Here is a 288,358-nt window from a genome sequence, read left to right as displayed (position 1 = left end):
AGCTCGAACAATTCGTTCCATTATTGCAAATAATGTTTCATCTAATTTACATTTATGTACACCTTCGAACCATTCGTTACGATGTTCGTTTGCCTTTTTTAACGATACATCTAAATCATTATAAGTTTTTTCAGCAGCTAGATTCTAAAAAAATACATAAATATACATTTTTTATTTTCGAAATTATTAAATAAAAACAACACTCGATTACTGTCAGAACAAGTAAGTGTACCCGTTTCTAAAAATAATAAAGGCAAAGTTATTTTTAGAACCAGCTATTTTCTTTTCAATTTTCTTCGACTGTGAAGCAGTTAATTATTTGTGTGTTAAAAAAAGTAAATAGACGTTCTGCTGAATAAGGCACTCAGATGTTATAGTCCAGGTAATCGAGTCTCTATTTAAAATGAAGTGAATACTTACAATAACATCGAATTTAGCATAAATATCAACTAATTTGCCTTCATTATCTATTATAGGTAAAGCGGATACTCTTCGTTCAACGAATTTTTTAAGTGCTAATATAAGTGAAGTATCTTCTGATGCTGTTTCAATATTGTCATAAGTTCCAATTCGCACCTCTCGTAATGATTTATTCATGTAACTAGGCTTAGGTAACTCATTTATCTGCAAATAAAAATTGGAAAATTATTAAAGATTTTCCGAACTTTGACCAACTAGCCGATTAGTCGGTTGCAAATAGGCCAACTAGTCGGACAAGCCGATAGCGGGGACGATGAGGGGGATCGGATAATATACTTACATACAAAAATAAAAAGCGTAATATGCGTTTGTGAGTTAAAATATATAAAACATTCCCCGTTTCAGGATCAATTACTGGCAATCGATGAATTCGATTATGTATTAATGTTCGTATTGCATCAAATAACGATGCATCTGGACCGATGCTCACAAGTGGCATATCTGTGTCTTTCAGTACTTCTGTAATTTAATAAGAAATTCAAAATTAGTAACAATCATACATCTAATTTTCACGGGACGTCGAAATACTATCTCAAAGAAGTAAATAAAAAACTTTTTCTTTATCTGCGGCCGAAAGTATGTACTTCCTGCTTCTGTTGGGAGGCAGAAAGTCCAACATATATGCTTTGGTACCAAGGCAGTAATTAATGTTTACATTCGATTGAAAATAAAGAAAAATTGTATTTTGAATACTTACTTCTCCAAGTATCCAATTTATGCTCCTCTAACTCATCCATTGTTACATCTGGCGATGTATAGTACATTTGTAATATTTTAATAAAATCTGTTATTGTTAACATTCCAATAAATTGCTGTTGGACACTATCCCAAAGTGGGGCTGCTCTTACACCTGTCACAAGTAAAAATCAATTAATTAGATAGATATCGGATGAAATTATAACTTTGCACATTAGTGCGATCAATGTTATTATTACTTACCATTATAGACTAATGCAAAAAATGCCTTTTTCACAAGCAATTGAGTATCGAAAACTACTAATTTGGCTGAAGTAGGTATTAGGTCGTAACATTTATGAAATTTAAAAAATTTCACAAATATTTGGGATTCATCCTCCTCTGCAACAAATAAAAAAAAATTATAATTAGAATTATTTCGAAGTATTACAAATAAAAAGGTAAAATCCTTTCAATCCTCACTATATAAGATAAAGCTTAAAATTTGATAAAATTTATATTTAGAGTATAGTATAGGCCCACACTGACACTGTGATGGTACATAATTAAAATCAAGTGTCGGTCAATCACCATCTTTCGAAACCCGGATCAAACTCAGTTCGAAATTATTTTTGACAAATAAATTGCAAGGTAATTTTTTTCGTCATCAAATTAAATTAACTTTAAAATCATTAATTTTATTAATTGCAGCTTGTTGGCAATCTTGAAAAAAATTTCTTAGAGCCTTTAAGCTTTCCTCTTCGATCGAAGGTTGTGGCGATTGCCGATTAATCGGTTTCGGTCAGAAATCGTACACTATTGAAATCATACCTTGAATTAAAAATGAGACTACACTCTCTTTCAAAGCTGGACTAATTGTTTCAAATTCTTTGATTTCATCAATTCTATACACTTCTTCCTCTTCAATAACTGGTAAACGCTCGCGCGCATAATTTGAATAGAAATGCAAGCGCAACATTCCCTTCTTAAATAATTAAGTATCATTGCGAATCACTACTCTAATCACTACTTTTGTAAGTTTTAACATAACAATAAATCACCACATGAATCACAAAATTTTTTAATGAGGACTCCACTGTAATATTATAAAATATGATTTTTTCTATTTTTGTTCGAAATTTTAGTTTATCAATAATTCCATTATGCAAAAAAATTGCACCTGTTATCAGAAATACATTTTTATGATTAATGAAAACGTTTCTTAGAAATATGAAAATTAAATCCGGGATAGGTAATTATTTTTAGGATGCCTTTTCATTAGAAAATTAATTTTATTTGATAATAGTAAGTATGAATTTATTAATCGGAATTTTAGAATTGATTTTCAGGAGAAGATTCTACCAGCATATAGGTAACCAACTGTTATATTTGGTTCCGATATCGGGAATCGTATCCGAGCCTCCTAGGTGAGATCCAATCGTTTGATTCCCGCCTAAATAAAGGTCCAATACTTATTACTTCCTGCTTGACATAACCTCACCTGAGATTGTGTTAAATAAAAATGAACATAACCTGTAAGTTATGAACATAACCCGTAAGTTATTAAAATTATAGAAGATTTAAATAACCAACAATTCTTTGTTTATTGTTTAATCTGAATAAATTCACGTGTTATTCTGCAATCACAAAATATGGCTGTCGAAATAACAACGAAAAATAGCATAATGCAATTTTTTATTAGTAGAGCTTATATCAGATGAAAAGATTACCTATATTCTAATTCTAATGAAGATAAACTTTCTATTGCGACAGATTTATAAATAAATAAATATCTTTGTTTATTGTTTAAATGTAGAATTATCGTATTTAAGAATCAAATCTAATTAAAAATGATAAATGAATGACATTTGTTGATAAATTTTTGACAAACGTAAATAAACATGGCATGTGTTTGTCTAAAGATACACATAATTTAAGACGATCGTTAAATTTAGAAAAAAATTAAATTGTAAAATTTATATAAATAGATTTTATTTTATCTGTCAATCTTTGACATAGATCTTTCAAAAATATTGAATATTTGTAGATTATTATTTATATTTATAACATTTGACCAAATGCTGGAAAAATCTTCTCCTGAAAAGCAAACTCATCTAACAGTAAACAAAGAAATTGTTACTTATTTAAATCTGTCATAATGAAAAGGTTATGTATGTACATAACCTTATTTTTTGTAGAAACTCAGTTGAGGTTATGTCAAACAGGAAGTAGTGTATTATTATGAAAGCCAGGATACAAACTTTTTGAACAGTAGACTAAAAAACTTTCTTTCCTTCTGAGAAATATATTCAACATTGGCTGTTTAATAGGTATATCTTAATGACTGATTTCGGATCATTTGAAAAGACGCGCCTAATTTAATTCACTTCAAGAGACATAATAAACTAAAAATAAAAATATGATGGAATTTAATGTCAAGATATATTTAGATTATAAATAAAGGAATTATATTTATGTCATTATTTAAGTTAGATAATAGCCTTACTATTTGACACAGCCTCGGTTGAGGCTATGTCAACTATACAGTGTTAATTTTTAGGTGAAGGCATAAAGATTTAGAGCTTTTTCGGGTATTTACTTTCAAATACCCCAAACGCGGGTAATTAAAAATAAAAATGGTTAGGTTATATTCATCAAAATATAACCTTGCCATTTGACATAAGTTCAGTTGAGGTTATGTTAAACAGGAATCCATTATTTAGGCGGGAATATAAACGTTTTTGCCAATTATTGTATATAAGTTATGTATTACGGTTAAATTTTCACTAAAAACTGTTTTAACTTATTTGTCTTTGAGAAACATTCAACAGGCATTTGTGAGCACATAAAAACACGCAATTTAATTCAGTTCACGAAACACGATAAACTAAAAATAAAATTATGATGGAATTTAACGAAAATTATTGAATTATTGAAAATAAACAGTGACATCACAAATGAAAGTATTAAATTTTTTTTAAATCACTTTGTTTTTAAAAAGACAAGTATTTATTTATTTTTTTAAAATAAAAAGTTTTTTGAACGAAACGTTTTGATGAAAAATGATGAACTAACTACTACTAAACATAATAAAACGTCAAACACTTGTAAAAACAGTGCATTTGTTAAATTTTAATAAATGCGATTAAAAACACCACACAAACTGATGTGAGTGAAACGAGTGTTGTTTGTCTATTTGAGGTGGATGATGCTAATATTGGAATTGTCAGTAACTATTGCCAAAATTTTTAGAAGAAAACGGACGGTATGGTAGGTACAGTAAACGGTATACGGTGATCATATTTATGTTTTGTTGGCGTTTATACAGAATAAATCAAGGAAAATTATCAATGCCAATGTTTGTTTTGAAAGTTTACTTTAGTCAAAAATATAATCAGCTCTATATTACGTTTTCATTTACTACTGTGTTGTGTTTTTTTAAATAAATTTTCACCTCTATGCATTGGCTAAAACGTGCTGAGTAAAAACAGAGGCATTTTTGATAAACATTGTTGACTACAAGCCCAGGCTAAAATTTTTCGGGTGAAATGACCCATCAAAAATCATGCTGAAAAAGATGCTCCTATATGTAAAAGTAAGTTTAAGCACCATGGCGTTAGTTTTGCGCGGCAAAGTAAGAATATGAATGTCACCCCCCTTGGTGTATCACCCTTGCACCAGCAAATATGTACGGTGTTGTTGGATACTAACTTTGAATAAGTATTCGAAGCGAATTACATAAACGCCGTGCAGAAATAAATCACATAGGGCTTCGAAAATTGACGGGAGATCAAAAAGTTTTTTTAACTTCCTGGATGGATGTTTTTGTCAACGCTCAGGCGGTGAAACGTTGAGGAAATGGTAAGGGAGAAAGGCGATAATAGTTGGCGAAAGATTACAGTCCTGTCTAAAAGTGGAGATCGAAGAATTTTGTTTATGCTTCGCTTAGGAGTTGAAGGATTATTTTGTTTTATAAGCCGTTCATTCAAATTTTGGTACGGATCCCTGATTATGTGAACACGATTCGCTTTTGATCGATCTTAACATCAACTTTCTTCCCACTAATTTTCAATATATTTATATTAGCTTTTTTTGCAAGAATTATTTTTTGTCTACTGAAGTTTTATGGCGTTCACACCTTTTTTTCATAATCATTATTATTAATATTAATTAAAATGAATTTTCTAATTTGTCAAAAGTTATTTTCGACAGTTTTACAGTCTGCGATATTGTAAACGAATTAAATATTTATTTCACCGAATATATGCAATTTGCACTTGAGCATATAATTAATAATAGTCTAATCGTTTTATATTAATTGATTGAACTATTATAAATTTGGTGAATTTCCAATTTTCAATTGGACATGGCTAAGAAGTACTGCATATTAATTCACCTGTAGAATTTATACTGATTCAATGAATGCATTTAAAAATAAAATTGAATATCTGTGTTTTAAGGCCCTACACACACGTAATGGTTGAGACAAAATGTTCACAAAATGACCCCTAAAGGCCAGCAAGATTATGCACTAATGCCATCTGTTGATGTATAAGTAAACAAAATCGGTTAGCATGAGATCTACTATATCGACAGTTCGAGGTGGATGAAATAAATCAAGTAAACATTTTAAAAAAGCCAGTCAACCAGCGTTTTTTAATTTTTTTTTATATCTTATCTGCATCCAACTCGATCTGTATTTTGCATCCAACGTATTTTTCTAAAGTTTAAACTATGGTATGGAATCTTTTCTGTGTTGAACACAAACTTATTCGATATGCTTTCTTTTTAACTATGTTACAAACGTTTTTAACACAAATAATACCTTTCCTTTATGTCTCATTTTTAATTAAAGTGCATAATACTTCAACTATTTTCTCTACAACGTTCTATGACTCCTACAATTTTCTTGTTTATAAAAAGTTTTAACTAACTCTTGACACAAAATTTAAATTATGTTTCGAACAAACTTACCCAAATCAGATATGCTGACTTTTTCTAAAAATGGATCTGCTACCGGCAACTGAAATAGAAAAAGTAATAAATTTTTGCTATGAAAATTTTATTGTAAAGTCGAGAAGGTTCCGTTTTCTAATTAGAAAACAACTAGAAAAGAGATATGATCTGATATCGGAGGTTTCTTAAAATCTTTAATTTAATCTATACATATAAAATGCTTTGTCCTGATTGACTGACTGACGGATCAACGCACAGCCTAAACCGCTGAATGTAGAGATCTGAAACTTGGAGGGTATGTTTTTTATATAACGTAGGCATCCGATAAGGAAGGATTTTCGGAAATTCTACCCCTATATACGGGCGGGTAACTGATAGTATAATAATAAAAGGCTGTTAATGTATCGCAGAGCCAAGAACCACGGTACAAAATGTACTAAAAATGACCATAAACTATCCAAACATTCGATTAATTTTGGAACCTTTTGTATAGCGGAAATGAAATCCAATGCAATATTTGAAGTGGTCGTGCTTGATTAATCATAAAAAATTGATTGCTGAATTGAAAAACAAACAAAATTACTTACTCCTCTAGAATCACGGAATAGTATAGCTGCATGGTGTGGATCCAAAAAGGCATCCGACGCTCGATGCGGTACTGTTGTACCTAAAGAGAGTCTGCGTCGATCTGGATCTAATGATGTTCTTCGTAAATGCGCACCTAGAACAAACAAAAGAGCAAAAATTAAAAACAAAATTTAAAAAAAAATTGAGTTTCCTATTATGTACAATTTTTATTTATGAATCAATATTGCAAAAGAAAAGATGAATATTGTGGATTGCCATTCTTCGCCGAATACATTTTTCTAAATGCAAGTAAATAATTTCAGGCCTCTTATAAATTCTATAAATGTATAAAAAAATCATTTATAAATAAAAAATACGCTAAATAATTTTAAGCGTAATTAAGCTCATTTGCTTTGACACTTTATGAAAGATTTCTAGTTCATTGATGTTGAAAAATTATTTTAAACAGATTTAATCACCATCTATGATTGATACTAGGGGTCTTTCAGATTTATTTGGTTAAAAAAAAAACTTGTAATATAAACACTGCGCTTAGCTCGTAAGTATCCATCGGGTAGCATGGTCCTGTGACATGCAATACTCTGTTCGTTAATCTTTCTTTACGACCTCTGGTTCATCATAGTTACCTCAATTCTAGAAGTATGCATTGTGTCCACTCGGTTGTTGTATATTTTTTTGTGGTAATGATTTTGTAAAAGAGGCGCGGATATGTGTAAACGGATACCGGAGTAGTGCGCGCAATTTGATTTCATTTGTATTTAAGTACAACATTTTGTGTGTCTACAGTATATCAGCGTGTGTGACGACTTGTAAGTGTGTTACCTCTTGAGTCTTGAGACAGACAGTCATCACCTATACTGAACTGCACTGACTATCCAACGAACTGAGTGCATAACAAAAATTCCTTAATTGTGAATAAAAGTTTCTTATCTTTCTCGGTATTTATTCTCTTTGTTTGTAAGGTCCAACATAAAATAAACCAACTCTAGCAATATGATTTTTTAAAAATAATTTATTGATTTAAAAATGTCTTGTTTGTAAACGATGTGTATCAAATAGTACCCACAAAGAAAAATAAAATTCTCAGACGATTGAAATTAAAATTTTGTAATGTTATATTTTTTTGATACATTACTTGGCTAAGTATCAACATCAATATTCTAATCGACATTCATATCTGGCGTTATCCCTTCAATTTATCTAAAATATAAAATTTAAAAAAAAGGCCATTTTTAATGTCTTACGATTGAATTTGTAAATTGAGATCAAATTTGTAGAAGTATCCAGTTATTATAAGAAATTGTACTTGTCTTACTTTTTCGAAAGACAATAAAATATTTCAACTCTTTTCTTGTTTATCTTGTGCTTAATTTTTAGAATAGAATGCATTCTAAACAAAATTCTATCTTCTTGGCCAATTGTTATTGATCCCTTTGTTGCAAGTCCGTATAATAAAGAAGTTTATAGTATTATTGAATTAAATCGTGCAGTCAATAAACTTCAAAAGTACATTTCAAAAACAGGATACGAGAAAGAATCTTTTCTTTTATTGTAATAAGAAATGCATCAGACAATAATAAACAATAATATTATCGAATTAAATGTTATCTAATTACGGTATTGTGTATATATTCAGTTGTTGCTCTTAATTCGTGAGTCATTTACACATACTAATGATTAATCATTCCTTGAACACTTTGCTAGTCCATGAGAGCTGTAAGATTTAAATTCTATAGTTTTTTTTCTTACAAACATCAGAATAGTTTGTCAAAACAACTTCAAAATATGTCGTTTTTTGAGAATACTCCATAAAAGCAATGACTGACTGATCGATCGATCAACGCACAGCTGAAACCGCTGGATCTAGAAGCATGAAATTTTACACAAACGTTTCTTAAATGACGTAAGTGAGGTGAGTTCCAAATGCTGTATCAATTTTGAAGTTAGAAATGTAAAAAATGATATCTGGATTAACACATAGCAACTTTTTATTCCGACAGTAGGTTCCCGCGGACAATTATTGCCATAGGCTTACTTAAAATAATCCACGACACCTTAAAATTATTTCACTTATATAAAATTACATTATCAGCAAGTATCATGGGCTAAAACCATAAAATTGTCAACAAAGGGAGGAAAGTTCAAAGAAAGGTCAAAGAAAGTGGGATCTATAACACGGTAGTCTTTGTTTTAAGAGTTAAAATTGTCCAGACAAGCGGGCGGGTATCTGCCAGTAAAAAACTAAAAATAAAACGTGAGTTTAAGCTCATTCCAGCATTTGATGATGATAAACGCCTGCGTAGAACTTTAATAATCAAAAAAAATAAAATCAAGTACCTTCTTTTAAAATAGCGTCATATATTCGATAAGTCGATTCACAATCACTCAATTGAGGTCGTTGTACACGCGATGCCCCATCTAAAGATTTAGATCGTTCACGAAATTCACTACTCTCATTCTCATTTAATGATTTATTATTTGACGAAGAATCTTCACTACACGAGGCCCGTCTACGGTGTCCTTCACCAGAACTTCGCCAATGGTGTACTTTCTTGCCAAAATGTCGTATTAATTCCGAAATTGTATGATGATGATGATTATGATTCATTTTAACAACACGTGGTGACGAGGAATATGATGTAGGTGTTGATGAACCCCCACCATTAATACCACTACCACTACCCTTTCCACCATCAGAGGTATCTTCTTCAGGTATATAGAGTTCATTGTCGGTAGTGCTACCTGAATTAGTACGAGATCGATTTGTTCCATGTAAGGATAAGATATTATGAAATGCACCTAAATAACTACTTCCAGTGGCAGTTCCATTGTGACTACTTGTAGTAATACTATTATGAGGTATATGATGAGAATGATGATTTGTAAAATTGTGAGCATTGTTGTATAAAATATTATTGTTTGTATTGTACCAATTGTTGTTCATTGTTGAACTTATTTATTTGAACACACTATTTGTTTTTAGATATTTTATTTTATTAATATGGACGAAATAAGTCACATAGTGACGAAAATAATTTTTCGTTTTGTCATTATTTTAAACTAAAAATATATAAGAAAAAATAAATAAAAATAATTGAAATTTTCAAGGTTTTTTATTAGTTGCAATATTATTTTCTATTAAAATATTACAGTGGAACCTGCTTAAGTGAAACATTAAGGGATCTGCAAATTTGTCTCACTTATAGAGGTATTCCACTTCCCCCTGTGTCTCAGATATCCCGGAATAAATAATTATCTGTTTCATTTACAGAGGATTCCAATACCATTCCTGCTAGAAAAATTATGAATACCGAGCCTTCATGCTTTGTGCCCTTAATTAATCATCGATCCACTTCCCGGAAAGTTTTTGTGGCGAAGTTTCTTGACCCATGTTAGCAAACACTGTTCAAGTTTAATATATTCTGATACGTATTAATTTCAGTAACTCTATAACTTAAGTTTTTCACGTAATGATAACGATTTGAGCCTTCGCTTCGGCATTTTTCAAATAAACATCTGTATGATAGTAAAGCAAAATTAAAACTGAAGATCATTGAGGCTCAAAATTGGTTAAGTGGGGAATTTGCGGGTAGAATAAGAATAAGAAACAAAACGATGTTATCTCAGTTTTCACTTACAGAGGTTAATGCATATAAAATTCACTTGCCTTGTCTCAGTTATAAAGTAACTATGACGATAAAATCGAAAGAACGAATCCCGGATATAGAGGTTTGCTTCGTCCCACTAACAGAGGTAATTCAGTGCCAAAAGTATTGGAACCTCAGCATGAGTTCCAGTTATGGAGGTTTCTCATTTATCCTGGCCCCACTTAACCAAGTTCCACTGTACTCCTATTACTAGTCGTAAATGAAGCTGGCAGATTAATAGAATAGAAATTGTATTTGGAAACTTCAATTTTCTTTAAATCTTTTGATTTCACGTTTACAGTCGAGTATATCAAATGTCAGAAAACTCAACTCTTTTATTTTGCATTGAAAGTTGTTTGAGTGTAGTCAGATAACCACTCTACTACATAAACAGGTCACTTGAGTTAACTCAACATCACTCCGCGCCTGTTTTATGTGCTAAAATCAATCTCTTTCATAGAAGTAATGATTTTGTTTATTTAACTTCAGTAATTTTGTATCAATGAATACATATTTTAAATTCAATCCCATTCTATTGTAAATACAAATATTAAGCTGTACTGATTCCAATCATTTGGAAATTTTTTGAAAGTATTTTAACTTTATTTCAATATGAAACGACTACCTTTGATATGAGGATGTAATTATTTAAATTTTTTGTCAGTGTTTAACACCCTTCTTTTTGGGTCGGAGATAAAAAATCAATTCTTCAGGAACTAAGTCAAGATTTCTCAGTGAAAATCATGAAGAATTACGTTTTTTTCGTACCCACAGACTAAAAATAACACTTGGAACACTATAGTTCTACCATCGCTATTTATTAATCGCGGCTACAATACAAATGAATAAATAATTTCGCAGATGAGATAAATTCCATTTATCTTCTTAATGTTTTATACATTTACTAGCTGTGAACTACCCGCTTTGCTGGGCAACATCCCCACTTGCATCCCTCCCTCCACATTTCCTTGCGTGGGATAACAGTTTTGTAATGTACACGTCATGCTCTTTTATTTGATACCCCACTTAGGTATATTTGTAAATATTCGATAATTCCTTCCCACTTTCTCGCTACACCTTTCTACCCTCCGAAAGTTAAAAGTAGATAAAAACAATAGATCTTTGAAGCTGGTTGTATATCGTGTCAATATTTCAGCTTAATCGATGCACAACTTTTTTAGTTTTTGAAGCATATCCATTTCAACCCCTATTTCCACCCCTTACTCTACTATAATATGGATGTATTATACATAAAAACCTTCCTCTTGAATCACTCTATCTATTAAAAAAAACCGCATCAAAATCCGTTGCGTAGTTTCAAAGATTTAAGCATACAAATTGACATAGGGACAGAGAAAGCGACTTTGTTTTATACTATGTAGTGATGATTTATAATGTGATGGTAATATCCTGAACGTGTCAAGGTCAATCAAAGTTGATATCACCAAATATATAAATATTAAAATGTTATTTAATATTTAAAAAAAATAATATATTGTTATTCAATAAAGGTAATACCTACCTAATTTAATTCATTCCGTGTTTTATATGTGTATACAAAAAAACAAAAACAAAAGTTGTTTACTTTTTAAAATATTCAAATCATATTCAATCTATATGTGAGATCATTTGTCATTTTATGTCGATAGGTCTTTGAATTTTTATACTCTGTTATATGGAATATCTATCAAGGTATCCTAATTTTAGTCCTACGTAAGTAACGCTTAGAAATATTGACGATACGAACAATTTTTATGCCATGTATATATAAAATATACATGGTATATTAAGTTTGGTCCCAAGTTTGTAACGCTTAAAAATAATGAAGCTAGGAAAAAAATTTTGTCATAGCTGTTCATAAAATCACCCAATTAGTCCATTTCCGGTTGTCCGTCCGTCCGTCCGTCTGTGGACACGATAACTCATAAACGAAAAAAGATATCGAGCTGAAATTTTTACAGCGTACTCAGGACGTAAAAAGAGAGGTCAAGTTCGTAAATGAGCATCATAGATCAATTGGGTCTTGGGTACGTAGGACCCATCTTGTAAACCGTTAGAGATAGAACAAAAGTTTAAATGTAAAAAATGTTCCTTATCAAAAATTAAACAACTTTTGTTTGGAACATTTTTTCGTAAACATCACTGTTTACTCGTGAGGTCGCCAATTAGGCGGAAATTTTATAATATGTACTATACTTGATTATCAGTTATGTATGTGTCACATGTTTGTATGTGTAATGTGATAAAGAAATCAACACTGACTATGCATGGTATTTCAACAATTAACTCAGTCAATTGTTTGTTTTCACTTGTTTAGTATAGGTGTTCGTAAGATCATCTAAGTTGTAAATTTCTGATTGTCTGTCTGACCTTCCGTCACCACGATAACTAAAAAATGATAAGAGATATCATGCCGAAATTTTTAAAGTAAACCAAGTGATTCGAATCGCTCTTATAAACGTTTCTGTCATCACCGCATAGGAATTGCACCATAAAATGAAATAGTTTCTCCGTATACGGTGATTATGAAAAAAATTTTTAATCAGAAAATAATAAATCATTTAATTGTTTGACATCAACAATATTAGAAGTTCGATATTTTTCCATCTCTCATTCATATGGTGCAATTATAAAATCTAATGAATGCAAAAAACAACATTCCGATTGAATCACCAGAGTAGGTAGCTACATAAACAAAAACAATTGTTATTTTTCTTGGAAAATATTGTAAACGGTAACAAAAATATTACCGAATAAAACATTATAAAATAGCTTAGACAGTATCGGCGAATCATAGTCAAAAAGTCTAGTCCCCTTCCTCGACGAGTATCCTTGCCAATTGTATGCAGGATTGTAGATAGATCTTAACTGCCCTTGGGCTCGAATAAAACAAATAGTCTGAATTCTACAATAATAATAGTGGATCCTAACCGGTTAAACTCAATTGTCCTTTTTTTTGTTACAACATGTACGTTTAGCTGCGGTCGTTATGGAAGTTGTTTGACAAGGCGCAAAAATTTTTTTCAGTTTCAACTTTGTTTTATAGCAATTTTTGGCACTTCTGCCATGCTTGATTTCAAATTATCGTCATACATATGTTTTATGACAGGAAATGCTCGACATCGAATCAGGAGATTATTTACTATGCGGCAGAAAGTTGGGGTTCATGGATTTTTTTACGTGCTATATCCTAGAATATAGTGGTTTTGTTATATTCATCAACTATTTTACACACAAAAGCTTTGTTATGCTGAAAGTTTCTATGAGAATTTTAACCAATTGAATCGATTTCGAAATTGATAATTATTTATAAAGAATACAAAATTAGGTATATCGAGAGGTAATTTATCAGCTTTATGATAAAAACAAAATTTTTTAAATTAATTTTATCAAATATTAAATTAGGATACGCCGATATGTGCTAGGCTAAAATTATTTTTTGAAATATTATGAAAAAAATATTACATCATAGGCATAAGTTTATTATACTTTTCAAAAGTGAAATATGAAACTTAAATAAATTAAGGGAATTGAAGACTTGGTTCTACTTATTAGCTTCAAGAATCCGCTGTGGTCGACTTAGAGACATTCTGTCTCAAGATTTCATTTTATAGGTCGAAGTGGTTAAGTTTTAGTAGGGGTTCAAAAAGTTGCATTGAATGTTATCCCGATAAAAAATATTTGAGACCCACGTAATTTCAATCGTGTGCTGCACTTTTTTCAATGGTATACCCTGTCTTATACAAAATGTCCCGTAACTCGATGGACATACCTTAAGAACGTATTCTTTGGACAATTTTAAGTCGAAAGTGCCTTATAATAGTAACTCAAGCGCGTCAGATTAACATATGACGGGTTCTTTGGACCTTCCTTACTACTTCTTCCAAATATTAGTGGACAACAAAAGTATAAGAGGCACTTTCGACTTAAAATTGTCACAGAGCCACGGAACACCCTGTACAAATATATTTTAAAAGATATAACGCGGTCAATATTTTAAGAAGAGCCAACTCTGGGCATCGCGTGCCAAAATGTTTGGCACGAGTTTCCTTAATAATCAATAAATTTTATACCGGATGTAAAAAATTTTTATATAAATACACAATTTTTTTGTGATTAGTTCGATAGTATTAATTAACAATATTGTTTTAATGTTCAGTTTAGGGCATTGATTTTTAATATTTCAACTTCTTTTTTTTCAATTTGTAAGTATATTAATCAGCATTTTGATCAGCAAAATCAAATTTACATAATACCGAGAAGCAAGGGGTTAGATCAGATTATAAAAGGTTTCGTAGGATACTTTAAAGATTCAAAAAAAATATTTAAAAATGGACGCCTAGGGTTTTCTTTGATATAAACGATCAAATTTTGTAAAATAAATTCGGTAATAAGTTATGTTGTATATGAAATGTTAATAAATTCTTTTTGATGCCAAATAAACATCAATTTACGATGACCTTGTTTCTTCGTTGGTTTTATATTGACCTTCAAAAATATAAAAGAACATATGAAATTTTAAACCATTGAATAGCTATATCGTAACTAACCCATCGTTCAAGTTTTTGAAAAATATAAACAAAAACCAGTATTTTCGATTCGATTATAATCTTTTGTTCATGTAACAAAAGATTTTTTTTTTGAAATGGAGGGGAAATATTAAAAAAATATAGCAATAATTCATGTTGGGACAGACATTGAAAAGTTGCATCTGCAAAAATAAATACTTCAAAATTTGAAATTTTTTTCTCAAAATCGTTGTTATAATAAAATCTCTTATGTCGATTCAAAGGGTTTCTCTCTATAAGCAAATATTTCACCCGCTGAGCCCATTTTCGAGGCCGATTGATTTATGAAGCGCATGTAGAGATTTTCAACCCCTCCTTCTCGGAACTATAACTCCAAATGATCATATCTTCGGGAATAATCAAGTTAGAGATGAAGTGGAAAATACTAGTCTTTTATAGAATAATAATATGGGTAGGCAGTTATGCTGAGCGACAGGACCTACAAATGCATCATGATTATTGCAGGAGCTATCACAGTGTTCATTTCTTGCCATGAAGACATGGACTCATTTGAGCCAGCCTTTCTTTGACGACCTATCCGACCTTAAGTCCGTTGACATCAAAGCACTCTTTCTATTCTTAAACAGCCCCAAATGATTCATGGAATAGTGGACGAGTATGTGAGAAACCTCTTTTAGGTATCACAAAAGGACCCTATAGTCTAAGCATTTCCCATCTCAGAACAGCCACTCCAACCTAACCTAAGCTAACCATCTACAAATGATAGAAAAAGAGCATTCTATTTTATTTCACATCTCTGTGATTGTGAATAATTCATAAGACTTAATTTTCTATTAACTGGATTAATAATTTATTATAACAGGCGTCAAATTTTGTATAATCATCATTTTTCATATGAAATATGCAATTTATATATACAGGGGTGTCCTAAAGTAGTGGCCTAAACACAAATACTAAATTCAAGTGACCATGGTTTATCAAAAAACCTTATCCAATTGTGCTTCGTTTGCAAGATATCACTCTTCTTGTTAATTTCCGGAAAAACAACATTTCTCTTGAGTAAAACGGTCATAACTTTTTACTAGGTTATGTTAAAAGATTTTTGTTGATACCAGCGAAAAGAGCACAAAATTTACGTAAAAAAGTTATGATCGTTTTCCTCAAGAGAAGTGTTGTTTTTCCGGAGATTAACAAGTTCGCAAGATGATATCTTGCGAAGGAAGTACAATCGGATATAGCAATATGGATTTACTAGCTTGATACCCGCCCGCTTCACTGGACTTAAAAGTAAAAACCACTGCTTTATAGCCTCCATCTCTCTTGATCTAACTTTTTCCCCTTCCATGACTTTCGGAGGAATTGTTTTACACAGCTAAAATATATGCACAATTTTCAATTTTTTTAATTGTAAAATAGTCATAATTCATTGAGTATATGAGAAAAGAAGACTATGAATTTTTTTACATTTACTATTATAAATTTTTACAGAAATCTTTAATTTGTGGTTTAAAATCTTTATATTGTTGTACAGTTTCATTCAAATACATTCTCTAGTTTTTGTGTGAAAGCGTAACAAACAAACATGCTTACTTTCACATTTATAATATATAGGGATTTTATAGGCAATGCTCACATGAATTTAGGGTTTGTGTTTGAGCCAATACTTTAATGATACCCTGTATAATGTTTCTAAGTAATATTTCAGAAGAACTTAGGTATTAAACATATTATTGAGTAGTGAGCACTGAGCACTGAGCCTTACATTCGTACCACTCAACTCAAAGAACATTGAATAATATAAGTTTTTATCATTTAAATATGCGTAGTCGGCATAAAACTAGCGTCTACGTATGTGTCCCATGTATGAAGACATTGTTAAGTAGATTTAACCTTGACGATAACACTTAATTTCCATACATGGAAATATCTCGTTAAAGCCATTTCCTCGTGTATATTTTATTATAATTATTTAATTTATTTAGAGATTTTCCTGCAAGATTTTGAGCGTTGTAGACTTAAACTCGGTATACACGATCTAAATTGCAATACTTGTTTTCTCAAATTTCGCGGTTAAAATAATACCTTCTTAGTCATTCAAGACAAATTCTCTATTCGTAAGAAAAATAGCGAATATAACAAGTGCAAATAGGTTATTACAAATTTGAGGAGTAAAAGTTCTTCTCAATCTACTCTCGTGTTTTATTGAACGCACGCAGAGGGTTATTTATTGGAAAATCGGGCAGAAAGAGAAAACTAATGGTGCATTCGTAAGAAAAATAATGTATATAACTCTAAAGGGGTCCTCGCCTCGGAGAATTGTCCACCAAATGACGAGTTGATTTCAAGGAAAGTACAGAGCTATAAGGTGCACACGTGTTAAGTGCCTCCTGTGACTTTTCTTGTATGCTTAAGACGTAGTAAGGAAAACTAAAAAAAATTAAGCCAGGAAATTACAATTAAAATATAAACATTTAACTATTTTATGGCATTTTATAAAAAATAAATCTCTATTATAAAGTTTATGGTCAAAAATACCGTTCGTTCATGATGCAAATAATGTCCTTGAGAAATATAATAATGAACACATAATGTATAATAAAGCATTATTTATTTGTAAACAGATGACAGTTATGTGAGTATTTTAAAAATCATTTTTACACGATAAAATATTTTTATGGCTTAATAAAACAATAATAATTATATGATTATGCAAGTTCATATACATGTATAATTATTTTTATACAAAACAATAATTTTAAATAAGAAACAATCGATAAAAATTCGATATAGTCAGTATTGGTAATTATTCAATACCTTTTAATTGTTATATCATGCATATCATCACTACATAGTATAAAACAAAGTCGCTTTCTCTGTCCCAATGTCCCTTTGTATGCTTAAATCTTTGAAACTACGTAACGGATTTTGATGCGGTTTTTTTAATAGATAGAGTGATTCAAGAGGAAGGTTTATATGTATAATAACATCCATTAAATAGTGGAGAAGTATTGCTATTTTTGAGGTTAATAGTTAAAAATGTAAAAAGTAAATAAGTAAAAATGTAGTGTATGAATTTAGATATTCCAAAGATAGCAGGAAATCTTCATGGTATAGGGAAAGGGGGATTGTTTTACTCCAAATTTAACGCGTGCGGGCCACGGGCAGTAATGAATAAATCAAAACTACTGGATCGATTTTAATCACATAAGCTATATATTTTATACCCGTGCGAAGCTAGAGCGGGCCGCTATGTTTTTATATACAACGTTCACAGTTTTTCTGTAGTGTATTTAGTAGATATCAGCATTGCACCCGTGCGAAGCGGGGGCGGGTCGCTAGTATGTAATATGCAAGGTATACTAAATTTAGTCCCAAGTTTGTAACGCTTAAGAATATTGATGCTATGAACAAAATGTTGGTATAGATGTTTATAAAATCACCTAATTAGTCCATTTTCGGTTGTCTGTCCGTCTGTTTGTCAACACGATAACTCAAAAACGAAAAAAGATATCAAGCTGAAATTTTTACAGTGTACTCAGGAAGTAAAAAGTGAGGTCGAGTTCGTAAATGAGCAACTTATGTTAATTGGATTTTGGGTCCGTAGACTGGATCTGTTAACTGGTAAAAATTAAGTAAGATACGCTTTAACTCAAAAGTAAATTAATTTAAGTAAAGTAAATTAAAATAATTGAATATAGTCGAAATAAGATAAGCAATTTACATATTTGATATAATTTTTTATTAATTATAAATAAAATTAATCTAACAATTTATTATTTGATAATATAACTTTAATCATTTTATTACAATTAAAAATTGTATGATATTCATTATTATTACAAGACAGGAGCCAATTAAACACAATATGATTGATACACTTCAATCTAATAGTCTAAAGTGGCTATTAAATGTGGGTCTTAAATATTTTCATACGCTCATTTTTTTTGAGAACATCTCTATATATTATAAATGCGAAAGTAGGCATGTTTGTTTGTTTGTTACGCTTTCACGCTAAAACTAGCGAATGGTTTTGAAACTGTACAGCAATAAAGCTCATACTTCAGAATAACACATGAGATATAATTTATAAAAATATAGTAATCAACAAAAATTTTTTTATTAATTTAATATGACATTACCATAAAATACAGATTTCTGTAAAAATAGTCAATATAAAATATTTCACGGCCATCTTTCCTGATATACTCAATGAATAATTACAACTATTATACATTTAAAAAAATAGAAAACTATACATATATTTTACCTGTGTAAAACAATCCTTACCATTATTTCGAGTGTTAGATAGAAAGGAGATATAAGCGAGAACAATCTTTATCAATCTTTACTTTTAAACCCAGCGAAGCGGATGGGTATCACTCTAGTAAATAATATAAGCCACACTCTATAAAAATGACAAATATAAAACGGATCTTTTATTTTTATCATACGGAAATTATTAACTTACAAAAAAAACAATTTTTCTTTATAATTATACAGGAAAGAATCTAAAGGTCATGTGTGTATGTATTAACACACTTTTAGAAATTAATTTATTGTATTTTCTGTCTGACTGTAGGTAGCGATAAAAAACGATTTTATCTTTCTTTTTGTAAAAAAAAAAATAATTTTATAATATTTGTGATATAAACAAATATATAAAATTTTTATTAAGTGTGGGTTAACAATTATTAACAACGAAATAAAAACTTGCTTTTTATTTTTGATTTTCACTCCCTAAAAATGAAAACAATAATATTATTGCTGCAATAATATTGTGGGCGTATTGCCAATAAATTTTTTAAGGTTGCTGTCTTGCTATGGGCAGTGTCAGAAAATTCTAAATCCCTATATATTATAAATGTGAAAGAAATAATGTTTGTTTGTTTGTTACGCTTTCACGCCAAATCAAGCGAACGGTTTTTGATGAAACTGAACAGCAATATAGTCCATACATCAGAATAACACATGAGCTATAAATTATAAAGATATAGATATTACATATATAGATTATTATTATTTAGTGTTTACTTCAATCCAGTAATTTTTTTTAAAGTTTGTATTATGAATAATTTCCATGAATGACAAAAATAAAGTGAATATTAAAAAAAATTAATGGATATTTTAATGGTTACCATTCGAATGCATTTTCTATGAATAGCAAAATCAATTTTGTAAACAATTTTAATGTTCATATATTTATTAATATCTAACACCGAAAATGCTTATTCAATAACAAAAAATAATCACGATCACTTAAATTGGGAAAACTATGAAAACACACTCAAATTGGATTTCAACAAGAGTTGAATTAATAGGATATTATGAAACCATAATTATTTGCAAAATATCGTTCAAATTTAGGAATTGAACTGTCTAGTAAAATTTAGCCTTCTTTAATGGTCTAGTCATTCCATAGACCACTACTGTTATTTTTAAGATTAAAAGCCTCCTGAATATGACTGCCATATTGACTGCTTAAGAGGTTTTATCTTCTAATACTATGGTTTTGTTTTGTCTTTTACTTTTGAAATAACGAATTATGGTCACTTTATTCATTCAATGGGGCTGTTCGTTCATGGACCGCAATGTACAATGTAAAATTTGACATTTATGTCAAAAGTAATAATAAACTATTGAAATATTAATAAAAATGGGACATTTTCCAAAAAATATGAATTAAATAAACAAAATTATTTATTTATTTATCAAGTCTTGGGAAAATTTCACAAATATCGTTGAATACGGCAGAATATCATGACAAATGAAAGCACAAAAATGGTCTTTAATTTTTGGACCTTTGATATTCCATAATTTCCACAAAAAATCAAGATATCAAATTCAAAAGTGTATTACTTCTATATTAGTCTAAGCGTAATACTTTTTGTTAACAAAAAAATGTATACAGGGCAAACTCAGCGAATTGCTAATGTTGGGTAAAAAAAACAACAGGACGATGACGACGGGAATCGAACTCGTTACCCTATACATTCCGTGAACGGAAATGGTTACGCTTTAATCAACTGAGCTACTAGTGGTCGACTACTGACAGTGATATCTAGAAAAAATTATACTATGATTACTAAAAAATTTATGTGATGAACCATTAAATAAACACTAATGAAGCTCACCAAGTCAGGTACTTCAAAACTTTGAGTAAAGCATGATCATTGAAATTTGAAGCTAATTAAAAACTTAACCAAGAATACCCTAGCTTGACATGCTAATGGGCGGTTAAATGACTACAATAGCATGTAAAAACAATAAATAACAAGCATTTATATATATTTTTTTTATTAAAACAATTTCTCTCTTAACCTTGGAAAACACTCTGTGTAGTTACTTCAAATGAAAAAAAAAAAAAAAAACATTGCCGCTAGCAATAAGTCATATGTTCTCACAATGAAATCCAGAAGAAAGACTCTACTCGCTAAATTCAATTATATGTTATACTTCATTGATATAATTCGACCTAGAATTTGAGTGTGGAAATAATTATAGCAACGCATTTTGTGTGTAGGATACAATCATCTGAAATATAGAGTGTCCTATTGCTTCATGTACAAATTTTAAGAGCAGATTCCTTTGGGGCCATTCATAAGTGAAAGCGTACATAGTGCTGGTGGCAAGTATTAAGGTTCCGCCTTATATATATCGGGATCGGTTCTAATGATTTTGATGAATCGTTTACTGATAGTATTTAACATAAAACTAAAGGAAAATTGGGGAGAGTAGCCATAATTGTGTCATTTTACCTTAAAAAGTCTGTTTAATTGATAAACATTTTAAAATTTGTCATCAAAATTTACCTAGCTCTAAGTTTCAAGAATTGAGCACATAAGTGATAGCTAGCGAAAAACTGATATCACTGCTAAAAAGAATGACCCAAAATTAGTGGATTTCAAAAAAAATTCCAATAAGATCGGATCAAATTTGCCTATGTTATCAAAAAATCGAATTTTTTAACTTGATGACGTCATTAGAATCCAAAAAATTTAATTTTGCTCTATCACATTCAAATTTTATCCAATTTTGATAAACCAAGTATGTAATCCTACTAAATTTGGGGCATACTTTTCAAATTTGTGATCAAAATTAACCTAGCTCTAATCAGTTTCATGAATGTGGAGTCTTGGTACCGGAATTAAGCAGATAAGTGATAGCTAGCGAAAAACTGACATCGCAGCTGAAAAAAATGACCCAAAATTAGTAGGTTTCAAAAAAAATTCCAATAAGATCGGATCAAATTTGCCTGTGTTGTCAAAAAATCGAATTTTTTAACTTGATGACGTCATTAGAATCCAAAAAAATTTAATTTTGCTCTATCACATCCAAATTTTATCCAATTTTGATAAACCAAGTATGTAATCCTACTTAAATTGGAGCCGCGGGACACTCTATAGACGCTCTAAATTCTGCATTTCTAAAAATAATATTTTTCGGTATTAAATTTGTCAACGTTGTTGTTATTCGATGGCGACGTGCATAAACGCATGTGATTTTATAACTATTTTTCGACAATAGTTGTCTAAAGAAACTGGTTGTGACCCTTAGTGATCAAACCAACAACGATTTCATTTAGTATATTGCCATTTTTATTCTTTGAAATTTACATGTTTTAAAACGAATTTCAAGAAAAGATTCGTAAATTATCGTTTTTAGCCTTGAGAATTTTTTAGTAATAACTAGTCAAATTGATTTTATAATAAGCAAAGTTGTAAAAAGCAAAGTTAGCATTATTTATTCTCTTAGACTAGAAAATGATGCCAAATGCCATCTTAATGAGTCTGGCATGGAAGAATTATGTTTTTTTGTACCCATATAAAGGCACAATGCTGCTGAACTGCATTTGCGAACGGCAAGTTGCTCCTCGAAGAGGATATCTTAAAAAGGGCCAATCTTAGATGGAGGGAGGAACGTACTTGTGATACCACAAGACAGATATGGTCAGAGTACAATCGCAGGCGTTCTGAAGATCTTATATCACTTCCAAGGCCCCCTGTTCGCAAAGTTGTTGCGGCTATTGCAGGATACTGGTTGGGCGGCAGGTATGCTGAACGCATGGGCCTGGCAGTGTATCACGACTACTGCAGGAGCTGTCACAGTGGTGAGGAGGAGGGGACAATGTCTCATCTTCTCTGTCACTGCCTAGCTCTTGTCATGAGGAGATGGAATTACTTGAGCCAGCGTCTCTTTGACGACCACTCCGACCTGGAGTCCGTCGATGTCAAAGCTCTCCTGCTGTTCTTAAACAGCTCTCCAAATGGTTCATGGAGCAGTGGCCGGGGATGGGCCAACCCTCATTCGGTATCACAACAGCTCTTATGGTCAAAGTGTGTCCCACCTCAGGACAGCCACCTAACCTAATCCATATAGGAAAATCTAGAATACTTGGGTCACTATGATTCTACCATAGCTATAAAATATAAATTTTTCTTCGAATTATTATAAAAATAATAAATTGGTTTTTGTTGACAAATTGTAATTTTTCCAAAGGCATAATATTTTTAAATGAGAATAACCTTCAAGTTATGGTTGCTGATATGAAAATTCATTAAATATACATTAACATATGTTACAAAAATTGAAAATTTACAATACTTGTAATACAAAAAGCATGAATCACATGATAAAGAAAAGTTATTGTTTTTTTTTTTTTTTTTTTTTTTGAAAAATTCGATATACCATTATGCAATATTTCATAAATTTTACATAACCATACTCAATAGTTTTACATAATCTACGTTTTAATCAAATTAAAGAAAAGTGTTTTTCGTTTCATCTTAATGTGGGGTACCCTAAACCTAAATGCACTTTATATAAATTGCACTTGATAACGACCGATATTTTAAAAAAAAGTGTTAAAGGCTGAAATTAATGTATTGAAAAGTATTGGATTCTTATATTAAAATTTAATCAACCACTGAAAAACAAGTGAAATTTACAAAATTTAAAAAACCCCCAACAAATGGGATTTAGTCCTTGGAAACCGATTTTTGGAAACTTAGCTATAAAATGTTCTCTATCAAGTCGGTTTGACCGATTAAGGGTTACGATGTCACTGAGAAACACGCGGACGTACAGATAAACACTTTAAACTTATAACACTCCTTCTTAAATCAATATCAAAGTGATGGTCAAGGACATCAGATGAGATGAAAAGGATACTTAGAGAACTATCATTTTTTAGTACAAATTTTTGGAAATATTTTAGGCGCTACGATGCCACAGACAGACACATACACATACCGGTCAAACGTATGACACCCCTTTATTTAGTTCGGGGGTTAAAAATTAAAATAATGACAACTTCATCCCGAAGTTGACCGTTTCATATTGAAATAAAGTAAAAATACTTTCAAATTGTCTAATGATTGAAAAAAGTACTGCTAAATATTTGTATTTACAATAGAATGAGATTGAATTTAAAACATAAATTCATTGATACAAAATCACTGAAGTTAAATAAACAAAATCATTACTTATATGAAAGAGATTGATTTTATTTTAAAGTCGTGCATTTTATTGTTAGAAAATAAAATTGTACTTAGTTGGAATATACTTATTTTACTCTTTAAGAACTAACATTTCTCTAAATCTGTAAAGGATTACTTTTCTACATTTGAAAATTGTGGGATACTGTCCCACCAATATATTCATAGAATGTTGTGGCTTCTATAACAAGAGAGTTTTGTTAAATTCGAATAATATTGAATATTGAGTGGTTATTTTCTTAAACGACTTTAACCTGAGTCATGCTGTACATAACACGATTGTATACAAATACCCTTCTTAAATACCAAGTAATGAGCATTTTTAGATTACTAGAACACATCCAACAATCATGCTCAAATATCCTTAAAAGTATTCTCATTTTCCAATATTTACAAATCGATTCAAAACTCTTAAAAATTTTATTTTTCAAAAACCTAATAAACTTCTGCTAATTATTACAAAAATAAAATACAGGTAATAAAAAAAAATTCACCGATAACGGATATCAATCAATTTTAATATCAGTAATTATTAATAGAAAATAATATTGCAAACTAATGCTCTATTTTTGAGCGGAAAAAAAATCGCTTCAATAAATATCAAAGTACGCATTAAATAGGAAATGGGACATTAAATAAAAAAACATGCTTTGAATTTTTTTTACACTTGCTGACTTGCTACACACAAAAAATATTGTCACCACACTTTCGTTTTTAAAATAAATATACGTCACTATATTTTTTATTAAAAACTCGTCACTTATTTATAAATTAGTTTTAATTAATTAATTAAAACCCCGTTTTAATTAATATTTTTGTGCACATTTTTTGAAACACACACAGGCAGCAGCATACAGAAATAAATAAATACACATTTTAACCTAGATCATAACTCTACTCCACTCAGTAGATGATGACCATGGACAGACCTGGTGCAATTGACTACTACCGCGGCCGGCACAATGTTTTGTTATTGTCATTTTACAAATCAGTTTAGTTATAGTATAGACAGAGTGCGCCTGCGATTGATATACAAGCACACCTACGGAAGCCTGAATGGTTCATGATCAAAATATGAAAAAGTAGTTCAACACTAGCTTATTTTTTAAATGTGTACTACCCACAAGTATAAAACAAACTTTCAAAAAGTGCCCTTGTGACTTGTGTTATGGAAACATGTATTTAGCGAATCTTTTTTTAATCTTCTTAGGGGAAAGGCTAATTAAAGCATTATTATACCATGTATATATGAAATATACATAGTATATTAAGTTTAGTCCCAAGTTTGTAACGCTTAAAAATAATGATGCTAGGAAAAAATTTTGTCATTGGTGTTCATAAAATCAACTAATTAGTCCATTTACGGTTGTCCGTCCGTCTGTGGACACGATAACTCAAAAACGAAAAAAGATATCGAGCTGATTTTTACAGCGTACTCAGGACGTAAAAAGTGAGGTCAAGTTCGTAAATGAGCATCATAGGTCAATTGGGTCTTGGGTCCGTAGGATCCATCTTGTAAACCATTAGAGATAGAACAAAAGTTTAAATGTAAAAAATGTTACCTTATCAACAATTAAACAACTTTTGTTTGAAACATTTTTTCGTAAACATCACTGTTTACCCGTGAGGGCGCCAATTAGGCGGAAATTTTATATATATATATATATATATTAAATATGTACTATACTTGATTATTAGTTGTGTATGTGTCACATGTTTGTATGTGTAATGTGATAAAGAAATCAACACTGACTATGCATGGTATTTCAACAATTAATTCAGTCAATTGTTTGTTTTCACTTGTATTTTTTAAATAATACTAATAAAAATTTTTGACTAACTACATAAGACAAATTATAAAACATTATCATATTATCATTAAATCCGGATACACAATTATTAATAATTCCAGACAGTTTCGATAGTGGCTAACTAAAGAATAATTATCACCGACTGACTTTTTCAAAAAGGTTTGTTTCCATAACCACAAGTCACAAGTTCACTTTTTGAAAGTTGGTGCACTTTTTCATAAATTGATCATGAACCATTCAGGCTTCCGTATACAAGCACACCACATGTATTGCGTTCTAAAATGTTGTACTCTTTGCATATACAACACTTTTTGTGATGTCTGACAAATCTTTTTTTTATTTAACTTTCAAGACTTAATGTTTACGTTTTTTTTATTATGTTTATATCGTAGTACATGATACATTGGTGTAGACTTATTTGAAAAATCTCTTTGTGATGGGGTTTGTTTTGTATACAATCGTTTTGATTGGATCGAAGTGCTTAGGGCGGGATAACCTATATTTTATAGTGGTCGATTCTTAGAAGATGAGCATAGTACTCCCGCGCATATTACATCATTGTCCTTCGTACCGCCACTCGATCAAAATATAGGGCAATCTAATATTCAAAATATGAGTATAGTAAAAAAAATTTTTTTTTCAAGTTAACGCTACATTTAACCCGGGGAAAGTTACTGTCTAAGTTTAATCAATAGATTTAGATAAATAGAACCGAAGATATTCGGAATAACCGAAACTTTTTTTTGGGAAAAAATTACAAATGTGTAAGCATGCGTATGATAAAAAGGGGGTAAGATTGTTTACTATCGAAGTGAATGGAATAATCACGTGGTTTTATTTATTTACATTTTGAATTTATTTACAGAATTATTTTCTGTTTATTCGAGCAAATATTTTTCTAAGAAATTCCGTGAAAACATCGAAATGTTTCTTGTATGGAATTTTGAACTATATTTAAGAAGTTATGAAACTGGAAAATATAAAATCCTTTTAAGAATTAAATACTTGTTGTCTAAACCACTACGCAGCCTAATGTCCTCTATTGCCCTTGGGAAATTTTGGCTAAAGCATTGTTCTTGGCTAAAATAATTTGTAGTTAGCGTTTTTTCTTTTAATTAATTGCAATAATGACATATTTTTAAGTCGTATTTCCTACGAAAGCTCATGATTTTCAGAAAAATGTTAGTTTTTTTATGAGAATCAACTTTCTAATTTATAGTGTTATTCTATCTCTTACAGTTTAGGATCTAAATTGGCTATTAAAGAAATGCGTAGAACTAGGTCTAATCTGACGTCAAAAGATGATGCCCCCCATCAAATTCTACAACTTTTATGTTATTTTTGTTTGGTTAATTACTAAAGGAGATATTACTCATTATAGACCCACTCAGTATATATTTTGATAACGACCCACTCTGTATATATTTTTAAGTATAAAATATTTCCTTTAATTTTATTTGACCATAGTGGATGGTTAAATTTAAAATATGTATTAATTTATTATTTATTATTAATTTATTTTGTTGAGAATGATCATTAAAAATTTAATACCTAAATTAGTTTTAATTTAGTTGTTTTCTAATTAAGTTTTATGGAAAAAGTTTAATTTTTCCATTTTAAACCTTATAATATTGGCGCCATTATTCAGACCATAATAATAGTAATAATAGCATATAGACGTTCAAGCCCCTTGTACCCTCCTTGGGAACAAATAGTCACCTGGATTCGAAGCTTATTGTAAAAGTGCTATTTTAAGCAAATGAAGCTATAGGGTGGGTCCCAGGATCGATAGCTTCAAAGTTTCAAAAACAAACATTCCATATTTCACTTAATATATTGCAGAACCGAATGCGTTCTACCACGAAAATACCCTTTATCTTTGTAACTGTACTCTAGTCAGTTTCAAACCGAACACAATCGAATTTTTATTTGATTATGTATAGCTTAGCCTCAAACCCTGCGCAAAATCACAGTAATCAAAGTGGATTTCGTAACCACTCATTTATTTGATAAAATACGGAACACATTGGTACATTCGCCAAATTTGGTACATCATGGATTCTAGGACTAATTATTCAGAAGTTGTATCTCTGGGTGATTAAACACAACTTAACTCGATCCAATATATTTTGATCCACATCTAAGCTGCAAAGTAAAGAGTACCACATGTATGTAATCAAAAAGTGCCCATTTTTCCACTGATGCTGGCGTTATCACATATTTTTTATTTATCTCGTGTTAAGATCTCAAAAACATTACGCAATAATAATGTATGCTAATTGAAATTATAAATGAATTCGTTTCGGATATGAAATAACATCCTGGATGTTTATAATCAGGTTGTTTTGAGAATTCATAGCTATTTGCATACATTGGCATGCATGCTTATTAATGTCTTTTATTTAAATTGAACGAATAGAATGTACTTACATTACCAGGAATTTAGCTTAAACCTTTTGCAAGTGAATGCCAATTATCTGAATAATTAACTTCTTTATCCCTGCCTATTATAAATGCAAAAGTAAGTATGTTTGTTTGTTACGCTTTCACGGTAAAACTAGCGAATGGTTTTTAATGAAACTGTACAGCAATATAGATCATACTTCAGAATAACACATGAGATATAATTTATAAAAATATATTAATAAACAAAAAAATTATTATTTTTATAAAAATACTCAATATAAAATATTTCACGGCCATCTTTTCTGATATACTCAATGAATAATTACGACTATTATACGTTTAAAAAAATAGAAAACCATACATATATTTTTACCAGTGTAAAACAATCCTTACCATTATTTCAAGTGTTATAGAAAGGGGATAATCGAGAGCAATCTTGATCAATCTTTACTTTTAAACCCAGCGAAGCGGATGGGTATCACTCTAGTCTTAAAATATTTACCAAAAAAACGCTGCTCTCACGAATTTTTGTAATTATGAGTAGTTTGTATTTAAGGAATTTAATTTATTTTCCTTTGAAAATAGATCCGTGTTCGAGAAACAAATTAAAGGATACAACGCTCATCCTTGTTTAGAATATAGTGCTTAATTAGATTAAGAGCACCTTTCACTTTGTTGTCAGCCCACCTTGTCTTAAATAAATACAGTGGAACCTCAGTAAGTTAAACTTTAAAAGAAACATCAAAAAGTTTCAGCTAGGTCATTTTTAACTAAAACAGAGTTTTATTTAAGGAATAATTTAAGTAAAAGCTTTTTGGTGAAGGAAATTACACTGAAGGGAAGTCATAGATTTCAATTAAACACTTTAAACTTACAACACTCCTTCTTAAATCAATATCAAAGTGATGGTCAAGGACTACAGATGAGATGAAAAGGATACTTAGAGAGCTATCATTTTTTGGAACAAACTTTTGGAAATATTTTAATTGAAATTGAAATATTTGAGTTGACTTTGTTCTTTAGTTGAATTATTGTTTTGAATTAACTAATTATTTTACCATTTCAATTTGCATAATGAATTGAGCCAGGTTTATTTGACCATTCATTTCCATAGTAATTATTTATATGTCAAAATTATATGTCATGGCTTTTCCAAACTGAATCGACTTTGAAGATCTTCGACAAATTTTTAGATTTTTCGGGTACACAACTCTCAGCTCGCACATGAAACATACCTAAAGACACTCTCCGTTAAATTACCGTTCAAATGAAACCAAAAAAAAAATTAAAATCGGTTCATCCGTTTAGGCGCTTCGATGCCACAGACAGACACACACACATAACGCTCAAACTTATAACACCCCTTTTTTAATTCGGGGGTTAAATATAGTTAAAATGGGTTAAGGCTTTAATGGTTTATATATGTGGTATGGGCAGCCTAACTAATCTAACCGTATCAATGTTTGAGTTATTGAGGTTTTACTGTATTATATAATTGATCATTTAATACAATTGTTTGTAATTTGTAATATAAAATTAACAAGCATATAATTACTTTACAATGTTTAATAAATAACATTTTTAAAACATTGAAGACATTATTAATATTTTGATGTATTACTTTTAAATATTAATATTACTTGCTAATAAAATAAATTTTTTTATTAATATTTAATAAAAAATGAATGGGTATACAAATACATATTAATTATTATTCAAAAGAATATAAATTATATTGACGTATTTATTATTATTATACCATGTATATATGAAATAAATCATAGTATGTTAAATTTAATCCCAAGTTTGTAACGCTTAAAAATATTAATGCTACCAACAAAATTTTGGTATAAGTATTCATAAAATCATGTAATTAGTCGAAAAACGAAAAAAGATATCAAGCTGAAATTTTTACAGCGTACTCAGGACGTAAAAAGTGAGGTCGAGTTCGTAAATGAGTAATGTAGGTCAATTGGGTTTCGGGTCCGTAGGACCCAACTTGTAAACCGATAGAGATAGAACAAAAATTTAAATGTAAAAAATGTTCCTTATAAAAAAATAAACAACTTTTGTTTGAAACAATTTTTCGTAAACATCACTGTTTACCCGTGAGAGCGCAAGTTAGGCGCAAATCATATGGTATGTATTATATGGGGATGTCAGTTATGTATGTGTAATGTGACAATGTAATCAACACAGTCTATACATGATATTTCAACAATTGACTCAGTTAATTGTTTGTTTTCACTTGTTATTATTATTATTATTGGTAAGCAATATTTATTAAATGTTTTAGCATTAATTAACTTTAATGTTTTGTTTTGTTATTGAAAGTTCCATATTGTTTTAGATTTTTTTGTTGTTTGCAAAACAAATAAATGATCATGGTCAAACTGCAGTACAATCACAGAAAATTATTTTACAGAAATACCTGTCAGATCAATTATGAGACCGTGGCACACGGCGGAAAAAATATTTTTTCGTCTAATAATTACTAATTATTAACGCTATCAAGCGGTCAAAATGTCCAACAAATTCCCTGTTGTGTTTTTTCAGACCGATAGCTTAAATATGGATGACATTATGCTCATTTGAAAACTTAGCACTTTCGATAAAAGTCATAGGGACGAAGTTTGGTAGGCTCGTCAAAAAGAAGCCACTCACAAAATTTCATGTATTAATTATTTAAAAATAACCCGTGGTGTCCCCCAGTCTAAAATCTGTTAGTTTTTATATAGATCTTAAATCATTTGGCAAGCTTTAATTTGAAATTCTCGTATTCTCGACAACCGTTAAGCTCTACAATTAATTCGTTAAATTAATTTCTAATTCTCAAGACAGTTCTAATTCCATAACAGTTGAAAATAAACCTTTGTAGCTGAAAATAGAGACCCAAGTACATGATATTAGTGGATTTTATTCCAATATAACTGAGAAAGAAAAAATATAAAAGTTTTTCATGTCTGCGGGTCGCCAAAATCCAAGGTCATGAATATCTTCAAAATCATTGTTTGCCGAGTGAATTAGAACAACTAATTGACTGAGCTGAACTAATTAGCTAATTTTATGAACACATCTACCCAAATGTTTTTCTTACAATCTATATTTCTAAGCGTTACAAACTTGGCAGTAAAATTAGTATACTTTGATATATATACAGAGTATAAATATCTAAGCGATATTTCAAACAAATGTATATAATTGATAAATTGATAATCAAAATTTATAATACAAAAAAGAGATTATCGAAGGTTGAACATTCTGTATTGCCTATAAATCAAACTGTTATTTCAGCAACTTTTACCACCTAGTGCTTTTTAAATGTATACATTATCCACACTTCAATCTCTCCTTCACTCTAGGTCAATTTATATTTACAAATAAACTTGACCTTTCAAACTTCTAATAGAAAATCGAATCTTATAATAAAGCTATGAATAGAAGAGTGTTGTATTTGACTTATATGCATTTTCATCACTTAAATGTAATACAAGTTGTCTAGCATATAAAAATGTTATAATAAAAATGATTCAAAATTAATGATTTTTTCTCAAGTTGACTTTCAAACTAATTTCAATTCAATTTATTAACTTCAATATAAAATTTAATTACATAATATTTTATCGACTTTCATTCAAGAATAAAATATAAATAGCGAATGAAAACTTTTGAGAATTTTAAAGACATTTTTATCACCTATAAAATTTTATTTAGACGATTTTATAGATTATACATATACATAGAAAATTTTTAGGGCTGACCATTAAAAATGTTGTTAACGAAAACTAGAGTCCCAATTATCAGTACCAAAAACCCTCGGAAAACGATTTTCGAGGTGAAATTTTGATTTTTAAAAACATTTTTTCATTATTACTATTTGGAGTGCTTTGGGGGTGTGAAAACTAGTCGTGATACACTGGGCAGTGTATCACAACTACTGCAGAAGCTGTCACAGTGGTGAGGAGGAGGGGACAATGTCTCATCTTCTCTGTCACTGTCCAGCTCTTGCCATGAGAAGATGGACTTACTTGAGCCAGCTTCTCTTTGACGACCTCTCCGACCTGGAGTCCGTCGACGTCAAAGCTCTCCTGCTGTTATTAAACAGCTCTAAATTGTTCATGGAGCAGTGGCCGGGGATGGGCTAACAATTTTTCGGTATCACAACGGACCCTATGGTTTCCCACCCCAGGACAGCCACTCTAACCTAACTTAACCTAGTAATGCAGAGGTTGATGCGGCTGAATGTTCCTGAAAGTCTAAGGAACACGTACAAACAAGAACAAGACCAGTTGAAATAAGACCAGTTCCACTATTTTTCACACACAGAAATGCAACAACTCCACTTTCTGCTGATAAGATTAAGATTATATGTGAAGACTAAACAGACAAAAATTCAAGTAAGCCCGATTCCAGTGTCGTGTCAGTACTAGGCTTAACTGTCTTTCAGTTAAACTAAAAATTACAAATTTAAAAGGAAGATATTTTGAAATTTTACATGTAAAAAATACCAGATTTTAATGGGAGACTAACTGTTTGCGAGTAAGTAAAAACCGGTGAGTACATTTTTACAGATTCCTATGAAGAGCATCTACAGACCAGCTTATCTTTTCTGTATCAGAGAGCGATTAGAAGAGATGTTATGTGATCGGTATGATGTTTCTCTCGACCAATTAACACCGATTTCAAGACTAATTTGTCGATTTTTTAGGCCTTTTAGGTAATTATTCCCAGAGGTCTACAATATATAGTGTACGATCGTTGACAGTTGATAATATATTAATTAATTGAAATAAATAAGTTTTCTTTTGAAATATATGGAATCATATTTTTGGATCCTTTTTTATTAAGGTGATCCCTACAGTATTGTAAGAAAGTTTTGGTTTATTGCATGGTATATACTTATAAACTAAATAGATATTTTGTAGTAGAGTAATGAGTTATTTTTGGCTTTACAATACCACGCAACTACAAAAATATATAATATATTCTGTGAAAGTGAGGCTTATAAATTTGGTAATTTAGATATCGCTCTTCAATCATCAATACTCTAACTATAGTCGTCTCTGTTCATCAAATGATGGATCATCGATGAACTCATAAATAACTTAAAATTTTGTTTTTATATCATTGACAATCTTATATTTTTATGGTATTATTATAAACTACAAGATAGTTTAAATATTTTAGATAGTTTTTTATCACACTCTTTAGATTTTTTGATATAGAAATATCCAATTGAAAAGTATAACTTATATGATTCACCAATTTGTCAGCCAACTTTGAACGATATAAAATAATAATAAAAAGCCCGATGAACTAGGAATTTTTTGTGATTTTTGGAAACTTGTTAATAAAAAAAATGAATTTATAAAGTTTTATTGAACCGTAGTATTATTAAATCCTTGCATATTTCCCTAAACAGAAATTGCTTAGTTAATTTTTTCAGTCATCTTTCTAGGATTTTGAAGTATTTGCATTTTAACGGTAGCCGTTGGGCCTGTGATCACTTTAACTATTTTCATCATGCTTCTGCTGTGCGTTCAGTATGTATACTCAATGTCACAAAAAATGCTCGTTTTAAAACATTCTAAGTGTTACTATTATAACATAACATATGATGCGTACGCTTAGAATGTTTTAACTGTGGCACTTTTTTTGACAGTGAGTGTACATGTACTTTGAGAATATTTCGTAATTTAAGAAAAAAACTTCCGGTTCTGTTATAACATACTCGTAAACGATTATGTATTCGCCTAGATGATAATTTTTAATTTTAAACATGTAAAATAATTGTTTTTTTTATTATCTATTGTGTGAGACTGAGTACATGAGTTCATAGTTTATACTGGAACAATAAAAATTACTGCATAATAATTTAATTGTAGAAACGTACGACTGACTGACTATGTTTTAATTAAAAATATATGATAATTATTATTATAAAACTTTTATGATTTAAGTAATAGGTGACCACAATAAACCATTATTAATACAGCAGTGCGATCACTGGTCTACTATCAAATACTTATTTATTAAATAAAATGGAAATTTTTATACATCGGTAACCAAACAAGATATTTATAATTGAAATTATTAACATTTTTCGTGTAGATTATGTTCCGTTTGTGGTTTTTCCCATAACTTATTAAACAAATATTGGAAAGGTTTTTGCAGGGTCGTAACGAGGGTACATAGCGCCGGTGGCAAGTATTTAGGGTGCGTCTTATATATATATCGGGATCGGCTCTAACGAATTTGATAAAAATTCGTATACTGATAGTATTTAACATAAAACTAAAGGAAAAATTGGGGAGAGTAGCCATAATTGTGTCATTTTACCTTTAAGAGTCTGTTTAATTGATAAACATTGAAAATTTGTGATCAAAATTAACCTAGCTCGAATAAGTTTCAAGAATGTCGAGTTCTGGTTCCTTATTTAAACACATAAGTGATAGCTAGCGAAAAACTGACATCACAGCTGAAAAGAATGACCCAAAATTAGTGGGTTGCACAAAAAATTCCAATAACATCGGATCAAATTTGCTTATAGTACCAAAAAAATCGAATTTTTTAACTTTATGACGTCATCAGAATCCAAAAAATTTAATTTTGATCTATCACATCCAAATTTTATCCAATTTTGATAAACCAAGAATGCAATCCTACTAAATTTGGGTCATACTTTTCAAATTTGTGATCAAAATTAACCTAGCTCTAATAGGTTTCAAGAATTTGGAGTTTTGGCCCCGGAATAAGTGCATAAGTGATAGCTAGCGAAAAACTGACATCATAGCTGAAAATAATGACCCAAAATTAGTGGGTTGCACAAAAAATTCCAGTAACATCGGATCAAATTTGCTTATAGTATCAAAAAATCAAATTTTTTAATTTGATGACGTCATCAGAATCCAAAAAGTTTAATTTTGATCTATCACATCCAAATTTTATCCAATTTTGAAAAACCAAGTATGTAATCCTACTAAATTTTGGTCATACTTTTCAAATTTGTGATCAAAATTAATCTAGCTTTAATAGGCTTCAAGAAATTCGAAAAATACATTTTCAACCCCCGTATTCTTAGATTACTTAAGACAACAATCACCCACAATCACAATTGCTCTGTGATGTGTAGTTTTGGCTAAAAAATGAAATATAGAGACTTACACGTCCATTTATATATTATAAGATAAAGATAATTTAATTTTTTAAATTACAATTATTATAGTAAAATATTTGACGATATTAAATTGATAAGTGAACTAAATATATTTAAAAATAAAATAATAATTATATTAAAGAGATAAAATCAATGAATTTATAATTTAAAATAAATAAATTATCTATCACACAATAATAAATAATTTAAATTATGACTAAATTGTATATCACAAGGTAAATTAACTTGTGACTAATAATTACCATAATAAGGTAGTTCACACGTATCACGCACTTTTCAATTCTTAATAAATATTCGGCTTGGCTAATTATGATTTAAAATCTTTTAAGGTAGTACTATCGATAATAGACTTCGCATTCAGAATTTAATGAAACATGGCATAGTTGTTCATTATTATATCATAATTAACCAGTTAAATTTTTTAGGGGCCTTCAGAGAACTGAAAATCTGAACGTCCAGTTTTGTGAAATAAAATAAAATCTGTGATTTCCCATAAGGATCAATGTTAAAATATCTTTTTTTCAGTTCTCTGAAGGCCCCTAAAAATTAAACTGGTTAATTATGATTTAATAATGGACAACTATGCAAAGTTTCATTAAATTCTGAATGCAAAGTCTATTTCCGATAGTACTACCTTAAAATTAAGGAGAACAGATACGTTGCATTATTCAGTTCATGTTATTACGTTCTACAGTGGCAAATCTAAAGACCTATTAAATAAAAAAACTAACCGCTTGTCGAATAAACAAAAAATTCTCAATAACCAAAAAGAAGCTTATAAATTATGTGGAGTGAAAAATTTTATACTTACTTTGCTGTTGAACTTGTGCTGCACGCTGTAACAAAAAATTAAAATTAATTATACAAACAATTACAATATGATTATAAATAAGCAACATAGGTCTAGTTAAATTGGGTCTTTTTTTCAGCTTGATATCTCTTTTCGTTTTTGAGTTATCGTGTTTACGGACGAAAATCGTTTTTGTCGGTTTTTCTGGATTTTAAGCGGTTAAATGAAAAATAAACAATACACTTAGATAGACTATTTTAAAAAAGACATTTCAACGGTTCAAATGAGTCCAAGGAGAGTATGAAAATCGAAGTTTTTTTCGTTGAAAAATTATCAATTTTAACGGAAAATTTGAAAAATCTCTAATTAAAAATTGTTTTCGGTTTCATAAAAATTCTATAATATCTCAAGAACTACTCGACCAGTCGTCAAATGGAATTTATCGAAATTGGAGATAAAACAAATTTCTCGATTTCTTACAATTTTCTTAAAAAATCGAGAAAAAGCAAAAAAAAATTTTTGTTTTGGAATTTGATGAAACTCGGTGGATGGGGTAGTTTTGATCCAAAAAGTATAAAAATCAGGTTAATTTAATGATTATATGCAGAGTTTCTGAGATATCACAATATTTGGATCGATTTTAGTCCGTATCTCAAAAACTATTCGACCAGTCATCGAATTTTGTACTTTTAGGGTCAAAATTACCTTATATATTAAGTTTTATTGAAATTCGAGATAAAAATAATTTACCATTTGATTTGTTGACACTGTTATATTTGTAACAAGCATTATACATCCAAAATAAAATAAAAAAACTTGTAAAATAAATTACTACTGAATTAAGTAATAATATTAATTAACTAATTATTACTTTATTTAATCATTTTATTTAACAAATATCACTTATTTATAATTCCTTTTATAAACAAAAAAAATCTGTTCAAACTCTTCTTAATTGGATTGAAACAAAAAACTAGTCAAGAAAGATATTAAATGGACACAAATAGGTCTAGGACCAAGTGACGTATTTGACAGTCATTTCAGAACGGATGGAAATTTGAGTGGCTGTTGGTACGAGTACTGGCAACATTTTCGAAAGTTTATTTGATGACTGTTGAATTAGATCTGATACCGGTTGTGATAATTGGGTATTCTACTATTTTTGAAAAAGTATTTCAAAATGTTGGTTTTGCTAAAAAAAAGCCATCAAAAATTTAATTCGGCAAATTTCCACACGCTTTCTTGCCAAAAACTTAAATTTTAAACCTTTTTTAAACTGTCAAAAACGCAGGCATCCAATTTGATGACGTAATGTGGGTATCACAATATGAAATAACACAAATAAGTTTGACAGATATATTCATAGACATCTGATTATATAATAAATATAAATACTTATTATCTATGTATATATTATACCCAGCCGTCTACACTGAACTAACTGAAGGTCTATGGCTCATACCGCTATGACACCACAGAAAGGCTTACCCGCATTTAAGGTCACGTGATATACAGTTTAAAAATTACGATTTTTAATTTTAAAATTATAAAAGAAAAATGTGCTTTAATGACTCCAAATCAGAACAGATTTGGTGCAGACTACTCCGTACTCTCAAACGGCAAGGTTACTGCATTAAATCTTACATTGTATTCAATAAATTAAATATACACCGATTTTAATCTTGCCACGTAATTAGAAACTTTCCAGAATATTCCGACCATCAAAATTTTCCTATAAGGAAAAAAAAAACACAACAACATCTCAATTTTCCAGTCGTTCTAAAATGACTGCCAACTCCTAAACTTGGCCCTAGATCTAACACATTCTTTTAATTCATTTCACAAATATTGATTGATTGAAACGATTAATTAAAGTAAAACAACATCACAAAACTAATCACAAAGGTATAACCTTTATTTATTATTAAACCTATCAATTTAACCTTTTTGATTACACGTTTTGCTTAAATAACACACATGAGTTGATTACAGAACACGAGGTAGAATTTTCTTTTTTTTCGTTTCACATTTTTACTCAAAAAAAAAGAGCAATTAATTTATTGTTTGTTATAAAAAGCACTTGTTAATCTTTTCTGACTGAAATAATTTTTATACATATTTGTTTGTTTTGTGGTAATGAGGATTTGATTTCAATGGTGACGACATTTTTAATAGGGGACAGTGTAATACCAAGGGTCAAAAATTAATATTTATGTGTGAATACAGCAACAAGTTCAAATTAATGAAAAATAGAAATACTAGTCGTAAAAATACATGTGATGATAGCTCGTTGTATTTAAATCATGTAGTTAAAGATAACATACTCAAAGATAACTGATATTCCCATATAATACATACTATATAATGTTATAACCTAATTTGCGCCCTCACGGATAAACAGTGATATTCACGAAAAAATGTTTCCAGCAAAAGTTGTTTATTTTTTTATAAGAAACATTTTTTATATTTAAACTTTTGTTCAATCTCTAACGGTTTACAAGATGGGTTCTACGGACCCAAGACTCAATTGATTTATGTTGCTCGTAACCTCACTTTTGACGTCCTGAGCACGCTATAAAACTTTTAGCTTAACATCTCTTTCGTTTTTGAGTTATCGTGCATACGGACAGACAAGTGGACAGAAAATCGGAAATGGACTAATTAGGTGATTTTATGAACACCAAAATTTTATTCGTATCAATATTTTTCAGCGTTCCAAGCTTGGGACTAAACTTAGTATACTTTGCATATTACATATATGCATGGTATAAAAATTGTTCAGTTCATTGTAGGGAAAAGTTCAGTTCATTGTAGGGAATAGTGGCGTATTAATTACCGTTGATCATTGGTACAATACGTTGTTTGATCCAAAGTACATGACGGTGTATTTAAACTTTACCTTCTCAACATTTTATGCTATATTTTAAACTGTAAAATATAGCATAACCAACCAATAAGCGGTATTTTAGGTAGAATTTGATTTAGATCACAATCAAATCAAAATTGTTGATTAGATGTTGTTAATTTTTGAAATAAAAACAAATGCACAGGGTAATATCTCTCACGACTTTTTGCCAATAAGAATACCTTTTATAGGTTTTACACTTTACCCTATTATTTTGAGATTAAAAAAAAAACTTTTGTTCGAATAATACAAAGCATACATAATTATTAGTCTGTGTCATCCAACAACCAGAATCCAGAGTGCGGCGTATTCTATATTGAATATATTGATATGTATATAATCATCGCTATCGGGCTTGTAAATCGAATCCACGTGTGACATGAGTCAAACTACATTATGTAGAGATATCAATAAATAAATATGTTACTGTGATTAGATTTATTTATTTTCAATTATTTAGTAAACAAGTTTATTTATTAATAACTTTTAAATAAATAAACATATGGAATTAAAAACTTGATGGTTTTAATTATATTTAAGTTATTATTGTTAATAATTATTTAATCTTTATTAAGGTAGTACAAGCGCCAAGGCAAGTTTAAGGTTTGTGGGTGAAATTATTTGTACCTTATTTTCAACTTTGATAATCAATTTTTATTTTAACTTAGTGAATGTAGACGAAAAATAAGAAACAATGATTATTTCCGATTTTCTTGTATAGTTTATCACGTGTTTCCTTGATTTTTTTAAAAATTTATATAAGTTAAAGCCACTTGTGGTACTACAAGACAGATATGGTCTGACTACAATTGCAGCCGTTCCGAAGTTCTCATATCACTTCCAAGGGTCTCTGTTCGCAAAGTTGTTGCGGCTATCACAGGACACTGGCTGGGCGGTAAGCATGCTGAACGCTTAGGCCTGGCAGTGTATCACGACTACTGCAGGAACTGTCATAGTGGTAACGAGGAGGAGACAATGTCTCATCTTCTCTGTCACTGTCCAGCTCTTGTCATGAGGAGATGGACTTAGCCAAACTCTCTTTGACGACCTCTTCGACCCAAAGTCAATCGACGTCAAAACCCTTCTGCTGTTTTAAAACAGCTTCAAATTTTTCATGGAGTAGTGGCCGGGGATGGGCCAACCCATTTACGGTATCACAACGGACCCTATGGTCTAAGTGTGCCCCACCCCAGGACAGCCACTCTTCTAAAATTGATCCAAGAAATCTTTCAAATTCCTATCTTATGTCCTGTAATATTAATTTGTAAGGATTCTTTTAAAATACAACTTTTTTGCAATCTAAAGTGACGGCAGTGTCAGTCCCGATTTATTTCTCTAACAAATTTGATTCTTAAATACTAAGGTTCATTATTTTACCATTTTCCAATAATTTTAATGGTTTTATGTAACGCGTCTTCTTTTTGCATGTAGTGTCAGTCACATTTGCATTTTGTTAAAAAAAAGCATTTATCATAAAGTTTTATGAGCACATTTTTACTACAGAAGGCTAAATATAGAACCAACCATAAAACTATACTTAAACTTAAACCGTTAATATCCATAAAAGTATTCATAATATGATGCAAAATAATTGAAGTGTCAGTCACATTTTGAATCACCTATTTACTTAAAACGGAAAATTAAAATTGAATATGAGTTTTGATAAATACTAAACCTACATTTTGATGTTGTACAGCCTGTACTAAACGTAATCCACTTAATTCTAGTGAACGTGCGTCCAATGATCGACTTCGTGGTTTATCAAATAATTCATCTTTTTTCGATCCATTTTTAATCCATCGAAAATAAGAAGACATACTTTTATATGTTAACACTTCACTAGTTTATTTAAAACTAAATTCACTTCACAGCACTTTTAGTAAATATCACATTTTCTTTCTTAAATTATCACTTTTTCAGGTACATACCATTACGATTCATTTCTATATGCTTTTTTACGAATTCGAAAGTACATAAATGACTAGCAGACTTCATAAATTATACATTAGGCACGAGTAGTCTCACAGTTTATCTAGTTAGAAGAAAACTTTTTATTTAAAACATTTTTTCGAAAATCTTTAGCTTTCGAAGGAAATGCGACTTAAAAATATGGCATTTAATCGAAAGAAAACGCTCTAACAACAGAAAAATACTTTAGCAAAAAGTTGTCAAGGGAAATAGAGAACATTCGCCTGTGTCAATGACTTTGACCTGAAATTATAATTTCTAGGTCATTTGACCTTAATCTTTAAGAAAATTGACCTGAGCTTAAAAGTTATTAGCACAGACAAACGACCTTTACTGTCCTTGATAACTTTTGTCAAAAATTTTTTTTCTAAAGCTAGCCCATTTTCTTTTGATTTAAACATTTACGTAAAAAAAGTTCGTTTTTTAATGGCAATCAACTTTTTTATAATTTCTTCTGTGTCTTTTATCTTTTAGGATATAAATTGACTATTAAAGCAACTTGGAGAACTACGTTCTATTTGATGTCAGAACATGATGTCCCCTGAACCAGCCCTACCCCCAAATCAAGGTAGAGCGAGATACTCTTTCGGTGATTTTTTCTTCAAAAAATTAACTTGTATTTCAATAATCAATACTTAAAATGCGAAATTGTTTTTCGCACAGCGCCTAGAGCACCCGCTCCACTTGCTCTACTCTTGGGCCGGTGCTGGATGTTTCCCATCAAATTCTGCAACTTTTACTTAAGTTACTCTATATGCTTGAAGCAACTTTAGCTGCAGTGCATAGATGGCTTTATATCTATAATTAAACTGTCTAACTAACCATAAGGCATGTCTAAACTTTTGAACAATCGCGATACATATTTTCACAACAGTTACATACATTAAAGATAAAAATTTTTTTTTTCAAAAATGGCCTCGAACTGAAGGATAAACAATAAATTTATGTAAGCAAACAAATAATATAAAATAAATAGTAAATAAATTTTATAAAGAATAATTAATGGCATAATGAATTTATTAAATAGTCATTCATACTAATTATTGTAAGAAGTTAAGCAGTAACTTGAAGAGTACGCAGTATGCAGAGCACTCATTACCTATAAATGGTTAAAACTACCTTCTTATAATATTAAAATCACTAACAAAGTACACATCAATGAAACGACGGTACAGGCAGATTTTAAACGAATCATAAAAAGTGATCGATCCAAATTGAGTTATCTGGTGAAACCAAATGTAAAAGATTATGGACTTGTGTGAGTTAAGTTTGCAAAAAGCGAGGACTACATTTCATTTGTCAATTGATTCTTGTTCAGTAAAGCTGAAAACTCAAGGCAAGTAGGAACACCAACAAAGCGACGGGCAGGGTCGTTTTTAACCTTATAGAGGCCCTGGGCATATAAGGATCACATGACTCCCTTTTTAAATACTCTTCAATTTGACAGATAAATCGAAAATGCACTCCATTTTTTATTTCTATGGTCACGTTATTACTGACAAACATAAAAGAGTCAGGCTTTTTCGTGTTAAAGTATAAATAATCAAATGTATGCTTAGAAAAATGAGATAGTGGAGTTAAATCAGAAGAAAATATATATAAATAAACGAAATTTTCTTATGTGGTCAGAGGAAATACTTTATTGATTCACAAGACGTATTTACATGCCCATAAAGTAGCTGTTCAGCAAACTATGGCTCTAGGTCTAATTTTATGTTTGAATAATAAAAGTATAATGCAAGATGTTTTATTTGAAAAATTCGCTGGACCCGTCTGCCACGTTTTCTAACTTCACTCATTTAAAATCACCCGTTATTTTTAGAATGTTACAGGTGACATGAGTAAATACGATAATTGACTTGACAAGGTTTACAAACTTGACTTGTTTAGTACATATTAGCCAGAATGAAACTAGTTTGCAGGTGACCAAATGTCTGAGATTGTATCTAAACTCTAAATGTCCAATTGTACATAAACAGCTTCATCGCACACACTTATTTGACTGTCTACAAATTATAATGTTAAACAGAAAATAGGATATTTTAAGCCTTTGGGTTAGCAAAGAGATGAGGCTAATCTGGTAAGCAGAGATAACAAAATATATCAAGATAATTACTACTTGGTAATCGAAATACGTATTAATACAAAAATGATCTAGGAAATTGTGGCAAAAATCGAGTTTTATCTAATGCGATAGATTACGACAATTGCGATCGTCTATAAGGGGTATTAAGTACCGATAAACTCTTTTACATAAATTGTGAATAACAAAATTAAAAATTTTTGAACATTTTGTACCCGGACATAGTTTTCATTCATTATGTAAATTTTCATGTACCCGGTAGAAGGAAAAATAAACTAAAAATATATCATTTTATATTTATTTTCATATTTATAACTACTTTGATCTTTTCTATCACTTGTGTTTACAAAATAAACAGCTCCAACCATATGTGTTTTTACCCGACTGTCAAGGAGTGGTTATGTTTTTCGCGCGTTTATATGTATGTATTTATGTATATTTGTATACAGTCAAACCTGGGTAAGTGAGAAACCTCTATAAGTGAGAGTAATAGTCACGATCCGTCATTTTAAGAGAGAGTCGTTTTTCCCTCAGGGACCTCCGTAAGTGAGACTGCTACTTATCTATACCTCTATAAGCGACAGTCGAGCTTTATTTATTTATATTATTTAGGAGGAACTATAGTAGCTACATTCGTACTTGCTGTGACTTGTTATTGTTGCGTACCTCTGTAAGAGAGAAACGTTACCCATGTACCTGAATTAGCGAGAAACTCGGGTTAGTGAGAAACCTCTATAAGCGAAAATGAGATTGTGCTCCCTTGAACTTTCGCTTATCCAGGTTTGACTGTATTTGTTTGTAAATTTCTTTATTATCTCCTATCCTTCAAACAACGCCATGGATTTCGACTTTATTGGTATCGTTATATTCGTCATAAAAAGCCAAGTGTTATCCAAATAAAGGAAATTACAAAAATTAATTGTTTAAATTTAATTAGGAATAATAAATTGGATTAAAAATTTTAATATATTATAATTTAAAGCCGGGACACGAAAAAGTCTACAATAAAAATTATTGGGACGATTTGAACCGGTTTATATTTTAATCGGCCCTAACTGTTAAAGTTGCTATGTACTGGACTTGTTTCTTTCATTTCAGATTTAATTTAACACAGTCGGGTTTTTATTTTTTAAATTATCTATTTTTATACCTAATAAAAATTTATTTTAAATTTTATAAAAAATTTAAAAATACATAAATAAAATTTTCCTAAAAGATTGTTTATGTTTATTCTGCAAAATAAATACTAAAAATTTATTTAATTTTTATTTTTAATTAAGTTCCCGTTTTAATTTGCCAAAAGAAATATATCCTAAAATTCTAAAAAAAAAAGTAATTTGATATCTTCATACTTTAAAATATTGCATTTTCGTTTATAACGCCTAATTTTTTGCCTCTTCGAAACGAATGATTCTTCAAGGAAGCAGATTATTGAGAGATTATTTATTATGAATGCGGAGATAAATTAAATGACGTTAATGTAATACACGACGTAAAAAACAAACGGTTGCGTTATCAACACTTTCTATACATGGTATTTCAATAATTAACTTAGTCAATTCTTTGTTTTTACTTGTTTTATAAGCATGTTTTGTGCTAACTAACAACATCAAAGTGATTAACATTTTTATTAATTATTAATTTAATTTCTTAGAATACGATACCTTAGACATATTTCTTTGTTTATGGTATAACATTTTATACCATGTGTGTTTGTACCATCTAGGCATATACATATCTGTAGTATGACAGAATACATTCGTTTAGTAATGCATCTAAGCGAGAGGTATTATATACATGTATTGAACATTAGTTGGAAGACGCTTGGAGAGTGGGTCTATTACAAACTATTTGTATGCAACAAAACTCCCACTCTCTGCATGCATGCAACAGAAGATCTGTCGTATCGCATCTGTAGTCTTACAACAAATGTATATAATACCTCTCGCTTAGATGCATTACTAAACGGATGTATTCTGTCATACTACAGATATGTATATACCTAGATGGTACAAACACACATGGTATAAAACTTTAAATAATAAATAACTCATGTGCTTAATAAAATTCTGTTTACAGCAGTTTATAATTTGCATATTAAAATTCTTTTCAAATATGCCAAACGGATTTAATTATTAACAGGTTGAGTTTGTATTTGTACAAAAACAAACGTAAGAACGAACATTACTTATCACAGAGGTCTCTTTAAACTTTTTTTCTTTAAACTTTTGTTCTATCACTAACGGTTTACAAGATGGATTCTATGGACCCAAGACCTTGACCCAATTTGCTCATTTACGAACTCGATCTCACTTTTTACGTCTTACGCACGCTATAAAAATTTCAGTTTAATATATGTTTTTGTACTATCGTATTTATAGACAGACAGACAACCGGAAATGGACTAATTAGGTGATTTTATGAACACCTATACCAAAATTTTGCTGATAGCATCAATATTTTTAAGCGTTACAAACTTGGGACTTAACTTAGTATACCTTGATATATTTCATATATACACATGGTATAATAAGTGTGTGTAGTAAAGTTCTTGTCGTCGACTTCGACTCAACTTAACTCGTTAGCCTAATATCAAATTTGGTTGGTAAATTTTTGTTATCACATTTTTTTTTATAATAATATGACGTAGTATGTAGAACGTGTGTAATTTAAATATGTTTGTTATAAATTATTATAATTTTATTTTTGTAAATATTTATAATGGTGGTTTATTAATTATTCATAATTTTTTTATGACTAAAAAACATTTACCTAATGACATTACAACAAACACTGTAAAATCTATAATTAGTTACTAAATTTATGTTTATTAAATAATCACGTACAAAATTTAGGTACTTGGCTCCCATTTTTTACATAGGAAAAATTGCAAATTAAAAATTTCATAGGTCACTAACGCGCCTCCCAACCTCCCAGCCAGGTTGTCGATTTCACCATACACAAATTCGCAAGTTACCAACTTTAATATTTTCAATGTATACTCAATGTCACAAAAAATGCTCGTTTTAAAACATTCTAAGTGATAACATAACATATGATGCGTACGCTTAGAATGTTTTAACTATGGCACTTTTTCTGACAGTGAGTGTACCTCAAATACGTACTCAAAAAAGCCACTCAGCTTTTTATATATTTCTACTGGTCTAGTAACTAATACGTGGTTGATAATATTTCAGAATATAATTCGTACACAAAAAAATTTAATCCACCTACACAATAATTCTGATAATAAAAATAAGTTGAATATTTTATGATAATAATATATAATTATCATAATTCATTTACATCATTCATATATACCTACATATAGTTCAATTTAAAAACTTTAATAAATGTTAATTAATTTATTTATACTTATTGTTTATAAAACAGCAAAGTGCAAAAAGGTCAAAAGGTATTTAATACCGTAAACGTTATAGTTTATGTGTTCCTGGTAGTGATATAATACAGTACTGATAACTGATAGTGTTACTACTGATAGAGAGGAAATGATGTCAAATGTTATTTTAAAAACGTAATCATTTTAATTAAAATGTTTCAATTACACACGATTTACAGACAGTCCTGTTAAGGTAGTACTATCGATAATAGACTTCGCATTCAGAATTTAATGAAACTTGGCATAGTTGTCCATTATTATATCATAATTAACCAGTTAAATTTTTAGGAGCTTTCAGAGAAATGAATTTACTAGAATTAAGTCGCATTTGTCGGGGTTTTTTTTTAAATTTTGTAAATTTCACTTGTTATAAGACAGGTGTTTATCATTTAACTCAGTAATAAAGTGTGTATCTCTTAGGGAAAAAAATTCTTCACTATTAGAGTGCAATTTCTTTTAAATCATTCATTGTCTGGTTGTCTGTCTCTTGGAAGACATATACTTGAGAAAGAGAATAGAGAAAGTTGAAAAAGAAAAAGAAAAAACCAGAGCACATTTTTGCATGTAAGTTACATGTAAATACGTGGAATAGTATATCAAGTGAATTGATATACCTGATGTTCAGTTTACATTTAGGCATGGGCCTACCACGAGTATGACAGAATAAATGCGTTAAGCAATGCATCTAAGAGGTGTTATAGACATGTATTGAAACTTCGATACGCGTTGAGTTAGTTGCAAGAGGCTTGGAGTTGTAAGACATACCAAAATTTTGTTCGCAGCAGCAATATTTTTAAGCGTTACAAGCTTGGGCCTAAACTTGATATATATTACATATATATAGGGTTAAAGGACGAATGCCAGACCAACAGCCGAAATCCAGGCCATGAACACAGATTTAAGTTTTCCACTAGTTTAAGTGATTTCCAAAGTTCAAAGCTTTCACTCTTTTATCTGGGCTTTATCAAATTTTATAAAAATTAATAGATACTTCTAATCTATTTCTATGTAACCATAATGTACCACAGCGAAGAGTGGCAGGGTACAGCTAGAATTTTTGTCCTAAAATTAGCATTCCGTACCAAAATAATAAAATCGACGAAATTGTGAACAAAAGGAGGATAAGTGACGGCATATGAAGTGAAGGTTATAACACAATCATCTTTGTATTTAAAAATAAAATTACCCAGCGAAGCGGATAATTCTCAGTTAGTTCTCTATAATTCTTAAACCTATTTGGAAAATTTTTTTAAATTGACTTTGTGGAAAAAGCACAAAGATTGATGTTATTTTTAATCGTAAAACTTATAATACCCTTATATAATAAATGATATAGAGGGTACATAAAACACAATGAGGAAATAAAAAGATGACCTCGAATTAATATGTTTTAGTTTATGTTGTTACAATCTAACAATAAACACGTGATAAGACCACAACAAAAAGATTCAAACAATATCAAATTAAACTTCATGATACGATAGCATAACAATTAAACAAAATAACTGACAATAATTAAAAACAATTAATTTATTAAAAAAATGTGGTATACTCAATACGAAATTATAATAGTATAATCATCTAAGGGCTTCACCTACCTCGGGATCTAATTCAACTCGGAACAAGCTGAATATTTGTACAAACCTTTATTTTGATAGTACCTACAAATGTTGCATCAAAAGATCACGTCCTTAGATATGCAAGGTCAAATGTAGCAAATATCAGTTTTTGAGAGATTTTTTGAGAACAAAATTAACCTAGCTGTAATAAGTTTTAAGAATGTGGCCCTAAATAAGCAAATAAGTGATAGCTATCGAAAAACTGACATCACAGCTGAAAAGAAAGACCCAATATTAGTGAGTTTCATAAAAATTCCAATAAGATCGGATTAAATTTGCCTATGTTATCAAAAAAATCAAATTTTTTAACTTGATGACGTCATCAGAATCCAAAAAATTTATTTTTGCTCTATCACATCCAAATTTTATCCAATTTTGATATACCAAGTATGCAATCCTACTTAATTTGGGTCATACTTTTCAACTTTTTGATCAAAATTAACCTAGCTCTAATAGGTTTCAATAATGCGGAGTCCTGGTGTCGGAATTAAGCACATCAGTGATAGCTAGCAAAAAAACTGACATCACAGCTGAGAAGAAAGACCCAAAATTAGTGGGTTTCAAAAAAAATTCCAATAAGATCGGATCAAATTTGCCTATGTTATCAAAAAATTGAATTTTTGAACTTTATGACGTCATCAGAATCCAAAAAATTTCATTTTGCTCTATCACATCCAAATTTTATCCAATTTTGATAAACCAAGTATGTAATCCTACTAAATTTGAGTCAAACTTTTCAAATTTGTGATCAAAATTAACGTAGCTCTTATAGATTTCAAGAATGTGGAGTCCTGGTCCCGGAATTAAGCACATAAGTGATAGCTAGCGAAAAATTGACATGACAGCTGAAAAGAATGGCCCAAAATTAGTGGATTTCAAAAAAAATTCCAATGATATCGGATCAAATTTGCCTGTGTTATCAAACTAATCGAATTTTTTAACTTTATGACGTCACCAGAATCCAAAAAATTTAATTTTGCTCTATCATATCCAAATTTTATCCAATTTTGAAAAACCAAGTATGTAATCCTGCTAAATTTGGGTCATGCTTTTCAAATTTGTGATCAAAATTAGCGTATCTCTTATAGGTTTCTAGAATGTGGAGTCCTGGTCCTGGAATTAAGCACATAAGTGATAGCTAGCGAAAAACTGACATCTATTCGATTTATTTATTCGACTATTTTGTATTTATTTAAAAATAATAAGACAACAAATGAAACGCATTGTTCATGATTGATAGGTTGAATTAATCATCTCAAGTGGCAGGGTCATCTTAAGAGCTTAGATTAATGTGACTGAAATAGATGCGGTAACAGTTAATTTTTTTGTTACACATCTTAAATTAGAACTTATGTTATGATTGACAGTTTTTATTTGTCAACTAGCAGATATCCGCCCACTTTGCTGGACAATTTCACTTTTTAAAACAAAGACTATCACGTTATAGCCTTCACTTATCCTCCCTTTTGTTCACAATTTTATGGATTTTAATTTTTTGACCATGATACTTTCTATAGGTCTAATCATTAAATTCACCTGGATTTTATACTTTTTGGATCAAAATTAACCCATCCACCGAGTTTCATCAAATTCCGAAACAAAATTTTTTTTTGCGTTTTTCTCGATTTTTTTAAAGGGGTAACCATTAAAAAAATTGCAAAAAATCGAAAAATTTTTTATTATCTCCAATTTCGATAAAACTTAGTATAAGGTAATTTAGACCCAAAAAGTACAAAAATCGGGTGCATTTGATGACTGGATGAATAGTTTTTGAAATACGGGCTAAAATCAATCCAAATATTGCGATATCTCAAAAATATATGATTAACTACCTATTTTTCATTTTTTGAAGAAAAAAAAATCACGAAAATATTCAAGTCATGTAAATAATTTTTTTTCTATGTTTTAAAATTTTAAACAGTTTTAAACACACTTCAAATGGCCATGATATTAGTTGGACTTTTAAATTGAAAACAAATACTAGCTAAATGATTATTCAGAATTAATTTTCCCGTGTTTTTGTATAAAATATTTAACCTTCAACTTTGAATTAATCAATATTTTTGTAAACAGAAATAGTAAATTTTTTCGGATTTTTTTGCATAAAATATTTCTATTTCTATCCCACAATCCTTTGAATTGAGTAAATTATTAGATTTCCACTTGAATAACCTACAAACACCCGGAAATTGTAATTTATGTTTTAGTACATTATTGTGAGCATGAAAATTTCAAAAAAAGTTTTTTTTAACCGACTTCAAAAAAGGAGGTTTTCAATTCGATTTAAATTTCGTAATTTAAAAAGCTTCGCTTAAAAATAAACTTGTAATTGACAGGAATTACCCAAAAAAATAAGAAAAAACCCATGAAAACTTCATTTGAAATAACATATGGGATTGATGCTTACATAAATTTAACGGAAAATAACGTTAAAAAATAACGGAAAATTTTGGTTTTAAACATCTGGATTTAAGAGATTTTTTCCTGATTAAATTCTTTCAACAATTTAACTCACATTACCAAAACATTAAAAATTTGCGATCGATAATTTTATCATTAATTAAACAACACTTTGAAACTCTAATCACTCAAAAAAAATTTCACAAATTCTATAATTAAAATTTTTTTAATATTTCACTTTAATTAATTAATAAGCTTGTAAAAAACACTTCACTTAAAAACTACACAAGCGGTGATTGGTAAGATCTCGAATGGCACACTAGTAGGAGAAAAAAAACACTCCGAAACTCAACAATTAAATTTTAAAATCACTTTCTTTGCTTCATTTTTTAAGTCTATGGAATCGAAGCTAAAGAGACAAGATTACTTCACTTGTTTAGAAATCGGCAATGATATAAAACCAAAAACCAAAGAAACGTGAAACATTTAAATTACCAATTGGTAACAAGAAATAATTTTAAAAACACTTCACACATAAAACCGGTCCTCGAAATATAAATAAAATAACCATTCGCGAGTGATGAAGTCTACTTAAATATTTGTCTTAAATAAAGAGGTGCAAAAGATAAGATGATTTAATTATTTAACATTTTAAACAACAAAAATTTAAAATTACTTCCAAACAAGGTTACAACTTCTAATTACATTTGAACGATGTAAACACTAACTAATTAAATATTTAACTTTTTTGTGTTAATATGATGTAATCAGAATCGAAGAAAAAACACAAAATTTAACACACAAAAAAAAACTCTTTTATAAATCATGTGAAATACTTCATGAGATAAAATATCTGTTTTTAATTAACTTTCACTAAACTGCACTTGTTCGTTCTTCCACCGATGTTTCGATGAACGACCATTTGTGTATAGTAGATAAAATTTATCGAATCAATGGATAATTTGGGAGGAGTTTAGTTCAATATCCGCGCGCAATCAATATCACATTATAAAGAAGTTAAATAAAAAATTTACTAATTCAATTTAGAGGTGTCTCTTTAAGACTATACTCGGTCGGTCGATGATTATACTTTAAGTGTATGTAAAATTTAATTTTTTTTTTTGTCTGATATCTGTTCATTTAAAGTGTGTACTTATTACATATGGACAGAGTGAATGTATATATTTTTTTTTATGATGATTATCAGACGCGAGTCACATTTATAATGACAGTGTTATATGATGGGTATATTGTATTTAACAACAATATAAGATAGTACATATATAAGTAGAGGTATACTCATCAAAAGAATTAAAGGACAATTTTAAAAATATAATAATTTTAATCAAATGTATCTTTGCGAAACGACTCGTCAAGGAGACTAGAAACAGTCTAAACAACCTGGCGAGGCACAATAAAGTCAATATTACCTAGATCCCCGGACACTCTGGTTGAATCGGTAATGAGAGAGCAGACAAGCTGACCAAACTGGGAACCACCATGGCTCCCACTCAAGAGAAGCTTGCGAGGAAGCCATACCAAGAAGGTCTTAACAGATTAGGAGATAATCTGAAAAACCAACAATTAAAGGCATGGACCATCTTGAAACTAAACAGAGCTGATATTAGAGTCATCGTAGAGTTACTCACAGGGCATGATAACCTGAACAAGTTCCAACATCAGATTGGAAAAAGACAATCTCCCGCGTGTGACAGATGCGGAGAAAATTCAGAAGAAACATCGATCCACTTTCTCTGTTACTTCCCGGCGCTCATGCAGCAGCGAAGGAAATGGTTTGGTCCGGCCATAGGCGAACCAGAAGAAATTAGGAAACTCAGCGCTAGGCAAATCCTGGGTTTCAGTACATCAGTTGGTTATAATAGTCACTGAAAAGTGTAGCGGGGATAGAGTACAAGGGTCTATTTGGCTAGGTGCTCTGAACCATTGCTTCGAGGCGCGATGCTCGAGCATGGCCCGCTAACTTCCATACCATACCATACCATACCAACTTGTAACCGACTTCAAAAAAGGAGAAGGTTCTCAATTCGATTGTATTTTTTTCATTACCTTAGAACTTTCGACTGGGAAAGAAAGAACTTTTTGAAAGTGATAAAGTACCTACATTAAGTTTTCAAAGGTTCCAAATTTATTGATTTTTCGCAGAGACACAACAGCTTGATAAACTTTTGTGTTTTTAAAATTTTCCTTTAATAATTTTGATGAGTATATCTATGATAGATATATATTGTATGCTTTTTAAGTAAATAATATACCTAGGAGAAAAAATTATGTGCGTTTACATAAGAAATTGTAAAGAAAAATAGTTGAAGTTAAAACAACAGATGAAGGTCTTTCTTTATTTAGTTTAAACAATTGATCTCAGCTGGTGAATACTGATGAAACTGTCTTTAAAATTTATAAAAGAATTAGATCATCTGTTTTTGAATCGAGAACTATTTCAATATTTTCAAAAAATTATCATCTAGAGACGCTAAAAATTAAGATTAAAATAATAATTGGAATTGAATAAATGGTATAACATTTTCAGATTCGAAACAGTTGTATTCCTGAAATGATGGATTTTAGCAGATCACGTTAAGGATGTATGAGCATGGTAGTGGGGGCACAAATTTAAAAAAAGATATTTTCAATTTTGATGATAAAATTATATTATTACTTGACGATATAAGACGAAAAGTAAGAATAAAATTTTTCGATATCTGGCTTAATTTTCAAAATATCGAAAATTGAAAATTTTGTTTAATTATTTAGCTTTCGATATTTCGAAAACCAAGACACATATCGAAAAATTTTATTCTTATTTTTCGTCTACATTCATGAAGTTATAACAAAATTCATCATCAAAGTTGAAAATAAGATAAAAATAATTTCAACCCTTAATCTACCCTGCTCTTACATATGGACGGTGACACTTAGTTTTTTTCTTTTCTAATTCATTGCTAATATGTTTACTTTCTATTAAAAAGTTTTTTTTTTTAAATTTGTTTTCATTCATTCCAAATGAAAATTATCAAAAACTTCCAAAATATGTCGTTTTTTGAGATTCCTCCATAAGAGCCAATGTATTTTATATCGATTTTTAATTACTTTTTTCTTAAAAATTTGCACGGATACCTAAGCTGAAATTTTAACCACATATTCTTTGAGTAAAAGACTACCTACAAACAAATTTTGGGCCTTTAAATCAAACATTGTTGTCATGCTCATACATCCTTAATAGCCACTAGATAGGTCAAGTAAGGTCTCTAAGGTTGCCTATATTTTGTATGGCACTGATGAAGGAAATTTAAAAATAAATATTATGAAACAAATATAGAGTATAACCTAGAAACTCTTCCTATAGGCAATTTCTCAAAATTTTGTATAATTTATTAACCACACGCAATATTCAACAATTATAATGATAATCATATTATATATTAATAAAATACAACGTAATTTATTGAACTGTTTATCATAATTATATTTCACTAGAACGTTTTTTTTTTTTTATGCATATTTATGACCTTTTAAAAATTATAAGAAATTACAAACAAAAATTTTATTAATAATAGCAAAAAGTTTTTTATTTATAAGCACATACGTTTATAGACATAACACACTTACACTGCCCATCAAAAGTTTGGAACTTACAACAAGATTTATTCACTAACAAAATTAATTTAAAGAGGATGACTCGCCAGTCATCCTCTTCCTCATCCTCAGAAAAAAAAACGATTTCCCTTAAAATGGAGGCATTTTCCCGCCTTTTTTGCAAAGATTTTGTGCATTTAATGTGAAAAACTGAACCGTGATTTGACGTCGACAAACTTTAGGTCGGAGAGGTCGTCAAAGAGAGGCTGACTCAAGTAAGTCCATCTCCTGATGGCAAGAGCTGGGCAGTCCTCACCACTGTGACAGCTCCTGCAGTAATCGTGATACACTGTCAGGCCACAACTTTGGGAGGCCCTTGGAAGTGATATAAGATCTTCGGAACGTCTACTCAGACGATTTTACTCAGACCATATCTGTCTTGTAGTACCACAAGTACGTTCCTCCCTGCATCTAAGATAATCCTTATATTCTCTTTGAGGAGCAACTTGCAGTTTGCAAATGGAACTTCCGGATATTTATTGATGCTTGTGTCCGAAACAAAGTGTACTTCACATGTGATTTTGTGAATTGTGACGCAACATGCACACTTTAGGCTTCATTGGAACCAGACACGGTGTCTTTAGACCCAAAGATATATTTAAACACAAATGGTATAAAATTAGATTTTCAACGAAGCCAATATCATGACTCAAAACAAAGGAAGTTGAATGAAAATACCAGTGCAACTTCCTTATGTCTCAAACAAACTCTTTAACTTAGGTTAGGTTGGGTTATATTGGCTGTCCACGAAGGACACACTTAGGCTTTAGAGCCAATTATTTTACCATATATGTGTTTTACCACCTTTCCGCTGATAATTTCATTTATCAGCTCCTCAATTTCAGAGGCTGAGTGCACCTCCTTCATGCATATACCATGCACTACACCAGCCCATAACAACTATTAATTAAATTAATTTTGTTGCGACCAACCTTAAGCATACCGCGGACGGAATTGGTTACACCTTGACTAACTGAGCTAATAGGGCGAAAACAAACTCTTTGCTACTCAAAGAATTCTCCAAATAATTTCATCTCAGAATAAATCACTGTACCTAACTTTCGTGTGATCTCAAACTTTTAACTAATAGTGTAAATGTATTACCGTGTTTAGTGGTAAACTTCCACCATAAAACCCCATCAGATGAAAATTTTTCTCTTATTTTTTTTTTTATTATAAGTTCGTGGGAAAACAAAATTATAAAGTAATTTAAATGTCATTTATTAAATTATAATTTATTTTATTTTAAGGTTATTTTAAAGTCATCGTACTTAAATTAATAAACAAAGATAAAATTTTTAAAAAGTTTGAGTCTAATAATAAATATGCTTTAGTACAGATAGATATTATTAAAATTGAGACTTATTATATTTCAAAAAACAGGGTTGTATTCGATTTTATACAATTTATATAAATTTTATAGAGGAGCCCACAATAATAACGTTTAAAAATGCATTGATAAGTAATAATTTTCTAGGATAAGTAATTTATACAGATTAAAGCTTAATAATAAATTCATTAGAAGATCAAATTTCAACAACTCCTTTTTTGATGGATAAATATTTTGATGGACATAGGATAATCAATGTCGCGACTGATATATCGACGCACAGTGTTCACCGCTAATGCTAGAAATTTCGATATGATATTAATTTTATACTGTGGGTATTATTTAAGAAAGAATTTTTCGAAATTCATCCTCTGAAAGGGGGAAATGACACCTGCAGTATAAAGTCAATATCTTGTCTAAATTTCAAACTTCTATCATTAGCGATTTAGGCTGCGCGTCGATAAATCAGCCGTGGCATTGATTATTCCCCCACCAGATTATTTCCTCCCTCTGAAATTTATCTGATTTTTATTCATATAAAAATAGAATCATTTTGAAAAAAAAAATCATCAAAATCGGACCTGTCATTGAGGACTCCCAAGTATAAACATTTATTTCTGCGACTAGATAACATTATTCTGAGTCTGTACAAAAAAATAAGCCAAATCTGTCGACAATTGTATTCATGTTGGAATTACTTTAAATAGTACTTCCTAAGGGAGTCATAAGGTCACAACACTCGGTTTTGTCAAATTCCAAAACAAGTGGGTTTGACAATACATATTTTCAGAGAGAATCGTTCAAAAGTCCAAAGTTAAAGCGAATTCCCATATCGATTCTAGGAAATTTCTTAGTAAATATTTGGCTAATAGACAAATAAACTGAATTTTCGTGACTTGTATGTTCTTAAGAGAGAATTAGTTCAAAAGTTACGCTGATCTACGTCGGAGGGGGGGAGGAGGGTATGAATAAAGTTAAGCTACGTAATTTTCTTAATTTTTAAAGTAAATCCCACGGTAGGCTACAATTTTCAAGTTTATTGATTCAATCACAAAACTGGGCGTAAATAAAATCAAAAGAATAACAAAATTTTTCTTTTCTTATTGTATAAAAGTCATATAAAAGATTGAGGGTAATTAGTACCCAAAAACGTGATTATTTCAAGTATTTTCTTTGATATGGTCTAAAAGCCAATATAAAGACCTATATTTCGGACAAATTTCCATCGTTATCACAAGAGCGACTCATATATTCAAATGTACTTAGTTAATAGCTAATAATTTATTCGCTACTCCAGTCTTATGCTCATACACCACCCTTAATTAGAAATTCTAATTAATCGTTCAAAACAAATATATGTAAATAACAAAATCCACTTTATTGATAATAATGTATCAGCAAAAAAAAAAGGCAGGCTATAAATGTAAATGATTTACAAAGTATACAAGTACAGTAAACAGTACAGTACACAAGGCCAAACACTACATAATATAAAATTGTGTTGTTTATATTTAAAATACGTATGTAAATGTGTAAATGTAAATATCAAGATAAATGAATTCATAATAGCAGTAAGTAGCCAACCACATTATAGTCAATACAGGTCGTTATTAGGTCAATTGTTTTTGAGTGAAATGTATTGTGGCACTTTTTAATTAACCTTATGTGGCGGCTAAGCTACCAGTTACTAGCTATCAGTCAATTATTATCTATCTAGTACAGTATGAATCAGCGCATGAGTATAAACAACTATTCTACTTCAATTTTTGTATACTATTCTCTTGAAATTGTCCTAATGATCATGACTCGGCAAGATTCTAAGGTTATTTGGACAATTTATAGAACAAAAAATGGCTCTTAAAAGTTTTCTCTAAAACTTAGATTTTCAAAGATATTAATTATTTAATATTATACGTTCGAAAAAATGCGAAAATGGCCACTTGCAATTCTGAAAAATAATTTAAAAAACGAAAAATTTTAATGTTGCCTAAGTTCTGGTTATATTAGTCGTATGAAGACGAATAAAAAAAAGGAAAAATTTGTTTTTTCATGTAGAATAAAATGGTACTCAATTGTTTCTTAAAATTTTCAATAGTTTAGGAGCTAGGGCCGTATAAACTAAATAAAAACTTTCCTCCCACTTTGAGCGATGAGCAAATTGTAAATTCGGATTCAGCTGGTATGATTTTAAAGCTTAAAACTTGAGAAATATTGACAAAACATTTTTAAAAGCACTCATTGACCAAAGTACCAACAATTAAGTATTACGACTTCTTCATAGACTACCATATAAAAAGGGCTGTTTTAAACAATTAATCTATCGTAAACCTTACAGAAAATCGACTTGAAACTTATGCAGAAGGCGATATCAATTCGATAATAAAAACGCAAAATAGAATATCTCTTAGGTAAAATCTAAAATAACAAATATAATAAAAAGACTTACGTTCTTCCGTTTATCCTCCGTCACTTGAGCCGTTGAATGTGATCGATTGCGGAATATATCCATAACACGTGTCATCGGTGATCTGGATGGATCACCACGTGGTCTACTCACAGCCGCTGTCACAGTATGATAATACTGTGGATCTGAATTATCTGCATCACGTATAACAGGATGAGCTGAACCATCTTTGGCCACTTTATGATGGTGCCGTGAATGTATGGGCATAAATGAGTGCTGTAACAAACATTACAATTGCTTAAGTCCAAATTAGTTTGTATTTGAGACTTTGTTTAACAAATAAAACATAAAAATTACAAAGACAACCCATGAAATGCAACTATTTTATAACTACGGAAACAAAAAGTTGAATTATTTGAATTTTAAAATTGATATATTTATCTAGCCAACAAGTAATTTCAATTTCAACTTGACGGGTAGACTATGTAACTTATGTGAATGTATATCGCAGATCAGTAAAATTGAATCTACTTGAATGAAAAATTGAAGTAGAGATCCCGATTTTTTTTCATTCAAGATGTGATGAAAGCCTGTTACGTTAGGATTTTGAACATTGGGTAAATCATTGATGATGTCAAGCAATCAATATGGCAGAAATAAGCTGGCTTAAATCTTTAAAACAGCACCATTGGTCTATGAAATGACTGATCATCAAAAGAGTGAGGTGAACCACGAAGTGGTTAACCCCTGAAGAGGGGTGCATAAGTGTCTGTATACTTGTGATTTTGTCTCTGACATCGTAAATCGTAAACGGATGATTTGTTTGAGTAATAGTTTTATCGAGAGTGTTCTTAGCAATGTTTCAAGTGCGAGTTTAGGGTTCCGTAACCGAAAATAAGGATTCCGCACCTAAAACCGCGACTGCTATGTGGTACAGTCCTCAGAAAATTTTTTGTGCTACTGTATCATCCAGCAGAATAAAAATTATGGTTTAACAAAATTAGAAAGACAGAGTTAAACTGGGGTCAAGTTCTGCCTTTCAATTTCTAAATCAATGAAAGAGGTCGGGTGTGCAATGATGAAAAATTTCTGCAATAAATGAAACATATGAAGGATTCCCCATAAATTAAAGATTACTGGTAATTCAACAAAAAAATTGATCATATTTTCTCTTTAACGAATCTCGAAACAAACTTCAATCACCCTCATAACGGATTTTCGCATAAACTTACGGAGAGCAATTTTCAAAAAAAATTAAGTTTTTTGCTAAATAATACTGAAATTGAGTAAATAAATTTCGCAAGGACAGAAAGTTATCAAAATATTTTTTCAAGTGAAGTAATATCTAAAAGTTTCTGTTAGATAAATCTCGAAAGGGTTTTCGATAACAACTTGAAGATATTTTTTTTGACAATTTACCCTACCTAAAAAAATATGTCTATTTGAACTAACACATTAGATACCTCATGCTTTTTGACAAAACAAACATTTAATCCCAAACTTGATTACAAATTAATCCCAAACTTCACACACGATTCGAAAAACGACTTAAACAATGACTTTGTCATAGTTAATAATTAATTACTTATTCGTTTTAGGAATACCCAAATTTGAGAAGTTATTGTTTAAATTTCATGACATTTTGACATTTTTAAGTTAGTAATGGGTCAGCAGTTGGTTTCTTTTGGAAAATGCCAGTAAAATTACACCATTGAAATTTTTAAATTATCTTTGAATATATATACATCAGAATTCATCTTTCTGATTTTTGAGGAAAATAAAGTTATCGTGGTAAGTAAATTTTCTTCTAGATGGAGCATTAAAAATGATTTCGATTAATTCACCACGAGATATTTCATAGTTAATAATCACTACCCAAAATGTTGGTGCAAGCAGCAGCATACGAAATATAATCATAAATTTGGGAGCTTTAAAGCTTACTACGGTAAAATCTCGTAGTTGGTACCAAAAATATTCAACGATGCAATTTTAACAAAGCTTTTATAAAGAAATCAACTGACAATCCTTCCAATACAATTAGTAAAATATTATTTGACCCCTAAACTAAAATTTGAGTAGCTTACTGTTGCAGTACGATGCATTTCATGTGATGGTGAAGAACTACCCGAAAATAATACCTAAAATTATATAATAAAAGAAATCAAATAAACAATTTTGATGATTTTGTAAAGAAGAGCAAAAATTTGCCGATAAAGAAATAATGATGATGTATAGAATGGACCATTTTAATCTATTATGGTTAATAATTTGTTTAGTAGCTAACCAATCGAAAATAACTTAAACCAAACTTGCAAAGTTTGATGAGGGAACATCATGGTCTGTTATTAGATTAGACCTTGTTTTCCGAGTTACTTGAACAGTCAATTTAGATATGGGTATGGGTATGGGTATGGAGGTTAGCGGGCCATGCTCGAGCATCGGACCTCGATGCAATGGTTCAGAGCACCTAGCCAAATAGACCCGTGTACTCTATCCCCGCTACGCTTTTCAGTGGCTATTATAACCAACTGATGTACTGAAACCCAGGATCTGCCTAGCATTGAGCTTCCTTATTTCTTCTGGTTCGACTATGGCCGGACCAAACCATTTCCTTCGCTGCTGTATGAGCGCCGGGCAGTAACAGAAAAAGTATATAAAAGGTATGGAAGCTTCAGAAATTTTTTTTGAAAAGTGAAATAAACTTTCAAGATCATTCTATGATCAAAGAAGATTAATGACCTTGACACTATACTTTCACGAGCTAAAATGGTCCAGCGTGTTTAATTTGGATAATTTAGCTTTTATGAACTAAAACTGCCCTGAAAGTTCCCATGTAGTCTAGATACGAACTTAACCGAAATAAAAAAACTACACTCGATTGAACTGACGAAGGGTTTTCTGAGAATAAAAATATTAACTAAATAAAACAGGAAATAATTTTTCGTACTTACTTGCATAGCACTTTTCATGTGAGACATAAGTGTTCCTTGTTTTTTATTTTTGCTAGCATCCGATTTCGAACGAGGACGAAAAGCATCAAATATATTTTGTTTACGTGACGGACTTGGCATTTGATCATCACGATCACCAGATTTACGACGTTCCTGAGAACTGGATCGTGATGCTGATCCCGAACGACTTCCACTCTTTTTATTTTTATTTGAGGAAGAGGATTGTTTATTAATACCATCCTCTTTTGATGAGTTTTCGGAACCCTTTTTGTTGCTACTACGTGAATTTGAACCCCAGCTACCGGAACGTGGACGTGTTTGATTGTCAACATCTTCTGTCACATTTATTGTCGGTAATGGCTGAGATCCAAGTTCCTGGAACAAAAAAAAATATTCTAATTAAAATATGGAAAGGACTAAATCATTTTTCGGTTCAAGAAATACTCAATTGTTTTTATTTAAAATAAAAGTTTTTTAGTCAGTAAACATTGGCCAGTGCAACTGTATTCCTCTCATAAAACCTAATCCAAAATATTTGAAATTTAATTAAACCAAAAAAAAATTATAGTATCTCAATTTTTTACCTCCTCGTCTAAATTTTGTAATATATTACTTAAGTAACTTTCTTCGGCTGTTTCCACTAAAGTATTTAAAAATGTGTACCCCACAGGCATCACACACTTTATCACATTACCACAAATTTTTAATAAACACAAATAATTATCTTCATTTTGAAAATAAAGTAGAAAAAAATTTTCAAAGTAAATAAAATAATTTGACAAATATGTCATATGCCATGACTCAAATCTATACAAAGCTCACTCTGTCCACTATTTGCTTAATTAAATAATAACATAATTATTACATAATCACGGAAATTTATTCAAAAATTCATTTAATACAAGGATTTGCTAATCTATATCTTAACTTCCAAAGTGATGTTACTAAATCTATAACGAAATTTTCGCACGTTTAATTTTCGATTTAATTTTTAATTAGTTTATGCAATACATATTACATGATTGATATAACACTAGTATAGAAACTCTTATTTCAAGTAATTTAATGGAGAGAGTAGATGTTGCAAATTTGGACATACTATGGACATATTCGTTCGGAAAATGTGAAAATCTGAACGAAATAACCAAAATTTGCAAAGCTCTCGTAAAAAAACCAATAGAAAAATATATTTAAATTTATTAACAAATTCGTTAGCATCAAATCGGCTAAACAGTCTTGAAACAGCGAAATAATTTCAAAATTAAAAACAACTAAAAAAAACTGCTATTGCACTTAAAACCACGATAAAATTAAGTATATGAAATCACAAGAAAAACTTCACGTTAAACTTTTTAAATTAATAATTGCTTTTTAACAATACAATTAAAAAGCTATTATATTCCTTCCCAACAAATCGAAATGTAGTTTTTATAATCATTCATTTGATTGTAGAATTAGACAACAAGTGTTTTGAAATGCAAGGAGTTAAATAAAACACCATTAAATCGAATGCGCGGACTTGATGATTTTACTATGACGCCAAAAGACAACAATATTGGCGTCTCTGATGTCGGGACAATACGGCGTCATTTTCAGAGGGAATACTCCTATTCAATTTTTTAATACCGCACCATATATGAATGGCACACGCACATAGTAGAGTATAATCGTATGGTTTAAATAGATAGGGAGTGGAGTTATGTGGTGAATCTTTATGGTATGCTATTTTATTTTTCAATTTTATTGCTTGACATACTTACACGTTGCACGTACTTAGAAAATTGTTTGACATATATTTAAGATTATATAGAATGTATTTGAATTCGTGTCGAATATTCTAAGGAGATATATTTCTATACAGTATTGTAAAAAAGTTTTGGTTTATTGCACGGTACATACATATAAACCAAATATATGATTTGTAGTGAAATAATGTGTTATTTTTGGCTTTACAATACCACAAAAATATATAATATACTGTATGCAAGTGATGCTTATAAATTTGATAATATAGATATCGCTCTTCAATCATCAATACTTTAGACGTCTCTGTTCATCAAATAATGGATCTTCGATGAACTTATAATTAAATTAAAATTTTGTTTTTATATCATCGACAACCTTATATTTTGATGGTATTATTATAAACTACAAGATTGTCTAAATATTTTAGATAGTTTTTTAACACACTTTCTAGATTTTTTGATATAGAAATATCCAATTGAAAAGGATAACCTATATGATTCATCCTTTTTTCAGCTAATTTTGAACGATAAAATAATATATAAAAAGCCCGGTTTTTAAGCGTTACAAACTCGGGACTAAACTTAGTATACCTTGATATATCTCATATACATATACATGGTATCAACGTAGAATTAGATATCAAAGTTACTCGAACGATTTCCAAAGTAATGCTTATAATTTGCTTAAGAAGCAAGATATATTTAGATTGATTGTATATAATTAAAAAAAAAATGATGTTTCCAATATGAATATAAAACATTAATTAAAACGAATTGTTAATTATTGACATCCGTAATAATTACATCGAATAATTACACACAGATGACATGTATTTACTTGTTTGTACAATTCACGTTTAAATGCAAACGACTATTTAATAAACATGGTGAGTGGTTTTTAACATCATTTAACGTCGGTTTTGATTTTAGAAGCTCTAAGCTAAGGTGTAACCAATTCCGTTCGCGGTATGCCTAGGGTAGCGGGTTCGATTACCACTGACGCAAGAAACATTAATTTAATTAATAGTTTTGATGGACTGGTGTAGTGCATGGTATATGCATGAAGGAAGCATGCTCATCCTCTGAAAATAATTGAGGAGTTGATAAATGAAATTATCAGCGAAAAAAGTGGTAAATCTATAGCCTAAGTGTGTCCTTCAAGGGCAGCCAATATAACCTAACCTAATCATTTCAGGCTCTTAACTCAAATTTGGATTTGAAGGCTCCTTGCGTGATTATCACTTTTCCTGGAATTGCCAGAATGCATTTCTCCGGCCTTCACTAAACTAAAAAAATATACTCAATAAATTGGCAATACATAATCGGTGTGGTACTGAAGCCGTGTGAGTACGACCCCTGCTGTTAAACTGGAGATTTTCAAAATCGACCCCTTTACATTCACTTTATTCACATATATTATATTTGATCTTGATTCGATCATAAAATAAATTTGTAAACATTATACAAACTTTATATTTAGTTTCGTATGAGCAAATTAATTTGCATAAAAAACACCTCCACAATAACTAAAAATAAGATAATTAATATTCCGGATGATTTCTTGACAAATTGTTTACGGTTTTTCTTAATGAAAACAAATTTTTTTATTTATTCTTACCCTTGTTTTAAACACACTCAAATACTCAAGCATTATTCAACAAACTAAAAACTAAAACTGAACTTATTCTTAAGTAACTAAAAATTTAATGCAATAATTACTAATATAAGGACATAAATGTGTTAAAATTAACACATCCGTCTTTAAAATTCATGTCTGGTAAGTTGGAACTTCAATTAATTTATTGGCAAATTATTCTATAAGAGAAAAAAAAATCCAATTTTATTTTTATTTATGAGCGTCAACTTTTTAATTTAAAGTTTTACTCTATCTCATAACCATAAAATTACCAAATCCACCGTTTCATCAAATTCCAAAATTTTTTTTACGATTTTCTTGATTTTTTCAAAGGGGTACCCCTTAAAAAATTTCAAAAAATCGAAAAATTTTTTTTATCTCCAATTTCGATAAAACTCAGTATATAAGGTAATTTTGACCCAAAAAGTACAAAAATCGGGTGCATTTGATGACTGGTCGTATAATTTTTGAGATACGGCCCAAAATCGATCCAAATATTGCGATATCTCAGAAACTCTGCATCCAATCATTAAATTAACGTGATTTTTATACTTTTTGGATCAAAATTACCCCAAAGACCGAGTTTCATCAAATTCCACAACAAAAATTTTTTCACGATTTTCTCGATTTTTTCAAAGGGGTACCCCTTAAAAAAATTGAAAAAAATCGAAAAAAATTTTTGGTGTCCAATTTCAATAAAACTCAGTATATTAGGTAATTTTGACCCAAAAAGTGCAAAAATCGGGTGCATTTGTTGACTGGTCGAATAGTTTTTGACATACGGCCCAAAATCGATCCAAATATTGCGATATCTCAGAAACTCTGCATAAAATCATTAAATTAACGTGATTTTTATGCTTTTTAGATCAAAATTACCCCATCCACCGAATTTCATCAAATATCAAAACAAAAATTTTTTTCCGATTTTTTCAAAGGGGTTCTGGCTTCTAGACCCAGCGGTTTCAGCTGTGCGTTGACCGATCAGTCAGCTTCCATATATATATATATATATATATAGATTTGTACAATATTGTGTTGCACCGAACTCACTATTTAGAAAATGACCAACTAGCTCCTAGGAACTTTTTAAAAATCAGAATTTGATTAAAAATTAAATATTGTTTTTAAAACAGAAAAATTTTTATATAGACTTGTATTAATAAGAACGCCTGTCCATCTATGACAATTCATATGAACTATGACTGTTAATGTGTTAATAAAATGAACTAAGAGAGTACGCTACCAACACTGAATATGAATGATAGTAAAATTAATATGCGGGAAATGATATAAGTAGTAGTATACCCCCACTTTTCATTGAACTATCCAAGTAAAACAGAAATGGGAAAAATTATGTGTATTCACAACACAAAACACAAATTCTGTTATTTAGTATAAAATAATTAATAAAAGACACACATGCAAAAACTTTACACAAATTATATTTTTAGTTGTAAATCAAATTAATTCTAAATTTTTTTTTCCAAAAAATTTCCCATTATTTATTTAATAAATTAAAATAACTGAAGTCACTGACATTCAATTTATTATAAATAAGGAAATAAATGATGTTTCGACCGCATTTTTCACGAATATGAATGAAATATGTCAAGGTATACTAAATTTAGTTCCAAGTTTGTAACGTTTAAAAATATTGATGATACGAACAAAATTTTGGTATAGCTATTCATAAAATCAATTTCCGGTAGTCCGTTTGTCTATCCGTCCGTCTGTTTGTCGTTCACGATAACTCTAAAACGAAAAGAGATATCAAGCTGAAATTTTTGATAGCATTCTAGTGACGTAAAAATTGTGATGGATTTCGTAAATGAGCAACATAGGTCAATTGGGTCTTGGGTCTTGTAAATCGTTAGAGATAGAACAAAAGTTTAAATGTAAAAAATGTTCCTTATAAAGAAATAAACAACTTTTATTTGAAACATTTTTTTGTAAACAACACTGTTTACCCGTGGACGCACATATGAATACAACTATTGTTATATATTTTACATATATTATGTATGTGTTTGTTTATTACCGTATCCACTGCGGAAGTGAGAAGAAAGATACTCGTATTACTTAGTGTGTAAGCTATCTTTGTTTACTTTCATGACGCAAAAAAAACCAACGATTGCGTAATAAACACTGCCTACACATGGTATTTCAACAATTAACTCAGTCAATTGTTTATTTTCACTTGTTTTAAAATTGAAACAGTATAAAACCAAAACATAAACAAAGTTATTGTTGAATCATCAGTTCGTTTATGTCTCAACGTATCCACCATCGCGTTCCATACATGTGTTTTACCATTTTAAGTGATATAGCTATATGTACTATCATAGTAATATCAATTAGAATGGTAAAAACTGTGCTTGTGACGATGAATATAATTGTTAATTTACAAAATTTTCCAAATATTTTCTATATATATCTTTCATCAAAACCAACAACTTTTACCTGAATTTTTCATAAATTGCAAAAAATTATTTATAGATAAAGTATATTTAAACAATTAACTCTGTTAGTTATTATATTGCTCGTTAGTAAAATATTATAATAAGATAAAACAAGTGAAAACAAACAATTGACTGAATTAATTTTTGAAATACCATGCATAGTCAGTGTTGATTTCTTTATCACATTACACATACAAACATGTGACACATACATAACGGATAATCAAGTATAGTACATACATATTATAAAATTTCCGCCTAATTGGCGCCCTCACGGGTATACAGTGATGTTTACGAAAAAATGTTTCAAACAAAAGTTGTTTAATTTTTGATAAGGAACACTTTTTACATTTTAACTTTTGTTCTATCTCTAACGATTTACAAGATGGGTCCTACGGACTTGACCTCACTTTTTACGTCCTGAGTACGCTGTAAAAATTTCAACTCGATATCTTTTTTCGTTTTTGAGTTATCGTGTCCACAGACGGACGGACACCTATGACAAAATTTTTTTCCTAGCATCATTATTTTTAAGCGTTACAAACTTTGGACTAAACTTAATATACTATGTATATTTCATATATAGGTACATGGTATAAAAACTATAAGTACAATGATTTATGTATTTTTCGTGGTAGGTAACCACAAAAATTTTCACAAAAGATTACTTTTCTTTATGCTAATGTTAAAAAAATATATATATTTTAAATTGGCAAAGAAAAAACACTAATTAACTTTCATTTTCTAAGAATTTATTATATGTCACGACTCACATCATGTGAGTCCAATCAGAGACCAGATGTTTTCAATTACACTTCATAGATTCTTTAAATAGTTTTTTAATAATAATTATAAGTATGAAGTTTTAAATTTTGCACAAAATTATTGTTATCAGAATAAGAAAACATACAAAGTTGTAAGAAAAACATTTTTACATTTCTTACATTTATTATTAAAATTGGTAAATGGTCCGTAGATTTTAAAATTAGGCCCCGTTGAAAATTTTTATGAATGATGTCGCCAAATTGTCTAACATTTATATATTTATATTAAATGTGATTTTATCGAGGTTATGTACTTGGAATTTGCATATAATGGAATGTTAGTAAGAGATTTTTTATTAAATAAATCGGGGATTTAATGTGTAATTAATTAATGGAATTTTTGTTAAAAAAATAATTCTGAAGCGTGTGTTTGAGGCACAAGAAAACATTCTTTTCTATTGAAAAGAGCGTTTGTATGTTTTATCATACAAAAAAAGTATAGGTTTCTGAGCAATTTTGAGCCTTTTTTGCCAAACTTCTTCTGTTTGAATTTTTGTTTCTTGTGAACAGAAGAATTGAGCTCAAAATTGAAGAACTGAGCTTAAACTTGATAAAAATATATCAAAACTAGAGTGATACCCACCCGCTTCGCTGAGTTTAAAAGATTGATAAAGATTCTCGCTTATCCTCTTTCTATAACACTCGAAATAATGGTTAGGATTGTTTTACCTTGGTAAAATATATGTACGGTTTTCTATTTTTTTTTTAAATTTATAAATGTCCTAATTATTCATTGAGTATAAAATATCAATCTTTCAGCAATTTAAGACCTATCTCACCTTGATTAGTGTAGTTCATTAAACCCACTTAACAGAAGTTTTTATCTATAATTCCGTGTAAAAAATGCATCAAAAAAAAAATAATGAATTTGATTTGATTACGTCTGTACAGATATTATTAAAGGTATTACAAGGACAATAAAAGGTCAAAGGTAAGGTAACGATAGTGAATATACTTATATTTTTTATTCACACAGGCTAATCTTTTTTATTTATCATAGGTCCACGGCCAAGCCTATCATCTAAAAGACTGATGTCAAGGTGTCTGACTACCCTTTTTTCTACAAAAATATTCGTAGAAGTTTATCCAAAATGACGGACAGAAATCATCCAAATAAATCCGTTTTCGAAAGATTGTTGGTAGGGCTCTCTTTCAAAGGACACCCCTTCCAAAAATCCAATTTCGATAAAACTCAGTATATAAGGTAATTTTGACCCAAAAAAACAAAAATCGGGTGCATTTGTTGACTGGTCGAATAGTTCTTGAGATACGGCCCATAATCGATCCAAAGATTGCGATATCTTAGAAACTTTGGATCCAATCATTAAATTAACGTGATTTTTGCACTTTTTGGATCAAAATTACCCCATCTACCGAGTTTCATCAAATTCCACAACAAAAATTTTTTTCACGATTTTCTCGATTTTTTCAATTTTCCCTTAAAAAAATTGCAAAAAATCGAAAAAATTTTTTGACGTCCAATTTCAATAAAACTCAGTTTATAAGGTGATTTTGACCCAAAAAGTACAAAAATCGGGTGCATTTGTTGACTGGTCAAATAGTTTTTGAGATACGACAAAAAATCAATCCAAATATTGCGATATCTCAGAAACTCTGGATCCAATCATTAAATTAACGTGATTCTTGCACTTTTTGGATCAAAATTACCCTATCCACCGAGTTTCATCAAATTCCACGACAAAAATTTTTTTTGCGATTTTATCAAAGCGGTACGTACCCCTTAAAAAAATTTCAAAAAATCGAAAAATTTTTTTGACGTCCAATTTCGATAAAACTTAGTATATAAGGTAATTTTGATCCAAAAAGTACAAAAATCGTGTGCATTTGTTGACTGGTCGAATAGTTTTTGAGATACGACCCAAAATCGATCCAAATATTGCGATTTCTCAGAAATTATGCATCCAATCATTAAATTAACGTGATTTTTATACTTTTTGGATCAAAATTCAGTTTGAAATACGATTAAATATTGTCCATGCCCATGTCCTGACAAGAAAGCCCCCGAACCTACACCTATCATTTTGTATTAATGATTAATTAAGGTGCAATGATTTTATATGGGTTTATTTATATTCATACGCTATAATTATAAACATTTTATTACGTCAATACCACGCTAAAATTACGTCATCATATTGTGTTCAAATGAATAAAGTAAAAATAAATTTAATTTTATCTTTTCATTATTTCCAGGTATTCCAGTAACAGAGTTCAAAGAATATACTTTTAAGGTTTTATTTATAATTAAATCAGTGTAACGATACCAGATTAACTTTAATTTTGAATTTTTCTTCGATGATTAGAGGAATAGGATATTCTACTATTTTTGAAAAAGTACTTTAAAATGTTGATTTTGCTAATAAAAAGCCAACAAAAATTTATTTTGGAAAAATTCACACGCTTTCTTGCCAAAATTAAATTTTAAATCGTTTCTAAACTGTCAAAAACGCGGGCATCCAATTTGGTGACGTAATATGGGTATCACTATACGAAATAACACAGATAAGTTTGACAGATATATTCATAGAAAACTAATTATAATAAATATAAATACTTATTATCTATGGATATATTATACCCAGAGCTGTCTACTTTGAATTAATTAATGGTCTATGGTTCATACCGATATGACATCACATCAGGACTTGCCCGCGTTTAATATTCTAGGTTGTTTTAAAATCATCCGGTAGATTGATTTATTATGTTTTTTTAATTAATATATGAAACATGATTAAAACTTTTACGGTAATTTAATTCTAGAAAAATAAAAAAATTCCCTCGTAATAATTAATACTCTACCATAGAATTAAATAAAAAATGAAGTAATTATGATAGCCCATAAAATGTTTAGATGGTAATTTCCACGTACATAACAAAACCAGAAACAGACAAACAAATATAATATACTCGAAGCCACAGAAATTTAAAATTTTCACAATACTTGCCAAATTTTTTGTTGCAATTTTAATCCATTTTCTGGTTGATAAACACAAAGATTCAGATTTTCCCATACACACTCCCATATAAAGCTCCGTAACACGCTTTCTTAGAAGATGTATTATAAACTCATTTCATGAATATAGAATAAATTTAATTCTAAAAATAACTTTTCTTTGCAATTTTTTTATCAGGTTTCCATTAGTTAGGGCATTAATTATCACTTATATTTCTCGATTAATAAAATTGATAATTAATTATTTAATAATTATTAATGTTATCAAGTGGTCATAGCCTAAGAAAAAATCCCTGATGCGTTTTTTTCAGGACGTTAGCTAAAATTTGATGTTAGCATTCTAATTTGAAAACACAGCACTTTCGAAAAACGTCGTAGAGAGAAGTATGGTAGACTCGCTACCAAAATGATAATGCCACTCACGAAGTTTCAAGTATGTATTAATCATTTAACAAAGCACCCTTTCTGTGTCCCTCCTCTCCCACGATCTGCATAGCCTCAATTTTGTAAGTTATTTTCACAAATTCGTTCATATGTCCGAATAATAATTTAAAATAAGAAACATATTCAGAAATGTTCAGATGTATTAGCGTTTTAGAGTGAAATTTTTTTCGTGTATTCGTTGTTTTTTTTTTCTGTTTTGTTCCAACCTTTTTTCGTAAACTTAAAAGATTACATTCATAGTAAATAATTCATGAACTAATTAAGTTCATTGTTACCTATATTTGTTGTAGTCCAAGAGCCCATAATATCGATCCGATCCTAGATCGATTTTTTGGTCCTTATAATTGATAAGGACCAAAATTGTAGAAAATTTAATTCCAAACAAATTTAGTAATGACTATTTTTCGTGTAAAATTGAAAATAAACGAGTTATTCCATAAAAATACAATCACTCTCAAATTCAAAATGGCGGATGGCGCAACAGGGTTCGAATCCTGTAAACCGAAGTGTAGACTACCAGTGAGCCGCTCTAACGATTTCCGAAGGGAAATTACTGTTGTTATTTCCTCGTCTTTACGTGTGCTGGAGGCATACACACAGATAATATCAGCTTTTATAAAGTAACGAAACTCGGGTCGTTATGGGCTCTTGCTTTACAAGACATGTAACGACATTGTTTTACATACAGAACAGAAACACTATTCTCATAACTATTCCGTCGCATTGTTTACGACTGTATTACAACCAAACACATTACTAATAAAATTATAAATAGTAATATTAGGTAATGCACAATAATAAACCATTTTTATACAAATTACTTCATTTTAATCAATAATAATAATAATAATATGGTGGTGACTTTAGGATCATTATTTAAAGCACGAACAAATTTTCATTTAATAATTTTTATAGGACTTTCCACACGTATGCATTATTACATATACTTACACACACACACACACACCTTTTTAGAGGTGTTTTATGGTTTTATCTTATTAATTGATCATTTTTCATAATACCTATACCTACCACACGTTTTCTACATATAAATAAGTTTATTATTTAACAGGGTTTGAGAATATATATCAATGGATATATATCATGATATATATCCATTGATATATATCACGTGAATTTTTATGATATATCAATACAAAAATGATTTTAAAAAATTTAATATTATTTAGTAATTTTTGGCGTTTGTTACCGTATTTCTACTTCCCAAATTTTGATGGCATTGGAGTAAAGTTAAAACCTACTAATACTAAGCTCAAATCGTGTCGTGTCAGAAAAAGTTCGTTACTAAAGAGTAAGTTTAAGTAAGATTCAGAATCGGAAGATGATCTATCTTTATCTTCCATGCAGTCAAACCAAGCACAATTATGAAACGACATTTTTTTTTTTGACAATTAACAGTTTATTACGAATGACTGATGATTGATTTGATAATTAAAAGACTGATTATACTCTAAAGTTATTATTTGTAATGTTTATTGTTTTGTTGCCTAAGTGTAGGTATGACCATTGACTAATAACAATTTATAAAATTGTTTTTTGTTTTTAAAGTTGATTTTTATTTATAAAAATTTTATTCTTTTTAATTGATTTTGCCTGATCTAGAAGAATATTTTATGTTTTGGTTTCATTTGTCTGATTTGAAGTGCCTAAAGTAAATAAAACCTTTAAAACATTTTAGTTTTTTTTAAATATCAAAATTTTGATATATATCGGATATATATAAAAAATATCCGATATTTTGATATTTTTAATAAATATCGGATATTTTCGAACCCTGTTATTTAATGCCTAAGGTTGGCTGGTAATAAAAATATACTCGCAACTTAATTTTTTGAAAAAAGATAAAAATTTTGTTTAGGTTAGAAAAAAATAACAAGGAAATTTTCAAATCACGATTTGTACAAATCGTACAAAACAATGTCAATGTAAATATTTTAAGATTTTATCTCAATAACTATATTGATGTCACTAAGTCAATTTAGTTAAGTTGAGATTCTAAAAATAATAATAACAAATAACAATGTTTTATTTATTAATTCTTATTTATCTTAATTAACATTTGTTTAAAACTCATTTACTTAAACAATTTATTATGTAAATGTGATGCGATGCGATGCGATCACTTAAAAACAATATTGATATAAAAAGACGAATGGAATATGTAACGAGTCTAATTAATATCACAAACATTTAGTTTATGTAACTGTAATTATACCAAGTAGTAACCATCAAAAATTTCTTTTACAAACTTTTATATAACTTGTTCTAGATGTCGGCCTGTCGATTTGAAAATTAAAGTATCATTATGACGGAGAAAGTATAATCTATGAATGATTCGAGGAACTAAACCACCTGGCATTGAACCAGGCCACTCTTTTGTAAAGGAAATGAAGCAGCGGTGTCGTTGTCAAGATCTAAGTCTGTCATTCTTAAACCAAGATGATACGTAATTTTCCGAATCAAGACGGCTACAAGAAAAAAGCTTGTGCTCGCCTGAAACTAGCCACACAATTAAGAAGGGTGATAGGACTCTTGGCAGGACATTATGGATTCAACTACCATCTTCATGGGAATATCTGATGATCCTACTTGTAGGGCCTGTATGCAGGACGATGAAACTTCCATACATGCTGCAAGGCGCCAGGTTTAAAATGTTAGGGTTCGAAACCTTGGATCCAACATCTTGGGAACAATCACTGCGGGGAAGCCGCAAGTTTTATCTGCTTAAAATAACATCACTTGTCCAGAAAGGACTCGCCTTACGGTGAATGGTTGTTCATACGGAGGGAACAGAGAATTCATTGGTCTATTGAACTAGGGATAAATTTCTAGCCTATCGCCTTGAATTGTTTGATTACTAACTGGGAGGTTGCGGGTTCGAATCCAGACTGCGGAAGTCTGATTCATTATAATTAATGGAGCATAAATTCAATTTTATAATTAGATATAGTTTCTTCAAATAAATATTGATGTGGGTGGTCTATGTTATAGATGAATATCTGAAAAACCGAGGTTAAACCCCATTATTATTATTATTATTATGACGGTGTAAGCAAGACAAGTACTTTTTTGTGAACCAATCTGTACAGTTAATGAGCAGTCAGCGGAATTTGTTTAATGTGCATCATCACTTGTTAAAAAATAAATAAATATAAAAATGGATTTTAAACACTAATTGTAAGTATTCTCATCGTAAATAAATCTAATCGAATCAGCAAAATACCTAACACATTAGCAATATGCATCTTCTCATTTAAATTGACAATAAACGCTTTCAATAGAGTTGGTACCACGTCTTCGATGAGTAAGGTACCTAAGATTAGACCGAAGACACAAGATACCTTGGAAACCAATTCTGACGATTCCATCTTTATAATAACTTCTTCTATACAAATCTAATAATCAGAACACCCATATTTTTATACCATGTATGTATGAAATATACATAGTATATTAAGTTTAGTCCCAAGTTTGTAACGCTTAAAAATAATGATGCTAGGAAAAAAATTTTGTCATAGGTGTTCATAAAATCACCTAATTAGTCCATTTCCGGTTGTCCGTCCGTCCGTCCGTCCGTCTGTGGACACAATAACTCAAAAATGAAAAAAGATATCGAGCTGAAATTTTACAGCGTACTCAGGACGTAAAAAGTGAGGTCAAGTTCGTAAATGAGCATCATAGGTCAATTGGGTCTTGGGTCCGTAGGACCCATCTTGTAAACCGTTAGAGATAGAACAAAAGTTTAAATGTAAAAAATGTTCCTTATCAAAAATTTAACAACTTTTGTTTCAAACATTTTTTCGTAAACATCACTGTTTACCCGTGAGGGCGCCTATTAGGCGGAAATTTTATAATATATACTATACTTCATTATCAGTTATGTATGTGTCACATGTTTGTATGTGTAATGTGATAAAGAAATCAACACTGACTATGCATGGTATTACAACAATTAACTCAGTCAATTGTTTGTTTTGCACTTGTTTATATCATATCTCGATTATCTTGACTCTACTGTACTTTCCTATGAAGTACTTATGATAATCATGTCTAATGTAGACATTAAAAATGTATGCTTGCCACATTCTAACCCCCACTGAAACCTATCTCAAAGGAGAAATAAAAAGTTTGCTTAAAAACAAACAGCACTATAACAACACAAGTAACTTAGATAATATTATTGAATTATATATTATCATAATAATAAACATGAAATATCTCTCACATAATGCCTTCGGCTTCGGTTCATATCTTATCTTATCTAAATTATTTTACTAAAAAACTAAACAACAAATTTTATGATAAGAAGACCTTCAATTTCTACACAAATAACTTATATTAAAAGTTATTTTGTTATGTATGTTACTGCTAGCAAGGTAAGTTTAAGTCGGGCGTATCAGAAATCACCTAAGAAAGATGATAAATGTATAGTATGATAATAATAAAATAAACTTTTAACAAAAAGAAAACCGACTTCAAAAGAAAAACTTTTCCAAAAAAAATTGCTTTTCCAAAACAAATATGCACTAAAAAGTAAAAAAAAATAACGATAATATAATGTAATTAAAATTATTGTTATTTTTGGAGCCGGTGTCAGCCAAGGAAACAACTTTGACAGAACAGTTTGCTACAAGACAGAATAGCTTAGCTGACACCGACTCCACAAATAACAACAGTTTTAACTACATTATATTATCGTTATTTTTTTTACTTTTTAGTGCATATTAATTTCATTTTGGAAAAATTTTTCTTTTGAAGTCGGTTTTCTTTTGTTCAAAGTTTTTTTTTTTATTTTGTGATTTTTAGTGAATCTGAAGTACACTAACTAATTTGTTACTGAAAAAAGAATCATCGACGTCGGTTGGCGTGATATTGAGTTATTCGCCCTCTTGTCGTGCATACTTAATGCAAATTTAAGACTTTTATAGTTTTCTCATGGATGCCGTTGACAGAACTCGATCAAAATGAAATGGGACCATACGAGAAGCAATAGCTTTCAAAAAGATTTAAAAAAATTGGTTTACCTAGTTGAAAGTTCTGAGGTAACACACATTAAAAAAAGAAATACAGTCGAATTGATAACCTCCTAGTTTTTTGTTTGAAGTCGGTTAAAAATGGAACACTATCATCACGATGTCCCATGACTTGATAGATATAGCTTAATAGAGCGTATTCTTTAGGTAATTTTAAGTCAAGTGCCTCATATACTTTTTTCCAAAAGTCAATAGTTAAGGTGTTATGGACACTAGTATGTCTCCAAAGCCATAATAGTCAAGAATCAATAAATCAGGTAGGCCATGTAATATGCATTTTGGACTTATTTTTGGATATTGCTTTTATTTCATAGATAGACCCTATAGATCGGGAGATGATTCCAGAAAACGTTCTCCCATTTCTTAATTATTCCAGTTCAATTATATTTTCTTATAATTTCCGGTTTGCAAATGTTTATGAGATTCTGAAATTTGACATAAAGTCTAGACATACTTTAGATTTCCTGAATATTTGTTTGCTGGTGATAAATCAATTAAAAATTAATCTCAACACAATCAATTTATTGATTTTAAAATTGTTAAAATGTAAATAAATAAAAGAATTACATAAATTGAGCAACGTATTCATCAAAAAATCAATACGTTTCATCAAAATCAAATTAGAGCAAAGTATTAAAGGAAAGTTTTTATTTTTTATAATCTATCGTGTGAAAATATTTTAAAATTGGAACAATATTGTGTGTGGTAGACTTTAGATAAGATTTGCTGAATTGACGCAAATATTATCTGTAATCTGTGTCACATACGATAAACTTTTTATGCGTATTCAGCTAACAGTGCAATCTTCATTAAAATATTAATATTTCTCTAACTCAAGTCAAATTTGATCGGATTTTGAAACACGCTACCCATTCAGGAGACACTCTTCAACGAAGCTTTAGTTGTTTCTGTTCTAAGGTTGATCCATTTGTATTTTTTTTTAAATCGATATTTGAGAAAGGTTTTTAATCAGTCATCACTTGGATCAACCGTTCGGTAATCTTTATGCACGTCATGAGAGATTCTCTCACGCATTATGCACATATGCGTTAAATATTTAGCGAGTTAAATATTCTTTAACTTTAAATCATTAAATCACTAGCTAATTAAAAATAGTTTACGTGATTATTGAATGATGTTTTGTGAGTGAAAATATTATCAAACAAAAGTAAACGAATGGGCCCAAAAACCGAAGTTAATAGTTTTTGGCTAACATCTATACTCTTGTGATGAGAAAAACTCTCATAATTTCTGTAAGACTTGAAAAAAAAATACACTATTATGGTCTACATTTCTAAACGACCAATAGTTTAAAGTTAATATTTTTGAAAGCAGTTCTTTTTATAAAGAATAAATCTTTTCGTAAACCTTATAATAAAAAAGATTTCCATATGTTGCCAACTTAGCTACCCTGTAGCTAGCTATACCCTGTACAGGGTATTATAAAAACGTGGGTAAGGTTGTGGGCAAAATTGAATTAAAATATTAAAATGATTGTGAATATAATTATTTTTCAACAACAAACCACAAAATAAAATGTAAATATACTTGAAAAGTTCAATGTATGAGATATGACCCAAAACTATACATCGTTATATCACCTGCAATGCATGATGGTAAACATTGTAATAAAAAAATTAAATACACAATTTTTTACTTCCGTATTTTAATTTTACATAATACAGTCAAAATCGTTAAATCGTAAAAGTTTATTTTTTTTTATAACTAGTGTGCTATGGAATGTAAAAACTGGACAAATTGATAATTTAATAGTGTTATGTATTGAAAAAATTACAAATGCGAATCTTGTCAGGCAAATCTGTGTATGTGGGCATCTCTGACGCTTGACAAAATATTCAGAATCATACTTGGTCCTTTTTGTCAATTTGTAGTAGACTGAATTTAAAGTTCTGATTTCGGGTAATTATTTATTCCAATAATAAACGAAAATATGAGGGTGCCTGCATCTTAAATGCGATACAATGTATTCGCACAATGCATGAGTTTTATAGGAGGCGTTTCCATGGTAACGATACACTACTTTAATTATAGAATTGAATGAATGCATAATTGTATGGATTGTATTTATGACTTACATTGAAAATTTAATATTATTGTCTCACAAATTTAAATAAATAATTATGATTATTTACATTTAAAATATAATATTTATGCAATTGGATTTCTTATTTTCACAATTTTTAATGCATTAAGTTTAATTAATTAGCGTTTTTCAATAATTTTAATTTGACATTTTCTATAACATTAACATATAAAGAATTGCAAATTAGTCATAACAGCCTCCTTTATCGCCAAAATTTTTCACTGCGCTGGCATCGATTTTATTGTCCCTACCATGACTACGCACAGAACGAATAGGGATTCAGCAGGGACCAACATTTTCATCGTAATAATCTATTTTGACTGTATTATTTAATTTTTAGATACAACTTTACGTTTATATAGGGTTTAGGTCGTGACCGTTCATTTTTGTCGTTAATATACGATTTCGTTATAACCGATTTTGACTGTATCAAGTTAATTTTGTGACAAGTATAATTTTGTGGTTGAACTACAAAATATAGCATTATTTATTATTCATTAAAGAGTAAACTACATAAGTTTAAAAGTTGGCGTTTTACTTGAAAAACACCTGGAATTAGAAAAAAATAAGTATTTTCATACTGATATACAAAACGAACTGCAACTATGACAATAATTTGTCTTTGTTTGTTGCTGTGTGTGTGTTGAGTGTTCATAGTTGCAGTTCAAATGACCTACATTTAGTTTTTTACTACAAACAATACAAACAAACAAATGAATATGTGTACACGGAGTTCCAATAGTAAGTTCCGCTTCAAATGGATCATTAGTCGACAACCTACATTATTGACGAATAGGGTATTTCCACTATTTTTGAAACAGTACTTCAAAATGTTGATTTAGCTAATAAAAAGCCATCAAAAATTTATTTCGGAAAAATATACACGCTTTCTTGCCAAAAACTTAAATTAAATTTGAAACCTTTTTTAAACTGTCAAAAACGCGGGCATCCAATTTGATGACGTAATATGGGTATCACTATATGAAATAACACAAATAAGTTTGACAGATATATTCATAGACATCTGATTATAATAAATATAAATACTTATTATCTATGTATATATTATAATCAACTGTCTACACTGAACTAATTGATGGTCTATGACTCATACCGATATGACATCACAGCAAGGCTTACCAGCGTTTTAGATCACGTGATATACAGTTTAAGAATTACGATTTTTAATTTTAATATTTTAAAAGAAAAATGTGCTTTTATGACTCGAAATCAGAATATTTAATTATATTTTTACATAAATTTTAACTTTTTTCAAATTTCATAATTTATTTTTGACTAACGATAATACCCTATTGATCTTTCTTATTACATAAAATTTTTTTCTGCATTAAATTGCAGGAGTTATTTTATTATTTAAACAGGTTCAGTATCATGTACTTGAATGTAAATGCACAAAATCCTCCAATTTAAGGAAAGTGCCTCCATTTTAAGGAAAACCGTTTTACGCTATATCTCCATAACCGTGCACTTTAGACCAAAAATGGTAATAGCCTTTATTGTATATACTTAAATTACCTACCCTTTCTTGAAAAATAATTTTCTTTTAGTATCACTAACGGTTTATGACTATCACGATTTACTTATTGACTATTTAACCGATATTTCTTCAAATATTTGTGTAAACAAGAAAATGATAATAACTTTGTGAGTGTTATTTTTAACTTTTTGTACACTTAGTAAATGTAAAATTATACGTCGTCGTTTACATAATCAACAACTATAATGTTTTTATTTTTTTAATACGAACGTACATCCAACCATCTTTCTTTCGTGTTTTCATTCAACAATAAAATATTATTTTGTGTTGGAAATTTATTTAAGTATCGAATCGCACGACCATTTACAAAGTGACGCAGAGAAATATACGATTTTAAAAACGTTGGTTATAAAACATTAACTTAACTCTAATAGGTTTTAAGAATTAGGAGTCCTGGTCCCGGAATTAAGCACGTAAGTGATACTAGAAAAAAACTGGCTTCACAGCTGAAAAGAATGACCCAAAATTAGTGGGTTTCCAAAAAATTCCAATAAGATCGGATCAAATTTGCCTGAGATGTCAAAAAAATCGAATTTTTTAACTTTATGACGTCATCAGAATCCAAAAAATTTATTTTTTCTCTATCACATCCGAACTTTATCCAATTTTGATAAACCGAGTATGTAATCCTACTAAATTTGGGTCACACTTTTCAAATTTGTGATCAAAATTAACCTAGCTCTAATAGGATTCGAGATTGTGGAGTCTTGGTGCCGGAATTAAGCACGAAATTGATAGCTAGTGAAAACTGTTATCACAGCTGAAAAGCATGACCCAAAGTTAGTGGGTTTCAAAAAAAATTCCAATAAGATCGGATCAAATTTGCCTGTGTTATCAAAAAAATCGAATTTTTTAACTTGATGACGTCATCAGAATCCAAAAAATTTGTTTTTGCTCTATCACATCCAAATTTTATCCAATTTTGATCAACCAAGTATGTAATCCTACTAAATTTGAGGCATACTTTTCAAATCTGTGATCAAAATTAACCCAGCTCTAATAGGTTTCAAGATTGTGGAGTCCTGGTTCCGAAATTAAGCAAATTAGTGACAGCTAGTGAAAAACTGGCATGGCAGCTGAAAAGAATGTCCCAAAATTAGTGGGTCCGCCTAATTGGTGACATACATACCTTCTTTTTGTGGATTTTAAGATAGTAAAAAAATAATAATTTGAATAAATTAATAAGTTTTTGTACAACGTTTTCAAAATCGCACACTTCCTCAGCCCCCCCACCATATATTTAAGTACGTATAGTTGCAAACACGCAACAATATTATCGAATTGTGAAAACAATGAAAATAACTCTTGCATTATAATAAAATAACAATAAATTTTTTAAATCAACTGTTGATAGACCTCGATTTTTATAATCAATAAAATTTCAAATCAAGAACTCGTAAAAAATATTACGAAATGTGAGTTTTATTAAGCACGTTTACAATCCAATCAAGGATGTTTTTGTTGTATTGAGGCTCGAGTTTGAAAATGTTTCAATTGATAATCATGCAATAGAGCGCAAGTTCACAAAATGACTCTTAGAAGAGCAATGACTTTAGAGAAGATAAAAAAAGATATTTTGACTCAACTTATGTTTCTCAAAGATACCTTATACTTAAAAATTCTTATAAGTTAAGACTTTGGCTATATAGCAGATTTGCTGAAGCCAGTTTAAATAAAAAAAAAAAGTTAAGACTTTGAGTGGCGTCTATCGATCAGATTATTCTCCTAGCTTCGTTTTAAAATTTGCATATCTCAACCCGTTTTGCCCGAGTTTTCTCTATGACCACCAACTCCAATCAACTTCCCGTTGAGGCGGTAAATACCCCTTGGTCTTCTGGTGAGAGTACGGGAGTTTGGTGGCGTTAGTTAGTGGTGGAGTTTGGTGGTTTTGGTGGTTGTGGGTGGTAAAAATGTGAAAAAATATATATCTGTCCTTTTCTTACTCATAAGAACTTCTGGAATGATCTAGAAAGTTGCCAAATGTGTGTAACGGTCAAAATCGATTTGAAATTTTCTAGAAAATTTTAGAAATGGTCGAGAAAGTTTGTTTAAATCGAAAACTATAATCATAATCAACTTTAAACTGACCGCCGAGAGCTGTTAGCGCCATCCCTCGACGACCAGTAAAACTATCAAGCCAGAACCGGACACGAACTTTCTGGGCCTTCTTCCGAAATTTAAATCTTTTAATTTCAACCAAGTTTAGTGTTTTTTCAAGGGTTTTATTGTTAAAAGTAAGTTATTTATATTAAAATATTCTGCCTGGATATAAATTTTACTAAATTCAACGATTTTCTAACAAGAAAAAGGACAATAGAAGATAATAGAATAGAATAAAACTCTTCTTTCGGGTTTTATTATAAAAATCTATAACATTTACGTTAAAAAATGGATCCTTAAATATTATTTATACCATTAAACAAGCGATGTATTTTAACCCGAGCAACGCCGTGTTTGGCTGCTAGCAAATCTATCAAGTAAATCCCATATACAAAAACATGTTCAACGTTCATATAAAATTTCCTACCACCAAAAGCAATTATACCTACAATTAAAATCGGGAAATTTCCACAATAATAAAATAACAAAAAAAAAAAAGTCATCACTTACTTTTTTTTTATTAGCAACATTTGCTATCGGCGTTGAATCACCAGTACGTTTCACCCACACTTCGTCAATAATTGATGAATCATCCAATGTGGACGTACTGGATGCTTGTGATTTCATTTCAATTAATGATTGATCAAAAAAACGTTTATCTAAATGTGGACTTGGCAATGGTGATGCACGATTAAAAATACCCTGTACCGATGGTCGATATGTATCTGACGTCGTTGGAAAATGCACTGTGTACGCTTGATTATACGGTCGTCGTCGTAATGCTTGCGCAATTTGTGTTTGAGTCTGTGTTTTGGTCACAATAAATTTATGTTTAGGTCCTGTTAAAATTTTCTCACTCACTTGTGTTTGTGGAACTTGTGGTGTTTTATCCATAGATTGTTTGGATGCATTTGAGGATGCATCCGATAAACTTTTTTCACTACCACTAGTTGTTGCCGCCGAATTACCCGGAGTCGGCGGCGGTTGATGATTCTGTGAGTCTTTTTGTTCTTCGTCTTCATCCTCTTCTCGACATTCAGATAAGCGACGTCGATCGTAGTTGAAGGGCGAACATAAGTTTCGGGAAGGTAAGGCGTTCATATGTTTCAGGAAGTAATGCTTGAAGAACGTTCCTGTTTCGGAATCGCCTTCATCATCTTCTCCTTCCATTTGTAACATATCTTTAAGTGCTGCAAGTGATGAAATTGTGTTATAATGGATAGCTGACACAAGGTCGTCTTCGATGTCACTTTCATCGGATGAAGTATCAGCTGTGCCGTTTTTATGACCTCCACCACCTGGACCCGCGCCTCCACCACCCGTTTCTACCTGGGTCTCCGTACTACAATTGTTTGATGTGTTATTGTTCTTTGATGATGACGATATGTGTGTCATTTTTTCCATACTTTTATCCGATGTATGGTTGTTATTTGGTCGTATGGATGTCGCTACTGATACGTTTGAATCCATGTATTCGTCCGCACAGATTATTTACCTAATTTGGAGAAAATTTGGAAAAAAAAAAACGCATATAAAAAACTACTTTTTGTTGACGTATCAAAGTTCAAGTGATTCCATAAGTTATTGAACATATGTGTACCAAGAGTTACTATCAAATCGAGTTGATTTTTCACAGATAGATAAAAATTACTTAACAAAAAATTATTCAACGCATTAGTACAAAAATGCCCTTCGATAAGAATATCTTCATTTAATCACTTAATAAAAAATCTTCAGAAATTTACAAAAGATCTAAAATGTCTGTAATGATTGATTCAAGCTATACACGACGATTACCACCTCAAAAGTGTCAAGCAGTATCGTCTCAATACATGACAGGCAGTATCTTGTGCTCATTCAAGGATTCCTGTAGCAAAACGCTCAGAAAGCGTAATCAATAGTGATTAGCAAAATAAGTCGCATCTTGTGGTCTTGCTTTTGGTCTCGCAAATTTTTCAAGAAAAATATAATATAAGACCAAGGCATATTTTTGAAAAAGACTAATATTAAGATACAATCGTCAAGACCAATACCAAAGACAACTATGGTCTTGGTCTCGCTCGCAACTAGTAATCACCAATCAAAAAGTAACCCAAGATTTAAGTATAATCAAATCTAAACTCAAGGAACCTGCAGGAATTATTTAATTTTACATACGACAGGTCTCATACGTGTAAGAAGAAGGCCTGGCAGAAAAGTTTTGACTATTTTGCTATCTGTATCGCCAACCCGATAGGTGGATTGTCTAGAAAGGTCCAAATATCCATAGATCTAGATGCTAGAGATTCAGTAACAGGTTCCTCTTTTATTGCTTATTATTATTTTTGAAATCATTTTCATTTAAATCGGAACAAAGCAATAAAGATTCAAACAGGAAATTGTGTTATTAAATTATTTTTCTGTCTGGAATGAGCAGTTTTTAAGTTTAGCCATCCGGAAAATACATACAATAAAGAAATTGTAGCTAAGCAAAAGAGTAAGAGAGAAAACAGTAAATAAGCGCATGACGACATCACGAATTAGTAATTCTTGCATACAATGTTTTTATCACCTACTTACATTCAAAAAAAACACTACGTAAATTTTTTAGCAATACTTAAAATTTTCAAGGTTACTCCACTTTATAATATAAACTTATTTATTTTTTTTTACAAAACAGATAAAAGCATTTTATTAAAAAGTTATTCCAAAGTGGCACATATTGTTTTTAAGTATATTAAAAATATTTCCGTATAAACAAATAATCGATCAATAATTCTAAATTAAATAATTTTGACTATTTAAGATGAATAAAATTTATTGATGGCGTAATAAAATAGATCTTACAATGACCGATACACACGAGTGTAAATAAAATAACACAGTAAAATGTCCATAAAATAGTTATTTAAATTAAGTATACTCCAGGCGCTGTCGACAAGATTCGTAGACTAGGCATTGGCAAACGTGACTTACAGAAGTCTCTGGAACTCTTAACTTAACATACGAGTAAGACAGTGACAACCTAAAATACGAGTAAGACAGAGAGACAACATTTTTTTTCTACCTATCTCATTACTATTAGAGAAACTGAGATAGGTAGAAGAGTCGTATACCCATCTTGCTTCTTCCTCTATAAGCAACGCGGACTTGCATAAAGAGACACACAATAAAGTTTATGACACACAATAAAGTTTTAACAATGGTGACTTCGACTTAAAATAACTCGCCCATGCCTGTCGTAGACAACTCATATTTGTCTTAAGGAAAAATTTTATTCCGCTGTTCGAATTATCGAGCATTCGGTAAGTCATTTTTTAACAACGTTTGGAATCCGCTGACATTAAATATCAAAACGCACTCTTGCTTTTTCTAAACAACTCTAAATTTTTCATGAAGTAGTGATTGATACACAACGATATTCATAGTCCTAGTGGTCTAAGTGAAATCGACAATACCACCAGCCCAATCTCACCTCAAGAAAATCAAAATAAAGCTATGACTAGAGATGGCATTTAGTTGGCAGAACATTTGATCAGGGAACCTAAAAATTCGCTTCGTCCCAAAAAAATCTAAAAATAAATTATCTTCCCGTAGAGTCCAGTATGTACAACAGACGGATGTTATTGACAGCGTCTGGAGTAGTATAGACGTGACTATGACTATGACTGTGACTGTGACTGTGATAAACAATTTTATTAACAGAGTGAAATATAAATTTAAAATAATTAAAATTTATAATTAATAAAATTATAGAATGTGTTCGTTTTTAATTAATTATTCATTTTATTCTATTCATCATTTTTTTAAATGACATTCATAAATTAAATAGATTTAGTTTCTAATTGACTTCAAAATAAGTGAGGCGGGTCCTTCAAATCAGTACACAATAAAATGTGGTCAATTTGATAAGTTTCCGAGTTGTGCAGTTTTTATTATTTGAAGGGGGGCTTAGCGTGACTTCAACCTAGCCCCTCCCCCACTTTTAATCGTTAATTCCTGCTACGACTTAAGCAACAAAATCGAGACTAGGAAAACTAAAGAGCACATAAATAGCATTAAACTTTGAAAGCAGACCCGATTTGGTAAGTGGTAATGGGAGAAGGTCATACATAGGTTTCACTTTAAACGGTTTATTTTTTCGTAAGTGTTTACTGGAATTTTGGGTTTATACAGTTTTTACGATTTGTTTACGGAGTAGTTTGACGTCAGCCTAAATAGATTGAGTAACAAATTTGGGAAAAGAGCAACTAATTAGCACATATATATAATTTTTTTTTGGATAGAACTGACTTGGTGGGGGGAGGGTGGTTCTAGGTGACCTGAGTTCTTTACTTCAATTTAATAGAAGTGATGATAGATCAGAATCAATTTCTACAATGTTTCTCTTAATTCCTAATCAATACATAGTATAAAACAAAGTCGCTTTCTCTGTCCCTATGTCCTTTTGTATGCTTAAATCTTTGAAACTACGCAACGGATTTTGATGCGGTTTTTTTTAATAGATAGAGTGATTCAAGAGGAAGGTTTTTATGTATAATACATCCATATTATAGTAGAGTAAGGGGTTGAAATAGGGGTTGAAAGGGATATGCTTCAAAAACTAAAAAAGTTGTGCATCGATTAAGCTCAAATATTGACACGATATACAACCAGCTTCAAAGATCTATTGTTTTTATCTACTTTTAACATTCGGAGGGTAGAAAGGTGTAGCGAGAAAGTGGGAAGGAATTATCGAATATTTACAAATATACCTAAGTGGGGTATCAAATAAAAGAGCATGACGTGTACATTACAAAACTGTTATCCCACGCAAGGAAATGTGGAGGGAGGGGTGCAAGTGGGGATGTTGCCCAGCAAAGCGGGTAGTTCACAGCTAGTCAACCATAAATCGTACTCAATTTAAAATTCAGCAATAATAAAAAAAAACGTGTTTTCTAATAGCTAATACATAAAATAGTAATAATTTGAAGAACATAAATATGACTAAACAAACATTTTAGATCAATATAATAAAAAATAAATATTTCCACACTTGAAATAATTTAAACAAGTTCATGTAAATCATACACACCACTCCCATAACATTCATTATATTATTAATATTACTTAATCAATTATTATGTCAGTAAGTCTACTACTCTATACTCTAACAAGTATTAAATGTTTAATAATTATATACATTTTATACTTAATAGCACAACCATCTTCATGTCTATTTAATATTTATTTAAAACAACATCGATTAGAATCTAATCGTTTAATTTATTGTTTGCTATGTTTTTTTATATATAAAAAAAAAACTATGTCATTTTATATAGGAAAATGTGTCTAGACATATACAAAAGTGGTCGCCTTATTAGTTCAGTTGGTTAAGGCGAGTTTCTGAGATATCGCAATATTTGAATCGATTTTAGTCCGTATCTCAAAAACTATTCGACCAGTCAACAAATGCACCCGATTTTTGTACTTTTTGGGTCAAAATTACCTTATATACTGAGTTTTATCGAAATTGGAGATAAAAAAAATTTTTCGATTTTTTGAAATTTTTTTAAGGGGTACCCCTTTGAAAAAATCGAGAAAATCGTGAAAAAAATTTTTGTTGTGGAATTTGATGAAACTCGGTGGATGGGGTAATTTTGATCCAAAAAGTGCAAAAATCGTGTTAATTTAATGATTGGATCCAGTGTTTTTGAGATATCGCAATATTTGGATCGATTTTGGGCCGTATCTCAAAAACTATTCGACCAGTCAACAAATGCACCCGATTTTTGTACTTTTTGGGTCAAACGTACCTTATATACTGAGTTTTATCGAAATTGACATCAAAAAAAATTTTTCGATTTTTTGAAATTTTTTTAAGGGGTACCCCTTTGATAAAATCGAGAAAATCGTGAAAAAAATTTTTGTTGTGGAATTTGATGAAACTCGGTGGATGGGGTAATTTTGATCCAAAAATTATGAAAATCGGGTTTATTTAATGATTGGATGCAGAATTTCTGAGATATCGCAATATTTGGCCCGATTTTGGGCCGTATCTCAAAAACTATTCGATAAGTCAACAAATGCACCCGATTTTTGTACTTTTTGGGTCAAAATTACCTAATATACTGAGTTTTATCGAAATTGGAGATAAAAAATTTTTTTTCGATATTTTGCAATTTTACACACGAAAAATAATCGTTTGCCCCCTCTGAATCAGAAGTAAGAAAATAAATTACCTTAATATGTTCATTATCCAACGATTTATTATGCCTTACGGTCTGTTCATTAAAAACAAACTTATGTCAGAGTTTGTCCATCGAAAAAGTTCATTATGAGGTACCATTCGAAACCATTATTGAAGGTTTCTCAATATAGTATCAATACAAATATACGAATACTATAGGTTTATACAGAACGAAATAGAATAACGGAAATGAAGAAGAGAATTCAATTACGTTAATCGATAAATACTCTCTGACGGAAGTCAACAAAATAACTAATAATCTAACAAACACATCTTTATTTCTTAAAATCATTTTTTTCAGATATTTACATTTATAAATTGATTGTATTGGTAAAAAAAATGTATACACAAACAAAACACAATACACATATGCAAATTGTGAGATAGAAAAATATAATCGGATTAAGTTAAAAAAAAAAAAAGTATTTGTTTTGTAAATAAACTTTGTAGAAATGTACGAAAAAAGGGTACATGTGGGATTAAATGGTCATGCAAACTTTATACATATAACAATCATAGGCCTTTTCATCATGTCATAAGCGCAAGTGCAGAGTTTATTTTTTCGTACTGACAGCAATAAGTAGGACTAAGATAGAAGATATTTGTTATTCATTTTATCACATTGGTTATAAATCATTTAGTACGAAACAAATATGAATCGTGATTTTAAAAGGAAAAGCCCTATTAAATGCCTATGACTAGCACACATTCATCTTAAGGTAGTATGGGTAAAATATAAAAATAAACTTAGAAACAATTAGCCTTTTATTAAATTAAAGATAAGCATCTAAATAAGGTTTTATTCAAGTTTGAGGTTCGACCTAATCGACCTTTTAAATGAAAAATTAAAAATCGTAGTTTTTACATTAACTCAATGGGATCCCGTGCTTTATTCTTTATACAAGACCAAAATTCTCATATTTCCAAAAAACTGTGTTCACATAATAATGCACAAAAAAAAGAGCTTAAAGATATATATATATATAAAAATATTAACGATTAATCATAACTCACATTGTAATTTCCGTATATTTTCATTATGAGTATGATAACTTTCAAAATCATTAACAGATGTCGTTGCCATCGGTTCACAAGTTTAATTAATATGTCACAAAAAAATTGTTTTTATAAAATAGACAATCGACTCCGAAACTTTTAAAGAACATAACTCGGCGCTTTAAACCGTTGTAACGTTGCCAAATCTATTATTTTCAGTATGATACAAAAGATTTCTAGAGTATAGTATGTCGATAATATAGGAATTATAACTACAATAACTACAATAAAATGAATGGTCAAAAAACTATATTTTTTTTTTTTTTTTTTAATAGAATTTTATGTATTATTAATTGTTATAAAATCAGTTTAATTATTATGATAAATTATGCTAATGTGTGTATTAAATTAAAGATAATCTGTTGAAGATCCATACTACCTTAAGGTTGAACGGATATTAAGGCAAATTTGCTCTCCTAAATCTCCTCTGCTATCAATACAATAGTTTTGGAAGAAATGGTATAATAAAAGAGTTCATTTTATCACTTTTCCCATATATGTACATAGATAAACGTAACACCGAATCTTATCTCAAACTAAAATGTCAAATGTTACAACAATCTTTCTGAATTGAATATACACTGTACTGTCTAAATGTACTAACAATAATAGAATTTAACTTTACGTTCTATTTCTAAATTGAGTTTCCGATGTTTTGTAAAGTTTCAACTTGTAAGTGATGCAAAAAAACTATTTTGCAAATAAATTATTGTGTGATACGAAAATAATTGGGTTCATTATGCAAATCTGCATTTTAAAGATAATCAAAAATGATTTTCGAACTTTAATCAAAGTATAATTAATTTCAAATTGTATCAAAAAAAAAAAAAAAATGATCGATGTAAATTTTAAATCATACTGTCGTCATAAAACACAAAAAAAGCTAACTTTTTATGGACTTTGAACTTAATTCTTTTAGAAGTTATGAACAGATGTGTCAAAATTACTCATTACTTTATAATGGAAACTTTATACGAAGATACTTATTAAAAAAAAAAAGTTGTAAAAACCATGTAATAAAAATTCCCAGTTAGTTTGTTAGTTTAAAGAAATGAATAATTCACCCATGTTACAACAGCCCTCCCCCCCACCATCACAAACCCAATGGTTCAGTCCTAAAAATTTAGTGCTATTTATGTGCTAATTAGTTGCACTATTTCCGATTAGCAAGAATCAAGGATTAAGAGTGGAGAAGGGGAAAGTTGACGTCAAGCTCCCTCTCCCAATTCGAAGCTATCCATAAATTAAGTCACACCAACTTAACGATTTTTAGCTGATTTTACGAAATTCGTTTTCAATGGTTCATACAATTTTCTTTTGAAGTGGTTAAAACTATGAAATTCATATTTTGAAGAATTTTAAATGTTAAAAGATAAGTTCAAGGTACGGAATTCTAATCTAAAATAATTTAGTTTTGGTGGAGTTTATAAGTTCAGAGACCTTCAAATCTCATTCATCCGAATTTTATTTACAAAAAAAACAATAAATTTTTTAACCAATAAAAAATTTTTTGCATGACACGCACTATTTAAATTTTATACTATAAACAGTGTCAAATTTATAAAATGGTTGCATAAACCATAATAATATTTTATAAAAACAAATATATGAAATATTATAGTTGATTTTTCTGCAGATAAGAATTCCAATTTAAAAATTCTCTTGTTATTTTTGGCTTTACAATACCACGCAACTACAAAAATACATAATTTATTGTGTGCAAGTGATGCTTATAAATTTGATAATATAGATATATCTCTTCAATCATCAATACTCTAACTATAGTCGTCTCTGTTCATCAAATGATGAATCTTCGATGAACTCATTATTCAATTAAAAATTTTGTTTTTATATCATCGACAACCTTATATTTTTATGGTATGATTATAAACTATAAGATTGTCTAAATATATAAGATAGTTTTTTATCACACTCTCTAGATTTTTTGATATAAAATGCATAATAGAATGCATGAAGATAATTTTAAGAAAACGTAACTTTGTGGGAACAGCCTTAAGCGACCACTCATTATTTAGATCAGGCATGGTTAAACGTGGCTTACAGAAGCACCTCGGACTCCTAACTTAACATACGAGTAAGACAGTGACAGCCTAAAGTACGAGTAAGACAGAAAGACAATATTTTTTATTCTACCTATCTCATTACTATTAGAGAAACTGAGATAGGTAGAAAAGTCGTAAACCCATCTCGCTTCCTCTTCTATGAGCAACGTGGTCTTGGATAAAGAGACACACAATTAAGTTATAACAATGGTAACTTCGACTTAAAATAACTCGCTCATGCCTGATTTAGATTATAAACAAAAGTTTTGGAATACTGCGAATATAAAAAATAAACTACACGTATAATGTATACACATTATAAATATGTAGTATGTATAAAATCAATCAAAATAATTGTTTTATTATGTTATGTTTTTTTTTTAAATTTATATTTTGTAATAAAATCAAGGTCATAATTTCTTAAATCAAACATCACATCAATATCCATGCAACGCAACAATTTATAATAACACATGCTGCTAGCTGCTAACTTATAAAACTTATGGAATCACTTCTCTTTGTTGTAAAATATAATTTTATTTATTAATATTATAATAAATATTCTCTATAATATTTTTACATAAATTATAAATTATTTGTATGGCAAGTGTTTAGTATGAGAAACCACAAAAAAATTTTAAAAACAAAACATATTTTATAATCAATATTATTATTTATTATTACATAAGTAAATCAAAACATTTTACTAATGAAAACACTGCACAGTGTTTTTAAAATGTGTGTACAATCGTACCTGGAAAAATTTGAACTGAAGGTGAAAACAAGTGAAAACAAACAATTGACTGAGTTAATTGTTGAAATACCATGTATAGTTAGTGTTGATTTCTTTATCACATTACACATACAAACATGTGACACATACATAACTGATAATCAAGTATAGTACATATTATAAAATTTCCGCCTAATTGGCGCCCTCACGGGTAAACAGTGATGTTTACGAAAAAAAGTTTCAGAAAAAAGTTGTTTAATTTTTGATAAGGAACATTTTTTACATTTAAACTTTTGTTCTATCTCTAACGGTTTACAAGATGGGACCTACGGACCCAAGACCCAATTGACTTATGATGCTCATTTACGAACTTGACTTCACTTTTTACGTCCTGAGTACGCTGTAAAAATTTCAGCTCGATATCTTTTTTCGTTTTTGAGTTATCGCGTCCACAGACGGACGGACAACCGGAAATGGACTAATTAGGTGATTTTATGAACACCTATGGCAAAATTTTTTTCCTAACATCATTATTTTTAAGCGTTACAAACTTGGGACTAAACTTAATATACTATGTATATTTCATATATACATGATATAATGAATTGATGAAGGGAAAAAAAACCATGAAAAATTAACTAGCTGACCCGGCGAACTTCGTACCGCTTAACAGTCGAGACGTTTACATTTCAATTGACATTTTACGACAGACAATTTACATTTTACCATAAACAACTTGTTTTTGAGTAATATTACAATAGTATCAATACTGATAAATATTGACATTCATATTTATACGATACTAACGTCTAATATAGCAAACTGTTCTGTCCGAGCTGTTTCCTTGGCTGACACCGACTCCAAAAATAACAATAATTTTAACTTCATTATATTTTCGTTAATTTTTTACTTTTTAAATCATATTAATTTGTTTTTGAAAAGTTTTTCTTTTCAAGTCGGTTATCTTTTTGTTTTTTTTTTTTGTGATTTTTAGTGAATCTCAAGTACACTAACTAATTTGTCACTTAAAAAAAGAATCATCAAAATCGGTCGGCGTGATATTGAGTTATTCGTCCTCTAGTCGTGCATACTTAATGCAAATTTAAGACTTTTATGCTTTTCTCATGAATGCCGTTGTTAGAACTGAACCAAAATGAAATGGGAACACACGGGAAGCACTAGCTTTCAAATAGATAAAGAATCATCAAAATCGGTTCACCCAGTCGAAAGTTCTGAGGTAACATACATAAAAAAAAATAATACAGTCGAATTGATAACCTCATCCTTTTTTGTTTGAAGTCGGTTAAAAATCAAAACATTTCAAAAATAATTTGCATATAAGATTTAAAACTAGTTTTACAAATAAAGGTAATTTATTGATTTTCAAATAAACATTAATCATTTCAAAGATTGAAAGGAAATCGAAAAACATAACTATTGCATAAATTTTCAAATGGCAAAAAAAAAAACTGATTTGATGTAATTATAATTTGTCATTCCCATGTCGAGTCATTTTTTATTGAACTGTAGTGTACTCATATTTAAATATTCATAAAATGATGTTATTTAAATTTGCGTATGTATTTTAAATATCAATTAGTTGTTACTTAGTACTCAACAATATTTATTATATTATTGAATTCAGTTCATTGTAATAACTAAACTTTTTTGTTTGTTTGATATATTTCGGTTAAATTCGGTTAATCACCGAATCATCATCATAAGATAATGGATAGACTTGTAGACTAGGATTCATTTTTATACCATGTACTGAAATATACTAAGGTATACTAAGTTTAGTCCCAAGTTTGTAACGCTTAAAAATTTTGGTGGTCATAAAATCACTTAATTAGTCCATTTTCGGTTGTCTGTCTGTCTGTCCGTCTGTCATCACGATTACTCAAAAACGAAAAGAGATATCAAGCTGAAATTTTTATAGCGTGCTTAGGGCGTATAAGGTGAGGCCGAGTTCGTAAATGAGCAACATACATCAATTGGGTTATACATCATAAACCGTTAGAGATAGAACAAAAGTTTCAGTGTAAAAAATGTTCCTTACTCAAAATCAAACAACTTTTGTTTGAAACAGTTTTTCGTAAACATCACTGTTTACCCGTGAGGGCGAAAATTAGGCGTAAATTGTATAGTATGTATTATGTATATGGGAATATCAGTTATGTATGTGTGACATGTATGTATGTGTAATGTGATAGAGTAATCAACACTATCTATACATGGTAGATAATTGTAAGAAAATAACCGGAAGAATCATCATTTTGATTTATATATGCGTGTATTAAAATCATTCAACAAATCGGCACATTACCATCGGAAATTACCACGATTAAAAAAAGTTCCTTTACTTAAATGTAAAATTGTTAAAACAATTAATACTTGAAGTTTTTGTTGTGTAAGCAATTAAAACAAAAAAAAACATTTACAATTATTCAATAATTCAAGTTTTTTATAATGATTACTTTCAGATTATTTTTTGCTAGAATTTAAAAATAGAAAAATTTACACGATTCAAATACAAATACATTATTAAGTACACAATATTATCGGTACTTAAGGTAGTACTATCGGTAATAGACTTTGCATTCAAAATTTAATGAAACTTGGTATAGTTGTCCATTATTATATCATAATTAACCAGTTAAATTTTTAGGGGCCTTCAGAGAACATTTAAACTTTTGTTCTATCTCTAACGGTTTACAAGATGGGTCCTACGGACCCAAGACCCAATTAACCTATGTTGTTCATTTACGAACTTGACCTCACTGTTTACGTCCTCAGAAAGCTATAAAATTTTCAGCTTGATATCTCTTTTCGTTTTTGAGTAATCGTGATGACAGACGGATAGACGACAGACCACAGGCGACAGACGACAGACAGACAACCGGAAATGGACTAATGAAGTGATTTTATAAACATCTATACTAAAATTTTTTTGCTTAGCATCAATATATTTAAGCGTTACAAACTTGGGACTAAACTTAATATACCTTGCATATTACATATATGCAAGGTATAAATATATGATGAAAATCTATTTTTATACCTGTTAAGGTTTTCTAAGCCAACGAAACACGTTGTTTTCAACTTTAGAAGACTATATTTTTCAACAAAACACATGAATTGAGTTTCTAGATATTTAATAATATAATAATCTAGAGCCTAAGTGGGTGAGCGGTCTAAGGCGCTAGTCTCCGATCGTTTAGTCTATTGACTGAGGTTGCGGGTTCGAATCCAGGCAGTGTCAACAATATATAATTAATGGGGGCGGTAGAATTGATCACATTCTCCACCCACATCAAAATGTAATTGTAAAATATGTTTGTAAGTTAAATAAATAAAGATTAACAAATAATGATGTGGGTGGCCTCTGATATAGGCGTATATGTCAAGAAAACGGAGATTAAACCCCATTATTATAATATAATAATCACACGTTGAGATTGACGTCTGTCGCTTTTTAAACAATCTTATGGCCTTGGCCTTCATATTTGACAGAAGTCACAATAGACATTTTTTGCATTTTTTTATAGTGATTTCAATAGCACCCCTCTTCTTACACATACAAGAAAACGATCAAGTAAAAAAGAACCCTTTTTACATAATCACAAAACAAAATCGCTTGGCAACAGTATTAATACTCAAAAAAATTGAAACACATTGCACCATTAATTTTATTTAACGGGTTTCAACATTTATAATATTAAATAACTCAAACACAAATTGTAACTGCACGTGATCAGATCATCAGTTCATGTGTTTTGGACAACTGTTGTCGCCGATAAATTATTATTAATAAAACAAGAGGGGTTGCTTTTTATAATAAATATCTACTAATTTTTATTCATTTCTCTTTCATATTCGTAAACGTAAATAATTACTTAATTAAGCTTCGTTTGTCCTAGAATTACTTGCAATCTCTTGTACACACCCTTTAAATAAAAAAACAATTTCCATGAATTTTCCATGACTATACACAGATCAATAGAAAGTTATTTTTTTTGAGGTTAAATCTAAATCACTTGCCATAGAAATAAATTGCCAAATAAAAATTAGAACAAACCTTTCAAATTTCACACACAAAAAAAAACATTTAAAAAAAATTTCACTTATAAACAAACCACACACACTGAGAAAAACACCTCACAAAGTTTATTTTTTTGGGAAAACTTCACATTTAAAAAATTTTGATTAGCACTTAAATAATATTACACTTAAATTACAGTATTTTTTATTGTTTTAATTAAAAAAAACACTTTTTAGGCTTCATGTAAACGTGGCTCAGATCAAACATTGTGCTGTTTTTTTAATAAAAAAATATATAAAAATGTCTTTTTGTATAAAAAAAAAGGCATGATAAAAAATGGTGCACTTGTAGGCTCCTCTAGCGTGTAGATATGTGCTAAAGATTGAAATATGCATTAAATTATTTTGATTTTGTATCATAAAAATGACAGTAGTTAGAAATACTTATTTGGAATAAGGCATCCCGGTGACTACTTTCCCAGCTGATCATTTTAACTTGTAGTTTTATTGTTTATTAAAAACACCGTTGGAGGTCGACACTGTAAAATGAGAACGCGCGTGTCTTTAAAAGTTTAAACTAACATAACATGCTTGTTCATGATACAGATGTGAGTTTAAAATTTAAATATTATTTCTTTCTTTTAAATTCTAACTAAAAAGATCTATTTTCATTTTATGAAAAATCACGTGGAATTTTTGTGTTTACTAATTACTTAATTTTTAAATCCTTTATTTTGTTTTTATTTTTTCTCTTAAAATATTTAGGAATAATATTGTTTTTAGGTAAGTACTTATTAGATATAATTGTTGACAATGTATTTTCAGAATTTAGACAATAAATGATAATCTTTATTTACATTTCTTATTAAAACGTGATTAATAATTACCTTCTATTCATTATTTTTAGAATAAATCTTTCAGTGTATAAGTCCAAAGATTAATTTTTTTTAATTGTATCGTCAAAATACGAAATTTTTTTACACAACGTTATTATTTTAGATTTTGAAGAAAATTGAAAGTTTTTTCTTCAAATCATTAATTATAGAGTTCCACAAAGTAAAGCTCTACAATTTTGATAAACCAAGTATGTAATCCTACTAAATTTGGGTCAAATTTTTCAAATTTGTGATCAAAATTAACCTAGCTCTAATAGGTTTCAATAATTTGGAGTCCTGGTCCCGGAATTAAGCACATAAGTGACAGCTAGCGAAAAACTGACATCACAGCTGAAAAGAATGACCCAAAATTAGTGGGTTTCAAAAAAAATTCCAATAAAATCGGATCAAATTTGCTTGAGTTATCAAAAAAATCGAATTTTTTAACTTGATGACGTCATCAGAATCCAAAAAATTTAATTTTGCTCTATCACATCCAAATTTTATCCAATTTTGATAAACCAAGTATGTAATCCTACTAAATTTGGGTCATACTTTTCAAATTTGTGATCAAAATTAACCTAGCTCTAATTGGTTTCCTGAATGCGGAGTCTTGGTGCCGGAATTAAGCACAAAAGTGATAGCTAGAGAAAAACTGGCATCACAGCGGAAAAGAATGACCCAAAATTAGTGGGTTTCAAAAAAAATTCCAATAAAATAAAATCAAATTTGCCTGTGTTATCAAAAAAATCAAATTTTTTAACTTGATGACGTCATCAGAATCCAAAAAATTTAATTTTGCTCTATCACATCCGAATTTTATCCAATTTTGATAAACCAAGTATGTAATCCTACTAAATTTGGGTCATACTTTTCAAATTTGTGATCAAAATTAACCTAGCTCTAATTGGTTTCAAGAATGTGGAGTCCTGGTCCCGGAATTAAGCACAAAAGTGATAGCTAGTGAAAAACGGGCATCACAGCTGAAAAGAATGACCCAAAATTAGTGGGTTTTAAAAAAAATTCCAACAAAATCGGATAAAATTTGCCTGTATTATCAAAAAAATCAAATTTTTTAACTTTATGACGTCATCAGAATCCAAAAAATTTAATTTTTCTCTGTCACATCCAAATTTTATCCAATTTTGATAAACCAAGTATGTAATCCTACTAAATTTGGGTCATACTTTTCAAATTTGTGAAAATTGAAAATTTGGGTGCCTCCTTTGGCACGCTCTAGTTACGGACCTGCCTAATTTTTATCACCAATGTTAAATATTCTGTTATTTCTTTATTATTTTATCAAAAGAAGAAAAAACTGTAGTTACAAATAAAAATATTTCTTGTTTTCGCATAATTCGACCCAAAAATAGGAATAAACAATTGAATATTAGCTTGAAAATTTACTTCTTATAATAAACAAATATTTTTACTTACCCCATCATCGATTTGATTAATATCTCCTTCAAAATCCCAATCGTTCGGTTCGGGACTTTCCGAACGACTGCGTGGTGGTCGTGGCTCTACATGTAAAGGATGATCCTCCGGTATAGATGCGAACGGTAATTTTTGTGGCCGTGCACGTGGCAGTGCCGGCGACGATTGTTGCGGTAAATTGCCATATCCACTACTAAGTGGATCAGCATTTACAGGTATTACAGCAAACTTTCGATTGTTTGTTGTGACAACTGTTGCCCCTGTAAAAGAAAACAATTCCTCTTTAAAAACCCTATTGCGAAGTAAGGCGAGAGTGTCGTAATGACTGTTTTACTTTAACATACTTTCGCGAGTAAATTCGGCGAAGATACTACGAGAGAATATGGACGGGGGGCTTAAGAGTTAAAAATACTGCGGATTACAATTAATCAAGGCAAGGTTTTCTCAGGGTCAACTCCAATCAATTTCCTGTTGGGGCGATAAATACCCCTTGGCCTCCTGGTGAAATTAAGGGAGTTTGGTTGCGGTGGGTGGTTGAAGGTGGAAAAAATGTGAAAAAATACATAGCTGTCCTTTGGTTATTCATGTGAACTTTCGGAAATTTTCAGAACAAATTTCTGGAATGATCTAGAAAGTTCCAAAATGGGTGTAACAGTCAAAATCGATTCGAAATTTTCTAGAAAATTCTAAAAAGTTCTAGAAAATGATCTAGAAAGTTTTTTTAAACCGACAACTATAATTATGATCAACTTTAAACTGACTGCCGAGAGCTGTTAGCGCCATCTCTCGACGACCAGTAGAACTATCAAGCCAGAACCGAACACGAACTTTCTGGGCCTTCTTCCGAAATTTAAATCTTTTAATTTCAACCAAGTTTAGTGTTTTTTCATGAGTTTCATTGTCAAAAGTAAGCTATTTATGTTAAAATATTCTGTCTGGATATAAATTTTACTAAATTTAACGATTTTCTAACAAGAAAAAGGACAGTAGAAGCTTATAGAATAGAATAGAATCTTTCTCTCGGGTTTAATTATAGAAATCCATAAACATGCGATGTTTTTAACTCGAGCAACGCCGGCTTTGGCTGCTAGTTTTATATACATAATTATGTAAATGTTTGTAAGAGTCATTATTGTAAATTGACACTCCTGTATAATTATTCTATATGTAATTTAAAATACATCAAATAATCTAATCGTAACAAGAAAATGCGGATATAATAATCTTCATTCTACACACTTCCACACATTAAAAGTAAACAAATTTTAAACAGAAAAATTATACATGATTTATTCATTATTTTTTCCTGAACAAAAATATAAAAAAAATAAATGGCATAATGACAACTAATCATGTTCCTGGGTGTGTATTTGTGTATTGTATTTTTGTATGTATTGTATACTTATTTTTTTATTTCAAGCACTCTGATTCAAACATTCTCATGTAAACAACGAAAAATTTTAAAACACGTGCGTTACAACTAATTTTAATATAAAACATATAACACCAGGGTGATTCTTTAGTTTTTATTCATATGCTTCAGAAAATCTCTATATATTATAAATGTGAAAGTAAGGATGTTTGTTTGTTTGTTTGATACGCTTTCACGCAAAAACTAGCGAATGGATTTTAATGAAACTGTACAGCAATATAGCTCATACATCAGTGTAACATATGAGCTATAATTTATAAAAATTTAAAAATTTAAAAAAAAAAATTAAATTTAATCTGACATTTATTATTTTAAATTTTTACAGAAATCTTTATGGTTCATAATGATTGATCATCATTTTGAACCATAAATTAAGAATTTCTGTAAAAATTTAAAATAGTAAATGACAAACAATTCATATCCACCTTTTCTGATATACTCAATGAATTATTACTATTTTACAATTTAAGAAATAGAAAACTGTGCATATCTTTTAGCACGTAAAACAATCCCTACAAGTGCTATGGAAGGGGGATAAGTGAGATCAAGTCAGGTGGAGGCTATAAAGCGATGGTTTTTACTTTTAAGCCAAGTGAAACGGGCGGGTATCAAGCCAGTAATAGAACAAACGATCGATAAATTTTATTCCAGACATATTTCACAACCCTTATAAAAATGAGTCTCTCATTAATTCGTTCATCCACATATATCAGGATATCTCCGATGATAAATCTGAATAAATCAATCAATAAGAATTGGTAAGAACTAGTACACTACCGTTAGGCTAATCTGGGTACCGAGCCACTCTGGCGTCTGAAATGCCCCTTTCACCTAAGCCTGTTATTCCCATAGCAAGAAGTTCCGTAATTTACCGAATAAAGGAATTACCAAAACAAGCCCATCTTGATTACTGGGACTTTGCGCAGGGCATGTAACAGATCAAATTGTGTACTAGGCCATTCGACCGAGCTGAAATTTACTAGAGCACAGTTGAGAAGGGTGGTGGGACTCTTTACGGGACACTCGACTGAACTATTACCTTCATAACATGGGGATCTCTGATGATCCCACTTGTAAGGCCTTTATAGAGGACGGTGAAATCTTCATACACGTTATTGCCTCAGATTCAGAATGTTCGGATTCGAAACCTTAGATTCATCAATCTTACCTACGGATTCCGACGGAGAAGCTATGGGCTTTCTGCGTGACATCTGGCCTCGACAGAATTCTCCAGCTTCATCTGATCAAAACTACAGACGTCTCCCCTTCGGATAACAGGTTGTTCTCAAAGAGGGCGAATTTCAAAGACATTATAGTATTTGGCTTGTCAGAATTGTTGACATACTGTATGGTATTCATTACTTATATGTTGTATGATATTACCATGGATATGTACTATAATTACAACATACGTGGGTATTACACATATAGTAAGCATTACATTGAACTATCACCAACTGACAGCTCACATACGTCGTCAACAGAGTGCACCAAAAAGACTGCGTTTAAACATCTTAAAATTAGAGCCTAAGAGACCCAAAATTATTCCAATCTTCATGTTTATAAATTTTGTAAACAACCTTATAATTATACAATGTATATAAATATTTGTAACTTATTTAATTTAATTTAATATTTCCAAAAACATTAATATCAATTTTATAAACAATTATTTAGAGAGAGCAATAAAAATGAAATTTAATTTGGCAGAATTTCATTTTTTTTTTCTTCACTAAATTAAATTTTGAATGTTAAGGAAAAATTGGTATATTACGTAGGTATTTTGGATTGGCATGACAAATTCTGACTCATGTTATGGTCGCAATGATTGACTAATTGAGAAGTAATTCTTGTGATAATTTGCAAAAACATTTCAAATACTTGCGATGCGATACATGACTGTTGTAAAAGCTTGAGACACTCGGAATCATTCTTTTATTTCAAATTGAGTGCGTCCAGTTTTTACAGATGGTCATGTATAAGAGAGAAATAATTATTTTATACTTTATAGTATCAGTACAATAAAAGCTTGTTCTTAATAAAGTTGTTTTTTTTTCTTTTTAAATCATTTTTTTTAGTTCAAGAATTCATGTAATTTATAGTTTGGCACTCTTTTAAATATATATCTTTTAATTGTTTACATATTTAACTGTGGAAAATTTATAAAGATGTATAATTTAAGTTTTTATATAAATCTGTACACCAAAAATAAAATTGATGTTTATGTTTAAAACTCATTATTCTCGATTTCATATTAATTTTCTATTTTCTAATGATTGGTCGTTGAAATAATCAAATAACTAAATCTAAAATATTTTACTTACTAAATGAGATAAGATGTAAACGAAAATACGAAAAATTTCCCCGAAATCCAGGGCGATACCTCGGTATGTTAAATGGTCAATGATAATGCTTGTTTTTTTTTTATTTTCTAGACATATTGTTAGATAGATATAAGACTATTAGACAGATAATTTCTAAGAAATTATTTGGAATCGATCCTAGAAATCGTTCTTCGAAAAAAATTACCTTATGTATTGAGTTCTATCGAAATTGGAGGCAAAAATTTTTCTTTCGGTATTTGATAAAATTCGTTACATAAAGTAATTTTGACCTGAAAAATACGAAAATCGCGTTGATTTGGCGATAGTATCTGGATGACGAAGCTTAACTCGGTATTTTTTTAGTTAAAAAGATACAAATTTTAACACTAATATAAGAACCATTTAAAATGTCTTTACACAAATACCAATTGAATGTCCCGGTAATGTACTTTATTTCGTCACCAATAGATGTCAGGAAGAGTCTCATTTTGCAATCAATGTTTCAGTTTTCCCTGAAAACGCGAATAAACCGACGTTTTTTTTAAAATGAAATCTATCTGCATACTAATTTTTACGAAAATCGCTGGAAACGTTTCCGAGATATAAATTGTATATATATATGTATATGTTTTTCTAAGATATCACCTGAAATCCTGTATAAAGCCTTACATTTTAGAGAGATTTTCTGCAGTATCTCTAGAATCGGTCATATTTTGTCGTCGAATGAAGTCAGGGAAATTTAAGCCCTGATTTTTGTAATAATTTCCAACAAACCATGTCCCCCGATAATTCCTGATTTTTCAAAACCTTTTGGAAAGAAAATATATTATAGTAAGCCAAATATACTGCCTCTAATGAGCAAAGTTCAACTATTCCTTTAAATGTTGAAACGAATTTAAAACGCGTTCAAAATGTTTTGGAAACTTTTTAACAAAAACAATTACATTTTTTTATTTGCTAATCGTAGACAATGATTATAAACGTAAATTACGCACGTGCTAATGAAAATTATTTAGTAAACATCTGTTCTATAATTAGCCTTGAGGAACATTTGCCAAAATTATTAAAAAAAAAACAACGTTTTTTTTAACGTAATCAAACGTTGTATCTAAAAAACGTTGACATATTGTTAACATTAAAGAGTTTTTAATTTGTGATTTAGAGAGTGAAAACATTTTCATCCTGGATGGCCATTCCTTTAACGAAGGTCAATTTAGCAAGAGTTTGCAGGTTTTTTGGCACTTGCGTTCACTCTGTCATTAACCTCCATATTACGCAAAAAGTCGCTAAGATAAAAATTTATCAAAACAGTTTTTCGCCACTTCAATCGTTTACTAATTTGATCTCTAGAAAAATTTAGGGATAGAATTCTGTAATAAAATGCCTGATGACTAGATAATAATGGCAGGGAAAAATTTTTTCTTAGGAACTATTAGAGAATTTTAAAATTAATGATAAATATGAAATATTAATAAAATTTAGAAACTTACCAGAACGAGGCTGAAGCCTCCAGGGCGGCTTATAGGACGACGTGATTAATTTTTATAAAAAACTCACATCACTAAAAAAAACTTGTTATTATTGTCACAGAATGTGTCACAAAAAAAATATGTTTTTTTAAAACAAACCACTGATAAAAACTTTTATTTTTTTTTTTTATAAATTCTGATTAATTAAAAAACACTGTTTGTTTAATCACTAAAATCAACAAGAAAATAAAATTTAAAGATTATTTTTTTAATTATTAAAATAATTTACTTTTTATTAAAACATTGAATTAAAAATATGAAAAATAAATCAACCAAATTTAACCCAACTTTAAAACAGTTTCAGGCGAGGTGTATTTTTTTTAAAAACTAGTAAGTTCAATAAAAATACATTCACAGGAAACGATTACCTCTGTATTAACATCCAAAATGTCTTTTACGTTCAAGAAAACCGTTCTCTAAAATAAATTTTATTGTTATACAGGAAAAAATATCTATAAATATAAATAAATTTATTGATAAAGTTTTAATAAAAATAGAATTTTAATGACATACTTTTTTTTATGAGTTTAAATAATTATTTTACTTCAGAGAGATTTATCATTTTTATAGTCAGTCACATTAAATGGGATGTAACAAATACGGTAAATAATTCATTTTATGAATTTTCTAATATTAATAATAATCTACCCCCGCAAAGCTTCGGGGAGGGATAAGTTACAGAAAAAAAACTAAATCTGTAAAAAGCATCTTTAAAACTTAAGGCTCCAATACCGTCGTTAATTTCTCAATAAATTAAAACAAGTTAAAACAAACAATTGACTGAGTTAATTGTTTAAATACCTTGTATAGATAGTGTTGATTACGCAATCATTTGTTTTCTTACGTCATGTAATTAAAGAAAGATAGCCACAGATCCATACAAGTCACATATAATAAATACTATTCAATTTTCGCCTAATTTGCGCTCTCTTAGGTAAACAGTGATGTTTACGAAAAAATGTTTCAAACTAAAGTTGTTTATTTTTTTATAAGGAACATTTTTTACATTTAAACTTTTATTCTATCTCTAACGGTTTACAAGGTGGGAAATACAGACCCAAGACTTGGCCTATATTGTTCTTTTATGAACTCGACCTCACTTTTTACGTCGTTGCTCGATACTCTTTTTCCTTACGATTTCAGCTCGATATCTCTTTCCGTTTTTGAGTTATTGTGTCAACGGACGGACGGACGGACAACCGGGAATGGACTAATTAGTTTGAAACATTTTTTGATAAACATCACTGTTTATCTGCGAGGGCGCAAATCCATCATTAATCTATTTCAATATAATGAGTAAATGATATGAAGTTTATGTGGATTAACTGCGTTGATTTTTAAAGAGATTTCACTATAATTTCGCTTTATAATTTTCACAAAATTGATTCAATAAATGATTATAATAAATTATTCATACAAGAAGTGCTGTTTGTGTATTAAAATTTGGTGTTGTTAAACGATTTGATTCTGATTTGATTTAAAACAGATGAAGAATAAATTAATTTTTGTGTATCAAAATAAAATCATTAAAATAAATAAACTTTGAATATTATTTTAAGTTAATTTTATTGATTTTAATAAAATTTTAATATGAAATGTTTTGGTTTTATTTGGGATTATCAGATTATTATAATTGTTTTTCGTTTTAAAAATATTGACTTAATTAAAATTTAATTAAAAAAAAAATTAGGTAATTTGTTTTTCTCGACAATTTTTTGTTTGTTTTATCAAATTTTTGGCGGAAATTATTTTAATTATCTCGAAAATCGAAATTAAAAATTGTATAATAAATTCAAATTAAGATAAGTATTTATGTGAAAAAATTTACCACTTTTATTGTGAGTCTTGAAGGGGATAAATTTTAGTAAAATACTTGAAATTGATTAGTATGAACACAAAAATCACCGATTAAATCAGCTAAATCAACACATTCAAGAACCGCCACATGACGAGGGATCATTTTACCTATTATAATTTTACACACAAAATAGGGATCATTTAAACCTATATAAAGGAGATCATTTTGCCAGTAACGACTTATTTGAATATCTTCATAAAAACTGATCTTAAAATTATACGCTTATCAAAATGAGTTATAATTTTATTAAAAATCTACAGAAACCAAGAGTAAGACAATGAGCCGGCGAAAACAAACACAAAAAAAGAAATCTTGGTTTCATTTTTAGAAAATATAGTTTTATCCGCGTTTTCAGTGAAAACTGAAACAAACTGAAAAATGTAACTCTTACTGCCGTCTATTAGCAAGTAATAATACTATTATTATTTTTAATTGGGAGCAACTTACTACCTTACCGATACTGAAATATTAAAGATAGGTTTCAATAGATTTGTCTAGCAAGAGTCAACTCTTACAATCGATTTTTCCTGTACAATACAGAATACTTAAACAATTAACTACGTTAGTTGCTATGTAACTTATTTTTGTTGATTGAATTTGTTAATTTTATTAAATTATTTATGTATGTTATGAAAGAAAAATTATTTGGCATGAATTATAATTTATATAAAATATAATTTGCCAAAACGTATGACCGACCACCTTGTTAGTGTAAACACGTTAAAACACTGGACTCTAATCTCTCTAATACCTACGATAAGTATTCTATTATTCTGTCTATCAGAATTCTATCTATACCAATAATGTATTTTATTTATGCAACGCTAGTTTTATAGAACTACTAAACTAACTTCATTAGATTTACGTCATTTCCGTGAATATCCGAATCAAAGTCGAAATGCGGCAAATTAGTGTTGTTCTTAAAGATATTGCCAGGGCTGTCTTTAACTTTCGAAGACTCTGGATTCATAAGGATCGAAAAAGAAAAAAAGTCGTAAGTAAATGTAAAATCGACTATTTTCGCTCATTTTTTCAAGTTTTCTCAAGACTAAGATTATTCTTTTTGTCGCCCTATTAGCTCAGTTGGTTAAGGCGTAGCCCATTCCCTCCGCGGTACGCTTAGGGTATCGGGTTCGATTCCCGCCGTCTCAACAAAATTAATTTAATTAATAGTTGTAATGGGCTGGTGTAGTGCATGGTATATGCATGAAGGAGGTGCACTCAGCCTTTGAAATTGAGGAGCTGATGAATGAAATTATCAGCGAAAAGGTGGTAAAACACATATATGGTATCACAATGGGCTCTACAGCCTATGTGTGTCCTTCGTGGACAGCCAATGTAACCTTACCTAGCCTAAGATTATTTTTGAAAGACAAAGATAAATTTTTGCAAGACCAGGACTAAAACTAATAATTTAAGACCAATACCAATATATAATGGTCAAGATCAATTTCGCTTTTAACAACAAAAGCGATCAATACTATTATTGTTCGATTTAGAAAAAATTATCGTTGATATTTCGACAGGTTTTCTCAATCGTTAAGAAATATTTATGTAAATTTCTTCTTCTAAGTAAATAATAAAATGATATGCATTGGCGGTTTTATCGTCACCCACGTGAAACTAAAGAAACATAAAAAAATGAATTAATATGGGTAGGTATTGAAAATTTTCTCTTCCGGAGATTCGAATCGCAGGCTTCTCTATATCGTAATTTTTATCTATTTAATGATTAATTCATACTTGAAATTTCGTGAGTGGCGATGTCTACCAAACGACTTTTTTCGAAAGTGATGCGTTTTCAAATGAGCATGATTACGTCATATTTAATCTATCGGGTTGTAAAAACGTAGCAGGAAATTTGTCGGACACTATGACTACTTGATAACATTCGACAAAAATACGGCACCGGAAGCCATCAAATGGAAGGAAAGTGAGATAAAGACAAATTAGATTAACGAAGATTACAAAAAAAAACAACAAACAATTTGCTACAGGCCCCGCGCTGGGTCAATCCGGCTCTGTCAAAGATAGGAAAGTCCTAAATCTTAAGTGAAATTATTAAGAAATGCTGATTTTATGAGCATATATTTAGTCAGAATATTTAAAATAACGTATTTTTTTATTAAAATAATCGAAAAATAGGTCCTTCTTTCTACAAAATTGTTTGTGATGACGATCAGAACATCTGCCCACCATTTTTTTTAGTAACAAAGATAAGGCCATACCCAAAAGTAAATGGGTTAAACTACGTCTAAGAAAAATTTGTTTTGTTGGCAGAAGTCATGCAAACTACTTCGTAAATTAACTAAATTGAACTCTAGAATAAAAATATAAAAAAAAAATTAATCTGCTGAATTCTCAAAATCATTTTACCAATGAAAATTCCTATCCACAAATAGTTAAATGAAAAATTACTTGATCGAAACGGAATTTTATTCATTAAAAATAGATTACCTTAGGAATGTAGGTAAAATTAAACATAATACGCATGCGCAGGCCGTACCATGCGGACGATGATATCTGCAATATATGTGGCGGGATCCGAAACAATTGCCAAAAATTTTCAATAAATATTATAAATAATTATATATATATTTCTATTTTATGACATTTTCATATTTTCATTTAAAAAAAAAATTAAATAAAATTTTCAATTTATTTTTGGTTGAATTAAATTTTCATATTTTTAATCAAAATTATTTTATATTTGTTAAATTAAATTAAATAAAATATTAAAACTCCTCCAGTAATAAATATAAGTTTAAGAAATCATTAAATTTTTTAAATTGTTATTAGGGTAGGTTAAAAAATTTAAAGAAATGATTTTCATACCTCGAAAATTCGAATAATGTTACGAAATACTAACAAAAATCAATGACCTATTAAAATTATGTCAAACAGCACACATGAGAATAACACACTATTTTTAATAAAAGAAAACATTCTTAATTTCAAAAATTTTCCACACTCGAAGCTTATTTTTAAAAAAAATCACAAATAATTTTTAAAACAAAATGTTTATTTATTTGATAAAAACTCTAGTTGAATTCAACACACACAATTCAGCTGGTATACTCTGTGAGAAAGTAAGAAGTCAATTCGACGTTGGGCGTCTATCAGCTGACCTATCCAACGAACGATGTCGTTATGTACGTTTTCGTTACAACGAGACAATTTCTGTGTACGTACTAAACTAGTTAGAATATTATTACAAACAAGTTTGTTACAGTTTTTAAACTAAAACTTTGTATGTAATATTATTTATTGAAGTGATCTAATTTTATTTTACATTTGTAAAAAATCTTTAACAACTTAAAATAATCAAGTTAATAAGTCCTGCATGAGTTTATGGCTTCATTTATAGTCATGCTAGGATTTAATTTTTATTTTATTTTATATCTTACCACTATTCAAGGTCACACAACGGTTTATCCCATGTGCATAAAGGGGTAAATATTTTGCATACTGCATAAAATACGAAAAACAATCGATTCCTTTGTTTTGTAGAATATCGAGAACTAAAGTAGAGAAATGGTTTTTACGCCAATAAAGCTACTTCTATGACATGTTATTTGGACCCATTTTAGGAGTAAAAAAGTACGTTTTGAAAGCAAAAAAAAAACTTAAGCTCCTGTGTTATCAAAAAAATCGAATTTTTTTACTTTGTGACGTCATCAGAATCCAAAAAATTTAATTTTGCTCTATCACATCCAAATTTTATCCAATTTTGATAAACCAAATATGTGATCCTACTAAATTTAGGCCATACTTTTCAAATTTGTGATCAAAATTAACCTAGCTTTAGTAGGTTTCAAGAAAGTGGAGTCCCGGTCCCGGAATTCAGTACATAAGTGATAGCTACCGAAAAACTGACATCACAGCTGAAAAGAATGACTCAAAATTAGTGGGGTTCAAAAAAAATTCCAATAAGATCGGATCCAATTTGCCTATGTTATCAAAAAAATAGAATTTTTCAACTTTATGACGTCATCAGAATCCAAAAAATTTAATTTTGCTCTATCACATCCAAATTTTATCCAATTTTGATAAACCAAGTATGTAATCCTACTAAATTTGGGTCATACTTTTCAAATTTGTGATCAAAATTAACCTAGCTCTAGTAGCTTTCAAGAAAGTGGAGTCTCGGTCCCGGAATTCAGTACATAAGTGATAGGTACCGAGAAACTGACATCACAGCTGAAAAGAATGACTCAAAATTAGTGGGGTTCAAAAAAAATTCCAACAAGATCGGATCCAATTTGCCTATGTTATCAAAAAAATCGAATTTTTCAACTTTATGACGTCATCAGAATCCAAAAAATTTAATTTTGCTCTATCACATCCAAATTTTATCCAATTTTGATAAACCAAGTATGTAATCCTACTAAATTTGGGTCATACTTTTCAAATTTGTGATCAAAATTAACCTAGCTCTAGTAGCTTTCAAGAAAGTGGAGTCCCGGTCCCGGAATTCAGTACATAAGTGATAGGTACCGAAAAACTGACATCACAGCTGAAAAGAATGACTCAAAATTAGTGGGGTTCAAAAAAAATTCCAATAAGATCGGATCAAATTTGCTTGTGTTATCAAAAAAATCGAATTTTTAACTTGATGACGTCATCAGAATCCAAAAAATTTAATTTTGTTCTATCACATCCAAATTTTATCCAATTTTGATATACCAAGTATGTAATCCTACTAAATTTGGGTCATAATTTTCAAATTTGTGATCAAAATTAACATACCTCTAATAGGTTTCCAGAATTTGGAATTCTGGTCCCGGAATTAAGCACAAAAGTGATAGCTAGCGAAAAACTGACATAACAGCTGAAAAGAATGTCCCTAAGTTAGTGGGTTTCAACAAATATTCCAATAATATCGGATCAAATTTGCGTTCTTCGATCCAATATTATATTTGATGGTTTATGTATTTCGGAGATTTTGGTACTAGATATCATTCAAAAGTCTCTGCCTGATATCTGTAGAAATTAACAAAAATGTCACGAATTAATCTGAATCTATAAGTGCATTTTCTCAAACAGGTCAAATTATGACGAACAAACAATTGTTTTGAAGAATTTAATAAAACGAATGATATAATCAATTCGTTTGCGTATGATGGAAATATAGATTAATTAATTTTTAATTGACATCTTGTAAATAATTAGTTATTAAAAAAATTTCATAATATTAAACATGAAGAGTAATCGATGAAGAAAAATGAAATATGTTCAACATTGTTAATAAAAATAGACGAATGCCTTTACTAAATTTACATCGCTAGATCCATGGCAGAAAAAACTAGTTAAGGATGTACGAGCACCAAGGCAATTTTAAATAAATTCAAGTCGTTACTGGCACTCAAGAACAAGGACTTGAGTGCTAAAGTGACAGGCGTGGCCTGCTTTATAGTATACATGCGAATCATGGATTGTGCCAAAAGAGCAGAAATACTTCTGGCAGAATCGGAGATGTGATTTTATTGACGAATTGAGCGTATTAACTGTACGCTTAATTTACGGTGAGGAATGAATTTTTTCGTATGGTACTAAGGTGGAAAAGAGTAGAGGAGTACAATGAATTTTTAATCTATTTCCCCCTCCCAAAGCGCATAATCTGTAGAAAGTTAAATTAATTAAGACCCCAAAATCGATTCAGAAATCTACCATACCGTTAATAACCACTTTCAAACTCTGTTGTATGAAAAGAAAATTGTGTTTGGATGATCTAAGAAAAATTTTAGACATTTTCTAACGAAATAAAAACACAACGATTTAACGTTTATAAAACGCAAGGAAATAAATTATATATTTTTTCGAAATATGTATAATAATTTCAAAAATTTGTTTATTATTTACAAATTATTAGAACCTATTCCCAACTAAAAGCAAAGTAACTTACAATACTGGGCACCAAATATGAAAATAATCTTAATATGAAAATATGAAAAGTAAATAGTTAAGGTAGTATGGCAGTATCAAAGTTATCCCACTCTAATCAAATCAGCAATAATTTTTAAAAAATTTTTCTCATAATATGTCTTTATAATTTATAATAATACTAGCTTGATATCCGCCCTCTTCACTGGGCTTAAAAACCACCGCTGTATAGCGTCTACCTATCTTGATCTCACTTATCCCCCTTCCATAAAACTCGAAGAGATTGCTTACACAGCTAAAGTATATGCACAGTTTTCAATTTTTTTTAAGTGTAAATAGTCATAGTTCATTGAGTAAAACAAAAATCTTCAATTTATGGTTCAAAATGATGATCATAGATGGAGCAGTAAAATGTCAGAATAATCACTTATCCCTTCTATATGCTACATCCACATACTATCCTTTAGCCCGTTTGTCTTCGCTTAGACCACCCCCTAAATTCAACTTTTTTGAAAATAGTCATACAGTAAGCTTTTGTTTTGAATTATAAACATATATATCAATTTTTAAGTTCAAAATTTATCAAGTTTCAAACAAATTTTCAACCTCTTAGGGAATGAATTTCCAAAAATCCCATTTTAGTACACACTTACGTCATCTAGGGAACGTTTGTATAAAAGTTCATGCCTCTAGAGCCAGGGGTATCAGCTGTGCGTTGATCGATCAGTCAGTCAGTCAGTTTCTTCTTTTATATATATATAGATTACAATGCTGAAAGGAATAAAATAGATCATTCTTTAAAGAAAATTTCTCTAACCATTTAAAGTATCTTTTAATTTTTTCTCTTCCCAATCATTTAGAAAAGATTTTAATAATTGCCCGTGCGCCAAGAGTAAAAAATATCCCCGCTCGTCGAAAAAGATCGATATAATCACTTTCCTAAAAACCAGAGTGCACGATACAATAATTAAAATCTTTGAATTAGACCTTACATAAACATTTAAAAGTACCAACATCGTCTACATTCGTTTTTAGTCGTGAATAGGTCTAGGGAATAGTGCCGATTGTAGAAACCTTCTTATTTTCATTTTTTACAATTTAATAAATATTTACAATATTTTTTTCTCGCTTATGTTTTACTAACTAAATGGAAACTTCGCCTTCGACTAGCTTTTCGTTCTCGAAGTGTTAAATAATTTCGTCGACTCGTACTCGATCGTAATTCTAAAATATGATTGATTTTCTTCACAATTTCTTCGGCTGTTGCTTTATCTGTTTCAAAATCGTGATGTTTAAAGCTTGGAGATTGTTTTAATAATGTGTTTGCAGTTCCTGCGAAAAAAAAGGACACGGTTAGAGATCAAAGCTACATCCATTTTGCATGGAAAATTTTCTTACCTAAGCTATTTGATTCAAATTGTGATGGTGTTACCATATACAATAATCGAAAAGTAGTTCGATCGTTTTTCGAATCTTCAATTTTTTCACACCAAGCGATGTTATCGATTTTATAATTTACAGCCTTCTGTCGAATCCAGAATTTTGTATTTTTCTGTTGTACGGGATCAATTTCAATTTGTTCACCACTTACACTTAAGTTTACTTCGATTTTTGATCGAACTTTACTTATTATATAAACTTTATAACATTTGTAAATTGGTGCTAATATTGCACCAGTATAATTTCCAAAACTTTCTAAATCATCTGGATCTTGATTCGGATTTTTTCGAACTACAAACAAAATATAACGTAAAAATTTTTCAAGACCGCATTTTTTCAATGGATTCTTGTGATTGTTCATACCTGGAGGTTTTCCGTTATCATTCATAGATGGCCTCGGTGGAGGTTCTTCAATAACAATTTTTTTATTTTTATGTTCAACTAAACTGAGACAATTAAATTTAAATTTGTTAACACATTCTTTCGTGTCCAGTGGTGGGAAATCTTTGTCCATTTCACCATCATCTTCGGTTATGTATAAATCATAGTGGCCGATGGACTTAAATTGATATTCTGGATGTGTCATGCTAAAATATTAATTTAAAATAGTTGTGAAAACTTTATTTTGCACTTTCATTAAGTTGTTGCAACTTAGCTAAGAAAACTATGAACTTTTGAAGAAATTTAAAAAAAAAAGTCAAAAATAAATCATGAAATTTGAAAAAAGTTAACATTTTGCGTGTACATTTTTTCGAGATAAATTTTTGGTGACTTTTTATTAGCAAAATCAACATTTTGAAGTACTTTTTCAAAAATAGTGGAATACCCTATTGTGATCCTCGGCAAGAGAACAACATTGATGGTCTATCTTTAATATAAGTCAGTGATATTGATCTACTGACTCATTTTTTTCAGTATTTCAAACAAAGATTGGAAACAGAAAAGGCTAAATACCTATATTTTAAGCAGGATAACCCAATCAAATCCAGAATTCTAGCTGACGCAACAATACAAACAATTAACGGATAATTTCGTTCGTTTTCTGGTAACATTGTTAAGAAAATTTTAAATTTTCTAATTGGTACATCAATTCGTCCACTTCCATCAAATTTTGAATATTGAATGAACGGATTTTTCGGTAAATTCGTTGTCTTAGTCATTAATTGACTTAACAAAGAATTCTTTTTTGACATATCTTGATTTTGTTGTTTACTTGTGTTTCTACTAAACAATTCTAATTTCTCCTCCTCGGTTAAACTTTGTTGGCTAGTTTCCCATTTAATATTTTTAATTTTCGACGCTTTTTTTCTTGCAATATTTAATTTTTCAATATATTGGGCGGTATTCGATCGTTGTCGATAAGTACTGTTATCGAAGTAGTTTAATTGAATATCGTAGGATTCTTGTAAATCCATATCATCGTCTTCGTCGCTACTCTCATCAAAGCCGGGGTATGTGTCGTTTGCTGTGATTCGAGGTAACTGTTTAGGAATGTCTTCTCCGGCCATAACTGTTTCGCACATACCTTAAAAGATATCAGTTTATTTAAATTAGTTTAGCAAATTAATAAAAGAGAGTGCATTTAAAATGGAAATCACATTTAAAAAATCTTATACAGAATCTTCGATTTATATCTAGGCATATAAATATCACGACTATGACAGAATACATACGTTAAGCAATGCATCCAAGTGAGAGGTATTATATACATGTGTTTAAGCTTCGATATGCGTTGAGATAGTTATAAGACGCTTGGAGAGTGGGAGTTTATTAGTTGAATAGATGAATGACAACAGATAAGCCACGATACAAGTCACTTTTGCAATTTCATATAACACCTATAATACCTCTTACTTAGATTCATTGCATAACGCATGTACTCTGTCATACTCGTGATATTTATATGCCTAGATGCAAATCGAACATTCTGTATATAAAGGCTACTTTGGCTATCACTAGTCATTCATCCTTTTGCTTTTGTTTCGGGGCTGTCAAAAAACTATTCAAATAAAGAAAATCTAATATATTTTAGCTTTATAAAACAGCGCTTTTTGACAAAGATAGAAGATATGCGATATGTCTTTACTTGATTGACATCTGTTCGAAACAAAAAAGAATCATTTTTTAAATGAAAAGCCCTATTAAGAATGCGCCAATAAAAACATAAAAAGTAAAGTTGACCTTTCACATTTCGCAAATAAATATAAGGCACAAGGTGAAATCTTTGTGAAACGGTCATTTAATTATCCACGGAGAACGTAATATCCGAGAATAGTTGATCTAAGGGTGAGGGGGGGGTCTGGTTGTAATCGAGTGAAATTGATGACTTTTATACAATTTTATTTAAAACTTCCCCAATTTAAGAATACCTCGAAGATGCAAATAAACTGACTAATCTTTTTAAATTTTTTAAAGCTGATTTTGGTAGGAGCTGGGTAGGACATGGAAAATAAAAAGAAAAGGAAATGAAAGTATTATACAAATATCACCACAGCCACAAAATGCAATTAATAGAAAAAATTAAATAATAAAGAAATTTTGCACAAATTTGGAAACTCTACTATCAGAATAATACTATAACCAAAGAAAAAATTACTTTACCAGTATCATCTGTACATATAAATGAATTTCGTATATGCGAAAGAAGCCATAATTTATTATCGAAAAAGGCCATTGTTTTAATTCAACGGTAATAGTTTTGAAAAAAAACTATTACTTTATAACATCATGAAAATGTAAACATCACTTTATTTATTAAACGACTTCGACATGACCATAGATAAGAATAGGTACTCATATGGGTTGCTTTAAATCATAGATTAAAACCATCATTTAACTTTTTGGCAATGATAATGTTAAGGTACGATTAGAAAATAATCGTTGATTAAATTTATTCCATGATTTAATATCCAGTTAGAAAGTATTCCATGCTTTTTCCAAATTGGAAGCTAAGGAATTGGTTTGAGTCTAAGCTATTTACAACAGATGTCATCAGTAGTCATTGTTGTCAATTTTTAAATAGATTACCCTTTTTTTTTTAAATAAAATAAACAACAAATTTAACGAATATGCAAATAGGAATGTAGGAATGTAATACTTCTTATTATCCAACATTGTTTTTTATTAAACAAATAAATAAAAAAATGAAATTTAAGGTTAGATAGTTTTAAATTTAACCTCTTATTTCATTGTATGTTAGTTTGTAAGTTGGTACGGACACCGAACTGACAAACTGTATATTGTAAAATTAAAATGATATGATATCGATCCAATTTTACAATCATGCATTTTCAAAAACTGTGACATAGTTGTTCCGAATTAGACGTGAATTTCTCTCTAAAATTTAAAGTGTTGGTTCAATTCAAAAAAAAATTAAGGTACATAAAATAATATTGCTTGTATAATTCTATGCTTATAAACTTTACGGTCAAATTGCTTTCGAATTAATTTTAAACTAAAGTACCAAAATATTTTTTATAAATTTTTTTTTGAGTTAAATTTCCCCTAATCTTAATCAAAATTCTTTTTATAAACATTTTTTGGCGTACCTATAGTTTTTCGTTATTTTTATTTATATTACTAAAAGTAACGAAAATAAAAGATAACTTTTATTTTCGCTATGCAAAACGATAAAAATAAATGTTATTTATTAATTTTTGCATAATTAGCGGTTATCTCATTTTATATGATTTTATCATAAGCAGGTAATTTGTTAATCAGTATCATAAATTTTGCTACTTAAAATACTGTAAAAGATATGTTGCAAGTAGTGGAAAAATTTGATTCTTAAAATTGGATTTTAGTAAGGTTTTATATAAATTAATAAAGTATAAATTATTTTTTAAACTTTTAAAAAAGTTTATATTTTCTGGGAGATATATTTATTAATGTTTTGCTAATTACAGTTAACGAAAATTCGTAAAGACAGTCGTGTAAATTTGCTACACACGACTATGATCGCAAATAATAAAATATTTTTTTTAATAATTAAATGTTTTAAAAAAAAAAAGTTACAAAAGTTTTAATTACAAAATTAATTATGTTAGACAATTTATCTGATAAATGTTTTTTAAAAAGAAGTTATTAAATTGTTAACTGTGGTGTTATTAATTCATTCGTATAACTTCACAAAATCATTTTATCAGTAACAATTCATAATATAGTAATAGTTGGATTAAAATTATTTAATCGATAAATTCGGCTTAATATACTTGGATTTTTTTATAAACAAATTACATAATCTATTAAAATAAAATTTTAAATTGCCCACTTAAGTAAAATTACGCATGCGGATTATATGATATTGATCAGGTGACTCAAAATGGCCGAATTTAATTCACTTTCAAACTATAGATTTGAAGAGAAATCAACTTCTTAAGAATTCAAAAGGATTATGTGATTTCTTGTAAGTTTAAAAGTGAATTCCTCTTTAGATACTTTAAACTGGTTTGTTAATGTAGAAACTCACTAGTAACACGGTAGTAATAAAATGAACCTTGTCATACTCAGCTGATCATTTTCATTGAATAAAAAGATTATAGAATACGTTGGTATATCTATTTATTGTGTTTCAAGATGGACTTTTGACAGTTGATTCCATTCGTTATTTAAAAGACTCTCTGTTTGCTTGCGTTTCAAAATTATGCTGGCCAGAATCACAATAAGTATGATGACGAATTAATGTGTTTAGGAACAGAGGCTTTATATCAGACTTTAATTTATATAAAAATTAACTGACACTAATACAAGATATAAGTGATAAGTATGCTCAGCTCCCTTTAAACTCAATGAGCTTCTTGAAATCAGGGTATACATTTGTCCTCAATGCCATCGGTGGGCACCGGCTACTCAATTTACTCAGTAAGTACTGCAGATAGTTTTAGTATCTTCCAATGAGAGTGAGCAAGAGAGGTTTGTTCTGAGGGGTGACCCACTCAGTGTAAATACAGAGAAAACATTTATCTGAGAAAAAAATATGATAATGTAATATAAATTGAATTCTTGGTCTTTTCCATTATTAAAATCATTTACAAATAAAATTTCTTTTCCGATTCAAAGTAACCCTCGAAAAAATTGAAAGATAATGAATAACCAAAAATTATTGTTTTCAATATTTACGTTTTTTGCTCGTAATATTTAGACCATGTCTTTAAAAGCTAAGAATAATACATCACTGAAATAATAATAGCAAATCTTAATATATGCGAATACATTAAAGTATAAACATGCACTCAAATAATTCAAATGTATACAATGTATGCTGAAATATTTATTTTTAACTGATTGAAGTCACGTATATTTTACAATGAAAGGATTTATGTTAAAGATTCCTTCTAGTAAGTCACTAAGTACTCTGTAATTTATCTTAAAGAATTTATTATTAGAAAATATTAAAATATACAATTCTAGTTGTTATACTATGTATATGAAATATATCAAGGTACACTAAGTTTAGTCTTAAGTTTGTAACGCTTAAAAATATTGATGCTAGGAATAAAATTTTGATATTCATAAAATCACCTAATGAGTCCATTTTCGGTTGCCCGTCTGTCCATCTAAAGATATCAAGCTGAAATTTTTATAGCGTGCTCAGGACGTAAAAAGTGAGGTCGAGTTTGTAAATGAGCAATATAGTTCAATTGGGTCTTGGGTTCGTAGGAGCCTGTAAGTGAATGCGATATGCGAAGCGTGAGAGAAGAAAGCCAGTAAGGTCCCCTGTGTCCTTGTCTAATACATATACTTATACTTAATAATACATCACCGACAGTCTTCTCTCTCATTCATCATATCGCATCCACTTACAGGTTAGCAAACCCTCCCGTTTTCTATGTATAATATATGGTCTATATATGGTATTAAACAATTAACTCAGTCAATTGTTTGTGTTCTCTTGTTTGCTCGGCACTGTCAGTTTTGTTACCCTCACGTTTTTGTCGCTCTGATCGTAACCGTAGCGCCGTAAGCTCTTCGTAAAAATAAATTCATTCAAAAAACTCCTTTTTTTCTGAGCAAAAAGCATCGATCGCTGAAATTGATTAAAAAAGAGAACTCTTTTATTCTCAATCATCTGAAATACAGCTTAGATCGATTAAGTGAACTTGCCTATAAGAATATACTTACACAGTTTAATAGCAGTATTATTTTTTTATCTTCTTATAGGCGTTATGGGAAAGTGGATATGTTAATAATTAAAAACATTATAAAAGTATTAAAAACTAAAAATAAAATATGGTAATTTATTTTGAAAACATGTAAAATTTTACAGGCAAGCATCAATTTTGAACGAGAAAGAACTACTAATTCAGGAACAACCGTAAGTAAAAATTCTGTATTATGTTTACAGTGCAAAAATGATGTAATTGATTTCGAAAACATCTAAAATTTTATAGGTACCAACTTAATCATGGCCGCTTCCAAGAATGAACCTCAGCAGTTTTCGTAAGTAACTTGTATTTATATAAGCATTTATAAAAAGACTTTCATTCTTTTACACTTATTCCGCACGTGTGATCGGACATCGTATTCGTAAACAGCGACCCAAAGTATCTCATAGGACAAAGTTTGGACGACAAATACTTAATTTACCGTTTTTGTACCACAAAAGTGAAATTCTTTGCCAAAAATGACACGATTTTCGGAATACGTGATAGAATTCGTTAATTCGACATCAGATTCATAATCAGCGACCAAAAATATCTGCAGTTTAAACGATAAATACTTAGTTTTCCATTTATATATGCCAAAAGTTGGAATTTCGGGTCAAAATAGCACGATTTTTGAAATACTTGGTAGAATTCGATAAGTTAAGTTGGCTGAATGGTCTTTGGAGTCCTAAAAACGTGTTACAAGAATATTCATTCAAATCGGTGCTGTTTCCTCACGTTTTTATGCATCCAGGCTTGTTAGTTGTACTATTATGTTATATCATTCGACATATTTATTCAATTTCCATGCCTAAAATATAGTGCGTTCGAGACACAGGGTATAAAATAAATAAATCAATAAAAGCTTGGTAATGGCATTACTGACATACTGACATCGTCAAGATATAAATTGAGTTGAGAAGGCACTTTATTTCCTCTTATATTTTAATAGCCTACAATCAATAAAATAAACAAATCAGGATGATGTTTCTCTGTAATAAATTTAATAAAAATAGAATGTGCATTTATATAATAAAGATTGGAAAATAAAATATATACAACAGCGCAATTTATAGAAGAAAAAGTTTTATTTTAGGATGTCAGATCTTTTAATAAATATCTAGGTTAAGAAAACATCATCGATAATTTTTTAAATTTTGGTCTTGGAGATTGGGTATTCCCCGTATTCGCCATGGGAACTGATTTTAACGCTATCTGGTGGTAGAAAAGAGAAGCTGTCTATGACAAGTCGAATTTCAACAGAAATAAGAGTACGAACTTGTCAAAAGTTTAAATATTTTTTATTTCACACATTATCAAAATATAAATAAACAATTCAATCATAGCCATGCATAAATTTGACTTATCATAGACAGACTTCTATTTTCTACCACTAGACAGCGCTAGAATCAGTTCCCATGGCGAATAAAATTTTGCATCTCTTCTGCCAGTTAACTTTTAATACACATGTCGTTGCTATGGCAAAAGATAAAATAAGCAATACTGTTTATTCCCATTCTTTTTCATGACCTACTGTGCCACTGTTTGAAAATATTACCCATAATCATGATACACACTGTAAATATCTTACGTATATACCGCAGTTATTTGTTTTAACATAGCTACAGAAAATCGATCTTGCTTTTTTCCCAAGGGTTAAAAGTTTTAATGAATTATTTAATCCGTAGATATTTTAAAATTACCCTTATATTTTCATTAAAATAGAAAGAACTCGGATAATAGTGTCATTGCATGGGAATTATTGTTTCGAAAATTGAGCAGAAATTGTGTATCAAATTACATAAATGTTATTTTTAATATTTGCGTTAAAAAAAATTTAAAACGTAATTCAAAATTTATATCTATTGAAAATTCAAAATGTTTTTCAAAAAGTTTCATAGTAGTTGTGGCAGATAAGTACTTTTTTTCTCAAATATATCTGTATATCAGCATAAAATTTTGATAATGAAACTAAGTTAATAAACTAATTACGATATAATTAAAAAATGTTATTTCAGTGGCGTAAATAAACTTAGCGGAATCTTATACAAGCGTATTTCTCTCTCTCTTTATTCAAGCGTATCAAACCGTCAAGTAGTAGGTAGCAACAGGCTAGTAATATCGAACAATTTAGCCTGATCGACATGAAATTCAATATCTAATATTAGCGATCAAGTTCTATTCATTAACGAGTCAATAACGCACTTACTATGGAAAAAAAAAAACGTTAAAAAAGAATTTTTCATTCAAATGATTAATTCAGAAGGTCAATTCAGTTTAAAATTTTATGTTTATAAATTAAAAGTTCAAATATAGACCAGTCAATTTTTTCTATGCCTAAAAACAGAGGTCTTCTGACAGGCAGAGGACTGATGGGCTCCTTTACTTTTATTGCGCATTGGGTCGACCCTTCTACAAGTTCCCGATGGGCTGCTTATCGCCAGCCCGCCCCCTTTCCACAAAGGGACATTGTGAACTAAAATATATGCTAACATCTTTCAGCGCCTGTACTAAATATCAAATAGATTGCAGATATTTTTGTATGCATCACAAAGTGTCATAATAAAATAATCAAAAACACGCCACTGATTACATATTCACAAGATAATGACTTTTTAATACATAATTTTTGTCCTTGTTGTTAAGAAATAGAATTTAATAGTTTTGATTATAAAAAACACGTGCATACTTAGACAATACCTAAGATAATATTTAAGATACGATTATTTTTGATATGGTATAAGAGCTGGTAACGCTACGATAGAGTTAATTGTAAGACGATTGAATTTTAGATATTTCTTTCGTCCAAATTTTATAGTTATTTAACGCAAACGTTCTCAAATTCAAGACAAGAAATTAATAAATATTCGAAACCATCTTAAAATAAAATCTCAAAAACGTTGCCAGCTTCCATGCCAGTATTTAAAAAAATTTGTTTGGATTTTTACAGTCAAAAATTTTACTTTATCTCAAGGTCTTTGATTATTGTTATATAAGACAATGATTAACTAAGGACGTTCCCAAAAAATGAGTGTATGGAAATATTTGAGACTTACATTTCAAATTTTTAGGTGGATTCCGTTAGAACTTGGAAAAATTTGACGAAAATTAAGAGTACAATTTTTCGATATATACCATAGTTTTTGAAATATTGATGCCTAGAGATTTAGAGAAAATTACTTTTAGAAGAAAAACTTGCTATAATTTTCTTTATAGGAAAAAAACGGGATACAAAAACCACAAATAGAAAGTTCATGCAAAAATCCAGCTTTCCGGGAATTTTTCCGAAGTTCGGTTTTTATTTATTCTTTATTTCCTGGATTATAACTATTAAAAAACTAAACTACTTTCATCCTAAATTAACGAGCCTTTTTTTATATTTATTTTAAGGCTTGTACCTAAAATTATCAATGGTGGAATAGCTGGTATAATTGGTGTATCCTGTGTATTTCCATTAGATTTAGTAAAAACTAGATTACAAAATCAAAAAATCGGTCCAAATGGCGAAAAAATGTATAATTCAATGTAAGTAAAAAAAGCAAATACAAAATTAAATATTGTTTATTTTAAGAGTTGTTTTTTTTTTCATTAAAGGTTTGATTGTTTCAAGAAAACATATAAGGCTGAAGGATATTTTGGAATGTACAGAGGATCCGGTGTAAATATTCTTCTTATAACACCAGAGAAAGCAATCAAATTAACAGCTAATGATTATTTTCGACATCATCTGAGAACTGCCAAAGGGTAAATTTAGTACAAAGAGTAGAGAAGGGGAGAAAGGTATTTTTTATTGACTAGATGTTTTATTTTAGAGAGTTACCTATGTTCCGTCAAATGCTTGCCGGTGGACTTGCTGGTTTATTCCAAATTGTTGTAACAACACCAATGGAACTATTAAAAATTCAAATGCAAGATGCAGGACGTGTTGCAGCTGAAGCAAAACAATGTAATTTATTCAATATTTTCAAAAATTCCCTCTTATTTGTATCATAAATCCGGTAATGAATTTTTATTTTGTATTGCAGTAGGAAAAACTGTTGTCAAAACCTCAGCATCAAAATTAGCGCTAGGTTTAATCAAAGAAAAAGGAATCTTAGGACTCTATAAGGGTATTGGTGCTACTATGTTACGTGATGTAACATTTTCTATTGTCTATTTCCCATTATTCGCAACATTAAACGATTTAGGACCACGCAGATCAGATGGATCAAGTGAGTATGACTACTGGAGAAAAATTGAATAAAATTTGATTGAATTGTCGTTATTTTAGATGAGGCGGTGTTTTGGTGTTCATTCTTGTCAGGTTGTGCAGCTGGTTCCTTTGCTGCTTTATTTGTTAATCCAGTGGACGTTATAAAAACACGTTTACAGGCTATCACTCCTGGAGAAGCACGATACAAAGGATTCACAGATTGTGTCTTGTAAGAATATTTTTATAAATGTTAATAATATCTTCAAATCTCGTTAATTTCCGTCCAAATATCGTTATTGGGACACTGAAAATATGTCAAGGATTACTCAGACATTATTCAAAGGCAGACTACTATCTCCCCTCTTAAGGACTTGGTGGGTACGTCTATTTACATGAAATTGGGTACGATACCGGTTCATTGGAAATAACCGAAAAGACATAAAAATCTCACTTGGAGTGTTTACCAGTTATTACACGTTCAAAAAATTAACGCATTCTACTCAAACTCTTAACGAAGGCTACCCTCTCAAAGCCAGAATGAGTTACCTCGACTCCACCAAAATGAAGAAACTTATGGTTGGACTCACTCCGCCACGAGTGTTGTTAAGATAATCTGTCTCCATCAAGAAACCCGGCATGCAAAAATTTAGTATTTTTTTTGGAAATTTGACTAAAAATTTACTTAATATATGTATTTTCAGAAAAACACTCAAAGAAGAGGGTCCAAAAGCATTCTTTAAAGGTGGTGCTTGCCGTATGATTGTAATAGCACCATTATTCGGTATTGCTCAAACAGTATATTACTTAGGCGTTGCTGAAAAATTATTAGGAGTCGATGGGAAACAACATTAAGATGACTTCTAGGCCACATAGATCGAATACACATACATACACTAGTTTGGAAACATGAATTTCATTTAAAACTTAAATTTAGATGAAAGTGTTTTCAAATAGTGTAAAAAAATTTAGTCTTAATTTAAAAATTGCTTTTATGATTATTAAAATATTTATTTTGATTTAAATAATCACCGTAAAATTGATTAAAAACCATCGAAGATGTTAATAGAAAACTTGCAACTTTCAAGATAAAATAATACCTAAAACGTTACGTTACACGAAATATCGATAAATACATATTATCAAATTTATTTTTATATTTTTAGTGTGATTTGTTTCTAGTACTTATTTTAACTTTAAAGATTTTATTGTGTTTTATTAATTAATTTATAATTAAAATTATTATTTATAGAATAAGTTAAGAAAAAATCAACATTGTTTTTACATAACGCAAAGTAACGTCTTAGGTTGTCATCAAAGTACATAACATCTCAAGTTTTCTATTATTAAATGATTATATAATTATAAAAAAAATACATTTCTGTGAAATTAAAATTGTTAAATATTGCAAAATAATGTTACAACTGAGATATGTTTTAAAGTCTATTTTTTAGTATTTAAAAAAAATTGTACATGGACATTATAAATTGAAAAATAGTAAATTTTATCGAGAACAAGTATTATTATGTTCCCAAACTTAGTAATATTTGCCCAACATTATTAGGTAGTAAATTAAATTGTATTAAAAATAACATCCAAAGTCAATCGTTGTATATTTTTGTGATTTTATTGTATAAAAAAAGATGTAACCGATGTCATATTATAAAAAATGCAAACAGTATTTCATAGTTTAAGTTAGCCAATTCTATTTTTAAGCAGCAATTTTCAATTTTTATTTGCTGTAAATATGAAATGAATTTTTTTTGGCAAAACAAAATTTGGTAAGGCAAATCAAAAATTTTGTTGATACTACACAACCTGCAAGTCGGCACATTTAGTATGTCATTTAGTCATGGATAGTATTCATGACGCGATAGTAAATAGCCAATAGTAAAAGAAGGCGCGAAGAGAATAAGGCTTTTGCCCTCTCATAAAGAAACATAGGGCGCTGGCAATAATAGTAGTATTACATATATGTACATATTACATAAATTTTGTGCCGCCTGTAGAATCACTTAACATAGTTAAGATACATGTAACCAACTTGAATATATATATTGCCTAACAGTGGTATGCAAATTAAACCAGTGAATGTCAATATGTTCAACACCTATCACTGCCCTTTCGCTGTTTTTTGTATCAATACATATCGCAGTCTCAATTAGAGACTTATGATGTCTTCATATTTAAAAAGATTAATTTTTACCTATGCCTAGATTCAAATAAATACCATTACAGACTCTTATTACATTACGGTTTTGAAAAAACTGTTGAAACCAAACGTATAAAGCTAAAAAAAATTCACTTCTATTGTGTGATATTCCTAGAATAAGCACACTTTTTTTTAAACAATTTTAAATGATTTTTTTCAGCTCAATTTTTTTTTCTCTATATTTACCCTTTTAAAGAAAAAAATTGTAAATAATTTAAATACCTCTATAGTTTATATATTATAGATTTGAAAACAGGTAACAGGCAAATTTCATGTTTAAAATAACTTAATACGACCGTAATTTTGACCTGAAAAATTAAAGAAATGCTTAAAGTAGTCAAAGACATTATTTCACGTTAAAATTCTATAGCATTGATTTGATTACAATTTACGGTGCTTCTGAGTAGGAAAACGGATTTTAAGAGGTATAAAATGATAGTGTGTTTGATTCTGTGCTACAAATTAATTTTAAGTTAGAAGTAATACAATTAGTATTGTGCTTTTAGTCAAAGAGTATAAGATAGAGGAGGAGAAGTCACGTATACTGGCACGAATGCCATCTGGTATTTATGCTCAAGTACTAAAGTATTTTCTTTGGTATTGAAATTAGTTTTGGCACATTCCTACTTTCAAATTTAAATTCAATTTAATGGATTATTTCGCACGTTTTACATTTTTATGGCTGGACCCAATCACTAGAGGCGTTGAAACTCGTCTACTCATTTTTAACATTTTCAGTAATGGACGCCTTCCCCTCTATCTTATACTCTTTGCTTATAGTTTTAATAACAAAATTATTATTAAACGGCCGAATATTGTCCAATTTTGGAACTACCCGTATATGGTGTCTGTTACTTGCTTATTTTTAAAATAAAATACCCCAATAAAATGTAAATTTTTTATTTATTTATTTTACCATTAAAAGTCAATTTTGTAATTTGTGATTAAGAAGTTTGTATACTTCTTTAGGTGATATTCGATATAAAAAACCATTCGATAGCCTATAAAAATAAATGTTGGATGTCTCACTTGTTTATTGAAATGTACAATAAATTATTAAAGAATGTGTTGAAAGATATCATTGGGTAATTTTCTCTTTATTCTAAGCATGCTTATCTGTTTTTAGGTTGGCTAAACTTTATTGTTCAAACAGGAATAGGAATACTCATGGGTTTCTGCTACGGAGTTCCATCAAAGAAGCTCAGTTATTGTTTTATATTGTGCGTTGTTTTGTTGCTTTTCTTCCAACAAAAGTGAACTAAATTCAAATCTGCCCTGGGCACTCATAATTCTAGATGGCCCTGATTACAGCTATAATTAATACTTGTACTTTTCAGAACTACTTGAAAAGGTTACGTTGATTAAAAGAATAATTAAAAAATCATTCCTAAATCTTTCGAAAAAACTTAACAAACATGATACAATACAGTCTTCCGATTTCAATGCTTTCATAGATTTTAATTGGTTTTGTAAGAAGTAAATTGGTTCAGGAGGTCCTCTAACTCTCTCTGCACGCTAGGCAAAATATTAAGAACTGCCCCAATTTGTCAATTTGTGGTAGACTGAGTTTAAAGTTCAAATTTCAGTTATCTTAAAAAATATCACCCATCACTCTGTACGACTGTCCAAAAATTCAAATCGATATTCCTATAAATAACGAAAATATGAGGGGAAAAAATAATATATATTGCATTGCCACGCCCTAGTTTTGGATCTGGTCCAAAATAATTATTCGTAATCACGTCTTCCGTGGTGCATATTAAAGTTTTACCCGATTAAAGCTTTCCTTGAGAAATAAATAAATTTCTTTGGTTGTAAACTTGTAGTATTATGAGTTACCCCATTTTTTCTTGAATGAAGATACTGTAGGTAGTACTATCACGTATCTCTGCTAAATATATATAATCGCTGTTGTTCTTTCGAAGTGAAACCGAATTAAAGTAGAAATTTCTAACTGTCTAACTATATAGTCTATACTTAGAATAATAAATCTAATGATATCTTTGTGATAAATGTCAGTAATTAAAATAATGACTGTGAATAATAAGACAATAAATAAAAACCAAAAATTAACTAGAATATAAGTTAATGTTTAAAATATGAAAACCCTTTATTGTTAAGGGGCCTAAAAATATGATGACTACATAAAAAATCGAAACATTCATGTTATTAATGTGAAATTGAATTGTTTGTTCAATGAAATGTGAAATAAATTTAACAAGTGTTACAAATAAATGTGTTTAACTATAATTATTAAGGGGCTACATACCTTAAAATGGCTAAAAAAATAATTCGAGATTTTTGAAAACTTAATATCCCTTGAAACTTCAAAGATAATTTCTTCATTTCTGATTTTCATAGTCTCAAATGTAATTTATACGCTAGAAGTGTTAAAAGGTAACGTTTAAGTAGGTGAATAGCAAGCTTTGTATAGAAATGCTGGATTCTTACTTAACATCGGGCATGTTGAAGTATTTAACCCTACAGATTGGTCGTCTTTCGTACCACAATCATTACTATTGCGTTAAATATTCCTTACCTTTGTAAACCAAAAAACTCTACATAATTTTATACAGGCTGTTCTATAAATGACTGCAGACCCGCCTGCTTCTTGAATAAGCAATTCGAAAATTATTGAAATTTTCGAAAACCAGTGATGTTTACGAAAAAATGTTCCAAACAAAAGTTATTTATTTTTTATGGTTAAACTTTTGTTCTATCTCTAACGGTTTACAAGATGAAATTTTGCGTAAATCGTGTAGATTGACAAAATAGACAAACTTTCAAAAGCTGTATCTCCGAAACTATCGGTCCTATCAAAGCCGGCTAGATTTCAAAATGTTGCAAATTCAGCATTCTTTAAAAATAAATCAACAGTTTTTATGAAAAAACAGTCCTTCCGGGTCAACATCGGTAAAAATTGAAATAAGGTCAAAATTTTCGAAGTTTTTCCTTTTTTTCGATATGATCCGGTGGTCGAAAACTTGGATTTAACAATTTCTTTACATTACAAACGACATACCAAAAAACCTGATTTGTTGATGCAAGGTCCAATGTTTAATTTGATTGAATCACAACTCTTTCACTGGCATTAATTAGTAGTATGATATGGAATCCAGCATAATTATGCTTAGGCGTCCAATTCTAATGGATTCATGCTAACTAAATTCTAAATACTCGAGCTTTTCTATACAATTATCAAATGTACTTTAAGAAGGAAAACTAATAAGTTTTATTCAAAATCATATCTTGGAATTCCAATGAAATTAAAACTGCCATTTTTAAGAGATAGTCACTCTCAATATAAAATAACAAATCTTCATGATAAGACGGGAAAAAATCTCGTACCTATTCAAAAATTTAGTTTTGTGTTTCGCACAAATCCTAGGAATATCATTTTTTTGGTTTGTCATGAAAGTGATAAATTTTTGATTGAAGAAATCGATTTATATTTTTAGAATGCACTTAGCTTGAGAGGACGTATTGTGTGTCGATACATAGAAAATATTATATCGATTTTTTCGTCCAAAATGTACTTTTATTTTTTAAAATGTGATATGAAACTCGTCCTAATATTACAAATTAATGATAATATGTTATTTGTATATTTTATCCGATGAAACTAGCCATACACGAGGACTTTTGTGCGAGGTCAAAGAATTGGTGCGATATTGTAGTGGCCTAATTTGGAACGTTTAATCACGTAGAAGGGAGTTTTCGTTTATGGCTAGCTATTACCATAAAATTAAGAATAAATACAAATTATTTAGTCAATTGTAGTTATTGGAGTCAATAATCGAATGAAATAAATGTTATTTGCCTATATGTTATCTCATTACCAAATTCTTAAGCACGGTCTGCAAACCTGTTATTGACGGGAACAAGAACATTTGAAAGAGGTCTAGAAATTCCTCGAAATAGAAGTATGTTTATGTGTTGACGTGAATTGTGTAAAGGCTCTACATGTACGGAAGCCTAAATGGCTCACTGCCAATTTATTAGAAAGTGGCGCTACACTAGCTTATTTTTTAAATGTGTACTACCCACAATTATAAAACCAACTTTTAAAAAAGTCGCTAGTCCACTTGTGACTTGTGGCTTTATGAAAACGAACTTTTTTGAAGGTCTATGCTCTGTTCAGCGCCTGTTGTTTTTAGACCGTGGTTTTAGAATATAAACTGTAAATAAGCTTGTTTGGTGATAATTATTATTTTTATTTGCAAAATGTAGACCCAGAAATTGGAATTTTGTTCTAATAAAGATTAGTCGTGTATCAACAATATAAAGATTTGTATTTTTTTTTTTTTTTTGTAAACCTTTTCATCCCTGCAGGTAGTTTCGAGACTGTATTATCAGTAGTTGCAAAGGTAAGTTCTCCGCGGTTTTTATCAAGATATGTTGTATTTTTTGGAAAGGTACAAATATCAATGAATTTTTTCGTCGAGACTTTCCATGCCAGAAGATTGGTGATCACATAATGCCGCGTTTTTTCAGACCGAATAGCTTAAATATGCCGTTATCATGTTCTTTTGAAAACGCAGCATTTTCGAAAAAAGTCCTAGAGAGAAAGAACTATGGTAGACTTACCGCCAAAAGGATAATGCCACTCACAAAGTTTCAAGTATGTATTAATCATTTAACAAAGCACCCTTTCTGTTCCACAGTCTAAATAGATAACATTTTTGGTTTGATTCCATTAAAAAGTTTAACGACCTACCCTAATAATCTTAACCAAACTATCTTGACCTTCAATTTAATAAATAAGACGTATAAGTACTTTTCAAATTTCAATTGACTAAATTACAGTTTTAAATAAAAGATATAATAATATCTTGATAAAATGTGTTTCTTTCATTTAATTGTTAAGTGATATTTGAAGAGCTATTTTGAAATACGTAGTTTCAAGTAAACAAAAATTTTCATTTTTGAATTCTAGAACTTTTTATTTGTTAGGGTGCATTTCCATGACATGTGGGGGAAAGTGGTCTATATAATGATCCCTCGGGGTAAAATGATCCCTCGTTGTTTTAAATAAACCATTAATAAGCCATCTAATAAATATATTTATCGATAGATGGTTTCCGCGCGATGAAATTAATCGTTCAACAAAGACTTATGGTGATGTATACTGACATAACAGCGGAAAAGAATGACCCAAAAGGTCAAGGAAGGCGGGTGCCTTCTTTGTCACGCCCTAGTTACGAACCTGCTGGAAAAACCGCTTTTCTTTATACATTTTTTCCCCACCAATGAATATTTAAGAAGATTCTTAAAAAAATTATACGCCAATCAAAAAAATTTGTGTAGAATAGCCTCAACTCCTCAAGTTTAAATTTATGTAACTGATAGCGATGTATATCTGCGACATATTTTGATAAGAAGGTAGACCTATCTCTTATTTTTTGAATGTTAAAAATAAAAAATGATTGATATGTTTGTAGTTTTGCACTTGACTTATTTTTTATTTAATCAAGTACAAAACTCTTAATACAATATCAATAATTTTTTAATTTTTAACATTCCATTCAAAAAATAAAAGATATGTTTACCATTTTATCAAAATATGTATAGCAGATACAAGCGCGGAGATCTAGCCTTCAAATAAGCTGATGAGGGCACGGTACAGCACCCGAAAATCGGCCAAATGCGAACCGGAGTATAAAATCGCTATGATCGATATAGTGAAACTCATTAAAATTACTCTCATTGCCTTATTAGTCATACGTTCCACATTCTCCTTCAATTTTGCATTACTGTACACATCACTACACCCAAATATTCAAAAGTAAAACTCACCCTGCACCCCCCGGGTAAAGACGGCCCTGCTTTTGTCCTTGGCAAGCCCTTGAGTGAATATTTGTAATCGTACATTGAACCATTCGATTCTATGAGATAAATATAAGTAGTCACGGGCGCCGCCAGAATTACAGTTAGGGGGGTGTATTCTCATCTACACTTGGGTTGGTCAAAAAAATCGACTATTTTCTTTCGATACCGAGAAATGTCCTCCTTTCGATGTCCTCCTCATAAAAGTTTTCTTTTTTATCTCAACCCTTCATGAAAAAATTTGAATCTTGCCATTTATTGAACCTACAGCAAATATTTTTGTAGTTGAACCTTCTACAAAAGAGGTGTCTGATACTTTTTCCACTAATCTAACCATTTAAAAGATGTTGCGAAGATATGCGAATCGTGGACTGTGCCAAAAAGGACAGAAAAACTTCTGGAAGCAACGGAGATGTGGTTTTATTGACGAATTGAGCGTATTTATTGTAGAATTTAGTTTAGTTGGTTAGACATGAATTTTTTCGTGTGGGACTGAGGTGGAAAAGAATAAGAGAACAATGAATTTCTTATCTTTTTCTGTGTATTTTTTTTCAAGACAGCTGGGGAGGTGCATGGGTACTCCCTTGCATCCCCTCCCGTCGTTATGTTGGTAGGTACTATAAGTAGGTTACATAATTACCTTTGAGAATCGCGTTATCACCAAAATTAAATGGCCATGATAAATTTTGTCTAGATATATTAAATAAATAAAGCCATAGGCAAATATTGAAATAAATTTATTTAGCTAATTCATATTAATTATAATAATACGTACTAAAAAACAATAAAAATTAAAGAGATTTAATTCTTGTTATCTTAAAAAAAATGATAAAAAATATAACTATTATTATTGAAAAATATGCTTGTGTAACTCTCTTAGTTGTAACAAGCAGAATGTTTCCAATTACGCCATTATTACTCCTTTTATTAATATTATTAGCTTATTATTATTTTTCGTATAAATTTACATATTGGAAACGTAAGGGCGTACAAAGTTTTCCAGTCACAATACCAAGTGGAAACATTTTACAAATACTTGTATGTCGTAAAAGTTATACATCTGTGTTCACTGAAATTTATAAAAAAATCAATGGAGCATATGCAGGCATTTATTTTGGTTTATTTCCTGTACTATTTGTGAAGGTAAGTAAAATTTCAGTTTTAACGTTTAATTTTTTTCTTTGTACTCTGAAGGTATACAGGGTTTGCAAGTGGGTCGCTAGTACCTACACCAAGAGTCCTCTGTGCCCTCCTTGAGAACGACCTGCCACCCAAACACGAGGCGTCTTCGGGTAGGAGGCGTTATTAAAACCAGATTAAGGTAAAGGATTCTGTCGAGGCCAGACACCACACAGAAAGCCCACAGATTCTCCGCTGGGATCTCACCCAGGAGGGTTGGTTATTTTAATCCATAATGAGTTTGATGGGGGACATCATGTTATGACATCCTAGATTGGACCGAGTTCTTCGGGTTGTTTTAATAGCCAATTTAGATTCTAAACAGTTTATCCGCATAAAAAAACCAACAATTTTTGTTTTAATCCGTTGCATCCGTATTTTAATAAAGCCACCATATTGAATTGATAATAGCTCGTGATGATGCAAGGATTCTACACGATGCGTTATTCATCCAAATGTATTCAGGCATTGAGAAGTTATGGTGGAACAAAAAACTCACATACATGAAACCTGAAAACATCACACTACTTTTTTTTTGGACACGCGTGTAATAAATAATAATGGAATTTTAATTTTAAGTCTGTATCACACATTTGTTATTTGTCATTTCACGAATCTTTGCTCTTCCGGAGCGAAACTTGGCTACTGCCAATCAAATTTTAGAATACTTGACTAATTGACTAATGAAAATCAAAACTTTAAGGCTCATCGAAATAAGAATTTTACATGATACTGTTTTGTAATATGTTTAGGATCCAGAAATTATTAAAGATGTGTTAATTAAAAAATTCGATCATTTTCAAAATCGTGGGGTTCATTTCGATGAAAAACATGAACCATTATCAGCACACTTGTTTCGTATTGAAGGTGAGAAATGGAAAACTATGCGAAGAAAATTAACACCAGCATTTTCCAGTGGTAAATTAAAATGGATGACTGATATCATATTTGATTGTGGCAACAATTTAAGGTCATTATTAAATGATGTTTGTGATGGCGATAATATTAATGTAAGTTTTTTTTTGTTAGTAACGAGTCTCACTGTTTTTAATCCCCGTATTAAAAAAAAGGGTGTTATAAGTTTGACCGCTATGTGTGTGTGTCTGTGTGTCTGTCTGTGGCATAGTAGCGCCTAAAGGGATGAACCGATTTTAATGTTTTTGGATTTATTTGAAAGGTAGGTAATTTAACGGAGAGTGTTCTTAGCTATGTTTCATGTGAGAGCTTAGAAAATGTATAAAATGATACCTTTCTGAGGAAAAACACAACGAGAATGGTTTTTTCTAAACCCATTTTTAATTACAGTTCAGTATAATTTGTCATAAATATGCCACGGATGTAATCGCTTCAGTTGGTTTTGGATACGAAGCGAATAGTTTAAAGGATGATCAATCAGTATTCTATCATTTTGCAAGTGACATCAAAAGTTTAAATCCATTAAAAAAGTTTGTCCAACAATGCGTGTTATTCGTACCAGAATTATTACGATTGATTCCAATGCGTCAACAATCGAAAGAAAGTGAAGTATTTTTCTTGAAAACAATCGATGAGACAGTGAAATATCGTGAAGAGAATAATAAAACACGAAATGATTTTATGCAATTGTTAATTAATATGAAAAATCAAGAAAATGAGATTACGATGCGAGAATTGGCTGCACAAGCTTATGTATTTTATATTGCCGGATTAGAAACATCAAATCATACATTAAGCTATACTTTGTACTACTTGGCTAAGTACCCAGAAATTCAAGCTAAATTACTCGAAGAAATTGATGCAACCTTTGATACTGATGAAAAGTTTACCTATGAAAATATTAATGGTATGATGTATTTAGAAATGGTATTATTGGGTGAGTAATAAAATAACGATGCAAAAATATGATACAATCAGGGGCGTGTGCACAGCTGGGAGAAAGGTTAGCCCCCTTAATATAGTCCAGTAAATGCAGCCATTTCTGAAATGCATTTCCACTGAATTTTGAGTTTGCCTTTGAATCGAGCATTTCAAACACAAAACCGGTATTCCGGGATCTTGACGAGGCTATCAAGCTGGCTAATACTGCGAAACAGATTTTGATTGAAAGGAGAGGAAACACTCGAAAAGAGTTCAGAAATCGAACTCAACAAAAATGCATCCTTGTTTTTAAGATTAACAACCCCTCGCCCCTGCCTTGGATGGTTCCTGCACACTGGCCTGGATACAGTAATAAAATTAAGATGCACCAAATAATATTATTTTCATCTTTCAGAATCACTGAGACTACGGCCAACTTTATCAATGTTAAATCGTGTCTGCAATAAACCTTATACCATTCCAAACACGAGTGTTACCATTGATGTAGGAACCAAAATATTAATATCGATCATAGACTTGCAAACAGATCCAAAATATTTTCCCAATCCGGATAAATTTGATCCAGAACGATTTTCCCCAGCCAATAAATCGAAGATTCCTTCATATTGTTATATGCCATTCGGAGAAGGACCTCGGAAATGTATTGGTATGTACTTTAATTGAAGAAACAATTTGTAAAAAATATTCAATGTTTTCTGAATTTTTTAGGAGAACGACAAGGGAAATTTCAAACAAAAATTGGTCTAATATCCATTTTACGAGATCATTCAGTACATATTTGCAGTTATACAAAAGAGCCATCCGAATGGTTACCTGGAGCACTATTAACAGTTCCAAAAGATCCTATTATATTAAAACTTGTAAAACGGAAAAAATCTGTTTGAAATGACTATGTTTTTTTTTATTCTGAAAATTTTTATCTAAAAGATTTCATTTAATCGTAGTTTAAGGTTGAAGTTTAAAAAACAGTTCGACATGAGTCTCACATCGTGATATTTAATTTGCTAGAATTGAATTAGTGTAAAACTCATGAATACTACCTCTGACGAAGTGTGCTAGTGTTGTTCAGGGTGAAAATTCATTCAAAACGACATCATATATTGCAGAAAATAGCAAAGTTAGAAAAAATGATAAACTTTGGAAGGATTTATCTCGGAAACTATTGTGTCTACAGAGGTTATTCTAGTCTCATATTTCATATTCTAGCATATTTAGTCTACTTTTAAACATTTTGAAAAGATACTTCAAAAAGTCTGCAAAAAATCGGAACTACCGTTCTTCTATTTTCCAAATAGAATACTTAAGCGTTGACATAGCTAATAAAGAACAAGGGATTGTAAAATGTATTCGAAGAAATAAAACATTTACTCAATTACAACAATATAATATATATTTTCGTATTTTCTTTTGTGTCTATAAAAAAAAAATAGGAAAAATTTTTTTATCGGTATGTGTAACGAAATTCCTGTGATTTATTTTTCTAAACATAAAATCAACGATTATAAAATATTTTATTTAAATAAAAAGAATAATTATAAAAAAAAAAGAAGAAAATTTACAATTAAATATACAATACAATAATTAATTAATTATTATTAAATATTAATTATATATATATTTATTTATATATATTAAATATAATGAAATTAAAATAATATAATATTAATAAAATGTATATCACAAAGTCTAAAATATATTTTTAGGCATTATTTTTTTTTTTATTTAATAAAATTTCATAAAACGCAACTATTAATGTATCAACGATAATTAGTTTTCACATAAAAACAATATTATATGAGATTTTTTTTCTTTTTCCATTTTAATTAATAATTTTTGGAAATTTAGAGCAATAATTTTCTTTTTTTTTCACCTAAGGACATTAAAGAATATAACAAAAATAAAGTATGATTATTTTCGCTAAGGAAAAAGAAATAATGACGCTGGAATTTACAGCTTCGTTATTCCAAATCCAATTGTAAAACATATACATGGAATGTTAGTTTTTTTTTAGTACAGTCAAAAATATAACGGAATAAGGAAAATAAAATAACCCAGTTCACTGTTTTGCTAAAACCTGGTGGAATGTATTTTTTGGTTTCAAATATCATTCGTAAATCATGAGATAGTTTCATAAATTTTCCTATTTGTTAATAAACAATAAATTGTTAATTAAACGAAACGGTCCATGAAACAGTTCACTTAAAAATAATAATAAATAGGCAACTTGTATTACGAATATGTTATACATGCCTGTTTAGTAATTTTTAAAGTAAATGTTGCATGAACCGTTTCATTTAATTAAAAAATTTATTTTTTATTAATAAATAGAAACTTTTGGGCAACTTACTCATAGTTTACGAATAATATTTTCCACCGAAGAAACACATTCCACCAGGTTTCATCAAAAAGTGAGCCGTTTATTTCATTTTCCTTAATTAGTTGATTTTTCTTTATATGTTTGTAAAATGTGGATTTTTCGTCTGTTATTCGTAAAATATTATATGATTAGAAATGAAACTTCTTTAATTTAAACGAAATCTTTTTTGTATTAAAAATAGTTACCCTGGTGGTGAATTTACAAAGCAATTTAACTATTCCATTGTGCGTCTCCTTGGGACTTAAATTTTCAGACGTATATGGCGGGCTCTGTGAGACAAAACTGATTTTCGGAAATTATTATGCGTATGTTTTAAAAATAGTCGTCTCAAAAGACCCACAGTCTCGGATCAAGCAGATTTCATTGAATGCGTACACGATTAAGGCCCTAATGATGTTGAGCGCTCTCAATGATTGGAAACCGTAAAGATAGCACTTAAAGCGTTCAAAGAGTTTTCATATTTACAAATACAAATGCCTATTCCTTATCTACTTTCTCATTTAGGCTAACAAAGCTATCATAAACTTTTTAAAATCAACACTAAGTGTTGTAATTAATATTTAATCGGTAACTCTTTTCTATTTGAGTAAAATTTCTAATTCACTTATCGTGCTCTCTTATCGATTAAACAAAAAACTATTACATTACAGAAGTTTCACTTCAATATAAATCAACAACAAGCTATCTTATAAGAATTTTAAATTTATATCAAGCCTGATGAGAAGGGGACAGGACTGTGATTTTCTCCGGGCTCGAAATACAGGAAAAAGATTAAAATGTATGTAAATTACAAGAAGAAAAAGTATAGAGGATGGGAATAGGATACCCTATGTCACTAGCTTAGGGCCTTGATTTTTTTCTTTGCAGTCTTGATATCAATCGTTTTGAAACTGTTCTCTTGCCGCTTGAAAAGTATTTAATACTAAAAACGACCACATATATGTATACAAATTAAAAAACAATCAATTTAAAATTTAATTAATACATTATTTTTGGAAGTTGAACAATATTCACATTTTAATAACAAATTGTACTTTAAAGTCCGTCACAACTTTATTGCTAAAATAGTTTTGTTTGATTTATGGGAATTGGTTTTTTTTTGGAAGGAAAAGTTGTTTATGAACGGTTCAAATAGCTCTTTCACATGGAAGATTCTTCAATATAGGCTCTTTTAGTCTCTGTAGACATTGATACTTATTCGGAAGCTGAAAATTGTATACTTCTATCGCCAGCGATTCTTTAAGTGTGGAGTATACAATGATTTCTCTGGCTTGTTCAATCATAGACGATATGTCGTAGATTTATCTCCTGGCTGTATCTAAAGAGGTTTTCTCTTAATATCTTCTAAGAGGTGGCATAACAAATCACAGACATAGAGAATGAACTAAGCAATATCCTCAAAAAAGAAATTGTCCACTCTCTAGAAAGAGAGAAAGCGATGGTGCGGCCCATAACCTGTCTCTTTTCTATAAGCATATAGACATAGAGAAAAATGATAGCTTTGCCTCTCTTCTGAAATTTTTGCTTTTATTTACTTTGTAGTTAGATGGAAACGTTAAGTCCATTCCAAAGAGCATAGGATAGAGGAGAAGCAGCCCATATGAGCTAATGTAAAATCGTAGTATACGAGTTTCAGCGCCTCTACCGAGTCAGGCTTTCAAACTTAATAGTTAATAGTCACCCCCGCAAAGTAGTTAAACTTAATAGCCATACCCGCAAAGGCCTACAAACTTAATAGTTGATCGCCTCAGACTCCAGATGTCACTTATAATTATACTTCTGCTTCTTGTCTATCCTATAGTCTTTGGTCCATTCTCTATGGTCTTGTAACAAATCAATCTATGGGATTTTAACGCTAATCTTCATGTGAAAGTGTGCCAAGCAGTACAATTGATACAAAAGTTTTTATGCCAACTCCATATCTACATAAAATTTTCCATTTTCTTTAAAGCTTCTTTTTTTATAATTTTATTAAAATTTTTTGAAAACTAAACATAACCCAAAATATATATATTTTAAATATTTTTATATAAGTAATACTATACTGTAGGTCATTTTATTTGGTCAGTAACACATTAACATCTAAAGAGTTTAAATACTAGTTTTCTTTAATAATAATATTAATTTATAATAATAATATGTTCTAATACTTTGGTTAAGAACTTGTTTTGTTTTTGGCAACGTTTACAACTTTTATGTTTTATTTTTATTTTATTTTTTTTTGAGGATCAATCAACTACTTTAAATAATTCATTGAATTTACACCACATGGAAATGTATATCGTGCTCTCTTTCTCACAATCTCTCTCACACTTAATTACGTTTTTTAAATCACAGAAAAAATTTTTTATAATTCCTTCTCTCAAAACTATATATATTTTTGATCCTCAGTTTTAATTACAAACTACTATAATTAACTAACGCTCATTCTATTTTCTTTTTTTATTAATTAAAATTAATTTAAATATGTCAAAATTGTTATCAATACTTGAGTTAAATTTTAAGAAAGTATGAATTTTATGTTAAAAATAAAGCATTAAAAACTAATCTGCAATAAACTTAATTTAAACAGGTACTCATTTTAGTCTAAGCAACAAGTTCAAATTGATGAAATATAGATCGTTGAATTCGGATAGATGTCTAGAAAAATGTGCCAGAAGCTTTTTTCAGCACATAGAATCGTATTTCGTTTTTCGCCAATATTTCCTAGATCTTTTTGTGTCATTGTTAGATTATTGAAATATCTGTTAGAAATAATAAATTCAACCATTACTCGCTCATTCGCTCACTCGCTTGCTCTGCACAGTGTGCACAGTTTGCTCAGTGTATTTGTGTGCACTGTTGTGTAAACTTAGCAAGCACCCTTATACTTATATTATACTTATGTATGAGCGATAACCTAAGATGGCGGATATATAGCGTCATGAGATGACATATTATTTTCTTATACAATTATTATTAATTAGTCAAATGTTCTGTTCACCTTGAGAATACAAAGTTATGTTATAATTTATGTAATTACATGTGTTCATTAAATACAATATTAAATAAAGAAGAAGAGAAATTCAAATTACCATATGAATATCGTCAAAAACGAATATCTCACACTGGATAATTTTTTAGCCCCCGAACTATAAAAAGGGGTGTTATAAGTTTGATCGCTATGTGTGTATGGCTGTGGCATCGTAGCACCTAAACGAATGAACCGAATTTTTTTGGTATCATTTGAAAAGAAATTCAACGGAAAGTGTTCTTAGCTATGTCTCAAGTGCGACATTAGTGTTCCGTACCCGAAAAAAATGGCAATGATCTTCAAAATCGATTCAGTTTGGAAAAGTCATGACATATATTTCAATTTCAAATAAAAAATTTGTCCCTCATATCATCTGATGTCCTTGACCATCACTTCGATAATGATTTAAGAAGGAGTGTTATAAGTTTAAAGTGTTTATCTGTTCGTCTGTGTGTTTCTCAGCGACAGCGTAGCCCCTAGAAGGTCGAACCGACTTGATTGAGAACATTTTATAGCTTAATTTCTAAAAGTCGGTTTACAAAAAATAAATCGCATTTGTCGGGGATTTTTAAATTTTGTCAATTTCATTTCTCAGAATTAAATTAAAATTATACATTATGGAGATAAACTTCCTGGAGTGGGAGTTTTTTTATTGGATATTTTCTCGTCTTTAAGAATCTTTTCTTTTTTCATCCTTATTTTTTCATTTATGTGCTGAAAAACGCTTCTAGCACATTTTTCTAGACATCATTCCGAATCCAACGTATTTTTACGACTCGTATTGCTGTGTTTCACCAATTTGAACTTGTTGACTAGACTATTTTATATTGATAACTCGACTACTCAATTCTGGCTAAAATTGGAAAGAAAAACAAACGTAATCCTACATACTTTTTGGCCTTGGAAACAAACGTAAAAACATAACAAAAAAAACTCTTATATATTAAATATAATATTCGATTAAAATTCCATATCGTTTAACCCTTTACTTGGAAAGGAAATGTACTTCTAAATTCCACGTACACATTTCCATTTGTTATTATTTGTTTTTTTTTTTGGAATGGCGTTTTGTTAAAATAATTTGTTGAGCATTTAAAAAAATCTTACTCATTTTCTTTGTTTCTTTTGTAAATCCTCTTATGCATTTTTTTAAATAATTTTCCTAATAATAACTTGTATATATATATATTTGTTTTTCTATAAATCTAATCGTGTTTAATTTGAGAAAATTTTGTTTTTCTTTGAGATGAGTTTTTGTTGGATGATGTATATGAAAATTTTTGCTTGAATTGCAAATTTTATTCTTGTGTTCAGTTGATACTTCATGTATCTTGACTGAGCAACTGAGCTGCTGTTTTGAAATATGAGTTAAAACATGATTTTTTTTACTTCTCGTCATGTTCATTTAAACAAACTGTAACCTTAATGTGTACCTATTCCCCTTGTCAAACGTTCATCGCGTAATACATTGGCTTTACATTGGATTGCTGTTGTTGTTGATTTCCGGTAGGCGATATAACATTTCCTGTACTACTGTTTGATTGAAATGAATCTTGCGGTGATATACTTGCTGCACCTTCGGGTACACCTCGCTCAGATGCGAGCTTACTTTTCGTAGGTGATGTAGGTGCTGAATCTCTTGGTAACGAGTATAAACTTTCAGTTGTACGATATCCATTCATTTGAGAATCTAACATCCCATCACTCATTGGTCGTACTGAATATATACCACTTGGTCGTGGAGGTTTTGTAACATATTGATCCTGGTTGGCCCATATGTTACTGTTTACCGTTCCAATTGCAGGTCGATAACGTTGTTGATTTTGTGCTGAATAATATTGTGTGGCTGCAGGTATTATTGTTGGTGGCACTACGGAAGTTTGTGTTGATCGAGCTGTTGCGAACTGTTGTGGACTATCACTTCGGGCGGTCATTAAATGAACTTGTACAGGTTGTCCCGACGTATATGGTATACGCATCATTTGTTTTTGTCCACCTTTTATTAAAGTACTTGTGTTACATTGGTAATTGATTTGAGATTCTTGAGATTGTCGTATGATATGTGGCGGTTGTGGTGATTTAATTTTGTTGGGTAATGTTCGAGTAAAATTTGGATTATCTGTTGTCCCATATTGTGGATTTGGTGATAGTATGTTAGGTTGGTAGCCCTCAATACGATTATATGGTATTAATACCATTGTTTGATGGTAATTGCGTGCGACTTCCATTGGCGGCGGTGATTCAGGGCGACCAGTTGTACGACGAGGAGTTGGTAACGTTTGATATAATTCAGCACATCCTCCACCGATTCGCATTATCGGTGCAGCAGTATGATGATGCGCGATTGTATAATGTTGTTGATTACATCGTTGACTTGTGCAATTCTCATACATTGATTCATCAACTAAACTATTTGGCCGAAATAGTGGTCCACGATATCCTCTCGTATCTTGTATATAATGATACGTTTGAGCATAAGTATATTTGGTTTCTGAGGGAATGTTTTGTTGAGCTTGATATTCGGGATCATCCTTTTTAATATTACGATTGGACGCTATTTGTGGTGGCACATTTTTATTATCAGGATTATTTATATTTGTTTCGGAGTAGTAAGGCCAAGATACTGGTGCACCTGGAGCACGTATTTGTGTTGGAACCAGTTTTGGTGGAGGAGGTTGCATCTCTGGCTTGATTTGTTGTGTTTGTGATGTAGGAGGTTGTAATTGGTTTTGAATTTGTTGTAGTATTTCATTTGTTGAACTAAATCGGGGCTTAATTCCACGAACACTAGGGCGTCGATTAAAACCATAATCGTCTTGTTCATCGTCTTCTTCGTTTGTATTATTTTCTGGTTGGTATCTGAAATAAAATGATAAATTAAAAAATTACTCTGTAAGGATTACAAAAAAGGTGCAAGATACAAGCAACTTACCGTTTTTTAATACGTTCAATTCGACTAGCATCTTGCTGAACAAACATTGCCAATTCGTCACCAGATTCAGATGCAGATGGAGTTCCAACCAACACATCAGGCGCAACTCTTTTCAATTCATCGTTATTTTCTGTTTGTAATACTGCGTCAATATCCTCCAAACTATACTCCGTTCCAACAGTACTTGCCATTGAAATACGTTCACCAGCTTGTGTTGACAGTTGATAGTAATATTCTTCATGAGTTGTTCCTCCTCCAACACAAGCTGCTAACGGCGCTAAAGTTGATAAAAATTGTTTACGTGCCTCATGTGTCACGTTATATTTGGAGACAGCACATTGTGATTCAATAAAATCTGAGTTTGGTATCTTGCCGTTACCAAGATCAGGAGCTGCTGAATGCATATTATTTGGCCGCGTATTTAAGTCAGACGATTGAGTTTGAGTCTCTGCTTGTACATGAGTTGCTTTCTCATGTTTCTTAGCAAATAAATCAGTAATTTTTTTATAAGTGGAAGACATCGATGAGTTCGAGCTTGTTGTCGATGATGAAGACGGTGAAAAACTATTTTTATCCAAATTATTTTTATTATTTATTGTATTAATTTCTGGTGATTTTCTTGCCTCCTCACCAGGTGGACTTGTTCGTATCACAGTTGCCATTGAATCGTCTGCTTCATTATTTTGCTGTTGTTCCGAATCTAACATGGGGTTATCATCAACATCACAGGTTAATTGTTTAATTCGTTCAACTAGCGAATTATCGGTTTTTGGTGTTTTCTTGGTGCGTGGTTCATAACGTATTAACGATCGTCGTAAAGTGTTTCGTTCAATTGTTTTTCGTATTGTAGAATCATCGTTTGTTTCACAGCTCGTTAATAATTGGGGTAGTTTTGTACGTTTTGTTTCTTCGAATGCTCGTAATGATTCAGATGTTATTAAATATTGTTGACCAGATTCCGAATCAATTTTATCGTTCGGTGTTAATGGATTTGCACAGGGAAAGAGTTGTCGAACAGCCGAATTTGGCCGTAGACTATTATTGGATATAAATAAATGGTTTCCTAATTTAAATGTTAACATCATTTCGGTGCCATCTGGTGATATTGAATTATTGCAATTATCAGTCTCGTTAGTTTTTTGATTATCCAAATTCTCATCACCACCAGGGTCTAGATGCATATGCTCTTCCCGTTCATGATAGTCATCATCATCATCTTCATCACTATTTCGTTTCTCATCATCGGAGTCACAAAATCGTACTGATCGCTTGTTTGTGACTTCGTCACTGTCTGCACTGAATGTAGTTTCAATCACCTACAACAGAAAATAAATTCTTTATTATACCATGTATATGAAATATACCAAGGTATACGAAGATTTGTCCCAAGTTTGTAATGCTTAAAAATATTGATGCTACCAACAAAATTTTGGTATAGATGTTCATAAAAATCACCTAATTAGTCCATTTCCGGTTGTCTGTCTGTCCGTCTGTCATCACGATTACTCAAAAACGAAAAGAGACGTCAAGATGAAATTTTTATAGCGTGCTTAGGACGTAAAAAGTGAGGTCTAGTTCGTAAATGAGCAACATAGGTCAATTGGGTCTTGGATCCGCAGGATCCCTTCTTGTAAGCCGTTAGAGATAGAACAAAAGTTTAAATGTACAAAATGTTGAAAATTTTTATGAGGTTTTGTTTTGCGTTATTTTCAAAATCGTACACTTTTCAACCTCAGCCTCCTGTATTATTAGGCAAAGACAGTTTGAAAACTTTTTGTTGTGAGAAAAGAGATGTTTTCTAGGTCGAATTGTACGTTAATATTGATATACCCACGAGATTTGTAGAATAGATCAAACGAAATCATTTATATTAATCCACACACAAACGTTACAAGTAAACATTTCATCGTATACAATTTTCTGTAATTTATTTGTTTTAATATCTCATTGGCAAACAAAGATTACAAAATTGAAAACCACATTCGTTATACTAAATAAATAATGTCCTTTAGCTTTCATAGAAATTCATATGATTAAAATAACGTAGGCGAGCCGAGCGATGTTTATAAAGGATGATCAGAATAAAGAGTTATTATACCATCTATATGAAATATATCAAGGTATACTAAGTTTAGTCCCAAGTTTGTAATGCTTAAAAATAATGATACTATAAACAAAATTTTTGTATAGGTGTTCATAAAATCATCTAATTAGTCCATTTCCGGTTGTCTGTTGTCATCACGATTACTCAAAAACAAAAAGAGATATCAAGCTGAAATTTTTACAGCGTGCTTAGGACGTAAAAAGTGAGGTCTAGTTCGTAAATGAGCAACATAGGTCAATTGGGTCAATCTCGTTAATAAAGCCTCAGATCCAAATTTGGTAAAGAGCATTTTCTTCTTTTTTTTCTCAGTTTATTCAGGAAGCGAAGAGGTCTGCAGTGAATTATAGGACACCCTGTATATTTATTACAAATTAAAAATGTATCAAGCCAATTTAATCACCTTGTACATATAATATCAATACATAGTATAAAACAAAGTCGCTTTCTCTGTCCCTATGTCCCTATGTCCTTTGTATGCTTAAATCTTTGAAACTACGCAACGGATTTTGATGCGGTTTTTTTTAATAGATAGAGATTCAAGAGGAAGGTTTTTATGTATAATACATCCATATTATATTAGAGTAAGGGGTTGAAATAAGGGTTGAAAGGGATATGCTTCAAAAACTAAAAAAGTTGTGCATCGATTAAGCTCAAATATTGACACGATATACAACCAGCTTCAAAGATCTATTGTTTTTATCTACTTTTAACCTTCGGAGGGTAGAAAGGTGTAGCGAGAAAGTGGGAAGGAATTATCGAATATTTACAAATATACCTGAGTGGGGTATCAAATAAAAGAGCATGACGTGTACATTACAAAACTGTTATCCCACGCAAGGAAATGTGGAGGGAGGGGTGCAAGTGGGGATGTTGCCCAGCAAAGCGGGTAGTTCACAGCTAGTTATTGATATAATAAAAGTATGTAATATGTACAATAAACACTACCCTTTAAAATCTAGGAAAATGTGATAAAAGAGAATTGGAAATTTCATTCTTTCTTTGCGATGTGTACTAAAAAGCTACCACAATGTGAGTACCAAGAAGGTTGAATGAGAGAGTATATTTATTTGGAATTAATGGTTTCAGTTTTAGCAACTTCTGTGTAAATAAAGTTCGTTGAAATTTTTTGTATTCAAGTTTCGAAATTATAATTTGTGTAAAAGGACCTGCACATTTAATATTGGAAAGTTTTATGTATCTTCACATAAAATGAGACAGTTTTTAGGGGTATTTATCGGTTGAATATACACAAATCTAGATATTTCTTATCATTATAAATTATCTTCATTTTTTATTCTTACGTATTCGCTTTGTGTATGAGTTTTATTTCAAGCAGTTACCATAGAAACGACCCACTAATTTATTACTATAATTATATGGTTGGACATATAAATCAATAGATTGTATATCCCTATATATTATAAATGTGAAAGTAAGGATGTTTGTTTGTTTGTTTGTTAGGCTTTCACGCAAAAACTAGCGAATGGATTGGAATGAAACTGTACAATAATATAGCTCATACATCAGAATAGCACATGAGCTATAATTTACAAAAATAAGTTTAAAAGACATTTTACTACTCCATCTATGATCATCATTTTGAACCATAAATCAAAGATTTCTGTAAAATAATTCATGGCCATCTATTCTGAAATACTCAATGAACTATGACTGTTTTACACTTAAAACAATTGAAAATTGTGCATATATTTATAGCTGTGTTAAACAATCCCTTCGAGTGTTATGGAAGGGGAATAAATGAGATCAAGAGCGTTGGAGGCTATAAAGCAGTGGTTTTTACTTTTTAGCCCAGTGAGGCGGGCGGATATCAAGCTAGTATATGCAATAATTTCTCCCTATGAAAAAATAGCTGATTTATCTTCGTATGAAAAACACATTTCCCCCGAAAGATGAAGGTAATCAATCATCAAAAAACTTATTTATAAAATGTTATTTTACATTTTTTTTTAATCTGTGAAGTGACGTCATATGGTCCTATTGTCAAAAAATGGCAAAAGTGAGTGATGAAATATTACATAATCAACATACAGTCACCTGTGGTCTTTCTCTATTTTCAATTGATGATGATGTTTTCACATTTTCTGTCGCCGATGTTTGCTGTTGAGTAGCCTGCTGCTGTTGCTGTTGTTTATTCCAAAGACGTCCACCTTTTAATATACCACTGATAGGTGAGCCACTACCACCACCACCACCACCACCAGATGGTGGTACATTCGCTGGTGTACTACGTACTTGTGTTGTTGTGGTGTTGGTGGATGATGCTGATGATAGTTGATGATGATCAGCAACGATACTAGTTGTATTACTACTAGCTTCATGATGCTGCTGACGATGTTGATGATCATTGTCTATGGTATTTGTAGTTGTAAGTTTATGGTCATTTTCATTATTGTCACCATCACTCTTTGTATTAGCATCATCACCACTACCGCTACTCTGACTCCCACTGCCAGCACCATCAGCTGCTTCGCGCATGATTCTTTGCTCTGTTACTGTTGTCATGGTAATTGTTTCCAGAATATATCGTTGAGGTGCTCCTTGTGAAATAATATCTAAAAATAAAAAAGAGTACCATATCAATACAATATACATAATATTTTGTGTATAGTCCAATTCAAAAAGATTTGAATCAAGGTCTAATACAGCAAAATTTTATAATATTAGATCTGTCTAGAATTAGAAAAGTTAATCCGGTTAAAGTGTCGACTTTAACCTTTTGGAAGCCCTGGGCAGATAAGGATCAAGGCCCCCTTTTCTTTTTTGTAAAACTTCATTCATTTGATTTATACACCTAAATATCTCGTTTTGTAATTAACCAATCATAACCGATGAACGAAATGTCACTCACAATAGACAAGGATAGATAGATGGTAGATTAAGTGAATCTATGAACACATTAGATAGATTTAACTGGAGTATGTATTATTTGTTTCCATTATTTACAAATTATTATGTTTGTTATTACCGCGAAGAAGTAAAATACACCTTTTTTTTTTTAAATCGGCATCTTTTTTCTGAATTTGAGTGTATCTATACATGAAAAGTGATAAATATTTTCTATATTTCTTGACTTTTTACCATTTGTAACTTGTGTTCATTCATATATACTCTTTAGAATAACGGCTGTTTTTAGAATAAAAATTGTGTCTGTCTAAATAACAAGGTTTCGACTTTAATATAAAGAAAACTACAAAAAAACGAAACTTTTGTAACTAGTTGAACTAAAAGTAGAAAAAGTAAAAAAAGTAGGAAAATAATTTCTAAAAGTTAAAAAATAGAAATAGAGTATTAAGAAAAAATTTATTTTATCGTAAAAAAGCGTGTGGTCGAAATTTCTTTGGAAATATTTTATTGATAGATGTCAGCACATTCAAGACCCTTCACATGATGAGCTATCATTTTACCTATTATAATTTTTACACACAAAATAGGGATCATTTTAATCAATATATTGGGGATCATTTTACTCCTAACGGCATATTTGAATATCGTCATAAAAAAGTTCAATAAACGCCTCTCAAAATGTGCTATAATAATATTAAAATTTAACAGAAGTCAAGAGTAAAGCAACTAGCCAGCGAGAACTAAAACAAAAAAAAGAAACTTTACGTTAAAATGCGAAACATCAAATAGCTTTTATATCGCTATAAGTGTTTGTTCGACCATTATTTTAATCACATGGAAGCCAACTATTGATGAATTTAATAGATGGCTTTAATGGTTCATTAAAGGATCATTTCGTAACACTTTCCCCTAATATAAATCCCAAGAATTTTGTACAACAAGTGAAAATTAATCAATTGACTGAGTTATTTGTTGAAAAACCACGTATAGACATCGTTTGTTTTTTGACGTCACGTAATTAAAAAATCCCACATTCTAATACATACTATAAAATGTACACCTAAGTTGCGCCCTTGTGAGTAAAAAGTGATGTTTACAAAAAAATGTTTCAAACAAAAGTTGTTTATTTTTTATATAAGGAACATTTTTTACACTTAAACTTTTGTTCTGTCTCTAACGGTTTACAAGATGGATCTTACGGGCCGGGCCCAAGACACAATTGACCTATGTTGGTCCTAAGCACGTTATAAAAATAAAATTTCAGCTTGATCCCTCTTTTCGTTTTTGAGTTATCGTGTACACAGACGGTTAGACGGACAGACAGACAACCGGTAATGGACTGATTATGTGATTTTATGAACACCTATATAAAAAATTTTGTTCGTAGCATCATTATTTTTATGCGTTACAAACTTGGAACTAAACTTAGTATACCATAATATATTACATATTTACATGGTATAAAAAGAGTTACGTACAAAGAGTAATTTTGAAAGCACTTGTGTATATTCACAATAAGAATAGGGTAAAGTTATTTTGAAGAAAAATAGAATATGTGCCAAGTTTCTAAAACTTAACCATGGAAATTTCCTAAACGTTTATTTGTTTCTATTTTCTAGAGCGTAAAAACAATATTATTGAATAGAATTCAAGAAATGTTTTTCATTTCCATACGTCATTTAGGAAATGCGGTAAAACGAGCGACGAAAGTATGTCAACAGACTAACGTAAAATGAATTTTGTATCAAAGAGTTAAGATCTTATTTAAAACTTATATTATTTGTTAGTATCAAGTTGTTTAAATCTGATTATCCATCCCAAAAATAGAATATACACAAATTTACTAACTCTTTCTCTCATCTGAGTTCAGATAAAGTTATGCACAATACTTAACTGTTTCACATGAAAAACATATTTATATATGAAGAAAATTAAAGTAATTTTCTTTTCAAGTAGGTAGATAGGTATAGGTGGGTATACAGTAGGTTAAACTTGATGCATTTAGTCAAGTCAAGAAAATGTAATTCTAAAGAATACAAGAATTGATGATGCTAGTTTAATTTAGTTTATTCATTCATGCATTTTTGTTTGAAAATGAGATGTACCATGTTAGTAGTCAAAGTCGATTTTGGTCATTTTATAAATGGTTTTACCCAGAACGCATATTTTTTTGCGTTTGATTTAAATAGAGGATTTGGTTATGATGATCGCATATCTATCATGTCTAGTCCATATGTGATTGAGCCAACTTAATGAAGATTGTTGTTACTAACTTACAAAAAGTTTGAAATAAACTTATTGATCATTTTTATAAGATTTACCATATTTTTTGGTATATATGTGCCAAGCATCGATAGCGCAGCTGTTCATTTAGGATGTTGGTTCAAATCCGTCTTGAAGAAATCTCATTTATTCTTAAATAAACCTATTAGCACGTTTAAACATTTTATTTTGTTTACCCGCTCATGTAGTTGTGACAATCTCATCACTATTTTGTTATAATATTTATAAGTGGTAGAACCAATCAAAAAAAGATTGTTTAAAACTATGTTGCATTTCAAAACAACAATATTTGAAATATTGTTAGACCGTATATTATTTTCATACAAACAACTCATGCGTTTGTGTCAACTTCACCACTTAACCCCCTTACGGTAGTTGTAAAACATTTGTGGCATCTTGATACCTTGAATTTGTGAACGAACGAGACTTCCGCTTACTGGAAGTTCTGCTAAAAAGAAACATATACATTTTCTAGTCAGATATTGTGTTAGTATCATATCTCAGACCATATATTTTGTTCCCGTTTTCTAGTATATCTTATAACGCATCATGGGTAAAAATTCAGAAAGTATCCGAATTCGTCTATTGAGATTGACATACTTGTTTTGTGAAAATGTCTCTGTTTAACAGAAAATACAGTTTCCGATAGTTTTTCTTGTAAAAAGTTTTTCTGAATATTTTAAATTGGAAATTCTATACATTTTTCACATTTTATTTCGGTTTAGTAAAGTAAATTCAATAGTAATAGTTTTTACCATAAGCACTTGGAAAGAAACCACGCACTATTTTTCATTTGTAACAGATGTTAGAATAATAATATATGATATTTTATCTTCGGAGAATTTTCTTCCACCACGAATTTACACAAAGAATTCTCCTAAGGATATGATGCTGACTTACTTAGTGATAATATATGTTCTAAGAAAATATCGAATTCTTTTGTAAAGGTCAGATTTATTCCTTATATATTACAAATGTGAAAGTAAGGATGTTTGTTTGTTTGTTACGCCTTCACGCAAAAACTAGCGAATGGTTTTTAATGAAACTGTACAGCAATATAACTCATATATCAGAATAACACATGAGCAATAATTTATAAAGATATATTAAGAAAATACAATTTTATTTGTGTAAAAATTTAAAATAGTAAATGCCAAACAATTCATGACCACCTTTTCTGATATACTCAATGAATTATGACTATCTTACAATTTAAAAAATTGAAAATTGTGCATATCTTTGAGCTGCGTAAAACAATCCGTTCAATTGTTATGGAAGGGATCAAAATCCTTATAAGTGAGATCAAGAGAGGTGGAGGCTATAAAGCGTTGGTTTGTACTTTTACCCCCAGTGAAGCGGCGGGTATCAAGTTAGTACATATATAATTTTCTATCGGGATTTTCGATGTGGGTGTATTTATAATATTTTTACGTGGGTGAATAATGACATTTTGTTTTTTGTCTACTAGAGAAAATTGCAACCAACCACAGATGATTTTAATTTCGTTGAGATTTTTATATTTTTATTTTTTATTTTATATGTTTAAAATTATAGTCATGGGGACAACGGGAATGCTTAGATCAAAATGGTTTTGTTCCCAAAGAACTAGGTCTAAATTTGATGTCAGAACAGGATGTCCTCCATCAAACTCTGCAACTTTTATTTTAGTAATTTTTTGATTGGTTAACTACACAACGATGTCGAACTTTCTAGACTTGTATATAGAAGTGATGTGCTGTTCTAATTAAATTTTTTAAATTTATTATTTGATAAGATTTGATAATTTCAAGATAAATTTTAATAACTGACCTTCGGTAAGTGGTGATGTAGACGTAGGCGTTGTAGGAGTTGTTTGTTGGCTTTGATCAGTCTTTGAAATCTCTCTTGTCATATCTGATTGATCGAAGTTAACATTATTTGTTGATGAAATACATTGCATTGTCTCATCCTCTGAATGTGCACCACCATCAGAATCTGTAGAAAAAAAAATTAAAAAAAATCAACATCGCAGTTTAATTACTTTCAACATTTTATCTAGTCTTCGTGTAAGGAAAATTTAATTATTATTACATGGTTTTATTCGCACAGAAAAAATATAATTACATTTTCTAATATATCTATCTCATCATATAATAATTGGAAATTCGAGTACTATATGAAAAATTATATTATATTGATGATGAATCATTTGAAAAACATTTTTCTGATAAAAATTATGTTGTTTACTGCTATATGATAAGATAGTGGGTGGTCTGTATTATTATTGACTAGCTTGATACACGCCCGCTTCGTTGAGTTTAAAAGTAAAGACTGATAAAGATCACCACGTTAAATTCTTCACCTATCTTGCTCGCACTTATCCCTCTTCCATAACACTCGGAATACGGGATAGGGATTGTTTTAGACAGGTAATATATATGAACAGTTTTAAATTGTTTTTAAACGTAAAATAATCATAATTCATTGATTATATTAGAACAGATGGCCATGAATTGTATATTGTTTACCATTTGATGCTCATAGATGGTGCAGTGAAATATCAGACTAAATTTCTTCATATACAAATCTTTATAAATTATAGTTCATGTGTTATTCCAATGTATGAGCTATATTATTGTAGTAGGGGGGTCACGAATGACAATTCATAGAGGAAATAACAACCAGGCCAATATTGCTTGAAGCCTGAATAAGTTGAGCACTTCGATGCTATGGAATCATGTTGAAAAAGATGCTTTTATATGCAAAAGTAAGATTAAGCACCATGGTGTTAGTTTTGCGCGGTACAGATGAGTACTGTTGAGAATTTGAATGTGACACCCCTTGGTGTCTCATTCCTGCACCAGCAAATATGTAAGGTGTTGCTGGATACTTTGCATAAGTCTTCGAAGCGAACTACATAAATGCCGCACAGAAATAATTCACGTAGGGCTTCGGAAATTGACAGGAAACCAAAAATTTTTGTGCAGAATTAGAGTATCCAGCAACGCTGGCATTTATATTCTCACCTGTACTCACCTGATGCTTAAACTTACTTTTCTATATAAAAACTTTACTTTTACATGAAAATTTCATTCAGTAAAAAGGAACGCTGCCGGGATTCATTTCACTTCGTTTGTACATATTGTAAATGAGTATTTCAATCTTTAAAAAAACATTACATTTTGTGAATGTAATAATAAATAAATAAAAAAAACTTTCATAAGCTAACAATATTTATGACAAATTAAAATCAATTAAAAAATTATTATTATTTTTAATAATTCCCATATAATAAAAATTAAAAAACTACATAAAAAACACATCTAAAATAAAAATAGATGTATAGAGCATATAATAAAAATGACATTTTTAATTTAATGTCCCATAATAATGTAATTATTAATTACAGTTTAAAAAACATTTATTATTTTGTATTATGTACTACTTGTCTTGTAAAGTAAAAAAATATATTTACCGTTAATTATTTTTAAGGCTTAAATTGTTATTTATTGTTAGAAGTGGCAGCGATTTTGGAATTACCCCGAAAAATTTTAATATAATCTTTAAAAAGATCAACGATTATTATATTTTTTACAGATCATAATTTCCTAAAAGTTTTTCATGGCACTAAAATCGGGTTGATTTTACGATTTTACGAAAGAGATTGCACAAGGACATTACCCCAATAACTAGATTTTTGGAAAAAAAATTTTATGGCTAAGTTAAGATAATTAAGTTAATTAATAAATAAAATTGTAAAGTTTTGGTATCTTTTTCATTTTTACGGTATCGAAATTCCTTAAAGGAAAAATTAAATGAAAATTATCGTGATAAAAATTAATTAATTTGCATTTTAAGAGAAAAACATCTTAGATAAGATTAAAGGAAGATAACTTTTTAGTGCAAATAATTAAGTAATGTAAATTGTATCTCTAAGAAAACTTAATGCATTTATTAAACAAGTGAAAATAAATAATTGACTGAGTTAATTGCTGAAATACCATGTATATAAGATAGTGTTTATATTACTGTTATAAATAAGATAAGTTTAAAACAAAAGATTTATGAAAGCATTTTCCACAAAAATTTCAAAAATTTTTCTACGAAATTTGTTACTATTTTTTGGAATCTACATATTTTGAAACGGGTTTTTTTGAGCAAAAAAATTTCTCTTCGAAATTGACCCCTTTGATTCCGAAGTTATGCTATCGGATCGGTTTATTATGAAATTGCCAAACTATTTGAAGCTAATTACAAAATTCAAACTTTCTCTATTTTTCATAATTTTTGAGTAAATCGAAATTTAAGCTCCATTCTAATATGGACTCTCATAGGAAAACAAAGATATTTACAAAAAAAGTTTCAAACGAAAGTTGTTTATGATTTTATAGCAATAAAATTTTATATTTAAACTTTTGTTTTATCTTTTACTGTTTACAAGGAACCCATGGCCTAATTGACCTATGTTGCTCATTTTCGAACTAAACTCACTTTTTACGTCTTGAGAACGCTTCAAAAATTTTTGATTGATATTACTTTTCTTTTTTGAGTTAAATCGTGTAGACAGGCGAGCAAACAGAGATGGGTTTATTAGGTGATTTTATATAAACACCTATACCAAAATTTTGTTTGTGTGATCATTTTTACTAAATGTTACAAGCTTGGGACTAAACTTAACATACTCTGATTTATTTCATGTATATAGGGTATAATAATCTATCAAAGAAATAGAACGTATTTGTTCAAAGAGGTACTAGATGTTAATAATATACGTGTGTTACCTATCTATATTAAGAAAATACTGTTTCTTAGAAATGTTGTTTTTCTTCAAAAAATAAATAAAAAACAGATATTTTTATAGAATTATGAACTGTAATTAAAATAATCCTTAAAAAGTATTTTTATGTATTTATCTATACTGAATGAGTGTCTATAATTTTGTTGGTTGGAACTTTGAGAACAAATCATCAGGAAAATTGAAAGGTCAAATATAGACACACAATAGAAAAAAAAGTTTTGTTTTAGAATTTGATAAAACCATGTTTATCGAGTAATTTTTGATCCAAAAAGTACAAAAATCGTGTTCGTTTAACGATAGGTTGAGTAATATTTTAGATATTGTCCGAAATTCTGTGATAATATCCTTCAACGCAGGATGATTCTGGTGACATCTCGTAAAATACTCCAGTAATCGTCATATGCGCTGAATTTTTAATGTTTTTTCAATAACTACCCCTTTACGGAACCAAAAAAGTTTGTTAAAGAAAATAAATTAAACTTTTTTGCTCAAAATGGAACGAATTTTAGAAATGGTAAAAGTTGATTGGTATAAGGCTTGTTTGCTTGTTAGGAGTCCAAAATTCGAACGAGCCTGATTCATGCTATGAATTTTAACAAACTCAATGTTGAGAAATTTAACACCAATCTGGGTGTATTATTTGATCAAAAGCATAAATTACAAATAAAAAAACCCACAAGATTTAACTGAATAAAGTAAAGTGTTTTTTATCTTGATCCTAAAGCTTTTCTTTTAAATATAGGTGTAATGTAGGTGGTAACATCTTACTGAACAATCTTGTAGAATATCTATTGAAATATCTTGTAAATAACTATACATATAGAGTCAGGCCCCATTATATAAGTACTATGTGACTTTAGTATGTATAAAATAATACCCTTTAATAGCCTAAAATTTATTTGTTCAAATTTTCTTTTGTACAGCTACCATCCTCTCATTTCTTTCTTTTTATTTTTATCTTGTACTTTTTAAGCTTTTTTTTTTCTTCATAATAATTTTTATTATACCCTAACATTTTCTATTAATGATTTTTTCCCTTTTTATTTAGTCAAACTTAATGTACGTAAATGTACGTGTGGCAGGTACAGAATGGTCCATAAACAATTATACAGAAAGTAATTAATGTAACATAAATGAGTTTTGGTGACTTAGATCTGAATATATATAAATAAATTGCTGTGCGTTAGTCTCGCTAAAACTCAAAAACGGCTGGACCGATTTTCAAAATTTTTTTTTTTGTTTTGTTCGCTATAGTTCAGGGATGTAATAAAATGAATAACAAATATCTTGGGTCTTTGTCCAACTTATTACTGTGTGTCCGAAACATAAATGAATCGTAATTGAAATCGCATGAAAAGGACAATTTCGGAATAATTAAATTCAATGCGGAATAATTTCAGAGACTGAACGGAATGAAAATGTTGGCTCTACAGTCAGATTCATAAAATATCTCGAAAATTACTCATTTAATGGTCAAATAAACACGATTTTTGTAATTTTTGGGTCAAAATTACCTTATAAACTTAGTTTTATCGAAATCGGAAACAAAAACTTTTTTTACACTTTTTGCAATTTGTAAAAATCGAAAAAATCATAAAAAATTTAAAAAAACACAATTTTTGTAATTTTTGGTTGGGTTGGGTTGGGTTGGGTTGGGTTGGGTTGGGTTAGGTTGGGTTAGGCTGGGTTAGGCTGGGTTAGGTTGGTTTAGGCTGGGTTAGGCTGGGTTAGGCTGGGTTAGATTGGGTTAGGTTGGGTTGGGTTGAGTGTGGGTGTGGGTGTGGGTGTGGGTGTGGGTGTGGGTGTGGGTGTGGGTGTGGGTGTGGGTGTGGGTGTGGGTGTGGGTGTGGGTGTTGGTGTTGGTGTTGGTGTTGGTGTTGGTGTTGGTGTTGACAGGGTGTTGGGGTGGGTTTCATTTTGGTTGTGACTTCCTGTACGTTTACTGATACAATGATATAAATTATTTTTATTGTCGGTGTAATGTAAAGACATTTAAAGCTTGTTGTTAACAAGGAGTATAATTTCTTCTTTTTTTTTTGTGTGTAATATTTAATAAAAAAAGAAGAGCAAAAAATTATTTTTATTTTTCTCATATATTCATACAATTTTTCGTAAATTTTCGTCATGATGAATACTTAATAAAAAAGTTTTGCATTAAAAAATTGTTGTTGTTTTTTTTATCGTTAATTGGTTGTTTTAACTGTTGTTCTTTTGTGTATCTGTTTATTTTAAATATTTTTATTGCGATGTAAGTACTCAAAATGGCCGTAAGCTTTCCAATATAGTCACAAAGTATAACATTTCATTTTTATTTTAATGTTAAACAAGCTGTACCCCGCCGCACTTTGCTGGCGGACATCGTGGTTGCATGGAAATAAATGAGAGGTATCATCAAGTAAATTTTATGAAATTTGTTAAACCCCCGATAAAAGAGTTCATAACTTTTTAACGGCTTTTATTAGTGCCGTCAAATTTATTTGATGAAAATAAGTGTTGCATTTTTATTGCCCGCAACATCACGCCCTTATATTTGGTCCTAAACTTGGATAAATTTGAAAATTTTCGATCATTCCTCTCCACTTTCCTTTCCCTCCCCACTATTGAGATAAATACCACGGTACTCGAAATAAAATTTTATTATTATACCCTGTGTATATATATTATTTATCAAGGCTTACTAAGTTTAGTTCCAAGTTTGTAACGTTTGAAAATATTGATGCTACGAACAAAATTTTGGTATAGGTGTTCATAAAACCACCTAATTAGTCCATTCCCGGTTGTAAACCGGACTGTCAACACGATAACTCAAAAAACCGATATCAAGTGAGGTCGAGCTCGTAAATGAGCAACATAAGTCAATTGGGTCTTGGGACCCTTGGGTCCTCCACTGGATCTCATTTTCAAAATATTAAGAAAAATAAGAATCAAAGTTTGATCTTTTTAAATGTAAGTAAAAATGATGTAGAAATGCGTGAAGGGTCTTAAAATTAGAAAGTTTTCATGCTCTTATCATCAAAGTGTTTTTATTTTCATTATTCATTTATAGGACTTTTAATCCATTTACCAAACCAAAAAAACTTATTGTCCTAACATGATAAGAGGCAATAAAATTTTAAAGTGAAACAAATAATTTTTAAATTAAAAAGTTTAGAGAAAATTACAAATTGTTTAACAAATTTGTTAAAAACAAAAAGTGAAATAAATAGGAATTTTCTAGTACACGATATCGATATAGCTTCTTATTTTAAGTTATAAAGTAATTTGATCTCATCTAATGGATCTTTTTGAATGGAATATTCATAAAAGAAATTTTTTTTTTTGCTAACTTAATTTATCAACTTTTGTAATTTGTATAATATATTATTAATAGACCGTGTGCTTATAACGAAGTCAAATTTTCATAATTCTTTTTGTCTGCCTTTTTAAGAGGATTTTAGAGTTTATTAAATTTTAAGTTTTGGCCCTAGCTTCATTGTCGAATTAAATGAAAATCGTGTGGTTCGGCGACTTTACTTGTCTGTTGTATATGTTAAAAGAGAATTATTGATAATATGATACAGGGAAACAAATTCATGGCGCTTATTACAATGCTGGTATGGTATAGGGACCGACACTGAAAAAGTATCTGATAATACTCTATGTAATATTGCCGTAAGATCCATAACTATGGCGTTATGTACAATACTGTATGATATAAAAAACTTTTTCGCCACTTACATTAGTAAATAGTAAGTTCAATTCGGAAGTATGGTCATCTTGAGTCACATGTCGCAATGTTACTTCTATTTCCCGCTATGATTTTTGGTGTGTTCATCAATATGCAATATTGAGCTACGATCTTATAAAGTATAGGTGTAAACGCTATGTTTGTTGTCACACTGCTTGTCACTCTATTATGCTTTACTTATTTTGTTATTTTAATAAATGTTGCTGGTATGCCATTAATAGCATCAGTGACAATACAGTATTGAATAATACTATTCGCCAGAAGTATTGTGGATATCACCAGTCAGTATGGGCCTGGCACTCATACTGACATCGGCTCATGCTCCCTAACTGTTGCTCATGTTCAAATCAAAATCATTGAAACCGTACAGTATTTCGTTTGTAGGAAGATTACAATTGTCGAAAGGGTTGAAAATGAAGTGCAGTTGTAAAAAAATAAAACCAATTTTCAATCTTTTCGACAACTATTCTTATTCTTTTTAATATATTCGATAATTTATTAAGGCCACGGTAAAAACATTTAAATTTTCTTATAACGATACTTATCAATTCTCAAAAGATCAGACAAAAAAAACACATCGAAATTTCATTTCATTATGGGTTCACGATCAATTTACCCAGTCATTCTTTTTCAAAAATAATAATATTACCAAACAATATGACAAAGCCATACATATCCTTTCGCGTACATAGGCAAATTTGAAAGCATAAATAACTACGCTTTTGTGTCAGTGAATACCTACCTATCTATACATGAGTAAAAAAAAATATCTATACAGAAAAATATGAAAAATAATTTAATTTTTGAAATATCTAAAAAAAAAAAAATAATAATAATAATAAAATATCAAAAAAATGGGAAAAAAAACAAAAAATTATTTTCATTTTTTTGAATTATTCTATGACGAAAAAATAAATTCTCTATATATTATAAATGCGAAAGTAAGCATGTTTGTTTGTTTGCTTGTTTGTTACGCTTTCACGCTAAAACTAGCGAATGGTTTTTAATGAAACTGTACAGCAATATAGCTCATACTTCAGAATAACACATGAAATATAATTTATAAAGATATATTAATAAAAAAAAATCATAAATTACAGATTTCTGTAAAAGTAGTCATTTGACATTACCATAAATTACAGATTTCTGTAAGAAGAGTGAATATAAAATATTTCACGGCCATCTTTTCTTATATACTCAATGAATAATTACGACTATTATACATTTAAAAAAAATAGAAAACCATACATATATTTTACCTGTGTAAAACAATCCTTACCATTATTTCGAGTGTTATAGAAAAGGGATAAGCGAGAGCAATCTTTATTTATCTTTACTTTTAAACCCAGCGAAGTTGGTGGGTATCAGGCTAGTAAAATATAAAAACTAAATTGAAATGCTATTTAATACCATGCACAAAAAAAAAATGTACAAAATATGAAAAAATAATTATTTAAAATAGCGTTGAGATAGATCATACTAATTACTAAAATAAATTTTTTATTCGAATAGAGTTTGTTTTTTTAATGTTTCGTTAAAAAACGTTATAGTGGGTATCATATAATTTTCATTGTCTGTAATGTCCGATGATGTAGATATTAGTGATGGGACGAATCTTCTACACTGAAAAAAAATCTACAAGCTCAAAGTAAAAATACTTTTAAACAATTTCTTAATTATTGAAACCAGTACAGCTAAATATTGGTATTTACAATATAGAATGGAATTGAATTTAAAATATGAATTCATTGATACAAAATCATTGAAGTTAAATAAACAAAATCATTACTTCATATGAAAGAGATTGATTTTAGTTTCAAGTCAGGCATTTTATTGATGGAAAATAAAATTGCAATTAGTTGGAATATATAATCGTGTGAATAAAGAAAGACAGCCACGCTTACACACAAAGTAATTAGAGTGTCTGTCTTCTCACTTTTTCCTTGTACATAGTAATAAACAAACACATACATATAAACAAAATATACTTGGTAAAGTTTTATATTTGTTCTAAACTAATTTGCGGTCCCGCGGGTAAACAGAGATGTTCACGAAAAAATGTTTCAAACAAAAGTTGCTTAATTTTCTATAAGGGACATTTTTTAATTACATTTAAACTTTTTTTACGTTCTGAATATGCTATAAAATGTTCAGCTTGATATCTCTTTTCGTTTTCGAGTTATCGTGTTTCCAGACGAACAGATAGACAACGGGAAATGGACTCTTTAGGTAATTTTATGAACAACCATACCAAAATTTTAGGATTAATATTATTAAGCGTTACAAACTTTGGAATTAAAACTAGAAAAGTTCTAGAAAATACTTTCGAAAATTTTCGGTATTTTCACATTCAACATGCAAGCACAGTCAACTCTTTCTGTACAGAATATTTCAACAACTAACTGAGTCAATTGTTTATTTTAAGACGAGAAAGAAAAAGAAATTGCAGAAAGCTTGACAAAAAGGTTATAGGTTCTGTTTTTTCAACGAGATCTCCGTTACATATTATTACATATAAAAAAAAATTACATTTTCGTGTTACAGTAACTGTTTTTAATATATATATTTCATGTTTCACTCTTTCATATTTCATTAAAAAAAAATTTTTGTAGTGAAGGATATCGCGTCCGTTTAATATTTCATCACTAATTATATTCAAGTAAAATGAACAGCATAAAAAAAAGAATTCGCTTAAATATGTGTCTAAATACATGTCATAAAATATACGGTTTTTCATTTGAGACATGAATTTTAATATATATTTTATATAATCTTTATATATTATAAATGCGAAAGTAAGCATGTTTGTTTGTTTGTTTGTTTCACTTTCACGGTAAAACTAACGAATGGTTTTTAATGAAACTGTATAGCAATATAGCTGATATATCAGAATAACACATGAGATATAATTTATAAAGATATTTTAAAATTTTAAAATTAATTTGACATTACCAAAAATTACAGATTTCTGTAAAAGTAGTCATTTGACATTACCATAAATTATAGATTTCTGTAAAAATAGTTAGTATAAAATATTTCACGGCCATCTTTTCTAATATATTCAATGAATAATTACGAATATTATACAATTAAAAAAAATATAAAACCATACATATATTTTACCTGTGTAAAATAATCCTTACTATTATTTCGAGTGTTATAGAAAGGGAATAAGCGAGAGCAATCTTTATCAATCTTTACTTTTAAACGCAGAGCGAAGCGGGTGGGTATCACTCTAGTAAATAATATAAGTTATTAAAATATGACAAAATAGTTTATTCATTCATCTGTATTGAATTTTCTTTTTCACAAGCTTTTCTTAATGGCGAATATTCATGATTTTTTTTGTTGCTTTAATAAAAGCTCCTTTATGTTACAGACAGAAGAGAAACATTATTTTTCGTATTACCAAGACAACAGTAATTAAACATTTGTTTCAATCTATTTCTATCACAAGTGAAATTTACAAAATTTAAAAAACGCGATGCGATTTATTCCTTGTAAACCGATTTTTGGAAACTTAGCTACAAAATGTTCTCAATCGAGTGTAGAGGCTACGATGCTACTGAGAAACTCACAGACGCACAGATAAACACTTTAAACTTATACCACTCCTTCTTAAATCATTATCAAAGTGATGGTCAAGGACATCAGATGAGATGAAAAGGATACTTAGTGAGCTATCATTTTTTGGGACAAATTTTTGGAAATATTTGAATTGAAATTGAAATATTTGAGTTAACTTTGTTCTTTTGAATTATTGTTTCAGAAATTACTCAAATTTTCTATCCATTTAAATGATAGCTTAGCAAACAATTTTTCTCCATTTTTCCTAGTTCTGGTACTTTCTCGTATCGATAAAATCCTTTAGGACATTGTACCACCATTTTATTGTATACGTTATCGTATCAAGTATAAGACATATCTATCCAGGAAATATCATGACAATTCCATAGAAAATAGAATAAAACACAAAAGTCATTGACAAAATTTAACCACCTAAAATAGTTCAACGAAATTCCTGTGAAATTGTATGAGATATAACATACCAATATACTACATACGTATAGACCGTATGGTAGTGTTACATTCTAGTGACACATTTTCTTGCTTCTTCTTCGAAGGAGAAATTGGCGAATGAACTACGTGGATAAAATTTCGTAAAAAATTATTTTTAAATTTTCGAGAAACTTTATTTTATCTGACCAGCCACGTACCTTATTCAATTTTTTTTTGTGGACTCTTGGATGACATCTACCCACTTTTATACTTTCGATTTACCGATTCGTTTGACATCTAAAACTTGGGAAATTGCCATGACTTCTTACAGAAATGCTTTATTTCAAACCATTTTTTAACCGTGTGACCGCTATGCGTGTATGTCTGTATGTTTGTCTGTCTGTGGCATCGTAGCGCCTAAACGGATGAACCGATTTTAATTTTTTTGGTTTCGTTTGAAAGGTAATTTAACGGAGAGTGTTCTTAGCTATGTTTTAAGGGCTTCGTATTCGAAAAAATTGGCGATGATCTTCAAAATCGATTCAGTTTGGAAAAGGCATGACGTATAATTTTAACATATAAATAATTACTATGGAAATGAATGATCAAATAAACATGGTTCAATTCATTTTGAAAAAAAGAACAAAGTCAACTCAAATATTTCAATTTCAATTAAATATTTCCAAAAATTTGCCCCAAAAAATGATAGCCCTCTAAGTATCCTTTTCTTCTCATCTAATGTCCTTGACCACCACTTTGATATTGATTTAAGAAGGATTGTCATAAGTTTAAAGTGTTTATCTGTGTTTCTCAGTGGCATCGTAGCCCCTAAACGGTCAATCCAACTTGATTGAGAACATTTTTTAGCTAAGTTTCCAAAAATCGGTTTACAAGGAATAAATCGCATTTATCGGAGGTTTTTTAAACTTTGTAAATTTCACTTGTTTAGTCAACACTGAAATTTCAGCTTCCTCCAAAGAAAAAGTGTGAAAATATGGGATTTAAGTGTGTCACCATTTGACGGTCTAATTGGCGAAGAATCATACAAAATGTATAAATCCCTTGATAATCGTGGTTAAACTTTTGTTTAGCTTATGTATATTTAAATAGACATATTTCAATGACCTCTGTGTCCCTATATCTATATACATTTACAAGTAACCCAGAATTTATTTGTTTGGACCACAATTGAGTCATAACAAGGTATCCTATTGTTTCACAATAATTTCTAAGGACATACAATTATGACTTCTTACGATTGAAGTTAATTAATTTTCTGTATCACTGGATATTGTTGGCTTTTGTTCCTGAATAAGTTTTCACTTCCGATCCAAAATTAAGTTGAGACATTTTTTATTTTTTCTGACTTTAAGGTGATTGTAAATCTACAATATTGTAAAAAAAGTTTTGGTTTATTGCACGGTACATACATATAAATCAAATACATGCTTGGTAGTCAAGTAATGACTTATTTTTAGCTTTAAAATACCACTCAACTACAAAAATATATAATATATTGTGTGCAAGTGATGCTTATAAATTTGATAATATATATATCTCTCTTCAACCATCAATACTCTAACTACAGTCGTCTATGTTTATCAAATGATGAATCTTCAATGAAGTCAAAATAATATTAAAAATTTGTTTTTATATCATCAACAACCTTATATTTTTATGGTATTATTATAAACTACAAGATTGTTTAAATATTTTAGATAGTTTTTTATCACACTCTCTAGATTTTTTGATATAGAAATATCCAATTGAAAAGGATAATCTATATGATTCATCATTTTTTTCAGCCAACTTTGAACGCTAAAATAATAATAAAAAACCCTATGACCTAGGAATTTTTTTGTGATTTTTGGAAACTTTGTTAATCAAAAAATGTATTTATAAAGTTTTATTGAAATCCTTAGTATTATTCAATCCTTGCATATCTCCTTAATCGTATTTTGGATTAATTTTCCTGAATCATGAAGCTTAGTTTTTTAAATTCACTATTTAACTTAAATTTTTATTTATTTTTTCAAAAACAAATATAAATTACGATCAAATTCATTTAATTTTTAAAAAGTTTTTAATTAAGATGTAGAATATTATTTAAATTTTCTTAAAAATGAAAACAAATGAAAATAAAATAAATAAATTGAAATTCAGTTCAACATTAATAAAAGTAATAATTCATAATAATAAAACAATGAATATTTCCATTATTCTGTATATATTTATTTATTATTATTATTAAATACAATTCTATGATGATGTCTATTTACATAATAAATTAAGATTTCAGAAGCATCGCACATCGTTCGTATCGCATTTATTGTTCATGTTTTAAAACAAAATTAACAACCGCACAATTAGTGACTTTGAATATTAATATTGATTTAAATTAAATAATACGTGAAACTAGTATAGTATAGTTGTAGTAAATGACATGTTATTTTTATAATAATAAAACATGAAGGAGATATGCAAGGATTAAATAATACTATAGGGATTTCAATAAAAACTTTATAAAAAAATTTTTTGATTAACAAAGTTTTCAAAAATCACAAAAATTTCCTAGGTCATTGGGCTTTTTATTATTATTTTATCGTTCAAAGTTGGCTGAAAAAAATAATGAATCATATTCGTTGTGTGCGTAGTCATGGTGGGGATAATAAAATCGATGCCAGCGCTTTAAGTGAAAAATTTTGGAGATAAAGTGGGCTGTTATGACTAATTTGCAATTATTTACATGTTAATGATATAGAAACTGTCAAATTAAAATGATTGAAAAACACTAATTAATTAAACTTAATGCATTAAAAATTGTGAAAATAAGAAATCAAATTGTACAAATATTATTTTTCAAATGTTAATTATCGTAATTATTTATTTAAATTTGTGAAACAAGAATATTAAATTTTAAATGTAAGTTTTCAATGCAATCCACACAATTATATATGCATCCATTAATTCTATAATTAAAGTAGTGTATCGTTGTCATGGAAACGAAATTCACGCTCGGAGCGAATAGGTTATCCTTTTCAATTGGATATTTCTATATCAAAAAATCTAGGGAGTGTGATGAAAAACTATCTAAAATATTTAGACATACTTGTAGTTTATAATAATACCATAAAAATATAAGGTTGTCGATGATATAAAAACAAAATTTTAATCTAATTATGAGTTCATCGAAAATCCATCATTTGATGAACAGAGACGATTATAGTTAGAGGAGTTGATGATTGAAGAGCGATATGTAAATTATCAAATTTATAAGCAACACTTGCACACAATATATTATATATTTTTGTAGTTGCGTGGTATTGTAAAGCTAAAAATAACACATTATTTGACTACAAAGTATGTATTTGGTTTATATGTTTGTACCGTGCAATAAACCAAAGTTTTTTTTACAATCATCTTAATGGATCATTGAAAAGAATCGCTTACTTCAAAGTTCGTTCTGCTTGACGTCTGGGAAAGTCAGAAATACAATTTTGATAAAATATTTTTCGATACTTTCATGCTAATATGTGCGTATTCTATGTAAAATTAATAGTTATCAATATTCAAAAGCCAATTTAGATTTTTTATATTGATGTAGTAGACTGAATAAATTCACGTTCATTTATTCACGTACAAAACGTGTATTATAACAAAAAGAGGTGGAAAAAACATGAATTAGCATAATCCATTAATTTATACATTAAAAAAAAAAAACAATGAAATTAACAATTGAGAGGCGTTTTTAATGCATTTGTGTGAGTATACCTTGTGTATACTTTTTTTTTTTTTTAAATTCAAAAAGGCTCACATAAACTGAATACAAGCTCATTTATAATTTTTACCCTTCTTATCGCGGAAACGAAACACTGAAAACAGTCAAAGTTAGAAAAATTTGAAATTAATAATAATTTTAAAATAACCGTAAATATACTAAATTCACAATTCGCTCGGGGGTTTTCAGGGTGACTGAACACGAATATCGCGTTAGCATTGGCCTCCGAGATACCTGGAGCTCAGGGTAAACGGTATCTTCAACTTCCCCTGGAAATTTCGGCTATAGAGCCCATTGTGATACCATATATATGTTTTACCACCTTTCCGCTGATAATTTCATTTACCAACTTCTCAATTTCAGAGGCTGAGTGTACCTCCTTCATGCATATACCATGCACTACACCAGCTCATCATAAGTATTAATTAAATTAATTTTGTTGCGACGGCGGAAATCGAACCCGCTACCCTAAGCACAACGCAGACTATATTGGTTATGCCTTAACCAACTGAGCTAATAGGGCGACAAAAATAACACTTCATATCTACAAATTACACCCGTTTTCATATTTAAAAAAAAACACCTTATTTACATTCAATTTTTATTAAAAAGAATCTTTTATAATTAAATGACATTTTTTTGATATTTTATTCATATTCACCGTCACACAACTCATTAACATAAATTTAAAAAAAAAATAAAAAAAAGCAAACCCATGATGTTAGGAAATTACTTTGGCTAGAGATGGATGCTATCCATATATGTATAACACGAAGCCGCGCCATAGAATATAATATGTAATATAAAATTTCTACTTGAAAAGGCATACTAATGGAAACCATATATATGTATGGGAAGGTTGTTAAAGTCAGCCATACTTTTGACTTGTCCAACCCAAGGAAATTGTCCAACCCAAATACATTGCTTTAAAGGTTTGAGTTTGTTTTCTTAATGTTGTAAAATGACTGAATTGAGATTGATAAAGTAAAAGTAAAAAGTAAAGTAAAATGATTCGTTAGTTTCGAATCGATATCAATCTACAGTTTCTTCCTTTTCACCCCTACCATAATCAAACAAGTTATAAGATGCGATAAGCCTCTGGGCGTAATTTCAGACATAGATTAGGTGAGGTTTGACAGGCTGGCGAAATTTAGGTCGGAGAGGTAATCAAAAGGCAGGCTCAAGTAAGTCCATCTCCTCATGGCAAGAGCTGGACAGTGACAGAGAAGATGGCACATCGTCTCCTTCTTCCCACTGCGACAGCTCCTGCAATAGTCGTGATACACTGCCTCTGCAATAGTTAGTTTCCTGTAATAGCCGCAAAAACCTTGCAAATTGAGGCATATTTGTCTTGTAGTACCACAAGTACGTTCCTGCCTCCATCTAAGATACGCCTTTTTAAGATCTCTTTGAGAAGCAACTTGAAGAAGCAAGCGGAACTTCCGGATGTCTATTGATGCTTGTATCTGGCAGCATTGTGCCATTTCTAGCAAGCTCGTCGACTTCACAATTTCTTGAAATGCTCCCTTTCCTGGAATATCACAATGATGATTTTTTATTTCTGTTTATTACAAATTTTTCCCAAAATTAATTTGCCCTAGGCTTACCACAGAGTTGTGGGGCCTCCCTAGGCAACTATCTTCTAAAGTTCTAAGTAAACAGGCACAGAGCTTTTTTTTTTTAAAATATTGTAAAGCTATTAGTACAGGGTACATTAATTAATTATGGAGCAACTGTTGTTTATATTTATAAGCTTTGACATATAAATGAAACCGTACAATGTTCTTTTAACTTGTCAGTGAAAGCCTTTTTTTATTTTCTGAGTAGATTGCAACAGAGTGTAAAAGGAATAATATATATCGAAAATATATAATAAGTAAGCTTTTAAGTGCAGCAATCTCTGAACTGAATGCATATTTCCTTAGAGGGGCTTCTTAAATCTAACATAAGTTGAATTATTTATAATTTCTATAAAAATAGAACTAAGATTCTTAAATATGATATACCGAAGTAGTGCAAACGAGCTTTTTCAAAATGCTACTTCAATTGCCTCCGGAACTCGCCTAATATTATCGTACGATTAGAAACTAGCCAACGGCATATCGATGTCAAAGCTCTCCACTGAACTCTTTTGTTATCGAGTAGCGTTCAAAAATTAAATAGCTGTAAGGTGTCGAAAGTATCTTCAATGGTTTTTGCCCTCGAATATTGAGAGAATGACAATCTTTTTGATACATTGATACGTTAGGGGAATATGACGTTAGAAATAGAACAGACTTTGATTTTTGATTGATTTTCATTTCAGTTAAATATCACGCCAGGTAAATTACTGCTAAAATTTGTATCCTTTAAATCACTGTTTTGTCCAAATGCGGGTATTACGGAACGCCCTATATTTTGTGATCCTTATATCATTTGTAACAGAAAAATACATTTTAGATACGTCTAGACAAAATAATGGTCACAGGGTATATTCTGGTACATGAACCAATACGATATATCTATCTGTTGGGATTTGAAGAATAGAATTACATTAATTAATCTTGATTAAATTACCTAACTCTTCGCATTTGGTAATCCCATAATGCAACCACTTGTTGGAAATGTATAATATATTAACTATAGGAGCTGTAAATGTAAGAATATCTAGAATTATTATAGAATATGAGTTCGAACTAGAACTCGATAAATAAACACGCGCATAAAGTCGTTTTTCGGGAAATTATAGAATATTAACAGTACATTCTTCATTTAAACCTGAAAATAATTTAAAATTTACCTAGAATTGAATATTAAAGTTCAATTTTAATAGAACAATTAGCAGTTATCCACCCGCTTCGCTGGACTTTATTTCCCCTTTTGTTTACAATTTTTAAATACAGACCATGTCGTTCACTAATAATGTAGATTAAACTTGGTTTAGTAGATGATTGAAAAATGAGGGCTTTGTCTACAACCTTGCATCCCCCCTTTCACCATTTTAGCAGTTAAATTTGGCAAAATCATTTCTTAATGCTCACCTATAGTGGCCAAGAAAACCATTAACAAATTTTACGGTTCTAGCCACAGTATTTAACGTGTGCGTTGATATCTGTGCTTCGCCAAGAAATCTAAACAAAATAAGCCGTGGGGAGTGTCAGGAAAAAATGACCTCCGACGTATTTCTTCTCTAAATTATTTTGTAAAGTTATTGCTACTTCCACTTAAAAATTTTAAAATATGTTGAAACCCGCGATTTTCTTATTTTTTTTCTTTTTTCCGCGGTATCTTAGCAGCTGTTGAGAATATCTTAAATCGTATACTTGACTGGGATTAAGGTCTTCTAACTGACTTCAGAAATAAAATTGACTAATTTAAAAAACAACCTTAGATATATCAGATGTAGACTGAGTTTGGACTAATTTAATCCATTGTACATTAAAAATACCAGCGATAGAATACATTTAAGGTCGATGCATGATAGTAAAAGCTCCTGTACTTTTTTTCACATACATTTTTATTCTCTATTTAACATTGACAGTCTTTCTAAAACATATCTCACACACAAACACACATATAATCCATGTGTGCCATGTTTATATTGACTAAGGTTGAAAAGTCGCGTTACCATATCTATGATGATATATATTGTACCAAATAGGGTAAGATGTAGTGCCAAGAGACAATTGTAAAAATCAGTCCACGGTTTCTCGGTAGACATTACTATTTAATTAATAGCATTCGTATTGAAATTAGTATATTTTATCAGAAAGCAGGAAGATTGAAGACTAGTGGTGGTGGTGGTGGTGGTGGTGGTGGGGGTGGCGGTTTTGGTGGTGGTGGGAGTGTGGGTGTGGATGTGTTTATTCCCATATTGTTTATATTGTGTATGTTTATTAACATACCCGTGCGCCTGGCCTTTGCGACGACCATAAACAAATCGCAAAGCCAGTCGTTGGAAGTTTGCGGGATTAATTTAGAATTTCCATGCTTCTCGCATGGACAACTATATGTCGCGTGTTCACGTGTAGGAAAAGCTATCGTCTTTATATATTTATGCTCCAAAAATCCAAACTAAAAACGTAGTTTATCAAAAAGCTTTAAATTGAATAGATATATTTATTATGTTTTGTTATGTATTGATTATATTTTGTTGTGTTAATAAAACACATAAAACATGTTAAAATGACCAACAAGTTTGAATAACCTAATACCAATTTAACCGTAGATAATACAACCAGTGTTAATTTTTGACAAAAATAAATTAGAGTCTAAAGGTTGACATAATCACGAACCAAAAGTTGTAAAAAAAAAGTTGCAGGTGATACGAAGTTCACCGGGTCAGCTAGTTCTAACTAAAAAGGATAAAATAAAATAAAAATCCAGTTAACTTTGGCTTTATGTTACTTTTGATTCTAGATACAACATGGTTACAACAACTTCTCTTTTAGTATAAAAGCGAAAAATGTCTCTAAGGTAAATGGCATGATACCTTCTTGTTCTAGCATACAAGCTTTAAGCTAGGTAGAAGAATATACCTTCTAACATAAATATATTTTTTATTCATAGCAATGTGAATACATATTTATCACAGACTGTCTAACAAACTGATTAGGGCTGTTTTTTCACGTTATTTATTTATATATTTGTATGTTTTTTTTTCTTGCTTCAAATGCCTAGAAACTAAGTTTATTTGAAAAAGAAGGCAAAAACCTAAACACATATATTATGTTTATCCGAACATTATATTTTTATATAAAAGAAAACATTTACTTTAATTTCAATTTGAAGGAAAATTTTTTGCCACGCTTGAATTTTTTTCACCACACAATGCATAATAAAATTATACGAAATTATATCTAACCAAAACGAAACTTTGCACAAAAATAATCGATATAGCTATCTTAAACGGTGAGGTTAAGGTAAGCGTTCTTCATGGTATCATCCTAGGACCTTTATTATTATACCATGTAATTATGTAACATATATCATGGTATACTAAGTTTAGTCCCAAGTTTATAAAAATATTGATGCTACGAACAAAATTTCGGTTCGGATTCCGGTATAAGACATGTGCCTTTGAAACTTTCCTCGATTTAATTTATTTATCGACTTTCAACCATATGGCAGCTTAAAAAAGACATTCTGTATGCGAAGTCTTGTCGTGAAAATGATAAATGTGAAAATATACAAAATAAAAAGTATTAAATATCTTGAAATTGGTATTTCTAAACAAATTTAGCGATTTTTTATTTCAATTGTATAAGTTGAGTTTGGTGACCTTATCCATAACATATTTACCTTAATATATAAATAAACTAGCTTGATACCTACCCGCTTTATTATACTTAAAAGTAAAAACCATCGCTTTATAGCCTCCACCTCTCTTAATCTCACTTATCCCCCTTCCATAACACTTGAAGGGATTGTTTTATGCAGCTAAATGATATGAACACATTTCGATTTTTTAAATTGTAAAATAGTCATAATTCATTGAGGATATCAGAAAAGGTGGCCATGAATCGTTTGACATTTACTGATTTAAATTTTTACAGAAATCTTTAATTTATGGTTCAAAATGATTATCATAAATAACTCTGTCCCATCTGTGAATTTGGACTATAAATTAAAGATTTCTGTAAAAATTTAAAATAGTAAATGTCAGATTAAATTTATTAAAAAAATTTTTTTTGTTTTAGTATCTTTATCTTTTTAATTTATAGCTCATGTGTTATTCTGATGTATAAGCTATATTATTGTACAGTTTCATTAAAAACCATTCGCTAGTTTTTGCGTGAAAGCGTAACAAACAAACAAACAAACAAACATCCTTACTTTCACATTTATAATATATATAGGGATGACAAAACTCTAAAAATATTGTGATATTGAGATACCATATAGATATTATATCAACTATCACTGCTCTAGCTAGGTATTATGTGACAAATCTAGTCGTGAAAATATATTCACAATAAAAAAAAAAAAGAATACTAAAAAATGTCAATATTTACCGGTGTATTTGTGATAAAAATACACCTTCAATGTTATGTAAGCCAAAATAAAATCCTTTAAATTTGATATACTTATTTCGTGATCATATCATTTTGTATACCAAAATATTAGGTACTCACATAGAGCAGATATTTTAAATTTTACATAGTCGAGTATAACACCGCGACTATTTTATCGAATTTTTATTCAGGAAACTCAATTGAAATTTTGTCCAGAAATACCCATAAAGTTATTACTGTAGAACTCATAGAGCACCTTTGAATCAAAGGAAGTATGCAATTGATCAAACTGGTTGCACTATACAACAAAATTTCTAAATGAAACTAAACTTCAAAACCTGCAAAATGAACGTTTATTCAATTTATTCTCTTCATATTTCCAATTGAATTTATGAACGGAAGAGTTGAATTTTCTTTAAAACAACGAAAGACTTGCAACTTGGAAAAAAAGTGGTAGGTAGCATGTATTTTAGAAGATTCCCCTAAAAAAACTAATACTGAACTAATGGTGTGAAAACTATTATATGATATCTCATTTTAGACAAATTACAACAGATATGATTTTATGATATATACTTACAAACAAATACACCAATATCTGTGCAAAGGAAATTGAGGAAATTGAAAAGTGAGGGGTTAAAAGTGTTTAAAATATCGTTTTCCTCAAATATATTAAGAGATTTATCACAAATATACTAAGCAAAATTGAATAATCATTTTTAAATGTCTTTTCTTTTTCGTGTTTTTTCCTGAAATCTATAAAATAGAAAATCATATCAAAAAAATTGTGTGATTTCTTTTGACTGCCGATGTAAACATAATTTGATTTTTGGTTTCATGTTCGGTAAATTCGATAGTTCTGAACAGTATAATTATTTAAATTTTAATTATGGAAAAACTGGGTTTACTAATTATTAAATCAATATATAGTACAGTATTATTATCTTATGGTAATATAATTAGATTAATTTTACACGTCAGCACTTGCGTTATGAGCAATTTGCTCACGCTCGATTTAAAACATAAATAACTTATATTTTTCAAATGCTAGTTATTTGGTTGAAACTTTTTGTATCCTTTGTTCTTCAGAAATTATGAAAATTTCTCTCATTAAGAGAGTCATGAAGTTAGCAACAAAATATTTTCTTCGAAAATTTTCAGGCCTATCGACTCAATTATTCCCTTTGAGTGGAAATCGGTCCCATCTAAGTGATAATGCCTTTTGAGGGACAGAAAGAGAAGCTTTTGTATTCCCACAAAGATATATTCTTGATAAAAACTTGCAAGCAGAACTCCTTTTGAGATGAATTTCATATATATACTTGAGGTTACAACGACCAGTAAGTATCCTGAAAACGCTTTAAAACCTTTTTCCATAAAATAAAATTTGTATAATTTTCGAAAAATTAAATATTCCCATTCATTTACCGTTATATACTAGTCTCTATTTAACAACAGATAAATGTAATATAATCTGCGTTCATGTAGGTACACATATTCTCTTTTGCTCTCTATATGACATAAAATAACTACCAAAAATCTTTTACGTACCTCGATATTCGAGGTATAATATCATTTACCTTTGAAGTACGCTTTCTACCTATCTAGTTAAATAACACACAGCAACAGTGCAATGGAATTTTAAGATTTTATTTATATCCAAAATATGTATATACGACAGAAATTTTCTTTGATATACATAAATATCGTTGTTTTTTTTTTTTTTATATAAAATTGGTATGGCTTTGTGTCTTGTTTTTGTATTATTATAATAAAATTATTTTGTCTTTTTGCTTTCTTCTTTTGATAGAAATTATTCAATTTGAAAAAAGTGTTGCGAAATGAAAATATCTGTGTAGGTTAACAAGACACAATATTTTGATATGAATCATTTTCAACAAGAAAAAATTCTTTGAATTTTATCATATTAGTGGGAAAGAGAACAAGGTTCGATAGAATTTTCCATATTCGCATCGTGCGTGAGTTTTATTGGAGGCGTTTCCATGGTAACGATACACTACTTAGAATTATAGAATTGTATGTATGCATACATAATTGTATTGATTACATTTATTGACTTACATTGAAAATTTAATATTATTGTCTCACAAATTTAAATAAATAATTATTGATAATTTACATTTGAAAAATAATATTTGTGCAATTTGATTTCTTATTTTCACAATTTTTAATGCATTAAGTTTAATTAATTAGTGTTTTTCAATAGTTTTAATTTGATATTTTCTATAAGATTAACATGTAAAGAATTGAAAATTATTCATAACAGCCTCCTTTATCGCTAAAATTTTTCACTGGAAGCGCTGGCATCGTTTTTATAATCCCTACAACGCACATAATGAATACTAGTACAAAATAATTGTAATATATTAAAAAGCGCAGTGAAGCGAAGTGATAGTCAATCCTTACTGCACAAGAAACATTTACTTGCGCTTCCACCAAAATTGATTTGTTTTGTGAGATATAAAAATTACATTTTAAATATGTTAACTCCGTAAAGATTTCGTTTTAATTTCAAAAAATTTACTATTTATCTTTTGTGTAGAATAACCATCTTGCCTTTACAAAAGTCTTTTTACACAAAGAAACCTTTTTATACCATGTGTATATGAAATATACCAAGGTATACTAAGTTTAATCCCAAGTTTGTAACGTTTAAAAATATTGATACAATGAACAAAATTTTGGTTAAGGTGTTCATAAAATCACCTAATTAGCCCATTTCCGGTTGTCTGTCTGTCTGTCGTCTGTCTGTCCGTCTGTCATCACAATTACTCAAAAACGAAAAGAGATATCAAGCTAAAATTTTTATAGCGTGCTTAGGACGTAAAAAGTTAGGTCTAGTTCGTAAATGTGCAACATAGGTCAATTGGGTCTTGGATCCGTAGGTCCCATCTTGTAAACCGTTAGAGATAGAACAAAAGTTTAAATGTAAAAAATGTTCCTTATAAAAAAATAAACAACTTTTGATTTGAACATTTTGTCGTAAACATAACTGTTTACCCGTGAGAGCGCAAATTATGCGCAAATTGTATAGTATGCATTATATGGGAATATCAGTTATGTATGTGTGATGTATATATATAAGTAATCAACACTGTCTATACATGGTATTTCATCAATTAACTCAGTCAATTTTTTGTTTTCTAAAATAATCATAGTATTGGTGAAAAACAAAGGATTGTTCTATTCACAATGAAAAATACAGAAAATATCAAACAAAGAGTATCCTTGGGTTGATTTTTTCATCTCTCTTGTATGATATCTTCCATCTCAATCTCTTATATCTACTATTAACCAGATTGTGTTACAACCCATATTTAAATTCTTTTTCTTCTAAACATAGTAAAATTTCTATTGTGTTTTAAAATCTTAAACAAAATTAATTTCGTACTCAAAGTAGAATAATTTCGTACTAGAAAACATACTTTTTATATGTCATTTTTATAGTAGGAGTCGTAAAACTGTGGGAGATACAGTAAACACACAGACCGTATGCTCATCATAAACTCTTCATCATTATTTTTTTCTGCCATTTAAAGGATTGATAGGTTTGATAATAAAGAAAATTGAATTTTTAACCGGGGCTAGAATGTCAAATCTATGGAAATCGAGTGTTTGATTTCTCGTTTTTTGACGATCATTTATGTTCAAAGGAAGTCATTGACAGCATAAGGCAAACACAGAATTATGCATGGTTAAATAAACCTGGCTCAATTCATTTTGAAAAGTGAAATGGTAAAATAATTAATTAATTCAAAACAATAATTCAAAAGAACAAACTCAACTTAAATATTTCAATTTCAATTAAAATATTTCCAAAAATTTGTCCCAAAAAAATGATAGCTCTCTAAGTATCCTTTTCATCTTATCTGATATCCTTGACCATCACTTTGATATTGATTTAAGAAGGAGTGTTATAGGTTTAAAGTGTTTATGAGTGCGTCTGTGTGTTTCTCAGTGGCATCGTAGTCCCTAAGCGATCGAGCCGACTTGATTGAGAACATTTTATAGCTAAGTTTCCAAAAATCGGTTTACAAGGAATAAATCGCATTTGTCGGGGGGTTGTCGGGGGTAAATTTCATTGTGAGTTCACGGTTTAATATTACTGCTGTGTGATTAAACTATTGTATTCAAACTATTACATGGGGTTAGAATGCAAGGTAATTAACTTTAATAATTTATTAGACGTATACAGTTGAAGTAAGTGTGTGCTAAAACAGTTTATAAATTTTATCCAAATTACCTCTAGAAGTCATTCGTCTAATAATAAACCTTTATCATTTTGTAGTGTGGTTTGAGCGCGTATCTTATTCATTATATAGTGTCATAGATCTTTTTAAGCATAAATAGTTAATTATATCTCAAAGTCTTTAAATATACGCTCATGAATTACTCATGAACAAAGAGAAAGAGAGCGATGTTAAAAATTGCTCAAATTAAATTTATATGTCTTAGTTAATTAAAAAATGTTTATGATTTTTATATAGCCTGTATACAGAGTGTCTAGGCTAAGTTGACTATATATGGAAAACTTTTTTATTATAAGGTTTACGAAAAAAATTTATTCTTCATAAAAAGCTCTGATTTCAAAAACATTAACATTCACGTATTCATTTTTTACAACAAATATACAGAATGTCCACAAATTGAGAAAGCTCGATGGGAATGTTGATGGTCGTTTAATGAAGACCATTTAGAACAGGTAATAAGAGAAACAAATCAAGAAATTACTCTCGAAAAATGTAGGAGTGTATATAAGCGAAGTTGGATACGTTGAGGCAAAAACGAGCTGAAGATAAGCAAAATCGTCTTAATTTACGCATTTTGATCGACTTTCAAATCGAATTTATTTCAATGATTAATTGAGACGTATAATTAAACTATATAAAACCAATAAAACATAATACTAAATACTTTACAAGTTCGAGGCTAGAAAGTTCCAAAATCAAAATATCTAATTTATGTATTTTGTATTTGCAAAGAAAATTTAAATTTACTTTATGAACTCTATACACTGTCATGGCGTCTTGAATGACATCACGTCTTGCCAAACAATCATTTTTGTGTATGAAAGTTCTTTTTCACTGAGTATCCAAGGCCATGTGGTCAAAGGGGCCCCTACCTACCGCAAAAAACATTCTTTGAAGCCGTCAATCTATTAAGTAGGCATTGAGTACACAATTTAGGGACAAAATAATTGATTTGCAATGCAATTTTCAAAGTTTCTAGCCCGTGTGCTAAGCTTGTCGTGATTTTTTTATGTTCAAAATTTTTTGGAGAGGTTTAAGACTTTAGTTTTTACACAATCAACGTTATGTAGATTCGTTCACATAGATCGTTATTTAATTTACCCGCTTAATTACTCGTTCTCGTAGCACACTAGTGACGTTCATTGACGCAAATAAACCAATACGCTTGACCAATGTTCATTTTCGCAGGAGTATATAACCGACTATTCGAGTTGAAACTGTTCTGTATTCGTGTACTTCTTAATAATTCGTATAATTGTCACTCATTTTTGAACAGCACAATTATATTAAATAAAACCTGAATTATCAATTATATCGTTATGCTTCTAAAAGGATCAACAATTAACAAAACGTCAGCATTTTTTTTTCATGTTCACAATAATTAACGTGAATTACTTTAAATGGTTTTTCTACCTATCTACCTAGAAACCGTTCTACCAATAAAAAAATATATTTATCACAATATGCCAATTGAATTAAATTATAAAATACTGATATTGTATTTTACAAACAATTATATTCTCTGCGTACTATGGAAAATTGTCCAGCAGCTACGACCGACATTTTGAGTTAAATGGCTTGCGGATGCCCCGCTTTTTATTTCGAAAGGAACTGGTTAATGATTGTGTTACATTAGTCAAATCGAATTTAGGATTTTCATATTTCGGCCACTTTTATTTTGTGGTTTATTGCACGGTGCATACATATAAACCAAATACATGCTTTGTAGTGAAGTACTGCATTGTTTTTGGCTTTACAATATCACGCAACTACAAAAATATATAATATATTGTGTGCAAGTGATGCTTATCAATTTGATAATATATATATCGCTCTTCAATCATCAATACTCGAAACTCTAGTCGTTTCTCTTCTTCAAATATGGATCTTCAATGAACTCATAATTAAATTAAAATTTTGTTGTTATATCATCGACAACTTTCTATTTTTATGGTATTATTATAAACTACAAGATTGTTTAAATATTTCAGATAGTTTTTTATCACACGCTCTAGATTTTTTGATATAGAAATATCCAATTGAAAATGATAACCTATATGATTCATCATTTTTTCAGCCAACTTTGAACGATAAAATAATAATAAAAAATCCGATGCCCTAGGATTTTTTTTGTGATTTTTGGAAACTGTTAATCAAGAAATGTATTTATAAAGTTTTACTGAAATTCCTAGTATTATTCAATCCTTGCATATCTCCTTAACATATACAGCAGATTAAAGAAATCGTTGAAATAAAAAATTCCCACAAACAGGTTTTAGCCTGCAAATTAATACGCTACTCGATTGACGCGTAGTTTCTGTTAGTAGCTGTTGGTCTAATTTAGACATAGTATTTTGTAAACAATTTTATTATCTGCGTAGCATGGAAAATTGTTGTATGTTTGTACTAAAAAAATTTTTTTGTTATATCCTCATTTTCTATCGTATTTATTTACAATATTTGCTCGTTTTTAAAACAAATATAAATATTATTTAGCTTTGTATGTGTATATGTATTGCCTATACTACATAAAATTGTATTACATAATTTTGTTCAATCTCGATGTTTGATGTGTAATGTCCTGAATCTCTAAATCTCAAAATACCAGCCCAAATTTTCTTGCATTTTAATCAAGTTTATCACGTTTTTATTACAAATTTTTAGTGTTATTTCTATTTAAAAGCCATGAAAATTCACTTTAGCAACCCCTCCGGCGAGCAAGTATCCCAATAACAATCAAGTCGTTAAATGAATTGTATTATTGTGTATTTTGGGTCGTTTACTCATATATTTTCCAAAAACAATGGCGTTTAATATTTAAAATCAATTTTATTAAAATTAAAGTGTTCAGCAAGAAATTGGACGTGAAATAAAAACCTCAAATTATTTCCTAATTCGAAACGTTTCGATATTTATTTAGTTCTTCATCATGCTCTAACTTGAACTTGGAGTGAAATTGAACAACTGGGGCATTCTTATTTTCTCTATTTTATTAACCCCCGAATTAAAACAAAGGGTTGTTATAAGTTTGACCGCTATGTGTGTGTCTGTCTGTTTGTGGCATCGTAGCGTCTAAACGGATGAACCGATTTTGATTTGTTTGGTTTCGTTTGAAAGGTAATTTAATGGAAAGTGAAGATTAATCTTAGCTAGAGCGCGTTTTAGATTTCCGTACCTGGGAAAACTAAAAAATTTGCGATGATGTTCAAAATCGGTTCAATTTGGAAAAAAGTCTTGATAGGTATGTTTCAAATGCACGATTAGGGTTCCGTATCCGGAAAATTTGTCGGGGGTTTTTAAAATTTTTAAAATTTCCAATTTAATCCCGAAGTTGTAATGAATACGTTAATTTTTCAACAGAAATTTATCCAATATTCCACATTTATGTATAATTGTTTACTGGAAAGTTAGGTATTAGTACCTACTATATTTGTTGATACATCCAAGTACTGTATTACTCCCATGTTGCCATTTTCGAATACGCGATACCAAATACACTCATACATACACGGAGAGAATTTTATGATAAATAAGTGCTATCCAAGTATTGTAAAAACAGGCTAACTGATATCGAAAATTCCAAAAATTATTATAATTGTTTGCTGTACCATACAGATAATAAAATTTTCCATCTGTATTATAATTATTATCATCTTGTTGGTAAACTTAAAGATCGTAAATTTTATCATAATTTATAATAACCGCTAAAATCATGTCGATAAATCCTACAATCAATGATGGTGAACTGTTACCATTCCAAAATGTAATAAATTATTCGATTAATGCTGGAGTGGTGCTATTTAATAAATTTGTGTTATTAACCGACTTCAAACCAAAAAAAAAGGTTCTCAATTCGACTGTATTTTTTTTTTTTTTAAATGTTTGTTACCTCAGAACTTTTGACTGGGTGAACCGATTTCGATGATTCACTATCTATTTGAAAGCTGGTGCTTCCCGTGTGGTCCCATTTCATTTTGGTCTAGTTCTGACAACGACATCCATGAGAAAACCATAAAAGACTTAAATTTGCATTCATTATGCACGACAAGAGGACGAATTACTCAATATCACGTCAACCGATTTCGATGATATTATATTTTGATTGAAAAATCAATTAATTATATTTTCTGTGTAGTTTTTACGATTGATGATTTTAACTACCTCCGATGGTAAGATGGTAGTTCTATTCATCATTTTAACTTATGAGAAGTTAGTAACCATATATGAGATAGTAGCAGCTACAATATAGGAATTGCTACCGTAAGAATAAAATTCTCTCCGTGTACCTAGAATCACATTGACTATGGGCAATATTCAATTAATAATGTATCTTTGGTATATAAATATTATGAATAATCAATGTCTATATATATATATATGTATTGTATTTATGTGTTTATGTAGCTCTATGTACCTGGGCCTGAAAACTCGGTGTTCCAGTGTTATTATACCTACATAATGTTTAGTACCTGGATGAATGAGCTTTGCTCGATATTTTTTGAGTTAAAAAGAAACAAATTTTATGACTAATATAAGAACCGTCTAACATATCTTCACACAAATACCAATTTTGAATGTCCTGCTAATGTACTTTATTTCGTATAACTACAATAAACACCAATAGATGTCAGGAAGAGTCGTATTTTGCAGTTTATTTCAGTTTTTCCTTGAAAACACGGATTAAACGAAATTTTCTAAAAATGAAATCTAGCTGGATCGAAAAGTTGGAGCCGTTTTCGAGTTACAATTGGTAAAGATTGAAGAATATTCATTGAAAAAGATTATTTTTAATAAAAATTTTATGATCGACAAAACACTGTTATTTCTACTTTGCCTTTCCAGAATCTCGAGATAAAAATGTTTATCCTTACGTTTCCTGTAACATCATATATACTGCATTGCTCAATTTATATTCCAAAAAAAATTAAATATTTATAAAATATACATCCATTTTATTAATGGGTATACTTTATAAAAAAAATTTTTTTTTTCTATATAGGTATAATATCGATAATATAATTTTTTTTTCCATATTTCGATTATGAGTATTTTTTTTTTTTTTTAAGTAATAAAAAAATTATGAAAAAAATAAATATTTTAAAAATATTTTTTTTAATGTGATTTGTAATTTATTTGGTTATGAATATTGATGGCAGCAGTCAGTTATAGTAGTTGTAAATGCTTACCTATCATAAATAATTTAATTAGGTACTTATGCTGTAATAAATTTAGTAAAGACTAGCTTAATACCCGTCCGCTTCACGGGGCTTAAAAGTAAAAACCACCACTTTATAACCTCCATCCTCTCTTGATACACACAGTTTTCAATTTTGTTAAATGTAAAATAGTCATTATTCATTGAGTATATCAGAAAAGTTGGCCATGATTTGTTTGACATTTACTATAATCATCATTTTGAACCATAAATTAAAGATTTCTGTAAAAATTTAAAAATGGTAAATGTCAAATTAAATTAAATTTTTTAATTTTTTTAAATATATCTTTATAAATTATAGTTCATGTGTTATTCTGATATATAAGCTATATTACTGTACAGTTTCATTAAAAACCATTCGCTAGTTTTTGCGTGAAAGCGAAACAAACAAACAAACAAACAAACATCTTTACTTTCACATTTATAATATTTAGGGATTACCAATATTATACATAACATGCTGTTGTTCGGATGCATTTAAATGCCGGTTTAAATATTTGATTTGTGTACCTGCCTATTCAATCACATTATGTCAAAATCATTGAATTTGATTTTAAAATAAAATTTCAAGCAATAAATCAAAAACTAGATGACTATGATGTATTTATTTCCAATAATTTAGTTTATTTGTTTATTTTTAAATCTCAGAATAGAAACTATTTCCTGACACACTGTTATAATTCTATATTACATAAAAATAATTCTATATTATTCATGTATAATTCTAGATTACATAATCAGTGATGTATAAATTTTAATATCTATGTTTTTATTGAAAAATGATAATTTTTATAACAGAACAAATTTATTCCAGGTGCTAGAATGGTTTTAGTTCAAATCTGTTTCTCTAATAAAATTCCAACTAACATTTGTATATGAGAAAAATAAAAATATGTTTTGGTCCTTTAAGTCGAATTATAATTCTTAAACACTTTATGATCAGAAAACAGTCTAGGAATACAGTTATATAGAAAGGAACTAAGGCGTTCACGGGATTTTATTGCAGGAATCGTTCAATGGGTCAACTAATCATTTTTACAATAAATTGCGGGAAAAAAGCCAGATTGAAATGGCTATATCTCGTTCAATTTTTAACTAAAAAAGTTTTTCAGCATACCATTTAAAAGGAAATTTAATTTACTTTCTTTTACCCTATAAAAAATGTATATAAAATATCTCGAAATTATGCTTACTGTCTGAGATATTTGGAAAAAAACCAAAAGAGAAGGTTTTTTCACACCCTATCATCAATTCTACCCTCAATTCTCGATTGCCCTATTTTTTAAGACATAATCAATAGCATATTGTTTCGCTTGAATAAATTATTCAGTTGTTTCCTTCCAAGAATATCACGAATAGCGATGTAGATTGAGTGCCATAACTTATAATTAAGAGAGATGTAGTAATTGGACAGATTTTGGCGTAAAAAAGGGATCATGTGGGATCTAATATGTTAGATTTTAGCTTGAAATATTTTATGAACAATTCCAAACAATATTCAAATATTATCATCAATACATAGTATAAAACAAAGTCGCTTTCTCTGTCCCTATGTCCCTTTGTATGCTTAAATCTTTGAAACTACGCATTTTGATGCGGTTTTTTTTAATAGATAGAGTGATTCAAGAGGAAGGTTTTTATGTATAATAAATCCATATTATAGTAGAGTAAGGGGTAGAAATAGGGGTTGAAAGGGATACGCTTCAAAAACTAAAAAAGTTGTGCATCGATTAAGCTCAAATATTGACACGATATACAACCAGCTTCAAAGATCTATTGTTTTTATCTACTTTTAACCTTCGGAGGGTAGAAAGGTGTAGCGAGAAAGTGGGAAGGAATTATCGAATATTTATAAATATACCTAAGTGGGGTATCAAATAAAAGAGCATGACGTGTACATTACAAAACTGTTATCCCACGCAAGGAAATGTGGAGGGAGGAGTGCAAGTGGGGATGTTGCCCAGCAAAGCGGGTAGTTCACAGCTAGTTCAAATATTATAAAATATAAATTTCATTGATAATTCTATAATAATCTAATAAAATTTCACATTTTTTTAATAACAAAATATAATCAAATGTATATAGGTGAATAAATATATGTAATAAATATTACTAATCGTAGGTACATTCATTAGTACGTAGAGTAAAACACATGCATTACATATAGAAAGTTTATTAGTAATACAATTCATATATAGTTATTATACTGGTCTATAACTGCCCTAATAGCATGTTGTTTTAAATTGTATATCGATTAATAATTATAATTAATATTATTAGTTTATTATTAAACCAGAAAATAATTTATCATTTTAATTCGATTACGAATAGCTATAGTATATACAAATTACATCCAATAATGATAAACCACTACACCGAAAAAAAAAATTAAAATTATGACAATCTCATCCCGAAATTGGCTGTTACATTTTAAAACCAATTGCCTAACGATTGGAACAAGTACAGCTAAATATTTGTATTTACAATAGAATGGGATTGAATTTAAAATATGAATTCATTGATACAAAATCACTGAAGTTAAATAAACAAAATCATTACTTCTATGAAACAGATTGATTTTAGTTTAAAGTCATGCATTGTATTGATGGAAAATAAAATTGTACTTAGTTGGAATAATATAATCGTGTAAATAAAGCGAATCGATGAATTAAAAGAAAATTTCTTTGCGTTTGCTTTAAATAGAGGTTTTTGTTATTATGATCGCATATCTATCATGTCTAGTCCATATGTGATTGAGCCAACTTCATGAAGATTGTTGTTACCAGTTAACAGAGAGTTTGAAATAAACATATTGATCATTTTTATAAGATTTATCATATTTTTTGGTAGGTAACAAGCATCGATAGCTTAGTTGGTTAAGCTCGAAGAAATCGATATGTATACTAAATAGATATTAATTATAATTGTGCATAGTAAAATAGTCAAGCTGTGGTTATGCACGTGTTTGTTAACCTGTCGCATAAACTCGAAACCTAGATATATTTTAAATAAATATACTATATTTATTGCGTTTCTTATGAATTAGTTTCCATTAGTTTAATAGAAAAACCGCAATTTAATTCGGTTGAAATTCATTCACAGAAGTTTTGACATAAACACAAACATACATGACACAAAAACTATGTATTTTATTATTATAACTTGATAAATGAAAGCTGTTTTCAAGGGTAAACTTAAATTTACCCTTGTATTACCCTTGATGCTTGTTGCATATATACAAAAAAAGGTATATATTATAAAAATGATCAATAAGTTTATTTCAAACATTCTGTAAGTTAATAACAACAATCTTCATGAAGTTGGCTCAATCACATATGGGCAAGACACGATAGATAAGCGATCATCATAAACATATCCTCTATTTAAAGCAAACGCAAAGAATTTTTCTTTTAATTCATCGATTCGATTTATTTACACGATTATATATTCTAACTAAGTACAATTTTTATTTTCCATCAATAAAATGCATGACTTTAAACTAAAATCAATCTCTTTCATAAGAAGTAATGATTTTGTTTATTTAACTTCAGTGATTTTGTATCAATGAATTTATATTTTAAATTCAATCCCATTCTATTGTAAATACAAATATTAAGCTGTACTTGTTTCAATCGTTAGGAAATTGTTTGAAAGTATTTTTACTTTATTTCAATATGAAACGGCCAACTTTGGGATGAGGTTGTTATTATTTTATTAATTTTTTTTCAGTGTATGGAATAAACAAAACTGGTACGAACCTTTAAAATTAAAATGTAATTTAAAGAAAACTGAACACACATCATCACTTACATTAAATACACTATCATATTAAATTTAAAAATTAATAATTTTAACACTTTTGTAAAAATTGATTGATGCAACGTCATCTCATTCAAAGTGTAATGGAATCACACAACACTGAATCCAACAACAATAATGAAAATAAACACATCATAACAACAATATCTTCCACACACTAAAAATAAAAATTGTGTTAACTTTGAAAAACATAATTTTTATGTGTGAATAAACTTTAGTTTATAAATTATTAAATTTTGAAACATAATACAATAAATAATGAAGTTTATAAAACTAAACATGGTTATCAATAATATAAAACAATGTAGCGAATTTTCACATATATTTTTTTTGTTTTATTACTATAAAAAGTTGTGTGTGTGTATGCTACTCTAATTCTGTCAAACCATTCAACCTCTACAAATACTATACAAGTCGTGGGGAATAAAATCTCTAAGGGCAACATCAATAACTTTCTGATTCAGTCATCATGATTCCCGAAAGGACTCCGCAATATTAGACAGGAAAAACTCATCCTAAAATGTTCTTTGGATCATTCTGAATCAAAGCACTTATGGTCACAAAAATTTTTAACGATTAGTTTTCGAGCTACCAGCAATCAAAGCTAAGACTTTCTGTGAAATTTTTCCAAACCACTCCCAAAATTTTCTTCGAATCGTTCTGATCAAAAACTCTCACGGACAAAAAACTTTTTAACGACTAGTTTTCGAGCTACAGGCAATCAAAGCTGCACATACATTATAGTTATATTGTACGTAGCTCGAAAACTACTCGTTAAAAAGTTTTGGGGCCGTGAAAGTTTTTGATCAGAACGATCAGAGAAACATTTTAGGGGACCAGAACAACCCGAAGAACATTTTGAAAACGTTTCACAGAAAGTCATTTTCCAATCTAATATTGCGGGGTTCTTTCATCCCAGTGACATTGATTTGCCAAGACCTAGTTTACCATCTCTTGCCCAAAGCTAGTATTAAACCTTGATTGGCTGATACTTGCCCAATTCTTGTTCAAGGCTATAAATTAAGGCTAGGCAAGCCAGTTCGGGGCGCAAGAGCGCAAATTAGGACAAAACTTTGGTGTTCATTTTCTCCAAAACTATAAAAGACAGGGAGTTGAAATTGGCGGATAGCTTCAACTTGTTAAATATTCTTTATTCTTAGGAAATTTTATTTTTCAATGTTCAGGTTAAAAACAATTGTTTTCTATCAGAAAGCAAAAACCAAAATCCGTGCGCAACGAGTATTCTACCTTATGATTAGCATGAAGTATTGTAAGATAGCTCATATTAATCAATGAACGTGGATTCTTTTAATTTAATTTTATCAAAATTGATAAAAGTTTTTTTAATCAAATATTGATTCAAAAGTGCGATTATGTTTAACTAAAGATTTATATGTGGCTACTTTTAATTAAATATATTAATATTTGATGAAATATTGGCTAAAATCGAGATAGCTTCTTTTTTCATCTATAATTGTTTAGAATAACTTTTGCAATTTTTTATATGCTGAAAAAAAAAACGCTTCTAGCACATTCCGAATACAATAAGCTATCATACGTATTTTTACGACCAGAATTTTTATATTTTACCAATTTAAACTTGTCGACTAGACTATATATCATAAGACGTTAAATGAATACGTTATCCGGCTTGAAGGACCAAAATAGCTATGTAGACATTGGATTGTCCAGACAATATCCTGAGTTTTGGAATCCCTATAAATAATTAATAAAACGAAAAACCGCATTTAATTCGGTTCAAATCCGTTCACACAAGTTTTAATAAATATATAAAAAACCAAAACATAAAACCCATGTATTTTATTATTATACAGATATGATTCATATAACGTAAGCTATATTAAATATAATATACACTGTATATTAAATATAACCTGTGAAAACAAACAGTTGACTGAGTTAATTGGTGAATTACCTTGTAGAGACAGTGTTGATTACCTTATCACATTACACATATACTTATACATGTCACACATACATAACTGATAATCAAATATAAGTTGTATTTAAACTTTTGTTCTATCTCTAACAGTTTACAAGATGGGTACTACGGACCCAAGATCCAATTGACCTATGTTGCTCATTTACGAACTCGACCTCACTTTTTACGTCCTGAGTGCGCTGTAAAAGTTTCAGCTTGATATATATTTTTGTTTTTAAATTATCCTGTTCACAGACGGACGGACAACCGAAAATGGACTAATTCAATATCAATATCCAATATTTTTAAGCGTTACAAACTGGGGACAAATCTTAATATACTATGAGTATTTCATATATACATGGTATAATAAACACTGGCACAAATATGTTTAGATATAAAATATAATTATTTCAAATGCTCGAGTAGCTTTATAAAGTAAACTGAAAAGTGTTATTAACAAGGGGTAGTAAGTAGGTGTACTATATAGGATGGGACAGAGAAATGTGCGATTTTGAAAATACTGTAAAACAATGACGCATTAATTTTGCTTAATTATTTCAAAGGGATTTCTATAAAACTTTATAAATACATTTTTTTTATTAACAAAGTTTCCAAAAATCACTTAAAATTCCTAAGTCAGCAGGCTTTTTTATTATTATTATATCGTTCAAAGTTGGCTGAAAAAATGATGAATCACATAGGTTATCCTTCTTAATTGTATATTTCTGTATCACAAAATCTAGAGAGTGTGATAAAAAACTAAAATATTTAAACAATCTTGTAGTTAGTAATACCATAAAAATATAAGATAGTCGATGACATAATAACAAAATTTTAACTTAATTATGACTTCATCGAAGATCCATCATTTGATGAACAGAGATGATTATAGTTTAGAGTATTGATGATTGAAGAGCGATATCTATATTATCAAATTTATAAGCATCACTTGCACACAATATATTACATATTTTTGTAGTTGCATGGTATTGTAAAGCTAAAAATAACTCATTACTTGATTGCAAAGCATGTAGTTGGTTTATATGTATGTATGTACTGTGGATTTTACCTTATGGATTTTCTGTTTTATAGCGTTTTCAAAATCGTACAATTCTCTGCACACTTCTATGTATTTATACTTGGAGCCCAAAGTGTATAAATTAACATAAATTTAATAAAAATATTTTAATTTTGAATATTATTCTCTCAAGTTCATTTCTACTATTTACTAACACAGTTACTGGAAAGTGTAAACAGAGTGTCTTCTAACCCCAAATGTAGAATAAACAAATGAAATTTATAAAAGTAAATAACGAAAACTGATCGAAAATTTGTTGGTTTTTGATAGCGTCGGAAAATAATATATGCGTTTAAATTTCTAATGTTGACATTCAGTTCTTTTACTTTTGTCCCAATGTCTCCACATTTCTGTGATAAATTTGGTCTACAAGTAGCAAAACTGCTTCCCAGTAATTCAGGAAAATACAGATTTTTCTGCTTAAAAAATCCAAGTGAAATTTTTTCATCGGAATTGTCTTTATTCGGATTCAAGAAATGACCTATGAAAAGTCCATTGCAAAGGTCGCGAAAAAATGTTTTTATAAGTATCTCGATATTTTTTCAGCCAACTATTGCTTCTACGGATATTTTGACCAGAAAAATTTTCAGGTAAAAATTTAATCCGATCCCCTATAACAGGAATTATTATTTTTTAAATAATATATATAATTTAGCTTATCGCAAACTTAAAGTAAATGCACAAAATCCTTACAAATTTGGAGGGCGAAAGTATCGCTATTCTGAAGAAAAAAAACAGGTTCTGCCTATATTCCCGTAACTGTGTACTTTAGGCCAAAAATGATAATAACTTTTATTGTAGATAACTAACTACGGTCACGATAACTGCGACACTGAAATTTGCTGCTGGAAGTATGACATTAAAATTGTAAATATGTTAAATTACGACGAATGGGTTAGGTTAGGTTATATTGGCTGTCCACGAAGGACACACTTAGGCTATAGAGCCCATTGTGATACCATATACGTGTTTTACCATCTTTCCGCTGATAGTTTCATTTATCAGTCCCTCAATTTCAGAGGCTGAGTGCACCTCCTTCATGCATATACCATGCACTACATCAGCCCATCATAACTATTAATAATTGGCAATATTAATTAATTTTGTTGCGACGGCGGGAATCCAACCCGCTACCCTCAGCATACCGCGGACGGAATTGCTTACGCCTTAAACAACTGAGTAATTACGACGAATAGTCATAAGTAAAAAAATTTGATGGAAGCCACTTTGTATTTAGATATTCTAAATTCCTAAACTTTACCGTCTGCTAGTATTTCGTTCATACGGTCGTACATTTTCAATCATATAATACCATTAGATACGAAAAAAAATTTAATTTACATAAATTAAAATCAAATTACAAAATTTAATATACTTTATAGGATATTTTTGTATTCTCTATATATAGATAGTGCACGAAATATAATTAAAGATTTAACTAGTATTTGATAGGAGAAAGCGAGCGAGAGAGATGAACCACTTATAAATAGAAGACAGAGGGTGACAACAAGTGATAATAATTTTAATTATTTTCTAACAGGTTGAAAATTACAAACAGATGCATTGCTTTTGTTGCCTTTTTAAGGATCCTTCTCTTTTATATATAGAGATTTTAAATTACAGTAGAATTTCGATAACTTAAGTAGATATACAAGGATTGAATAATACAAGGGATTTCAAGAAAACTTTTCTATAAATACATTTCTTGATTAACAAAGTTTCCAAAAATCACAAAAAAATTCCTAGATCATCGGGTTTTTTATTATTATTTTATACCGTTCAAAGTTGGCTGAAAAAAATGATGAATCATATAGGTTATCCTTTTCAATTGGATATTTCTATATCAAAAAATCTAAAGAGTGTGATAAAAAACTATCTAAAATATTTAAACAATCTTGTAGTTAATAATACCATAAAAATGTAAGATTGTCGATGATATAACAACAAAATTTTAATTTAATTATGAGTTCATCGAAGATCCATCATTTGATGAACAGAGACGACTATAGTTAGAGTGATAATGGTTGAAGAGCGATATCTATATTATTAAATTTATAAGCATCACATGTACACAATATATTATATATTTTTAGTAGTTGCGTGGTATTGTAAAGCTAAAAATAACTCATTACTTGACTACAAAGCATGTACTTGGTTTATATGTATGTCCCGTGCAATAAACCAAAACTTGTTTACAATACTGTAGGTTTACAATCACCTTAAATAAAATAAAATGAAGTTATTATAATAATATTTTGGAAGTAAAAAAGATAGAATAAAAGAGCGATTTGACAAAATATTTTACCAATAAAATTTTCTTTTATAAAACCGTTTTTATTGTAAAAAAGAAAAGGATTTATATTCCCTTTACCCCACAAATAGAACGAAATTTTCTGCTAGTACCATATAAACATAAATTCTAACTTTATTGTATTAATAAAAACATTTATATACTAAAATTTTGACAGCTTTTTTTTCCATCGTTGTTTTTTAAAAACATTATAACCATAAGTTTTGAATATGTATAAACAAAAATTATATTATATACATAATAAACACAATTTACCTTATTCAAAAATTATGTCATAACCATATTCAATGAGATAGAGAGAAAATATTTATAGAAAAGAGAAGAAAAATGAAGATATGAAAATTTTTATTTTTCAAAATATTTTAACAAATATTAAAAATAATATTTAGTATCCCAGTTTTCTGTATTTGATTTTAATCTTCATATAAATATTAGTCGGGTAAAGGAATACATAAAATCGCTATTCTTAGGGAGTGCTCCCATTAAAAAAAGAGGGAAATAATATGGAGAGGAAAAGGGTAAAGTCTCGACTGATTTATCGACGCCCAGTCTAAATCGCTAATGATAGAAGTTTGAAATATCGAGTCCTTTAAGAAAGGATTTTTCGAAATTCATCTCCTAAAAGATTGAAATAATGGATGAAAGTTTGTATGAACAAAATCAACTCAAATATTTCAATTTCAATTAAAATATTTCCAAAAATTTGTCCCAAAAGATGATAGCTCTCTAAGTATCCTTTTCTTATCATCTGATGTCCTTGACCATCGCATCACTTTGATATTGATTTAAAAAGGAGTGTTATAAGTTTAAAGTGTTTATCTTGTCTGTGTGTTTCTCAGTGGCACCTAAACGATCGAACCGATTTGATTGAGAACATTTTATAGCTACGTTTCCAAAAATCGGTTTACAAATAATAAATCGCATTTGTTGGGGGTTTTTTAAATTTAATAAATTTCACTTGTTAGCATGTTTTACCTAACATACAAAAAAACAACTTTTATGTATAAAATATAATTTTTAATAAAAAGTATAAAACTGAAACATAATATAGGTATTAAATTCTATAAATAGACGCCAGCTACTAAACCAAAAATTTGCTCGTTACTTTATAAAATCATACTAGTTAAAATTTAAACATTGTTTTATCGAAATATAAATTAATTTAAACAATTGTTATGGGTGTAGGTAAAATGTAATATGGAACAAAGAACAACATTCTCTTGATTCTGAGAACTAGCTTAAACAACACCACTTATATTGCATTGATTATTATATTTTATGAATATGTTACTGGCAATATGCATATTGCAAACATTTGCTGAAACCACTAAAAATTTTATACCATACTCTTCTAAAATAATGACAACGTCATCGCGAAGTTGGCCGTTTCATATTGAAATAAAGTAAAAATACTTTCAAACAATTTCCTTATCATTGGAACAAGTCAAGAAAAATATTTGTATTTACAATAGAATGGAATTGAATTTAAAATATGAATTCATTGATACAAAATCATTGAAGTTAACTAAACAAAATCATTACTTTTATGAAATAGATTGATTTTAGTTTAAAGTCATGCATTTTATTGACGAAAAATAAAATTGTACTTAGTTGGAATAATATAATCGTGTAAATAAAGCGAATCGATGAATTAAAAGAAAATTTCTTTAGAGTTTGCTTTAAATAGAAAATTTGTTTATTATGATCGCATATCTATCATGTGTAGTCCATATGTGATTGAGCCAACTATATGAAGATTGTTGTTGCTAACTTATAGAAAGTTTGAAATAAACTTATTGATTGTTTTTATAATGTAAACAATATTTTTTTTATATATATATAACAAACATCGGTAGCGCAGTTGATTAAGTTTTAGACACTTAAATAGTAGTCCAAATGTCGCTGGTAGAAAAAAAGGGAAGAATACTTTTAATATGTATATTGCCAGTAACATATACAATATACACAGAATTTTCATATAATATCCTTTTGCAAAATATGAATATTCTCTTTCAAAACATAAGTATAATAACTGGGTAATAATATTACCTCACAAAATATAACGTGTTGTATTAAGGGTTCTTCAAAATGGATTTACGTTTTTTTTTTTAAATATCCCGTATTCACAGACTTGAATTAAATAAACTTATACAATAACAATATATGTTCTGTTTATCGTTTATTAATCACCTTACCCTACATTTTCGCAATTTTTAAAGAACAATTCGTGTTCTTTTTTAACGTTTGTTATAGGGCACTTCTACTGCTCCTACAAATAGAGTAAGAGAAGCAATATATTTAACAATAATACAACAATCACATTTATCATTGCACTGTAATTGCGCCCGTTCACAATGACTGTCCATTGAGAACTCTTCATACAGACTGGGTTATACTGAACTCTCCATATCAACTGACTTTAAACCGTTTACATGAAAACCGTACAGTATTTGCACAAAAACCTAAGATGTGAGACTCAATTGGATTCTTCTGGAAACGACCTTTACAGCCACCCACAATACTAGATTCGATGCAATATTTTTTTAAATATAATTTTTTAGACATGTTTTGGCATTTTTTTCTTATTTAAAAAAATAAAAAATTCTCTTTATTAAACATTATCGAACGACATTATCAAACTGTTAAATACTTGTTTTGTTTTAAAGGAAACCAACTGTCTTGATTCGAAGAAAGTTTATATGAGATAGAAAAATAATTTTAATAAGACATTTTTATCAAGATTTTGTGATGACGAAGTTTTTTGTGTTTATAAAATAAAATCAATTTATATTCTGCTTTTGTTTATGTTTCTAAAACAATTCTTGAACAGAACTAATTATTTCAAAACAATAGTTTATTGATAAAATAAACATTACGTATAGGCACCATCCACTCGCACGCCAAACCTGTTGAAAAATCGACGGTAAAAAATCGAATCGAAACCATGTTAATAATTTTTAATTTTGTGAAAAATGTTTGAAATGTGTTATATGAATCAATTTAGCTACTGACGATGATCGAGTTGCAATCGAAATATCGAAAATTTAGCGAAATGTAAGTAAATTGTATGTTTTTTACTGCAGTTTTGTGGAGGAACTACTTGAAATATTTTCTGCGTTGTCGGCTGTTCTCACGTGCGTAAGAACACGTTATTTATTTGAGGAATTCAAATTATACTTTCAATTTCTCCAATTTTGACGTGTTTTGAAATAATTTACAGCGGATAGTCAAAATAATTATTCAATAATTATTTAATTAAAGAAGATGTAATATAGAAGAAAACTTTCTTTCTTTCAGAAGCTGGATTAGATTAATCTTCGATAACCAAATAATGATTTAACAAAATAATTTAAATTTAATTTACAGTTTGATTCACTCTCTTCTTCAATAAAATCCAAGTATTATATACAAACACAAACCGAACGAACGCCCACTCAATTTAAACTAATCCTTTTATTAATCTGATTAAATTGATATTGTAAGACGTGTTTTAAATGAATGTTCAGTAGGAGTTGGTGAATTTTCAAGTTAATTTTGGCCAGGTACATGATAATTTTATAATATTCATAGCTTTACTACAGAAACCTGGAAAATTAAGGTGTATTTTTTTTTCGTTTTGAAGAGGGTTACTTTTGACCGGTTCTTCTTACAGACAAAATTATTTCTTGTCCAGATTATTGTGTTTTGAATACATATAGATACAATAATTGATTCCCTAAGTTTTCTTTTATACAAAAGAAGGATTATTCACCTTGACAACTGGGCATTAATTTTTAGAAATGTGCCGACAATAAAAATCCTTGTCTAATAAAACTTAAGTCAATTTTTTTTTAAACAATAAATATATAATATTATTCTTACATTTAGCCTAGGAGGTGTTCGAAATTTCATTGATTTCTGATGAATAATCGTCTATATATTGACAAACAGCTTTATGGACTGACTTATTCTAGACCGTGATCGGACAGAAAGCGTGCCTTGTTAAATTTATAATACATATTTAAAATTTCGTGAGTGGCTTCCTTTTGGCAAGTTTATCAAACTTCTATTTACGACTTTTTAATAATTATTAATGTTATCAAGTGGCCATAGTGTCTGACAAATTCCATGTCGCGTTTTTCCAGAATAGGTTAAATTGCCGTTATCATTTGAAAACGCAGCACTTTCGAAAAAAGTCGTATAGAGAAAATTGATAGACTCGCCGAAAGAAAGCCACTCACGAAGTTTCAAGTATGTATTAATCATTTAACAGAACACCTTTTCTGTCCCACGGTCTTTAAATAGTCTTAAAATGGATTTCAAGGGGACCTATTACACAAATTTTGGAGATTTATATAGATTTTGAGGTAGTTTGCATTAAACAAGCTTTTTCAAGAAGTATAATGATATCCAGGAAATCCCATAATAGGTTTGTAAAACAAATTGATCTATCACATATGGTATTATAATTATAAATGACATTTTTTTAAGCTCTAAAATCTGCTTATGTCATATCATAAAATCAATTATTTCCTGTCATTTTCCAAAATCAGTATTGTTTATACCTCTGGGATATTCAATACATTGCATGTGCATATACATATATACAGTTCATATATTTTAACGTAGGCAAACCGTACACGAATATGATTTTAAGATAACACAACAATCAATTAAAAACAAACTATTCACTTTTTTGGCTTCCAGTGAGGTTAAATTCATCACACAGTATAAAGATCAGCAAGCGTGGATCTAAAGAAAGGAGTAATCGGGACACGAGTTGCCACTAATACAAAACTAAAGTCAACTATTTTTAACTCTCGAACTAAAAATATATAATATATTGTGTGCAAGTGATGCTTATAAATTTGATAATATAGATATCGCTCTTCAATCATCAATACCCTGACTATAGTCGTCTCTGTTCATCAAATAATGGATCTTCGATGAAAACTCATTAAAATTTTGTTTTTATATCATCGGCAACCTTCTATTTTTATGGTATTATTATAAACTACAAGATTGTCTAAATATTTTAGATAGTTTTTTATCACACTCTCTAGATTTTTTGATATAGAAATATCCAATTGAAAAGAATAACCTATAAGATTCATCATTTTTTCAGCCAACTTTGAACGATAAAATAATAATAAAAAATTCGATGATCTAGAAATTTGTTGTGATTTTTGGAAACTTTGTTAATCCAAAAATGTATTGATAAAGTTTTATTGAAATCCCTAGTATTATTCAATCCTTGCATATCTCCTTTAAGTGATTTTCCAAGAAATGTTTTATTAGTTTTTTACAAAGTTGTGCCTACGTTATAATATTGAACGTATACTTATAATACGTACATACTACATTTAATTGAAACCGCTAAGTAATATTTTAATACAATTAAAGTAAAACAACAATAATATCAGAACGAACATATAGAACAAGCATTGTTATACATACTATTGTTGTATAGTTTTGTTGTTTTGTGAATATTATTGTCGGATAATATTAGTGTTTGTAATCAAACCGCATTATAATTTGTACAACTTTTGGATACAAATACAATAATTTAACACTTATGTTATGTTAGTTGCATATATGTATGGAAAATTATATTTCTATCTTATTCTATTTAGAGTATTTACTACATGAACTTTCAATTATGATACAATGTTCACAAATTGTATGCGATTATTTAATTTAAGCTATTTGAGAATAGTAGAGCAACTCTTTTTAATCGACAGATATTTCAATTTGAAATTCGTTTTGATTTTGGAGGCAAAGTTGACTTTTTAGAACATGAACATTCAAATATACGATATTTAGTATTGCCTACCCAATTAAATCAATTTACAATCAATTATTGTTTTATGATAATCCCCTCTATATTATCTAAGTGACACCCTACTAATTTAATGAATTTGATAGGTGTGTGAATTCATAAATCTTTCTATTTTTCCCATAGCCATATCTCCTGAATCAGGCCACAGATTGAAATTTGGTAAAGAACTTTTCCATTTGTCTTGATAAGCTTAATTTACTGGTATAATTTTCTGCTATCAATCACAGAACACCCTGTATATACATATATACAATTGCTCGTTTAAATATATAAGATAATGTACCATTCTAAATGTTCCATCACTATAATATACTCTTTAATGATATACTATTTTGTTACCTGGTATGGTAGTTACAGTTAAATTACCTAATAAATAGTCTTTTGTTTAATATTTGATTTATAGGCAGCCAATCATTATTCTAATAATCTTCAAAATAATAGATACTGTACCTATTTTATAGATTATATAGATAGGTAGGTAGTTATATATAGTATAGTTTGGTGTCTACTATAAGTCAAATATTGGGAATTGGTGTAAAATTTAATGGAACAATGATTACTTGAATAATTAGAAAGGTATAGACAGGCGTAATATGTTTAGATTTTATTGGAGAAGAAAGTTTAAATCTAGTAGTCAATCTTTTGTCTAGATCTCACTGACGAGATACAAAAAAAGGCTTCGTTTCTCATTTTTACTGTTACGAAGACATTGAGAACTTTTAGTATGGATAGCTTAGTATGTCGAATGCATTCTTGTTAGTTATTTTTTGGCAAATAGATTTTCCGGATCTTTTTTCCAAGCATATTTTTTCGGGGCTATTTCTTCCTAGATATCTTATACGCAATCCAACAATAAGTGAAATCTCTTTTTGAAGTCTCAAGAGAAAATAAAATTCTAAAAAACACAAAAACCAATTCATTTGTGACTAGATAACAGTTCTCGAGGTATCGCAGAAATTCTGGCTAGAAAATTTCGAGCAATACCATAAAAAATATACTCTTTCTGAAAATGAGTTGTACCAATTTCTGAAACAAAAAGTTTTTTTTCAAATTCCTTTGATTTTGCCAAACTCTTGAGAATATTTGAAATAAATTAAGGAAAAAAATATTCTCCAATATTGATAAAACTTAATACACAAGGTAATTTTGACCCAAAAAAAATACAGAAATCGTGTTCGTTTGGATAATTGAGAGAATAGTTTATCGTCCAAAATCACATAGTAAAAACGATTTCTTGAATCAACTCGCAGAAATTTCTTTAGCAAGTAAAAATGTAAAAATGTTTATATGTGGCTAAAAATGATATCTCCTGATGGCATTATATTTTAGTTCAGGTTTTTTAGTCTGTATGAATTTCGAAAACAAAAATCAAGGAACAGTTTGGATAAATCATAAATCATACTGTTAACTAGGGAATTTTGAAAATTGTATAATAAATTACAGAAAACCAATTACATAGCGATCAATCCCGTTAGAGTTGATTTATGATTAGACTTTTTAAATATTGACAAATTTCATCTTTTTTCAACTCTAGAATAAATAATATTAGGTGGTACCTATTTATAAATTGAACACATTGATTTGTTAAATAGTGTGGTTTCTGTATTTCTAATGAAACTCAAATACGTAAAACTAATAATACTCTCTTGTTTTGATTGATATAAATTAAGGTTTACCTATTTATACATATAAGGTACTGGAACCATAAATTTTCTAAATTAAATTTCTTAAACTTGTTACTAAATTTGGCTCAATTCATTTCGAAAAGTGAAATGGTATAATAATTTTAGGTAATTCAAAATAATAATTCAAAAGGACAAAGTCAACTCAAATATTTCAATTTCAATTAAAATATTTCCAAAAATTTGTCTCAAAAAATGATAACTCTCTAAGTATTCTTTTAATCTCATCTGATGTCCTTGACCATCACTTTGATATTGATTTTAGGATGTATGAGCATGACAACAATGTTTGATTTAAAGGCTCAAAATTTGTTTGTAGGTAGTCTTTTACTCAAAGAATATGTGGTTAAAATTTCAGCTTAGGTATCCGTGCAAATTTTTAAGAAAAAAGTCATTAAAAATCGATATAAAATACATTGGCTCTTATGGAGGAATCTCAAAAAACGACATTTTTTGGAAGTTTTTGATAATTTTCATTTGGAATGAATGAAAACAAATTTAAAAAAAACTTTTTAATAGAAAGTAAACATATTAGCAATGAATTAGAAAAGAAAAAAACTAAGTGTCACCGTCCATATAAGGGATGTAAGAGCAGGGTAGATTAAGGGTTGAAATTATTTTTACCTTATTTTCAACTTTGATGATAAATTTTGTTATAACTTCATGAATGTAGACGAAAAATAAGAATAAAATTTTTTGATATGTGTCTTGGTTTTCGAAATATCGAAAGCTAAATAATTAAACAAAATTTTCGATATTTTGAAAATTAAGCCAGATATCGAAAAATTTTATTTTTACTTTTCGTCTTATATCGTCAAGTAATAATATAAATTTATCATCAAAATTGAAAATATCTATTTTTAAATTTGTGTCCCCACTACCATCCTCATACATCCTTAAATCAAACATTGTTGTCATGCTCATACTTAAGTTTTGTAAATTTCACTTGTTTTAAAATTTCTTAAATATTGATATTTAATGAAACATTGGCGAAAAACAAAATTACTTTTTTTCATCTTTAATTGTTTATAATTTGTTCTTTCTTTCTGGCGAAATTTCGAATCCAACAAGTTCACGTATTTTTACGATCAGTATTTCTATATTTCACCAATTTGAACTTGTTGACTAGACTATAAATGACATACTGAGAACTGAGCAAAATTAATTACAATTGGTTTTTAAAATATCACCACCATGTTTTGATTTAATGTAATTATTAATACTATTTCCATTAACGTGTTAGCTCTAGCCAGCGAGCTACACCAATGTATTTTAAAACATGTGTTGTTTGGTATTGGTGTATGGTATGAAAAAAAAAAACAACAAATAATACCCCCAAAGTTTTATGTCCATTTAACCAGAAATATTGATAATTCATTTTTCAAATAGTCTGTAACAAAAGATTGGTATGGACAAGCAAGATAAATATTTTTTATTTGCTCTTTAGTTCTTGAATCCAGATTATCAAAAGTCAGAACTGCGAAATTTTGATCGTACTCTAAATTTCTTCACTGAAAAAATAATTTTTAATTTCCAACCAATATGAGGTTGTCTCAATATCATCGCAAGATCAAATATGGCGAATGATATTACCGTACGGGGCTGAGTGGTGAAGTTGACACAAACGCATGAGTTGCTTGTATGAAAGAAATATACCGTCTCAAAAATTTCAAATATTGTTGTTTTGAAATGCAATATAGTTTTAAACAATCTATTTTTGATTGGTTCTACCACTTAAATACTGATGTGATTGTCACAACTACATGAGCAGATAGAGATAGATTTCTTCGAATCGCATTTGAACCAGGGAAATATGATTTACTATTGATTTTAGTGTCCTAAGTTTACAGCTTAACCAACTGTGCTACCGATGCTTGTTAAACATATATATAAAAAAAAAAGATTTATATTATAAAAATGATCAATAAGTTTATTTCAAATTTTCTGTAAGTTAGTAATAACAATCTACATGTAGTTGACTCAATCACATATGGACTAGACATGATAGATATGTGATCATAATAACCAAATCCTCTAAAGCAAACGCAAAGAAATTTTCTTTTAATTCATCGATTCGCTTTATTTACACGACTATATATTCCAACTAAGTACAATTTTATTTTCCATCAATAAAATGCATGACTTTAAACTAAAATCGATCTCTTTCATAAGAAGTAATGATTTTGTTTATTTAACTTCAGTGATTTTGTGTCAATGAATTCATATTTTAAATTCAATTCCATTCTATTGTAAATACAAATATTAAGCTGTACTTGTTCCAATCGTTAGGAAATTGTTTGAAAGTATTTTTACTTTGTTCCAACTTCGGGATGTCGTTGTCATTAGTTTTCAATGCATATAATCGCCTTTCTTGCAGGGATAAAAACTTATCCATGATTCTGTTCAATTGTAACCATCTTGCTTGTCCATCCCTAACTAACACATAAGCTAGAATGTTTAATTTCGTGGTCATTACCGCATAGTCCTCTATTATATATCGTGGAGCAATGTAAATGGTTATTACTACATAGTTGTTTTACATTAGTCCTGATCAGGTCTCCCATATTAACTTTTTATACATATGGATTCATTTGTATAAATCGATCCATGTATTAGGTATTTCAATTTAATTATTTGATTCGTATAAAATTAAAAAGTTAATTAATTTTTAACACTGTTAGTAATTAACATAAAAATATAATTGTATTTATGAGGATATTGTGATTATATTTTTATTACCAATTACCAAAAAAAAAAAACAGTATGATTGATTACTATAATTTTTTATTGCTTTAAATACAAGTCGTGGATAGAGTCTGGTGCGATCCTTGAGATCCACAGGAATAACTTCTCCCAGCATAATAAAAACTTTAACAAGTGTAATTTAAAAAATTTTAGAAAACCCCCGTCAAATGTGATTTATTTCTTGTGAACCGATTTTTGGAAACTTATCTATAAAATGTTCTCAATCAAGTCGATTCGACCGTTTAAGGGCTACGATGCCACTGAGAAACACACAAACGCATAGATAAACACTTTAAACTTATAACACTCCTTCTTAAATCAATATCAAAGTGATGGTCAAGGACATCATATGAGATGATAAGGATACTTAGAGAACTATCATTTTTTGAGACAAATTTTTGGAAATATTTTAATTGAAATTGAAATATTTGAGTTGACTTTGTTCTTTTGAATTATTGTTTTGAATTACCTAATTATTTTACTGTTTCACTTTTCGAAATGAATTGAGTCAGGTTTATTGAAGCATTCATTTCCATAGTTAATTATTTATATGTTAAAATTATATGTCATGCTTTTCCCAAACTGAAGCGATTTTGACGCTCATCGCCAATTTTTTTCGGGTACAGAGCACAAATCTAGCACTTAAAATATAGCTAACAACACTCTTCGTTAAATTTCTTTTCAAATGACATCAAAAAAATTAAAATCGATTCATACGCGTAGACGCTACGATGCCACAGACAGACACACACATAGTTGTCAAACTTATAACACCCCTTTTTTTAGTTCGGGGGTTAAAAACGAAATTTCACTATCAATTTTCAAAATTGTAGTTTTGGTAGCTTCGAAGATATATGGGATAGAGTGCAGCTATATAGATAGCCAAAAGCAATTATTATCTACATAATGTAAATGTATATTTTGATTTAATGCAATTATTAATTCCATATCCATTAGCCAATAATATATCAATATTATGTTACAGTTAAACTCCTGTATAGTTCAAAATTTGAGAAGTATGACCAACATTTAGTAGTTTTACATAGTAGGTTTATCAAAATTGGATAAAATTTGGATTTGATAGAACAAAATTAAATTTTTTGGATTTTGATGACGTCATGAAGTTCAAAAATTCGTTGTTTTTGATAACACAGTCAAATTTGATCCGATCTTATTGGAATTTTTTTTGAGACCCACTAATTTTGGGTCACTCTTTTCAGCTGTGATGTTAATTTTTCGCTAGCTATCACTTATGTGCTCAATTTCGGGACCAGGGCACCACAATCTTGAAGTCTATTACAGCTAGGTTAATTTTGATCACAAATCTGAAAAATATGACCCAAATTTAGTAGGATTACATACTTTTTTTTTATCAAAATTGGATTAAATTTGGATGTAATAAAGCAAAATAAAATTTTTTGGATTTTGATGACGTCATAAGGTAAAAAAAATTCGATGTTTTTGAGAACGCAGGCAAATTTGATCCGATCTTAATGGAATTTTTTTTGAAACCTACTAATTCTGGGGACACTTTTTTCAGCTGTGATTTCAGTTTTCACTCTGTATTATTTATTTTATTTATTATCAACAAAATTACGTATCAAATCAGTTCTTTATGCAAAATACCCCAGTATTTACTTTGGAATATCAGTAATTTTATACGATTTAAGTCGATATTTTTGGATAAAAATTAATATAGAAAATTATTTTATCCAAATCAGAGAAAACAAACTTTCTTAAATAATTCTAAAAGCTGATTCATATCATTAATTAATACTTTCATTAGAAATATTAGCAAAAGAACTGATTTTAATAGACAAAATAAATGAAAGTCTCAATAACTGTATCAAAGAAGTAAGTATTATATAAATTCATTCTTATTAGTATTTAAGTCGTTAATAATCTTATTAACAATACAAAAAGTGGTAAATAATATAATAATAATGATAAACAGATTGAATTGAATTGCGTGAGAATATACAATCATTATTTATATTATATTATTTTGTTGAACTCTGATAATAATTATTTACTGTTCATCCTATATTTATAGTGTGATCCGATTTTTAATTCTAAAAAAAAAAAATGTTGGCAAAAAAAGTTATTTCGTTTCGTTTACAGTAGTTTTTTTGCTGATTTGGTTGCTGAGAAAAATTTGGAGAAAAATATTTTGCAGATAAAAAAAATAGCAAGTATAACGTAGCAAGGTACGATAGGAATATAGTTCCTACCGGAAGTCCTACGACATCTCTCGATCATTTTTTATTCAGTATCTATGCTGTGTTAAAAGATACTCTGTGCCCTTCTTTAAAGACGAGTTTTATTAGTAGCAAATACAGCTGAAAGATTTTATCAAAGCTACATTTTCGTTTCTTTTGTTTCATGCAAGCTTTGAGACGTATAAATAGCAATATAGCAATGAATGGAGATCTGGAGATTATCTTGTGTGCATAGTCTGCAAATGGAATCAACAATATGAAAATGAAATGATGAATGCAATCAAATCATTGACATCTTTATGTTATTGTGGTTTTAATTTAATCATCGATATCCAGTTAAATGAGAAAACATGCGATTAAACTCTAGTTAATGCTAGGCCTGTATTCTAGAGTTAATGGTAATAGGGTATTATCGCAAAAATAAATTATGAAATTTGAAAAAAGTGAAAATTTATGTAAAAGTATACTTAAATATTCTGATTTCGAGTCATAAAAGCACATTTTTCTTTTAAAATATTAAAATTAAAAAGCAGTAAACCTTGTTGTGATGTCGTAGCGGTATGAGTCATAGACCATCAGTCAGTTCAGTGTAGACAGCTGGGTATAATATATCCATAGATAATAAGTATTTATATTTATTATAATTAGATGTCTATGAATATATCTATCAAACTTATTTGTGTTATTTCGTATAGTGATACCGATATTACGTCATCAAATTGGATGGCCGCGTTTTTGACAGTTTAAAAAAGGTTTAAAATTTAATTTAAGTTTTTGGCAAGAAAGCGTGTGTATTTTTCCGAAATAAATTTTTGGTGGCTTTTTATTAGCAAAATCAACATGTTGAAGTACTTTTTCAAAAATAATGGAATACCCTATTGTAATAAGCAGAAATTAACTTGTTTCATACCCTCCAGAAAATGCTATTAATTCAGATGATACAGTATATGTCAAATATAATCTGATGTGGGGGTAATAATACGCAGCACCTTTCTATGGGAATTACAGGTCGATACCTATGTAGATGAGCTAATTTTAATAGAAGAGTCCAAAACAAGATTTAATAAATGTGTAACAATAATCCACAATATATTCTTTTCCACCTGGGTGCACAAAACGTGTCGGTAGGTACTGATGAATAAACCTTGTTATTTGGAATATATTTAAACATTTGTAATGTAGTAACTAATTCTAAATCACCTTTTAGATGCTTGCTTGCATACATTGAAACGACGTGTTGTTTGTTGCATATTCTATTGTGAGAATAGGTTAACCTAAATAAAGATATGAATTGTTTTCATCACAAAAAGGATGATGATAGCAGTATATAGTATTGTAATGCAAAAAGTATGTGTTTATGTGTGTTCATAGAAGAAACTTCAATCTGTTCATTCAGATATTGGCTAGCTAGAATCCGCTAATTTGTATTCTGGCTAGTTATTCATCTCTAAATACACTATAAGATCAATCTGGAGAAAATTGGCAAAGACAGAAGCATTGAAAGGTCTAGACTTTGTGAGGTAGAAGTAGTGAAGCGAAGGTCAAAGCGTGGCAAGTAGGTAGTTTTCTAAGCCTTCTTCACTGACCTCAAGGGATTCGTCACCTCAACCTTTTCCACATAGGGTGCATTTCTAAACATCCCTCGTGTTTTTTACGAATGATACCTCTTTTTTAGTTGTTTTACCTCGAGTTCCCTATTTCTGTCGACCCAAACATTGTACTCAGTCAGTCATTCTAGGGAACATTGTGAAAGAACAGGATCATTTAAAGACCTATAAAGATTTAGTAGTGGTAAAAGTAATGAATAGAAGGCTGAAGTGTAGCAAGAAGGTCTTTTCCTAACATTTTTCACCGACCTCAAGGGATCTGTTCTCTCAACGACTTCCATCATATATTGCATCTCGTTTATTTCCCCTAACTCTTCTTAAACCTAACCTTATTCGGTCCTTCTTAAACCTCCCCGTATTATTTATGAATAACACTTCCACTTCAGTTGTTTTATCACGAATTTCCTATTAGTGATGAGAATCAAGATCAAAACCAGATTAATTTAACAGTCTTTATCTTACAGATTTTGCTCTTTGTCTTACACATTGGTCTTAGTCCTTTTATAATTAACTGTTTCTCTTTAGCGTGTTTACTGGTCGGTACTTTGATCTTCCTCTTACACATATGCAAGGTCTAACAAGGCTTGCAAGACCAAGACAAAGATGCAAATCTCTTTGCATTAAATTAGTTACACAAAAATGGTCATATGCAGTCTTGGTTCTGGTCTTGGTCTCTATTGCGAGAATAATTTGCCAGAACATAAAGGAGTGTATCATCTGTCTCCACACACTATGGACAGGTTGCTCTATCACTTCATCATATCTTTGAGTCTACAATGACCTCCCCTTTAAAAGAGATCATCAAAAGGAATGTGTCAAACTGACTGATAATAATGCTTGATTTTAAAAGCAATTAATATTTCCAAAATAGGACGTAAAACCTATAGTTGTACCAGCCAATCAGTTAATTATTTTTCTTCTATCTTACTCTCAGACAAAAAATGCAAAAGTGATTTATCTAAAAACAACTTACAAATATAATTATTCTGTGCTTCAAAACTTTGTAATCCGTATGATGTATTGTAAAACTCACCTGTAACAAATAAGAGAAAATATAATTAGATTAATTAAAAATAAATATAAATTTATTTATATTAAAAATTTTGATCTATCTTCTAAGGACTTTCACTTAGTTTTAATCCTAATTGGGATATAGTAATTTTGGCCGGACAAAACCAAATAAATTTTTAGACATTCTAAGTGCTTTCGAATTGTTCTTGATCGTCTACATTTATATTTATAGTACAGATCACAGTACATAATAATAGTATGCATCAATTACCACCACCAGAGTCAGGTGGTGATAGAGTTAGTGGTTCACAACATATAAAACAGACTAGGTTACAGCACATTTACCTACATAGCATCCAAACCACTACAATATTTTCCAAGTACACAAATATCATCAAACTAGATAGAAGTAGGTATCTAAATAGAAAACTAGAAAAAACTATCTACATAGAACCAGCGCCCAAAATACCAAATTTCATTTCAATGAGCTTTAGATCGACTTGCCAGACGATATACAATCAAACCTTCTCACATCAGTTACTGCAAAAACTTTGTATTTGGTAATTATGTTGCGAGCTGAAGCTTGTTTTTCCAAATGACTAGGATACTCGTTCATGGGTGTACTAAGGAAAGGGAAAGTAAAGACAGCTTACCCCACCCTGGGAGGTACAGAAAAAACTTTTCCAAAACTCCGTGCGCATTGACCTCTACACCGCGAAAAATAGTGAGCGGAGCTTAACCGTTAAGCCGATCTTCGGGCATTTTGAGGTGATGCTTAGTTTAAAAGGAACATTCATTTGTCACTGTTGTCAAAGAGCAAAACTTCCAGAACGAGGATTTGGTAAACATTTTGGCACGCACCTTCATTGCCAATATCGAGTACTTCGAGTGAGTTAATTTTTGACGTCCTGCCCGGAAGCGCGTTTTACCAAAGTTTAGTTTTGGCGGCTCATATATTACGAAAATCATCGTCCCCAATTGAAGGATATGGTTTAAAAAGTTGAGCCCAAGAGACTTTTACCAATTTTTCATTTTCTTGGGAGAGGCAAGGTTTTGTTACATTTTTCTGAACTCTTCTCCAGAGTGAACTCGAAATAGCCTAATCAGCTAGGTAGTCATTGAAAATTCTCAATGGAGCTAGCTCCCAAACCCATTCCCCTCTGTGCGTACTGGTCTGGCTTGAGTGTTTTTTCTTTGAGCTTGTATCTTATTAAAGGCAAAATCTGATGCTATGCGATAATAAAGACTGATAAAATGCAATGGGAAGTTTCAAATTCATTATTTACGATCTGCACTGTTGATCTACTGCTAAGTTAATCGGCAAAATGTTGGCTTTGCAAGCTCCTGTTTTAAACATTTCTAAGTACACAAAATATTACCAAACGTATATAGAAATAAATAAACTAGAAAAAAGTACCCTATTGCAATTCATTTCAAATGTGAATGAATAGTAGTACACAGATTTGGATAAATTGTACTTTATGTGATTTTAAAAAACATGATAGTAGCAACACGAAAAATGTAAAACATTATGGCTGGTAATATCATCATTCTCTCATGACGATACTATATGGGTGTAGGTATAATGGTTTTTTGAGTAAATATATTTATTTAGAAAAAAAACCTCAACCCCATTGTCAGCAGAGGTTGGTTTGTCTTTTTGCCTCTGCAAATAAGAGAAATAGGACCAAATGTTGTGCCTTGTTGACAATGAACCTTAGATCATAGTTCATTTTTATGAAACGTATTGCTATCTGTATGACAGGCAATAGATAACCGGAGAATAAGCAACCGGTTGATATTTATCGAGGCTAATCCGTTTAGCCGATTTTTTTGAAACAATCCGTTTGAGACGACGCAAAGTTGGAAAGAACCATTTGGAAGATTGCATTTTTGAAGATTGTACAGAAAGTTTAGACGAGTCTTCATCAAAATTTTGCATTTTTTTGCGTTAAAGGCACGCAAAGTTTGATAAAATATTGCGGTGATTTAAAGACAAATCCTGTATCTGTGTCAGAAACACATCGATGTACGGTGTGCACAAGAAAGAAGGCCGACCATAGATGAGAAACTTAAACTGATATTAATATTTCATTAATACTTCTCCCTAGATTAAACTATAAAGATTTCATATTAAAGAACACGTCCTCAACTACAATTTATTGAGAGTGATTCAAGAAACATTATGTTTTGTGGTTTACCTTGGATCAAACAGTAATAGAATGCAAGGTACAGGAATGTCCCCGATAGAAATAAAAAATGTATACATGAAAATGTATACTGTAAATATAATTCGTCGGTCGTTGAAACATTTTGCACAAATATGTTTATGAGTTTCATAATCTCTAACAAAAGATGAAAATATATAAGTTATACGAGATCACTTTTTATAATGAAACAAACATTTGTGTACTGTTTTTTCGAATTTTTGTATGTTTGTACGTCTATGTACAGAGACTATAGATAACCATTGGGAATTTCCAAACAGATTTATATCATGTCAGACATAACCAGGCGTACTTTTTTACTATCGAAATGTAGCAAAGGTAAAATATGTTTGACATGTAAAATATTACAAAAATATGATGAAAAAAATGTACGATATTTCATTTTCTTTAATGAAAACCATGCATTTGTTGTTTTTCTTCCATTTTTAACGCGAAATGCGAAAATGCGATTTATTCCTTGTAAACCGATTTTTGGAAACTTAGCTATAAAATGTTCTCAATCAAGTCGGTAAACACTTTAAACTTAAAACACTCCTTCTTGAATCAATAGCAAAGTGATGGTCAAGGACATCAGATGAGACGAAAAGGATACTTAGAGAGCTATCAATTTTTGGGACCAATTTTTGGAAATACTTTAATTGAAATAGAAATATTTGAGTTGACTTTGTTCGTTTGAATTATTGTTTTGAATTACCTAATTATTTTACCATTTCACTTTTCGAAATGAATTAAGCCATCCATGTTTATTTGACCATTAGTTTCCATAGTAATTACTTATATGTTAAAATTATACGCCATGCTTTTTCCAAACTGAATCGATTTTGAAAATGATCGCCAAATTTACATATGACCGTTAAATTGTCCTTCAAATGAAACCAAAAAAATTAAAATCGGTTCACCCGTTAAGGAGCTACGATGCCATAGACAGACACACACACACATAGCGATCAAACTTATAACACCCCTTTTTTAGTTCGTGCGTTAATAATACCAACTTTCAGATAATTAGTCTGTATATAGAGATTATATGGCGTTCTCATAAGTTTTTCTTTTTCGTAAAATGAGTTCTTCTTTATCGATCTGTGTGTTACTTTTGTGTTTATGATATAACATACTTAGTGTAGTGCCAAACTCTAAAGTTTGTTAATGTTAATGTCTTTTGTTACAGAATAGTTTGCATGTTTATTAAGTTTAAGTGAATATTATACTCATCTGTCTGATTTGGTGTGAAATTGGTGTGATTCAAATAAAAAGGTTGATTGAACTTTCAAAGTGGTTGCTTTTTGCATTTGCTTGATGGTTTTGATTAAATTATTTTTGGAGTACTTAAAACTGAACAAGAAGTTACTTTATTGAAGAAATTTTCTTTGTCGAGGGTTTCATCGTATTTTCCAGGTTAATATTAGCCTCAAATGTAGTTTTCGTAAAAATTAGAGACACCATTATTGAAATTTTATAATTTTCTTAAGAGCAACTTTTGGGAACTTAGACTTTGATCTCTCATCCAATTTAATACGAAATCGATTGGGCTATTTTAGACGACGATCAGATACATTTCATAGAATAATCTCCTAGAAAACTTGATAAAAAAATCATTCCTTCCAGTTTCACTAATATTTGCTGCCACTGGCATAGATGACAGACGGCTTTCCTCCAATTTCGACAGCTATGCATCTCCTTTTTGGTCGACGCACGGTACTCAATACGTTTTAACCAACTAGAGTCATTACGTTTGGCTTCTCATAATTAATCTTTTAAATAGTTCCCCAATTCTATGACCCACCATTATTTTTGTGAGCCAATTTTGTGTGTCCATGACTGACCTCAAATTCTTATTTCAAGGTCTTACGACTTTGATCTTCAAATGATCTTGAAAATTTACCTAGGCTTAGGTTAGGTTAGGTTAGGTTAGAGTGGATGTCCTGGAGTGGGACACATTTAGACCATATAGGGCCCGTTGTGATACCGTAAAAGGGTTGGCCCATCCCCGGCCATTACTCCATGAACTATTTGGAGCTGTTTAGGAACAGCAGAATGGCTTTGATATCGACTGACTTTAGGTCGGAGAACTAGGCTTAAAAATTATTAAAATATTTCTAAAGCTGGCGTATTTACTTCCGATTTAATGCAATAATGACATTAGTTTTTTAATGACGATTAATTTTCTAATTTAAAGTGTTATTCTATCTCTTGACTACTAAAGAAACCCGTAGAACTAGGTCCAAATCTGATGTCAGAACATGATGTCCCCCATGAAACTCTACAAATTTTGTATAAGTTATAATTTTGATTGATTAACTACAAAAGCTATTCGCCAAAATATATTAAAATAGTCCACTCTATACCATGTGTGTTTGTACCATCTAGGCATATACATATCTGTAGTATGACAGAATACATTCGTTTAGTAATGCATCTAAGCGAGAGGTATTATATACATGTATTGAACATTAGTTGGAAGACGCTTGGAGAGTGGGAGTTTTTTAGTTACAGATAACTAGTAAGTATGCAACAAAACTCCCACTCTCCGCATGCATACAAGATAAGATCTGTCGTATCGTATCTGTTGTCTTACAACACATGCATATAATACCTCTCGCTTAGATGCATTACTAAACGGATATATTCTGTCATACTACAGACATGTATATGCCTAGATGGTACAAACACACATGGTATAATACATATAAATATTAATATTATTAATTAATAAAATATATGAGAACAAAACATACCAACCACATTTATAATAATCTTAGTAACTTAGTGCGGATGTTAAAACTATATCCCTATAATATAGGTACCGTATCTACAGCTACCGTTTGTTTTAAATTCACATAATATACCTAACTAATATACACACAAATAAACTAACTCCATACCTCTAAAACTCTAATATACCTCTAAATAAATAAATAGTCAAATTGTATATGTATTTTGATGAATATTCATAAATAGTAATAATAGCATAAATTGATAATACCATTAATTTTATATATAATTATCTGCAATATCCTCTGTGTTCTAACGTCTGTTCTATATATATAAGCTCCTAAATCGAACTTAGATACAGATAGAGTACCCCGCAATATTAGATAGGAAATTGGTTTCTGTGAAAATTTTTCTAACCCACCTTAAAATGTTCTTTGAATCAGTTTGATCAAAAGGTCTCACAGAGAGAGATCTCAAATTATTTAGGAGAAAAAGTAATCTCGTTAATTAATTTACAAGTTGATCATTGTAGATATTCAGACTTAAGCATATCGTTACATTTTGAGGAGATAAAGTGTGAAAAGACGCACTGACATGTACCTTGGATCAGATCAACGTCTTGCAACATTGTAAAATGGTTATACACTGAAAAAAAATTCTTAATACCAACTGATATGAGGTTGTCCAATTGCGCTACCTATGCTTGTTACAATATACTTAAAAATTTGGTATATATTATAAAAATGATCAATAAGTTTATTTCAAACTTTCCGTAAGTCAGTAATAACAATCTTCATGTAGTTGGCACAACCACATATTGACTAGACTTGATAGATATGCGATCATACTTAACAAACCCTCTATTTAAAGCAAAACGCAAAGAAATTTTCTTTTAATTCATCGATTCACTTTATTTACACGATTATATATATTTCAATTAAGTACAATTTTATATTCCATCAATAAAATGCATGACTTTAAAGTAAAATCAATCTCTTTCATAGAAGTAATGATTTTGTTTATTTAACTTCAGTGATTTTGTATCAATGAATTCATATTTTAAATTCAATTCAATTCTATTGAAAATACAAATATTTTTCTGTACTTGTTCCAATCATTAGGAAATAGTTTGAAAGTATTTTTACTTTATTTCAATATGAAAAGGCCAACTTCGGGATAAGCTTGTCATTTTATTTTTTTCAGTGTAAATATGCTTAGTCCTTTATGATAGCCTACATGGTACAAAAAAGATAATTCTAGGCCTCAGATGAAAAAATTATCAAACTGATCCTTTCTCAACAAGTTTTCGACCTCGCAAAATACCTACTGTGGTGCTATATATAAATTTTAAATTCATCATTTTTCAACATATAAATAACATAAATTTAAACTAAACTTTTTATGGGATAAAATGAATAATAAATATATCTACATTTATTTATATTATATAGGACTTAATCCAATCAAAACGGATTAACACAAATAAAAGTAATTAAAATAATTATAATATGTGTGTTGTACAATAACACAAAAGCAGGGAGAAAAAAAAAAGTAAAATGTTAAAACAAAGCAAACGAACGAACGAACTTTCCCCGTGCATTCACAGACACAGAGTAAAATTGTATAAAACTAATGAAATTTTGTATAGAAAAAAAAATTACTTTTTTTTTTTTAAATAAAGTATTATTGTTTTTATTCAAACAAAAAGCTTTTTATTAAGGTTATTTTTTTATTTATATGAAAGCTTTTTTTCACACATTTTTCACAATTATTATTATGTTACATTCTTTTTTTTATAAAAATAATAATTATTTATTTCCTGGCAGGAAGTTAATGTTTTACATCGAAATCAAAAATTTTAATGAGATCATTAAATGCGTTAGATTTCAACAGATTGTTCTATGGAATATACTAAAAAGAAAAAAAAACATTGGAAAAAGTTTAATTTTTGAATGTAGGTAAGGGAAGGTAGAGATCATTTTCATCTATATAAAGGGGATCATTTTATCTATAATAATTTTATACACAAAATAGGGATCATTTTATTCTATATAAAGGGGATCATTTTATCTATAATAATTTTATACACAAAATAGGGATCATTTTATTCTATATAAAGGGGATCATTTTAGTCGTAACAATCATATTTGAAGATCGTCATAAAAACTTACCACTAATTTGGCCACGTGAAAGTCATCTATCGATAAATATGACTTATCTATAGTTATAATAGCACTTAAAACAACGGGGGATCATTTTACCCTGAGAAATCAGAATGTAACACTTTCCCACGATTGTCTTATTTGTTCCAAGCATTGCACCGTTCTTACAAAGTAAAAAGATTAAAAAGCGACCTGGTAAAACAACGAGGGATCATTTTACCCTGAGGAATCAGAGTGTAACACTTTACCACGATTGTCTTATTTGTTCCAAGCATTGCACCGTTCTTACAAAGTAAAAAGATTAAAAAACGACCTGGCGACTATCAGGAAATTACAGCTTAAAACTCCAAGGGTCACACCCACCACGATTGGTTATTGAGAATGTAATGGGTGAGTTTTACAGGGGAGTCGCGATAATAAAGAATTATAAATTGAACTTTATAAGCCAAATTATAAAGAAAAAAATTAAATTTATTGAAATTAAATTTTTATTTAAGAGGATAAATAACTTTTTGATTAATTTTGTTAGATTATTTTTAACGTATGAAAGAAAATGAAAATTATTTCATTACTAGAATTGAATACATGACAATCTCACGATGAAATATTTCGAAAGCTGTTTAAACATAAAACAACTAAGAAAAATACAATGCTCTTCTATACCAGAGGTTAATATGAATATCGGTATTGAATTTTTAATATTCTTAAGACGATAATTTTTTTTCCTTTTTAAACATTGAAAAAAAAAGGTAAGAAAAATTCCCAAACACAAGTTGGTAGGTACCTTTACATAAAACTTTAAAAAATAAATTTTTCAAGGAAGGTACAACTTAAAGTGTTGTTGTGCCACGGGATGAGAAATGAACAAAATTCAATTATAACAATCCCTGTGGATCATATATAAAATTATTTGTATTCCTTAAAATAAAAATGAGTCAGTCATACGGATAACAGTGGCGGAATCACAATATCTTATACCTACACACACAGAGTATTTTTGAAGAGTTGTCTAACTATAAAATTATATGCGAATCACATGGAATATTATAGTTATAACACTTAGAATGGTTTTAGTTTATTTTGACTTAGAGTAGGGGTAAAAACATGAGAATAGTAAGAATGAAAATTGTAAATAGCTTTTCAGTTCTTTAACTGAAAGAATACCCACTTTAAGAGGAGATTTAAAATAAAAAATATGAAAACCCCAGTATAACTTCCATAAAATGCACACTATATAATATCAGAAACTAATTTGCGCCTTCACAGGTCGTAAACAGTGATGTTTACTAAAATATGTTTCAAGCAAAAGTTGTTTATTTTTGATAAAGAACAGTTTTTATATTTAAGCTTTCGTTCTATCTATAAGGATTCAAAGATGGATCTTACGGACCAAAGAATCAATTAGCCCTATGTTGCCAAATTACGAACTTGACCTTACTTATTATCATATTATTATAAATATCATGAACACCGATACCAAAATTTTTAATATTTTTAAGCGTTACAAACTTGAGACTAAACTTAGTATATCTTGATATATTTCATATAAACCTGGTATAAAAAAAGGCCTCGCTCTTATTTACAAGAAACTTTAAGCGAGAAATATATGTTTATTATTCTTTGTTTACAAAAATAGCATTTATAGATCAAATTTGTTTCTCTTGAAAATAGAATAAAAATTTGTGAACCTGAGAAAAAGAAAAATTTAACGTACGTAGCGCTACTGGTGGAAGATAAGGATACGGTTTATAAGTTACTACCTCAACTCTTAAAAATTGTACATTTTTTTTTTTATTACTTTAATGTAATTATTTTCTGTATGAAGAAATACACAAACATAAATTAAATTATAATTTTAAAAAAAAGAGAAATATAAAGTCAACTAACTTTAATAAATTTTAATACTTATTCCATGTTTTAACTTTATAGTTTAGAAGCTAGAGTAATGCATAAATTTAAGTAAAAAATATTTAAATACAAGCTTTTTAAATTCTAAATAAACATCTTTTAAATTCTTATGAGTTAATATGACTTGAATAATTTAGCCCACATATAGCTCAAGTTAATTGCGTGTTTCGGTATTAGCTGCGGTAGACATAAACTGATTACACATATACTCGGAAAAAAATCTGTTCCTGATTGAAAACTCTCTTCAAAATAGTTTTTAAAAATATTAATAACTTTTTCGGAGCTTGTATTTTAATTTCTTCAATAGAACGACAGTTTCTTTAAGAAGTTAAAAGGCTCATCAACTTCTCCATAACAAGATAATCTTTTAGATAAAACCCTAATGAGAGGATGTATTTTTTTTTTAATAAAGGCCTTGCTTTGAAAGTAATTTTGCCAAAAAAACTTGATATAAAGAGTAAACCATTTTATTTTACTGTAGCTAATACCTCGTTTTGTAATTACCCAATCAAAAAATAACTTAAACAAAAGTTGTAGAGTTTGTTGGGTGTTCTAACATGTGTGCTGTAAGATGCTTGCTATATGTGTACATAGATGAACAATATATGATATTGTATTGGTTATAGCGTTGACAGATTTACTGAAATAAACTTCGATTTTTGCCCCAATTTCCTAGATCAGTTTTTTGTATTTTTAAAATACATATTTTCGACTACCAAGTATTCATCATCAGTAAGAATTAGCTAGTGATTACTCTTATTATGAATGTTGAGTATGAGTATGAGTATGAAGGTTAGCGGACCATGCTCGAGCATCGGGCCTCGAAGCAATGGTTCAGAGCACCTAGCCAAATAGACCCTTGTACTCTACCCAGACTGATGTACTGAAACCCAGGAACTCTGCCTAGCGCTGAGTTTCCTAATTTCTTCTGGTTCGACTATGGCCGGACCAAACCATTTCCTTCGCTCCTGTATGAGCGCCGGACAGTAACAGAGAAAGTGGATCGATGTTTCTTCTGAATTTTCTCCGCATCTGTCACACGCGGGAGATTGTCTTTTTCCAATCTGATGTTGGAACTTGTTCAGGTTGTCATGCCCTGTGAGTAACTCTACGATGACTCTTATATCAGCTCTGTTTAGTTTCAATATCTCCTCGGCTCTGTTACCGAGCGAGTTTCCTTCACCCAACAGGCTTTTGGCGATTCGCCCTCCCTCGTAGCTGGTCCATGCCTTTAATTGTTGGTTTTTCAAATTATCTCCTAATCTGTTAAGACCTTCTTGGTATGGCATCCTCGCAAGCTTTTCTTGAGTGGGAGCCATGGTGGTTCCCAGTTTGGCCAGCTTGTCTGCTCTCTCATTACCGTTCTAACCACAGTGTCCGGGGATCCAGGTAATATTGACTTTATTGTGCCTCGCCAGGTTGTTTAGACTGTTTCTAGTCTCCTTGACGAGTTGAGATGACACTGTACAGTTTGATAGCGCTTATGAATGTTACTCTTTGCTAATTCGGTGGCGGACTTACTGACGATTTACTGAAGTAATACAACTACTATTTATAGAATTATATTCTTACTCTTTTAAAATATCGCGTTGTCATTCATGTCGATGTAAATACTTTAAGCTTCTAGCCTAGAAATAGTAGATACTTGATGACTATGAATTAGCTAAGCATTTATTTGAACCATCTTATATAACAGACTATAAAACAGAGATAGTTATATACATATTTATACACAGTAAACACATATATATATATATAATAGAAGCATACTATAATATTAGATGATATATGTATTTACTGTGTTAACTGTTATAATCCTCTAACTATAGTTCGTATAGTTTGCTAATTTTCTAAAATATGCATGATTTTGCATAAACGTTAAAAGCTAGAGATTGTTTGGATAATGATAAAGTTATGTACATATGTATATACATTTAGATAACTTTACGATTTAAAAACAAGAAAAATAAAAATATAAGGTACCTGCGACTAAAATGGCCCACTCTCAAAATATGATATAGTTTTAAACGATTGAATTTGTTTAAATTAAACGTTCATGTTCGGTTAGTGCCATAGATAAAACATCAAGATTTATAAAGAAACATTCCCAGCATACTGCATGTGAGATGAATAATTAGATTTCTGTTTTGTAAATATTATAAACCACATGAAGTTAAGAAAACTGTAGTAACGTGGACATTTTAGCAAACATTGATCAATTTTTGTCCATTATTTACATGAAGCTTTCATGTGCAAACTACAAAAACTCCTACAAAGGCAGGGAGTATATCAAAGGTTTTGTCCACTAAGAATCATAAGCTATTGTTCACTAAGAATAAATCGGGCGGATAAAAGTTTCTAATGATTAATTATAATATTTAGATAGCAAAACACAAAATTGATTTCACTTTCACTTCTTCAATTTCACTTTTCGAAATGAATTGAGCCATGTTTATTTGACCAATCATTTCCATAGTAATTATTTATATGTTAAAATTATATGTCATGCCTTTTCCAAACTGAATTGATTTTGAAGATCATCGCCAATTTTTTAGTTTTTTCGGGTATGGAACCCTAAACTCGCACTTGAAACATAGCTAAGAACACGCTCCGTTAAATTACCTTTCAAATCAAACAAAAAAACATTTAAATCGGTTCATCCGTTTAGGCGCTACGATGCCACAGACAGGCAAACACACAGACACGCACATAGCGTTCAAACTTATAACACCCTTTATTTTTAGTTCGGGGATTAAAAATAAAATAAAATTTCCGTCATAGGTGGAAAAAAAAAATTTAGAAAGAAAAGTGGTTTTCCAGATGAGAATGAGTAAAATTACTTGTTGCTTAAAGTTAATTGGATTTCAAGCACTGCGATTATATTCTTTATCGATTTGAAAATTATATATACCTATTACAGGTAATTTTCTGCCTGCCCTAAATACTTTTATTTTTCTAAACTTGTGTTAATTTTCCCAATATTCAATTTTTAATCGAGGTACAGTGATATAATAAAAATTTCTATAGACCCAGGACAGGTAACTCTACCATTAAAATGGTGAAAGAAAATTTGTAAATTTTTTAGGCCGCCATTATTTTTTTAATGGTTTTTCTAGGAAAATTTAGTTAACCTCTATCCATTATACATTTCTCTTTTTTTTGACAGTTTTGCACGAATGTTTAGATAATTTTTCTAGAAAATTTAATCAAAACAAACTGACATATATAAATTACCTACACTAAAAATGTGTTTTTATCTGTCTGTTTAGTGTGAAAAACCTTTTTTTTTTTTGTGCTTTTCGTGTAAAAAGAATTTTAGTTATTCTCTAAACATTCGTTCGTAGAAAATAAAGTGCACCTGTGTATGGTGTAAAACCCAAGAGTGGATCGATAGTGGATTCTCTATATTATACCTTTAATATCATACCACTTACCTTCTTATTTCTTATTTTAGAATAGTTTGACAAGGTGTTATGAAATTTTTTGCCACCATTTTAAGGATGTATGAGCATGGTAGTGGGGGCACAAATTTAAAAATAGATATTTTCAATTTTGATGATAAATTTATATTATTACTTGACGATATAAGACGAAAAGTAAGAATAAAATTTTGCGATATCTGGCTTAATTTTCAAAATATCGAAAATTGAAAATTTTGTTTAAATATTTAGCTTTCGATATTTCGAAAACCAAGACACATATCGAAAAATTTTATTCTTATTTTTCGTCTACATTCATGAAGTTATAACAAAATTCATCAACAAAGTTGAAAATAAGATAAAAATAATTTCAACCCTTAATCTACCCTGCTCTTACATCCCTTATATGGACGGTGACACTTAGTTTTTTTCTTTTCTAATTCATTGCTAATATGTTTACTTTCTATTAAAAAGTTTTTTTTAAATTTGTTTTCATTCATTCCAAATGAAAATTATCAAAAACTTCCAAAATATGTCGTTTTTTGAGATTCCTCCATAAGAGCCAATGTATTTTATATCGATTTTTAATGACTTTTTTCTTAAAAATTTGCACGGATACCTAAGCTGAAATTTTAACCACATATTCTTTGAGTAAAAGACTACCTTCAAACAAATTTTGAGCCTTTAAATCAAACATTGTTGTCATGCTCCTACATCCTTAAAACGAAAATTACATTTATCTGTCTTATAAATGCCAGACAATAAGAATCAAAGAAATTTCGCTTATATACTGACGGATCTATATACATTTTTGAAATCGAATCAAATTTTAATCAGTTATGGAGCGTTTTTTTGAAACACCTCGTATATTCGTGTACCAAGATTGTTATGTGTAGACTTTTCTAAGTGTATTATACCAGTGAAATTATTTTGGTGAAACTGTTCGCTATATGTTCAGACAGTCATTGTTCTCACAAAACTAAAAGAATAATGAGTGGTTTTTTGTTGCTGGTGTTTCTTTATCAATCGACTGATAAAAACTCAAGGGAGAATATAATGTGTTAGAATTGGAAATCCCCTTTGAATATTTAATGATTTTTTGTTGTTGTTAGAAGTATTTTAAATAAAATGATAATTAAATAATCAAATCACGAATTAACTATCTAAATGTTTAAGGCCTGTATTCATTAACGACATCCTAAACATTACTAAATATGGTCATAAAAATTAAGGATTCTTTTTATTATTTTATCAAAATCTTATTATCACTGTTTTATCTGTAATATGCATTGACTCTGTGCATAGTCCGGGAAGGGAGAATCAAATCGACGTCAGCGCTACCAGTGAATAATTTTACCTTTAACGGAGGCGGTTATGACGACTAATTTGCTGATATTTACATGTAAATGGTAGTAAAACTAGCTGACTCTGTGAACGTCGTTTCACCTCCAATTAATTTTTTTGATTATTTATAACTTTTGATCAGCGATAATTAATCTAAATTAACACCTACAGCTCTAATTATTTTCATTAATACAAAGTTTACTCCTATTTCTTGGACAGTTAGACAGTGAACTAAGGAATGTTTCTTTATAAATCGAAAATTGTACAATATTATTATATAAAATAGGTAAAGTAATTGAAAAAAAATAAATATACTATGTATAATTTTAACTGGTAGAGTACAGATTCTTTATATACATTGTATTTGTAAGAAAGGATATTTTGCAATTCAACCCCTAAGGTGAGCAAATAGGACATAGGTCTAACTGTCCAAGAAATAGGAGTAAACTTTGTATTAATGAAAATAATTAGAGCTGTAGGTGTTAATTTAGATTAATTATCGCTGATCAAAAGTTATAAATAATCAAAAAAATTAATTGGAGGTGAAACGACGTTCACAGAGTCAGCTAGTTTTACTACCATTTACATGTAAATATCAGCAAATTAGTCGTCATAACCGCCTCCGTTAAAGGTAAAATTATCCACTGGTAGCGCTGACGTCGATTTGATTCTCCCTTCCCGGACTATGCACAGAGTCAATGCATATTACAGATAAAACAGTGATAATAAGATTTTGATAAAATAATAAAAAGAATCCTTAATTTTTATGACCATATTCCTGCATACTGCTTGTGAGATGAATAATTAGATTTCTGTTTTGTAAATATTATAAACCACATGAAGTTAAGAAAACTGTAGTAACGTGGACATTTTAGCTAACATTGATTCATATTTGTACATTATTTACATGAAGCTTTCATGTGCAAACTATCTTAAATTGGGGGTAGGAGGGTGAAAATACTAAAAGAAATTTGGCTTAAAAAATGAGAAAATCAGATAAGGTTAGTAAACCTTATTAAAGAAAATCATATCTATTTTGATAAAATTCATAAATATAAATTCGAAATCAATATGAAATGAGTAAAAAATTTGATTATACAGAATCTCAAGATCATGATATGTTTCTAAACAAAAACACTTAAATAAAAAAAGATAAAATTGACCAATCAAATAAAATCTTCTCAATAAAATTGTTGTAAAATTTAAATTGTATTTATATATATAAGTATAAGTTTAACCAAGTAACCAAACGAAGTAACCAAAAAATAACATTGAAAATATACATTAAAAGTGATGATTTTATCCAAATATTCGACCGTGAGCTCATAAAGAAACAAAATTTTCCAGATTCTTTTTGATTATTCATAAAAGTAAGTTTCATAATCAAGAAAAGTTTTAATCGTGTCTGAATGGTAACAATACACTCACTACTTTAATTATAGAATTGTATGAATGCATATATAATTGTATGGATTGCATTTATAACTTACATTGAAAATTGAATATTATTGTTTCACAAATTTAAATAAATAATTATGATAATTTACATTTGAAAAATAATATTTGTGCAATTTGATTTCTTATTTTCACAATTTTTAATGCATTAAGTTTAATTAATTAGTGTTTTTCAATAATTTTAATTTGACATTTGCTATAACATTAACATGTAAAGAATTGCAAATTAGTCATATAACAGCCTCATTTATCGCCATAATTTTTCACTGGAAGCGCTGGCATCGATTTTATTGCCCCTACGATGATGACAACGCACACAACGAATAGAATAGCTTTACTAATCTACAAAATGTGCAGATAAAGAGATACATAGAAATTTTGCACTATAATAAATAGGCTCAGGGTCTCCAACATTGAAGATTCAGTTTAAAAGTGATGGTCATGATATCCAATTCAATATAGATAATAAAAGAACAGACATTTAATTTTATATAAACATATAAAATTCTATTCATTTCATTGCCAAATAATTGTGGTTTACTTTCAAAATTATTTTGTTTTGAAAACTTTCTCTACACTTGTTGTTATAGTGTATAACAAAACCCAAAAATTACCAAAACAACAAAAAAAAATTTAATTTTAATTTGAATGTCATTTAATTTTGTTTTTTTCCCGTTTGTATTTTAATTTTATTGACTTCTATATACAAATGAATAGGGTATTCTACTATTTTTGAAAAAGTACTTCAAAATGTTAATTTTGCTAATAAAAAGTCACCAAAAATTTATTTCGGAAAAATACACACGTTTTCTTGCCAAAAACTTAAATTAAATTTTAAACCTTTTTTAAACTGTCAAAAACGCGGGTTTCCAATTTGAAGACGTAATATCGATATCATTACACGAAATAACACAAATAAGTTTGACAGATATATTCATAGACATCTGATTATAATAAATATAAATACATATTATCTATGTATATATTATACCCAGCTGTCTACACTGAACTAACTGATGGTCTATGGCTCATACCGATATGACATCACAGCAGGGCTTACCCCCGTTTTAGGTCACGTGATATACAGTTTAAAAATTACAATTTTTAATTTTAATATTTTAAAAGAAAAATGTGCTTTTATGACTCGAAATCAGAATATATTTAGAAGTTTATTTTTACATCAAGCCTTTTACCCCAAAATTACCCAGGCGTTCATACATCCTTCTAACTTCTAAAATTCTACATTTTTTATAGCATCCTATTTTTAATCATGGTATTGCTGATATTTGGGCTGTGTATAGAGGTAATGTGATGTATTCACATCAAATTTTTTCATATTTTCACAAAATGGGTACAAACAAATTGTGTTATTTGAGACCGTTCGCATACAACATTATTATTAAAATATATCTAACCCCAAATAAATCAAGATGAATAATGATGTTTGTATATTATTTTATGCTGTTGATTGTATCTTTCTATACACAATAAAGGCCTTATTGTATAGAGATTCTGCAAAATAATGATGTTATTTAATATTTAACTCATAAGTACCTACACAAAATTACCATCTTTTGTAGATATGTTATAAAATAAGTCAAAGATTTACTGAAAAATAAAATTTATTTCATATTGAAATAAAGTAAAAATACTTTCAATCAATTCCCTAACGACTGAAACAAATACAACTAAATATTTGTATTTACAATAGAATGGGATTGAATTTAAAATATGAATTCATTGATACAAAATCACTGAAGTTAAATAAACAAAATCATTACTTCTATGAAAGAGATAGATTTATTTTCGCATATCTATCATGTCTAGTTCATATGTGATTGAGGCAACTACATGAAGATTGTTGTTACTAACTTATAGAAAGTTTGAAATATTGTTTACTTTTATAATATATACCCTTTTTTGGTATTAATGCAACAAGCATCGATAGCGAAGTTGGTTAAGCTGTAGACAAGTCCAGTAGTTTAAATAGCGACTTTAACAGTCGCGGCCCATTATTGGGAAGGTTTGAGCAGGTCAAGATTTAAATGAGTCTCGAAGAAAAATGTGTTAACTTCCAATCTCTCAGGGAATTCGCTTAGCTAACTCAGTTCCTGCTTTACGAAACTTTTTTTACTGCTAGAAGAATCTTCAACAGACTAGACTCTCAGGCAAGAACTACAAAAGTAATTTATCGAAAAACAACTTACAAAGATCATTATTCTGTGCTTGAAAACTCTGTAATCCGTATGATGTATTGTAAGACTCACCTGTAACAAATTAGAGAAAATATAATTAGATTATTTAACAAAAACTTTAAAAAACTTAAAATTGTAAAAAAAAAAAGTAAAAAGGATATGGAAGGAGCTAAAAATCAAAAAGATATTTAAAAAAAATTGTATTTCCGAATGTAATGAAATAAATAATATTCCCTTCGAAGATTTTACGAATTCTCTTTATAAAAACAAATGGTATCCCAACTAAATTAACTCGTCTATCATTTTTTTTTTTTTATTCAAAAATTATATAATGCCACAAACGGCTTTTTTATTGCGACATTAATACAAAAAAGAGAAAATTTAAATTCCAAAATAATACAAACAACAATAAAGGGTATTGAAATGGAAATTATACATTTCGAATGTGCTTGTCTGCAGAATGAAACCCTTGATCCTTTTTTTTTTAAACAATAACCTCTCATCTGTGTCTGACGGATTGTTATTAATTCTAATCTTGATATCTATGATAATCTCCTCTATATGAATTTGATAGGTCTGTGAATTCATAAATCTTTCTATTTTTCCCATAGCCACATCTCCTGAATCAGGCCTCAGATCGAAATTTCGTAAAGAGCTTTTTCATTTATCTTGATAAGCTTAATTTACTGGTATAATTTTCTGCTATCAATAACAGAACACCCCGTATAACATTAATATGCATGACACCTGTATACATAGCTGTGTACGAAAATCTACAACGTATATCAAATCCTTGACATTTTCCTTTTAAAATGTGTAAAAATAACAGAAGCGAAAGAAATTCTTCTTGTAATACCTACAACGAACTACAGATTCTTATTTAAAAATTCAGAAGAAACTTTTATAGACATTTTTATCGTGTTATAATGGGTAAGTATACAGCAGACAACAGTTAAAAATGTTAAGTATATAGTTGACGACACACGATACACAATACCCACTTACTTTATTTCGGTGTAGAACTTTTTTAAAGAACCATAAGCAACGAGGTGGTTATGATCATACATAACTTAAATACTAGACTTTCAGCAAATTTTTTATTATTTATATATGTAGATTTTATATATATATATACTTAAGGATGGTTAGATACTGGTAGTGGGTAGTTAGTAGTCGTATATATTATGGTTCTTTATCTTATAAATGTATGTACATGACAAACCATTATATTAATGTTAGAATATTTTATTTTATATATTAAAAAAAACCTTATGATATACAGAGTGTAAATGAATCGATGGTCATAGTTTAAACGCGTATTCTTTAGAAAATTCGAAAGTGCCTTATAGACGGTGTTCTATAAATGATTGCAGAACTCTTCACTTCCTGAATAAACAAAAAAAATTAGATCTGAGGCCTAATTACGGAGATAATGAACTAAATCAATTAATAACAAGTGTTTACAAAATTTAAAAACCCCCGACAAATATTTTTGGTATGGAACAAAAAAAGAACTTTCGACTTCGAAAATTGTCCAAAAAATACGCTCTTCGAACTATGGTCATCGAGTCTCGGGGCACCCTGTAAAATTTATAATATTATAATAAGAAGGAAAAAAAAAATATAATGCATATAATATAATCATTATACTTTAATATGGGCTGATCCATGAAAACACGAAAAGTAATAAGGACCATAGATATGTTAAGATGATTTTGGTTATTGTGGTGGAATACGAATGGCCTTAATTAAGGGAAAAAAATGTAATAATATGTATATTTGTCTTTAATCTGTGTTTTTTTCCCTAATAAATGGATTCTTTTAATTCAATTTTCACGTATATTCGTTATTAAAGGCATTTTGTCTTGCTCTCCATGAGTTTAACCAGAAGAAAACCTTGATAAGAGATGGAATACTAATAAGCTGCAAGTAGAAATCATTGACAGCGAAATAGTACCTATATGTTAGATTTCTTTAAGCTGATTGTGGTCCCTTCAGCCATTTCCCGTGGTCATCTCAAAGGAATAATATTACCAAGCCCCCCCCCCCCGGCCTAAACGAAGAATTCCATTTTTAAAATCGGAGAAACTAGGGTATTTGCCAAACACGTCGTCAACCATAATCATCGTCTTTTTTTCAAACTTTTGTTTCCCCTCAACCGAATATTCGATAATTTTTACATCGATTACTAATATCTTACTCTATTGGTGACATTTGTCAAGAAAAATGACATCGTTTCTATTTTCAACAGGTTGAACAATTGATTTGGAGGTATTTCAAGAAAAAAATCGTGGAATACTTCAAAACGAAAGTTTCCTTTTGCTAAACAAAAATTCTGCATGAATGTTTTATGTGATAATTTACAGTATTTCAAAAATTAAGTTCAGACAGATTAACGAAATACAAAGTTTTTGAAAAACAATTTCAGTCTCATAAGTTTCTATAAACAATAAGATTCTCTGTTATCGAAATTGAAAAGCATTAGCTAATAACTTTAAAATTAACCTTGTAATAAACAAAACTTTAAACAAAAAGAAAACCGACTTCAATAGAAAAACTTTTCCAAAACAAATTAATATGTACTAAAAAGTAAAAAATAATGATAATATAAGTAGTTAAAATTTGTGATTTTTAGAGAATCTGAAGTACACTAACTAATTTGTCACTAAAAAAAGAATCATCGAAATCGGTTGGCGTAATAGTTGAAGTTATTCGTCCTCTTGTCGTGTATACTTAAGCAAATTTAAGACTTTCATGGTTTTCTTATGGATGCCGTTATCAGAACTGGACGAAAATGTAATGGGACCACACGGGAAGCACCAACTTTCAAATAAATAAAGAATCAACAAAATCGATTCACCCAGTCCAAAGTTCTGAGGTAAGACACATAAAAAAAAAAATACAGTCGAATTGATTACATCCTCCTTTTTGTTTGAAGTCGGTTAAAAAGTTTGAAGAAGAATAAAGTTCTTACATATTTTTCGAAGTTTTCGAATTATTCAAACAGCCAAAATTAACATTTTTTTTTGTTCTTATAATGTACGTAGACAGTATAGACATTGACTGAATTCAAACTTTATCACGAAAACATATTACATAAAATATCTGATGGTAGATAATAAAAAAAAGCCGAAAACTTCGAAATGAAAAAAAAAATGTAATAATCTAACATTAATGTTTGTAAGTGGGTATGTAATATATTCAAATATAATTTTTAAGATATCACAAACCTCCATAAATTAGATATTAAAATTAGATATCATTTGAATATTTTTATTTTTTAAACGTACTAGAAAATTGTATTTTATTCTATTCGAAGAGCAATGTATTTAGTATAGAGTGTCCCATCAAATAAGTAGCGCAAGAAAAACATAAAAAATTTTAATTTTGTTGACTTCGAGTTGAAATAAAATTATATATATCAAGGTATACTAGATTTAGTCCCAAGTAGATTTAAATAATTACTATGGAAATGAATGGTCAAATAAACCTGGCTCCATTCATTTCGAAAAGTGAAATGGTTAAATAATTAGGTAATTCAAAACAATAATTCAAAAGAACAAAGTCCACTCAAATATTTCAATTTCAATTAAAGTATTTCAAAAATTTGTCCCAAAAAATGACAGCTCTCTAAGTATCGTTTTCATCATCTGATATCCTTGACCATCACTTTAATATTGATTAGAGAAGGAGTGTTATAAGTTGAAAGTGTTTATCTGTGCGTTCGTGTGTTTCTCAGTGACATCGTAGCCCTTAAACGGTCGAACCGACTTGATTGAGAACAATTTATAGTTTCCAAAACTCGGTTTACAAAAAATAAAACGCATTTGTCAGGGGTTTTTTAAATTTTGTAAATTTCACTTGGTAAACTCTTCTAATTTATAAAAAATATTTAGCTATATATAACTTTTAATACAAGATATTTCAACAATTAACTCAGTCAATTGTTGATTTTCGCTTGTTAACTCTTGCACTTTACGATTTATTCACTACATACGGCCAGTTTAAAATAAGTAAAATATATTCAAGTTTTGGCTAAAACTGTAAACTTTTTAAGAACGTATCGAATGAAGTTTTCTCGTAACATTCCTTTAGAGTGACACTCGGTAAAAAATAAAACTGCGTCATTTAACCCCGACGACTCGACGGTCATGGATTTTGTAATGAATACATTTATATGTATTATTTGCAAGACACTCTTTGACTGGGTTCACTTCTATTAAGGACATTGTACCTTGTTAATTGGTATTAAAATTCTATTTCTATTTTCCACATAAAAAACTTCGGTTTAGAAAATTCATTATAATATGTATTATGATTCCGATCTCCGTAGAATTATAAGGATATTATCTATTTTAGTTTTTCGAGGTGTAATCAGTTTAGATCCTAAACGATCACAGATAGAATAACACTTTAAATTAGAAAGTTGATCCACATAAATGAACTAACAATTTATGTTTAAAACATTTTCTCGAAAAAAGTTGAGATTTCGTAGGAATGCGAGTTAAACATAATTCAGTATTGAATTTAATCGAAAGAAAAAACGCTTAAAGTTTATCGATAATTGTAGGTCAAAGTCATGGACACAGGCTAAGGTCCCCTTTTGTCCTTCACGACTTTTGGCTAAAGCATTTTTCCGTAATTAGCGTGTTTTCTTTCGATTAAATGTAATAATGACATATTTTTAAGTCGCATTTCCTCCGAAACCAAACGTTTTGCGAAAAAATGTTTCAAACAAAAATTGTAAGTTTTTAATGAGGATCTATTTCTCGCCGTTTAGAATCTGAATTGGCTATTAAAGAAACCCGAAGAACTAGACAAACATAAAACTCTGCAACTTTTTTTAAAGTTATTTTTCTGATTGGTTAACTACAAAACGAGATTATTGTATGTGTCTGGATTCATTTTATCAGTATCGTAGGATCATTGAATGAACTTCATTTGTTTGGACGTGACTATTTTTGAAAAAAAAATGTATGGGTCAGTCTGAATTTTGGTCACCTACGATTTAAACCAAAACAAAACATGAATTTCTCATTTTAAATTTCTATTTAATTCTAGAGTTTGTGATCCTTCAGTTGGATCTGCGCCAGTATAGCAACTGTTATTGATTTTATATAAAATAGAAATATAATAATTTATATAAAAAGAATGTTTATACAACATACTTATAGTAAACTAATAAATTTATTTTCTGTCAGTAATTAATAAATAGCAACAAGAAGGAACGTTCGAGTTTCATTTAATAATATAAATACGAGGCTTGTGTTGTAACGACCGTGAGCTCATAATGAATCCTGTGTTCAATAAGCACTGGAAAAGAAATTAAAATAATGACAACCTCATCTCGAAGTTGGCCGTTTCATATTGAAATAAAGTAAAAAATACTTTCAAACTAATTGGATAACGATTGAAATAAATACACTTAAATATTTGTATTTATAATATAATAGAATTGAAATTATAAACAAAATCATTACTTCTATGAAAGAGATTGATTTTAGTTTAAAGTCATGCATTTTATTGATGGAATATAAAATTGTACTTAATTGGAATATATAATCGTGTAAATAAAGCGAATCGATGAGTTAAAAGAAAATTTCTTTGCGTTTGCTTTAGAGAATTTGGCTATTATGATCGCATATCTATGATGTCTAGTCCATATGTGATTGAGCCAACTACATGTAGATTGTTATTACTAACTTACAGAAAGTTTGAAATAAACTTATTGATCATTTTTATAATATAAACCATATTTTTTGACATATACATAACAAGCATCGGTAGCACAGTTGGTAAAGCTGTAAACTTAGGACACTAATATCAACTGTAATCAATATGTCGCTGGTTCAAATCCGACTCAACGAAGAATAAACCTATTAGCAGGTATAAATCTTTTATTTTTTTACCTGCTCATGTTGTTATGAATTGTGAACCATTAAAACTTCAAACTTCTCAATTACCAAAGTTACCTTCCTATATCATTTCCCCAAAAAGTTAGACAATAAAAATCATGATAATTTCGTTGCATTATGGGTTCATGGACTATTTACTGTTATATATAGTTTGTTATATAAGTTTTTATACTGGAGATTAACTATGTCACAACACACAATTCCAATCGATAAAAATTCATTTTACAGTTTGTTGTTGAGAAAGTTCTACGAAAAACAGTTTTCTAAAGTGAATGAAAATTCATTTGAGACCACCTACTTATATTAGTCATTCGATATAATATGTAGGATTACCATGCTGTTGTAAATTTAAAGGTAAATTTGTTTAAAATTGTTTAAAAAGTTCGACATGCATGCTAGTGAAATAAGAAAAGTTATTAGCCATGATTAATCTAGAGATGGCCACAAGAATGAACGTAGAATTCCCTTGGTGACTCTTATTTGTCCAATATATAATTTATTATTCTTTTCATTGATTTTTATGAAATTAATAATGATTCAATTGACTTTAAAAGTCCTTATAAGGTAGAATTTCAGGTGATATCATGAAAACTGTATGTTAAGGTGCTTGTCTTCCTATAGAGTATTGTAAATTTTTGTGTTGCTTATAAATTTGATAATATATATATCTCTCCTCAATCATCAATACTCTAACTATAGTTGTCTCTGTTCATCAAATGATGGATCTTCGATGAACTCATAATTAAATTAAAATTTTGTTTTTATATCATCGACAACCTTATATTTTTATGGTATTATTATAAACTACAAGATTGTTTAAATATTTTAGATAGTTTTGTATCATAACTCTCTAGATTTTTTGGTATAGAAATATCCAATTGAAAATGATAACCTATATGATTCACTATTTTTTCAGCCAACTATGTACGATAAAATAATAATAAAAAGCTCTTTGAAGCTCTTTTGGACTTTTTTTTAAGTAATATGAACTCAAAAATTGCATATTGTCTAGTTCATTTGAGTATTTGACAAATATTTTCTATTGCCTTTAATTAATCTGAAATATCTATTTGTATGGGATTTTAGATGATTGAAATTTCGAGATCGAAATTAACATTTGAACTGAATTATATCGAATTTGAAGACAACAAATTTCGTCAATTTTTTACTGAACTGTAAGGCATGTAAATCCGCTCTTCAATAATAAAATCAAATTTTTTTTTTTAATGATTTATTTGAAAATAAATTTAATAAAACGAAGACGACACAAAATTATTGAAATCGATAGAAAATGAAGGAATCAAAATGTTTATTTTTCATTCCTTTTCCTGCAAACGGAAATTTGTGTTCAACGAAGGAAGCATATATGCAAATCTTCATATATAAACATTTTGATAAGGAATGAATAAACCTTTTATTTAAAAATAAATACAAGATCAGGGAATACTAAGATTCCGTATCTTGAATAAAAACAGCGAGAAACTTATTACCACGTACATTTTTGGGTTCATTCTCAAAATTTTTACTCAGCCAGAAAAAATTTATTCAGTGCAGTCATCTTTGTGCCGACATGACTTTAAATTTCTTAGAAAATTTACACCCACATATCAATTTCATATTTAACTCAATAAAGGCCGTAACTATATCATACTTCGACCTGAAGGGATTCATTTTGGTCGCTAACCCCCTTCATTATCAGCGGCGATCCATCAATTTTCAAAAATAAACAGGTATAGGCCCATTTCTTTCATTAATACAGATTTGAAAAAATTATCATAAACTGTACATAAAAAGTGTTATCTTCTCACCCAGTTACAGCTATCTCCTTCAACCCCGCCGACCGAAAAAATTTGTCAATTCCAAAAAATTCAATTGCTTAAAACTAGAGAACGTGTTAAGATATTTGAATTTTCTTCAACTTTTCCGTTTAATGTTTTCAGCGAAAATCAATAGTTTACCCAAAAAACCGTCTCTTTTCAAAATTATCTAAAAATTCGCTTTTTGATAACATTATTAACCATCCATCCCCTATGACCGCAAAGTGGGTACCTCAAAAAAGCTAATCTGGTTTTTTTTTGATAATAGAGAGACTGCCCTAATTTTTGTGTTAAAATAGTGTCGAAGTATTCTACAACTATTTATTTTTATCGAAGTTCATTCGAACAACACAGTTAGAAATCGAGAAGTTTCATATAAACATGAGGTTAGTTGCGGAAATGATAGGTACTTAAAAACTCTGTGTCGTGTAAGTATACACCACTTGGACAACAACTTATGAACTTATATTTTACATCTACACTAAAACCATACAAAATCGATTATTCTGCAAACCTATAATTTTAGCATATAACTCAAAACGAGAGAGAATTTTTAGTTACTATAGTTTTGTGTAGTATAATATCGGTCATATAGACTCTATATGACCGATATTCCTAGTCCTATCTCTATATTATACACAGGACTAGGAATAAAACACACAGACTGTTTTTTTAAATAAATATGTATCTGGGGAAGAGGATCTTGTACCTTAGATAACAAGTTACATTTGTATGAGTTTTAAAAGCATTTATTAAAAATTTGAAACTACGAAAATACACAAAAAAAGTACTCCGAGTATTAACTCCAATAAATTATTTCTTTGTGAGAAATTATGCTTTGAATTCGAGGAGCAATTACGCTTTGAATTACGAATGAATCTATTTTTAGCTATAAATATGGTAAGCGAAAGGAACTTGCTTCCTAAGAAAATTATTATAGATTGAAGTCGGTACTTAAAAGTTATTGTTAACATTTGGTGCTTTTTTCTCGGTTATATTTTTTTTGCCAAAAAGTTTTATTTTATACTTTTAAATGATACATATGTATAATAAATAAAGTAAGTCATATGTAAGCCCATATTTTAAAAACTACTAAACCGATTTTGATGAAACAATTATGAGGCTAAATGAAGAGTATACACTTTCAAACAAAAACCGTCTTTTTTAAATCCGTTTTTTTTTAATCTGTTTACAATTGACGGCGAAATAGGTAAAAATTCGGTTCACAAATGAAAATTCAGTGGGTAGACAGTTCTTCCCACTTAATCTATCCTTAGAGGCATTTTTCTTCCCAAATTTATATGATATCAACTTCGAAGTATACTCTAATCTAATAAGATTTTTCAATTCGGACTATTCTGTTAACGATTTTTCCTTAACCACTTTGTACTCTTTTTGTTAGAGAATTTAATTATATATTTAATTAATATATGATCCATGGTACAAGACCAAAATGGACCATCCATGGGTAACATCCGAATGTATCTGAGAGCAGCTGCAACGATTTTACCTGAGCTCTCTTTAACATGTAATCGTTCACAGTTCACACTAGGGAATAAAATCATAGAACGCAAGAGATTGTCGACAAATTTCTTTTACAGTTTCAACTGCTTTTTTCATTAAACATTCTCTTAGATCCAAGGTACATGATACTGTGCTATTCATACTTCTCCTTACCCATCACTTATTTACCATGAAGGTACAACATCTTACCCTGTATGTATATAACAAAATTATACATATTATATTATATATATATATATATATATTATATGACCTATATTTAAATGTTTCATATAAACATTAGTTTTATATAACATTAAAACATATTTAAGCTGATAAAACATTTTAGTATTATGAGTTGTAGGTACCGAATATAGAAATCATTATAATACAAAATGTTACAGAAACTATTGCAAAAATATAGTTTTCTACCTTCTTAATCTGTATATATAAAAATAAATTGCTGTGCGTTAGTCTCGCTAAAACTCAAAAACGGCTGGATCGATTTTCAAAATTTTTTGTTTGTTTTGTTCGCTATAGTTCAGGGATGGTTTAGAAAAAAAAAGCATTTTCATTTTAAAAATTGATTACCTTTTGTTTCGGACAGTTTCTTAAAAAACTAATGTAATAAAATGAATAACAAATATCTTGGGCCTTTGTCCAACTTATTACTGTGTGTTGTCCAACTTATTACTGTGTGAATGAAAATGTTGGCTCTACAGTCAGATTCATAAAATATCTCGAAAATTACTCATTTAATGGTCAAATAAACACGATTTTTGTAATTTTCGGGTCAAAATTACCTTATAAACTTAGTTTTATCGAAACAAAAACTTTTTTTACACTTTTTGCAATTTGTAAAAATCGAAAAAATCATAAATAATTCAAAAAAACACAATTTTTGTAATTTTTGGATGGGTTAGGCTGGGTTAGGCTGGGTTAGGTTGGGTTAGGTTGGGTTGGGTTGGGTTGGGTTGGGTTGGGTTGGGTTGGGTTGGCTTGAGTGTGGGTGTGGGTGTGGGTGGTGGGTGTGGTGTTGGTGGTGGTGGCGTTGGTGGTGGTGGTGGTGGTGGTGTGGGTTGAGTTGGGTTTTTTTTTAATTTTTCGATTTTAGGCCGTATCTCAAAAACTATTCGACCAGTCAACAAATGAACTCGATTTTTGTACTTTTTTGGGTCAAAATCACCTTGTATACTGAGTTTGACGAACAAAAGGTACTCGGGAATCAATTTTCAGCATACAAATCCATTCATTATATTTTGACTAGAAGAAAAGGCCTGTTAGAAGTTCTGAATCTGAAACACTTAGTAAATGTACAATATTTATAATACTTATAATACTACATATAGTAAATATATGGTAAAACGCTGTTCATAGTTTAATATATATATATATATATATATATATATATATTTGATAAAATATTTACTTGTTGCACTAATCATGTTCATTATAATTTAATCATATTTTAAACTATGTTTATTCAGGTCCAGTCAGTCAGTATATATACGATTCAATCCGTTAATTTGTATATCTATGATAGCTATATATATATATGTGCAAGGTGTAACCGCACTAGGTTGAGGTATTAAGTAATACCATACCTACAAGTGCAACCAAACCGACAAACATACTGATAAACCACCGATGGTATACTAAAAAACCACGAAATGATGCTACAGAATTTATGTTAGATTATAGTTTTACTTAGAAAATTAATATCGATTCTCAGAACGATTTAGAAGAAATTAACTATCAAAGTCAGTTTTTTTAAAGAAAAAAATTCATATTTCTCATAAACCGTGCAGAGAATCGATATGAATTTTTCACGAAAGACGTAAAAAAAAGGATGATTAATTGATAAATAAAATTTTTAATTTAAATTTTCAGTTCAATCCTCTAAAGATTTCGATGCCGAAAAAATAATACATAAGAAATTTAATTGATGAATTAATCATTCTTTTATATGTCTTTTGTGAAAAATTCATATCGATTCTCTGTACGATATTGGAGGAATTAACTATCATGGTCAGTGGTTTTACCAAAAAAAGGATTTCATTGACTCAAAAACCAACATTTTTCACGACTTAATTTCATAGACCACCATGTAAAAGGGATGTTTTTGATAATTAATTTATCGTAAACTGTACAGAGAATCGACTTGAAATTCATACAGGAAGGCGTATTAATGATACTCTTTAATTGACACACTAAATTTCAATTTCTTGAAACACTTTCGTATTGATATCGAAATAAATTAACAGACAGGTGACTATAATTTCTTCCATCGTTTACACTACTGCTCTACTATTCAAATTAAATGTATCAGAAGAATGGTTCAAGAAAATTTGGTCAACTTTTTAAATTCTTGTCACGAATTTTGTATGTAGCCAAATTTCTCTTAATGTAACTGCTCAGGAATATTTTCTAGATTCTTTTTCTTATATAAGGCATCGAACGACTCTTCTTGCCAACAGGATTACATCTAGGGCATCATTGGGAAGAGCCAGGCTGAATTTGATGAAGAGAGGGTCTAATTTAACTTTCCACATTTATTTATATTGTTTTATTTCTACGAATCCTGCTTGGGGGACATCATATTCTAACATCTAGTTCTCCGGGTTGTAGTTTTTATGATAAATAACGTTACAAAATGAACTAGAACAGCTCTACGAGATAAGAAAGAATAAAAATATGTTTAGAGGACAGAACTTAATAATAAAATATAGACTTAGAAAATTTTTGAAACATGATACGATTGAATTGAAAATTTCCAGAAAATATTACAATATCTGAAATATCTCGGTAATTAAATTATTCCAATGTTTACCAGTAACTCATTTTCTCTGTATCCATTATGGGGATAGACGGATTACAAGCCACCAGGTTTTATATATATATATAATGAGAAATTCTACATTATTTAAATATAGTAGGGGAAAGTGTAATGCCAGGAATCAAAAAGAAAAACGCAAAAAAAATTTTGTTTTGGAATTTGATGAAACTCGGTGGATGGGGTAATTTTGATCCAAAAAGTATAAAAATCAGTTTAATTTAATGATTGGATGCAGAGTTTATGAGATATCGGAATATTTGGATCTCAAAAAGTATTCGACCAGTCATCAAATGCAGGGTACTTAAACATCACCCCCGACTGTCTAATATTATGCAATGTAAGATTATTTTACAACAAGTTTAATCAGAATCTATATGAATATCTATCCAGATATATATATATATATAAACTACATCGTCCATTTTATTAATATCATCCTTCTATGTTGATTATAATCATTCTCAACGTCATCAAATTCTTAATACAAATATAATACATACATACAGATACAGAATGCTATTACAACAAATCTTCTCAAAATTATATTAAACTTTATATTAAATAAAATGCAACATGTTGAAAACGTTTTAAAGAGTGCATTCACACCTTTTGGCGTAAGATCTTTCTGTAACAAAACACAAAGTTGATTTAATTTGAAAGGGTGAGATTATAACAACATATCGTAGCTTTATAAATTACTGGGTTGATACCTGGGTTTAAAAGTAAAAACCATCGCTTTATAGCCTTCACCTCTTTTCATTTCACTTATCTTCTTTCCATAACACTCGAAGGGATTGTTTTACACAGCTAAAATATATGCACAGTTTTCAATTTTTTTTATGTGTAACATATTCATAATTCATTGAGGATATCAGAAAAGATAGCCATGAATTGTTTAACATTAATTATTTTAAGAAATCTTTAATTTATGGTTCAAACTGATGATCACAAATGAAGCAGTAAAATGTCAGATTAAAATTTATAGGGATCCAGGGAAAATGGACCAGAAGGTTCTGTTTTTTGCCACTGAATTCCGACTTTTACAAAATGTATACAAAATTTATGGTTATAATGGCATTAATCACTAAAATAGACTATTTCACCAAATAAATAGTTGGGATTGGGATCGTAACATAATTTCTGACATATACATATACAATTGTTAAAACAATATAATTTATGAAGAGAGACAATAAAACAATTTGATTTAAAATTTATTTTATTATTCAAAGGGTTTTAATTTTTTTTTTTTTTTTGCTACCATATGGAAAATGGAAAATCTAAAACAACAATAAATATATTTATTTTTATCTAACTGAAGTCCATGCAGACCAGATTTTTAAAATATATATATGTGTGTTGTTATATATATATGGTGGACAAATCGGTAAATTAAAACAGAAAAAAAAAATTAATAGGAAAACATAAAAACCTATTTGAAATGTAATACTTCAACAATTGTGAAAACATACACATTTGTATAGCGTGTCCCAGTAAAGAAGAACTATCACAAGTGAAATTTATAAAATTTAAGAAACCTCCGACAAATACGATTTAATTCTTGTAAACAGATTTTTGGAAACTTTAAAATGTTCTCAATCAAGTCAGTTCGATCGTTTACCGGGGCTATGATCCCACTGAGAAACACACAGATGTACAGATAAACACTTTAAACTTACAACACTCCTTCTTAAATCATTATCAAAGTGATGGTCAAGGACATCAGATGAGATGAAAAAGATACTTAGAAAGGTGTCATTTTTTAGCTCAAATTTTTGGAAATATTTTAATTGAAATAGAAATATTTGAGTTGAGTTTGTTCCTTTGAATTATTGTTTTGTATTACCTAATTATTTAACCATTTCGCTTTTCAAAATAAATTGAGCCAGGTTTATTTGACCATTCATTTCCATAGTAATTATTTATATGTTAAAATTATATGTCATGCCTTTTCCAAACTGAATTGATTTTGAAGATCATCGCCAATTTTTTGGGTCTTTCAGCGTAATACAATTGTAAAAAACTGAAAAAATCCGAAAATTTGGAGCACAATTTCTTTTTGCTTGCAAAACGTAAGGGGTCCAAATAACATATCAAAAAAGGTAGTTTAAGAGTAATACGTTCTCGTATTCAGTTACATCTCGGGAAGGTTCTACTATATAGAGACATTTAATGGATTTTGTGTAAAAACCATCAAAATGAAGAACTTCCTGGTTTGAAACACGTTGTATACTCGAAGAAGAAAAATGTATTTCTGATTAAAAATCTATTATAAACTTAAATGGAAAATAAACCAGTGGTAATACAATAAACGTTTTTTATATAAAACAGATAGGAAAACTCATGGATATGGACTGTAGAGAGTTACATTATGGACTATATAGGATACATAGTCCATATGTATGTATCCTAGTGTGTTTTACTTACTAAACATATCATATGTTGTCTTAAACAATGAAGTAGGTCATGGGAAAGAGAACATTTTAGAACAAAGTTTCATTTTAGAACAAAGAATAAGCACAAGTGCTTTTAGTAGACGTTGCACTGGTAACAGATGGAAGATGTTTTAATCATCTTAACAAACCTTCTGCTCGCTCTTATTTTTTTATGACAACATTAACCCGTCAGCACTCGCGAGAACCGTTCGGTAATCCTTGATGAGATATTTGCTCACGCGGTCTGCACATTCGTCAAATATCTCGCACGGTAAATATAATTTAACTTTATAAATACTTTTTTTGATTAACAAAGTTTCCAAAAATCACAAAAAATGCCTGGATCATCGGGCTTTTTATTATTATTTTATCGTTCAAATTGGCTGAAAAAATGATGAATCATATTGGTTATCATTTTCAATTGTATATTTCTATATCAAAAAATCTAGAGAGTGTGATAAAAAACTATCTAAAATATTTAAACAATCTTGTAGTTTATAATAAATACCATAAAAATATATGACTGCCGTTGATATAAAAACAAAATTTTAATTTAATTATGAGTTCATCGAAGATCTATCATTTAATGAAAAGAAACGACTATAGTTAGAGTATTGATGATTGAAGAGCGATATCTATATTATCAAATTTATAAGCATCTGTTGCACACAATATTTTATATATTTTTGTAGTTGCATGGTATTGTAAAGTCAAAAATAATTCATTACTTGAGTACAAAGCATCTATTTGGTTTTGTATGTATGTACCGTGCAATATACCAAAACTTTTTAAACTAAATCGCTTATTTAAATAATAGGAAGATCTAAGAGTATATTAAATATATATGCTTTCAATCGATGACCAATATTATAAAGAATAGCGAGTCAGCAAAAAGAAATGGGTCATATTTTTCTGTAATTGACTATATATGCGTACGCACAAAATTATAACCAATGTCTATGATTGTCTTTGACAGTCCATTTATTATATATATACGTCCATGGTTGTATACTACTATAGTAGTATACAACCATCAATTGCATTATACGACCATTGTAGTAAATAAATGTATATTGATTTATAATTCTATACATATGGACGGCTGATGGTTTGCTATTGTATTTTTATTTAATCACCAATACAATTTCAAGTTTAATACAATATTGTAGAGTTTTTTTTTGCATAAAAAGAATCTCCAAAGTTAGCATGAACAGAAAATCGAATGCATCTACACCAACGAATAAATTGTATTTGGAAGAACATATACAGGGTGTTCCGTTACTCGATGGACATAGCTTAAGAGCGTATTCTTTGGACAATTTGAAGTCGAAAGTGTCCAATATATTTTTGTCTAAAATCCAATAGTTAAGGAGTTATGGGCACTATTGAATTTAACCAATAAAATAAAGACATTTATTATTTAAAAATTTTTCTTCGTACAATACTAGAAGGGCTATTTTCGACCTTGTTAAGGATAGTTGCTTGGTAGGAAAGTTCTTGTTGTACGGAAAGTTTTACATTAGCTTTAAGAAAATCATCTTTTTCTGCTAAATAACGATGCACATTTAAGAACACTTATTTATTAGAAATTCTTCGATCAGGAAACCGCTGCTAATATCCCCGCACTGAAGTTCTTACATTTTCGTCACAATATGCGTAAATAAAGTTAAAATAGTCATCTTCTTTATTAACTTCCTAAGATAGAAAGTTATTATAATGGGTCCGATCTTTTAAATCGAAATTTTCAACATAACTTTACATTTTATGGTTAGGGTAAGGCTTGAACACCAATTTTGAGAATAAGTGTGTGTTTGTGTGTGTGTTAATATCTACGGTTCTACCCTTGTTACCTGTCAAAGGTTATATCAATGTCTAATTATTAATTAATTAATTAATAGGTTGAAAAATGAAAATCCTCTTTTTTTTAATTCATTAAAAAAAGTCTAGACATGATTTTTTCTGCTAACTTTTCTAGACATTAAATGTTTTTCAAATGAAATATCTTTAAATAGATTTTTTGGACGTTTCGATGTGACATAATGGATTTCATTCTATTTAAACTTTAGAAATGAAATCATCAATCATTCAACTCAAATAAATAACAATAACAATGTTTTAAAATAATTGAAATGTTCGTGCTACACTGTGTCATCAATAAATTGGGAAATTTTGAACATGTTTAGTACAGACTATGGGCTCACTAATAAAACAAAATTAACTTTTGAGGTTTAATAAAAGTTTAAATCTTAGCTCGAGCTAAACAACTTTTGTATAAAACATTTTTGTTTGTTCAAAAGAGAGCAAATTAAGACAAAACTTTAGTGTTCATTTTCTCAAAAGCTATAAGAGATAGGGAGTTGAAAACTTTTAGGTAGCTTCAACTAGTGATTTTTTGAAACATTTTCTACAACTGCAAAAATAATTCTAGAAATTACTTTCAAAAATTAACTGGTAAGCCACCATAGTCGTCTTAGTTTCTCAAAATTTTTTAAATTATTAAAAATAATGGAAACACTGACATCCAACACTTTCGATACATGGTTGTTCAAAAATAAACTCAGTAAATTGTCTGTTTTCATTAGCGAAAAATAATTAAAAAATATTGTTAATTAAATTTTCAATATATTCAATTTACTCTTCGAGCTAAAGCTTATAGTAAAAGCTTTATTACTCAATCTCACTTAAAACTATCATCGTTGACAAATCTCCACTTTACCATCAAGTTTGAGGCAACTACGATAGTTAATTTATAAAATCAACATTATCGAAATAGAAATTCATTTATAGAATAAAAAACCATTATTTCTATATATTATAAATGCGAAAGTAAGCATGTTTGTTTGTTTGTTTGTTTGTTACGCTTTCACGCTTAAACTAGCGAATGGTTTTTAATTAAACTTTACAGCATTCTAGCTCATACTTCAGAATAACACATGAGCTATAATTTATAAAGATATATTAATAAAAAAAATTAAAAATTAATTTAATTTGACATTACCATAAATTACAGATTTCTGTAAAAATAATCATTTGACATTACCATAAATTACAGATTTCTGTAAAAATAGTCAACATAAAATATTTCACGGCCATCTTTTCTGATATACTCAATGAATAATTACGACTATTACATATATTTTACCTGTGTAAAATAATCCTTACCATTATTTCGAGTGTTATAGAAAGGAGATAAGCGAGAGCAATCTCTATCAATCTTTACTTTTAAACCCAGCGAAGCGGATGGGTATCACTCTAGTTTATAATAACATTGATATGATATCTTATATAAAAGTAGGTACAGTAGTATAAAATATTGTATAAGAGTTGGAGTAAGATATGGAAAATTAATATATAAAGTTGATTAAAGTTTAATTAGTTTCACAATTTCACTTTAATATAAAATAAACAAAACAACATGCCGTTAGCACTTTCTGTTACCAATTCTAAGTATATGAGTTTTGGAATCTAGTGTGCGGTGTGTAGGTGTAGGTGTATAGTGTTAGAAGTTTAAATTACAATGATGAAAATTATGAGTATTTCCATATATAATATTATATTTTATATATATATCACATGTATGTGGAAAACGGCTCAAATGTTGGTTGGTTTATATATGTATTCTATAGTGAAAATCCTTTTTATAGAATGCAACGAAATATAAATGTTCGTTGAAAATATTAATACCTGTGGCTAATAATAAATAGAAAATAACTAACTATGTATATAGAAGAATGGAAGCTGACTGATCGAACAACGCACAGCTGAAATCTCTGGGTCAAGAAGCATACAATTTTGTAAACATGTTTTTAAGTAACGTAAGTGAGCACTAAGGGGTTCAAAAGGGGATGCGAACTTTGTATATGGGAACTGTATCTCAAAAACTATTCGACTAATCATCAAATGCACCTGATTTTTTTACTTTTTAGGTCAAAATTACCTTATATACTGAGTTTTATCGAAATTGGAGATAAAAAAATTTTTAGATTTTTTATAATTTTTTTAAGGGTACCCTTTGAAAAAATCGAGAAAAATGCAAAAAAAAATTTTGGTTTAGGAATTTAATGAAACTCGGTGTATGGGGTAATTTTGACCCAAAAAGTATAAAAATCCGGTTTATTTAATGGTTGGATGCAGAGTTTCTGAGATATCGCAAAATTTTTATCGATTTTAGTCCGTATCTTAAAAACTATTCGACCAGTCAACAAATGCACACGATTTTTGTACTTTTTGGGTCAAAATTACCTTATATACTGAGTTTTTTCGAAATTGGAGGTACAAAAAATTTTTCGATTTTTTACAATTTTTTTAAGGGGTACACCCCTTTGAAAAAATCGACAAAAATGCAAAAAAAAATTTTGTTTTGGAATTTGATGAAACTCAGTGGATGGGGTAATTTTGATCCAAAAAGTATAAAAATCCGGTTAATTTAACGATTGGATGCAGAGTTTCTGAGATATCGCAATATTTGGGTGGATTTTAACCCGTATCTCAAAAACTATTCAATCAGTCATCAAATGCACCCGATTTTTGTACTTTTTGGGTCAAAATTACCTTATATACTGAGTTTTATCGAAATTGGAGATAAAAATAATTTTTCGATTTTTTATAATTTTTTTAAGGGGTACCCCTTTGAAAAAATCGAGAAAAATGCAAAAAAAAATTTTGTTTTGGAATTTGATGAAACTCGGTGGTGGATTTGATGAAACTCCTTTGAAAAAACTTCAAGTATAAACGAAAAACGAATTTTTCCCTTTTTTAAGTAAAAACCTTATAAATTAGAGAAATTCGTATTCAGCATTCCAAAAACTATAAGAAATTATCGATTGCATATATGTGATTAAAGAAAAATAGAAAAGTTTATCAATCAGTGTAATTTTTTTATTATTCAGCAATACGACGGTTATCTGCTATTTTTATAAATTACAGCCTATGTTTAATTATGATGTATGAGCTTTATATTGTAAAGTATCATTCAAATCCATCCAGTAGTTTTTACTTGAAAGCATAGCAAACAAACAAATAAAGCCACTTTCGCATTTATAATATATAGTGATATTTAGTATCAATTTAATAAATTTTTAAGAAAAATTTATCATTCATAATTAACAAATCAATGAATACAATCGTAGTTAACAAATTAACATGAATTCAAATGGGCTTAAAAAATTGTAGATTTAATTATATGTTTATATTACATTTAAATATAATTATTAAATTCATTAATTAAATATTAATGAAAAGTGTAATCTATCGATCGAAATGCCCTGATTTAGAAAATATATTCATAAATTTATATTACTGATTATTTAGATTAAATATTTCATGTTTTAATTAACAAAATATGATGAAAATTACATTCAGACAAGTGGAATTTACAAAATTTTAAAAACCCCCTAAAAATGCGAGTTTTTCCATGTAAATTTTTGGAAACTTAACTATATAAAATGTTCTCAATCAAGGCGGTTCAACCGTTTAAGGGCTACGATGCCACTGAGAAACATACAGACGTACAGATAAACACTTTAAACTTATAACACTCCTTCCTAAATCAATATCAAAGTGATGGTCAAGACATCAGATGAAATGAAAAGGATACTTAGAGAGCTATCATTTTTTTGGGACAAACTTTTGGCACAATTTTAATTGAAATTGAAATATTTGAGTTGACTTTCTTTTCTGAATTATTGTTTAGAATTATCTAATTATTTTACTATTTCACTTTTCAAGATGAATTGAGCCATCCATGTTTCAATTATATGTCATGCCTTTTCCAAACTAAATTGATTTTGAAGATCATCGCCAATTTTTTACTTTTTTGGGTACGAAATACTAAGTTCGCACTTGAAACATAGCTAAGAACACTCTCCGTTAAATTACCTTTCAAAACAAACCAAAAACATTAAAATCGATCCATACGTTTAGGCGCTATGATGCCACAGACAAACAAACAAACAGACAGACACACTTAGCAGTCAAACTTATAACACCCCTTTTTTTAGTTCGGGGGTTAAAAACTGAGAATTTCTATCTTATATAATGTTTGATAAAGAAAAATTTCAGTAATATTAATCGTTTTAAGATAAAACGATTTTTTTAACATAAATGTAACATTTTTGGGAAAAGTTTTCAATCGATATCACTATAAGTACTTTTCACTATACAAATGTGTATCTAACCATACTTACAAGCAGCAATCGAGATCTTGTGTTTATATTAAATAAAACAATTTCAAGTTTTCTCTTAAAGAACAAGCGTTAAGATAGGTAGGTACTGTATACTACATAGGTATAGGTACTGTACTTGTATAGTGTAAGTTACTTATACCGCCTATAAAGAGAACGATCTTTGGTTTTTTGTTTCTTTTCGTTTTGTCTTTACAACAAGAAATCAACATTTGTGTTAAGAAGAAATAAAATAAAAAGTGTCATATATTTATATCTGAAATAAGAAATTATGTACTACAATTCTTACACTTAAGGTAAAACGTAAAAGACAAAGTGCATAAAGGTACTCTTTTCATCCTTCAGGTGTGTAACTTTATTTGATAGTTTTTATACCCTGTATATATGAAATATATATCAAGTTAAACTAATTTTAGTTCCAAGTTTGTAACGTTTAGAAATATTGTAGATACAAACACAATTTTGGTATAAAACCGAGAGCCCGTATAAGGTATAAATATCTTAAAATTTCGGAATCCAGGGAAAGTCAATGAATCTTTATAAAAACTGTGCCACTGCATTGTTTAAAGCTTACTTAAAGAAGTTAAAAACAAAAATTTGATCGATCTTCTTCAGGCGTTGGGAGCCACCTCTTCTTGGGGGTGGGAAAATTTATGCTGAAAATAATAGATGTTCATAAAATCACCTAAGTAGTACGTTTCCGTTTGTCCGTCCATTTGTCCGTCTGTCACCATGAAAACTCAAAAACGAAAAGAGATATTTTATAGGTGAAATTATTATAGCGTGTTCGGCTCAGAAAAAATAAGTTTCAGTTCGTAAATGACCAACATAGGTCAATTGGACCTTGGGCTTGTAGACCCATTTTAAGCCGATAAAGATAGAATAAAATATCTTTACAAAAAATGTACAACTTCTGATTGAAACGTTTTTTCGTAAATATCATAGCTTTCCCGTATAGAGAACAAATTAAGACAAAAGTTTCGTTTCCATAGAAATTTGCCGGTAGTTTCAACTTGTGATCTGGTAAAAACTTCCTCGAAAAAACAAAAAAAAAATCAGGAAAATACCTTAAACCATCCAAATTGTGTTTGTATTTCAACAACTAACCCAGTCAATTGTTTGTTTTCACTTGTTTATAATTAAAACTCTTTAGGTATGCAGTTAAGTTTTGTACTCAAAGTGAATTAAATGCCGCAAGCTAATCTACGCTTGACATCAAACGGTTTTTGTATATAAAATGGAATGATTTAAGAACTCTAAAATACTTCTGAGAAATTTTCATATAAAATGGATTGATTTTAGTATTATTTCCGAGAAATTCCATTGACTTTCTTTGAACTTCGAAAACTTTTTATGGCACGTTGAAAACTTTCCAGATGAAGAAGAAAAACTGAACTTGCGAGACCATCACGTAGTGACGGTACAAGAGCCAAGAAAAAATTTACTTGCTATAGGCACTTTCATTTTCAAGCATTTAAATATTTATTTTCTTGAGTTAAGTATTTACTAGAGATATTTACCTCAATCCAGTATTTTTTCTACTATGTACAGTCGACTCTTTCCAATATTAAAGTGTTTGGTCACAAAACAAGCCAGAATTAAGAGCAAAAATTCATGTTATCCCTATTAGATCTTTTTTTGTTCCCAAAACTAGAATTATCTCTCCACGGAACCAGATTTATGTCAACCAAGTTCATAAGTCAAAATTCATTTGAGTTAAGGTATCAAAAACCTAATCAATCTATGACTCCTGTTTCTTTTGTAACATAACTATAGATTTTTCAAGTAGCCAATATTTCGCCCATATTTCATGTAACATTCTGTAAAATATGGTTTACAATCATTTAAAAATCCATAGAGAATATTCAAGAAAAACTGGAAAGTAGATATTAAGGATTAAATTTGAATTAATTATAACTGTACAAAATACTTTTGAAATATGTAAGTTTTTTTGCTTTTAAAGTTGTTTTTCGAAGAAAATTCATGTTTCTTGAAAACTTTTTAATTAGAGCCTATATCGTACCTATGAGAAAACAAATATTATCCCAATAAATTGCTTGGTTTTTTTTTCAATATTGGTACCTGGTTTTTCTTTCAAACGCAATGAGTTGATGTATTATCGTAGCGTATAGAGATATATTGACATATCGGTGATTAGTCTTTTAATCATTCGATGTTCCATTCAACGAAATACACACAAAAAAAATTATTTTCTCAAGAAAAAATAAATTAATTACTATCACGAAATAGAAGTTTAACCTTTTTATAACCTCAAGAATAAATTTTATCTAAACTACTGTCTGAAAAGTTTTGAGAAAAAAAAATATATACCATCATTGTTGAGTTTTATCTGTGAACCGAATTAATAAATTCTTATATTTTGTGTGCGTGCATTGTCCCCGCCTGGACAACTTTACGTGTGAAGGACCTTTCTAACTACATATATAAAATGAGTCTGAAAAATGTTATTTTTTATACGAAAACCATATGTTACCACAATAGTCCAGTAACCTTATAGGTTAGCTTAGGTTATATTGGCTGTCCACGAAGGACACAGGCTATAGAACTCATTGTGATACCATATATGTGTTTAACCACCTTTCCGCTGATAATTTCATTTATCATCCCTTCAATTTCAGAGGCTGAGTGAACCTCCTTCATGCATATACCATGCACTACACCAGCCCATCACAACTATTAATTAAATGAATTAATAGCGAACGGAATTGGTTACGCCTTAACCAACTGAGCTAATAGGGCGACCCAGTAACCTTATACATAACCTACAGTTCGCGCAAATCCAGTAGTTCTGATTTTTAGCAGACTTGTTTATGAAATTGGTCCAATGAATAATCCAAGATTTCGGTGATTTGTTCAGATTTTGGTGACGATAGCCGTAAAGGACTAGTTTTTGATAGTACTTGTCTCTGTAGAAGCAATAGATTTTCGAGATGAGCCTTTCTAAGTTTCTTATTTTTTCAAACTTTGTTATTTGTTTTTTACCCAGAGCAACATTAGCACACTCCGTTTGAGGTAAATAGAAATACACCCCGCTAAAGTAGTCCGAGTGACGTCTCAAATATTGCAAAAACGTAGAGAGTTTTGAGAAAACGTAGGTATCACTTGTTTGAGATCTTATGAGAATTCCTTTTTACAGTGTTTTCAAACACGCACACTTCTGTGCCCTAATCTGTATATACAGTTTTATACAGGTTTCTCGGCAGCTCATCTTCAATTTTTAGCATGTGTTAGTCGAAATTTTCTAGCAAAAAGTCATTGAATGTTTCTGAAAAATGTATACAAGCTCAGTTTATTTTGAGAAAACGTAGATATATATAACTCGTTTGATTTCATTCGAGGAATGAACGTACAATGACACAAACTGCATGATTTTATCTGTCTTATAAGCATATGCTTTATATAGATTTTTCTTATTATAAAGTATCACGTGTCTGTAGGGATTTAAAAAGAAAATGGCATTTTCTTCTAGTTTTCCACTAAATGTATTCAAATATGTAGATACATTTCAAAAGTAGTATAAGAAAGTTTTTTTATTTAAATGATAAGAATTCGATAAAAACAAGGTAAAACTGTTTTATACTTAAGAATCAAATTGGTGTTTCAAAATCGTAATCTAATTATTTTCTCTATAAATAAGATCTCTTTATCAATTCTAATACCTTCGATGACTGGATAAAAATTACACTCGACTATTAAATATTCCAAATTTATCAACTGTTTCTTTCTTTCTCTGCTAATTTTTGTGCAAATTTGAAATTTGTTCACCTTTGTAACTCAGGCAAAGTCGATGCAAAAATTGTTTTTGGACTGAAATATAGTTAAATGAAATCTAATCAAGAAAGTTCTATTTTGTAAAACAATTTTTGAGGAATATTCTAAAAGTTAATTGGGCAATATAGAAATTTTAGTCCAAGTTGGATAAATTTAGCGGATTTTGATAATGAATTCGAAAAACTTTTGGAAATGGCTATTTTTTTAAAAAAACTTTTATTGTCAAAAATACAGAAAAGGAATTTTCCAATTCCGGAACGATCCCCGAACGTAACATTGATAGATATTAATATTCTGCGACTGTCATGATTACCAGCTACAAAGAAATTGTTTTTTAAATGATATTTTCGCAATAGGTACTTTCCGCTTCATCATGTTAATTTTTTTGTTTTAATCCGGAACACACAACAAAATAATTTTTTTGAAACGGCTGCTGAATTGCAAAATAAATTATATTTTAAAAATTTATTTGCTCCAATTATGAACTGTAATATTTACGTAAATAAAAACTATGCTCATAATATAGATAGACCCTGAGCCAATAATGATAGGAATTTTCCATGATTCTATTTGATGGTTTATAAACACTGGTGGAAACATTTGAGGTTGTATGAATTTAATTTAGTTGGGTAAATCTACCGAATTTTGATAATCAATTCGGAAAATTTTTGGGAGAAGGCAAATTTTTTTACAAAGGTTTCTTTCCTTGTAAAAAGCAGAGAAAAAGAGTTTTTTGGTTCCGGAACGATCCGTACGACCTTCTGCACGTGGTTTTGGAACAAATTATCTCTACATTGTTTTTTTCTTTGGATACGTTTTCTTCAATATCTCTGTTTCTATTGATCGGATTGATACGAATTAATTAAAGATTTGTTTTTTATGAATTTTTGCATCGATCTTCCCTGCTATTGATTCCTGAACATAGCAAAATAACCTCAAAATCTCAACAAAAAACGCAGTAAGCTCATACCTTCAACTTTCTCTCATAACTTTTCAAAAAATGAAGAAATCGAGTTGAAACTTTGATGTAACTTATGATCATAAAAAAGTGTGATAAATAAAAACCCGATGCATAACCTCAATTTTGAGAAAAAACGAATTTTTCTGAAAAATAGCATACAATTCAGGAAAATCATCGAATTTTATCTATTTTTATACCATGTATATATGAAATATACATAGTATATTAAGTTTAGTCCCAAGTTTGTAACGTTTAAAAATAATGATGCTAGGAAAAAAATTTTGTCATAGGTGTTCATAAAATCACCTAATTAGTCCATTTCCGGTTGTCCGTCCGTCCGTCTGTGGACACGATAACTCAAAAACGAAAAAAGATATCGAGCTGAAATTTTTACAGCGTACTCAGGACGTAAAAAGTGAGGCCAATTTCGTAAATGAGCATCATAGGTCAATTGGGTCTTGGGTCCGTAGGATCCATCTTGTAAACCGTTAGAGATAGAACAAAAGTTTAAATGTAAAAAATGTTCCTTATCAAAAATTAAACAACTTTTGTTTGAAACATTTTTTCGTAAACATCACTGTTTACTCGTGAGGGCGCCAATTAGGCGGAAATTTTATAATATGTACTATACTTGATTATCAGTTATGTATGTGTCACATGTTGGTATGTGTAATGTGATAAAGAAATCAACACTGACTATACATGGTATCTCAACAGTTAACTCAGTCAATTGTTTGTTTTCACTTGTTGTTTTAAATATCAGGTTTTTATGAACTTTCGGATAGTGCAACAAAGGGCCATCAATTGAAAGCTTTCAATAAATCCTCCAAAAAGACAGACAAAAAGAATTATGAAAATTTCGTTTTATTATGGACTCACGATCTAATAATACCGGATGATTGTAATACAAGCTAATTAATTAATATGCATAAATAATAATAATATTTTTGCATCATTGTATGAATTCCCACAAAACGAAATAACAAAAAAACTATATATATATATATATATATATATATATATATATATATATAATATTTATACAATTATTATTAGACTTTATAATTATTGTAAAATAAAATGTAAAATATAAACTCACATCATATATTTTTTTTTTTTTTTTTATAAATTCACATTGTTTCAAATATTAACAATAACTTGCTAATACAATTTTAACATTGTTTATAATGATTTTCATTTACTGCTGTTAATTAGTTCCTTTTCAAAAACAGTGTAAATAATTTACTATTTTATAAACCTCATGCTAGGTTGTCCCATGGACATATATGTTTAGAGAATAAAAAAAGTTTGTATACGACGATACCTGTGGTTCGATTTTTGGTACCCTGTGGGAATATTATTGGATAAGATGTAGTACCAAGAGAAAAATGGTTTGGTTCCTTCTTCAATTTGTCCACAGATATAAGTGTGTATGAGATAGCAATTATATGAAGACAAAGTTTTGTGAATAGAAGGCAAGCAACGTAGAAAGTGATTATCCGTGTGCATTTTTTGTTTCAAAGTACAAAATATTGATTTTAAGGTGGTAATCACTACTTATCAGTGAGTATTTTATCATTCCATATTTCAGAAACTTAACGTAAAACTAAGCGTGGAAAAAGAAGTCTCTTTCATCTTATCAGTCACTATCCAGCTCTTGCCATGAATCGATGTACTCATTTAAGCCAGCCTTCCTTTGACAACTTCTTCGACCCGTTAATGTCAAAAAACTTGCTGATCTTAAACAACTTCAACTATTTCATAGAGTAGTGATCGAGGATTGGCCAACCCACATTTCGATATTACAACGGACCTTATGGTTTAAGTGTATCTAGCCCTAAGACAGCCACTCTAACCTTATATAGACTACTAAGCGCTTAGGGAAGAAAGTGTCTTGCCTTCTCATGATAAAATGTGCATTAATAACCAGCCAATTCAAACCTTACACCCATGTGGTATCCGAACGATATTAAACAAATTCCATATAACGCATAACTACATATAAATATACGAATTCGTAACTCTCTGTTTGTTTAGACACATAACTATACGAATACTTAGATAAGAAAACATACAAAAATTAAATCTTTGAAAAAACAAATTTCGAAAATAAAGAAAAATAAAAAAAATATTATATATAGACTCATACCATGGGTTCATACATACTCAGTCTTTCGCAGACTAGTATTTTTATCAATAAATCCTTAAGCCGCAGTTATAACGAATTGTTCAAAATATATAATATTGCCATGTGTATTTTTATTTACAAGGTGTATGAGAAAAAATTGTGGGTGGTTATCCATTTTCGTGTAGTACTATACCAAAACATTACGGAATTGATAGGATGAGCCAAGTCATCAATACTGTAAGTATAGTCGTTTCTGTTCATCAAATGATGGATCTTCGATGAACTCATAATTAAATTAAAATTTTGTTTTTTTATCATCGACAACCTTATATTTTTATGGTATCAATATCAATACATAGTATAAAACAAAGTCGCTTTCTCTGTCCCTATGTCCCTATGTCCCTTTATATGCTTAACTGTTTGAAACTACGCAACGAATTTTAATGCGGTTTTTTTTAATAGATAGAGTGATTCAAGAGGAAGGTTTTTATGTATAATACATCCATATTATAGTAGAGTAAGGGGTTGAAATAGGGGTTGAAAGGGATATGCTTCAAAAACTAAAAAAGTTGTGCATCGATTAAGCTCAAATATTGACACGATATACAACCAGCTTCAAAGATCTATTGTTTTTATCTACTTTTAACCTTCGGAGGGTAGAAAGGTGTAGCGAGAAAGTGGGAAGGAATTATCGAATATTTACAAATATACCTAAGTGGGGTATCAAATAAAAGAGCATGACGTGTACATTACAAAACTGTTATCCCACGCAAGGAAATGTGGAGGGAGGGGTGCAAGTGGGGATGTTGCCCAGCAAAGCGGGTAGTTCACAGCTAGTTATTTATAAACTACAAGATTATCTAAATATTTTAGATAGTTTTTTTTCACACTCTTTAGATTTTTTGATATAGAAATATCCAATTGAAAAGGATAATCCATAAGATTCATCATTTTTTCAGCCAACTTTGAACGATAAAATAATAATAAAAAGTCCGATGACCTGGGAATTTTTTTTTATTTTTGGAAACTTTGTTAATCAAAAAATGTATTTATAAAGTTTTATTGATACTCAACTTAAGATATTTTGTATATGAAACTGATTTCATTGCCGAAAATAAAATTCGATTTAACGACTCTAGGTAGATTTGAACGCAGGTACCTCGGCATTCCAATCCAATATCTAACACAATGATCTAATAGTAGTGTATTTGTTTTAATAGCAATAGTAGTGTGTTTAAACTATAAAATGTTATTTTTATGTTACATCTTGTATTTTTTTTGAAGTATATTGTATATTTTTGTGTTGTTTATCTCCACATTTCATCTTTATAAGACTTTTTGTAACTTTTACAAATAAAATAACAGAAAATGATGGTTTTTTCACTCAATATACTTGCAGTACACATCATATTACGTATATACGTGTATGAACCGTGTACGTACATACACACATACATCCATTTGTCTGTGTGTTCTTACGTTCTATCTAGAAGACCAATATAGAAAAAGGTTATTATTTATATTGAAAAAATTTACTGTTTTTTTTTATACAGATATTTACAATGTAAAAAAAATTTTTTTATTCGATGATAGTGAAATGTTTACTTTTTTTTTTGTTCATGTTCAATAATTTTTTTTTCGTTTTCTTGATGGATTAATTTTAATGCTGTGTCAGTTCACACGCCAAAGTGAAAATAATTCCATAAGCTTGATTGATATCCCAGAAATGAATCATCTATTTATCAAATTAATTCGATTTTTGTATTTTTGGGGTCAAAATTACTTTTTAATTTTATAAAATTCCAAAACGAAAAGAAAATTGCAAAGAATCGTGAAAAATGTTTCAAAACGCAGAACAAAGGGTAATATTCACACACAAAATAATCAAATCTGCTGAAATCTGAAGGGCGATTTCTCCAATGAATGTCAGACGGTATCTTAGAAAGTCTTTGTCTGATGATAAAATGTTTTTTTTTTTTTTTTAATGTATTTATATATCTGCACGTGTTTTTGAACAATTCATGTAAATAAACACTTCGTAATTTTAAATTAGAAAAATAAATATTGCGTCAATTGTAAATTATGTTCGTCATGTTCGTGATGTTGAATATAAAACATATTCATTAAATTTGTATTTTCTTTGAAATTTCCACTTCGAAAATCTAGAAACATCTAGATTAAGAAAAAACGGTATTTGTTTTTAAACGATATAATAAATTAGATAACCACGAATAACCTCTCAGAATAAATAAGAAAAGTCGCGGCGGAATAATTTAATATTTCCTGCAAGGATGGGTCTAGAAACCTGAAATTTTGTACACACGTCCCTTAAGTAACGTAAGTGAGCACTAAGACGGGATTTTCGAAAATTCATCCCCTAAAGGGCTCAAAAGAGGATGTGAATTTTGTATATTTCACCTAGAGTTTCTGAGATATCACAAATTTGGATCTATTTTAGACCGTATATCAAAAACTATTCGACCTGCCATCAAAAGCAACCGATTTTTATACTTTTGGGTCAAAATTACCTTATATACTGAGTTTTAACGAAATTGGAGATAAAAACAATTTCTTAATTTTTTTCAACTTTTTAAAGCGATAAGTACCCCGTATTTTCGAGCTGGCACAAATTTCATGGAATGGCTAGTCCAGCTTTATCTAAAATTGCAGGACATATACCTTGGATTCAAACTAGTGTGAGTATTCTAAATGATAGAATTCTTCTCATTGTACATCAAAAGGAAACTAAATGTAACAAGAAAAATAGTTTTAAAGAAACTGACATCGAAGATACTTTAAAACTGTAAACTCCAATCACAGTTGTTAAATCAAATTGAATGAAATTCCCTCGACATAGAATTATTTCACCTACAATGTTTACTGTATAGTAAAAGGTTCCTTCGGGATCAGATTAAATATTTTTAGAACGTACTACATATAATTTTATGTATTTCGATAATCTTAAACATACAAAAAAAACTAAACTTGATACAGGTAAAAAATTCTAAATAAAAAGAAAAAAAAGTAGTAGGTAGTAGCAAATAGAAAATAATTGTCTATTAGAAAGAAAACAAATGAAATTTACAAAATTTAAAAAACCCCCGAGAAATGCGATTTATTTTTTGTAAACCGGACTTTGGAGACTTAGCTATAAAATGTTCTCAATCAAGACGTTTCGACCGTTTAGGAGCTACGATGCCACTGAGAAAAACATAAACGCACAGATAAACACTTTAAACTTATAACACCCTTTTTAAATCAATATCGTGTTGGTCAAGGATATCAGATGAGATGAAAAGGATAATTAGAGAGTTATCATTTTTTGGGACAAATATTTGGAAATATTTTAATTGAAATTGAAATATTTGAGTTCACTTTGTTCTTTTGAATTATTGTTTTGAATTAATTAAGTATTTTACCATTTCATTTTTCGAAATAAATTGAGCCAGGTTTATTTGACCAATCATTTCCATAGTAATTATTTATATGTTAAAATTATATGTCATGCCTTTTCCAAACTGAATCGGTTTTGAATATCATCGCCCATTTAATTTTTCGGGTATGTAGCCTTAAGCTAGCACTTGACTAACATAGCTAAGACCACTCTCCGTTAAATTACCTTTCAAATAAAACCACAACAATTAAAATCGGTTCATTCGTTTAGGCACTACGATGCCACAGACAGACACACATAAACAAAATATAAATGTATTTTACTATTAAACTTGGATGTACCAGCCCCTCCTTGCTTCCCAGAATCCAAATATCTCGGTTAATAGAATATATGTTTTGCAGGTATAATTTTACATTATTCATTTCACAGACCTGACACAGACTTTGTGTCAGACATTTTCGATTCACAAAAAAATAATTAGTTTATAAATTAGCATTAAAAAAATGTTTCTCCTTTGTACTTCCCATCATATTTCGAATGATTTGAATTCTATGTATTTCGATTATCTTTTTTGCATGCTACGCACACACAAAAAAGAAAAAAACGTAAAATTTTTCCAACATATAACACATAAAATTAAACTTTTCTGAATAAATAGAAAATTGGAAAATAAAAAAAAAACACAGAAAGAAGAAATCAATTTGAAAACATACGATTTCTTTTTTTTTCACATTTGCAAATATTTACACTGTCAAGTGTAAAAGTTATTAGATACTTTACATAAACGTTATTGCTAAAAAATCAATATACATGTATAGAGTCGTCTCTGGTGCTATTTAAAAAGAGCTTAAAAGAACATATAGTTTATGGTATGTTATTTTTCTTCCAGCTAACTAATAGGCAATTATTTTTATTTTATATTTTTTTAACACTATATATTTTTCGTATCTTTTATCGGTATGGAATAATAGGTTTTTATTTTCTATGTCCAAAACTGATTCTGAGTTATGTGAATGGTAATAGGTTCATTTTTGTTATAGATCGAATTAAACGATGCCTTCTTGCCTTACGTTTATGTTAAGGCTATTATGCACAGTTTTTAATTGGCGTGAAACATTATAATTTTTTTAGGAAGCCTATTAAGGAGATCTGCAAGGATTGAATAATGCTAGGGATTTCAATAAAACTTTATAAATACATTTTTTGATTAACAAAATTTCCAATAATCACAAAATAATTCCTAGGTCATCGGGCTTTCTATTATTATTTTATCGTTCAAAGTTGGCTGAAAAAATGATGAATCATATAGGTTATCCTTTTCAATTGGATATTTCTATATCAAAAAATCTAGAGAGTGTGATAAAAACCTATCTAAAATATTTAGACAATCTTGTAGTTTATAATAATACCATAAAAATATAAGGTTGTCGATGATATCAAAACAAAATTTTAATTTAATTATGAGTTCATCGAAAATCCATCATTTGATGAATAGAGCCGACTATAGTTAGTGTATTGATGATTGAAGAAAGATATCTATATTATCAAATTTATAAGTAGCACTTGCACACAATATATTATATATTTTTGTGGTTGCGTGGTATTGTAAAGCTAAGAATAACACATTATTTGACTACAAAGCAGGTATTTGGTTTATATGTTTGTACCGTGTAATAAACCAAAACATTTTTACAATACTTAATTCAAGAAATATTTGAGTGCTAACTAATTAAAGAAAACAAGTAAATAATTGCTACAACGTTGTGGAAATATTCTCCGGCAAAAAGTTTTTTTTCATGTGTATAATTTTCCTAGAATTATTTAAAGAAAATAACATTAATCTTATTACTATGACACGTATATCTTTCAAGATAACTTATGGAATGTAAATGGAAAAAAAAATTAATGAAAATATTTATATTTGAGAAGAAAAATATGATACTTCAAACGTGCTTACACAGTTTTAATGTTTTAATTAAAAAATGGTTGGAGTAATTAAAATTGAACATGTTTTGTTTTGTATGTTTTCATTCTCACAAAACAAAAAGAATCAATAAACTTAACCAATCTGAAGACGTCACGATTTATAGAAATAAAATCATCCCACGGAAATATCATACTAATTTGCCATCTCATCTGCAGTAATAAGACCAGGAGCTCATAATGAAATGAAAATTAAATGATTTCCTTTTGTCTCTGTTAATAAACATTTATTTGGAACAATTTCTGTGGATGTAGTTCTTAGGTAATCTTAAAACACCGAGCAAGAATGATGTTCAAAGAGCTACGTTTTTTAAATTATGGATTCGGAAAATTTTTATTTCCTCACCAGCTTAAAATAATCGACACTCCGACAAATTTGAAAAGAAAGAAAATGGAGAATAAGAGGTAATGGTCGAAAATCTCCTAGGGAGGGCTACGTTGAGGAGACGGGAAGAGTTCTATTAAGGAAAACCAATCTCATGCGAACAAAACTAGCCTTGAGGCCGAAGACAGAAGTTAAATCGGACGACTCAATGGGGCTTTAAAGGGTAATAGAAGCAAGAAGTGTCGAGGAAGGTCAAGGTAGGTCAAGAAACGGCGGGGCAGACTTTATCTTTGTTATACTCTGAGTGACTTTTAGCAAAAAAAGGTATGTTCTGAAGTGAGATGGCTAATACTTCTTGAGAGTATCTGCTTCTACCTGCAGAGCTGAATTACTCCCAAGGAGTAACCGTGGCCCACCAGTGTACTAACACATATAGGACGACAGTGCACGGTAAAAAAAAAAGTATCTATCGAAAAACATGAAAATCTCAAAACCGGTCTATAACGTAGAAAAAATAGGCATTATCTGTGGTGTTTCTTTTTTTTCGTATAAGTAACCTTTCCTAAAATAAAAACGTATGACAAAAAAATTACTTGTACAATTCAAAAAGTATTTTATACTTTTTATAACATAATTTAAAAACAGTGTTTTTATAAAATATCTTTCACCTTTTCTTGGAATCATTTCGTCTGAATAATTATGATCATATACCTTTAGGTGCGTAAAGGGTTATTTATTTTAAAGAATACAAAATATTATCCTTTCATTATATTCATAAAACAAGAGAGTCATCATATAAACTCAAGTAGAATAAATGTAAATACTGCAGTGAATATAAAATTTGTGTTGATTTCTAAGAAATGATAAACGTAATTTAAATATGTAAAAAGTTTTTTTAAATTTTACACACCAGAATTAAAATAATAATGCATAAAGAACTGCTTTGTCGCTTTATCGTTATCGCTGAGGTTGAATAGAACTATAATTCTTAGACAATACAGAATGACTCTCGGTTAAATTTTTTGAACTGAGGCAACAAGGCGAAGATCACACAACAACTGCTCCATTAAACGAGAAGAAAAAATGGTGAAATCTCTTAATTTTGATCTATAGTACCGATGAAAATTTGGGATCAAGCAAAGTTCACCTTCTAGATCAAAAATTTTATGGTGCCGAGTGGCGCTTTTGTCCAGGAGTTGGTAATCACCCTTCTGATAAAATATATTTTGAAAATGCTAACGGGAATTGAAAGAGGCATGAAGTGTTATTTGATATTACGAGTTATGGCGATTGAAATTCGGAGTATTTCAAACAAAATCAAAATCGGTTCATCCGTTTAGGTGCTACGATGCCACACACATAGCGGTCAAACTTATAACACCTCTTTTTTAGTTCGGGGATAAAAATATACTCTCTATCACAAAAAAAGAGCAGAATGTTTTCTGAACCATACTTATTTTATCATCAGATTTTATTCTAACCTTATTAATTTCACGCCCATAGTTTTCTTTTCCCTAATTTCATGGTTATTTAAATTCAAAATGATCCAATTGAATACAAAATAGTTTTTGACAGTTAAAATTACACTCTCAAATAAAATCATTTTATCTCTTAGTACATCTCATTTTATAATGTAAACTCAATTAAAATATTACAATTAATTTTTAATGGTCTGATGGCTAACAACCAAAGCACAATAACCTTGCCTATCATCATGATCTGATGTATTACGTAAGGTCAACCATACTCTTTGCCGCATATTCATTTTATGTTAATTAGAGCTAAACCAAATTTTTGAAAAACCTTCATTCAATTTTGTTAAATAAAATGAAACGCGTCTCTTTTTAAAGGAAAATAAATTCATTGTTCTTTTGGAAATTGGCGGAGAATATTATGTAATAATCTCTACTTTAAAGGAGCTTACCCCTAAAGCGTCCTAAAATGTACCGTCTTGAAGTTTGTGAACAAATAACCCTCATAATCCTCTTCATAAACAAGTGAAACAAACCATTGACTGAATTAATTGTTGAAATATAATTTACGCCTAATTTGCGCCCTCAAGGATAAACAGTGATGTTTACGAAAAAATGTTTCAAACAAAAGTTGTTTATTTTTTGATATTGAAAATTTTTTACATTTAAACTTTTGTTCTACCTCTAACGGTTTACAAGATGGATCCTACGGACCTAAAACTCAATTGACCTATGTTACTCATTTACGAACTCGACTTCACTTTTTACGTCCTAAGCACGCTATAAAAATTTCAGCTTGGCAGACAGACAGGCAGACAAACAATCGAAAATGGACTAATTAGATGATTTTATGAACACCTATGCCAACATTTTTTGGTATCATCAACGTTATTAGAAACTTGGGACTAAATTTAGTATACCTTGATATATTTCATATATACATGCTATAATGAGCAAAGAGTAACGTCAACCTTAAGAATACATTTAGAAGACTGCGTTCTACGAATTCTAATAGGGCTTCTAATAGGACTGGAATTATAATTAGGCTTTTGTTGATTTATTTCTTTTATTTTTTGTTGGTGCAAATGAACTATCTTGATAAATATGAAACAAAAACCAAACTTACCATCAGACATTTGTTGCTGTTGTTGCTGTTGCATTAAATTCTTTTGCTGTTGTTGCCTAAATTGTTGTTGTTGAGCGGCAGCCGCAGCAGCCGCTGCCATAACAGCTGCCGAGCTACAATCTCTACAAACGGCGCCACCTTGTGAAATTTGGGCAGCTGCTGCAACGGCACGTTGACGAGCAGCTAATTGTTGCAAAGCAATCAATTGTTGTTCACCTAAATCCATATCTTTATAGCCCTCCGGTGGACTTAGTGTTACCGCATCAACAAACTCCAACGGAGGTGCATATTTCGGACTTGGTGGTGTTTGTTCCGATGTAATAACACAACCACCATCCCCGTGACCAGCACTACCTTGTGATGAATAATCACTACTACTAGTCTCATAATTACAATTACAATTCGGTTCACAACATGTTAAACGCACCATTTCATGTTGATTACATGTACAGATACCATCGTCATCGTCTTCATCGTAATCACATTCTTCGCGAATTAAAATAATATAATCGGCTTCAAAGAATTCATTACGTTTCTCGTTAAACACAACACGATTACTCTTTTTATTATCACAATGATTACCACTACTGTTCGTTGAAGATGTCTTACTTTTTGGTTTCTTTAACAATGATTTTAAATTGTCATGATCAGGATTATGTCGTTTTACAACTGACACTGTTGAATTATTTGTATTCCGTTGTTGATCCCCACCGATTACATCACCATTGTTACCCATGGTTGCGTCGCCACGCATCGTTGATACCGTTCTTGTATCCACTACTACTTCAACTTCTTCTTCTTCTTCTTGTTCTTCAACTATATTCTCTTCGTCGTCTTCTTCAATTATACCTTCAGTATGATTATCATCATGATCCTCATTATCATTAAATTCATCATAGACTACATAAAATTCATTAAAATTATCAGTAAACTTAGCTATCTCATTAACATCAAATTCACATACAATATCATTATCATTTTGCTGTTTTATCAATGCTGATAATGTAGAATGATCATTATCATTATCAGTATGATAATTCGTTGTTGTTGATGATTGAAGTAACTTTTGTTCTAAACGTTTTAAACGTGCATGCCCATCAAATATTCCTTTATTTAAATTACGACTATTCAATAATAAATTATCAGCATTATCATTATCAGTATTATCTACGTTATTGTTATTATTATTATTATTATTATATAATTGATTTAATTGATTTGTTTCTAATGAACATTTAACAATTTCATTCTCAATATGATCAGCATATTTTTCAATTGCATCAAATAAACTTAATGTATTATCAGTAACATTATCAGTATTATCATTATGTTTTACTTGTGCATCAGTTGTTGTAGATGTACGACAAAGATCACTTTCACTTGATGTTGTTGTGATGATACTGTGGCTGTTTATCAGCCTTGAACTATTATTATTATGGCCTTCAGCATTATCATCACTTTTCTTTTCGTTCACAATATTTTTATTTAATTTTTCAAATATTAAACGACCATTCACAAAATTCCATACATATTTCTCATTATCATTATCACTTTTTTGTATTGATGATGATGATGATAAATCATTACTATTTACATTATCACATAATTGTTGATCACTATGAATTTTATTACAAAAAACTTGATCATTAAATTTTTCACTTAGCAAATTGAATTTATCACTAAGTAATTGAACATCAGCAGTAGAACTGTTTCCACCACTACCGTTTCCAGTAATTGTTGTTGTATGGTGGATGATTGTATGGTTGTTCTTGTCGACGTCGTTGTTGTCTATCGTTTGCGGCGCCTTCACGTCCGTCGCTATCGTCTTCGTTGTTGGTCGTCGTTGTGTATGTTGTTGAGACGACGCATCAAGCGCCTGTGCTGATGGTGCTGTATTTACTAGTGGGCTGGTATTATTATTCCCGATCGATGTTGTTTGCATCACCTCGTTATGTACATCGTCTGTATTCGGCGTCGACGCCACCGCTGTTGTTGAGCCTACCGTCACTGATGTTGTAGTAGTTGAATTATTATTCACCACAATTGACGAAGACGAACAGACCGTGGACGACGGTGGTAAAATTTGTTTTTGTTTTTCTACTGGTATTCTTTCATTTTCATTCTTCATCCAGACACTAGTGTCGTCGCTCAATATTGATTCACCAGGTCTTTCTGAAGATGATATTAATTCTTCGCACTTATTTAATGTTGTAATATTTTCTTTATCATCTGCTGACTGTAGTAGTGTGTCACTTGTGATGGTGGTATCAAATTGCGGTTGAACAAGTTTTTCTTCCACAGTTAACGAACACATACTTGGTTGCTTTGTTATACCAATTAACAATTCTAACGCATCTTTAATTTCATTTAAATAATTTGATGGAGATTTCTTAAAAATATTTTGTATATTTTCTAAACGTTTACGCATTTGATATTGTTTATGTTGATAGCCGCATTTATCACATGCATACATCACGTCATCTTCAAAGCAATGATTATTATTATTCGTAACGTTTTGCTGTGTACTGCTGTGTACTACATCAACTATTTTATTCAAATCCCCACTTTGTTTATGTTGTTGTTGTTTATTGTCCAGTAGAACTTCACCACACGTGTTTTGAATATAATTTTTTTCAGTTGCATTGTCCACTTCTCCATCAAGTTGGCTTGTATTACACCCACTATCGTTCTTCTTGTCAACAGACCCTATTTCCTGTTGTAAACAACAAGTATTGTTCATTTCATGCTTCATGAAATTATTTTCTGATTGTATTTGATTATCCTTAGGTGCGGCTTTACAACAACTACTATCAACCACGTCAATGTCGGTATTCTCTTTTTTATCGTTAAATTCACTAGGTGCTTCTAATATGATAGGTTCTTCATCATCATCCAGGCCATCGAACTCACTAACTGCAATTGGTGCAATTTCTTCAGGTGGACTTAACGAGTGATCTGAAGTTGTTGATAAATTCTTTATTGTTAATTCTAGGTCCTCAATTCGATTCTCATTTAAATATGTCAAAATATTTGGAACAATATTCTTAATTAATTCTTCATATTCAGTTTTTTGTTGGATATTACACTCGCATTGATTAATTAAGCTAATTTTATCTAACAGCTTCGACAAGGATTGCTTTAAAACGTCAATTCGATTAATGAATAAGTTCTCTTCATCATTTTCAAGGGATGATATTTCATCGCTTACGATAGTTTTAGTTTCATCATCTAAGTTATCGTCATCTTTAATCGAATACGTCGAATTATGTATAATTGTTTTTAAATTACTCTTTTCTGAGATTTCAAAATCATCTTCTTCGTCAATACGATCTAAATTATGACAGTAAATCTCTTCACCAGAATCACCATCACCGCTTTCTCGTGTCCAAGTATCCATACTTCGATAGACATTATTACCATAACTTATATTATGTAATTCATCTTCATCGGTACTGCTACTATCAATCCATTCAAGTGCTGATATATCACCAACATTTAAATTATTATTATTCAATTGTTTTGAATTCTGCATTATAAAGAATGGTAATAAAAGATTATATTATTATCTATGAAAACTATAGCTATCTATCTTTATTCAACTCATTATAGATTTTAAAAAAAGTCTGACATTTTTTTTTAGAATAACTTTATTTGCTATGGTTTCATTACATGATTTAAATCGTGTGTGTAGTTAGTTCATTGATACTCGATACTCTCTCACTCCATTGGCGTATATGGTTCGTTGTATACACCGTATTTGGTTTAATGATTAGAGTAGTTCAATTACTTTTTAATTCCAATATTGTTTGTTTTTTTATGTCAATTTTTTTTCTCTGTGTGTTTTTTTTGTTGCTGTACAAATTGAAAACGTGTGTACTATATATTTAATTTAGTAAGCCGTTATCTATAACAAACAAGAAAATTGAATTAATTATTTTTGACATAAATAAAATTAGGTGATGTTTTTTTTATATACAGGTTGGGTTATTTAAATCTTGTTTTGTAGTTAGTTAACTATTAAAAAATAACTTCAACAAAAATTTGCAGAGTTTAATGGAAGACTTTATGATGTATCAGTTTGAACCTGGATCTTCGGACTTTCCTTTAATAGCCAGTTTAGATCCTAAACGGTAAGAGATAGAAAAACACTTTAGATTAGAAAGTTGATTCTCATTAAGAAAACTAAGATTTTTCATCTTTACAATTTTTTTCGAAAATAGTTAGCTTTTGCTTTAACCAAAATTTGTCAAGAAAAATATAGGGTATTCGCACGTGTCCATGACTTTGACCTACGTATTTTCTTTCGAATAAATGCAATAATGACATATTTTTAAGGTGTTTGTTTCCCTAGAGTATTGTAAAAAAGTTTTGGTTTATTGCACGGTATAAACATACATACATATAAATGAAATACATGCCTTGTAATCAAATAATGTGTTATTTTTAGCTTTACAATACCACGCAGCTACAAAAATATACATTGTGTGCAAGGGCTGCTTGTATGATAATATAGATATCTCTCTTCGATCGTCAATACTCTAACTATAATCGTCTCTGTTCATCAAATGATGGATCTTCGATGAACTATGAGATTGTCTAAATATTTTAGATAGTTTTTTATCACACTCTCTAGATTTTTTTGATATAGAAATATTCAATTGAAAAGGATAATCCATATGATACATCATTTTTCCAGCCAACTTTGGACGATAAAATAATAATCAAAAGCCCGATGACCTTGGAATTTTTTGTGATTTTTGGAAACTTTGTAATTCAAAAAATGTATTTATAAAGTTTTATTGACATCCCTAGCATTATTCAATATTAAAGCAACCAAGAGAGGTCCAATCTATGTCAGAACATGATGTCCCCCATCAAGCTCTACAAAGTTTTTTAAGATATTTTTTGATTGCTTAGCTAAAAAATAAGCAATTATCCATTATAGATTAAAATGACCCACTCTGTACACATTATAGCAGTTTTTGTTTGACTTGTGAAATTTTAATATAAAGTTTTTTTTTTTTTTATTAACCTTATTATAAATGTTAAATGTTTGTGAGTCGAAATTGATTAGAATGAAAAGTTGAGATGAAAAAACCGTCTGAACATTGATAGGTCAAAGGCCGGAGATAATAAATCTAAAATGGACTTAATATAGAATCTAGACAAATGTATTTCTTTTGGTCAGAATATAATCGTTAAGAGATTGAGTTACGTGTTCTTTTTATCTTGTGGTTTAGAAGATGTAGTTCAATTATTACATTGTACAATCTTCATGAGACGGGTTCTTCAGTCTAGTGCTTGAACACTACATGAAAAGCGATTAAGTAGTGAACTAAGATAGGATATTAAGCTTTTCTTTGACAATTCTTATTAGCTTCCATGAAAGGAAATAAAACTAGATCTTTTAAATCAAAATATATTAACGTTAAAATTTTCACCACAACTTTTCTTTATTTATTAAAAATTCACAAAATAATTCAAACACAATTACATTCTCTACATTAGCTTAAAGTTTAGAACTTTACGAAAGCTTTTGTTACATTTAATAATATACTACATAAGTTTAGTTACGAACTAAATGCTTGACTACCCACTTCTGAGAATAACATGAATCCTATTTTAGTGTGTTAATAGTTAGTAAAAACAAAATATTCCAGTTTAGAAAAAAAAATGTAGTACCCTAACTACTTGTAAAATGAATGTAGCAGGATGTATATAGCGCATGCAATATGTAAATATTGAGAATTATATTTTAAAACAGATTTATTTTATAAAATTGTAAAGCTGACAATACACTAGAGATTTGTCAGCAATACACTGGATACTAATGAAAGTTGTACTATTTTAACCAATTGGAGTAATATTTATTATCTATCTACCGAAGACCTTATTCCAGTCGAATAATATCAAGTTGATTTTGTCTGATGGTTTTAATACCCTGAAGATGCAACAGTTTTTAATCATTTTTGAATGTTTTTTCTCTATAAACAGACATAATAATAGTTAAAGTCGGTTCGAAAGTTTTCAATATTTTTTTCGAAATTAAATTAAAATTGTCCTAATTTTAAGTAACTTTCGTGTCTGTATGTATGTATGTATGTTACGCAATCACGCCTAAGCTACCGGACCGATTAATAGGAAATTTGTTGGAGAGATCTAGAGCCTGAGATAGAACAAAGGCTACTTTTTAATGCGAAAAAGAGGCTGTTGGAAAGGGTGTGCTAAAAAAATTAAAAAGTTCTGCATTAATCAAGGTCAAATTTTGACACGATATTCAACCAGCTTCAAGGATTGTTTTACTCATTTTTAACTTTTACCGGGAAGAAAGGTGGGACTTGACAGTGGGGATGAACAATCGAATATTTTCAAATATACCCGAGTGAGGTATCACAAAAAAGACCATGAAAGACCGAGACCCATGAAGAGGGGGGAGTGAAAGTGTGGATGAAGGATAAAATAATTTCAAATATACCCACTCAAGTTTGATATCAAATAAAAGGGCATGGATGTGAACATAAAAAACTGTAAGTTACATGAAAGTCACTTCTGACGTTTAAAATTCTTTGATCGAGGGTATGAACTAGGCCACAACCTACAAGATATATGCCTTCAAAATATAGGTGAAGGTACTAAGTACTTATCCAATTTTAAAAATCATTTAATGTATAGGAAGCTTCATTCCCAGCGAGTAAGTGACGACGTATGAAGTGTAGGTTATAACATAATAATCTTTATATTCAAAATTGAAGTTGTCCAGCGAAGCGGATAGTTCACAGCTAGTTTATTAATAAGGAAAGAGAATTTTTAAGGTTTGATCTGCTAAGCATCTCTTATTACACGAAAACTATTCCAATACGAACAGGCATTAATCTTACAAAAATCCTTCGCCGAATAAAAAACTCAAAAATGTTTCAACCAATATTTATCGTATCGATTTTATTATATTCTCGAAACTAGAAAATTGAATGTGTTCATTGAACTTATATATATATTTTATGTCTGAGGGCATAATATTAAATATAAAGTTTTATCTTGATAAACATATGTTCTTCATAGTATTATAACTAACCTTACATTACATATGCGTTTTCTGTTGGATATTGTAGAAACAGTTTACGACTGAACGAATTAATTTATTTACGGTGATTCATACCTACTATGTATACACAATTTATTACTATAATATGTATCGCTAAATTGTAAAAATTTGTCTCCTTCCTAGTCGCCATGTAAATAGTTTTTATATAAATTCAAATAATCCTGACAATTTCTACACACAATCATATCGATACCTCCCACATCTAAGTGTTTTTGTATTGGTGAAATAATTTGATAAATGCCTATCCAATTAAATCAATTTACAATCAATTTTTTATGATAGTTCCCTCTATATTCTAAAGTGACACCTACTAATTTAATGAATTTGATAGGACTGTGAATTCATAAATCTTTCTATTTTTACCATAACCACATCTCCCGAATCAAGCCTCAGATCGAAATTTGGTAGAAAGCTTTTCTATTTGTCTTGATAAGCTTAATTTACTGGTATAATTTGCTGCTATCAATAACAGAACACCGTGTATAGTATCCCTTCTTACATAAGGCATATTGCGATATTTGTATACATATTATATTCGATTTCAATACAATATTAAAAGCATGAGTAATTTCTTGTATCGATATTGTAATAATAGTAAATACATAATATGACGAAGCACGTGCAATACCATCTACGGATCATATAACATACTATAATTTCAAAGGTTTTATTTATGAATGATATATCGCGGTTAATCGGAATCAATAAATGAATCTGATATCATTCAACGTTGTCTCCTTAAACAGGATGTGCAATATTTAAATCTAAGTATAGTATTCTTTTAAATTTCAAATATGGCATTTCAATCCTTATCGATTCAATTGAATTTTTTATGTTTGTTGCAATTTCAAAGACATCTCTTTACTGAATTGACATTGCCTTTTGTTATTTTTCTAATAACTTTGAAATTTTAATATTCTGTCTGTATTATATCGACTTCGCCAAACAAAAAATACTCAGTTCCTTCAATTTCTTGCGAAGAACTTTAAAAAATAGATCCTTTTAATTCTTACGAAAACCAGAATTTCTCGAAACAATAACAATACTAGAACCAATATTCATACAAAATGAGTTAGCAAGTATTTGTGGAGTTCTTTTTGAGTATTTCATCTGTTCTTTTCCATTCCCCGGAATATGTTACCCTTCGTTAGAAGCCCACGAACCATTCCACTCTTCGAAAAGAATATACAAGCAGTACTAAAATCGCACGTAAGAGAATTAGAAGATTTCTTCCCCTTCTTTAATAGCTGCATAACTATTACTGCTTTTAATCTGCCTGTGAGCCGTTTCCTAGAGTAAACATATTTATAAAAACTTCAAACATGCTAAAAGTACACTGTCTATATGCAGAATGCACTGTCCAAACGTCTTACACCTATCCCAACGCATATCGAAGCTTCAACACATGTATATAATATCTCAGACTTAGATTCATTGCTTAACGCATGTATTCTGTCATACTCGTGATGTTTATATGCCTAAATGTAAATCGAACTAGTGGTATATATTTGATTGTAATATAATACAACATACACTAACCTATCAGAAAATAAAGTGTATTTTAATGAATATTATCGAACAAAAATAATAAATGCTACCATTTCTACGAAATTCGTTTTCAAAATTATAAATTAGCATAATTTCGTAGAATTCGATTGATATACAATAGAGTCTAGCCGTTACATGTTATAGCTATAATGTAGGGCAGCTACATGGAACTTATACCTATATATATTACACATCTGCATTATATTCATAGATTTTGTACAAAAAAAACAGAAACCTTTTAATTAAATATAAAATTTGGTATCTATCCTGTGTCCTGGAAGCATTATATGCATACGAATTGAATTATACAGCCTCCATATAGAAAATAGAGAATGTGTGCGATTTGCAGGAAATAATTTTCAATTTATAATAAAAGCAGGATATGATTGACGAACAGGCTTGCCTACTCGCTACAAGTCAATAAATGATCTTAGTAGACATCAAATTCCAATATGTTTCCTGATATTTACAACCATATTATTTGTGATGGAAGAACTTTGTAAACGTCTTAAGTATTAAGAAATACATCTTAAATAATGACAGATTTTTTATGTCCGTCAGACATACGATCGAAAAGACGCAGAATCCTTTTTGATATCTTTATTTACGAGATAATTTTGAACTGCATTATGTTCTGCCCATGAATACGCTGATTGTTGGATGTTCAAAACAATTGCATGTTCTTTTTTTGAAAATAGAATATAAATTTTGCATTTTCCTCAAACAGGATCATTAAAACTTTCTTTTCTTCATACTTCTTCTAAATATACATGTTATCACCTTTTTATTATAAAGACCTTATACCAAGTACTCTTCTCAAATGAAACGCTAATAGTGAGTCATTCGTGCGACGATCGCATTGCTGTATCTAACAGAGTCGCATGTTTCTCATGCTTTATAGTAATTGTACTCTTAATCGATATTTATTTAGTACACAATTAATTTCATATTAACTTATCTAAGATTCTCAGAAGTAATAAATATCTGGAAACTATTAGCTTCATTAGCGGAAACATTATTTTATTATGCACAGTTCCAGATATAAATAAACATCTGTCTGATTTACAGAGGATTCCATTAATAGCGTTACTTTCTCCACAAATTGCTTTGAAAACTATACTGTTTCTTTTTGTAAAGCCTTAGAAATCTTCTTTGCTCTGTCTTTAATCATCGTTTCACTAACCGGAACGTTTTTGTTACGAAGTTGCTTGATCCATGTAAGCAAATACTGTTCAAGTTCAGGATATTCTGATAAGCGTACATGTTTTATTTTTCTTTGTCCTTTTGAATTTAATTTTATCTTTATTCTAAATTATTATAGAAAGAGTAGATTTTGGCACATTCAATTCGACAGACTTCATCGCATGTCTTCCCACTTTCATAAGTGGATATTAACTTCAGTTTTTTACCGTGCAAATAACGATGTGAGACTTCGTTTTATTTTCTCAAAATTAGTTAAGTGCGGGGTTTGCAGGTAGAATAAGTAAGTAAACCAACAAAACGATGTTTTCTCAGTTCTCAGTTACATAGGTTAATGCATATAAAATTCACTCGCTGTCTCAGTTATAAAGACGATAAAACCGAAAGAACGAATTTCAGATATAGAGTTTTGCTTCGTCCCAATAACAGAGGTAATTCCGTGCCAAAGTGTTGGGACCTTAGCAGGAGTTCCAGTTATGATTGTTTCTCACTTATCCAGGTCCCATACTTAACCAAGTTTCACTCTATATTCACTTTTATTTAATGAGGAATTAAATGAATTCCTAGGATAAAACCATATGCCCAAACCCTTAACCAATTAAAGCCTCCAATTTTAGTAACTAAAAGAAATTAAAAAGTTAGTACTTGATTAATTTTCGGATTAAACACAGGAGATATTTACAATTAATTTCAGTAAAGTATTAAGAAGATTATTATTTATTTATAGTGTTTACAAAATTACCTAAATGCACTAATTGTTTACACTTCATTTGTAAGCCAAAGACACTATTCAACATAAAAACTAATAACTTCTAACACAAGAAAATGATCACATTTATACATATAGAGAATTCACAACTGTGACACAAATGAAAACACAATATAATTGTTCCAGGAAAATCATTTCCACTTTATTCAAACATAAATAGTAAATTCTTTGAAATTCACTATCATATATTTGTTAGAAAAACACTATATTTTTTTTATCTTTTTCAAAAAATATATACTTTTGTCTCAATACGTCCTTTTTTTCACTTTTCTTCGTATTATCTCAAACATTTTTTTTGTTTTAATATAAAATTCATTTCACACAGTCAGATAACATTTATTAAATCTTCATACTTGAATAATTTTATTACCACATCCTTTTTCTTATGAATAGCCTTCCTTTTAATTTGTTGCATTCTATTACGTATCATATTTCTGTAGATCTTTTTTTATTTATTCTTTCTTCATAAAAAATCTCAAATCACTTTCATTTATATGCACATTTTAATTAAAAAGACACTTCCCACATAAAACTAATGACCATTCAATTTAGAATAAATAGACATGTTTATTAACTCAAACGGATTATAAACACTAGTTGATTTCTTTTAACTCAAATGTACTATAATACGCATAAGTTAATAGTTGTTCACCTACATCTAACTTAACTTTTGTTTATTATTAATTTTTTCAAAAAAGAAGAAAAAAATGAACAATAATTTTTTAATTTAAATCAAAATTTACTTCAATCACTTCTTCAATTAATGACAATTCTTTTTAAGACTTTTAAAACAAGTTATGACATTTTGTTTTTAATTTAAAAACGAAGTATTGTAATACTTTCACTACACGACTGACATATGAGACTCACGTCTGAACACAGCCACGTTCAACCAAGAACTATTTTGTTTTTTCAATGTATACACACTGTATAAAGTATTTTATTCTAGTAAAGTTTTAAGAGAAAATACTATTATAAAAAAAGAACAGCAAAAACAGCACATGATGCCATTTAAAAAGTGTGACAGTTTACTACTCAAGTAAGTAAATAATATTATTCTAAAAGATTTTTGCCTATGTACACACAGCAAGCAGAGTTGTATGTATCAGTTAGGCATTTAAAGTGATATTTTATTAAGGTAGTATGGGTAAAATATAAAAATAAACTTAGGAAAGTTAGCCTTTTATTGTCGCCCTATTAGCTCAGTTGGTTAAGGAGTAACCAATAGACCTTTTCATCGATTTGCTTTTGTTTCGGACAGTTGTCAAAAAACTATTCAACCTAAGAAAGTTAATTATATTTTATATTTTTCAAGCAGCGCTTTTTGACAAGGAGAGAAGATATAAGATATGTCTTTAATGGATTGAAAACAGTCCGAAACAAAAAAGAATCATTTTGTAAATGAAAAGCCCTATTCCGTCCGCGGTATGCTTAGGGGAGCGGGTTCGATTCCCCCCATCGCAACAAAATTAATATAATTAATAGTTGTGATGGGATGGTATGTGCATGAAGGAGGTGCACTCAGCCTCTGAAATTGAGGAGCTGATAAATGAAATTATCAGCGGAAAGGTGGTAAAACAAATATGGTATCACAATGGTCTCTATTACCTAAGTGTGTCCTTCGTGAACAGCCAATATAACCTAGCCTAACCTAGCTTTTTCTTATATCAAAGATAAGCATTGCTAAATAATGTTTTATTCAAGTTTGAGGATGCCTTATCGACTTTTTTAATGAAATATTGAAAATCGTACTTGACTCAATGGGATCACGTGCGTTATTCTTTATACAAGACCAAAATTCTCATATTTTCAAAAACCTGTATTCACATAATAATGCACCAAAAAAAGCTTAAAGTTATATTTAAAAAAAGTACATGTTATCGATCATTATCAAAAAATATTAACGATTAATCATAATTCACACTGAAAATTTCCGTATTTTTCATTATGAGTATGATAACTTTAAAAATCATTAACAGAAGTCGTTGACATCAATTGACAAGTTTAATTAATATATCACAAAAAATTATTTTTATAAAATAGACAATCGACTCAGAAAATTTTAAAGAACCATAACTCGGCGCTTTAAACCGTTGTAACGTTGCCAAATCTATTATTGTCATTATTCTAGAGTATAATATGTCGATAATATAGGAATTATAACTACAAAAACCAATCAAATGAATGGCTAAAATACTATTTACTTTTTTTGTAATTTAATTTTATGTATTATTGATTGTTATAAAATCACTTTAATTATTATGATAAATTATGGTAATGTGTGTATTAAATTTTGAAAAAAATAGATGGTCTCTTAACGACCCATACTACCTTAAAGTGATATTTTATTAAACGACCTAAATATTTATTTACTACTCATATATGAGATCTGTTGTTTGTAAGTGAGTAGATGGTGGGCTGTCTTAACTTTAGGTCAAGCAATTTTATTAAAGGTAGTTGATCTATCAGTAATGGTTTCTCCAATGGACATTCATAAACGTATTATTATTAATAATTCTTTTCGTTGTTTAAATTCATACATGTTCGTTTGTTTATTGTTATTTAAAAAATATATATATATAACAATGTACCTTTGATTTGTAAACAATTCAATTGTGGTGTATTCTCGATGAATAAATTTAGTTATTATGATTATTATGAAAGACGTTGCATTGTATATTTCATTGTTATGACTTGTAAGCATATATTATTAAAAAGGTGTGATAAAAACAATAATTTGATATCAAATATTTATAATCGAATGTACCGTTAATCAGGGCCGTAACTCAGGGCCGTAACAGAAATAGAGGTGCAAAACAAAACGTATGTTTTATACGTAAAACAAAAAGTTTGTAAAGAATCATGTAAAAGACGCTCATAAATTTAGATATAGTCATAGAGTTGCAAAATTCGATGTTTTTGATAACACAGCTTCTTTGATACCAGTTTTTCACTAGCTATCACTTATGTGCTTAATTCCGGGACCAGGACCCCACATTCTTGAAACCTATTAGAACTAGGTTAATTTTGATCACAAATTTGAAAAGTATCACTCAAATTTAGGAGGAATGCATACTTGGTTTATTAAAATTGGTTAAAATTTGGATGTAATAAAGCAAAATTAAATATTTTGAATTCTGATGACGTCACAAAGTATAAAAATTCGATTTTTTTGATAACACAGGCAAATTTAATCCGATCGAATTGGAATTTTTTTTGAAACCTACTAATTTTGGGTCATTCTTTTCGGCTGTGATTTCAATTTTTTCCTAGCTACCACTTATGTGATGAATTCCGGGACCAGGACTCCACATTCTTGAAACCTATTAGAACTAGGTTAATTTTGATCACAAATTTGAAAAGTATGACCCAAATTTAGTAGGATTACATACTTAGTTTATCAAAATTGGTTAAAATTTGGATTAGATAGAGCAAAATTAAATTTTTTGGATTCTGATGACGTCACAAAGTATAAAAATTTGATTTTTTTGATTTCACGGCCAAATTTAACCCGATCATATTGGAATTTTTTTTGAAACCCACTAATTTTGGGTCATTCTTTTCAGCTGTGATGCCAGGTTTTCGCTATCTATCACTTATGTGCTTAATTCCGGGACCAGGATTCTACATTCTGGAAACCTATTAGAACTAGGTTAATTTTGAACACAAATTTGGAAAGTATGACCCAAATTTAGTAGGATTGCATACTTGGTTTATCAAAATTGGATAAAATTTGGTTGTAAGAGAGCAAAATTAAATTTTGCTCTCTGATTTTTCTCATCAAAATATCAAAATATTAGAATTGAAAAAATATTAAAAAATTCTAAAATGAATTATATTGTTTTGCCTTGAGGTTAGATATATTTCATATATAAAATTTCTCTTCAAAACATGTTTTTTTTATTAAATTTATTGCAAAATAACTATTATTTTAAAGATTAAAATTTCTTTACTCATCATGTTTATACGAGCAGGTATGATAAAGAAAGCTACTTAAAATAATAGCAATTAGGTAGATGTTATTATATAGGTATTTATAAAATCAATATATTAACGTATAAAATATAATATAATAGAAATTTAATTCGTAGAAATGTAATTCAAATAAGAATCTTAAAGTATTATAACAAGGCATTAAAAATAATTTTACATGAACACATCCTCCTTAAATACCAGTTCGATTATGTACTAGTCGAAATGCATTTAGAGCGGCAGATTTTCCATAAGGCAAAGTATACACATGCTTATCGTCCTAGTGTAGTATATATTATATGCATGAAGAAGGTGTACTCAAGGCCATAACGAGGGTACATAGCGCCGGTGGCAAGTATTTAGATTGCGCCTTATATATATCGGGATCGGCTCTAATGATTTTGATGAAAATTCGTATACTGATAGTATTTAACATTAGAGTAAAGGCAAAATGATGGAGAGTTGCCATAATCATGTCATTTTACCTTAAAGAGTCTGTACATTTCAAGAATGTGGAGTCCTGGTCCCGGAATTAAGCACATAAGTGGTAGCTAGCGAAAAATTGACATCACAGCTGAAAAGAAATTAGCATTTCTCGGTCAATTTGGAAGCTAGAAAGTCGAAAAAAAACAAACATGCACAATTAAATCAGCTAGAACTTTTATTCGAACTTTTTAAACTTTCGAAACTGATTAAAACCTACAACAACCTCCCAAAGGGGGTTCAGCACCCCCTGGATGGCCAATTTATTAGTACGAAGCTTCTACAACCTAATAAACAACTATGGAAAATTTCAAAGATGCAAAACTTTTTTTCCTTTTCGATAATTAGTTTCATTGTACCATAGTAATTCGATTTAACGATAAATTACAAAATATTCAACCTTGTAAAGAACTGTGTGTTGTTATATATTATATTTGATATTCTATTTTTCAAATGTCGAACAAAGGCAATTCATCATCTGATATGATACTGGACTGGACTAATAAACTACATACATTCCATATTGGATATTTTTAGAATATTTTGTATATATAATTGAAAAGCGAAAATATAACAACGATTTGAAATAATAATAAACATTGGCGCTGTATGCTATAGCAAGCTAGCTGCCATAGGCGTACGTTTTAATATATATTTCGGAGGGTGCTCAACTAGTTCACTTGACTATTATAGAAATATATTTTAAAGAAATTATCTAGAATTGATTCGTATAAAATTTTGGACGTAATCTTAAAAATTATACAAACAGTTAAGATATTTCTAGCATGAATGAAAACTTGCCCACAGACTTGGCCTATTTTTTTTTAATACACTCGGAATAATATTAGCTGTGAGAACCTAAAGTTTCAGAATACCACGAAGACATGAAAGATGATAAATAGAAGGAAAAATGCCTCAGAAGAGTATAGAATTTTATCGATTAAAGATCGACATTGAAGTGCTATACCACCGAACCAATATCTTATCTCTATGACTAAGCTAAAGGCTAGTTATACGCTTATGGTGACTCCAACTATACACTATATTTGTTATCAAAAAGTTTATGTGTGAATTTTATGTATTTTGTATTTATAATATATCTCTATACATTATAAATGTGAAAGTAAGATTGTTTGGTGGTTTTTTTGTTTGTTTGTTTATGAAACTTTCATGCAAAAACTACTGAATGGATTTCATTGAAACTCTACAATAATATAGTTCATACATCAAAGTAAAACATCCCTGTATATTATTATAATTGCAAAAGTAAAGTTGATTTGATTGATTAAACCATAAATTAAAGATTAATGTAAAAATGATAAACGTAAAAATGGTAAAAATACAATTCATGGCCATCTGTTCTGATATACTCAATACACTCTGACTATTTTACACTGAAGGTGATTGTAAACCTACAGCATTGTAAAAAAAAAGTTTTGGTTTATTGCATGGTACATACATATAAACCATATACATAATTTGTAGTCAAGTAATGAGTTATTTTTAGCTTTACAATACCACACAAGTACAAAACTATATAATATATTGTGTACAAGTGATGTTTATAAATTTGATAATATAAATATCGCTCTTCAATTAGCAATACTCTAACTATAGTCGTCTCTGTTCATCAAATGAACATCTTCGAATTTTAATTATTAAATTAAAATTTTGTTTTTATATCATCGACAATCTTATATTTTTATGGTATTATTCTAAACTACAAGATTGTTTAAATATTTTAGATAGTTTTTTTATCACACTCTCTAGATTTTTTGATGTATAAATATCCAATTGAAAAGGATAACCTATATGATTCCTCATTTTTTTCAGCCAACTTTGAACGATAAAATAATAATAAAAAGCTCGATGACCAAGGAAATCTTGTGATTTTTGGAAACTTTGTTAATCAAAAAATGTATTTATAAAGTTTTATTGAAATCACTAGTATTATTCACTCTTCTTAATAAATTAAAAAATGTTTACCAGTGTAAAACAATCCCTATTCCTATTTCGAGTGATATGGAAGGGGGATAAGTGAGAGCAAAAGAGATGAATCTTTACTTTTAAATCCAATGAAGCAGACGATTATTAAGCTAGTCTAAAATAAATATCGTATCTATATAATAATAACATGAACTATTTTTAAATATGTTCGATGATTCTTAAATAGGTCATTGGATATGGGTAATAAATTTTTATTTGTTTCTGGTTGGTTATATATTGTTTATATTTATGTTATTATTACATAACACAATGCTAGGTACCTCTACTTACTACTAGATGTGTATGAAGTCATACAGAAAGTTATACCTTGTAAGCCATTTCTTTATTAAAGTTGCTGGTACCGAGAAAAATGGGAGCAGGTGGAAGAACATGTGTGGCATGATGGCGTTTTTACCATATTTACAACCTTTTAGTACGTACGTGCATTATTAATCACGTTTCGCTTTTATATTAAATAAAATATCTAATATCTAGTGCACATTAAATAATAGATTCATTCTAGAATTTTAATTGTTGGTATATCTTGAACTTGGACAGTTAGAATACTGTATTCCAGGCAGAGCTGGTGACCACCTCCAATTGGCCAATTTGAGGGATGATGTGATTAGTATCTGCACAGACAGTCAAGCAGCACTCAAAGCGCTATCAAGGAGACTAGAAACAGTCTAAACAATCTGGCGAGGCACAATAAAGTCAATATTGCCTGGATCCCCGGACACTCTGGTTGGAACGGTAATGAGAGAGCAGACAAGCTGGCCAAACTGGGAACCACCATAGCTCCCACTCAAGAAAAGCTTGCGAGGGTGCCATACCAAGAAGGTCTTAACAGATTAGGAGATAATCTGAAAAACCAACAAATAAAGGCATGGACCAGCTACGAGGAAGGGCGAATCGCCAAAAGCCTGTTGGGTAAAGGAAACTCGCTCGGTAACAGAGCCGAGGAGATCTTGAAACTAAACAGAGCTGATATTAGAGTCATCGTAGAGTTACTCACAGGGTACGATAACCTGAACAAGTTCCAACTTCAGATTAGAAAAAGACAATCTCCCGCGTGTGGCAGATGCGGAGAAAATTTAGAAGAAACATCGATCCATTTTCTCTGTTACTGCCTGGCGCTCATACAACAGCGAAGGAAATGATTTGGTCCGGCCATAGTCGAACCAGAAGCAATTAGGAAAAGCGTAGCGGGGATAGAGTACAAGGGTCTATTTGGCTAAGTGCTCTGAACCATTGCTTCGAGGCACGATGCTCGAGCATAGCCCGCTAACCACCATACACATTCCCCCATACCCATATCTTAAACTTGTATGAATCAATGCTCTTTCAATTGGCGTCGTAAGTTTTCGATGCTCTATCAATTGATCTATCCAGGGACCATTTTTAACCTTTTGGAGGTTTTGGAAACATAAGATTCATTAGTGAGCTATTTAAATAATTATTCAATGACATGGCTACATCGAATATCTTTTAATGTTCATTAAATCTAATTAAGAAAATCAATAAAAGCAACATAAACCTAACAGTTTATAAGTTTGGGCCTAGTAGAATAAAATGCGATATTTTTGGTAATAGATTTTATTGTCCCTACCATGACTACGCACACAACGATATTAATTAGGTGTGGTGAAAGGCGAATCAGTTTTATTCGATTCCTGACTTTGAGAATATACCTTTTATGATTGAAATAGATCAATACATATACACCACAAAAAATAAAAAGTGATAAATTAACTGGGAGTAAAAAATATCAAAATATTAAAAATTTCATCTATGTTTTATTCATCATCAACGACAAACAAAGTGATCCCAATAAATGTTCCCGTATTTTTGTTATTTTTTTAGTAATATTTATTAAAATTATTTTTGAAACCGATTCATTTTGGGTCTAATTTTTTGATAAATTTTATCGAATCTAATTGGGCTACGTTAATCAAAATATCAATTTAACATATTTGGTAACAACCTCAATTTCCAAAAAAAAAGAAAAATTTTTTTTTTTAAATACGCCCAATTTGAATACGCCCACTATATACTTGCACTAATTAAAGTCTTAGGTGTGAAAAAATTATCGAAACTAAGGGTCAATAAATCATTTAGTATGACATCAATTTTCATAGTGGAAATATTTATACTTATTTTCAATAATCAGCTTCAGGGTGCGTTATGCGTTAAATTTACCTTAAGGAGATATACAAATATTGAATAATACTAGAGATTTCAATAAAACTTTATAAAAACATTTTTTGATTAACAAAATTTACAAAAATCACAAAAAATTCCTAGTTCATCGGGCTTTTTATTATTATTTTATCGTTCAAAGTTGGCTATAAAATTGATGAATCATGTAGGTTATCCTTTTCAATTGGATATTTCTATATCAAAAAATCTAGAGAGTGTGATAAAAAGCTATCTAAAAGTATTTAGACAATCTTGTAGTTTATAATAATACCATAAAAATATAAGGTTGTCGATGATATAAAAACAAAAATTTTAATTTAATTATGATTTCATCAAGAATCCATCATTTGATGAACAAAGACGATTATAATTAGAGTAATGATGATTGAAGAGCGATATCTATATTATCAAATTTATAAACCTCACTTGCACACAATATATTATATATTTTTGACGTTTCGTGGTATTGTAAAGCTAAAAATAACTCATTACTTCACTACAAAGCATATATTTGGTTTATATGTATGTACATACCGTGCAATAAAACCAAAACGTTTTTACAATGCTTTTATTTTTATTTTCCGATACGGAATACTAAAAATTAACTCATTATTACAATCAGTCCGTTGTCAGTAGCTGTAAAGATTTAATATTTCTATTTAAAGTAACGGGAATAATAATTAAACGTTTTTTTTTTTTTTTTATGTTTTACATTTGTTTATTTCTTTAAATAATAGATAGTAATGTTTGTTATGATAGTAATCAAACAAAGTAAATAAATAGTTCCCATTATAAATTATCATCTATTTGTATATACATAGATAGATACATATGTATTTTAAACAGTATATACAATACGATAGTTTATCACATAGCTCTAAACCTGAAAATCAATATAGATACATGAAAAACCTGATTATATGATACTGGAACAAAGGTTTCTAATCTATCTGATAGTTAGTTGTTCGCTATAAAGAGAAATTATTAGAATAATTAATAAGTTGTTTATTATGGTCAAAGAGATCAAATGCTAAAGTGTAAGGTATAAATAAAACTGTGAGTGAAAGTCTTCCTGTAAGCTAAAAGATTGAATTATTGAATCAATCGACTTCTTGCCTGGAGTCGATTGATTCAATAAATCTTTGTATCTTTAAGAGAGCTGGTCTTGTTTTTGAGAGATTATTATTTGAGACGATTGAATTTCAAATATTTTTTCGTGTTGGGATAACTTTCGGGTTGCAACTGAGAAATATTGTGTTAATTAACGCAGGATGTACGCTAGTAAACCAAGCGAATTTCTGTCTGACAAATTAAAATTTCATTTTTTTTATAATAAAACTAAATAATATTAAAATGACAGGCAAACAAAGTAAACTTTTTTGAAGTTTTCTCATTAAAAAATCGTATAGAAATCGAGTAGAAATCTAGTGATCGAATGATCTTGTTACGTCTTTTGTATGTAATCTATCGTGCGCACTTTCCAATTTTTAGTATTGCGTGTGTATAACTTATATACTTGATGTTAAACATTTTACGTATAACATACGAAGCCTCTATTATTCGAAACTGACAATGACCTGACGGACACAGCACACAGTGTAGTTGTTACCACCGATACATAATGATTATATAGAACTAGTCACCCAATGGCTAATGTACATCGTACGTCTACGGATTTTTTCGGGTTACCAAATATAAATTATAATAGTACATAGTACGTATAACAGATAAAGCATCTATTGTTTTGAAACTGACAATAACCTGACAGACACAGCAAATTAAGATTATACAACAATCAAGGAGTAAACTACAGTCGTACGAGTTGACATGCACAAGAAAAAATTGTCTAGCAATTATAGTTTATATTGTACATGAAAATCAGCAATTTTCGCAGCTTTTTTCGGGAATGTGCTTTAGTAAATTCAACAATCGCTCTCAGCAATTTGGTATTATGTTTTCTTCTATTTACTGAAATAATAGATGATTTCTGCAATAAATATTTATTAAACAGTAATATAAGTGTTCTTTAATACAATAACGGATGTAGTTTGATCTATCCCATTTTGTCCCGATCTCCCCTATTTAAAATTTCCTATTTTAATGTAAATTTATAATAGGATAAAGTGTTAAATTAGATATTGAATGATGGATATCCCTAAAGATGTTCTATCAACAAACTATACATATAACTAGAAATATAACAGTATAGACAGATATGTTATTATTATATGATCAAAAACATGATAAATTCATTTTGTATAACTAACATAGTACTGGAGTAAATCTAAGCAAAAAAAGGCTGTTATATGGATTAAAAGTTCGAGCAACGAAACTTTGGGGTTTTTCTTTTCACATCAAAATAAGTATTTTTTGAAATTTTTTACTTTCCCGGAGTGGTGCAACATGTTTAAAAAACAAAATGGCGTCAAAAATGAAATTTTTTTCAGAAATTTTATCATTTTTATTTTATATTCGCAAAAGGAGGCATCGGTGCATATCCAAATTTGGTAGGTTTGTAGTCCATGTTAAGAACTACTCCTCATAATTTTTTGGTGGGGTTTCGTCCCTTCCCCTCCCAGTTATATATATATGTATACATACATATGGTAAAACAGTTCATTTGACTATAACTTGAAAAATATTCGATTGATTTTAATGAAACTAATATCAATAGTAGGTTTTATTACTTACAACTTTCGGTTAAAATTTTAGCGAAATCCGTTAAATAGTTCGGCCAAAATTTCCAATTTAGGAAATTGTTTAAAATGGCTGCCATTTTATGCCATTTTGTCCTACGAGGTTAAATTTTTTTTTAAATTGTAGCATTTTTTATTATCTTTCGATTTTATAATAAGTGGCTTACCTGTAAAATGACACCTTGATCCATATTTTTGCGAAAAACGGAAAATTTAGCACTTTCTGGAAATAATTGTTTGGGGGGTGTATGGACTGGCTTTGGGGGGTGTTTTTTGCTTTGGCATGAGAAAAATATTTTTAAAAGAGGTCTATATGGTTTAAAGCAAAATTTTTAAGTTTTAACCCCCGCGCTGTAAGGGGGAAGGGGTGTATGAAATAAATGTGTCTTAAAATATTTTAAAAAGAGGTCAAAATAGCTTAAAATGCTAAAGTAACCCAAAATTTTAGATGCTTTTATTAATATAGCACTTTTTACAACATCCACCCCTTCCCCTCCCGCTTTCATATTTTTTGCAAATTCAAAATTTTTATGACGTATAAAGAGGTTTTGGGGGTCGCTGATCTCGAACTTTTGGCCCAAATAAGTACACCCCCTAAAAATATTACAATTGTTTTTGATAATCTATTGCAAAATTCGAGATCAGCGACCCCAAAAACCCCTTTATACGTCATAAAAATTTTGAATTTGCAAAAAATATGAAAGCGGGAGGGGAAGGGGTGGATGTTGTAAAAAGTGCTATATTAATAAAAGCATCTAAAATTTTGGGTTACTTTAGCATTTTAAGCTATTTGGACCTCTTTTTAAAATATTTTAAGACACATTTATTTCATACACCCCTTCCCCCTTACAGCGCGGGGGTTAAAACTTAAAAATTTTGCTTTAAACCATATAGACCTCTTTTAAAAATATTTTTCTCATGCCAAAGCAAAAAACACCCCCCAAAGCCAGTCCATACACCCCCCAAACAATTATTTCCAGAAAGTGCTAAATTTTCCGTTTTTCGCAAAAATATGGATCAAGGAGTCATTTTACGGGTAAGCCACTTATTATAAAATCGAAAAATAATAAAAAATGCTACAATTTAAAAAAAAATTTAACCTCGTAGGACAAAATGGCATAAAATGGCAGCCATTTTAAACAATTTCCTAAATTGGAAATTTTGGCCGAACTATTTAACGGATTTCGCTAAAATTTTAACCGAAAGTTGTAAGTAATAAAACCTACTATTGATATTAGTTTCATTAAAATCAATCGAATATTTTTCAAGTTATAGTCAAATGAACTGTTTTACCATATGTATGTATACATATATATATAACTGGGAGGGGAAGGGACGAAACCCCACCAAAAAATTATGAGGAGTAGTTCTTAACATGGACTACAAACCTACCAAATTTGGATATGCACCGATGCCTCCTTTTGCGAATATAAAATAAAAATGATAAAATTTCTGAAAAAAATTTCATTTTTGACGCCATTTTGTTTTTTAAACATGTTGCACCACTCCGGGAAAGTAAAAAATTTCAAAAAATACTTATTTTGATGTGAAAAGAAAAACCCCAAAGTTTCGTTGCTCGAACTTTTAATCCATACACAAGGCGTAATTTCACTCTACTATAGTGTTGTAGTAAATTGATAATTTAATAATAAAAATGTTTGATTTGACTCTATGTCTGTGTCTGTGAGTGACACGACGGACAAATGATGACTCTATTATACATATATGTATAATAATATTATAGGGTAAAGTGTTGCATTTGTGTTGAAAAGGCTGAATACTGATTGTCAATATAAATTTGTTGTCGAATAAACTTAAAATAAAATGTTTTTGCAAGAAACGTAAAATATTTTGTTTAAAATATTTATAGGTTTCATGTACAGGTAGTCTTTTTAAAGTTGACACATGCTTGAAACTCGATAAATAAATTTAATCGAAGAAACTGCTTCACACATCTTCTACCGTCATCGAATTCTCAGTTTTCAGGTTCAATTGAAACTTAACTCTATTTCATAACTGACAAACATTAGATGAATGCTATAAATTACAAAGTTATTCTTTATAAATACGCAAACATTGTATGTTTAGAACATTTTTTTGTAAACTGTACAGTTTAGTAGACATATTGATAGCAAAAATCTAGTTTATTTTTGCCTTTGAGTGAGCTATTCATTGAGCTTGAAAATCTAGGTCAAGATTAATGTCTACGTAAGATGTGAGCCTACACATCCAACATTTTTCACTTGAAGCATTTTTCTCGATAAAAGTTATTTTTCGAGTTTCAACATACGTCTACTTAAAAAAAGAGACCCTGACGCCCATACTGCATTCTGACTCGTCCGCCATAATAATTGCTAATGTTACTATTCCTTTAACGGTCAAATCAGTATGGCATTCACACCGAAACTGACATAGTGATAGCCACAAAACCATATTTCGGATTTCCAAATAAATCATATTTCTTACCTTGTTTCGGATAGGAATCTATAAAAAGATACTTTTTCTTCGCAATATATTTTTAATTGCTTACAAAAACAATTGTGTTTCTTGATCCCAGGTACTACACTTTTATTTCTATAGTAGTTGGTTATATCCCCTATATATTCAATTACGGTATAACTAGTTAAATTCGAGAAAATTAGACAAAGTGTTAATTATATTCCATGTAAATTAACACGTACTTTTATTAAAAAACTAGTACCCAGGTATAATTAATTAAAGGTAAATTTTATTTGTCGTTTTTATTTATTCTTTAATTATGATATTTTTGCTATTAATTAGGACACTATAAATTAATTATTTACATTACGTTTGGTTCTTAATAAATGGTGATAGAAGTTTTCATATTGTGTCTATAACCGGTAAGGAAGTTCCAAATAACAAGATTATTTCTCGTCCAGATGAGTATGAGAAACCGAAAATCTTTCCCAAATATTTAGGACTTCTTACAGGATTTCGGTCGATACTATAAATGAGAATTAATCAATTGTTAATTGGGCACGATTTTTGTATTTTTTGAGTCAAAATTACTAATTGTACCGGTTTTTATCAAATTCCGAAACAAAAAATTTGCATGGAAATACATGCTTTGTTGTCAAATAATGTATTATTTATAGCTTGCAAACTACAAAAATATATAATATATTGTATACAAGTGATGCTTATAAATTTGATAATATAGATATCGCTCTTCAATCATCACTACTCTAACTATAGTCGTCTCTGTTTGTCAAATGATGGATCTTCGATGAACTTGATAATTAAATTAAAATTTTGTTTTTATATCATCAGAAATATCCAATTGAAAAGGATAACCTACTTGATTCATCATTTTTTAATAAAAAGTCTAGATGACCCAGGAATTTTTTGTAATTTTTGAAAACTTTGTTAATCAAATATAAAGTTTTATTGAAATTCCTAGTATTATTCAATTCTTGCATATCTCTTTAAAATATTTTCGTAAAATCAACTTAAGATGTTTTCAAAGCCAACTAACTGTTTGAAAAGCTTTTTACCACACACATTATATTATTATTTCCAGGGCAAGGGCCCTGATATTCCCCCTGGCTTTCTTAGTTCTGGGTCTCGGTGTTAATATGATGCCAATATTTTTGTCTATTGCAATAAAGTTGACCTTAAATAATAAATGATTCATAGGGTTTTGGCAGTTCTTGAATGAACGATTGAATGGGTGATATTTTACGATAAACACTGTAAAAGTGTAAAATTTTTGATGATAAACACAAACACCCACACACAAATAAATATCGGTAGAATACACAATGTCCCATATGTCCAATCAACAATTTTAATAGAAAAATGTATAAACTGGCTGTTGCAGTATTTCAATTACGTTTCGTATTGATTCCTTCATATAATATACCTCTAACTGCTACACCTACCCGATATATAGCTGTGCCAGTAGCCCTATGTGTATAATGTTATGTGTCACACATACCTACATACTATTTAGGTCTAGTGTCAGGCAATAATAGGGGAAAGTGGTCTATAGTAGCCTCTAGCGGTGCTTAAATCGTACCGGCCCATTTTAACATAGTTGCTGGAATTTATGCGAAACGTGACAATTAATTCGTGAAGTAAATGATAAATCTACAAGTGAAATTTACAAAATTTTAAAAAACCTCCTACAAATGCGATTTATTCCTTGTAAACCGATTTTTGGAAACTTAGCTAAAAAATGTTCTTAATCAAGTTGGTTTGACCGTTTAGGGTCTACGATATCACTTAGAAACACATAGATGTACAGATAAACACTTTAAATTTATATAATCCTTCTTAAATCAATATCAAAGTGATGATCAAGGATATCAGATGAGATGAAAAGGATACTTAGAGAGAAATCATTTTTTTGTGGACAAATTTTTGGAAATATTTTAATTGAAATTGAAATATTTAAGTTGAGTTTGTTCTTTTGAATTATTGTTTTGAATTACCTAATTATTTTACCATTTCACTTTTTAAAATGAATTGTGTCAGGTTTATTTGACCATTCATTTCCATTAAGGTTCAGAATTGCGATTTGGGCTACTCTCTTCTAAACCTTCTCAAGTTTATCCAGAGCCGTTCTAAAATGACTGTAAAATGGCTACATCTGGCTCTAGACTTATATACACAAACGTGTATATCTGTAGTACACACCGATACACACACAAATATTATCGGAAATTGTCAAGGGCAATCAATTTTTATTGCAGCAATTTCATTATTATGGACATATAATATCAAAATACCTACAACAATGAAAAACTTGTACTAGTACTAGTGACTGACTAACTGTCCGGAGCTGGAGTGGTGAACTGTATAGGTTCAATGTTTTTTATACTTCCTATTTACTATCCCAATATTTACTAAAATAAGTTAAAAAGTATGATAGAGATACTTCTTGCTGGAATGATCCTATGAAAAATAGTATCCCATTTACATGATACTCACATGATTTTACTACTCATTTTATATGGTAATCTTGACCCGAAAAATACAAAATTTGGCGAAGAATTGTATATAGACTTTTACAGGAAGATTATGGCCAATTCTTTACCTGCTTTTATACTTTTTGGATCAAAATTAACCCATCTACCAAGTTATATCAAATTCCAAAACAAAATCTTTTTTTGCGATTTTCTCGATTTTTGCAAAGGGGTACCTCTTAAAAAAATTCCAAAAAATCGAAAAATTTTTTCTATCTCCAATTTTGATAAAACTCAGTATATAAGGTAATTTTGACCCAAAAAGTACAAAAATCGGGTGCATTTGTTGACTGGTCGAATAGTTTTTGAGATACGGGCTAAAATCGATCCAAATATTGCGATATCTCAAAAACTCTGCATCCAATCATTAAACTAGCCGGATTTTTACAATTTTTGGATCAAAATTATCCTATATACCGAGTTTCATCAAATTCCAAAACAAATTTTTTTTTTCCGATTTTCTCGATTTTTGCAAAGGCGTACCCCTTAAAAAAATTCCAAAAAATCGAAAAATTTTTTCTATCTCCAATTTTGATAAAACTCAGTATATAAGGTAATTTTGACCCAAAAAGTACAAAAATCGGGTGTATTTGATGACTGGTCGAATAGTTTTTGAGATACGAACTAAAATCGATCCAAAAATTACGATATCTCAGAAACTCTACATCCAATCATAAAATTAACCTGATTTTTATACTTTTTGGATCAAAATTACCCTATATACCGAGTTTTATCAAATTCCAAAACAAAATATTTTTTGCGATTTTCTCGATTTTTTCAAAGGGGTACCCCTTAAAAAAATTCCAAAAAATCGAAAAATTTTTTTAATCTCCAATTTTGATAAATCTCAATATATAAGGTAATTTTGACCCAAAAAGTACAAAAATCGGGTGCATTTATTGACTGGTGGAATAGTTTTTGAGATACGGCCTAAAATCGATCCAAATATTACGATATCTCAGAAAATCGGCGTCCAATCACTTATTTCGTAAAGCAAATTATTATTGATTAAATCATCCATTTTAGTTGGATAAGCAATATAATTGATAATCTACATGTGTCAAAAAAAGGAGGATCCTAAGAGATTCTTTTATGAATAATTATTGACAAGAAAGCCACGCAATCAATATGGCAAAACTTTTAGGGTCTGTCATAAAGATCTCTTTTGTATTGATTATGATTTGACTTTAAAATGAAAAGAAATAATTGAAAGTAATAAAGCAACCCTTGTCAATAAAAGATTTAGATCCACCCTTTTGTACTATACCTATTCATGCACAGCTGTAAAAAGGCGTGTAGAAAAGGTCAACACTTTAAAAAATAGTTTGTTCTTTTTGCTTCAGTTTCAGTACACTCAGTGTAGTTAAAAAAGGATAGTGTTATTACAGTGTCATAAGATTATCCTGTTCTATTCAATATAACTAGTGTATACACTAGGGTACAAAAAGAAGAGGCAAACGTGACTCACAGAAGTCCCTCAGACTTGTAACCTAATATACGAGTAAAACAGTGACAATCTAACCACGAACAATCTAAAATACGAGTAAGACAGAGAGATAACATTTTCTTTTCTATCTATCGCATTATACTATTAGAGAAACTGAGATAGGTAGAAGATTTGTATACCCGTCTCGCTTCCTCCTCTATGAGCAATGAGGACTTAGATAAAAAGACACACAATAAAGTTTATGACATACAATAAAGTTATAACAATGGTGACTTCGCCCATGCCTGCCATAAATAGAGAGTTGAAAACTTCTAGGTAGCTTCAACTAGTTAAATCACACTCGAAAATTTTCTAAGCAATAGAAATAGCGGTCAAAAGGCCGCCATAATTATGTTTTCGATAAAACAGTGAATTTTGTTTAGTTAAGGCGCACATTTCCACTCAACGGATACATAACAAAACCAAACCAGCAGAGTTTGACCAATACGTTACTACCACTGGTAACCGTATTATCGTGCCATGATAACGGACTATTTCTTGCTTGAAATTGAAGCTTGCACACTCCAGAAAATTAGGTTGAAATAATTTGAAAAAAATATTTTTTTAGTTTTTTAAAAAATCATCTCCAGTTGAATCACCCATTCAAAGGCTATTAAT

General features: G+C 29.6%; 5 protein-coding genes across 7 annotated transcripts in view; 2 read left to right on the top strand and 3 right to left on the bottom strand.

Moving 5' to 3' along the window:
- The window catches only part of LOC123293765, a 98,375-nt gene extending 1,941 nt beyond the window's left edge, over positions 1–96,434 (bottom strand). The window contains exons 1-13 of one of the 2 annotated variants that reach the window (XM_044874670.1): positions 96,304–96,434; positions 82,676–83,660; positions 61,268–61,642; positions 60,401–60,454; positions 58,359–58,592; positions 36,575–36,599; positions 6,699–6,832; positions 6,130–6,178; positions 1,420–1,557; positions 1,178–1,330; positions 761–939; positions 421–624; positions 1–144 (exon numbers count right to left, since the gene is read on the bottom strand). The exon at positions 1–144 is cut by the window's left edge and continues 150 nt beyond it. In XM_044874670.1, coding sequence (XP_044730605.1) covers positions 1–144; positions 421–624; positions 761–939; positions 1,178–1,330; positions 1,420–1,557; positions 6,130–6,178; positions 6,699–6,832; positions 36,575–36,599; positions 58,359–58,592; positions 60,401–60,454; positions 61,268–61,642; positions 82,676–83,635 — 2,649 coding nt within the window. In that variant the 5' untranslated portion in view covers positions 83,636–83,660; positions 96,304–96,434. The remainder of the gene's footprint in view (positions 145–420; positions 625–760; positions 940–1,177; positions 1,331–1,419; positions 1,558–6,129; positions 6,179–6,698; positions 6,833–36,574; positions 36,600–58,358; positions 58,593–60,400; positions 60,455–61,267; positions 61,643–82,675; positions 83,661–96,303) is intronic. The other variant, XM_044874671.1, reaches the window with a different exon arrangement.
- Positions 96,435–112,173: 15,739 nt separating this feature from the next.
- On the bottom strand, positions 112,174–115,822 carry LOC123293939 (target of rapamycin complex 2 subunit MAPKAP1). Its single transcript, XM_044874947.1, has 5 exons — positions 115,646–115,822; positions 113,999–114,569; positions 113,408–113,631; positions 113,003–113,335; positions 112,174–112,936 (listed from the first exon to the last, which is right to left on the bottom strand). Exons 1-5 carry the CDS (start codon positions 115,716–115,718, stop codon positions 112,734–112,736), a joined length of 1,404 nt encoding a protein of 467 aa, XP_044730882.1. The 5' UTR covers positions 115,719–115,822; the 3' UTR covers positions 112,174–112,733.
- A 426-nt stretch (positions 115,823–116,248) lies between these two features.
- On the top strand, positions 116,249–124,316 carry LOC123293940 (mitochondrial glutamate carrier 1-like). 2 transcript variants are annotated; one of them, XM_044874949.1, is made up of 9 exons: positions 116,249–116,413; positions 119,305–119,357; positions 119,434–119,482; positions 122,578–122,712; positions 122,782–122,931; positions 123,000–123,133; positions 123,213–123,398; positions 123,458–123,608; positions 124,081–124,316. In XM_044874949.1, the coding sequence occupies exons 3-9, from the start codon at positions 119,448–119,450 to the stop codon at positions 124,229–124,231; spliced, it is 942 nt and encodes a 313-aa protein (XP_044730884.1). In that variant the 5' UTR covers positions 116,249–116,413; positions 119,305–119,357; positions 119,434–119,447; the 3' UTR covers positions 124,232–124,316. The 2 variants fall into 2 exon arrangements, with proteins under 2 accessions (XP_044730884.1, XP_044730883.1); XM_044874948.1 differs by having other exon boundaries at positions 116,249–116,421; positions 119,310–119,357.
- A 7,975-nt stretch (positions 124,317–132,291) lies between these two features.
- Positions 132,292–135,821, top strand: LOC123291705 (cytochrome P450 6k1-like). The gene is made up of 5 exons (XM_044872091.1): positions 132,292–132,557; positions 133,346–133,603; positions 133,899–134,445; positions 134,845–135,096; positions 135,159–135,821. The coding sequence occupies exons 1-5, from the start codon at positions 132,309–132,311 to the stop codon at positions 135,332–135,334; spliced, it is 1,482 nt and encodes a 493-aa protein (XP_044728026.1). The 5' UTR covers positions 132,292–132,308; the 3' UTR covers positions 135,335–135,821.
- A 5,275-nt stretch (positions 135,822–141,096) lies between these two features.
- Positions 141,097–262,843, bottom strand: LOC123294293 (probable serine/threonine-protein kinase DDB_G0282963). Its single transcript, XM_044875425.1, has 7 exons — positions 261,736–262,843; positions 260,545–261,666; positions 259,312–260,478; positions 151,834–151,998; positions 146,926–147,449; positions 142,773–144,088; positions 141,097–142,699 (listed from the first exon to the last, which is right to left on the bottom strand). The coding sequence occupies exons 1-7, from the start codon at positions 262,841–262,843 to the stop codon at positions 141,286–141,288; spliced, it is 6,816 nt and encodes a 2,271-aa protein (XP_044731360.1). The 3' UTR covers positions 141,097–141,285.
- Between the last annotated feature and the right edge of the window lie 25,515 nt (positions 262,844–288,358).

This window comes from Chrysoperla carnea, chromosome 2 (assembly GCF_905475395.1).
Source record: "Chrysoperla carnea chromosome 2, inChrCarn1.1, whole genome shotgun sequence".
Taxonomy (NCBI): domain Eukaryota; kingdom Metazoa; phylum Arthropoda; class Insecta; order Neuroptera; family Chrysopidae; genus Chrysoperla; species Chrysoperla carnea.
The sequence above is the reverse complement of the archived record's forward strand: the minus strand, read 5'-3'. Positions and strand labels throughout refer to the sequence as shown.

Coding starts and splice junctions, on each gene's coding strand:
- LOC123294293 (XM_044875425.1), bottom strand. CDS start 262,843: ATGCAGAATTCAAAACAATTGAATAATAATAATTTAAATGTTGGTGAT. Junction 261,667..261,735: donor ACATAAACAATATCAAATGC/GTAAACGTTTAG, acceptor ATGAAATTAAAG/ATGCGTTAGAATTGTTAATT. Junction 260,479..260,544: donor TGAGAATGAAATTGTTAAAT/GTTCATTAGAAA, acceptor ACAATAACGTAG/ATAATACTGATAATGATAAT.
- LOC123293939 (XM_044874947.1), bottom strand. CDS start 115,718: ATGGCCTTTTTCGATAATAAATTATGGCTTCTTTCGCATATACGAAAT. Junction 113,632..113,998: donor TTATCCTGCTTAAAATATAG/GTATTTAGCCTT, acceptor TTAATATTTTAG/CATGACACATCCAGAATATC. Junction 112,937..113,002: donor ATTTGAATCAAATAGCTTAG/GTAAGAAAATTT, acceptor TTTTTTTCGCAG/GAACTGCAAACACATTATTA.
- LOC123293940 (XM_044874949.1), top strand. CDS start 119,448: ATGGCCGCTTCCAAGAATGAACCTCAGCAGTTTTC. Junction 123,399..123,457: donor ACGCAGATCAGATGGATCAA/GTGAGTATGACT, acceptor TCGTTATTTTAG/ATGAGGCGGTGTTTTGGTGT. Junction 123,609..124,080: donor GGATTCACAGATTGTGTCTT/GTAAGAATATTT, acceptor ATGTATTTTCAG/AAAAACACTCAAAGAAGAGG.
- LOC123291705 (XM_044872091.1), top strand. CDS start 132,309: ATGTTTCCAATTACGCCATTATTACTCCTTTTATTAATATTATTAGCT. Junction 132,558..133,345: donor TTCCTGTACTATTTGTGAAG/GTAAGTAAAATT, acceptor TAATATGTTTAG/GATCCAGAAATTATTAAAGA. Junction 135,097..135,158: donor AGGACCTCGGAAATGTATTG/GTATGTACTTTA, acceptor TGAATTTTTTAG/GAGAACGACAAGGGAAATTT.